We start from the raw sequence: 285,276 nt of genomic DNA, 5'->3' as shown, positions 1-285,276 counted from the left end.
TTTTTTTTTTTTCCCAGACCTGGTATGAATAAAAGGCTTCATTAGAGCAGAGTTTGGAGAGGATGCAGCAGCATCACAGCTCCAGACTCCAGCTTCAGGACAGATCTGTGATTGAACTCAAAAAGAGCACAGAGAAATCTTTACAGTCATAGAAGCCTGGATCGTCTAAATTAAATGCATATCATATGATAGTGGTAGGCTTTCAGTTACTGATTAATTTTGGATGTTGCTTTGTGAAACGGGCTCCACAGCTCAGAACTCGCCGCTGGACCGATGGGACATCCCCAAATATCTGTGACTGAGAGCAGAAGTTCCATCACTGGTCATCCACACAGTAAATGAATTAGCGGGCAGATTAAAGGTTGTCATTTCCAATTACGAGCCTTACGGAGTTTCATACGTACTTTGACTCTGTGTCAAACTTTGAATTGTTTGCTAACAAGATGTCACCCATCAGATTCTGCTCTGATCTTGTTATCTTTTATTTCCCAGCATAATTAATGATTATGTGCTTGCAAATCATGGATGAAATCATTCATATCCTTTAAATCTATTTTGCTGTTGACAAAAAACAAATATAATCATTAGCAGAGTGTCACATGTTTGCCATTTTAATCAATATTTATACAAGTTATGTTTCCATTTGATTTAATCCTGTAATGCAGGGCTAGATGTGCTAAAATCTTCAGTCATATTGGTCAACATGAATCTTTTTAACAACCCTGATAATGCATTCAGAGCTGATTTATGTCTTTCATAAAGACTTTAAACAGAGCGCAACACAAACTCAAGATTCAGCAGTAAAATGCTTTAATGTAACGATTTGATATGAGATTGTTTTATTGGCTGATTGTCAGAATGTTTTGCGGAAGTACATAAGTGCATAGCTGCATACGGAAATGTGTTTTGAATTTATTGTCATGTGCAGAGTATTGAGGCAGCATATGTTTGGCTCACTGGGATTTCCTGTGTGACCCCCACTGAGCTGACAGCTAATATTATCCAGACTTATGTTTGCTGCATGTGCACAGAACTACATATGCTATTTAAGCATGTCCATGAATCCTTTTAACTAGGTTTAAAAAAAAAAAAAAAAAAAGCAGAAGCACACATTTCTATGTCAAAGAGAGAAAGAGAAAGCAGAATAATGACAGATCATGTCCTCACCCTGTCATGGCTATAAACAATACAAGCAATCCCAGCTCAATATCGTACATTTTATTACACTGTTGATAAAACAACCCTGCTATTGTCTTTCTGGATTTATTACTTTTTGTTTGCCGAGTGTGGTCGTGCAGGTTTGTTTACATTTCCTCAAACTGAACACAACTTTTTCCTTCTCAGAAAAATCATCTTTACTCTCGTACATTAGATTAGACATTAGGTGAATCGTACGTTGAGCTGTACAGGCCTCATGTTGACATATTGTCACCTGCACTGCTGCATTTGATTATCCACAATGATTTAGAGTTTATTTATTTCACACTTTCAAAATGTTGGCAAATAGCATGAAAATAATTTTTGTGAAACGGTGGGCAAATGTTAACAGGTTTTATGTGAGAGATACTGTTGTTTGTGCTCTCTGAAGCAGGTATATTTCAGATCTTAGCCACTTTTAAGGAACATCTTTTGTTGTTTTAATGTATACTGGTGTCCTGATTCCTGTGTAAAACTGTCAAATCTACAGTTGCGAGCTGTAATGACTTACTGTTGTGTTCCCCAGTCAGAACAATCAGAAAATGAAACGTAGCTGATATGGTGTGCCTCAGGTTTTCTCAGCAATATAAATAACAGTGGCTGGATGTGTTGGCTTTCTTATTGTCTTTGCTTCCAATCAGAAATCTTTTACATAACTGAGTTTGACTGACAGCAGTCTGACTATAGATGGTTCCTTCCATGTGCATTTAAAAAAAGACTAATGCAGGAAAGGCATTGTCAATCATTCAGAAATAAAAAAAAAACATTAATACAGCAGCGTGATAACAAGATTCATCTGCTTTGTTTATGGGGTGTGTTTTACATACTTTATGGTAAATGGAAAAAAAAAGTAATTATTTCAAATTACTTAAAAGCTGTTGCAATGTACAATTAAAATATGTAATTATTTTGCTCTAAATAGACCTTTAAGATAAAGCTGAGATCTCCCTTTAGCTTTTCATTTAAAAAAGTCGGTACATTGAGTTGAAATTGACACTTTGTGATAAGTTTCAGTATTCAGGGGAAATGCAGTTTGAAAACCAGGGCGATGGAAAAAAATTGAGCAATAAAAATGATGATAAAATGATGCATCTGCTCAAATTCAAGTAACTGCCAACTTTTGGAGGAAAACAAATCGCAAGGAAAGCTAAATACTATATATAATATGATGTAGGTCGATTTCTTGTGACCATAAGCTGCAGTTTCTAAGGTCTACTGCTGCTTTTTATTACCCCGAAGCTAAAGTCACACAAGCTGAGACATGTGAGGAAAAAACCAACAATGCAGAAGCAGCATTCATGTTTTACACTGCAGCAGGAAATAAAGCAAAAGAGATCATTAGGAAAAGCTCAACTCTCAGAATATGGGGAGGATTTTTGCTCTGTTGTCAACACATACAAAGCTTCCACTTGCCCTCATTTCCTCGCTGTGCTCTTGCAGGTGTAACAGGGCCACACGGGCTGGAGTTGATTGGATGTTTGCAACAGTCTGCACAAATGAGGCGAAAACGGCGCATCACACTGTAGCGTCTTTGTCTTTAATCATATGAAGGGTCACGCCTCTGGAAGTGTTATTGTGAACAAATAATTCCAGCTTTAATTGCATTATTTGAAAGCTGCGTCGCATTATTACTCTTGTGTGGGGTGTGCAAGAGTAATCTGGTATGAAATAGATCAGTGGATTTGCAGAGAGGGAAGTTTTTGCACACAAACCAAGATAATATTATTGTTATTGTCATTATTAATAAATAGAAGTGTTTACAGCTCAGTGAAGAATTGGGAAATTCAGTGATATCACTCTTTTAGGAGGCTTTTTCAATACATCATAGTGGAAAAAAAAAAAAAAAAGAATAATTGAATAAACTCCAAATAAATTTTTAGATACAGGGAAAGTAGGTGGAATGTGTAAAATGAACCTAAATGACATAATTCACATCTTTGGAAATATTGTCACTGTATTTCTGCAGTAGCTTTTACTTCTCTGTTGCTTCATCCATCATGCTGCCAAGTACCAGAGTCCCGTCTGTCATCTGTAACATGCCGAAGAATCATGTGTCCTGCAAATGTCGTTACTTTATAATGACTCGCTTTAAGAAAACAAAGAGAAATGGGATTACTCGTCTGAAGAGAAGGGTGAACAAGCGATTCTCACTCTTGTATCTCCAGTGAAAACAGTGGAAGGTTTTGAGCGCGTGTCCAGATTAGATCGACATTCTCTGTAGCCAGTCGCACTGAATGAAGGCTTCACACACCCACCAGCTTCATCCAACGCTGCTGTTGGGTCAAACTGGACAGAATGCAAAGCCGCATATGAATTTCTATTGGATGAGTCATCAAGCGTTTCACAGGGAGAGAAAATGTGTGCATTCAGCTCTCAAAACATGCTCAAGAAAACATTAGATTTTTAATATTTTCCTCACTCATCAGGAGGAGAATGAGCAGGTCTACTTATTTTGTTTGGTGAAAAATGAACGCAGGAGATAACAGGCAGCCCGAGACCAGCTCTCATTGATTATCAGTCATACTCTTGAACTGATACGTGTTTAGTCCTGGATTACCGGGGGGGCTGGAGGTGGATCCAGCTGACTCTGAGTTCAGGCAGCATACACAGGTCACCAGTCCTTCAAAGAGAGACAATCCTACGCACTCGTGTTCCTACGTACAGGCAATTAACCTTGAACACATGTTTTTGGACTGTGGGAAGACACTAGAGGCCTTGAAGAAAACATACATGCTGCAGTCAAACTACAGTTATTCTTACTGTGAGCCGCTAGTGCTCACCGCTGCACGTCTGTGTGGCGAAATGTTTAATCCTGCATCTGTATGCATATTCTGCTGAGATGAAAGTCAATCAGTGTGTCTAAAAATACCAAATTGGTTGTTTAATTATGTTCGAGGTGGCAGAAAATTACCAGTGTTCAGCATGTTGATTTCACTCAGGCTGTGAACAGATTGAAACACATTAAAGACGCATAACGCTGTTCTGTTGTTGTTAAAATGCACGCTGCATGCAGTCCAGCTTTGAATGGAGTGTAAGTCCTGAATTGACTGCATCATTCAAATTAGTTGCATGTGAATATTTAGAGGGCAGACATTACACTGATGCTGCCATATGTCACGAGAAACGCTCGGTCCTGAGTGCAGATTGTCGAGGAAAGCAGCAGCAGCAGCAGCAGCGCAGAGCCCTCCCCCTCCACTGCGAGCCAGCCTCCGTCTTTTATATTGTGTCGGTTTTGGGCTGCGATGATGATGATGATGATGATGATGATGATGCAAGAGAGGACGGGGCGCGCAGGAGAGAGGGGAAGGCAGGAGAGAAAGACATGGGAAGAGGGAGAAAAGAGGTGAAGAAATGAGAGCCGTGGCGTAAAGAAGAAAAAAGGGATGAGCCAGTGGAGATGAAGACGGAGGAGGGGGCGGAGAGGAGCCTGTGCTCAGACGCGGCCCTGCCTGTGCGTTGCCATGGTGCAGGCTCAGGCAGAGCTGCACAGCGGCTCCGCTGCTCAGCTAGCTAATTACCACAGACTGCAGCGCCGATACGCAGGTGACGGGAGCCTTCCGGCTCTCGCAGGCTTTTCAGATACGACCGGTCTGCTCCAGGAATGAGCAGCGTCGGGGAAAAAAAGGAATCGTGCATCACAGAAATGCGTTTGGGGCATGGCGGTGGACGGCGTCGCTGAGCGATGTGGCTCTCTCTCTCTCTTTCTCTCTCTCTCTCTCTCTCTCTCTGCTGTGTCAGCCGAGTCACTTGTGTAATGAAAAGAGCTCCTGCAGCCCCGAGCTTCATTGTCCATCGGCGAGAGGGTGGAGATCCTGATCAGCCTGCTTATAAAACCCAATATGGGCCATTGTGGATTATTATTCACTATTAAAAATTCCCAATTATGTAATCAGGCAAATCCAAGCCTGCATATGTTCACTAGGCTGCGGCGAGGGAGGGGAGGAGAGCGGAGAGGAGGTCTGAATGACGGGAGTGACGCAACAGCCATGCATGCACCCAGAATTTAGGGAAGTGAATGTGGACAGAATGGGGAAAAGGTGGAAATTCACTCGGTCAGGCACAGATTGAGTCGGTTACCTTTTATTTTCTTTAAAAAAAATAGAGAGAGAAATTACTGCAACAATTAGGAATGAGCTTCATTTTTGTCCTGATGAAATCAGTTCTTCCCTTGTGTCTTTTTCCTGGAGTTTTATTTGATCATGATTTTGTAATATTCGGATCCACTTTGAGCGCTAATGAATCCTCTGCAAAATTCAGTCATGATTCTTGTTTGAACATTTGTAAGCTTTGAATTACTTGCTGGTTTGAATTTTATGAGAAATAGATTCATTATAGAAATAATGCTGCGCACACATTTCCAAAGACTCCTCTACTGCTGCAAGTAAACAGTTTATCAGTCGTGGGTTCATTGTTTTATAAACTGTTAAAAGAAGTTGGCAAATTTTACGAATGTCTTGTTGTTTATGTGCCTGATTGTCACTGTGAAGTTAAAAATGATTCATTTGGTATTGGAAGGCCGAGCCTTACGTTTCTTAAACCAGACTTGATGGTTTTCTTTTTTGTTTTGGGGGGGAAATGTGTTAAATTACACATCTTCTGCAGTCGTGTTTCCATGGTGAATACAAACCAGACCAGGAGGTAGTTTCTCCAAAGCTGGCACAAGAACTGGAAGTTAGAAGTTTCTCAGGTTACAATTTTATCAGACAAGTGACCGTATTTTGTTCTTTCTTGGCAAGATGTCTTTTCTCTCATCAATCCCTTCTACTGATTGATGCATTTAACTCAAAAATATCACAAACTATTTGAAAAGGTGCTTTATTTTAAGCATGAAACTTTGATTCCTGAGGATTTTTAAGTGAGAAATTGTGAAATATGTCGAAGTTTAGTCAGTACAATGTATTTACACGTAGTTTGTGTAAGCAACTGCTTTTTCATTAATTTTGAAGTAGAATATTGAATTATACTGAGATAGCAGTCTGGAGTATGTTTTTAAAATATGCCCAGTAGGGTTAAAACATTACTAATTACCGGTAATTAGTAATTTATTTGGTATTTTCTACTGATACTGTGTGCAATTAAATTGTAAAAATGTTACAACAGACATTTCTGGATTTTCTGTCCTCCAGTAATTTTAAAACTATTCATAGATCTCAACTTAGTAAAAATGCTGGTAGAAATTAAGAGTTTTTATAAAGGTAAATGTGCTGATTCAACTTTATTTATTCAACTTATTTTAGGTAAAAGTTAAAAAGTACAGGTTGTAAGATGAGCTGAAATCAAGTAAATTTATTTGTTTTAGCTTTATTGGTGCATGATGCTCTTTTACGAGGCATTACTGACCTTTTTGGTGCACAAACACATGACTGCATTTTAGCATCATGTGTGTCAGTTTGGATGAAGCAGCTCAGTCATCAGTACTGACATGAATCTTGTTTCTAGTCACAAACTTCACGATCTGATCGATTGATACAAGCAGGTGTGTAATAACCTGGCTGGGTAAATGGAAAATGTTTAAAATTGCTGATTTAACTGATTTCACTCTGAAGATTGCTACATGAACTCTCACTGTCAGCTGCTTTGATCCTCTCACTGTATCTCTGAATTTAGATGTGTACCAGGTGACTTTGATGAATGTAAGGAGGAGATGCAGATATTCGTGCTTGAATGTTGAGAGTAAAAGCAAAAACTGTTTATGAAGCACTGCCAGATGAACACTGAGCTGCTTGCCACCTCTGTTGGTTTCCTCATGTAATTGCTGGTATCAGGTCAGTTTTTCTGTTGTGGTTCAATGATGTGTTTCTAGTTTTTTTTTTTTCCCAGATATATTTTGTTATCTTTTTTTGCGAAAAGGTAACAGGCTAAGATGAAGCTTAATGTCCTCTAAAGTTAAATGCAATATTTTTCATCCATTCATTGATCTTCGATACTTTAATTCAAGCTTTATGCATAAACATATTGGAGTATCTCTCATTGTGTCTCTGGGTGAAGCCTTTTAAATTTCCTTTTTTTATTTTTTGCAGTGCAGGTTTGTTTTCTTCTCATCCTGCAGATTCCATCGCGGGCGCCTCTTATGAAATGTGCGAGAGCATTAAAGGTCTGGCAGATTTCAGATCAGTGTGTCATCTCGGTGGTCCAATAGCATGTCTGCTCTGATCTTGGCTGAGACGCTTTCTTTCGTGGGGACGGCGAGTCCCGAGGGGCATCCGGGGGAAAAAAAAGGCAAATCTGGACCCTCGACAGGAGGCAGATTGATTTGGCAATCGCCAAAGTGCTACAAACGTTTAAAACAATGCCCTGTTTTTTCCTCAGTTGTTTGGCGCTAAATACATCAGCATATGGATAAATGTGCTCATGTATTCATAACTATCAGAGGGAAACTAGAGGCACGGCTCGTGTTTTTGTTGCCTCGCCTGTTGTCCTACTTTTTGTAATTCTTCATCACTTTCAACACCTACACTTATTGTGAGCCAGAACTCGGGCGAGGGTAGTGAATGGAGATATGCGAGCGTGTGGGCGTTCCCGATGAGAGCTTATAGAAGAGCATGAAAGCTCAACCATGACAGGACACTGGCGAGGAATACCGCCCATTGGCCCTTGGCTCAAAGTCAGCATCGTTACAGTCGTGTTTTAATTTGCACAGTAATTTTATCTCAGTCTCATTTGTGGAAACGTCATCTGCAGCGATACAGGCTCAAGGAGTTGAAGCCAGGTAAATGAAATGAAAACACACTTTTTTTCTCTTTTAATTGCATTCAAAGGTTTGAAGTATGGTTGCGGCCTGTTGGTGATCGCAGCGTCTTTGCAGCAGTTGAATTTGACTCTCAGATGGTTATGTTCAGAGCATTTTTCATGTTTCCCTGATCTTGTGAAGCATTTCGAATGGCCTTGTGTCTGATTTATCCCATGCTGATATTTTGCGAGCTGTTTCAGGATGCTTGTTTAAGAGTCCCAGTTTCCAGCATGTTGGATTTAAGCAGTTGAACAAAATGATTCCCATCACAGAAAAACTCCAGGAACTCAGAGTTTTTGTGAAAACACATCATGCTTTTTCTGTTGTATTTCCAGTATTCAGTATTAAAGCATGCACATACAGTGAGGTCTGAAATTGTCATCAGAAATTGAAGAAACGACACCTTATTAGAAGCACAGAAAAGCTGTGTTGGATGGAAAAGCTGCAAACTGACAGAAAAATCTGACTTAGTTAAATCTATGGAAATTTTGCAGCACTTCCGTCCATCAAAAAGGAAGATAGCAGTCCTGTTTATGTCCGGTTAAATCATTTTAGATTACACTCAGTAGCATAAATGCAGGCAAAATAAAGAAAAAAAAGGGGTTTTCAGGTTCAGTAAGAAGCTGTGGAGCAGTGAGGATGATCAAGAAAAATACTTTCTGGATGTTTTCCTACCAGAGCCGTGCAGGCTCAGTAAATTACAATAGTATGTCATTTGTTATACTTCTAAATAAACACTACATATAAAATTTCAGTTAGAAAACTCACTTGACTCGGTGGCGGTCCCGTTCGCCATCAGTCAGCTTAGAATAGTAGCGAGTTTTCTTTAGCATAAATGAGCCCATGAAAAGGAAAATAGTCTTTTAGTGTGTTGTTCACTCCAGATAAAATAAAGTTTCACATGCATATTTTTAAAATCAGCTATACCTCTAAGTAAACTCCACTTTCTTCTGCTTTCTGTTTTTCTTCTGCTCCCTCCTCATTTGCACAAGTGTCTGTTCTGATCACTGACTGGTCAGATATTGACTCTCAATCGTTTTAGTAGTGTGATCTGTGATAGTTGTAGACATTTTACCTGAAAACTTGAACTTGCATGTGTGTGGTGACTCTTTAAGTGTGCGATCTGAGCCTATTAAAGGTGCAGCAACTCTCCTTTGTGGTGTATATTGAGCAGCATCTGTTGGTAAAATGATGCGAGTCTCTTGTTTGGTGTGTATAAAGAGGCGGTTGAAGCTTGATAAAATATATTAACTTGTTCATTTTGAGTGAATTTGCTAGAACACGGTGAAATTAGCTTCAGGATTGCAATGTAACACTGTGCTGCATGGTATGGATATGTCAGTTTGAAAACATATTCAAATTTATTTGATTTGTCTCAGCCAAAAAATAAAACTCAGCGGCCTTCAGTGTGAACTTTAAACAGCTCTCTCGACCTTATGACCTTTTGAACATTATGTATCGTTAAGTTGTTAACTCGCGCACCCTCTGGAGCACGCCCACATTCGGTTGCCTGTAGTCGCTGCTCGCCGATATGGAAACGCGGCGAGCGATTTTGTGGACGTCTGCATCCGAGACGTCTCACCGTGTCGTGTCGGGCCGTTACCTCAGCAACCTTGTAGCTCCAGAGAAACCAGCATCCACACACACAAATGAGCGGAGACAGGCGAATTAATTTAGCAAAATAAATGAGATTAAAGAACAGATTCACATCGGAATAACACACTCTCCTTTGCAGAGCGATGGCGTTAGAGCATCAAAATGGCAGCGCCGGGGCGTGTGTGTGCGGCAGCGGCGCTCCGTCACCGGTACTTAACCGAGGATCCAAAACACCAGAGAGGAACAGGCTTTGCAGCTCGTTCAGCTTAGCAACAAAGGGTAGCAACTCGCCGGCGTGCTGCAGTGACCTCTGATGCAGGGGAAGACGCGGCGGTGGGATTATGTGAAACATACTGATGGCACTCGCTCGTGACGGGTCGACTCCCGGCCTCGCCGCTGCACGCGTGGTAACTTACAGAGGAGCTGTTGCTGCGTGGAGCGAGATTTCAATTACCAACACCGTGACTGCCATGATAGTGTATCGCGATTAAAAAAAGAAAAAAAAAATGGTGATAATTGAGTGTTTGTGTTTTTAGCACAACAGTCGGTTGTTGCCGTGAGTAGGAGCACCTGTCATTTTGTCACCCTGCTCTTGAGCAGCAACATTTGAGAGGCAGCGATGAGTCAATCGGATGCGTCTCCTCCGAGGCTGCTTCTCAAGACTTTACGGCACAGGATCACACCGAACCGCCGAATTCTGCTAGTTTTGAACATGGCAGGGTTTTTTGACTTTTGATCTCACCAATAATGTGATGTTTGAGTCAAATTCCTGAGAGCTTGTGACGTGAGCGTTTCTCGTTGCTTTGATATTTACTTTTAAATAATTTTCAAGAAAGAAGAGCAGCTCTGGTTGAGAACTGGATCTGTTTTGGTTAGAGTGAATATTATTTCATTTAAAGTCACATATTTCATTTGTAAGAGATCATAAGACATTCTTGAAAATTAAATTAAATAGATTTAAATTAGATTTTTATTAGTTCCATCCAGGGACTAATAAATCTGCGGTTTCACAGCAGTAAGGAGCAGATACTGAGGCACAGAAGAGGAAGGGTAAAAAAGAATAATAAAGAATAGGCAAGGATAGTTTAAGAGCAAACCCAACAAAATGACATAGTGGACAAGTGCAATTTCCTGTCTGAAGGAGCATTTTAGATTTCATCTGCCCTTATTTGGAAAATGATACAACTCCAGAAATTCAATTAAAAAGATATTTTCCAGATATATTCATAAAACACGAGGGGGAAAATTATAGTCACATTTTTGCTTGCATTAGGAATGGTTAAAACAATCTGAACTTGTTTTAGAAATAGAAATCAAAGTACAATTCCTACCGACCTTCATATTTCATCTTTTTTGTTCTAACTGAACTGCTGTGCAGAAAAACAGGACACTACCTGATCAGATTGCATCGGTGGTCATCATATCATATTTGAAGAATTAGCAGCTGCAAGATTATGACAAATTATTTCTGTAGCATCAGTAACATATTTGAGTACTCGATGCCTAATGCAAAGCAAATAATCTGATTAGAAACATGCATAAGTGTTCTCTGGCTGCTGCATTACTAAAACATGCTTTTGAAGCTAATGGGTGTGTGTGTGTGTCCTGTGATGGACTGTTGACCTGTTCATAGTGTATCCTGAATTCATCCATAATCAACTGAGATCTTCTCCAGTAAAGACGGAGCGTAACGTCATCGGTGAAGCGTTTGGCGCGCTCACGCGTTCTACAGCTTCAGTTCCAAAATGGCCGAAACGGCGCACTTCAGCCGCCGCTCGGTCATGTTGTCGTTTGACAGTTTTGACACGTTGACTCATCACTGAAGGAAAAAAGCGCAGGTGTTGCCACGGTAACAACATTAACAATGGTCCCCACTCAGCCATGACACCGTGACAGTGAGCCAGCATGAACAATGGACTTTATTAATGTGATTATTTACAAGCTGTGCTTTCCCCACTGTGGCATGTCAGGATGCACAGTCACACACACTCGCGCGCACACACACACACACACAGCCTGTGGGGTTTGAACCTGAGCAGTGGTCGGGAGCCTCGTCGAAGGCCTTCTGGAGCAACTCTGTGATGAATATTTGTTACACTAAGTACTTTCCCCTCTGTGGCTGCACTTGTGAAGGTCAAACTAGCCGGCTCTCATTTGGAGCTGCTCAGCATGACAGAGAGGTAAGCCGGAGCATGCTTTTGTAATATTACATAAAGATGAGGAGGGAGAGCCGCTGACAGCTGTGACGAGCTATTAATTATAGTTTCATAGATGTGCGTCGGTGGTGTGTGTGTTGGACGGTGGGTGCAACACAGTCAAAATGCTCAATCACAGCCATCAAATCAGAAAACTCTGAGCTTTAACGGGGCTGTTTTATTGGTGGATTGATTAATTTCTTTACTGAAATGACATGCCTGAATTCAGCAGACGTTGTTAAGGAGAGACGCTGACCTGTACCGCTCCGGGCTCTTTACATGTATTACCTCTCGTTTTTCCGTCTCTTTGTCGCCGACGTCGAGTTTTGACGGCGTCTGTGAGCGAAACGTCTCTCGCTGTCATGTGTTCATACCTCTGTGATCCATCTGTCACCCTCCTCCTTTACCTTGCTCCTCGCCTTCCCTCTTCCCTCCGGCGCTTGGGGATACAGCGTGAATGAGATGCCGTGTGCATGGTAATCGAGTAGATATTGATTGGACTGCAGCGTGGCCGACGAGAGGCCAATGAGAGGATCAGAGCAGCGCCGCTCGCCACATCTCCCATCCCACATTCTGCTGGAAAACATGGACGCGGTACCGCTAGAGGCTGCCACATTTTTAGATAACATAAGCACGTCAAAGCGTGCCTCGCTTTTCCTGTTTGCTCGTAGCGCTGACTTTCGGCCCGGGAAGAGCCTCCTTCAGCATCGGCCGTATCATTTGACTGACTGGGCGCGTCATCTGAGCGGGGTTGACTGTCATATTTCACCGCGATGTCACCGCCGGAGACTGAGCTCCCCTGTCACTGTGCTTTGGTGAGGGAGGAACTGATATGGAAGTGTTTGCAAAGGGAGAAGAGGTTATTGCCCTGTCAGCGTGCCGCCGCCGCGCACACGCCGAACCCCTCTTGTTTTCCTTCTCCGCTCTACCTACGAGGAAGACGCAGGTCTGAAAACACAAACGGTGACGCTGACCGTCCGAGAGGGGAAGCCAGGGATGTGACGTTAATCGTCAGAAGGGACGAAACACTGAACCTTTTCATCGTCTTTAAAATGCTCTAATTTGAAATGACTTTCCACAGCAGTCGTACCATAAAAGACAGACTGTCTCTAAACCAATTTAAACCAATAAATTAGACAGCAACACATTTCACACTTTCAGTTTGTAACTCTGCAGGGCCGATGTGAACCTTCCCTAAAAGACAGTTAATTTAGGTTAACATGAAGCTTCAAAACAAGTGGAAAGGTGTTGAAATGCCACCCTCTTAAATCAGCATTTGTTATTTTTCATTTTCGGTTGTGTACAGAATAAAGCAGCCAGATATGTGTTAATTAACTTTGTAGCTTAATTCATTAATTAATTAGCTGGTAGGTGTACTTGTTGTCACAGTAAAGTAACATCAGTTAGCTCACCTAAGCTAAACTAAATGAAGAAATTACATGTGTTGCCTGAAGTCTTGCTCCTTTTTCAAATAGTAAACTACATTTTATTGATAAATGGCATCGACCAATTAAAAGGACTTGTTTTCTGATGACTGTGTGCATCAAATATTTTCAGATTGAGATTCCCTGAAACACAGAAGGAGATAATGGAAACTCACAGACGTCAGCCTTCTTAGTGTTGATGCTGCTATATGTGTGTGTTTTTTGTCAGCCGTGTGTGCATCCAGCCTATGGACAGGCACAGCCGCATAAACTGCAGTGAGGTAACAGTGAGAGCCCTGAGAGGTGAAGCAAGGGGAGGTGGCTTTCCTCGCTCGCTGGCCAATACTGTGCAGGCACCAGTTGCCATGGGAACACATTGATTATTTAACAATTTGGATGAAGCTTGTGCCCTGCGCTTGCCAAGGTTCGCTGGGAGTCTTTGTAGCTTTACTGTCCTGAGGGTCTGCAGCCAAGCGAGTGCTGCGTGGTGCAGTGCCACCAGCACATGATGCACATTCACCGAGAGGCTGAGAGACAGACGCACTCGCAGTCTCAACAGACAGGAGAGCAGGACGATGGAGTGATGAATAAGAAGCCCTCATGAACCCACGGGCGAGGGAACGAAAGCCCTGCAAGGTTTCCACCACTCGCGGCGGTCAGAGGAGGCTTGTTGAAATCGTCTCACGCTGGGTTTGCAGTCTGGACTCATTGTCATAGTTTAGTGAGTCCAGTTTGCTCACTTGTTTCCTCTTCTCAGCCCGTTTGTAGAGTCGACAGTATAGTGTGATAAAGCTTCCCTGAATTAAACTTGATGTTGGACGAACACAGAAGAGCATTTCTGCCACATCTGACACACACTAAATACCCATTATGTTTTTGAGTTCCTGAAAAGGCCAGCTTCATTTTATTCATTAGTGAAGAGTTCTTCATTTTCAGTGTCTGCAACTTTCATGTTTTTAGACGTCCAAGTCTCCAACCTGATGGAAATGTAGAGGTGTGTGTGTGTGTGTGCACCAGGTTGTTACATTTCCAGCTTATTGTGCTTTTGTTGTATTCCTCTTGTTGTTTGATCAAATTAATCAGAAATCCAGTTCAAGACGTTGTCTTCAGAATCCTGGAATTAATTGAAAAGTATTTGTACTGATGTTTCTTTTCTCTCATTTTTAGCTTGTCGTCAGGAAAATCTAACTGTCCGTTGTTCACAAATTAACATTGATATTTGAGGTTTGAAAACATTTACATTCACATTATCTTTATTTAAGAAGGTCTTTGAGAACTTAATTGTCTTTGATACGAGAGCGATTTCAAGTGCACAGAGGATTATTATTTCTCTTTTTTGACAGCACTTTACTAAAGTTAGGGTTAGGGTCTTGAGGGTGCCGGAGCCGATCCAGATGGATGGAGACGGATCACCTGTCTATCTCTCACACACACACACACACACACACACACGCACAGACACACACACGCAGGTTAATACCTGTGGAGGCAAACCTTGCAGAAAACAAAACCTCACAGATTCAAACCAGGTGTCTTCTCCCAGTGAGGCGAACATGCTGGTACTGTTTCACCAGACCACTCTTTCCTTTGAACAAACTAACTGGACAACTAGCATCGCACTGTTCACCTTTGATGTCAGTGAATACTCAGTGATTCAGGCAGTTATTATTAACTGGGTTGTCAAAAGTAGAACTCGAGTAGAAACACAGCTCCTGTGAAAGAAAGTACTTTAGTAGAAATAACAATTCATCTAGTGAAAACGAATATCTCAAATCTAAATATAAAGTCAACTCAAACTTTATATAGCACTGTGAATCATGTCACGACATTCAGTCATTGAATTAACATCGTTTGTTGTTTATTGTTGTTTAGGGATCCCCATTAGCCTCCACCGTGGTGGTTGCTTGTCTTCCTGGGGTCCCAATTAAAAACCATTAACAAAAAATTACAGTAAAAGAAAAGTTAAAAGAAAAGTTTACAAAAACTCTTTAGCCCAACTCAATCAGCATGTTACTCACCAGAAATCTGACAGATTTTTTAAATGCTTGTGACTTGGAGTCTCTAATTCTATGAGGTAGTTTGTTCCATAGCCGAGAAGCCCTGTATAAAGATGACTTCTGCAAAAAAACAGGTTCTAGGGCGGTCAACAAAATACCACAGAAAAGTTACCACAGGGATGACTGGCTTGTGGCGGCCAAGCGTTCATAGCGACGTCGCTTTTTGATCCTTCGGTGTCGGCTCTTCCTATCATTGTGAAGCAGAATTCACCAAGCGTTGGATTGTTCACCCACTAGTAGGGAACGTGAGCTGGGATTAACATGATTATTCTTTTTCCAACAACTGCAGCTTTAGTATGAATAGCTTACCTCTCAAGGTAGATCATTTGTTTGGAAGAATTTAATGTGAAGCACGGTCACATGCAAATTCTTTATTACTTGATGCTCTGTTATTAACACTAGGAAAGAGATCGTTTCAGTATTGGAAAGTCAGTGAACATATTTATGGAAATATCTGTTGACAGTTTTTAGTGATCAGTTTAATGAAAAGTACAATTTTTTTTATATTTTCCACTTTGGAGATATTTTCAACGAAGTCAGTAATTCTGGTATTTTCAAGTCACGTTGTTTGTACTGTGAACTATTTTTAGAACAGGCTCTGCGGTCGACCAGGAGCTCACAGGCTCCATGATGGGTGATCCTGGTCCAAAGCCAGGTCCTGGTATCGCATTGAAATCATGCTTATTTCATGAAGGGTGATGAAGTGTTTTCACTACAAATAAATGAAATTATACTTGGAACAGTTTGGAGTTTTTTATTATAAAATCGTACTTCATAATGTTGACTTTATAAGTTCATACATAATATTTTCGAATATGAAAAACAGAATCAAAGGTAGTATCGAATACAGAGATCAATGAACAATGAGTGGATCGCAGCCATCTGTAAATGTGCCTCCCGTCTCAAAAGCAGCACGATATTATGACAGAAGTAAAGCCCTGCAGGTTGAAATGTGGCCTCTTTACCCCTCGTCCTCCTGCCTGTAAGGGAAAGAGCTGAACCCAAAGCTTTGCTTTTGTTGACATTGAATGCACCGTGTTGTGACCACATGCAGAGAAACCACCAAATTAACTTTCACTTCCTGGTATTTCAATCCGGACACTGATCCCATGTCTGTTCATCAGATCCTGTACACATTTTTTTGGACAACTAGCAAGTTTTTCACTGTTTCTTTTGGCTCTTTGTAAGAATTGACTTTAGTGTTGTCACTTATTAGGAACCTTGTCTTTTCGGTGCAGAGGCATACTAATGTCCATTTCCCACCGCGTGGCCATCTGTTGCTGTCTTGTTTGTAATTTGGTTGTATTCAAGCCCGATTCAAGTGTTTAGTTCTGGTATTTTGAAGCTTTAGTGTGATTGAAGTCAAGGTCTCCGGGCTCAAGTCTGCAGCGCTGGCACTGTAACACGCCTGTAATCTTTCACTGCCTCACCAATCCCATCTCTTGAAGTTCCCTGACCCATTTTCACCTGCAACACACTGACAGACATTCGCATCTCCTCCTGGGCTGACAACAGTCATCAGCAGTCAGCTGCTTTCCTGTCTTCCCCTCTGCAAACTTCAACTTTACTTACCGTGGTTGTAAAATCCACACGCTTCACGTCAGCGCGTGTGTCCTCTGTGGAGACACCAGAGTGGGCAGAAGTGCTCAGTCTTTGCTTAAATAAAAGTGTTCAAATTTTTGAAATAAGAGTAAAAGGCTATCATAAAATAAATACTTCAGGAGGAAGTACAGATACTTTCCTTGCCGCTTTATATTGAGTTGTGGACTCTGGTGGTGTGACCATCTGACTGTTTCCGATACGTGATGTGGACAGAGATGTGTGGCTTCCCCCCAGTTTAAAAGAGATTAAGGTAATCCAAGCTAATCCAAGTTACCTGGGCTAAATGTTAAACAAGCCCATGTTGAGATTACTTGTGCTAAGATTATCGTCCAGCATTCCTTTTTTTTTTTTTTCGTTTATCTGAGTTTCAGATGGAGGGATTAAGCAGCAATCCCAGGCCAGGATAATATTGCTGTTTTCTATTGCTGATGGGTTTATTGTCTTTCATCTGGACTTGTATGTATAGTTATCCCATCACGCCGCATTGGCTCACTGTGATACTTCCGATAAGCGCTGCAGGCATTAAACTGTAACAGGTGTGTTTTGTCACATGCGGTCTCAGTAGTGGATTCAGCCGCTCAGCCTGCCGTTCACCGGGGGACCGCGGCGGCTGCTGTATTCCCCAGCGCTGCCCTCGGGCTCTGTTTCATCACTTCTTGCTGTATTGAGTTTGGTTTCATGGTTTTCGTTCACAAGAGACCACCGCCACAGAGGCCACTGTGAGCTTCTTACACCTGTCTCTCTAAAGAAGTGTCCATTAAATTCTTGCCGGGATCACGGCCGTACGCGACGGAGTCGGGGAGGGGCCGAAGATGAAAGGAGGGGAAAACTGCAAAGCTTTTCATGTGAAATGTGCAAACACAAGCACAGACAAGAGCATCTGTTAGTCCATATGCAGATTACAACCAAGGCCCGATTGTGCTGACTGGGGGGGAGGAGGCGCAGCCACAGCTGTCCGGAGTCACAGCCCATCACTACTGAGTGGAGCAGGTCAAATCTACAGCTTCGGCTCATCAGGAGAACAACCTTCATCACACCGAGGAGTGGGAACCATCATTGTGGGGGGGGGGGGTTCGGCTCGGCCGACGATTTTCTGATCAAAAGATCAAATGTTTATCAGACTGTGATTTAAGCCCCTGGTTTGCTGTCACGGAGGTGTTGGCGCCACATGCTGCTTGATTGAAAACCCTTAAAGAGATTATTCTAATACATATCGGGTGACTTAATCCTGCAGTAAATATTGCATCTTCAAAGACTTGAAAGTAAAATGAACAGTACTTAAAACAGCTGAGTATTATTCTCTCACTTTGTGAAATATGGTGATAAAAACTGTGATAATATAAATTTGTGAACAGTAACTTGGTAATACTAAGACATTTATTTGCCCATTCTTTCCATAACTTCCCATGATAATTAAGTGAAGATATTAGTGAATGTATATTTTATCAGCAAACTTCATTTATGTAAAGAGCGTAGTTATATCACCCCGCCCCTCAAAAAGAGTTTTATAACTTGCATAGTCCTCTCAAAGCTTTTCAGATAATTACATGTAGACATGTAGGTTAAGTTCAGCTTCTACTAGGTTATTATTCTAATTCAGCAAGATTGAATGGCCAAACATTTACTGCCTTAAAGTTTCAATTTCAGGAGCCACATCCTCGATATTACTAGATGTTACATCTGATCTTCTAATTCTAGAATATACACCTGATTAACTATATTGCTCTGATGTAAATCAACTTTTACAGACTTGTAATAGTCCTCTGTTTAGCTGTAGATAGTGTCAAAGGTTTGCCTTTCTTTTGTTTGTTTGAGCTTGTGTTTTATTGTAAAGGTAACCGACTTTACTCATATTTCACCCCTTTAACACCTGTGCTAATAGTGATAATCTCTAACAAAACTGCCAGTAAAATCCTTGAACAGACAGAAAATGTGGCAGGGACTTGGTACTGGCTCACATTTGTTTGTAATGAGGTGGACAGTGAGTCGAGATCAGCGTACATGTGCTGTTATTGTGAGCTGCAGTGGAGCCGAGCCGCTGTGGGCACAGTTACATGAGGAAATGTCATCGCAGCACAGTCTATATACAGAATTGCATCATTGGAAATATGTGCTGTGTGCGGACTCAGGAGTTGCCAGTGAGAATCAGCCTCAGTGAGACAGGCAGTGTGCTCATATCTATCAGTATGACAGAAGCAAGAGGCTAAGATTGAGCTTCAAGGATTATTTGGATCTCCATCAGCACAGGAGGCCTGAGCGCTTCCTCCCAGGATCATTTCTATCTATGTATTTATTGCACTGCATCTCATGAGTCCACACAAATCATTTACTGAAATAAACTCGTAAGCACAGACATGACCAGCTCCTCCAAACCGAGTTTGACCACATAAGTGGTCCAGAGATCCATAAAGACAAACAGCAGCATGGATTTCTCTGGAATAGACTGCCTTCTGAAAGGTGAAACTTGTATCCCTTTATTCATTTGTAACATCCATGAGAAACGGCGAGTGAGGAGAGGGAGGGCAGCGCTAGTGACTGACAGCTACTGATTTCCTCCTCAGCGTCGGGCCTTCGGAAGCGTAAGGTCCCCAGGCAGCCGTGTCAGCATCCCCTCACCCCCACAACCCGATCAGATCAATAGACAGCAGACAGTCAGTGCGCTGGACTGACGGATGGCCCTCAAGCTGCTCCGAAACTGAACCGCGGCGTTTTCACTCCAGCCTCCTTCCTTCTTTGGTCACTCTGCAGGACGGTGGTGGAGACAGAAAACAGCAGGTGGCGCAGTGGAGCTGGACTGGGGGATTAATTGATGTGTGAGCTTTATCGTGTTGGAATAACATTGGAATGACATTGCTTACACCAGGGGTGGGTAATTAATTTTCATGAGCAGTCCAGATGAAAACCGAGGACGAGAGTGGAGGGTCGAGTCATAATGGTCGATATGAATATATCTTTTATGAAGGCGCTACGTTACATAATTCCTGCTCTGCACGGGTCAAGCTCTCGTATTTCTTTTCATATTTTTTTCATGATAATACCGTTTCAAATTGCGTGTATTCAACACAGTCAACAGTCATGAACTACACACACACGCACGCACAAAAAAATGGAAACTATTCGTAATGTGTTCCTTAAATAGACTTTCCATTGGACGTTATTTCTCATTGACCTGTCAGAGTGTTGTTTAAAGGCAGCCAAAGGGCCGCATGTGGCTTACAGGGTGTTTATGCTCAGGTCTGGGTTAGACTTGCAGTTAATCTCTTATGGATAACCTCTAGATACCAACGAAAGAAATCAATGTGACATTGTATCTTTTGTTTGCTATGGTATTATTAAAATTAAAGCTTAGAATGAAACATATTAAGAAAAAAAGTTGATTACAACATTTATTTTCCCCATTCCTGTTGTCAGAAAATTTCAGAGGAGACACATTACACCTGAAAATTAGTCCTTATAGAGAAAAGAATAGTGAAAATATATTTTTCTGCAATACACAACTATTTCAAGCTTTCTCTGATATCGTTGTCGTAAAGTTGGTTAAATGTTTGACTCACATGTGTCTTATTTGGACTGACTGGTCACGTCCTCAGACGCCTCGTTTCCCCACCACCAAATACCAAACAGTGACCTTTTAATCTTGAAATCTACCATTTATGATTTTGAATGTCAGAGCGGTTGAAAATATGCTTCAGATTAATTTAGACATCACATTGAACTGATGTTTGTTTTTAATGTGGACGGATGTCAAAGACAGCTGCATTTCATTCAGATTAGTAAATTAGTTTTGCCTGTAACATCTGGAGAAGCTGGGAACAATAAAACAGTCACAAAATAAGAAATCACTTCCTCAGTTGACTAATAACCAAATATTAAACTATTATAACTATTAAAACCATAAAGTTACAATTATCATGACATGTAAACTGAATAAACAGGATGTTATAATTTAACGTTTTCATGAATGGCATTACAATAGTGCAGAGAACAACCTTTTAAATAGTGGAAGTAATACATCTTACTGTGATATGTAAATATAATCTCATTTTGAGTACTTCTGCTGGTGCACCGTGTAAATCTTTGCCTGCATCTACGTCAAGAATCTTTGGTCCAGCTTGCAATGAGCCCTCATATAGAGTTTTATATGATTTTTAATGTGATTTTGGACTCATGGGAGAGAAATGTCCCTTTCTTGTCTGAGATGGGACGTTGTAGTTGTGAATACAGGATGAAGGATCGCATTGTTTTGCTAGAATACGCCTTACCCGAGAGAGATGTTTTCATCATTCGCTTCTCGATCGATCATCCAGTGGTTTCTTCAGCTTGTCTGTTCTTAACTTTTTCAAATTTCTGTGTTGTGGCTGATATTTTAAGACATCCAACCATGAAATTCGGCTAGAATTTTCTTTAAAAAGCATACAGCTGATCGAACTGCATTTCTATATGAAAAAATAACAATGTGCACTGTGGCATTTCTTTCTATAACAAACTAAGTGCCTCCATTGTGTGTTGTTTACAGGAAAAAAAAAGAACTTTTAAATATTATTCCCTTCATGCATGCAGCATATGTTTGTACGCATACTTCCTCTCTCTTGCACTAGTTTTATGTGCGCAGCGAACATGTTCAATCACAGACCAAGGTGTGTCTGTGATTTTCAAAAGAAATACATCAATTAGTTGCACTGACTGGGGAAGAAATATAATGTGATTATAATCCCTGTTTTGGACTGGTGACCTTTTCCAAAGCGCTCCCTGCCTCTGCCCACAGTCTTGTGGGATGGGGCTCCATTCACAGTAAAATGGATAAAGCTCCATAGGTGATGTATGCATGAATGGATGCTATCATGAACAAAAATTGTCATGCATTTTCATAATTTAACAAATCCTGTAAAAGAATAGTCAGTCTCAAGGCTGTAATCTCCTATTTCTGATGAACGTTTAACGCAGTGGAGCCTGAAGATCAATGGTATCCATTATTGGCCTTTGTGCTCTGAGATTGAATCATTTGATGATGCTGTGACTGACGGTCATCGCAGCTTAATGTTAAACAGTTTCATGAAACTTTTTCACCGTTTTCCCAACACAGCTTGTCACAGCTTGTTGTACCTCTCCTCATCTTTACCTCTGAGAGAATCCGCCCTCCAAAAAAGACTTCTGATACCCACTCATGTTACTGAACTTTTGCCAAGTAGCTTAATTGACTGCAAAACGCGACTCTGAGTAACACTTGTTTTCCCAGGCTTGTGTTCCCCTGTCTCAGCATTTTGGGACGTGTCCCTGCCATGAAATTCATAATGAGCCAATATTTTGAATGGCGTTGGAGAGGGTCTTCTTAGCAAAGTCTCAAATGTTTTCTGTGTTGGATTTAAGTGTTCTTTTTTTGGGAAATACAAGTCATTGCATTGCATTCCATTGGTTTTTTTGGATCAAATTTTAACATGTTTTTTGAATGGTTGAGTGATATATTTAGGGGATAAAGTGGAATTATTATCAATTTCACCTTACGTGAACAAAGCCCAGTCTTATCATGGAACGTGGTTTTTCTGGATTGGTGTATTTCTGTAAATCCCATCACATGATCTCATTACTTGATCGTAAGAGTCGGGTGTATGCGACGCTCCGTGGTGTTGTTCATTTCTCCAGCGAGCTGAACGAGAGTGCGAGGAGATGTGGGACTGCGGCCGCGGCGTCCCGACAGCTTGAACACGAGTCGGTTTGTTTCATGAGGTGACCGCAGGGTGTCTGGCTGTGGCGGTTAATAAGTGGCAGTCTCTCTGCCCCACTCCTCATTCTCAGTCCTCATACCTTTCACCCCCCCTACACACACACACACACACACACACACACACACACACACACACACACACACACACACACACACACACACACACACACACACCGCCCACCCTCATCCCTCCTCCACAGAGACTCCCTCACTGTTCCTATGGCATCCGTTCACCAAGTGGCAGTGTGTGTGTCCGTGTGTGTGTGTGTGTGTACCGCATTACGTCTGCGTGCTGCAAGCCTCACACACTGAGATAATGTGTATCTCTTCATATTCACAGGCCAACCCTCCCCCCATCATTGTCAACGCAGACTCACTAGATGCAGGCCCTTATGTAAGTATCTGTTCTCGCTGTCTGTACAGTATATGTCCCTCTCATTCACACTTCCTCTGTGTCAGTGCATGAACACGTTCGTATGTTTGTGAGTGTGTGTGTGTGTGTGTGTGTGTGTGTGTGTATGTGAGGATAAAAAAGGCCTCCTCCTGGTAGCAACATGCTGTTTGCCATGTGGACCGACACACAATCATCCTCTTGACCCTGCCGGCTTGTGGGGGACTGTGCGTTCTGCGGTTGCACACGTAGTGTCACAGCGTATCTGCATTTTCAGCGAGAACAACACCTTCCGCTTGGAAGATTTTGTTGCGGTGTTATTAGTAGGTGAATCAATCGAAACCGGTGTTTTCTGTATTTTGTTGGTGATCCAGGTCCGCAGCTGTTTGTGGTCATTCTGCTCTTACGTCTTCACTGACTAGGAAAACTGGGCTGAAATGTTTTTGTGCTTCTCGTTTTCCTGTTAACTTTTTTTTTTTTCCCTCAAACGACTCCAGTCGTGCACTGTGACAGAACTAACCACTCTGCTTGTTTGTGTGTTTTTGTGCAGGTAAATGGAAGTGACGGGATGTACAAATATGAAGAGATCATTCTAGAGCGGGTGAGTTTTAAAAATTACTTGTATATTTCATTTTATTCTGCTCCACAATTGCACATTCCTCTTCACTGCAGTTTCTGCATGATGGATTTTCCCCCACTAGGTGGTAGTAAGCCGTTCAGTCTGAACTCACTGAGTTTTAGGAACATGAACACCAAAGATAAACCATAATCTAAATATACAAGAATCATACGTTGTTACATCCGTGCGTTCGGAGCGCCGTATGTTCGGCGTCTGACGCGAGTGTGAGCACAGAGTAAAACAACACAGCGGCATGGCTTTTTACATAATCTTGATGCACATGTCATCAGCAGACGCCAGAAATGTAAAGTGCTCTCCTGTTCAATTGTTCAGCAGGCACCGCTGCACTCGTCAGTGGCTATTCAGCTCGTAGTGGCACAGCTATATGTTTCCCTTTTCATTATTCCGCCCACATATAGATGCAGCTTCGAACCCTTGATAGAGGCGCACTATCTCTCCAGCCCCTCCACTCTTAAGTGGCGTTTCTGCATGCGGAAAGCTTAAATAAACTATGCAGAGTCACACTTTAAAAGGTCTGTGGGTGTGCAGCATTTGGTGGTACGGCCCAGTGTACTCCTCTCGGCTCCAGAGCCGCTCACTCGGAGGCCTCAGCCTCCCTCTGTCCTAATTTGTTGCGACTGTTGCTCATTAATTATAGAAAATAATAAACTGAAGTCTTTTCTCAGCTGTCTTGTTTGCTGCCTGTCTCTGTGGTCACGGCTGTCAGATGCAGCAGCGTGCCCAGACCCGCTGGATCCGAATGGGTCCTCTGTCATCTCAGGGACAGGGACGGCAGGAAGTGACAGTGTCTGTCTCCCGCGGAGAGCGAGGAGCATTGTGTCGATGCTTCAAAACCTCATCTTTACCTCGCATCATAAATCCTCTTTTCTGTGCACACAGACCTTTTGACACACACACAAACACACACACACACACACACACACACACACACCCTCTCTGTGGGTTGACAGGGATCCGTGTGGCATTTCCAATGAAGTGCCCTCTTCTAAATGGAATACGTGGCATTACCATTTGTCACATGCGAGGACACACACTTACACACACGTGTCCGTGAAAACAGACATCAGAAACGCCTGTAGAAATCCCTGCGGCACTTTGCATCCCTCACGTGACGCCAATATACTTAAGAGCCATATTGCACCGACCTTGAGCCCACATTGGGTCCATCACTTACGTCTAAGTGCATGAATGTGTGCGCTGTTGATTGTACTCCACTGAAAATGCCAATCATGACCTGTATTCAGGGAAACTCTGGCCTGGGCTTTAGCATCGCTGGAGGAATAGACAATCCTCACATTCCTGATGATCCGGGAATATTCATCACTAAAATTATCCCCGGAGGAGCGGCTGCCATGGATGGACGACTGGGGTAGGGTCCCGCTCCTTCTCTATGTTAAAAAATCTTCTCATCCTGCTCCTCTTCACCGCTTTCCTCTCGCTCTAGATTTTCTTCTGCTGCACCGTCTGTCCTCTCCTCTCTCTATTCTAACCTCTCCTCTCTCATCTTCAATCATCAACAACACCGTGTGCCGCCAGGCGATGCCGTGTGGGAAGCAGAGCTTCTGCAGCCCTCTGCCCCCAGGCTCTGTGTGCTTCCTCCAAATTATGATTCGCTGGAAAACCAGAGTCCTGAAACATGCAAAAATCATGATATGAAGTGCTTTTCTGTGTGCTTTGGAGATTTCGTGACGTCGGGCGACATGTTCAAACTTCTCCCTCCTCAGAGTGAACGACTGTGTGCTGCGCGTGAACGACGTGGACGTCTCGGAGGTGGTTCACAGCCGAGCGGTGGAGGCGCTAAAGGAGGCGGGGCCTGTCGTCCGGCTGCTGGTCCGACGGAGGCAGGCGCCGCCCGAGACCATTCTGGAGGTCAACCTGCTGAAAGGCCCCAAAGGTCAGAGAAGTGCAGATTCATCGGGAGTCATTTTGTAGCAGAGCTGGATCAAGGACTCACATCCCCCTACTGTAGTAGAAATACAGACACTTTGTATGAAATCAGAACGAATTCAACTTTTTGACTTAAGTGGAAGTGAGAGGCTCTGAAAAGTGCTGGAAAGTCATTGTAAAAAGAAATTTAGAACTTTTCTGATATAAAATGGCATCTGGCGCCTTTTACAGCTGCAGTAAAATGACTTGATATCAAATACTGTACGATGAAATCTGTCTGAGACTTTGACTCAGTTTCATCAACCTCTGTGCCTTCAGTACCGATCCTGTCTGATCGGCGTCAGCTGACATGTTCCATGACTCATCTCGGATGTCCAGGATTGTTTTCTAGCATCATGAAAATGTCCAGTTTTTATTGCTTTTCAAAGGAAATGTATTTCAAATTACCGTACTAATTTGTTTTGTGGAAAGTAATCCCCAAGAGGCTTCCTCATTCGGTGCTTCACTCACAAAGAGTCAGATAACAGAACAGCTGACATGCTGCTGCTTTTCAGGGGAACTGAACTAAAACTTCCCCATTTACTATTAGATTACTGACTTGTTTATCTATTAAACTAATGTACTAATTTAGAACATTCCTGGATGTTTATATGTTATATATTATTTCTGTCATTATTTTATTCTAGAGACTTTTAAAATATTTCTGTACCATTGATTATCAAAAAGAGAAAGCATGTTAAGTAACCTCTGAGATCTTCTGCTGACAAAGGGATATGTTTTTCTTATTAAATTAAATTATTTTTCTATACAGAGGAGAGATGCTTTTAATATGCTGAAATTATAATGCAACTTTATTATTTAAATATCTTGAGGTTCCACCTTGAAGAAAACCAGAACGTTTGTGTGTGCTTGTTTTAACTCTGTGGCTTTCTCTGTCTAGGACTGGGATTCAGTATTGCTGGAGGGATCGGGAACCAGCATATCCCAGGAGACAACAGCATCTATATCACTAAGATCATCGAAGGAGGAGCTGCTCAGAAAGACGGACGGCTGCAGACCGGAGACCGCCTGCTCGCTGTACGAACCCCCACCTCACGCTGACTCAGTCACAGAATTGATCCACAAATCAGACACGCATTTCATTTCATTTGTTCGTGTATTTGACTTGCAAACATTGTAACTTCCACGTATAGATTGCATAGACGACTCTTTGTGTCTGAGTGGGCACAGTATGAGCTGCATGGACATGTCGCGCTGTTTATGAGAAACATTTCACACGACACACTCTCCTCTGGCTGGTTGATCTGAAGCTAAGTGAGACCATATATGATCATTTATGACTTTAACAAAAAATTGAACTATAATAAAGCCCAAGAACAGAATATGATGGTAAGAGATGTTTAGATGAATTATGGCTGTACATGATTAATATTCAGCAGTTTTCACAACAAAAACAGTCCCTCTCTGCTGATGTTTCATAAGCTCCCACAAATGTTTTGCTATGCTGAAATTCTGTCTCATCTTCATGAAAAGTTAATTACGTAGATTATGGAGGTGAGGCCACAATGCTATGTTGTTGTACATGAGACTGCTTGTTTCAGTCCTTGTGATTGTAGCAAAACACAAAACCACAATTGCACGCCATCCTGAAAACCGCCTTATTTAATTGGATCGTTGACTTTAAAAACAAAGTACTGCTGGTACTACTTGAGTTAAATGTCAGGCTCCAATGCAAATATTTTCCAAGAAATTTCATTTCAGAGATGAGTTCAAACATGATCTCTGCGTAACAGCAGTATATATGTTATTTCTATATTTCAGTGGCATCTCTTAGTCCTGGGGTGCGGATGTTCTGCATGTTATGGATGTCTATCTGCTCCAATACACCTGATTCATCAAACTTCTGCATCACTGGATATCACGTACTTGATTCAAATCATGCATGTTGTTGCAAGGACACGTGAAACATGCAGTGTAGTTGTTCAGGGCTGGAAAATGGGGAGTTTGGCGTGCAGGGCAGTGAGTGCAGACGATCCAAAATGTCTCATCATACTGAAAAAAAATTATAATTTTTTTTTATTATCAACACTTGTGGCATACTGTACTGCTCGCCGGTTCTGTTATTTTATTGACAGTGATAAAATATGAGGTGTTTATAAACTTTTGACTGACAGTTTATTTCCAGGGAGAGGAATCTTAAAAGAGAAATTCAGAGCATCCTTTCTACCCCCCCCCTACCTACTGCTTTTGACCCCTGTTAACGCCGCAGGAACCACCAACACTTCGCTCTGCCACTGAAATGTACCGAGATCTCCTCATAGCTCGGAGCGATGATTCATTATTGTGTTGGCTGGTGTGATGACTGCTGTGATGCATGATGTTGTCACAGTGCGGCGAAGACACGAGGCTCTCAGGTGTTGATACAAGGATTTTTTTTTCCTCCCTCATCCTCGCCTTTCTCGACAACCATGACATTCAGGTGAACAACATCGTGCTGCAGGACGTGCGTCACGAGGAGGCCGTGGCTGCACTGAAGAACACCTCTGACATGGTCTATCTGAAGGTGGCCAAGCCGGGACCCGTGCATCTGAACGACATGTACGCCCCTCCAGACTACTCCAGCAGTACGTATCTACTTCTTCTTGGAGTTATTGTCACTCAGCAGGCAGATGCAATACACATGCATCTTTATTTATATTATTATTATTTTTTTTTTTTACATTAGAGAAAGAGAGGTATTTATAAATCGGGTTCATCTCCCCATGTTTTGCAATGGGATTTGTCCTTTTATCTTTTACAGAAGATGTTTTCTGAATTTTTCGGTTAGATCACTGTTCTCTCCCCAAAACTGCTATGCCCAGACACCCACATAGTCAGTGTAGTGAAAACACACACACACACACACACACACACACACACACACACACACACACACACACACGCTCCTTCCCACTGCAACAACAAGCGCAGTTCTTTGCCTCCCACTGAGTGTGGACGGTTTCTCACATCCCACCTGCTCATGAGAGCCCACGATCTTCAGCTGCAGCATCTCAAAATTTCCACAGAGCAGTGATTTAGTATTGGAGAGTGGCGTTTGCAGGGTTTAAATATAAAAATATATCCTTAATATTTGCTGCTGTTGGTGTTTCAGTGAGCTGTTAAAGCAGAATTAGGCCTGCTCTCACTCTGACATGAGCAGCCGTGGTCAGATGATCTGGACTTGAAACGCTTTTTCATCATGCCCAGATGCTTCTGTCAAGAACGTACATTCAGAGGAAAGGGGTGGGGTTTATCCATGCAGTCTGGGTTTTGCATGCATGCATGCACAAGGGCTGCATTCACATGTGAGAAACATGTTCCCCAGGAGAGAATTCAGATTGAAGACATCAGGTGAAGCATCCCTGATCTGATATTAGTCGGTGCTAGTTACCAGCTGTTTAACAATCGACACAGACAATTCATATTAATTCATATGTTTGAAAAAAAAAAAAAAAAAAAAGCTATGTCTATTTTCTAAATGTCATTTTGATTCTTCATAGGAAAACACTGGTCTTATTTTTGTGGTTTGGCCACTATTCATATTACTAATAATATCATTGTTCTCACTCTGCTAATTGCTCAGCTCAGAAAATGTGAATACGCTACTAACAAAGACTCTAAATGCAGTAAGAAGTATGAGTAGTCACCCAAGCAAGCTTTACACAAAAAGCACAATTTAGGCAAACCGATATGGAAGAGTCATTGAATGCTGCAGGTAAAATATGACTAAACCTTTGATTCATTTAATTCAGTTCAGCATTTTTACAGAGCGACATCTTGGCTTCTCTTTCTACCTCTTGAAGTTTTTACAACTGATGTTCAACAGAATTATTTGGACACTGTTTTCAAGTTGCCAAATCAAAGGAATACCTGCGTATTTCTTATTGAAGGTAGCGGAACGGGACACAAGACAAAATCAAAGTTATGACAAAGTCAGATATGCATGGAAATAGTTCTTTCTTTTTTAACAGCAGGGTGGCATGGTGGAACATTGGTGCCCCCAGGGTCATTCACCATGGCTGCATGGCATTTGAGCCTCCATTCATCTTATGAACACTTTGTCTAGCTCAGGGTCACAGTGTGCTGCAGCCTGCTACAGCCCATCCCAGAATACTATAGGTGAAGGCAGCGTTCACTAGCCAATTCCTCACAGGGCAAACACACTCATTTTCACAGCAGAGTCACCAATTAGCCTCAAACGCATGCTTTTGGACTGCGAGGAGAAAGCCGTAGTTCCTGGAGGAAAACCTGTGCACAGGGAGAACATGCAGACTTTACAGAGGAAGCCTCCAAAGCCTAATCTGGAAATGGGACTGGGAACTTCTGACTGTGAGGCAGAGTGCACCTCTGCTGCCCTAATGCTGCTGTTCTTTTAAAGGTTAATGTTTGTTGTGGTTTTTGAGATATGTTGAGATTCTCGGCTCATTCGTTGAAGCCTTTGAAAATTGACAGCAGAGACATGCTTTTGTAGCGCAGTTGGAGCTCCACATATAGTCTTTGAGGAGTGAAGCTCCTAAACTGAGACACTGTTATTGCTCACAGTGACACAGAAGTCATGAAAACTTTTTTCATACTTTGATAAAGAAGTAATGGATGGAAATTTAGAGGTGGCAGACTCTGATTGTCCTGGTCGCGCCTGCGTTGTAATCATTCTTTCTTTCCCCCTACTGGCCTGGCCCTCCCTCCAGCCTTCCCCACCATGGTGGACAACCACGTCAGCCACAACTACATGGGACCAATGGAACCCAAGCCTGTGTACCCCCCACCCCAGGTCACCCCGTCCAGGTATTCGCCTGTTCCCCGCCACATGCTTGGAGAGGAAGACTTCACAAGGTACGTTCCAGGCTGGCTCCTCCATTAATGCTCACTCTCCAGTACAGTACATTCATACAGCACTATAAGAGTCTAGGACTGAATAATCGGTGCTTTTTTTGTGCAGCTCAGGAAGTGATGTTTTTGGTAATTACTGGTGTTAGTTAAAGTGGATTAAATGCACTCTTGTTAACATGTAGTTAGACATTGGTTTGACTTCCCATCAGCCTCCATTTTGATGCTGTTTCACAGCCGGTTCCAGGGTGTGTTTGATGATGCATGTGTGTACAGCACTTTTAATTCACCTCCTAGTGTACGTTGAAGAACAAAAGCAAAGCCCACTTCAGAATTTTCCTGTTCATTGGATCCCTGGTGGTGCATACTGTATGATAGCTGGTCAGTGAGTGGTGGGTGAGTAGTGTACTGAGGGAGGCCCTTTGTCGCTTCTTGTACTTGTTACAACTGTGTTTTAACCTCTGACCTCCTATCCAAGTACTGGATCAGAAGCGGCATTCATAGTTGCTTGATTGGAGCGTCCCACGAGGCCTTGAGTCAGCTTAACCCATAGCTCTGGGGAGGCTCTATTCCCTTTGGTCCGCCTGTGTGTATGTGTTGCTGCATGCAAGTGTTTGTGTGTGTGTGTGTGTGTGTGTGTGTGTTGCGGTTGTGAGTTTGTTGCTGGATGAGTGTTTATGTTACCCTGCAATGTCCTTGTACAAGCTGTCTACATGACTTGTATGTGCATTTGTCGCATCCCTGTTGGTATGTGTGCTTTATTTGTGTCCTACACTTGTCCAGTTCACTGTGATTCCTGTACCCCACAGCAGGGCTGAGCCTATTTACAGTGTCATCCACAAACCTGGGGACAGCAAGGTGCCCCAGGCCCTCTACAGAGGCTTCTGTCCTTCCCCTGCTCCCTTGTGCCAAGGCCCACTCCCCTTCTCTGGCAGGTACTAACCTAGTCCATCACGCCTTGCTTAGCTAACCCTCCTCTCTGTAGCTCAGCATCTGGATCTGGCCTCAGACAGGAGTAGCGCCACAGGTTCAAAGGCCACCTGTCTCAGCAGTACTGTGCTGTGCCACATCTGTGTACATTTGAAATTAAAAGCAGAGAAGATGGACGGAGAGGAGAAAGAGAGGAAAGGGAGGGTTAGACGGGGTGGCAGGGTGATATCTGTGCTTCTTTTGGCGTTCTGTGTCTGTGCTCGCATGTCAGTGTTTCCCCGCTTCATTTTTCCTTTACTGCTATATGTTCTGCTTTGTGTCGCAAGTTTGAGTGTGTTGGTGCTTTTTTGTTTGCTTGTGTGTATTTCACACTGTTTTGAGCTCATCTATCGCTGTTCAAATGAAAAGTGCTGTTCACAAAATACAGTAAGAGCTTTTGATAATAAAGCCCAAATGAAAGAAATTTTCTTATCACACGTGTGTGTGGATTTTTGTTTATTTTCACTCACACACTTATTATCTGACCATCAGTTCTCCACTAATCTGCTCTTGTGTATGAATCTCAAACAATCACGGCTTGCTTCTCGTCGTTTAAAATGGAGCCGTACCTGCTCTTCACAAACACATCACCACAGGAGAGCAGCCGAAAGGGCTTCACGCTCCCACAAGCTGCTCCATTCCATCTGTCGGCAGGCATTGATAAAGCAAAGCCTCTATCTCAGACCAGGCTACTTCCACTAGTGGTGACCAGACCACACAGTAACATACATTTAATTCATGGCTGAGCTCGTGTGTATGTGTGTTTTGTTTTGTTTTTTTTTTCGTTTCACTTTGGTATTACTAAATGTGCAAAATGCCTCCCGCTTTGTCCGCTGTGCATCACTTCATGAATGAATGCTCTGATCTTTCTGTGTGAACTGTGACTTTTATGTAATGTGTTTGTGGTAAATTGAGCCTACATTGTGTGGCATCATGTCTGCCATGCACAGATGACAGTATGTGCTTTTTTCTGAGTGCATTAGTCTGTGTTCACACTTGTGATATACAGTTCTCTGGCCAAAGCAGGAAAAAAGAAAGGGCTTTCTTTTTGGTGCTCACAATAGCATTTCAAGGCGGGCACATTGATTTGATTCACATGCAAAATGTAGAAGAAATGCGACTGTAAATTCACCAAAACGTCCTATAAACAGTGGCAAAAATCCTTGTGTTGGATGAGCTAATAAATATCTGTTGCAAGAAAATGGTGATTTGTACTCTGTTGCAGCCTGTTTGTAGTTGGTTTAGATGCTGTTGGTTTGTTACAGTCAAACTGCATCAGGTTTCGTTTGGACTGAGATTTAGACCCACTTTAAACGGGCTTCTCTCTGTGGAGTTCAGATGGCGACGTTCACAAGTTTACAAATGAACCCCCACTGAAAGATCAATTACACCAGAGTTTTGTTTTATTTGGATGAGACCTGCAGAGTGAGAACACACCATGTCTCTTTCCTGAGGTTTGGCTGTAACTGTAATCAGGTTGTTTTGTTTAAAAAAAAAAAAAAAAAAAAAAAAGGAAGAAGAGAGAACAGGGAGGATAGTGTGGCTGACTGGAGCAGCACAGACAATTCTGGTTTCACTGTCTGGAATGTTTTTTTTTTTTTCTTTTTCCTCCTTGTATGCAAATATAAACAGAGATTCTCGCTGTTACCATAAATGCAACAGGGAGTATGTGGCCTGATCCAGTACAGGCCAGCAGACCAGTAGCGGCAGACAGTCCTGCAGCCGTCATGATTCATCTGCACACTGGGAAAACCAGGCCATGCACTCTAGTCTTCCCCATCTCATCACCCACGCTGCCAGCACCTATCACACACGAGTACCGTAAGCGCTGATATTTGCTCACAGTGTGCTGACACACGCGCAGACATATGTGCATACCTGTTATGTATATTGCGAATACCACTCGGCCAGTAAATTTACTGTGCAAAAGATCACAGCCTGCAAACTGTGTCACCAAGCACGAGCCCGTTTCTGTCTGCCGTTTGATCGGAGAGGTGTGGCATTGTCTTCGAGGGCATCGTGACTGACTTGAGCCCGATCGCAGCTGATGCGCACCCAAATCCATTGAACTTAACAGGCCGAGAGCAGACGCTTCCCTCCGGCAGCGTCCCCCGTTGGCTCCGACCGGGAAAGGTTATTTCAGATGGCTGCTATAGTGAGCGCAGGTTTGCGCAGAAGTGGAGCAGGCTGGTTGTGAGAAATGAGTCATAGCTTGTATCGGCCCTCTGCCCATCTGCACATCCCCCTCAATAGTGTCATCACAGACACATGCCCCGACACCCCCCTCCCCTTTCTCCATCTGATATTTCCCCTTTTTCTGGAATTATATTAACACGAATCAGTAGCTCCTTTGAATCTTTGTTTTTGGCCACACCGGACTCGATAACAGATAAAACCTCTGTGTCTCATGGGCTTGTTTGGTGTAAACATGCATCTGCGCGTAATGATGACAGTGCTCACAATCACTAAGCAAGCGGTTCAGCTCTGCCAGTCATACGAGACTCAGTTGTGGCTCGACTATAATTTTCTGCTCCTCTCATTCATGTTATTAGGATGGCAAAATATTAGAAACACCTCTCAGTGTCATGCAGTCCTCACACACCAGAACTCTGTACTTAAAACCTTTCAGACAATTTCAAGCATAACACAAGATTTTCACTTTTGTGGAAGCAGTGGTTTTTGTACTGGCTAACATTAGACAGCTAAGATGTGTGTAACTAATGAAGTGGCCAGTGAGTGTAATTATATTGGGCAAAAGTGTGCCATCATGGTGATTTCTGATCAGTTTCCTTACTCATTGCTCATCCTAATTACATGCCCTATCTGCAGCTACAATCAGAAAAGAGTGAATTTCAGTGACAAGAAGTCTTGGAACAGATGGTGTGGCCCCCACACAGTCCTGATATCAACATCACTGAGTCAGTCTGGGATCACATGAAGAGACGGAAGACTCAGGATCAGCCTAAATATACAGAACTGTTAGAAAGTCTTCCAAGATGCTTCTTTTTGAGCAAATCGTTGCTTTACTTTTAGTGTGCAGAATCGCACACAGCACCGGTTGGCCTCTTCACAACAGCCTGAGTAAAGCAGCAGCACGTGAGCTAATCATTAACTTGGTGAGTCTCACACACGCACAAAAACAAAACCTTTGGATTTGTACGGGAAATCGAGAAATCATTAACGCTGACCCCTCCTGCAGATTTACGTGTGCTCATCTCAGTCATTGATATCTTATCACTCATTAGTCATCGTGAAAGAAGTGACGAATCGACAACTTTAAATCCATGAATGGATAAAACCAGCACAAAAGAAGAAATAAGATAGCATACACCTTGTTCCATACACATAATCTATGGGAGAAAGGGAGAGTTATAATGCTGCAAGAGGCACTGGCTGTCTGTGGAAAATGGCGTCTATCTGCAGCGTCCACCATTAATCAGTCAAGCGGAGCCAATTACTGGGCTGAGGCCAGGGCATCATGACCCGCTGAACCCTACAGCCTAGATATCCATTCACAGCTTCAGGATCGAGCTGCGACTGCCTCAGCCAAAACACGGAGGCACAGAGGGAAAATATAGTGGTGGGCGGGAGGATGGCTTCTGAATTAGAGAAATGGCTGGGCGCAAAGAGAGGGTTTTTGCCGCTCTGTAACTGTTTACATTCCTGGCATGGATGAAAAGAAGAATGGGAGGGAAGGAGGGGAAGCGGGTCTTCTGATGGAGGGGGAGGGCCTGATCCCTTCGCTAGGTTTTTTTTCCATTAAGAGAATCAAGGCAGTTCATAACCTATAGACATAGAAAAGCAGATAGTAGCGCTAAATGTAACATAATAAAAAGACGCTGACCTTGTGTGTTGGATTATTACACAATCATCTGTATGTTAGTCTTCTCTCAGCAATTCTATACGCTGTCCACTGTAGAGACGATAGACCATCACATATCAGTCATGAATGTGAGTCCTCGAGCTTCTCAACTTGTTTACACTCTAGCAAATTAACAAGGACCTTCTAGGAATCTATCTGCCTCGTCTCCAGAGAGCCAGGCTGACAGACAGGAATGCTGGTGTGCTGTGTTGAAGGGGGCCGAGCTCACTGCAGCATCACAGCACAGACGAGGGAACAAAACAGTCCGAAATGGGCTCCAACCTGGATTATCTGCAGGCCAATACAAGGGAAGGAAGAAACGTCTGCTTTCTCCTGCGGAATGGAAAAAAACGCCACACCTATAAGGTAGCGTTAGGGTTAAGTTTCTCGTTTTGCTTGTGATTGTCACTAGCTCAAGAGGAGCTGTTTCCCATCACTGCACACAGGGATGAGATAGGGAGCACAAGGCCCGGAGTTGCTAAAATTGGAGCCCAACACTTCTGTAGAAGGCCAGATAGGGAGAGGGAGTTAAGGAGTAATGCTGAGCTGAATAATGTGCCATAGCCAACATGTTCTCAGTCAACATCTCGTCTTCCATGTCGCTGAGGAGCCTGCATGAACGCACAGTTAGGAAATGCTCATTCAGAAGCAAGCACCGTATCTGGATCCGAAGGTAACCATCTGTGTGCTTTGTCAAACCGAAATGAAAAGCTCAAAATGGAGAGGGAATTTATTTTAATCTGGTTTTGTTTAAAGGCATGTCAGTCGTTTCAGTGCATGTATAGACGATCACTTTTTTGTTTAATTGAATTCGTCCTTTCTTTCCCTGGTTCTAATACTGTGTGTTTTGGGGGAAATAAAACTCATCAGTAAGTATAGTAATAATATGTTCTTGAATCACCCCTGTCGAATCTTAACTTATAAGAAGAGCTACCACATGAATACTGACCTGTCATCTGTAGTGCCGTTACAACAACCCTCTGCTAGCTTCAGTTCATTTAAAATGAATAGAGCTGCACTGTCTTGCTGAAGGCACCGTTTTACTATTCAGGACTTTCCATATTCTTCCGCTCTTTTAGTGCAGCAGTCGGCTCTTTTTCCAGTCGGTCATGGGTATGATACTGAAAGTCTGGAATGCTGCCTCAGCTGCCATCGATGGCAAAATGGTCCTAACAGCAAGTCTGAGCGCAGCCATTAGGGATTGAGTAGGAATTGTTCCTGTAGACCTCAGGCTGAGTACTGCAAGAGAAGACCACTAATGGGAACCATGCAGTGTTTTCTGTTGAGAGGAAACTGTGTGTCTGCGTGCACATATGTGTGTGTGTGTGTCTCAACTGTTTTGACTTCCTGCGTGTGCGTGTGTCTGTGTGTGTGTTTGCATTTGTGTGAAGTGCGATCTCAACGGGCCTGTGCTGGACTGTAGCTGTGGTTCGGCCTCTCGAGCATCTTAAAACCGAGGCAGTCTGAATATCCTGCTGAAGGATGAGTCATAGCAGCTAAAGTGAAGCTTTGGCAGGTCTGTCGAGCAGGAGGTGGCTCATTGTATGTTAATGTGAGTGGGTGTTTAAGTGTGTACATCTCCATGAGATTTCCATGCATCGGCAGGAAACACCAACAGATAATCGACTTCTGACTCCAATCAAGTTGCTGCTTGTGTTGTGGCATTGAAGGAGCGGGGCTGCTCACGTGGTTATCTGCAATTATCTTTATTAGCATTGTGATTAGTGCATGTTTATCACTTTGTTAACCATTGTTCTCTACCAGTAAGTGGTATCTTGTACGTATCCCTTATAAATTTTGTATTTACAGTGCTTACTTTAAAATATATACACAGGATTTACAGTTATGGACCAGAGTGATGTTTGTAGCTGCCTGAACTGGATGCATGTGACATTCTGTGATTATACATGGAGTAAGCCAAAAGAAGATGGCTGTTGGTGCAAACGGCATCAATGAACTCCTGTTTTTGCATTTCCTATTACAGTTTGAATCATATTTGTTTCTCTCTCGCTGGGTCTCTCTTCTGTGCCGTGTCCCGCCCTTCACCCTGACACTGTCTCTCCGTTTGGCAGGGAGCCGAGGAAAGTGTTGCTGCACAAGGGCTCCACAGGTCTGGGCTTCAACATCGTTGGCGGGGAGGATGGAGAGGGGATCTTCGTGTCTTTCATCCTGGCCGGAGGGCCAGCCGACCTGAGCGGCGAGTTGAGGCGTGGCGACCGGATTCTCTCGGTCAGTATTTCACTGCTTACCCTCTTCAGTTGTGTCAGATTTGAGTTGGCGGGATTTTCCGTCCCTTCCCTGCTGTCAGAATATTGATGATGAGATAATGGGAGGCCTCGCAGTCAGAAACGGTGCAAGCATCTGCCGTCTTCAAGTGGTGTGCCAAATTCGTAACAGCGAATACAGTAAAGTTAATTCAATCACTCTGTTGGTGAATCATGACATTTTCATACATACTTACTCTATATAAAACTCAGTCATGTCCATCTGTCCTGAAAGAACTTTTTTTTTTTTTTTACATATATAGACTGCAGGTCGTCAGTGTATTGATTTTTACGTCCAGTGACTCCCTCCTCTTATCTAATCTGGGGTTGTTCTCACTACATGTATCCCTGTCTGATTTCCTTTAGGTGAATGGTGTGAACCTAAGGAATGCCACACATGAGCAGGCAGCTGCGGCACTGAAGAGAGCTGGACAGACTGTCACTATCATTGCTCAGTACAGGCCTGAAGGTGAGGCGCTGCTCGTGATGTCTTACTGTGTATTCATACTGCCTTGCCGATGCCCGATCCCGTCAGATCCTGGCCCGCTAAGCGAGGTAGGGCCCCTGGTCAGTACGTGGATGGGAAACCACCAGGAATCCTGGGTGAATGCAGTGTGAGAGTGAGTGGTTGGTGGTGCTCAGAGTGGTCAATGGTAAGGTTTGGCAGCCTTGCTTCCATCAGTCTACACCAGGGCAGCTGTAGCTACATATGTAGCTTACCGCCATTGAGTATGGAGTGAATGAATTATGCAGTTATAAGGCCACTGAGTAACCTGAAAAGTGCTATATAAAGGTTCTCCTAAACTTTACATTACATCTACAACAGTTAATATCCCTGCATTCATTGATGCTAATCTGACTAAATCCAGTTAAGAGTAAAACTTGTGACAAAGAGGTCATTTTTGAGTCATGATCACTAATTTAAGTAATGATTCAACATTCATCAGTGCTGCAACTTCCAGTCTGAATCTTACAGTGCGAGTTGCACACTGTTAATCTGGGATTGAAGAAAGGACAGCATCCATATTTACCCGACAGCTTATGTCTGTATGGTAAATATAAAGGCAGACCAGAGTCAGGAGACAGCTTGAATCAGTCTGAAGGAATACCAGCAACTCTGAGGCTCAATATTTCAAGTGTGATATTGCAGTTGTTTAACTGGTTAAAATTCCATCTTTCAGGTTAAAAACAACATGTTGATGTTTTATAGGGGATTATGCAACTGACTATTTGGAGGCCAAATTCAGTCTCTGGTAGGTAGTGCACTTAGGGGGAGACCACCAGAATACTGTTGTATTAAATGTGTATAGAGGAAACGAGATGCTGTCCACTAGACAATCGAGATTATAAATTAGCCGGGGTCGTACTAACATATATAATTGTTTTAAAAGGTTGTAACCTTTTACTTTAACTATAACCTCTTAGTTAACTGTAACTGTTTCATACATTCTAATTATTAACACATTTTGTGGAAATTTATAAATATAGTGAATTAAAAAAATAATAATATTTAGCCTTGTGTTTGGTACAAGTGCTAATAGCACAGTGACTTTCTTAAGTGTGGGCTTGACCAGCTTTTGAAAGGGAGCCAGAGAATTTCAAACAGAAGGCTCCCACAGTTGAAATCTGAATGTCTAAGGTTGTATTACAGTATGTCAGAGTAATGTAAAGAAATTAACAACATAAAATTAAAAAGTAAGACGTTTATTAAAAAAAATAATAATGAAGATTCTCACGGTGCAAATAGTGCTCTGCCTTTTGTTGCCTATAAATCTCGTGACACAGATGAAGGTGTGCGTGTGTGTGCGCGCGCGTGTGCGTGCACGCGCGCTTGTGCCGGGAGTTCCTTGGTTACCTAGCAACCTCGTGTTGACTACGAATCTCTTAAATTAATGTTGACGTTGTTGAAGCTTGAACAAAGTTGTCAATTTTTACAATAAGTGAACAAATGACACACAGTTTGTCTTTGACAAAGGTTGCCGGTTTCTCTTTGTTTCCATTTCTGCCGTAAGGAACAGGCTCCCCTGACATGTTGCATTGTGGGAATTGTAGTTTTCTGGATTTTAGGGCTCATGGTTGCCACTGAGGGATTACTTAGCTGGTTGTTTCATGCGAAGTTACCTGTGGGACACGGATACTTGTGGTTTGGTGGTTGTACCGGCGTGCAGTGCTCGGATCGTGCTTTGTTGGTGCGTTAATGGAGCGTTCAGGTGTACCTGGCCGCTGGGACCGGGGCTCCGGATAGGCCGGCTCGGAGCGGTATTCAGCTTCAGGGGCGGCTCCTGTGTGAGCCAACAACAGCGAGGCGGGCAAACCAACCGCTGCCGTCCCTTCCCGGTTCAAACACCCCAGCGAGCTGCCGCTGTTCGAGGATACGGCGAGCGGGCTCCGAGCGGAAAGTGCCAGGTTTCGCTCGCGTTGACGCCGCCGGAGGAAAACTTTCGACGGGTTCGCATCGCGGTGGAAGCGGCAAAGTTTAGCGCCTGTGAGCCGGGCTGAGTGCGGGGATGGGGGATGGGCTCGGATTCAACAGCAGAAGCCGCATGAACTCCCGAATGGCTGGATGAAGAAACCGAAAGAACAGCCACCGTTTTTAATTAATTGAGGACAGACGAGGCTGGAAAGCTCCCAGGAAATACTCACAAGCTGAAACAGGTAGAAACTGCGCGAGTTTCTCGATGAAACATATTTGTATTCATTGCTGTACTGAGGTAGTTTGTTGCCGGAGTCGGTGTACATTCCTCTAATGTCTGAGTCTGAAAGAACTATAATTATCATTTTCCGAGTTAAACCTGCTCTACTTTATATCAACCTTGAGATTAATGATAAGTTCCAGTGTCAGGCGTGTGGTAGCTTCGCCCTCACTGTACTGAAACAACCACCTCTGCGGTGAAACTCCTGCCATTACCTGCAGTCCGAGCTTTTTCGTGGCTTGTTTTTGTCTTTTCTCGATTGAGAGTCTTACTTAAAACCCACATGATGCCGGATGAAGTTGAGCTAAGTTATAATTTATTCACTTGCAGGGCTCATTCAACAGTTGTTTTACAGCTCTTATGTAAGCAGAGCCTTCGGTGGGGGCAGAGAGGTGTGGTCAGACAGGTGTGTGTCAGCTCAGTGCTGCTGCTGGGTTTAAAAGTGACCTCACCTGTGAAATCATCTTTTTATTTACGTTATATCTGGCCGCTGTCTCACCACTCGGCTCCCACAGCTTACTGACCACAGGTCCTGTTTTCATGCTGACTGAAGCAGAACTCGTGTTTTGCTCAGCTCTGGAAATGTTCTCCAAATTTAACAGAGTTTTTCCATAAAATACCAACTCTCTGACCTTATAATGGTTAACCATTGCCCATCCATGTGTTACGGCCTGCTTGGCAGTTTTCTATTTCTCAGTGTTTCAGTCATGTACTGAGCTTGTTACAGTAGTGCTGTAACAGCCCTGTCAACGGATATTGAGAGCTTTGCATGTCAGTTGGGTTTTCAAGTCAGACTATGACAGGAATGTGAAGAGCCATAAGTTGTAGCATGCTCTAAGTCTGCATTTCTTTTAATAAATCTGGAGTTTCGAATGTCTAATAACTCTTCAAGGTCAATTGGATTGAGGTGGAACAACATGCGTGAGTCAGAATAGGATTAATCTACAGCACAAGCTCAGATCAAAACCGGTGTTGGAAGCTTTCCTCTTCGTACTTGGCCATGTGAGTTCATGCTGTCTCGCAGGCTGGGTCATTCAGGCAACATTTTGAATAATGATGTGGCTGGTTGAAGGGAACCTTTGTTTTCCATACCAAATCATGCTTGCTGCTCTGTGCCCCCTTTGTGACTCAGTGAGGGACGCTTATCTGTTTGTGTACACTTCTTAACTGCTGTACATGAACGACTCGAGTGCTGGCAAATGATTGACTTCCTGTGACCCCTCTGGTGACTCGAGATCTGACACCAGTAATTCTGGCATCCTGGCATGTCATTCATTTGAGCAGGAGCCCCAGCGTGTGGAACAGGGACAGTCAGTTGGGAGGGTGAGCACTAGTTTTTGTAGGACAAATTGTTTGGAGATGATTCTCATGGACCGTGACTAAAGGCCAGCAATGAAACCCACAAGAAGCCACAATTTATCCCACCAGCTTTAGCTCCCCTTTATACTCAAGTGGCCCTAAAGGAGGGCATCACCGTGCCTTAACTGTCGTTCAGGAATGGAAATGAGGGGAGTAAGTCCACACACTGCCGAGCTGCTTCATCAAGCAGTGTAATCACACTTGTATCTTCGCATGTAGGAAATGGGAGGAGGGCCATGAAGGAAATGTTACGCTCCATGACCCTCATTAAACTCCCAACAGTCTGCATTACAGAGCTTTGTGGAGGTATTTCAGCCAGGGTCCGCATGTACCTCCTGCACTCTCTAGCTGTGTGTGCGCGTCTGCGTTACCCGGCTCGTCTATCCCTGAGAATATAACACACTCTCACGTTACAAGTACATTGCTGTTGCGTTGCATAACTGGATCAAAAGAGATGCGACTGTCCCCCAAAATAAAAAAAGCTTTACAACTAATGAGGACACGCAGTGGGAGTGAGAGGTACAGAATAGTCCCAGTTTCTATTAGCTGTCTTTTCTTCCTGTGGGTCGCTCCTAAAAATACAGGCGCGCTCTTGAGTATTCGTTGCTTTAAGGGACCAGGTTCTAACAGTCGGAATCGTAGGCTTTCCCAGGACTCTGAAGGTATGTTTGTCAGTAGGAACGTTAATGAATGATTTATGAAGGATTGATCAGTGTTTGAGGCTGAGCTGGTGGAAAATCTATGGATTAACACATAACTTGTTTTTTTATTTCTTTCCTTTCTTCTAAGCTTGAGTCAGTTCTTGAAAGAAAATGTGTCATCGAATAATTGGGGCGCCATAACCTGTTTGTAATTTACATAAACTGTTGGAGGTCACCCACATATTTTTGGGAAGGGGGGGTGTTCCTGTTAGGTTATTGATTGCAAACCGAGTGAGAGGATTGTCAAGACTTTTTAGAGACATTAGAAACGTTACCTCAAACTGTCGTACAGTTGTGTTTAATCCCCATATATGCTTTCAATTTTTTGCTTTCCCAGGCAGTACTGACTGTGTAGCGTGTTAACCACTAAGACCAGAAGAGCACTTACCTTTGGAAAGGTGTAATCATTAATCGATAGGTGATCATTACCATGATGTACCATGTTCAGTAGCTTGGCTGAATTATGTATCTGCTTGTGAATGATCTCAGAACTGAGTCATCAATTCCACCCTGTTAGGGTTTTATTATATTTCCTCTCGGGTCAGGGAAACTTTCAAATCTAGGTTTTTGTTTTGCAGTTTCTATACATTAGCCATATACATATACTGATTTATCATGGCACAACAATTGCCCCCCAAAATCTGTGAGAGTAGGTATGTTCCCATATCTGTGAATAGTTTAGAACAGGTATGTCCAATTTTTATTTTGTTGAGAATCACATTTGAAAAATATTCTAAGAGCATTGCTACTCAGAGGGATATCTGCACTCACTGTTTTTCTCGCTTTATCCAACCTTGTTTTGTCACAAAGCTACCTTGTTCAAAGCAGTGTTGACACTCAAAAGTACAGCACGGTCAAGTGCACATTTTTTATGTGAACCAGATTTTAGAAGTTGTTGCAGGTCTAGAAAGCATGGACACCTCTGGTTTAGAATGAGTGAAATTGTTTGGAAAGGTTTGGAGTTAAAGTAGCTTTTTCTGAATAATTAATCATTACATAAAACACATCTATTGTTAGGAGCAATTTGTTATAATGTTCATGTAAAATCTCGAGTTGCACTTTGCAAACCTGTTGAAATGGAATGACAACAAGTGTAAAGCTATAGAATTGGGATAAAGAATGGTGGCAATGTTACGGAAACATTTTAACAAATTTTGATGTAAATATTCAAAGTCTTTGTAATGTGTCAATTTTTGTTGTTGGAATGCGATGGTTTATTCTCTTTCATAGCATTTGTGTGTTCTGTCAAGGGACTGGGAGTGCCTGTCTGACAGCTTACAGGTGTAGCTTCTCTTTTCTGTTTGGTTATGAAATTCCTAGAACTCACATTGTAATGGATGTTAGTCTGAGATGTTTTCTTTTTTCTTTCTACATCTACACTGCGGGTAGTTAGATTTCCTGTTCAGTTGCACAGAACTCGCATTGTGCTATACATAGTTTGTGTTGCCCAATCGCTCATGTCCTGATGTCACCACGATAAACTGAGGTGCGGCGGCAATTTATGGTTATCTTATGATTCCCGCCCTGACTTCACACAGAGGCTTGAAATCAGTTGTAGGTCAGCACTCTCTCTGCTCCCTGAGTGTCCACAGCATTTAGATGAATCATTTGGATGTTAGGAATGTGAGTGAGCAGAGCGTTTAGCTGCAGCACCTGTGCTACTGATAGCTGCAGTGCTATCTCATTGTCACAGATCACAGCGGTCCTTCAGGTTGGTTGGTGTTACGAAGCAGGGCATTGAGGCTGCCCTCTCTATTTAGCTACTCTTTGTCTTGTCCCTCGGCCCCTCCTCTTCCTCGATGCTGCTTCTGGTGTTCCTTTCTTGTGCCTGAAATCCAAATGGACTAGTCTGAATGGCTTTTTCCGCATGTGGTGTCCCTGTTTTTGGAGTGCTGGAAGGTTGCTCCTGGTTACAGGCAGTCAGGCGGTGTCTGGTTGCCTCACCTTGCTGCGGCGTCACTCTGTTGTATTGTTAACCCTTTGAGCCGAGGCCAGGGCGGAGAGCCGTCGCCGGGACCGGGACAGATTTGTGTTTGCTTTGAATCCCTTTTAGGTTTCAGCAGGTGGTTGGGCCGGGACTGGGAGGGGATCCCAGTTAACAGACCAGAAGTTTGTTTTTGCACCTGCTCAGAACTTTCCTGGAGCCTCAGATTCATCTTTGTAAGCAGCGGGTGTTTATTTTTCAGTGCTACTCCTTGGCTTGTTTGACAAAGAAGTGAACTTTGATCTCGTTCGCATTACGTGAGGCAATGCCAGCTATGAATGATTAAACTCGGGGTAGGAGTCAAACCCCTACAGGCATGGCAATCATAAAAACATGTTGAATGAATTTTGATGGCTTTTTCTTCTCTTTTATAAGGTAATTCAGACACAGATTTGTTGTCTCATTGCTGCAGTGTTTTTGTTACACCTGCTGCTTAATATCATTTAGGGCTTGCTTCTGAAGTGATGGTGGTAAAATTGATAGTTTAAAGAATTTTTTTTCTCTTAATAGTAAGGAATTTTCTGTTAGTGTAGTATTTTGACATGCAATTTGAAATTATTGTGGTTTTTATGTCATAATGTGAATAATTTATCTACAATATTTGGTGCAAATATTTTAGATTTCTACCTAAATCATCGATAATGCACCCATTGAAGGGTTGGACCTGCAGTGATGAGTGAAAGCTCTAGAAAATCTAGAAAACAAACCTCATTGCCCACCTTGCTGGCTTTTTGGGGCCCCAGTGCACTCACATGAGCACCTTAGCCTGTTTGTTGTTCTAGCTGCATCTGTCGGCCTGTTTGTGCGTGCTGTGGATTGCAGTGGCCTTGCTTGTTCCAGGCAACCCTGGAACAGAGCGCACGGCGCACAGCAGACTAATGAGAGCATTCTTAATGAGGAGGTCCAGGTGGACTCGTACATCATCCCATGTTCCTGAGCCACCAACTGGATTTACACACCTATGACAAATGGTCATGCATTTAAAATAGTTGGAGGGCTTCCCTTTTTTTTTTTAACCACACTAAAGAGCCCATGTTGAACTTAATTAATCTATATAATTAATTACCTGACACAGGACATTACTGGATGTGTAAGGCAGATCTGTGATAAACCATCTGTTCCTGGGGTCATTAATCAGCTCAAGGATTCACTGAACCTTTTCCTGCGCTCACTTCAGCTCACTGCTGCACCTCGGTAATGTCATTGTGAAACAAAAGTATTGTGTCACATCCTTTGGTGTGTTTATTTGATCAGTGTCACCTTGCTTTTGGTTGCACCAACCTAAAAACTTGGGGCCACTAATATACACATGGATTTATGGTAAATGACTAGCCATGTAGTACAAAATTGCATTTTTTTCTACTGCTAAAGAAGGAAACGTTGAAAATTCAACAATTGTTCAACCAAAACTTCCTGTGACTTATCGGAGTCATGTGGACATTTTCTTCCCGCTAAATTTAGCTGTGAGGATCAAATTCTTCAGTGTTTTACGTGGCGTCAGTCACAAACCAAAGCATTTTTTGGGCAAGTTATCTTCTCTTTCACATTTAATACTGCAGTCATTGTATCTTGAGCTCCAAGCGCTTCTAAACCCAGCTGACATATGCTCAACGCTGCACCTGAGCTCCTCCTCAATACACACTGTGAGGACTTGTTCTGCTTCTCACATTTCTGTGAATACTAAAACAGTGTTATACATGAATAACTATCTGTTCTTTTAGCTTACGAGCAGTGGTGATGGTACTAATTCAGGGCTATTTCTTTTTTTCTCAATGAATTCACGTTTTGTAAACTTGTAATTTTCTGCGATGTTCTGATACATTGAGAAAAACATGCTATTATGTCCTAGAAAATTCAGTTTTGTCATGGAAATATTGTTTTTGTGTGCAACTCAAAGAAAACAGGTAGTTTTATTGAATTATTTTTTTCCTTCTACTGCTGGGTGGGTTGTTAGAAAGTGTGCTTAGCCACTGACAGTGAGTCAAGCCAAACCCTTTTTCCACGATGTAATAATGGTAATTAATCCAACTGTCCATTAAAATCCAGAAACCTTTCTGAGAAACTGATGTGCTGTTACAAAAGTCAGAACTGTATTTATCCTGTATAACAGACAATAACCTAAAATCATATTGGAAAAACTGCTAATTACACCTGAATTTTTGAGAATAGGCCACAATGAGAAGGTCTGAAGATTTTCACAGAATAACAGAATTTAGTCAGAGGTCAGAGCAGCAAGATTTTGATTTTAAGGTCAGTTCAAATCCCACTTCTCCCAAAAACCCACTGAGGGCTGCGTGAAGAAGAGCATCTGCTGTAAAACTCTGGGTCAAACGGGCTGATTGCAATTATTACTGAAATATGGCCGTATTGTAGTGGCTCTAGGACTGGGCGGTATGGCAAAAATTTCTTATCACGGTTTTTTTTTTTTTTTGTTTTTTGTTTTTTGTTTTTTTTTTTTTTATCATATCGGTTTCACGGTATTTAATGGTATTTTTTTTTCATGTAAGAGTGTTGTTACACACATTTCTTCTAATAAGAAAATAATTACTGCAGTTGATTGCTTTAAATAGCCCATTTTACTGTCATAAGGACTGTATCATGGTTTTTCTTGTCATGTCCAGATTGCGTGATTGCGATCGTTATCTCGACCCACCGCATGCTTTTTTTTTCTCATATGCAGTCCTTTTAGCGAACACATCTTGAATGGACGTCTGACTGCTACTTGCAGATTGAGATGTGGAGGGTGTGGATCTTAGTTTATGACATTCCTGGTACTTTAAAGCGTGTTTTCGGCTAAGGTGGTGAAGCAAATTGCTGGTGTTACCACCGCCGGCTACCACTTTTGCTCGACAGCATTTGCAAAAGATAGTTGTTTGGTCCATGTCCGACCTTTTAAAGCCGAAGAACTTCCAAACCACAGACGTGGCTCCTCTTTTTGGTATTAGTTCCTCTGGGTAAGCAACGTGCGCTTCACTTTGAGAGCTCTCGCCGGCAGCCGTTCTCGGCTCAAAATACACGCTGTGTTGTTGGTGTGCAGCAGTGAAATGGGTCCCCGCTGAAACACGTCACCGCCGCGCACGTTCCGGATGTTGTTTGGGCTATTCATCGGTATATCGATATATAGAAAAATTCATATCGTAACGAAAATAAAGACCGGTTTTCAATACGAACCGGTATACCGCACAGGCCGAAGTGGCTCTATCACTGAAGATGGTGGACAAAGCCAGATGTCTGATAGGATGTGATTCCTGCTGTGGGAGCACATCTGCACCAGTCCACTCATATTTTAAGAGGTGTGCTGCAGCCTGAGACCCGTCGAGGGATTCAAGTTCAAAGGCAGAGACTAATATGTCTGTTATTGATGCAATATTACTCAGGATCTAATCTTAAAATTGATTTCTGTTGATGCTGTTTGCTTTGTTCAAGTTCAGACTGGGTGTGTGTGTGTGTGTGTGTGTGTGTGTGTGTGTGTGTGTGTGTGTGTGTGTGTGTGTGTGTGTGTGTGTGTGTGTGTGTGTGTGTGTGTGTGTGTGTGTGTGTGTGTGTGTGTGTGTGTGTGTGTGTGTGTGTGTGTGTGTGTGTGTGTGTGCGTGCGTGCGTGCGTGCGTGCGTGTGTGTGTGTGCGTGTGTGCGCGCGCGCTGAAAGAGCTGTTTTTGAGCGGCTGTTGACGCCTTGTTTCTTCTTCCATCACAGAGTACAGTCGCTTTGAGTCTAAGATCCACGACCTGAGGGAGCAGATGATGAACAGCAGCATGAGCTCGGGGTCAGGCTCCCTGCGCACCAGTGAGAAACGCTCCCTCTATGTCAGGTAAATAACACACACACACACACACACACACACACACACACACACACACACACAGCTGCGCTCTCCCTCCATCAAAATCCAAAATCTGCAGTCAAAATAACCACTCTTGCGTAACAAACCTGGACCTGTCTGCAGCCCGAACACCCATGTTAGCATAATTGTTCACGCCGTTGGAGTGCAGCAGCATGGCACGTAGGACATGGATCATACCATAAAACGGTTCGTGACAAGCTCTTTGCAGGATAACATTTGATTTAGGTTACATAGGTTGATACTATTCATCAGGACCTGAGAGCTGGCGGACAGACATCCTCATGTTGTTTTGGAGCCTCGCACAGCGTTGATTTTACTTTGTCTAATGTGGATTGACAGCGGAGCTTGTTGGAGTGACCTGTGTTATGACACTTTGGGCCCGTTGCCAAACTGGATGGAGGCTCATTTAGGAATTAAAACAGGTGGCATCCTTCTGCTCACATAAATGCCACGAGTCACAAAGGACACAGAGAGGTCAAGGTGAAAGGACAGCGTGATGTAACTCTGCTGTCAAAGTGCTTCCCTCTATTTCTGCTGAAGCTCTAATACGCGTCACTTAGCCTAAGCTTGATAGCGACATTACTGAATTGATTTCTCCCAAGTTGAACAGCAGCGGCCCTCACTCGGCTGCATCAGAAGCATGTAGGTGTTATCTCATTGGTGGCCCGTCAGAAGAGTGCTAACCGGTCTTACTCATGCCTGTCTTATATACGGAGTCCTGTGAGGCATGTAGAGCCTAGCCTGCTCCCGTGTGGGTGACTAAGCCTGCAGTTATGCTGGGAAGCTGTCGTTTACTGGCTGATGCAGGAACTGCCATGTCCTCCCAGCCTCAGGAATGTGGAGGCATTCACACTGGAAGGTGTGCTTCAAAAGAGAGTGTCACGTGTGCTTACTTGCTTTTTCAATGTCAATACATCAGATACAAATTATAGAATTTTAGTTTTCCTTGTCAGCACGTTATCAAAGCAAATTTTTATCTGGCAAAACCAGACTCCAAAGCACCCTGTGACAGTTTCACTCTCACTGTTAATCTATTGCCATCTGTATTTTCAGTTAGCAGGAGTAGGCTGGCTGAAATCTGAGGACCACCGTCATTATCCAGCAGACTGCAGTATCAAGGACCTGTAGATGTAGGCTTGTAGGTCAAGAAAATTCCAAACCCGTAAAACAAGAATGAGCAGTTTGGAAATGGCTGCGGGTCGACCTGTTAGACAAGATGGTGACGCTCTCGGACAAACAGGACTAGACTGCAGTGGAAAGTATGTGGCAAGAGCACTTAGAAATATGATATGGAAAATTATGAATGGTATGATTTAATTTGTGTGGGCTGTGCTACTTTTTTCCACCCAGTGTTTATACATTTGTAAATTGATGTCTTCATTTTAATTAGCAGTTATATTGTAAACCTGGGTTATTTCAATTAGTGGGCCAATGGCAGACCGTTGTAAAGTTACCGATGGTTAACGCGACCATTTTGTATTTCGGTGATAATTAAAGCCATGTTTGTGTGCAGCACGACTTGTTTTGGATTAGTCACAACATGGTGGATGGCAGCGCTCCTGAGGTTTGCATCAATGAGGTCCAAGTTTGAGTGCTGACATATTTCTGGTGTGAGTGCACGGGCACCGTCAGACCAAACATTACAACAATGTTGAATACCATCACCGTGTTGGTCCAGTTTTAAAACAGGCTGCATTCAGGAAATAGGTCTCCAAAAGTAGGTTCTTCTTATATTTGGATGTAATATTCAGCTCCTGGTGTCAGAGTTTTGTGTAGCACAACAGAGGTCTCAGACAGGAGCGTTGGATATGATCGTGTACGGTGTGCACAATAAACTAACTTGGCGACCGCACCAAAGGGGTGAAAAGCCTCCTACTGGTGCTCGATGTTGTGAAGAAGGCTTTTAATTTCTGCATCTCATTCTTTGGATGATGTGCTTTGGGAGGAGCACAGAGCTACAGTCACTGCAGCCAAACCAGTGAGGCAGGAGGTTTGTCTGAGGACATGACAAAGCTGAACTGTGTCTGTGTGTGCACATGGCATTGGCCCTTACTCGTGTTTAACTAGTTCATTGTTTAAATATGTTTATTTCCTTCAAATAAAATTAATGTCTTAATAAAACACCATTTTTTTACGCAAAACTTTTATAAACTTGAGCTGTGTTGCCTTGGAGCAGATTTCCTTTAATCCTGTCATCTTACATTGAACTGACTGGCTAACAGTGATGGTAATCTTGTTATCATGGTTGGGATTTCGTATGGAGCAAGTGAACAACTGGTCTCGAAAGCTCACCAGAAAAATGATGAAGCATAGGTTTGAGTTTCACATGGGTCGAACCGTGACGTGGTTACAAGAGTGAGAGCATCTCGTGAGCTGCAGCTCTTGTAAGCTGCTCCTGCTTTGGAAGCGGTCAGTGTGTGTCAAAGAAGAAAAAGCGGTGAAGCAGCAGCAGCACCGTGGGTGGCCAGAGCTTACTGATGCACGTGGGCCCAGGAAACACAAGAAGTTACAGAACCGAAAGCATTTGCTACTAATTTATCCACAGGGCAGGGTTGTTCTGGGGCCACAACTCAGAGCTGCACGAGATCAAGCTTCAGGTCATAATTTGACAGCAGATCGGTATATGCCTGACTTGGTGTATATTGTGTTTAGTAATGTCCTAATCAGATCAGAGCTCAACAGATTTTAGCGTTTTTGTTTCATCTGCAGTCAGTGACTTGACCCTATCAACTCAGCCAAGCTTTTTTTCTTTTGGTAGCTGTCATAAATCCACCACTATTCAGGAGTTCCTGTAAACTAGGCTGTGTAAAAACAGCGCCACAATGGAATATTTTCACACGATCGACACAATAGCCATAGTAGAATGTGACAACAGTCGAACAGCCACTCGCAACACCTGTAGCAGCAGCGTTTCAAGAGGCGGAGTCCAGAGCTTCGTTCATTACAAGCAATTCGAGACATCTAAAAGTAAACACGCTTGTTTTGACGGCAGCCGTAACAGCCACACCAAATGCTCTGCTCATGCTACGAGTTCAAGCTGAGATGCCTCCCAGAATTCAATGCAGCTATCCACAACATACACAAATAGTGATGAGGGGCTTTAATCAATCTGTATTAAGTATATTATAATTAAAACAATAGTAAAGTATCTTTATTAGTGTCTTTATAAGTCATTGTGCCAGAGATCCTTCTATATATACAGAATTAGTAAATAATTTGTCCATAATGCCATAAATGTATCAGCAGTGAAGATGTCACCAGTGCCTGAGTAACTGTAAAAGAATTTTAATTGATTCCTCTTAAAACAGAGCAGAGACATGTTTTCATAGTGTGTATTATTTTGAGCACATATTAATATGGCAGTAATTTTCCTCACAGTAATGATAGGAAATGTTTACTGAAATGTCTGAATGCGCTTTCATGTTTTCAGTCAGGCCACATGTTAGAGATGGGAAGGAGTACTCTCAAGAAACAAAAGAGACGGATGCATATTCATGGATGCCATTTTGTGCCAACTTGAGACAATGAGTAGAGTAATTTAATCCTGCAGCGTGTGGACTCTCTGCTCAGACCGTCCAGAGTAACCGAAGCCTGTGTGTTTCTGCAGAGCTTTGTTTGACTACGACCGGACGAGGGACAGCTGCCTGCCCAGCCAAGGCCTGAGCTTCTCTTACGGGGATATCCTTCATGTCATAAACGCTTCCGACGATGAGTGGTGGCAGGCGAGGCTCGTCACGCCTCACGGAGAGAGCGAGCAGATCGGGGTCATTCCAAGCAAGAAAAGGTAGCCGCTCGCAGCAGCTCGCTAATGCCAGACGACACGATTACGCCTGCTCCTGCTCAGGATTGAACTTAAAAAGTATTTTTCCTTTTCTTTTCTTTTTTTTTTTTTTTTCTCCTCTATTGCAGAGTGGAAAAGAAGGAGAGAGCCAGGTTAAAAACAGTCAAGTTCCACGCCAGGACAGGCATGATTGAGTCTAACAGGGTAAGTGTAGAGGGCCAGCTGCTCTCTGCCCCGGTGCCAGAGCGGCTGTCTTCAGTGCTGCTGCCGGGCTCCCAGGGAGATGGCCTACTTCCCCCCTTTAGTGTGGGAAAGAGACCAGCACCTGCTCACTGAAGCAAGCACAGAAAGGGCTTCTATTACTGTATAGGTTACGCGCAAGCGTTCGAAGATGAGAGCCGTGTGATCTCCACGGCGAGCGCGACAAAGAAATTTGCACTTCGAAAATATCTGCACGTTTGTCAGAGACGGATGTGTCAGATTTAATTTGCAGGAATATAAATCAGCTGTAATGTTGTGCCTGTTTTATCTGTTAACCAAGGAGATGGATTGAAAATGGAGCCTGTTTTAATTTGGCCAACAGACGCCCGTCTCCTTCACGTTGACGTGCCATTCATTTTCACCCATTACCTGCTTCTCATTTTCATTATTTGATGTGTTTCTGTATCGTTTTGTGTGTGAGTTTTTCTTTTTGCATGAGTGTTGAGTACCTTCATTGAAACCCATTCTGTTTTTTTGTTTTCACCCTCTCATTGCCCCTCCCTCCCTCCCTCCCTCCCCACACCCACGCCGACAACCAGCCGGTCAAAGTAAAGCGCAAAAAAAGCTTCAACCTCTCACGCAAGTTCCCGTTTTACAAGAGCAAGGAGAATATTGTGCACGAGTTGGTGGAGTCCGAACGTGAGTATCCGCTGTGCGATGGACTGGGCAGGGTGGGAGGGGGTCGCTTGCCGTTTCCGCCTCCCTTTTTTTTTTCCCTCCCGCTTTCATGCTTCAGGTCTGTCTCTTCAGTCTTCATCTTTCGGTCACCTCCGGGGACGGCTCGTGCGATGGCACCACGCCCGTCCCGCTCCGAGCCAGAGAGACGCCCCGCTGAGGCGCGGGCCTCTCTCTGGTGCGTCTTTGGGGTCCAGAGGGGTGTCTTGCTGTGTGTGTGTGCACGCGCACGTGTTTGGCTGCATTAACACACAGGCCTTCTAATACCGTTGATGCCTCTCCTTGTATGAGTCTTGATCAGTTCTCCAGTCAGTCACTGACCCACAACAAGACGAATCTCATTAACTGGACTGAAGCTTTTAACACTTAACAGGTCAAAATCCCATTTTAATGGGATTGGGATTCCGTAATTGAAAAGCTGTGGCTTACTATGAACAAAGTGGAGTCGAGGCTTAACGAGTACAGCGGCGCCGTGTGTCAGTGGGCCTGGCGAGCGCTGCGCAGCACTCCTCTCCCTCTCCGCCCCGACTTTCACTAACCTCTTCTTCTTCCTGTCTGCTTCTCTTCTCTTGGTTTCTGCTCTCACCTGTCGGGACACCTAGGACTTCCCAGGGTTAAGCGATGACTTTTATGGATCAAAGAGTTTGAGTAAGTGTGTGGTTGCACTGTGTCAAGCAGCTGTTCCCCGAGCTCAGACAGAAATGTTTTTGTGAGTGTCGGCCCTGCTGGCAAATGTAGAAACAAACCACACACACACACCTGGAAGCTGTGTTCACACCTGGCGGGTTTGGGTCGAACCCTGGTGCACACCAAACAGCAAAGCCCAGAGTTTAGTGGAACAGGACTCGGTGTTAGTGTGATAGCAGCAAAACACTCTGCGATCGTCATCAACACTGTCAACAACCGTTTTGTAGAAGCGTGTGCCGTTGAGAGACGCTTCGTTAGATTTGAGTTTTCTGACTTGGACTAACACTTTTGCTCCTGGACATAACGCACGCTTCACGTGGACGTTCCTGCCTTCTACATCAGTGATTTTAAAGCTGTGCCTGTACTTCTACCCGGAAAACGCCAACTTGAGCTCTGAACGCTCCGGACTGGCCGTGCTGCAGGACGCCTGCGTGGGGCTGCTGTGCACAAACAACACCTGTCCAGCTGAACGCCGCCGCTGGTTGGCGTACCGTGAAATCTCACTCTGCCTGATGCGGCTGTCCCTGACTGCCCCCGTCACCGAATGGGGGGGAAAAAAACACCTTTGCAGCTCTTGTGCCTGAGAGCCAAGTCAGACGACAGCTTCAATGACTTGCTTCACCTCGCACTTCATAACGCACCACATGTAATCACCGGTAGCGGCGTGGTAACCATGGAGATGGTAATTAGATTACCCATTCCTGAAAAAAAATAAGATAGTAATGCCAGGTTTTTATGCATGTGCTGGAAAAAAATGCAGACTCATTTTTATGCTCTAGTCACTTTTGAATGTTATTTTATGGAGATGAGCCCCCAACACTACTGTTTTAAAAGCTTTTTTTTTTTTACCTGCCAGTGTTTCCTCACCTGCTGTCAAATTTACACATTCGAATAGAATAAACTGGGGTTTTTTTTTTATGTTGATTTAAAATACCATCACAACCATTTATTTTTCTTTGCAGAGTTTTAATGATATAATAAAAATACTGGAAAACACTACTTCTATGACATGGTGTTTAAAATCCTATTTCCTCTATGATTCTATCCTAATTCATTCATTCATTTTCTGCCGCTTTATCCCTTTCGGGGTCGCGGGTGGCTGGAGCCGATCCCAGCTGCTATCCTAATATTTCAGAATTTTATTTGAAGATAAATGTGAAAACATTCTATCTGTTCAGTGAATGTTACCACTGTGTGACGAATACATGCTGGTATTTCTGCATCCGTAGGTATTTTAGTAGAACCAAATGCTCGTACTACTACTGTAACATGATAAAGACTTTAAGACTCTCAAGACTCTTCAGCGTCTTTCCCTGGTTCATTTGACCGGTCCGACTGAGAGGCAGTGCCTGGTTGTTGGTGTGTGCAGGAAAGCAGCTGTGGCCGCTCTCATGACTGGTGTATTTCCTGAAAGAAGCTTTTGGTGAATAACAGATAGCCAGTGATACACTTCTGAACAGTGTCTCATCTGTTTGCAGCTTTTGCTCTCAATTGGGGGAGGAAAAAAAAAAAAAAAACTAGAAGCACTTAAATCCAGTCTTCCCCCTTTTTTCCTCCTGCTTTGGTTTGCACCAGAAGACCAAACCACAAGTGTGAATACAACCTCAGAGTGACACACACATACACACAGATTTTTGCGTGTTCGCACAAAGCGGACGCACACCTCCTCACATTTTACACTACATATAAAAGATGAACTCCCGAGGGTGGGCGAGTGAGCATTACACTTACTGTGAATGTCTCCGGGTCCTGAACAATACATGTTGAGCAGAGTGTTGTTTCTGTAAGGTCACACAGAGCTCCACTACATCTGTCACCAGAGCCGGCTGTTGTTCCTGCTCCCCTGAGTCAGCCGGCTCCCGCCTGCCTCCTGTGGACAGTGTAGCGCCTCTGTGTTGCCTGTCTTTTTTTTCTTTTCTTTTCTTTTTTTTCAAGCACTCACAAGTAGCAGGAGGAAACATTGTCCAGGGGATTGCGGGTCATTGGAGATATTACCACAGGAAACACTTAATTTCCTATTGCTCACACTTAAAACCACTTCCCTAATAGTGTGACAGCATGTCTGCCGCGGCGAGCAGGACTTCTGCTTTCTTTATCTCCCCTCCTTTTGTTTTTAATACTGTAGTCGTTGAGAAGCGGGGAGTGGTTTTTTTTTTTTCTTTTACCCTGAGCTCGCCAAGGCAGGTGAAAACCATCTTCACCCATAAAGAGAGAATTTATTAAGACGTGACTGTGGGCTTCTCAGATGATGTGAAACTCTCCCTCCTTTGCTTTCACAGAATGCTTGACATCCAACACAAGTGACAGCGAAAGTAGTTCGAGTGAGTCACCCTAATTTCTCATGGTCTTTCTGATTTGTTTTACACATCCCACATAGATGAATAATGCTGTGGATGTCCGTAAATCTACTTGTCAGATGAAATCTGGACCTTATTTTAAATTTTAATCTCATCAACCATGACAATTTTATTGTATTTCTTTGTATTTTTGCTGAAATGTTTCATGTTTTGTTGTTCCAGAGGGTCAAGAGGACACGATTCTTTCCTACGAGCCCGTTATTCGACAGGAAAGTAAGTAACAAAAGAGTGTGTGTGTGTTAAACTGGACTTTATCTTTTAGATGTGAAAGTTCTCATTGTCCTGCGCTCTCCGATTCAGTCCACTACACGCGGCCTGTGATCATTCTGGGCCCAATGAAGGACAGAGTAAACGACGACCTCATCTCCGAGTTCCCCCACAAGTTTGGCTCATGCGTACCCCGTGAGTGAACACGCCGCCGCCGCGCAGCCCGCCTAAAACACGACGACCGGCCGCCAAACTAACCGTGTTCCCCTCGCCGCTGCAGATACAACCCGTCCCAGGCGAGAAAACGAGATGGACGGCCAGGACTACCACTTCGTGGCCTCCAGAGAGCAGATGGAGAAAGACATTCAGGACAATAAGTTCATCGAGGCCGGGCAGTTCAACGAGAACCTGTACGGGACGAGCATCTTGTCTGTCAGGACCGTGGCCGAGCGGGTACGGAGCGTCGCGTTTCCACATCTTAGCCGGTGTTCGGTAATGAGCTGCACTCGGTGATGACGCTCTGCTTGCCCACAGGGGAAACACTGCATCCTGGACGTGTCTGGGAATGCCATAAAGCGACTGCAGCAAGCACAACTTTACCCGATCGCCATCTTTATTAAACCAAAATCCATCGAAGCCCTAATGTAAGCATGACCCTGCACACACACACACACACACACACACACCTGGGACTGCGTTCTGTCTGCTGCACTAACCGTAAACTCTGTCATCTGCAGGGAAATGAATAAGAGGCAGACGTACGAGCAGGCCAATAAAGTCTTCGACAAGGCGGTGAAGCTGGAGCAAGACTTCGGAGAGTTTTTCACAGGTTGGTGTCGCTGCAGATTTCAGGATATTTACGGATCTGATGTGGGCTGAGGATTGGACGCCGGTGTTTAAGACTTCAGCTGCCGCTTGCGTGTTAGATTTGCACGCCACTCATCGGTCAATAAGCCCCGTCTGAAATTTGCATCTGATTTTAATATTTAACCAGCATTTGGTTGGCATCTGGTACTGTTACCAAACTGTTTTAAAGTTAAATGTCAGCCTGTCAGCGATACTGACTGAAATGAAAGGTACAGAATAAAGTGTCAAATCTTTCAAAAAAAAAAAAAAAAAGTATCCGACTGTAGCCAAGATGTTTTTAACAACACAAAACCTCTTAACTGAGTCAAACAGTTCATTCTGAGGAAGGGTGCATAGAGTGTTTCATATTGGAAAACTTGATCAAACTATTGAATTAAAATGAATTTTCTGTGTTTAATCCAATCGCAGTAATCAAGATGACATTGTTCTTTCTCCGGCAAATCTCCTGAAAGACTGAAAGTCTTCCCTCCATAGTGAACCTACTCAGACTAATGTCGCTGAAAACGTGTCGGCTCTCGGGGGAATTGATTTGTGCAGCCTTCAGCTCTCATGTTGCCTTAAATCCACCGTTGCCGTCCGGCTCTGAGGCCACTTTGTTAGCAATCCGGAGGCTTCGGCTGCTCTCACGACACCAGTCCCGACGTTCTGATTCTTGCCACTGGTACAGAAACGGTGTGACCCACAACGTAGGAGGCAGCAGCTCAAGCTCGGCACACAGAACACGCAAAATAAATGTTCCTGATGTTTTTGTCTGCCTGCAGCTATTGTACAGGGTGACTCGCTAGAGGAGATCTACAACAAAATCAAGCTAATCATCGAGGAGCAGTCCGGGCCGTACATCTGGATCCCGTCCTCGGAGAAGCTCTGAGCTCCCTGCCGTCCGCTCTGCGTCGCCGCGGAGACCCCCTCCTCCCCCTCCTGCTCCCCAGAGACCCCGCCCACGTCCAAATAGCCCTCCCCCCCCCCCTCTCCTCACCTCCTTTTGCAGATATGTTTCATATCAAGTTTTAGTGTCATCATTATGTTACTCTCTAAATGAAAAAGAAGTCTTATCACCATTACTGTGACTGTGCACACCCCTGCATGAGTTTCTCAACAAATCCATTCAAGACTGAAAATGCCATTCCAAAGGAATTTGTCAAAAGAAAACAAAAGAAAAGGGAAAACAAATAAATCCTTTTTTTTTTGTGAACTGGGACTGACTGAAGATCAGAGTGATTCACAGAAATCTGGAGAGAGGAGTTGGGATTCATAAAGAAGTTGCAGGGGAACAGAGGCAAATCATACCGAGTTGGAACACTTTGTAAATGTTCATCAAATCACATTTAAACAGACAGAAGACATGAGAAGTTGAAAACCAATTAAGGGTTTAGTTTTTTTTTTCTCTCTTTTGTTGAAGTTTAGGTTTTTTTGTTTTGTTTTTCTTTTTTTTTTTTTTTTTTTTTTTTTTTTTTTCTTTTGGAAAAGACTGGATAAAATCGAGCCCTGCTGATGGTACTGTTGGAAAACGATCTCTCTTGTTTATAATGACTGAGGAAATTAGTGGAGGAGCCTACAAACTGGTGATCTATTTATCACAAACCAGCTTGCCGTTTGGTCGCCTGCCAGTCGTCTGCTGCGGCCGATAAAGACATCTCGGGAGGCAGATCAAGAGGAAGAAATGCGTCCTGAATCTCTACATTTATATTATAAAAATCACAAGAATAATGAGAAAATCCTGCTGAGGTTTTACTACATATTAAAGAAAAAACATGTTTTACACTTACTTCACTAGAATTGTCAATTTAGAGGGCTGTTAGATTCATTTTTGTTTTTTGTTTTTTTATTTTTCTTGTGGGTTTTTTTCTTCTTTCTTTTTCTCGCTCGTGGTTTTTAGCTGCTCTGTGTAAAGGACGGGGGTAGAGAAGTGTAACTGGGCTCTCTGCAAAACACCAAACTGCCTTACATCAAATACAAATTCTGTTTTGTGACTACCTGTTGTCTGTGAGAGACGAGGACGAGACAAGTCGACGCTCGTCTCCCCCCCCCCCACACACACACACACACACACACACGCCCCACGCTGCTTCTGCGTCCTCCGACTGTCCAGGAGGCCTGACCTGAGTGCAGATTTGAAAAGTTCCTCCCCTGTATCTCACCCCCCCCCCACCTCCCCTCCCCTCCTGTAATTTGGCCATCAGATTAACAATTTGGACAGCCAGAGCCTCCCAGCTACTGTTGCGCAGCAGACCACCCGATTACACTCTCTGCCTTCCCAGAGGATTCTCTTCTGATTGGTCACATGGTACTGTCCTATCTGCCGCCGCGACGGCGGCCCGAAAACGGGTAGAACAAGACAATAATTGTATTGGGTGTCCTAACAATTAAAGAATCAATACAACCTGTTTTTGAATGGTCCCCCTGTCCCCCCCCCCCCTTCCCCATGACCAAAATCACTTAAGTCAGGTTGGAGTGAACCGACACGCTTTGTGTATCGATAAACGTATGAATTCTTCCAGGGTTTGTGTTGAGCTGTGTGCGTCCGTCCGGGGCGAGCCAGACGAGCTCAGGAATCTGAACGTAAAGATACCATTCCTCCCCCCCCCCCCCCCCCCCCCCCCCCCCCCCCCCCATGTGACCGAGAGGCCGCCATGTTCAGAGCAGTTGAAGAAGTGCGATTTCAGCCGGACGCCGCCATGGGGTCGTGCTGCGTGTCTCCTCTTCGGGCTCATCCGAGGCCCGTCGGTTGGGTTTGCGAGTCGCCTGTGGGTTTGGAAGCCCCCCTCCACCCCCCGCCCCCCCGCCTCGTACAGGCCACTTCATGCTAACGTGGGCAGGTCTGAAGAAGGAGCGCTGCTGTGAAACACACCCCCTCCCCCCATTCTACGAACTCTTTCCTCTTCAGCTTTTATTTTTTAAAATTTTTAGAACGCAAATGGATTTTCTTTGGGTTTTTTGATTTTTTTTTTTTTTTTTTCTTTCTCCTCAGAGAGCCAGACCCAACAAGAAGTGTTACCCTAGACCTCTGGGTCCCCCCCCTGCTCTCTCCCACCCACAGAGCACCTGTACCTGCAGGCATTTTCTGAACAGGTGTGCCCGCCTGTCGGCACCACTGCTAAACCAGCTGTCATTACCTGTGTCAAAACCAGAGTTCAGGGAATAACCGAAGGGAACAGAGCCATTTATAAACTGCTTGCAGACTGTTTCAAAAGGGTGTGGTAGCTGTACAATGTAAATATGCCCCCAGCAGATCCCCCTCACCTGTGCTTTCATGCATGTGTGAATCAAACTGGGACAAAACATGTTTTATAGACCACAAATGTCAGGTAAGTAAAAGTTTGAGCTACTCTTGAGAATATAATTTCCATACAAATGTGCTGTATTGTTGGTATTTCTCTTCAAATGCCTATTGGAACACTTAACTAGTCAGTTGGGAATTCACTTCCCTCAAGTAGGGCCTGTCTACATGTGATTTCTTGTGGAACGTGTCTGGGTGTATAGATTTAAAAAAAAAAAAAAAATTACTATATATTGTAAAATAAAAAGTGACGCAGGCAGAAACCTACACAATATCACAGAAAAACCAGGAGCGTTGATCAATTACATTATTAGGAGTTTAGAATTGGTCCTCTCTGGTGTTAGGTTGAAATACAGCTGACTGTTAACAATGTGTGTGGTATTCATACCTCAGTCAGCCATGTCAAAGCCCAAAGAACTTGATTTCATTTAAACTCTTTCCATTGAGGTTGCGGTATCGAGATGGAACCCGAATGCCTCTGTGTGTGTATAATTGATGAGGGTCTATGTTCTGATGAGAGAAATGACAAACATATATGCTTTTATTTTTTGGGGCGGGGCGGGGTTCGGGATGGGCGGGGTGGGGGTTCAGGGTTCTTGTTTGTACTTTTGGGTGATGATATGTTTCTGTTATAGCACATCTGTGCAGTAAGTGCTTGCAAACATGAACCCTTTGATTGTACAGTAGTTTCCTTCCTGTCACTGCAGGTGGTACAGCCTATCAGGACGCTCGGCCTCATGGTCTTCCCTGTCCTAGTCATGAGGGAACACAGTCCTGCAACTTTTGTTTGGGTTTTATTTTGGGACTTGACAAGAGTTTATTTGTTTGAAAATAAAATATGTGACTCAGTTATGATTTTGACGTGCTTGTTATTCTGCTGGTTTCCAGAAGCGTAGATTTATTTTAATTTACACACAGTTCATATTTTAAAGTTTATTGAAGGAAAAAAGAAGAGGTTTATGGAACACTTTTAACATTTAAGAACCAGAAAGCAGCAAAACGACACCGGAACAGGCAGGTGAACACTGTAGAGTTAGTCTATTCTTCCATGCAGAGTTTTTTCTTGGCTTTGTCCAAACGGTCCAGGATTTCACTGTAGAGCATGGACATCTGTGGGGATGCAAGAATCCACTGAATCAAGTATTGTGATAACAAAAAAAAACTAGAAAATGCTCAAACCTTGCGCTGTCACTTGTTCAGTAATGTGGAAAAACCTTGTCTGCAGAAAAGTGTTTTTACTTTTTGCCAGAATCTTTTGAAGCAGCGTCTTTCTTTGCCGCAGTGTGTTGTGAGCCCTGCCACAGAACTCCATTGACCTGGAGTCGTCTTAGCGTTTCGCTGTGGATAAACGGCGAATGACTGCATATAATGTGGAATCCAGCACTGCTTCTGTGTGGAGTTTGCATGTTTTCCCTGTGCATGTGTGAGTTTGTTTCTGCTGGAGTCCAAAAAAACATGTTTCAGGCTTATTGTTGACTCTACAGCTGCTTCTTGCGTAGCGGCGGAGTTGCTGCCGCCGCCACCCTCCTCTCCCCTCAGCGGTCTTGTACCTGTATCTCGTAGCTCCTCTGCAGAGACCCCCCCAGGTGGCGGACGAAGCGCATGGCGAGGCCGCACCACTTCTCCGCCTGGTCGTACTGAGCCAAGTTGAACAGCAGCACGCCCAGGTTCCAGGCTCGAGTCAGCAGCCAGAGGGTCTCCATCTCTGGGATGTCGTCCGGCTGCCGAGGAGAGAGCAGGAAGACGCTGAAAGAGGCTCCTTTTAGCGGGGGCCACCTGGGTGACTCACTTGACGTTCTTCAGAGGCGGCGAGTAAACTTTTCGTCAAATCCTGTCCGTTTGTGTGTTAACCATTGCCGACGCTTAAAAGAAGACCAAACCGGTTTCATTCATATTCGCAACACTTTAATCTTGTCCCTTTACTTTGATCCAAAGAATTTCACAGCTTTCAAGTAATAACTCAATATGAAAGGGGAAATATGCCTCACTCCCTCTAAAGCAGCCTAATGCCTCAATAATTTCATGTCTCTTTCAGAGCTGCGGCTCACCGGCAGTGTGATGACTTGTACATCGCATTAACATTCAAATTGGCAGGAAGGGGTGGTGAATGGAAGCATCTGCTAATTGAAGTGCGGCTGAAAGCCCATTGATAAAACGAGGCTTCCAGAACAGCAGGCAGGCGTGGAGTGGAGGAGAGGGGGTTAATTATACAGCAGGGAGCCGGTCTGTCGGAGGGAAGCGGGAGGTGTAGCCGAGCGGTGTGATTGGTGCTGACTCACCGCAGCGCGGATGATGGACAGGGCCTCCTCGTAGTAGTCCCACACCTCCTCCAGCACATGGGCCTCCACCTCTGCCACGCCGCTGGGGAGGGACAGCTTGATCAGGCTGTGGACGCACTTGCTACATTGGGAAGACACGAGAGAGCAGCGTCACGACCATTTCGCCGCACTCTCAGCCAGGCTGGGATCGTAAAGGCGGTGTGGAGGAGGAGGGGTCTGCCTGCAGCGGACGAGGTCGGGCTGGGGTTGTTTCTTGAGCAGAGAGAGGGAGGCTCTCAGGGCCTTCTTACACAGCAGAGGGAGGTGGGCTGGAGGCTCCATGGCCAAGGCTGAGTATGGAAAAGAAAGATGAAGCCATACAGCAAACATGTTAACAAGTCTAATTCTTAAACTGTTTCAGCAGGGATCTTACCTGCCATGGTCTCTAATACTTTGATTTCAATGTTTTCGAGCTCCAGGACGGATTCCAGTAGAGTCTCCACCTTCGGGTCGTTCAGTTTAGCACGAGCCTCAAATTCATACAGCAGCAGGAGTGTGTCAGTGGGGTCCGTCGGGAAGCTCCCTGTCAGTGGACGAGACACTGAGCTCAACTCTGATCCTGTTATGGAGAGTGTGTTTGACTATCTAATGTTTCCAGTTATCCTACCTGATGCTTTCAGGGTTTTCCAGATCTCTGAACAGATCTGAATGTACTCCAGAGCCTGAGTCAGGTCCTCAGTCTGTGAACACAAAGCATCCTGGGTTCATCGTCGCCATCTAGTGGTCGGTTCAATCTCAAAGAGAGACCTGACTGAAGAGCCGACGCCAGCATGGCTCATGTGGTTAGTCACCTCCTCTGGCCATGTGTCTCAGTAAATTTCCGTCGGTGTGAATGAGGCTGCGCTAAATGAAGGAGACGTGCAGTGGGAGGCCCACCTGGCTGGAGAGGCCAGACTTCCTGAACAGCTCCAGCGAGGCCGCCGCGGCCATCAGCAGGCCCGTCTTCTGGCCCATGAGCAGAGCGCGATCGGGAGGGCACAGCTGAGAGAACTGCAGATGTAGAACAGAGCAAATGATCGAACGTGCGTCGATTCACAGGACCGAGACGACAGCGAGACTTTCCTGGAAAGAGAGCACGAAGAAATCCCTCATCCTGACGGGGGAACTTTCACACTGCAGGGCCGAGTTCCACGCTGCGACATGGACACACAGACACAACTGCAGGAGTTGAAATGACGGCGCGTCACAGCTTATTTCAGTGAAAAGACTAGAGAGAGGAAGTACCGATCTTTCTGAACCAGTCTGGTGCGGTTGCGTTTTGCTCGCCAGTTAGGCGAGACTGACGTGAGACGATCTGCAGAACTGCAGAGACGAAAAACAACATTTCAGCATTATGACGGCGCACAGCTGTAAAGACATTCATACAAAATGCAACTGCAGCTTCATCGAGCGCTCACCCATTTTTAAATATTTCAGGAGAGCGTCGACGCTGACATTCCTGCAGAGTGAATGTGATAAATGTGAAGCTGCTCTGGATTGTCTGGCATCATTCATTCCAATTTTCAGGCCTTTCCCCCTCACCTCGTCTCGTCACTGGATTGCTCCACAGTGGAGAGCACCAGCCGAACCAAACACCTGCAGAAATATGAATGAGGAAACTGGAGATGACCTCCTTTTCTTCACCTACTAACTGTATTATACAGAGACACACTTTCAGTGGGGAAGTGAGGGAATATAGGTCAGTGGATCACCGAGGTGTGTGGAAAACTAACAGACACACCACGATCTGTGAGGAACCTCAACTAAAGCCGATCATCTCATGTGTGAAACACTACCTCATCATGGAAACACTATAACAGCACAATTACACACAACGTGTATGGTGAAACACGGGTTAATGTAGCCTATCTAGCTCCAAACTCTTAACTTTGTGCACTTGTGTATTTCAGTAACGATCCAGTTGCCACAGACCTCAGAGCAGTCAGAATGTGATCCTCATCTGGGGAGTTTTCACACAAACTCTCCAAGGCTCTCACTGCAGGTTCTTGCTGTTCACTCTGTCACAGAAGAACAAACGTTACCGCTGATGCTACGCGTCGTCTTCATCACTGTCTCGTTAAACTGAGGACCACTGGTGACAATAACTATAGCTGGTTATTATGTCTGCTGGTAGAGATTTGTAAAAGGAACAATGATTTAACCGTCAAGTAACTATGAAAAGTCAGCCTTATTTATGTGTTTTCAGTCTTGCTTCTTGTTCACCTGCTTGCTCCAGATGTCTGAGTGCTCCAACATCACTGATTCATTAGAAAGTTCATGTATTCATACAACGGATTGCTGGAGCCAAGCAGGGAAACCAGGGAAACATATTTATACGTCTCTGAACAATAAGCCTGCAACAGTAATGCTCCATTCCTAATCTTCATGCCGAACTCCGAGGAGTGTATTTTCAGAGGAAATCATCAAATGAACTGTTACTATCCCGTTCATCTTGAAACTCTGCCCCTCCTGCACAGGAGGCCAGTGTGAGGTTAACAATAAGGACAGCTCTCCTGATCGGTTTCTCGCCCACTGGTTGCAGGTAAAGTGGAAGTCTAGGCTGTAAGAACCACTTATGGTGCTGAACCATCACAATACCACAAAAAGACTGGAAAAAAGATGAGATCCCAGTTCTACAAAGCACAAATTTTCCAAATGGTAAGAACAAAACATCCAGTGATGAATGTTTTTACCTGTAAAGCGATCTGAGCGGCCAGACTGAGGAGTTTGGAGGCAGCGTTCTCAGCAGTCATCAGTCTGTCCTCACTGGTTACTGGATTCTTGGACAGACGTCCGATTGCATTCACTGCCTCGATAGCTGAAGCAGAAAAGAATTCTCACCATAACCGAGAGCACACTGTAAGTTATCTGGAATGAAGCTGCAATAATATGAAAAGGCAGGACTTTATTCGTAAGTCATCTCACAGCTGTGAAGTTTGACGTTACCCTTTTCTACGTTGTTCTCTTGCACAGCAATCCTGTAAACACTGAAGTGAGTGAAAATGTTGTCTGGATCGCATCGCTCCGCTTCTCTAATTGCGTCTTTGGCCTGAAAACACAAGTTTTGAGTGTATGTGTAACTATCATCCTAACAAAATAAACTGATCAAACCTACACGCGATAGAAAAAAACTACACAGTGAATTCTGAGCCGTAACAGCGACTGATTACTGCTGTGGATGGAGCTGTTGGACCTTTTCCAGTTGATTCAGGTTGAGTAAGCATGAAGCCCTGTTCCTCTGAAGTTTGGCTAAGTTGGGCTCCATCTGGCCGGCCTTAAAGAAACTCAAGGAGTAGTTATACCACTGAAGAGCTTCAGAATGGTTTTGGGCCTGAAAAGAAATAAAAGCACAGAAATTGACTCACTCTAACCTGATATTCTGACTTTCAATAGTTTCGCTCGATAAATCTTGTGAAATAAAGTCAAGTTGTGTCGCGGATACCTCAAAGTGTTTCGAAGCTTTGTCCCACAGGATGGTGTGTAAATTACCGAGCGCCTGTGGAGTCAGCTGTTTTCCCGTGTAGTGACCTGTGAGTGGAACATATTGAACATGACACAGGAGCGCTGCATTACCGCGTGCTACTGTTTTATCATTGCATGTATTTATATTAAAGTACTGCAAAAGCAAGCTACCGGTGATGATGTCCTCGATCTTCTGTTTGCCCAGCAGCTCCTTCCCTCTCTGAAGCAGCAGCTCAATGTGAAGGACGAGAGCAGCTCCCAGGTCAGGGGACGACTCGAAGCGCTGACACACACGTTTCAGATGCTCAAACGCCAGCTCCTCTCTGGAAACATCAGAACAGGCATCTTTCAGGGATGGACAGTCTGTGTCTGAACACTGCAAAGTATTAGAGAAGGATGAGATGATCGTTCACCTGTTTTCAGCCATCAGCAGCTTCACTGAGCTCAGACACTCTTCAAGAGAAACTTTAGATTCCAGCATCTCATTAAGTCCTGAAAAGACATGTTTGTTTTATGTTTTTTCATGTACCCATGAAGGAACAATAACTCTGTCCAGGGTCGACATGCAAGCACAAAAAGCATTCACACCTACAGTAGGAAAAACAATATTTAAATCCCATTTTCTTAGTCATCACAGCGGTGTTTTTACAATTTAATGGATGGGTTCCTAATGTAAATCACTTAAAAGAGCTTTTAACATTGTGGAAAACAAAGTTTTCTGCTGGCCAAGAGACAATAGAGGAATGATAGGTGGGACTTGTAGAAACTCAGAACTCACCAAGAGTTAATAAAACAAATAAAGAGGGAGGAGATAGCAGTTCTGTTGCCTTTAAGGTCTTTAATTCATCTAATCAATGCGATTCTCAAACTGTGGCACATGTAACAGGAATGGAGTTTTCCTCTTATTTTGCTTTTGTATTAGAATTACATTAGAATTTAAATACCTCCTTAATCCCTGAGGGAAATGTGATATTTAAAATAATCCCAATAGCAAAAAACTTAAAATAAAGCTGTGTAAATCATAAAATTCCCACTTAAAATAATAACCTTTCATTCCCTTGTTGAAAAACCATATTTTTAAAGCTTTAGCTGGAGCTGCTGCGCCTTGTTGTGAAGAGTTAATAAGTAATTCTCACATAACAGTAAATGTCTCTTTAGTTAATGCTTGTAACAGACGCATTTACCGAACTTCTCAGCAAATGAAAACCCACTGATGGTTAGTAAATTAAAAATCCACATAAAAGAAGCAGTAAGGTTTGAGCTGACCTGCTCTGACATGACTGTCTGAGGAATCACATCTCAGAAGTATTCTGATCTTTAAATACAGTCCAGACGAAGTCAAACATTCCTGTCAAAACATACAGAGGATTACAGTACAGAGCAAACTCTTGAAAATGAACACATATAATTAACAATATGAAATGTTCCACCTTGTTGGCCAAGATGACAGCATCGAGAGCTTTCTCCTGAAACTTCTGACAGTCCCACTCGAAATAAACAGTGGCCAGGAGCCGCAGGATGTTAGCCTATGGGGAGGGCGGGAGATTAAAAGCATTTCAAATCATGAATTTCATCTTCAGTATAACATTATTTTCGTTTACTGTCGTGAACTGTTACCAGAACATCCGCTGCAGGAGCATACTTCGTGTTCATTTTCCCAATTTCATAGCTCTGGCTGAAAAAAGAAGAAGTTAGTGCTGACTGCACTCAGTCCGCACACTGCAGGAGATGAATAATATATCTACCTCAGCCAAAAAGCACTGTCCTCAAATTGTCTCAGATTGTAAGTCTCAACTCCAAAGTTGTAGCACAAGAGGGAGATGTAAGCAGTCTGTGTGGAGAGAGTATGTTCACAGCTCCATCCTCCACAGATTTAATAACAATATGCACGATAAAAACATTGATATAAAGTGTTAATTGACAAATAACCAAATAATTCTTTACATCTTTTGGCAACCGGAGCAACATGTCCTTACAACGCTGCATGCAGACCACGGCCTCTTGGTTATTTCCTTGAATTATGGCCTGCAAAGAAGAACCCAGCTAAATATCAGCAAACAATCTAATAATCCCAATTATCTGTTGGAGAGTTCCCCTTCTTATTGTTTCTCAGTTCACATTTTAGCTGTCTCACACTTCACACTGCTAGTCTGTCAGAATAGCACTTCCCGTGCTGCCAGATATCACAAGAACAAATATTCACATCGAAGGTGTTGAGCGTCACACGCGCCACAGCTCACCGACTCTGCCTGGCATGAGAGGATTCGAAGCAGATCTTTCTCCACATCCCCCTTGGATGTAAGGATGTCGGCGACTCCATCGCCTCTGGACGTCAGCAGGCCGTAGAGGCTTTCCAGACTCTGGTGATAATTCATGTGTAAAGAAACTGTATTTCAGTTTGCTACAGATTGACAACATCTGAGCTCGCTATCTCTCTTCCACAGGTCATCTATCGTTACCTTGACAGCAAGTCTTAAGAAATGATCTGCCATCTGGGGATTTTTGCAGTCCAGCCAGGTTCTCCCTGTTTTACTAGCCACCTGTGATGATAAGACAGTGAAAATTAAGCCCTGGCCTCTTTGAAATGTTGAGTATTTCCAGAAGGAGCTTTGAGCATGACTTGCCAGGATCTGCTTGCGGATGGCGCCCTCTGTTGGATTGTCAGGCTCACAGCAGTACAGCAGACTGCATGCCACATGACGAACTGTGTGAAGGGCCAAAATTTATCATTGAGATGGTTCTGTTCATGTGAATGTGCCAGAAGATAAGCCAGCAGCCAAAAATATAATGTACTTGTTAAAAACAAAAAGCAAAGCTCACCTTTGGCCTTCTGGTTTTTACTGATGACAGCACCCACATTCTTGGTAACTGACCAGTTCCAAAGTTGGACCGCGCAGTCCTCCAGCTAGAAAATCAGGTAAAACAAGGGTTCTTTAAAATCAGTTAAGTTACAGTTAACATAAAGGTGGTTTAATATTTTACTTTAAAATATGGCAAAGTTTTAGTTTCACTGTCTATCAATATTAACAGTGTGGTGTCTGTGGCTTCTTCTTCTGCTTCTTTTTTTGTGTGTTTTATAAGTAAATCAGAACATCCCTGACATGACAGCACTGTTTCACCGACCTGTGGGTCTTGTATTTTGGGGAAAGTCTCCAAGTCAGAAACTTCAGAGAAGATTTTTTCTATTTCCTCATCGTAATCTTCCGGCTGATTCTGCAGCAGGTTGTCTGTGAGACCTGCGGACACACGAGAGGAGATGCTGGCAAGACATGAATACTTTAACAGTAAAATACCTACTCTCCACAAGAGATCAGCAACATACTGTAAGATCATTTTATGGCATCTATTATGAAAATTATTGACACTGTTCTGATAAAAGCTTCACTTTAAGATCATCTGAATGTGCAGGAGCATCACTCTGTGCTGACTGTAGCAACAAAATATAGTTGTCACATTCAAGCCTTTGACCATCTCAAAAATAATCATGATGCAGGATGTTATATTAATTTAAGCTGTCATACATTACACCACCGAATCATTTATTTAATAAAATTTCTATTTAATCAACAGCATACATGTCTCAAACTGCTAAACAAAACAACAAAAAAAGAACTCTCATTTTTACAGAAAGGGGGAAAAAACATGTCGGCAACAACTAGCTATGGCCAAAACAAAAATATGATGAGGGAAGTAGTGTTTCCTCTGATTTTAAAACTTGTAGGGTTGATAGATGTCTTAATTATGAGTCTGAATTATGTCTGAATTCTTGTGTTGTATGTTGCTTTGGACAAAAGCTTCTGCTAAATGAAATTGTAGAAGCTGAAAAAATTAGTAGAGATGAAAAGGTTAAATGTTTCTTAACATTTTGTTTAAATATGTGGTCATTTTCCCAAATGAATCCGGTCTTGAATAAGAAGATAACTTTCTATTAAAACACACATTTTCACTACTGAATGTGAGTAATGACACAACCGATGGGCTAGCATTAGCATTCAAGCGAGTTAGCGCGGCCTGTCCGATATGAAACATTTAGCTGTTTACAGCTGTATTTGTTTTTGTGAGAACTGCAAAAGGTGGTTTTATACAAACATGTCACCTAATTTATAACCTTTAAGCAGTATTTAATATTCAGTTACTTACGTTTGAGCTTGGAAACGTCCAGCTGCAGGTTCACCTCCATGTCTGACCGTTTGATTGACAGCTGCAGTGAAAGCCCGCCAAAAAGTCAGAGGCCAATTCAACTACATAACTATGTACATCTACAAAATCAAAATACATTGTTACATTTAACAGTAAAATGGTTTTAGTGTGATAAACTGTACATTCAGAAGGCAAGAAAGCTCTGAACTGCAGAGACAGTTCATATATTTTTAAACTAAAAATAAAAAATCAATAGGTAATTAATAACTATCAAGTACAATATAGTGGAAAAACCTGAACAAAGTTAGTCAGTAGGATTATCAGTTTGAATTGAATCCTTTTCTTATGGGTTATTTAGCCTTTAATATGTTTCTTATCCATTCGATCTACAATTTGATTTCCATGACAGTGCTTTTTTGTGTTTTTTGTTGTTTTTTTGCATTGATCTGGTTGGGGTCTATAAGTGTCCTCTCATTTTTAAGATTAAGATAACAGTAAGAAAAGTCTTGGATCCAATTAAGTGTGTTTGAAGATAATATTTTTAAGTTTCATTTTCCCCTCTTCTACCTTGTCACATACAATGAAACTTTTTAAAGTTTTATTGAATCTGCATTCTGTTTAGTTTGAGTTCAACCCAAATCTTGTTAAGTGGGATGGATTCCCACGCCTGCTGCTTGATTGATTCATAAATCCTTTCCTTAAAACCGAACTTTTCTTTGCCCACCGGTCTTCACTGAAAGGCAGCGGTCTGAATGGAGGCTGGAGACTGTGACTTCATTTGAGCACCGGGGCAGATAGTCAGAGCCGCTGCACTACTCCTCTGAAGAAAGACATTTCTACTGGTTCATTTACCTAAGGAAGAGGAGAGGAAGATCACGCTGTGTGTGTGCAGAACCAGTAAGCTCCCCATAGTGTGTTTTGAACAGCAGCTTCTAAAATAAATCACCTTAAACCCAGCCCTCTCAGCAAGCAACTTCCAGCAATTGTTCATCAGGAGACTTATCTGTTGCCCTTTTACCCCAATGGGAATGTCACATTGACTGAAGACTGAAGCGTGAATGCATACTCCAACAGTTTTAGAAAAACTGAACTTTGTGGTGCAAGAATTTTTTTCATTCCAAAAAACTGAACCAATCATAGAATATTTCATATGCAGAAATGTTGTCTGGAGATTTATGTTGACAAATGTTCTTTGTTAATGTTGGTTTATTGTTGATGGTTTATTATCACTACATATTTATCCAGGAGAGTGACATTTGTAGATTAGCTGTTACTGTACCAGTAGACAGTCCACACACTGTCAAAAATAATCCAACATGTAATCCCTTGACATTTTTATCATGTGGTTAATCTCTGTTTTGCTTTACTGTTAAGACAACCATTAAAAGCAACAAAACCAAAGTAGCAGTGAGATGCTATACATTTTCTCCCACATATGTCTGCCTTACGTTTCATGTTACTGCGTTGGGATATCAGCGGTCGCTGTATTTCAGAAGTGCTGCATAGGCTTATCTCCGTACCATCACTCCAGATTTAGTCTCCCCGAATCGACAGCTGTTGATGAGGTGGGTGGAAAGGTGAGGACAGGATGTTCTTATTGACAGTACCTGCTACTATGACCTGCAGCATCAAACCAAATTGTTTGGATGGCCAAACAGTCTGCTGCACATCCACACACTGCAGGGTACTGCTGGACAAAAGAAGATTATTTACACTGATATAAAAAGAAGCGTATCCTGTTTCTGAGGTCAAAAATAGATCCAGCAAATGTTTATTCTAAACACATGGTGAGACAGATTCAAGCTGATATCACAGGCATTGTTTGCACTTTATTGTTTTGTCTTTCAAGACAAGATAACTGCTGAAACCTTTGACCTCGGTCACACAGCTGGATGACTTTATCAAAGATAGTGTCACACCCAGAGGTCAGAAAATCTTATTTGTTGATTTATTAATCAAACCTAAAATCTTTGTGTCTGAGTTAATTAAAAAGTTAAATTAACAAGTGTTCACCTTTTTACACTTTTTTTTCATAAGGATTGCTGTTGACTCCCCATTTCTTCCAATATTGTCTGTTTTTATTGTCTGAATTTCTCAAAAGATCATGAAGTTAAAACTGATATCAGGTTTATTTACATTCAATCTGAGCCATTTAGATTTATTACACCAGCTCAACCCTGAGAGTCTCATAAATAAAACTGTAAATGGCAAGAGCTTCACAGAACACGGCATGTGGACAAGGAGTGGTGGCAGGGGCTTTGAACTGCCAACCTAAAGACTGGAAGAAGACACACTCTGCCCACTAACCTACAGTCACCCTGAAAGACTGGTACTAAGTTTTGGTACTCCAGTAAAACTGCAGCATTGCATGAAGATTAAAAGGCAATCTACTCTTCAAGCCCTGAAGCAAAGTTGACTGCTTAATGTCCTTGTATGGCAATATTCAGAGTATATTTCTCAGGCAAACTCTAAAGTTTCAAAAGAGAAGTTGTCATTTTTTTCATGCATGGAAGTTCACTTTGAGGGTTAAACTTATCTCACCTGTTAAAGAGGATCAATGAATGCAAATCGTGGGGTTAAAGAATCTGTAAATTGTACTGATTCATGAATACATTACATCTTTGGGGTAAATATTCATTTCAGTACAAATACTCCCAAACACTTCTCAGTTTCGGTTGTGTGAATATATGCAATTCCAATGCAAGAAAAAAAAAATCAGGATTAAAAAATTTTCCCCTTTTCTTTCTGTCAGACGCGGACTGATGTGAAGTGTCCTCCTCGGCTCGTGACGTCGCGCTGCGTCCTTCCTCCGCGTCTCCATAAAACGTGTTTCACGCATGGAACCGCGCGAGTGTGGCTCAGAGGCGAGAGGGAGAAGTTGTCCAAGGCGCGTACGGAAGGCAGGAGCTAATTGAGCTCCCTTTTTCCCCTTATTAAACGCTAGTTCCGAACTGAAATATCTCGAGCTCAGCTTTTTGGGTATTTTTTTTCTTACCGTCCACTGAGTTGCTTTTGGGTGAATTTGTTTCGCTGCACCTGCCCCGAGGATACAGCGGTTCATCCGCGCGTCCGTGCGGGATCTGGAGTGAGACGATCCAGCTGCGCAGGAGGGCTCCCCCGCGGACCGAGTCATGAGAAACTGGAGAAATACCTCCGTTTTTTCCCTGTACACCTGAAGTCTGTGTGGATTAAGTGTCTGCGTTTTTTTTTTAAGAGACAAACAGGACTGTCAAATTTCTCTTGCCTTCACGTCAGGATTTTTTTTCGGACATTTGGAATATAAAAAAACAACAAAAACAAAAGTTATTGCTTCATTTTTTTCCTGTCGGCTTGGATTTGGAGGAAGTTGGAAAGATGTCTTCATGCGACTGTTTGAGATTGGTCGTTGTCATCTTGTGCTGTTCCTCACTCACAATTGGTAAGAAGTCATTCATGCTTGAACAGATCAGACATTTACGCGCAGATGACATTTACGCATGAGCAGGAATATAATAAGGCACAGGGTGAATGCTTGATTTTTTCCAAATGATTGACTGAATTCATATTGTCTTTAATAAGAACATTTTAATCATCTGTTCAGTATTGGAATAAGAAGCAATGAAAGAAATGATGGTCTTTTATGATTTTGACAAATCTAGTATTCTTTTGGTGTTTCCATGAGCTTGTATTTGGTGTTTTCTCAATATACGAAACATTTCTCTTTAGGTAGCTGTGCATGTTCGTGACAGTAATGTTTTCACATTTTCAGTGAAGGATGTCTTAATTCAAATCAGGCTGTTTTTCCGGTGCAGTTCTCACCGTGTCCGCTAGAGGCCGTCTTGCCCCGCTTTAACGGAGTGATTTTAAATCAGTAAAATATTTAAACTGACATACAGGTAGACCAGGTTTTAATATAGCAGTGAATTTATAAATCACATTAATATTTGTTGATTCTGATTGGTTTCCAACGTGTTTTTGACATTTTGCTAGTCTGCAGATTGTTATCTGCTGTGGGGAAAAAGTTTATTCCTGCAATTGTTAACAGTGAGAGAACAAGATAAAATATTTTGGGTGGAGGGAGTTTTTCTTGCTTTTCAGACTCCAATCAGTGAACCACGAAACATTAAACATGGATGTTCCTCGCACCTTGTGCCAGGTTGAGTGTGCCACTGAGATACACTGCAAGGCTTCCTCACTGTTCCCAAATAAACAACCTATCCAAACAAAGGAAATACTGTTCAAGTCAAACTCCCTCCCCCTACTACTACACACACACCACACACACATTCATACACACTTTCAGCATATGAAGCTTTTGTCTACAATGTTTTTGAGTAGATTTCCTTCACTGTCCACACACAAAGCGTGGGAAAGACGCACAGAGGAAGCGGATGTAGGGACAAGAGGCAGCCTGGAATTGTTCTGGCTAGTAAAGGTCACGGAAATGTGACACGCTACCTGAGCAAAGATTTCTTCCTGGAGCTCCTTGTGCTCATATTCAGCTATGTCCAGCTCTGTCCACGAGACAATGGCAAGGAAGAAAGTGGGAATTGTTATGGCGGAGGGGGCACTGCCTGCTAGAGCTATTAGTTATCATAATATGTCAGACTGTCTCTATCGATCATGCAGCCCTGTCTCCTGTTTCATGGTTAATTTTTGTATCGTGACCATTCAGCACCAGTAAAAATAAATCTTGTGCTGCCATTGTTAGGTTTTGTCTGTAGCACTGATACCCAGTTTTTTAGTTTAACCATAAAAAAACAAATGTATTATAAAATGATTATGGGAAGCTTTTTGTATCTGAATGAGTTACAGCTGCTTCTGATTTAAAAATGAGCCAAAGGTCAAGAGTGTTGTTTCATGACCTTACGACACCAATTTAGATGAAGCGTGATGGCCCAGACCGAGACTTTCTGCAGTTCTCTGTCTGATGGTTTGATGTGTAATGGTGCAACAACTCTCCAGCCTCTGCAGTTCACTTGGGATAAAACACAGGTGAATATGCTTATTTACTGAAAATCGTGCTCGCACTTCATTGGAAATGATTTGTTGTGTTGGGGAGGTTGATCTGTCTGAGAAAGGAGAACAACCCTGTGGAAAAGGGAGTTCATTTAGTTGTAGATATGTTTGTTTCGGGACACAAGCCGAATTCACATAAGTAGAGTCAAGCTAAGTTATGATTTAAACAAGCAGTGTTGGAAGGATTGACTTAAACTGAATCTCCCTTCTTGTTGCACGTCATTGTTGAATTTCTTCTTTTAGCCCGTGCTGCATATCGGAGGGGGTTGATGTTCTGTCTAATTTCCTTTGGAGTCATTTCTTCTTTCCTGCTTGGACGCTTGGGAAGAACTGTAAAATGGGAGTGATGAGAGGTCAGGCAAGTGCAGTGGGGGGTTCAACGTTCACTGTTGGTATGTCTGATTCCACGCTGGCAGCCCAAGAAAAACACATTCACACACACACATGCACACACTCACTCACCTGGATAGAACGGCTTACCAGGGAAGTAGAACGATTATTCCTCTACAAAGAGATATTGAGCTTTACAAATTGCAATATGCCGCTCTTCTTATAGGATTTTTTTTTTTTACAGCATCTGCTCCATACTAGGGATATCCACCCTGAGCCAGCAATATGTATTCTTTGAATCCTGCATAAGATTTCAATTTCAAGGAGCTTCTGTCTGTGTACGAGTCTTAATCATACATTATGGAACAGGAATCCTCGGGGTTTTACTATTTAGCAGCCTCATGTAGGAGACTCCTGTTTGTTGGCTCTACTCAGCTTTATATAACCACCAGTGACCACCCATCACGGCCAGATGTTCCTTTATTTTGCTTTTTTAAAAGGAGTCTGGGGCACTTTGCCTCCAAATCTCCAAAGGCTAATATATGGCTAATAAAAAAAAGGCACTCTCCATCACTGTTGTCTTAACCTTGGAGTTGGCGCACTGACGAATTTTCATAAGGGCCCCGTGTGAAGAATTACTTCACATGTACAGATGTAGCACAGCCAGAACTGTGGTAGCAACTTCTTATTATGGCAGGTGGTCCGAAGTCTCCTCAAAGACTTGATGTTATGTCAGTGTTGAGCCTTCAAGTATTTATCTGGAAAATATCCACCTGTAATTAACTAACCGTATAAGGTAATTTGCACAAAACTCTTGCAGCGCCAGTTAGCATCCAGATGTTATTCAGCTCTTTGAGAAGAAATAAATGTTAATTAGATGCAAAACTTTAAAATTTTGGGAACGAAATAAGCTTCTAAGGTCAATAAAATTTGAGAATAACCTTATATATTTATTTAAACTACTGGGAGCCAATTTAATTATTTGGATCAGGCAACAATCATTGAACTCAGAACAGGTAGTACACACGTCTGCGACACTCTGCTCATCTCAGATCCCCTTTTGTGTCGCTGTTGTTGCCGTGGTTACGATCCTGAAGCTGACTCACAGAATCACTTCAAACTCTTTTGTTTCACAACGATTCCCTCTCCGCCCTCTTCGGGGCTTTTGTCGCCACATCACTGCGTGGAATAAAACCAGAAGGTTGAACAAGAGAATTTCAAACTGTGTTATTGTTTCTTTTGCGTTTGCATTTCCAAAGAAAAGATCTTTGACCTTGGACTCTCCAGATAGTGGTGTCGAGACGGGAGCCGCAGGGAGGTGAAACGTATCCTCTGGAAAAGCGAAGGGAATTCCGCACATTATTCATTGCACTTGAGGGGCTGTGACCAAAAGTTTCCTTTAAATTCAAGGGCAGTACAGTCATGCTACAGTAACTATGTTTTTCATTATGTAACATCAAACATCAACTGTGAGCAATGTGCGGGAACTATATGGTGGTCCATAACAACAACAACTTGATTTTACTCATTCCTATTTCAATTTTTATCATATTAGTTATTTTTTGAACCTTTTGTTATGATCTTTTACTTTTATGAAATTATTATCAGACAGCTTGTCACAACATCCCAGTTATAAACTACTCTTTTATTGTGTTTCTGTGAATAAGTCATCTTTATGAATAGTGTAGATTTTATCACTCATTTAATAACAGAAAGGCTGAGAGTTGGCTTGAGGGTCCTTCTGTGTGGAGTTTGAATGTTCTTCCTGTGCATCCATGGGTTTAAGCATTTTCTCCGCCACAAACACTTTTTGATACAAAGACGAGTCGATCCTGGAGTCCAACAATGTTTATCTTGCTTTTGTTCTTTTTCCTGACTGGTTGTGAAGTGATCACAAAGTTTTTTCCAAACTCTGTGTCCTGTACCGCTTCCCTCGATCAATGCCAAGCGAGGACAAGGACAGACAAATCCGGGTCTAAACTTAGCCGGCTTGGCACCGTGTCAGTGGCGTGTCCGACGGTGTGTGAGAGGCTCGGGAACTCATCACGAGCTAACTAAAAGAAACCGAAGCAGGAGTCGGCCTCTCTTGCGGCTCTCCCGCCATCCCTCACTGCCTTGCTCTGTTTGTTCCATGCCTGTCCTCTTTTTAATGGCTCCTAATGAGAACCAGCTTCGGGACTCTTTGAACCAACACAATAAGAACACTTTCAGGCATTTTTCAGCCGATATCCTGGAGGAATGCGGCACACAGCTGTTGCGGGGGGTTAGGGCCGTCGGGATGCTTGTGGAGGTCAGTGCTGGGCAGGCGCCGGGGCAGGTGGGAGCTTTGAGGTGATGGCTGTAGAGAGACAACCATGAGATGTTTTTTTTTTTCTCCTGGGCTGCTGGGGGCCCCTGTTGATTCATCCATCTGTGGTGCATTACTGAGAAGAATAGGGTAAAAATTGTGTCATTATGAGAGACGAGCAGCTCACCTGTTTAATACAAGGTCATCTGATGCTTTGTTGGTTGCTGGAGATGCCTCCATTCATATGTGTCGCTCTTGCATCACAGAAGCAGCACGTTGACCAAATTAACTATGAATTTATGTGGTGTCGCATACTCTATCTGTCAAACGTTGCAAATTTTCAGATGTCGGCTAAGGAAAAAAAAGAAAATTTGAAGGTTCTGAAATGGCTTTAATAAAAAACTTCAAGGAATCCAAAAACGGAAATGAACTTGAGAACTGTGCATGTGCAAGCGTTTTTCAGTCAGGACAGAAAACATGGATTTGTATTCATCTAATGCTTAACCAAAAGCGTGCGCCGTCACAGCATGAAAGCGCCACAACCCTTCCCCCCTATTTAACCTTGGACAATAAAACAATGATGTTATAATATTTTGAAAGGAAGTGGATATTGAGTGCCACTGCCAGCCTTGGCAGTGTCAGCTCATTCTTAGCACAACAGCTGTTCCAAATAATAGATGAAAAACTTGGTGAATGTGTGTGAGTGAGTGTTTTTCTCTCTGTGCATGCACCCATGTGTGCTTGCAATTGTCCATGCAGGTGTGCTTGTGTGGTTTCCATATGTGCAAATACAAGTATATCCATCAGCAAGTCCATACATATCTCCACACCACATGGATCACAGTTGTTGTTCATGAATATGTGCTTCAAATAAAGGTTTTCCGTCTTTTTTAGAGTGTAGATTTAATAAACTTGTTTGCTAAGCACAAATGCAAACTGCTCAGGGAGTTCAATGGAAATCAGGAAATCGCATATATGACTGGACAGCGGGGAGAAGCAGTTTCCTTTGTTGATAGCTGGTGGACAGACCTCTCAACAAATGGAGGCCGCATCTCCATTTCATCTGGTCCCTTTATAACTGCACACACAGTCCGTGGTTACTGATGGTAGAATTGGTTTTTCCAGAAAAGAGAAACCCTCAATAAAGCAGATTGAATGAGAAGAAGAAACAAGTGCAACATCTCTCATCTCTCATCAGGGGTTTGTGCACCCAGTCTGACTGCTTTGACCTCTCTGGTAAAGTAACACAGCTGCTCGTCGGATCATCTGCTTCCTCTGCCTCTTGTCCACCTTCTTCCCCGTCTCGGCCAGTGGCAAGTGTTATATAAGTAACGTTCATTTAGCATTTAACACTCACACAGCAGACAGTCATTTGCATACGAGGCAGTGTTGCAGAATTGCACAAAGTAAACCCACATGCGTACTGCTCAAGTGATTCATGGGAATTTCCAGTGGTGTTTTCCATCCTGTTTAGTGTGATAGTAACTGGCACGCAGCATCAAAGCGATGCTGTAAATGTGCAATTTTGTTGAACTTTCTGCCTAAATGCCTTTCGTGTTCGTGCTCAACAGGACACCCGGAGAGAGAGCAACCGCCCAAGATTGTGCCCTCTGACAATCCAGTCATTCTTCACAAGGGTGGTTCGTTAGGCCTCGTTTGCAGGTACGTACCCGATAAGGCTTGTCTCAGTGCCAGTTGGTCAGAAAGTCCAAAGGGAAAATAAAAATCGAATGACTTTCAGCCTAAAGACACTTTCCCGGTGTAAAGAAGCCATGGAAACCATGTGGACTACATTCACATTTGTGAAGAATTTAGATGATTGCATCATTTTGTAGGCTTTTGAGGAATGATCATGTCCATTTGATGCAATGCTTCCCTACAAGGCCACATGGTCAGAAGCCTGAACCATACTGTCCTTGCTCTCTATTGCTGGATGAGAACTGAAGATTGCTTGACCCCAAATTCTGCAGGCGCAGGCAGTGGTATGTGGGACATGTTTGATGATCCTCTGGGATCTCCTTAATGAGGGTTTTTTTTTTAATGGATTCTGTGTGGAAAGAATGTGTTAGCCGAGCACATCATTCAAGAGAAACATGTTCCCATGTGAAAGTTCAAGTTATCGGATGACTCACGATTAACTCAAAATAAACCGAAAACGAACACCACGTCAAAACATCCCCAGGGTAGAAGCAGCCGCTGCCATCCTGAACTAATAAGCCCATGACGTCCTCACTTGTGGTGAGACTTCCTAAAAATAGACGTAAATTAAGCAGCGTTTTATTCGCTGTTGCTTGCTACGGTTATTTTCACCTCAGGAAATCCAACTTGAAGCCAGCAGGACTGATTCATCAAATGTCATCTTCAGCTCTGTTGAACCCTTGTTGTCTCCTGTCAGAGGTCATGCCCCCCTGTACTGGAAGATCAGCGAAGCCCTGCGGCCGGACGCCAGGGAGGAACGATGTAAAGCCAGACGTCACTCGCACTGCAGCAGACTGATCGTCCCAAACGCGATTGCCAATCACACCGGAAGATACGAATGTGCGTACAACAAATCCCGTTCGGACCAAGTTGCCTCGACCTACGTCTTTGTCAAAGGTGAGTCACTGAAAACGCTCGTCAAATGAGAAGCTGATCGTGACTTGTACCAGTCAGAGAGGGCAGAGAACCTCACACCATTTCCCACAGTCCTGATTTACTAAATCCTGATTTATCATGATGAGAAAAACTGAGTTTGATGTTTAAACATGCAGTGAACCAGTCTAACACTGATAAGAGAGCTTTCTTTTTCGAGTTGAATGTTGATTTTTCTTCAATCCACAATGTCGCTGTTTGTTTTCACGAAAGCCATGATACGTTTGTGACTCTTTTGAAAAAGGCTTTCACAGGGTGATTGTCATCTGCTGACGCCCGTTAAGAGGTTTTCTCATTGGACCAGAATGAAATGGACAATGAGCAGTCCAGTGTTTCCTGCAGGACACAAGTACTAGAAAATATTCTTTATTTTAGCTAGAAAAAAAAAAGATGGAATGGATCAGTCATTTTTGATAACAAATTGAAGAAAAGTTCATGACAGAAAGAAACTTCTAATATAATTTTAAGAATATCTTCACAGGCCTTCACAACACGAGACAGAGATAAAATGTTTTTTTTTAGTTTCTTTTGGAGTAGAAAGGGTGAGTCTGATTAGACAGGAAGCCGTAGTCATTGGCTGTGACTTCCTGCGACAGCTACCGTGGCACTAAGTCGTCCCCTGTGCTTTACATGGAACCAGATGCAGCTTCAGCGGCACTGAAATGGAGAACGAGTGGAGAAAAGGGGGACCGCAGATTTGAAAGCCAGACTCTTCCCATTTGACAGAGCTGTTTTTAGAATTTAAAACAGTTGACTATTTGTCTCTTCAACTACACCCGGCCATTGTTGTAGTGCTGGGGGGGAGTTCGGCTCATACCACATTTTGGTTATGGCTTTCAGTCCAGGTTGGCTGACTATGATACTTTTGTGTTTAGTCTACCAGTTGCAAATTTAGGGAAACCCTCTTTTCAGTGCTGTTCACTTTATTTTTCCATCCTCATTTTTTCAACAACAGTTTCTTCATCACCCCCATCACAAACTCTTTCTTGTGAAATGCCCACTTTGTAGTTTGTTAGTTTGTTATCCTGTAACCTTAAGAACAATGAATGTCTAATGTTAGGTTTCTGATATGTTTTTATGTTCTCTTCCTTAAATGCATTAACATTTCCACATCCATGCCAAAATCTGAGCTTGTGCAGCGTCCACCCTAAAAAGATACATTTGTATAGTTCAGCCTCACCGGTAATAAACCTAACAAATGTTTAACTCAATACTTTATGCTGTATTGTATGTATGTATTTTATTTTTGCATGTGTTTGTGTGTGCGTGCGTTTTTTCAAAAAAAGGAAATGAATACTACTTGTGTCGACTTATGTTTTGTCACTTAACGTGTGAACGGTTGTCATTCTCCAGATCCGGAGCAGCCATTTGTGGAGTATCAGGATTCAGTCCCACACTTTGTGGGCATCTACAGGCATGAGACCAGCCTTTTGATCCCCTGCCGAACAACCTCCCCTGACATTGCTGTTACCCTGACATCGGTGAGGACTCACAAGGACAGCCGTCTGCCTCTCGTTTAAATGCTTTTAACTTCTGGGATGAGTTAATTGATTTTACAATATCTTGAAGACAGTAAGAAACACTCCCCCATAGGTTCCATTGGGCTTGGAATGTTTGGAAAATCAAGTAATACGTCATTCAAGAAGTGAAGATTGCTATTTATACCGTATCTGGAAGGAGTGTTTCCACTGTGAGGTTCCCTCGACCCACCGGTTCTCACACCCCTTGTGTGTTGAATCGCTGCAGCACATTGAGAGCGAGCGGGGACAGTGGCGCATCTGAGGGAAGCTCGGGGCGGCAGAGGGAGTCATCCTGTCTGCTTCCTGTAAGAGCAGGAAGGTGTTCCAAGAGTGCTTTACTCAGAATAGACTCTGCCACTAAATTTAGTCTTCGTCTCTCACAAACATCAGGAAATGCAGTGAGAACAAAAACAGCACAGAGTGTGTCCATTCACAAGAAAACACAGGGAACATATTGTGTGTTTTTGGACCGAAGTGTGACATGTGAATGGATAAATACTCCTCCAAATGCTGCAAAATACATTTCATGTTTATTAACCACATAATGGACAGACTGCAGTCAACAGAGTCTGTTTGTAAGAAGAATGAAAGTTGTCTGAAAGTCGTAATGTCGGCTGGAAACATTCAACATTCTCTTTCCATTGTGATACAACACCATGTGTCATCGTGCTCACTGTGGATAACACAACTTAGACAGGGGCTTTATGACCTCCCCGCTCTTAGTTAATCTATTTTGCTCCTCCTTCCTGCTTCTCTTCCTTCCCTTTCTTCCTTTGCCTTCTTCCCGATCCAACTTCTGAAATGAGAACAAACAGCGGCCACGTACATCCTTTTCCGAGTACACACTGTTAAATTTGTCAGTGAATAAATGACTGCGGAGATGAAGCTTCAGAAAACAATAAAACCCACTAATCAAACCTTCATCCCAGCTGATGCCTGACGTGCCACTTGAAATCAAGCGACTGAATTTTTGGAACAGCATGAGATGTGGCAGCTTTCCTTTTTTTTTTTTAATCACAGGAACCCGCTTTAACAGACGACATCATAAGGCAAATGGTGTGGGATCCAAAGGAGGGATTCAGGATTCCCTATGGTGAATATACGTGGCACGGAATGCTGGAATGCAACACCGTGGTCAACGGCCGCTCATTCAAGTCCATCTACATCCCCTTTAGGCTGAGTAAGTCTGTTGTCATGCTACTTTCTTGAGTTATTCAACCTTTGCCATTCTTCCGATATTATATAATATGAGTCCTAATATACTTTTCAGCTAATGTTCTGAATAAAGTGGAGATTAAGCCTGAATTTTCTAGAGTGGCAGTTGGACACACCCTTGTCCTCAAATGCATTGGCGAGACCACCTACAATGGGAGACTGAGTTTCAGCTGGGATTTTCCTGGGAAGAACGTGAGTGCAGAGTCCCTTGTTCATACAATCCTTTGGTGATGAATAGTTATCACATGTTGTGTGAGTGGTGTTCATGGGATTTGTCTTGTCTTTAGGAATATAGATATGGCGCACTGGATTTGAAACGCAATATCGCTAAAGATCTTGTCATGGGTAATACTTTAACTGTACAAAACATCACTATGGAGCATAGTGGAGAGTACCGCTGCAAAGCTCAGCTTGAAGACACAATTTACAAGATTGCTTCAGCAAAAGTCCTTGTCTTTGGTAAGTGTAGCAATGTCAATGACGGGTTCAATAAGAATAACAAAACTAACATTGAGAAATGCAGTGTTTTTGAGTGTATAGTCATGTTATGATGACTTTACAGTTACCTTATATTTCTTACACTGACTTGTCTGTCTGCCTGTTGCAGAGCATCCATTCCTGCACATTAACTACAGGTATAGGTGGCAGTATTTAATAACTGTCAGCGAAGGCACCAAGAAAGTTGTGCTTGAGCCCAAAGTGGATGCTGTGCCTAAACCAACCAGCATAAAATGGTAGGTACTGCTCCAAGGTCACAATGCGCAAATGTTACGTGGTGGTCATGGGATTATCTGTTTATAAAATCTGTGTATAAACTATTGATGCATCATGTGCAAACTTTTCTCCGTTTTCATTTCTCAGGCTCAAAGATGGAGTCCCTCTCAGTGAGAATTCCTCTTGTTACAAGACGCACGGCTATGACTTGGACATCATGGATGTACAGTTGAAGCACGCTGGTGTCTACACCGTACTCATGCGCAACGAACCGACTGGTCCGTACAAGAATCTGAGCTACACTCTGGTAGTCCATGGTAAGATATCACCAAAAAAAAACCTGGTAGATTTTGCTGATCCTGAGGAAAAGAAGCAATGAGCTGAGGCTGCCTCTGCGCTGCTGTTGCTCTCAGTTCAGTTCGCTGGACGGCAGGTAGCAGCTCTAGTATGAGAGGAATTTGGGGGCTTGTTGATTCCAGGGCTGGATTGACGTAGCTGGGGCAGCTGTTGTTGATTATTGGGGCTCTTTTGAAGGGGCTTGGCGCAGTGTGTAAATGGCCCGAGCTCTATTCTGCACGCAGACTCCAACTGATCCCCCCCCCCCTCCAGTCCGTAGCATTTATTTGCATCCTCACCATGTGTATATACAGTGGAGCTCATATAAACAACTTGTTTCACACAATATGTATACAGCTTGAGGACAAAACAAGGAGTAAGTAATTAGTTGTTTTGATTACTCTGCAGAGAATAGCGATAACTGTTAACACTAGGGGCTATAAATGTTGAAGCATGTTAAGTGGAAACTTGAATGGAGTCTGTTTGCTATCGAGAGCAGAGAAGTGTATATCCGTTACTTTCAGCTTTCAGCTGAGGGAGTCGGGCTTTTTTCACTGCATTCTTTTAAACATTTTCAAGGAATCCCGATGGCGTGCCAAAAAGTGGAATAATCAGACCCCTACTGGCCTGTATAAACTTTTATTTATGATCCATGACGAGTCGGCTTTACAAACCTCCTCTTTATTGGAATGACAAAAAAGTAAAGCACAGTGATGCAAATAAACAGTGAAAAGAGATGCCTGGTATCAATTACAGAACTAGTTTAAACATTGTTCATCACTTGCTTCGATTTGCCACAACACTCAGGATTATGAATGTGCTGTATGTGATGGGTGTGTGTGTGTGGGTGTGTGTGTGTGTGTGTGTGTGTGTGTGTGTGTGTCTGTGTGTGTGTGTGTGTCTGTGTGTGTGTGTGTGGTGTTATGCAGGTTTTTGAGGTTTACCATGCCATGAAACCTCACTGTTATAGCAGTTTGAAAGGCAGAAAATGGTGTCAATGCAGTTATCCATCATGACTGTTGAGTCTCATTATAAAAACAATATGGCGCTCTGTGGCGGGCTGGATTGGGATATTCGGTTGTTGGCGTCGCCTCTTATCTTGCTCTCTCTGCTTGGCGTCTGATTATTTTCCTATGTGTATCATGATGGATTTCTCTTTTGCAGTGAGGCCAACTATATCCGAGGCAGAGATTGCTAATGTGGATGTTGAACCTTACGTGTTGGGCAAACAGCACCAGCTGACCTGCACTGCGTACGGGAAGCCCTTGCCAATAATCACTTGGTACTGGCAGCCGTGCCACTCCGACCACACCATTAATACGTGAGTCTTTGCAATTTTGTGTTGTAACTAGATGTTCGCTGTTCATGTTTTTTGCATCTTAAGAAAAAGTAATTGTGAAGGTATTTTTTATTGACTTAAAACCTCCTAATTTGATGTTGTCTGTTCGGTAATAGCTGTCAGTTTACAGGGCGTGTTCCTCTGTCCAAAAAACCTTTCCCATGTTTATCTGTGTGACTGCCAACAGCAGAGAATTATTCAGATGCCTCCGAATATGAAATTACTTGAAAAAAAAAATATGAAAGAATCCTGGATACGGCTTCAATATCTGTTCAGAATCACAAACAGACCGAGAAACAGCATCACGCACTAAATGTATGTTGTAAAAGACAGAACCATCAGTACAGCCTGGGGATTCTACCATAAAACTGACTGAACGTGACACATTAATCACAGCAACACGGCGCTCCAAGAGCCATACTCTCATCTGAGTCCTATAGGCTGAGAGAAAAACATGGGGGGGGGGGGGGGGGGGTAAATGAATCTCAGATTACTGTAGCTGAACAGGACTGAATGAATGTGGGCCTGGTTGTGAACTCATAAATCTAGTGAACATTTGAGGTCTAATGAAAGGGTCTTGTTATTGACAGCAGGACATCTGTGAGCTATTGTATCAAAAAAAAAAAAAAAAAAAGAAAGAAAAACGAACCCGGCTATTACCCTGAGGTTATCAGACCTGTTAAAAGATTCTTATTTGTACATGTTAATGATAATATTCCAGTATCGTCTCCGTTAAAAAGTACAACATGATTTGTACTTGTCAGATTTATGATAAACAATATCAAAAAGGTCAAAGCCCCTCAAAGATAATCAGAGCTGGCAACAGGAACAGTGGTTCGGCTGCAGCAGGCAGCTAATGAGACGGAGGAACAGCTCCAGCCTGGTGGGAGGCCAATTGTGCAAAATGTTTGTTTTATACAGCGCTGACCCTGCAAAGTACCTGTCACTGTAAATCCAATATGCAGCCCTTCAAGATCATATCTCATCTTAATCTTTGGAGTTTGGAGAGGAGGGGAAGCACAGGGTCTGGGGACAGCTCAGTGAAGAGGGGGGGGCTTGCTTTGTTAGGGGTGGTATAAGGCCGATAATGTAGGGGGCAGAAATACGGGGATGTCTTTATCGCTGGGTTGAGGAGTTATCAGCTGTCCCTTGCTGACCACCAAGGTCTCAGGATCAACCTTATCTCCTCTGGCCAGAAGGTGTGGGGGGGTTCCTGTACGAGGTGACGCACAGCACAGCCCTTCCTGTCGCTGCTGCCGTTTCCTCCCCTGCCTCTCCACTCATCATGCTGATTGTTCACCGCCACGGGCGGTGTAGGGTTTGGGAGCGGGGGTTGGATCAAGTGTTTCTCTCGCACTTCACAACTCAGCTAGCTTAGTATGGACCTGAGTTCTATCCAGATTTTAATTCGAGGGAGGGCTCTTGCATTTTGGTTGAATTACATTGCAGTGCTTCACTAACATTACCAGTAAAAACAATGTAAAAGGATGTTGTATATTATTCAAGGTCTTGAATTGAATTGTTTCTTACCTTTTCGATTTTCTGCAGTTGCTTTGCTTCTACTAAACGATTCCTGGTTACCCCTAATGGTGGAGGAAATAACACCCATAACTGGATTAGAAGCATAAATAGAAAGCCCGAACTGGTTCAAGGAAAAAACAAGGTATGTGGTTTCACTTCGCATGTAGTCTTACCTTTACTTTTATGCATTGAATGCATTTGTTGCACACTTGATTCACCGTGACATGAAAGTGACAGATATCAATGATTAACCCAATAGGAGGGTTTACATAAGGACTGGATCTGGAAAAGGTCTGGAAATGCACAAAGTAGCCAATAGCTAAGTCCAGTGGTTGAGGCTTGAAACTCTAATTCAACATCTTAAACCCACAAATCCTCAAAATTTTCCTCCTGTTGGCAACAGTGCAACATTTCTTCTCACTGAAAGTGATTAAATTTGTCTGCCTTCGTTTTGACTTATGTAACTGTGACCAAAGCCCATGAAAAGGCCCTCAGCAGTCCTCTCTGAAAAAAGTGGTTTTGTTATTCATTGGTCCACATGAAAGGACATGATTTATTCTTGGAATAACCGTGCAAGAAAATATGTCAAAATCACTGTGTTTCATGCTTATAATGATGGAAGGGAAGGGTAAAGAAGGGGTAGGGAGGATCCCATATTGATAAATGCTGGGCATGCACAGCATAAATTAAACTGCTGCCAGCTTAAATCCTTAAATTTCTTTGCTATAAACCTTTCGGCAAGGCTTTCCCAAATGAAGCACAGTTTCTACCCGAGAATTTCTGCCCTTTGAGGCCTCCGCTCCAGAAATGGAGCATATATAACTGACTGACATAGTTCATTTTCCATCAGTGGAGTGATATACACCCTTCATTTTAGTATTTTCATCTGGGGAAGTGCAGTAAATGAAACAGCTGCACCTTCATCCTGGGCCTTGCCAAAAACACATCTTTTGTTCAGACATCAGTTCACCTTTTTATCTGTGAAGATTCCTCTAAACATCACGAAGGCTGTGTGGCTGTGCATGTCCTGCGTGCTAAGAACATGCTGTACTACACAAATTCTACTTTTTTTTAATTATTCAGTTGTATTTTATATTCTTTTACAAAATTGTCTTTTGAAGAGTGTTTAACCACAGCCACGATCTTAGGTTCAGTTAATTTTTCAAGATATTAAATTCTTGTTTTCTGCAAAATCAGCCCTCAAGCAATATTTCCGACCAGACCATTTTGTCTTTTTTATTTGAAAAGGAAAGCCCATCAAAAACATTTAACCAGACAAACTGAAAACATACCACACGCCGGCGAAACTTTAGACATCAACGCGAATGTCCTGAGAAAGCCTCTGACTCAAACTGTTCACCCCAAACATAATTAATAGCAGGCCTTCGTCTCCCTATAGGATCAGGTCAAGGAATCCCATTACTGCTGACTGGGTCAAATTAGGGCACAAATTAATCTGCAAAACAATGACGATTCGCAGTGCAAATGTTTTCGTTTCACTGTTTTCATTTCTTGTCCATATGTCGGTGATTTAGTAACTTTTGCTCGACGAGTGATGATATAAAATTCTGAATTGTATGAAGATTTGTCACTCAATGAAGACTTGAACAGTTTTTCAGCGCTAATGCTTTCTTGTCATAAATAAGGAGGCACTACTCATTTATAAGTACTTGTGGCCAGTCGCTGGTGCTTTATGAGGGTGAGGAGTAAGGGTCAATGATAACAAGCAGCAGTTTAAAAGATGAGGGATTTGTTGGAAGCAAATTCCTCTCTGTCACCTCACATAAATTGTGCTGGCCCGTGAATGAGAACATAGTCAGGGCTGGGCCTCTGAGCAGCTTCCCTGAAAACCCAGTAGAGAGAGCTGGAGCGGCCCAGGTCATGCGATCAGGAAAACATGGAGGTACGACATGGGCGCAGAGGTCATGGCGAGTCTGGTCAGGTCACCTCTTCAGGGCTGCGCAAAATCTTCTAAGTGAGAGCTTTCGATCTCAGGTTACATCACTGTGAGCAATAACCGTAACATAACACCATATTACCACGCTGCCAGTGTTTTCCCAAATATCATATCAACATGAATTAGGCAGCGTGAAATAACAGCCGCTCTTTTACTGCCTTTCTGCCAGTACATGAATGTTGTTCATGCAGTCACACACTGAATGATTTCACCACTACAGCTGGCTCTCTGATAGCCAACACAATACTTTCTGCCAGACTGGGAAGTTTTGGCCAGCATACTCCAGACAATACTCCCACATCATTCACTCCCTTTGATGTAGCTGACTGCCCCCAAAAAACAGATGTCACTGCGAACACTAAGCAGAACCCCACCAAGTCTGGACCGCATCCAGGCCGCACTAATTTTTTTTCCCCAAATATTTTGGCCGTTAAAGATTTTGTACTAGAGCTCAAATTGAGCATGGCATTAGAAGTGCTTTCCAGGTGATGGACAGGGAGCCCCAGCTCTTAATGTGTGGCGCAGTTCTGAAGGGCGCTTGGTGGGGTTTAAGACTCCAGATGTACACTTTCATTCATGTCAAACGCTCACCTCACTGATGGTTATTACAACCAAAGGAACACATCACATCAATTATTATTATTATGATCATTTTTATTATTGTTGTATTCATCTTTTCCTGATCCTGATTAGACTGTGAGTACCCTGGTGATCGGAGAGGCTCGTGTGTCTGGACATTACACATGTGAGGCCTGGAACCAGGATGGAATAGACACCATGACCATGCCTTTCTACGTTGATGGTAAGTGGGTCACTAGAATACAACATCGGCCTTCAAATCTATAACCGCATGACTGAGAGTGCACAGAGACAAACCCCTCTGAGTCTTATTGTGACTGCGACGTGTACCATTCCGTGCGCTGGGTTCTTATAAATGATCTATGAACACAGTGCACGTTGTAATGAACTGCAAAAGGCAGGGAAGGAATGTGCAGATTGTATTGTGCAATAAAGGCACCGGAGGGGGGCATTAATTGAAACCATCTTCCACTGTAGCTGCGCAGCTTCAGGGCGGAAGAGAGGCAAACATGTCCCGAGCCATATGGCGCGCTATAACGGCGTGCGTTTAAATACAGCTATGAATATCTGCATTCCTGCTCCACTGCCAGCAGGCCATTCCTCCTGGTCTGCGAGCCTGTGTTCGCAATGAAATTTTAGTTTTTTATGCATATCTGAGTAGTTCCAAATGTTCTCAAAATGGGACGTACATCATGGCCGTTATGTAATAGGCGCAGAGATGGTATGTCGTTACATCCAGCCACAGTTCACTACATAAAAAAAAAAATGAATCACATTTCCTTAAAAGCTTTATGAATCACCATTTCTGAAGGTCAAAGGTCTTCTTTGGGGGACAGAGGGATTTATATATACCCGTGATTATGCAGAGGACACCAAGTGGTTAAACTCATTCTCCCAGAATGAGCGATTTTCCCAGGAGGAGCCCTGCTCCCCTCCAGAGGTGAGGAAGACAGAGAATGATGGAATGCTGCTAAAAAGAGGACAGAGTTGTAATAACAGCTGTCTTCTCTTACGGAACAGAGAATGCTTTCCAGCAAACTGAATAAACAAGCACAGTCCGCGTCCCTTGGGGTGCATGCGCTGCCTCACTCCAATCGCATGTGTGCATATACACCGTCAGCAACGCCGTACACCAGCAACGTGCTTCCAATTAACAGTGATGAAACAGGAAACAACTACAAATGTGACATTCTTTGCCTCATGATGAGCAGCTATGTGTCCAAAAAACTTCTTTCCAAATTAGGATCTGTGTGCGTGCTTTTCAAATATTTGTGCAATGTAACTCGTTCACAGAGAGAACTCTGGTTGACCTGGGCTGACCACAGCTGACGTCCTAATCCATCTCATTCTTGCACGTTTTCACATTAGATCACCAGGAGGAAATTAAAGTGGAGCCTGAGACGGCCATCGAGGGGTATAATCTCACCCTGACCTGTCGGGCGACCCGTCACCTCTACACCGACCTGCAGTGGGTGGATTCCTGGAATCACACCGTCACTTCTAACGTGTCAAGTCTGCAGATAAGCAGCTACTCCATTTCCATTTCACTCTACCTGCAAAATGTGTCCCAGACGAGCATCGCGGGCTTCAAATGCCAGGGACACAAGCAGGACAAGAGGGTCAAATACAAGAGCGTTGCACTGCGAGTAGATGGTAAGTCATGTGAAGCTGCAACTATTTTTGTTACTGATTGCAAAACTGTTTCCATGGAAATTGAGTCATTTATGGACTTACTGAGAAATCTACTTTTTCTAGTTACGAGCAAAATATGTAATTCAAAGATTTTCTCATCTGTTCATCTGTCCATCTTTCTATCTGTTCCTTCTGTATTGATTGGTGTGTTTATTATGCAGCAAGACAGCGGCCATGGCTGAGTCAAAATCTAACCAATCAGGAAGTAAACAGCAGCAGCATCCTGTCGCTTGAGTGCGTTGCTTTTGGAGTTCCTCGTCCCATCGTCAAGTGGTATAAAAATGGAGTTCTAGTGGAAGCGAGTCCAGGTAACCCTTTAAACATCATTTCTTGTGCTTTAAAGACCGTGAAGATGTACTTTGGTGTAATACAGCAACAACAAGAAGGAGGGTAGGAGGAGAATCTATCTGTGTTGAAAGTCAGAGTTACAATTATATAGCCACAATTCTGCTTTAGGTTAAAGGAATTCTTTTTTAAGCCTAAAGTAAAAATGCTACGTCCCCAGTGTCAACAACTGGCAATTGTAGATGGATTATTGGTTTCATTTTTATGAATATATGGTAAGAATTAAGAAAAATTGCCATAGTTGGTTCAGCTATTTGCATCAGTAAGAGCAAATGAGCCATAGATCGTTGTGTACATTAATAAAAATGAGTGAAAGTACCCGTTGTAAATCAGTCTTTGCAGAAGCAGGTGAAGATAATAAACCTCAGCTCTTCATCAGTGTGGCTCAGCAGTCAGTGAATCCATTTGTCCATAGATAATACTTTTTTAAAAGTATTTTAAGCTAATCTTTTCTAACATCTATAACATACTGAGAAACCAGTGTCTGAATAAGCTTCATATAGACTAATTTGAGGTGTGTGTGTGTGTGTTTTTCAGGCATCACCCTGGAAGGCGTTGGTGGTCTGACCATCGAAAGGGTGAAGAAAGATGACGAGGGTCTGTACGAGTGTGTGGCCAGCAGCAAAGAGGGTGTCGCAAAAACAAGCACCTACATTACCGTGCTCGGTGAGTCATTCGGTCACCGAGGGAAATCAACCTCCGTGACCGTCCCGCAGAGATCGCTTCAATCTGCCGCCTTCACCCCGCGCGGTGTGTGCTTGTTACACACCGTATCACACACACCGATCGATTGTCTGTGCAATGGAGTCGCTACATTTTCTGCATACCCAGTCAAAACATCTCAGGGGGGCCCGCTTGGCCTCATGTTTTCTTGTCATCACTACAAATAGCTCGGCCCGGACTTCAGTGAGAAACGTCTCCCCTGACAGAAAATTTGTGGCTGCCAGGAATGCTGGGTGAATTCCTCCGTGGGTTTTATGATCATGGCTCTGGCTGAAGGCCTTTGCCTCGAGGACATAACCTCTGTGAAGTGTTAAGAGCTCCACTAATGAGTCTAAAAGATTGACTGCTACAACTACCAGGGGAGTGGAGACAAATAGGAGATAATTGGAATTGAAGGCCTGTTTTTCAGAGTGTGTTCTTCTGCGCATACGATGAATTACACGTTCGGTTAAGCAGGCCTCATATCACCTCCATGTTTTAGGCTCCACGTTCTCATAAACTTGTTTAAGTCGTTTTGCTGGAGGATAAACTCTATAGTCATCTTTCCCTCCTCACTGGGAAAATAGTCCAGCGACACGCAGCACTTAGACTTTTCTGCAGTGTTGGTTTAGTCAAGGGCTACTGGAAATAAGAGCTGGAAAAAAAACTTCAGGTTCAGCAGATAACGGCTTTTCAAAATGGCCATGTGGATGGTTAGGAAATCAGAGTTTGGAAATCTAAGTAGTCCCTTACAACTTTTCAGAGACCGTTTAGAAAAGGACAATTAAACAAGAGTTAGAAGGAACGAGCGTTTTTAAACAGCACAGCTCTCTTTATTCACACTTTCTTTTCCAGAGTGTTTCCATGCGATGGCCAAACTTTGACAGTTCAGTGGGAAAATATGTGAGATCACAAAAAGTACACCGAGTCCCAAAAGTTGAATTGCCGTTCTTCTCTATTCCAGGAGACGAAGGGAAGGCGAACGTTGAGGTCATAATTCTGGTGTGTACGGGAGCGGCGGCCACTTTCCTCTGGCTCATGCTCATCCTGTTCATTCGCAAGCTGCGGAAGGTAAAAAGTTACATTTCTTCTTTTCTTAGGAACTCCCTTTGAGATGATCATGTGCAGAAATGTGACAGTGTCATAGTTCCTCTTTCATTATTTTCGTCGCTCCTGATTTTGCCCCCTCGGGTTGCAAAGTTTGCAGAGTTAGATTTAACCCCTGTGTGTGATTGGCACATTTATAGAGTCCTCATATTAAAAAGTTTAGATTTGTATGAAAATCTTGTGCTCATGCATTAAGAAAAACAACCATAAACTTACAAGAATCTTCCTTTCAGTGCTTTCACTGAAAATAAAAAAGCTAACATCTAAATGTTGTTGCCAGTGTAATCCTGAAGAGATTCTCGTTTGTCTTTAATCACTTCAGCAACCAGCGCACTACAAAATGGGTCCATCCATCATCATCGATCCTGACGAATACCCTCTGGACGAGCAGAATGACCTCCTTCAGTATGACAGCAGCAAATGGGAGTTTCCCCGTGACCGCCTACGACTCGGTAAGCAGGGCGCTATTTCTTCGGTGTGTTGGAAAATCTTTCATTTTTAACTCCTTTGATTTTCTACAGCCAAAATAATAATCATTTATGTCCTTTATGTGTAATGTAGATAAGGACATAAAGGAGCAGCTCTAAAGTTGTAATGGATTTTAGATTATGACACACAACTGACTATATTTGGTAAAACAGTTTGCAAACGGTTTAAATGAAAGGTTAAAAGTTCGAGCGGTTTATAGTATCTTCGCCACACACATTAAGATATATTGTGCAGATATCAGGCCTCTCTGCAGCTGGTGTGGAGGGTCATTACTTATCAATGACCTGTGCTGTTGGCCAGTCTGAGGTGAACCATAAATTCTCTTTTCGGCTGCCAGACGATCAGAGCTACGGCGCATTGTTTTAATTACAGGAAGTGACTGACAGGGAATTCAGCCCTGATTTCCCTGCCCCAGGGAAAGGAAGCTATAATGTCTTCCCTCCTGTCTCCGCTCTTCCAGGCAAAACTCTCGGCCACGGGGCTTTTGGAAAAGTGGTTGAAGCTTCTGCCTTTGGGATCGACAAGCTCTCCACCTGCAAGACGGTTGCAGTCAAAATGCTGAAAGGTGAGGAGGTGTCCAAACGTCCATGACCTCTTTCACTTTACTTTTTTCTCGTCATTTGATTTTACTGCATTGCATGTTCTCCCTGGGCCTGGGTTTTCCCAGGGTTCTCTGGCTACGTCCTCCCACAGTCTAAAGACATGCGGAGGTGATCCGGTGCATTTAAATTAAAAGCATGTGTGAGTGAGAGTGTTTGCGATCGCCTGTCTCTGTGTTTACCCTCCGATAGACCGACTGCCTTTCACTGCATTGGCTCATCGGTGAGTTTTAGTTCAAATCGTCCACGTGGAGCACCTTCGCCAAAGTAGGAGCTAAACAAGATCCTGATTCATGTTTTTGAAGCTCTCCAACCATCCTCCAGACCGAGTCTGCACTTCACAGTTGATTGCCAAGTATTTACAGTGTTACGTGCAGCATGTAACTCCCGGAGACTTTATTTACTGCATGCGGCGCACGTGCAATTAATCCTGGGATTTCCCAAGGTCAGAGCAAAGAATCAAAGTGTGCAGGTAGAAACAGAGGCTAGGACCCCTCATATGTGACCTCTCGGATCAGAATGTCCTCATTCTGGAGGTGAAGAAGAGTTCAAAAGTGCCAGAGACAAGTACAAAATGTCCAGAAATCAAGTATCTGCATTTTTGAGGTTGCGTTAACGTTTGGAAACGATCTCAGCTCAGATCTGGATTGATTTAAAAAGGAATTACTCACAACCCCATGTTAAGAAATGTCCTTAATATGCACAACAACCTATAAATGCTGCTTCAAAATAAAAAACAGCTTCATGAATGAATCACGTTTTTCATTTCTTAGAAGTCTTCTTGTGTTTCTAGAGGACTCTGTTGCAGTTTGTGATATATTGAGATGGTGGATCAGGAAGAATTAGGAAAGAAAGGGCTGTTAGGTGGATTTATCTCTCGCTGCCTCAACATTAATCATGTCTCATCATAAATCACCGGCGCTGTGAGAGGAACAGACTCTGGCCGCTGTTAATTGTGCCTCGGTCAGCCTTGATGGAAAGCAGCAGGTCTTCTCAAACCGAGCATGTTTCAACCAGAGTCTCGCTGCCTGCTTTCAATTTTTGGTCATAAATATGAGTTTGGTGAAAACAACAAAAACAGTAAATCTAAACTTGATGATCTCATTGGACATATTCCTCAAAATCATCCTCACGATAAGAGCATTTCCTCTTTTTACTTTCCAGATTATGGGGATTTATCTTTTCAAATCAAAAGCTTCATCTAAAACAGATTTATACTACATTCGTTTGTGTGGAGTCTTCTTTTAATTCATTTATCAAACTCAGAGTTTAAGTTGACTAATCAGCCACCCATTATTTTCTTTCGACACTTTGAAACTGCACACAGGAAGAATTACGTCTAGTATGATGGATATTCATTCACAGTGGTGTAGTGGTTAGCACTGTTTCCTGCTAGAGGGAAGATCTCTGGTTCAAATCTGGGTTGGGTTTTGCTTCCTTTCTCTATGGAGTCTGCACGTTGTCAGCATCTCCTTTCACAGCCCATAAACATACATTTTGGGCTGAATGATGACTAATTTTCCCCGAGGTGAATTTCGGTACCCGTATGCGGTTGTGTCTGTTTCCATGTGTTGAACTTGTGACTCGTTCAAGTAAGTGAAGTTGAATAAAGGTCAGGTTTAAAAAAAACTCCAATAGTCCTCATTGACTTATCTCTTTTTCATCGTATGTACAAAGTTATAAAAAAAAAAGCCACCTTTCATGGCCACATGTGAGGTTTTTCATATCACTGAGCCTGTCCCAAAAGATTGTTTGCAGCAATGAAGTCTATTTAGTCTAATCTACTCTTTTAGTGTGATTGTCAAAAAGACGAACACATCTTAAAATTGAAGGATTTAGAGGAAAATGTTGATTTTTAATTTTTTTTTAATTTGTGGATACATATAAGTCTTCAACCAAACACCAGCCAATGCTGACCGAGTTTGTCTGCTTGGATTACAGGAGGTGCAACATCAAATGAACGCAAAGCTCTCATGTCAGAGCTGAAGATCCTGATTCACATTGGCCATCACCTGAATGTGGTTAACCTGCTGGGTGCCTGCACGAAACCCGGAGGTGAGTTTACCTTTAAAAGCTATAGAGTATAAGGAAAACACAAAACTATTGGTGTCCATGTCAGTGTCAGTACTGTTTTTTGCTGCTGTGATAATCATATGAAAAAAATGTCATTTGAACAGGACCATTGATGATGATTGTGGAGTTCTGCAAATATGGCAACTTGTCCAATTATTTAAGGAGCAAGAGAGATGATTTTATTGTCTATAGGGTGAGTGACATCCTGGATGAGTTTAACCCTCTTACAAATGTTTTGATGTTAATAGCATATTAAAAAAAAAACTCATTCATTTTAGTTTATTGAATTGCTGGAATTGAACATGTTGAAATCATTGTGTTTTCAGAACCAGGACGGTAAGGTGGTGTCGTCCGGGTCCGGCGGCTGCGAGCTGAGTGAGCTGATGAAGCGCCGCCTGGAGAGCGTGGCCAGCACAGGAAGCTCGGCCAGCTCCGGCTTCATCGAAGATAAGAGCTACTGCGACTCGGAGGAAGAGGAAGACGGTAAAGGCCAAGCACGTCCCGCTTCCTCTCAGCCCCCGCAGTCCTCCTCCTCCTCCTCCTCCTCCTCCTCCTCCCTTGTTTGTCCCTCCTGCTGTCTCCCTGCCCCCCCACGCCTCCTCTCACCTCTGCTCCACCCCTCCCGCCCGGGAACGAGCGCTCCCCTCGGATTGTTTTCAGGTCTGAGTCTGATGGGACGTTTCCTCCTCCTGTCCGGCAGTACAATCACTGCAGCAGGAGCCGCTGTCACCCCACTGAGTCTGGGGAGGCGTCTGTTTATTTCCCGTCCCGACCCGGGTTTCGCTCTGTCTCTGTCTTCGGCCCGGCACGTCAGCCATGTTGTCTCTGATGTGTTATTTCTGGTTTGATTAGCTGTTTACTCAGGTGGGCCGGTGGAAGGACTCCCTGCGAGTTCCTCTCCCAGGACCGCCGACCAGCGTCCCGTGCTCATTACCACTCGTTTCACCTGACATCTGAGAAATCGGAGCAATTGTAATTTGTTTTTTATCACAGCTCAGTAAAGGATGTTTTAGAGACAGAGCGCGTAGGAGGAGACCAGTACGTGACAGGATGGATTGTTAGGATGGCGTGCTGCGGCCCAGGGCTTCTCCAGCGCCCCCTTGAGATTCAGTATTATTTCTTCTTATCTGATTTATCAGTTGTTGAGAGCTGCTAACCATCCTCACTGCCTTTGAAAACATGCCTGTATGATTAAGGTTAATGCTCCAGATGTGAAGGTCAGAATGAAAAATAATTCTCAATGGGAAAACTTCATTTTTCTCTGTTTTTCAGAAACGGAGGATTTATATAAGCGGATCTTGACACTGGAAGATTTAATTTGCTACAGTTTCCAAGTTGCAAAAGGCATGGAGTTCTTGGCTTCGCGCAAGGTATGCTCTCTCGTGTTATTATTACATATGTGCTTCAGGTTTTATTTTAAGATTTTCATGACATGGTGAAAGATGGCCGTGCCCACATTTTCAGCACTTCTTAATGTATAGAACTACTGTTTTTATGAATTCATTTATGTTTTATTGAATTCTTTCACCTATCACTGTCTATATTTTCAAGTAAGAAGTATTTCTTAAAAGTCATTTTTGATCTGGATTTGCAAAAACTTTATGGTTTTGTTGCTTAAACGTTTGATTGATTTTCCAATTAGTGGATGGTTTGAGAAGAAAAAAGTTAGTAAATGTCAAAAAGATTTAATCAGTTTCTCCACTTGTATCAGTTTTCAGCAGTCTGCACCTCGAATCATGTGTGCACTTTGAGAACACCTGAGGTTTTGTTGTTTTCTGCTCTGACCTACTTTATTCTTCCCTTTGTTGTATCATCTGGTGGTTTTTAAAGGATGTCAGAGTCAAGTTCCATATTTCTGAAGAAACCGGATGATACTGAGTACAGAATGAAGCCATTGTTGTCGAAAGCCTGACAAGCTACTTCTTAGCCTGGACATGTGAAGAAATAGCTTGCTATTGTATTTCCAGTGGATGACTTTACCATGTGTTTCTCTGGACACAGTGAACCGCTATAAAGTCAGCGATCTACATAAAACTGTGTGTAAACGTCTTTTATTTAGAATATTATTATTGTCTTTTTCCATCAGTGCATTCATCGTGATTTGGCTGCGCGGAACATCCTCCTCTCTGAGAACAACGTTGTGAAGATCTGTGATTTTGGACTTGCCAGAGACATCTACAAAGACCCCGATTATGTGCGCAAAGGAGATGTAAGTGTGTACAAGCCTCACACTCTTTGCTATTTTAGTTCATTCTCTTCAGCTCCCGAATTCCACAGAAAGATCATTTAAACTGCTTTCTTTGGGTGAAAACTTGCAAAAAACCCTTTGGCATTTTAGAAACATTAGACATAATAATGTTGTTTGACTAGCTGATAAAAAAAAAGCTGGACTGAGAGCAGCAGCTTCTGGGACAATTTAAACCTGCAAGCTTTCTACTAAAGTAACTGTTGTTCTTGGCGTGAATAACTGAGATGTTTGCAGGTGATAGAAGGAAGTAATTATTTGTAACATTTGCACGCAGGCTCGACTGCCGCTCAAGTGGATGGCACCTGAAGCCATTTTTGATAAGATCTACACGACTCAGAGTGATGTTTGGTCCTTTGGCGTTCTCATGTGGGAGATCTTTTCTCTGGGTAAGTTGCTGACCTCTTAGTTTTCACGCTTTAAAAAAAGACATGACATCGACTTGCAGCAAAGAAATCTTATCTATTTGAAAATCCATATTACAGAAAAAGTAATTCTGATTAATATGACTTTAGCTTGCTGCTTGTAGTCATTTTTCCTGCTACTATGTCTTTGTTCTATTTACTCACTGCGCTCGGCTGTCATATACATTTAGTCAGAAGATACTCTGAGCTGGGAGGACTCGTGTGGTTCTCCCAGCTCTAGTACCTCACCAGATGTACCGGGTAATAACTCTCCTCTACCACTGTGCAATTGTGCCCTTGAGACAAAGAGCCTGGACTCGTATTGTCAGTCTGAGAAAACTATTTCTCTGCCACCCGTGCAAAAAACACGAGTGCCTGAGTAAAGCCTGTGTGCATTAGTGCAGGCTTGGGGACTTTAAAACGGGAGAACACCTCTTATTTAAGCTATGCGTTTCATTCCTGCTGGCAACATAAACTCACAGTAACCAAGCAGCCAGATCAGTGTAAAAGTGGCCCCCTGCTGTGCACAGCGGCCTTTAAGGCAGCATTGTGTGTCAGCCTGTGCACCGTGGCACTGAGCTCGCGACACTTTTCTAAAGCGGGGCTCAGCTTGAAATATTGTATGTTCGAGCGTCACCATGGGAAGTGGAGGAAACGTCAGAGTGGGTGTAAAACAGCAGAGGACCAGAGTTGGATGTATTGCCGCCGTGTACATTCGGACTGTGCCGCCTTTGAATCTGCACCATTCTGTGTCGTCAGCCGCTGTGATTGAAAGACCGCGGCGCCCACTGAATGCACTTTCCAACAAAAAGAGCGCCGACGTCACAATGACACTTTGATCTCATTCTCTCCTCTTTTTTTTCCTCCTTCTCTTCACTCTTGACATATTCACACCACAGTCTCCCCCTTCAAAGAAACACTGAAACATCTGGGTAGTGTTAGTCGGGCCTCAGAAAAATATAAATCAGGAAACAAGGATACAAAACGACCAAGAAAAATGGCAAAGCAGCCAGATTTGCAACCCGATCATGTTTGTAGGTCAAACCTGAACAACACAAATGTGTTTTTCAGATCACTGAAAACCACAAGTGTGCCAGCTCTGTTTTGAGGTCTCAGATATCCACTTTACTAGTTTCGTGTTCATTCCTAAAAAGTCTGAAAGGTCTCAGCATTGTCAGTGAGAGGAATACAATCATTAACATTACACAGATCAGAGATGGACCACATGAAGCTCCACCTCAATATTTGACATGACGGCCTTTCTAGACACATTTGAGCCTAGTATCATTTGAAAGCATTCAAAATGTATCTTATTTTGATTTTTAGATACATTTTATTCTAAGTTAGGATTCAAAAATCTTGAAATGTGCGTAAGATGCCATATTTCTGAGGTGTATGATTGAACAAACACTTCCCCTTCCACCTTTTGTTTTGAGGATCTGTAGGAGAACCTGCGGTGGCCAAGAATATGAGAAAAACTCTAAAAGCCTTAATTGTGCCCGTGCTTACAAACTAATAGACTCTCGTGATGATTCATGTTGTGACACCAATCAAAGGTTTAAATAGTTGTTAAGTAACTTTATCTCATTTGTGAAAGATTACCTCTACATCCTGTGTGCCAGACCGCATGAAACACCTGGAAACCATACAGCCTCTATCACACGAACTGGCGCTGTTGTCAAGTATCACAGAAACACAAAAGCGGATCTAGATTCTTCGTAAGGAAAACTCTAGCTGTGAATTAATCTTTGTAGAAAAATCCCACTTGTAGTAAACCGGCAGGGTGAGGCGCTTGGTGAATTTGCAGACAGAACTATTTACCGGTCCGTGTTTGAACATTTCTAAGCATGTTCACATGAAACATATTGCTCATGTGCGCTCAGCAATATGTTCAAGATGGCAAAATATCAACACGCTACACAGCCACTGCGTTCATAACCTGATAGTGAAATTTCACTGCAGTGAAGAAACATTTAACCTCGCCCCACGTTAAACAACAGGAAGACCACATAGACTGAAAGTATGAACTCCGTCAGCTGGAAATGAAATGTTTTAGCAACACAAATCACAGACTGTGTTTTACTTGCGCACCGCTCAGTGGGAGAGCCTATAAATCTGGCAAGCCATAAATATGATTAATCTTTTTGTGCATAGGAACTCAAGTAAACAAAAATAACACTTAATGAATCATGAAGTTTTATTGATCACATGCTCGAGTGAGTGTTATTTCACTGAACCCACAAAACGAGATATTGGATACAGGTTTCTGCAGAGGGAGTGAAGAATGGAGCGCCATGTTAAAATGAGGTTTAAAGGTAAATAATAAATGTGGGTGGTTTTCTGAGATTAATGAGAAATTCATTTGGCATGTTTATGATTCAAAAACAGACAAATATTACGCTTCTATTATTTTCAATGAGCGAAGCTTCGAAGTCCATATTATTTTAGTTCCTGTGTGTCATGTTTTAAATACTATCAGCCATTTTTACAAAATGTTTGAGAATATTTGATTGTATCATGTTGAACTTATCCTTCAGCAATCAAACCGGACAGCATCTCCAGTGAATGTGTCTAAATGGGTGATATAACAGATATTGAGACGGTTAAGAAAAGAAAGGAGGAAAGCTTTAAAAGTGAAAGAATCTTGAAGTCAGTGTTCTTCCCTCCTGTTTCCACTCCCAGGTGCCTCGCCGTACCCCGGCGTCCAGATTGATGAAGAATTTTGCTGCAGACTAAAAGAAGGGACCAGGATGAGAGCCCCAGAATACTCCTCCTCAGAAATGTGAGTTTTCTTGTGAATTAACTCAAATAAACACATTTTTAAAAAGTTAAGAAATAGAACTGCCAATCAGCCAGGTTTGGAAGCATTTTATGGGTTGTGATGAAGTTATAAATCTGTGTAAAAATCAGTTTTTTAAACTGGCTGCTTCATTCTCCTCACAGAAGCTGAGAAACAAAGGCAGAAAGCAGGAGGAGGTATTTTTTCCTCTTTCAGCAGCAGGTCAGGGATGCCTGATAAGAATCATGAGTAATCCAGCTCTCAGTGTTGCAGGGGAAACATTAGCTTCTGATTAGCTCGGCAGCGGCGAGTTTAAAGCTCTGAAGCATTTTGAGACTGGCAGTGGTGCAGATAAAACCTTTAAATGTGGATCCTAAGTTCCTTCAGTGGATTTTTTTTTTGTCTGAGTAGGGCTTGAAAGGTTGTGCGAGACATAAATATCTGTGGGAGAACGCAAAGTCCTCTCCTTTAGTGTCATTGCTGTCAGTCAGAGATGCAGCCAGTCAAACTCTTCATGTAATAAAACTCTTCTGTTCAATGTGCAACTGATCTGGGCCCAGAAATCTCAGCCCGAGCGTTCACCCTAACACATGTGCTTACGTTGCATCTGGATTTCATTTGAACTGACTCCTTTTGTTAAACTTCATAAATGTTATTTATTTTGAAAGCACAATTCTGCACTTCAGTCTAATAATGATAATATCAGAAGGTCCGGGATTGGAAAGTATTTTGTCTCAAGTCGACCTTCCTGAATGAGTTGAGTTGAGCTGAGCTGAATGAATCCATCAGCGATGGACGCGGACAGTGATTGGAAATGAAACGCAAAATCTAATCCAGGCTGTAGATTTTAGTCAGATCTTTAGATGAGGATCAACTGGTGCCAAGAATTCCTCATACTTTCCATTGAGGTTCAGGCAGTCCATTGACTGAAATAGAACTGCCAGATTACATATTTTGCATTCTTATGGCTGTGAGGCCTGCCTCTAATTTAAAGTCCAGATAAAACTGGCTGATATCAGTTCAAATGGGACGCACTCGAGCTGGGCGGGGTGAACTCTCTTCATCCCCTCCAGAGTTCTGCAGTTCGTCACAGGTGTCCATCAGTGCAGGTTATGACACCGTGACCCTCGTCTCGAACTCCGAATGCAAGGCTGATGAAAACCATCTGAGGCTACAAGCAGCCTCTTTTCATTTGAGCCACTTGGCCCTGATTCATCAAGAACGCCGCAAACACAGACTCCACGTCCTGATGCATTACTCAGGAATTCAGCGGATGCTCAGCAGAGAGTGGGAGGACAATAAATAGGATGCTCATTTCCCATCCAACACTTGCCGGACAGGATGAAATACTCCGGCATGCAAAAATCTTTCCTCATCAGAAACATTCCACTCCCTCAAGACCCAAAACATGTGGCGCAGTACTATTTATTCTCATTATGGATTGGGCAGGAAATGGGGTTTAAATATCACAGTCTTACAATGTGTCTACTTCCTCCTTAATAATATGCATAAGAGCTGTGAACTTGCTCTGGACATCCTGCCACTGTTCGGAGGGCTACCACCTGTACCAGCATACCCCAGATCCATTATGGTGGGAGTCACAGCCGCCACCACAGATGGAGGGGAGGTGGGGAGGGTCAGTCCAGCAGGACAAGACCAGCTACCTTTTGAGCTCCTCAAACCTGCACTAAATATGTCAAAATATAATCACAATGTCTGTATTTACATGAAATATAAGACCTCTGTGGGGAAAGTGGTGATTTTTATTTTAGAAAAAACCACCAGGGCCCTTCTCTGATGGATCCCAATCTGTCACGAGCTGTGAAAGTAATTTAAAGAGCAGCAATAATGCTGCATATCTGGATTTCTCTGTGAAATGAGGTTTCAGTGGAAACTAGCAGAGTGGCTCTGAGCTTTCCCACATGGACGGAGACGCTGACAGCTTGTCAGAGACCTGATCGAGGCCGTGCGCTCTCTCCGGTGTTCACACCCAAGTCCAGGAGAGTGAGATAGAGTCCCAGGGGCTCAGGATTGCCTCTGAATGGGGAATAGTGTGTGTATGAATGGTCTGAATGACTGTTGATTTAGAGGTGCACCAGATGTGGCCGTACAGTGCAAAGGAGTTTGTTTATTGAAGATTGAAAAGATGAGGGACCACCAGTCCTGAGGTAGCTGTTTTTCTTCCTGAAGGTGTTACAATATCCACCATATCAACTGCATAATACTCCGTGTTGTTCTTGGCTTGCGTCGATTCTGTGGTGTTGAGTCAGTGGTTTACGTTTTACTTTCAGATATCAGACCATGCTGGACTGCTGGCAGGGCGAGCCGCAGGAGCGGCCCACCTTCACTGAGCTGGTGGAGAGGCTGGGAGACCTGCTCCAGGCCAGTGTGCAGCAGGTATGTTCACATTTTATCTGAATTTTTTTCAAAATATATTAAAGCAAATATTTTATTTCCTCCAGACAAATACTGGAGCCACATGATGTATAGGATGCTTGTATGTGTTAATCATAGAACAAGCATAAAACAATGGTAGCAGTATTAGTCACTCCTTCTGCAGAGTGAGTCACAAATGTCAGATATTCAGGAAGCATTGTTTGGAGTCCTGCAGCCTTAAGATGTTTCGGTGCCATGTCTCACCCAGGGCACTGAGTGTAACTGAGACAGGAAATAACTGTACATAACCCCCCCCCCCCCCCCCCCCCCCCCCCCCATTTGAAATGACACAATCGCAAAAGGAGCTGCACTTCAAAACACATGGAAAAACAATGCAAATATTATTGTGGTGCGAGGCGACATTGTCTGGTTTTGATGCCTTTAAATGTCACAAATATTGTTGGATTAACATAAACTGAAACAACTGTTCATGATTGCAGTGAAGAGGAACAGAAGTTGCAGTAGTTGCATATTGGGTAAACTTATTAAACTGAAAGGGATACATGAATGAAATCATGATCTGCCAAATCTAGTAAATACAGCAAACCAGTGAAAAGATATTGAAGAGAAATCTCCCACAAACTCCCCCTGTTACCAGTTTATATAATTATGACTCAAAATTTTGCTGCCTCAGTCCAACAATGGCAGAAAAACCAAATTCAAGACCAGCCATAAGAAATAATTTTTATTTTAAGGATAATCAGTTTAACTCTTTCAAACTGTTACTAGTCAGCCATGCATCTACAGTCCGTGCGTATACATCGGAGTTTTTATTCCTCATAAATCCAAATAAAGCCTAATTCCGCTCTAAAATGTCCAAGTAAACGCTTGAAAACTTTGTTCGGAATTTAGTTTAAATCCAAATAGACCGTCTGATTTATTCTCCTTTGGAAGCGGAATTATATGCTAATTTTATAATCATTATATAATAATTATATAATAATTATATGCTAAGGCGCGACTTCATTCTGGTCGTTCTGCGCATGCTCCGTCGTGATGACGCAATATTCCAAGATGGCGGCCCGCAGTACGCGTTTTGACTTAAAAAAAAAACCAACAAAACAAAACAAAAAAAAGTACGCGTTTCGACTTGTATGGAGACGATTTTAACGGCAATTTTAGAAGAATTGGCTGTAATGAAACGAGCGGATAGATGGGCGCTTAACAGCGCGGACATTTTCAAAGCTGTAGCGGTAAAGTTAATCGAGAATGAAAGAAGAGAAAAACGCTGTTTACTTCCGGGAGATGTCAGTAGTCACGGCCGCCCCCTGTCCAATCAGATCGCTTCGCAGACCCCAGCGTGCGAGAGGATTTAATCCTTCGTTTTTCCCATGTAGACACACACTCATGAATAGAAATCTGAATTACTTAATTCAGAATAAATCAATTCTGAATTAAAAACAAAAGGTAACCACACTCAGTAAATATGTTTGGAATCTGTGTTACCTGTTTCTTCAAAGCACACGCTTGTTTTCTTTGAGGACTCCAGGCTCATCTGACGTTTCAAATATTTGTGTTTTCGGTTAATTAGTGACAATGAATGTTATAGTTCGATCATCTGTTCCCCTGTGACAGATTGTCAAACTGGAGCTAGAGCAGGTTAGAGGACGAATGAACGCTTTCTAGTTCATGGGAAAGTTCTGAAACGGTGTACTCAAAACAAAATACATTTATGTTCAGGAAAAGAGAAATCACTTGAAGTGTTAGTTACTTTTGAACAGCATTTTATCCATATAAGATCCCTATATTTAAGTCAATTCTATAATCACAAAGTCTATAAAATGCAGATGCTGAAAGAAATTTGTTTTTGGCCACAAAACCCAGTTCGGAATACATGTGAACAGTAAGATGCTAAAAAACGAGTTACTGTAATTCATCACTTCCACCTTTGGTGGACATGCTACCCACAGCGGTGCTGTGAAAATTGGTGTGTTTTTCTCATCAGTGTCACATTTTGGTTATTTTAATGGTTTGGTGCTGTAAAAACAGTGCCTGTAAGTCCTTCGAAATTAAAAACACTTCGCTAATTCCAGTGAGTCTTTCTGTGGTAAACATTCTGACCTATTAGAGAAAGGAAAGCACAGAGGTCATTAAAACACTGACAGTGGCTTTATTGTGTCGAAGTGCTCCAGTGAAGCTGTGTGATAGCACCGGGACTCTCACACCAAAGCAGATGCAATAACATACAGCCACTTTTCGTGGTCGTGTTTCACCTGCGTACCTGTGCTGAAGGAAAAGGTCCAAGAGATCAAATAACACACAGTTTCAACTCACTCTGAGCTCTGTTAATCTGTGAGATCAATAAACTGAAGTGCAGAAAAGCATAATCTAATATATAATAACTGAAGGCTACTGGAGTACTTTATTTTATTTATCTCAATACTTTTGAACAATGATTATTTGGACAACAGGTATCAGCTCTATTACGTTGAAGCACTGAAAATGTCAAAATGTTACTGAAATATCAATAAAAAAGAAAGATTCATGATTTACGTTCAGTAATCTTAGGAGATCAGCTTGATGGAGCCATTGGGATCTATTCATCAACATTTTGCTTTCGACTACCGCAGAGGTAGGGGAACATAAAGAGGGAATTACATTTCAGTGTTTTTCCAAAGATTACGCAAGTCTGCAGAGTGTCCACTTTAAGCCGCAGAGCGACGGACGAGGCCACACATCAAACCGCAAGACTGCAGCCTGCTGAATTATAAATGAGCCTGTGAAAGGTATCTTCATGAGAAACGGCTCAGAGAGGACAGAGAGCAAAGAGGAGCAGTTTGACTCTCTTTAATAAAGCTGTAGTTACAGAGCAGACTGGCCGGTCTCAGACCATTCCTGCTGCAGCTTCACCATCATCACCGTCCTGGATTTATTCCCCATGATGCTGGTTTCTTTGGCCCGTCACCAAGGCTTGTGGTTGTGTGTGTTTGCACAGCGCACACGGCGTCGACCATAAATCTGCCTGTTTTCATTCATTTAGGAAGGGAAGCACTACATACCCATCAACACGGCCCTGCTGGGGAAGGTGGGGGACCAGACGGCCGCAGCGCCAACGGAGGAGATCCCCACCCGGCCCGTCTCCCACCGCGACTCGGGCAGCAACTGGTGAGCACAGCTGGTGAAACAGACGCCTGAGTCTTATTGGAAATTGCAAATTGTAACACTTTTGACTCCCTCACGTTATATCTGTGACCGTCAGGTCATCGCTGTCAGATGCGTGGTTGAAAAAGTTATGAGCACGGCGAGACTGAGCGCTGCCAGCTCGGCTGCACACTTTCCGTCCTGTTGACTCAAATCTGCCGGGCTCCCCGATGGTCCATCAAAGGAAATAAATCACCGCGCACGTGTAAACCAATCCTCAGACTGTTACAGGCGAGCTTTGCTGCGCCTGTTTTTCAAAGGAAATACCTGACTCATTTTCATCATTTCTTACTGAAAAACAGCCAAAACAATTATTGTCCCTGCGGCGCTCAGACTAAACTCAGCCGGGTCTGACCTGAGGACAATGAGAGACCCGATCGCCATGTGATAAGAAACACAGGTCGGGCAGTTTTGACGGTTCGGTATTGTGGCTACTGCGAGGAATTTCCCCCCAAAACTGTCGAGCCAGCTACAAGATTTATGTCCACTTAAAATAATATTTGTTGAGCTCTTGGGTTTTCACAGGTCCACCAAGTGTGTTTATTGAGGAGGTGATGAAAAGCGGTAATGACAGTCGCCCCTTAAGTCGAATTAGGCTGCCGTTTTAGCCACCGAGTGTTGAAATGCAAAGCAAACAAGGTGTGTTTTCAGAGCACAATGTCGTAGATGCAACGCAGTGTTGACCTTAGTGATTAAGTTCCTGCCGTTGTGTTGCTGAACTTTGACGTTCAGCGTAATCACAGGATCCTCACGAGCAGCACCGGGACGTTTTGAATGTATTTGGAACTTCTTAACTGAAGAAGTAATTTGTTTTCACCTCCAGGAACATCAAGATCCGTCCAGCGAGTGTGAAGACCTTCGACGAGGTCACCACGGAGAACGGCACAAACGAGAACCACGAGGTGAGTTTTTCAGCCCGAAACTAAAACCAGAAACAGACTCACTGAATGCACAGTAAAAACAGTGTTTGAGGTCAAATCTGCACATTAAATGCACTTAAAAAGTTCTCAAAAACTGAAAAAAATATAAAAATAAATGAAGACGTGCAGATATGCAGAAGGATGAAAACATGAATTCTCTTTGTTCACTCCATTTGTCTCTTCATCAGGGTCACTCGGACAGTGGGATGGGCCTGTCGTCCGACAACATGAAGACACTGATGCGCTTCGAGTCGCTGGCAGGCCGACCCCTGAGCATCATGGCTCTGGCGTACGTACACAACATCACACACGAGCTGCCGATGACACATCGACACACACAAACACGCTGGCAGCAGGGTAACCTGCAGGGAAACCTCCCTGCTGTGCAGGAATGTACAATGCAACTGTCCGGCACACACACACACACACACACACACACTCACACACAGATTGCTCTGCCCTAAAGAGGAGCCAGCAGCTAGTTTTCTCTTTTGTCTGTAGAAACCATGCGTCAGGGAGAGCAGCACAAAGGAGAAGTGGGAGGGAAAAAAATCTTAAAGGTGACAAACTGAAGGGCTGACCACAAAGGGAGAGTGAGCTTAGGTCTGTTTTAAGAGAACACACTAAAAAACTCTTTGTTTTCTCCCGGAGAGCACTGAATGAGATACCTCCCAGACTGATTTAACTTATGAGTCATGGCTGTCCGCTACAATGCAACGCTAGGCAACTGATACCATGCACTTTATTGTCCGCCGAGGAAAACTCCTTCTGGGTAATTACAGCTGCATGGAAAGAATTAAAAAAAAAGAGACAAATAGTGCATTTTATAAGTCGCACACAAAAGAATAAAAGAAAACAATTGACCCACAGGACACAGAAGCTGTCATAATTATTAAAAGGCACAGACTGTACCTGTCAACGTCATTTATATAACCTCGTAAGATTTATTTCTATTGGCCTGAATAAAGTCAAAGCAGTGACGTCGACGGGCTTTAAAATACTCCAGTCCACTCCTACTGATGGTTTGATGACTTTAAGATGTGGATCATGAAAAAAATAACATTGTGCGTGCGTGTGTGCGTGTGTGCGTGTGTGCGTGTGTGCGTGTGTGTGTGTGTGTGTGTGTGTGCGCTCCTTTTTGAGGTCATGCACAAGCAGCATCAGATATGAGGGGGATTTTTGTAAATCCTTCTTTTTCTGATGGGGGTCTCTCCCTGGCTGTGTGAAGGGTTACATGTGAAGTTTATAGCGGCTCGGTGGCAGAGTTAATTTACAGGGTCATAGCCCTGAACTCAATAATTACACTTTAAACTCTCTCTCATTATTCTGCTGCGGCCTGCACAGTAGCAACTATTAATGCTCCTTCTGTGAGTCGCACTCAGACGGTTTAAAGGATAGATGAGGGAGAAAAGATGTAGTCATCTTACAAAAAGTAAAAAAAAGTTCAAGAAAGCATTTATAAATTCATAGCTGTATGGAGAAAAAAAAAAGAGAGAAATCAAGGACACTCTATAATTAATTTCCAGCTGAAAGCCTCCTTTAGATCTGGCGGCCCTGAGCTGCAGGATGTGTTACATGCCTGCTTGTCCCATCAGGGCCTCGGCGTGGCAAAGGGAATCAGCGCAAGCATCCAGGGAATGATCTATATTTTAAGGGGAGGACTCCCTCGCCGGGTAACCGCTCAGTCAATGCCACCTTTGAACTTTCGTGGGGGGGGGGGGTTTACGAGGGCCTCCCCCTGCTGTAGCTCTTTTGTATGGCAGTCCACCTGACGCTCCCCCAGGCCTCCCAGCGCCTCTTGCCTCACTTCACTCGGCCAGGAGCACAACTTTTCATCTCTGGACATCTCCAAGGACGTCAGTGTGCAGTGGAGAGTTTTCAGGAGACGTGAAGCATCCCTTGAAAAAAGATCAAAACAAATCTTCATTTCTACCACCTTTAATAAAAACGTCTTCCCTACTGACGGTTTCAGCTCTGAATTAAACAGTGGATTAGCGCCACGCTACGCCACCCTCATGTATTTCGATCTGGAGTTTACCAGGTAGTTCTGTCCTCGAGGAGGCATTCCAGTGGAGCCGCATCACGTCCCCCCCGCTGGGCGCTGACCCTTTAGCCCCCCAGAGAAGAGCTCCGGGAACCCTTAGCAACATCCCAGACAATAAGAGGCAATTACTCATATTCTGGGCATCCAATGAAGCAGAAAACACTCAGGATGATTGATTACATCATACATGAATGAGGGGAGGTCCGTCCGACGGTACAGCGTCGCCGCGTCAAAACAGCCCTCCTTTGTGGGAGCCGTCAGGTCGAGTTGTCTTGAGGGAGAAACCGGTGAAAAGAAACGGCTTGATGTCATGCAGGAATACACCAAAGTACACAGATTGTTCTCACACTTGTTGTTTCTCCTTCAGGACGTCAACTGATCACGCTGCGAGTTTGATGTGTCTGCGGCTTGTTTTTGAGTCTGTTCACGGTCCTCTGATGTGTCTCATGAACAGAAAGAATAACAAAGGTCGCTCGATGATAATCTGATCATTCAGTTTCACCTCTCACTGTATGGAAGAGAGACTGTATTCAAATTAGAAATGATAAAAAATAATAAAAAAACTGCGTAGATAATAGGTACTGAATAGTAAAAAACATGCTTCAAGAGTTTTGTTCTGTTGGAGGTTTTTTAACTTTTAATTTCAAATTGCACTTTGTAGTCATTCTCACCTTGCAAACATAAAAGAACAATATGGATTTCACTGGTTTTTGTGTGGATGATAGAATACTAATTGTATGAGTAGTGTAATACTCTGTATGTCTGACAGCATTCAGGATCAGACTGGGAACAATGAAGTGTTCAAATTGTATAAAATCCAGTGTCTTCCTGTTTTAGTTGACAGATTCTCTGGTTTGTAAATAATGTGCGAGAGTGAAATGTTGGTATTTATGACTTGATCTGTGTCTTTCCAGGATGAAGGCGGTGAGTAAGAGTAAAGAGTCGGTGCTGTGTGACGTGGAGAAGGACAAGTATCCGTCCTCCGTTCCCCCTCTGGACTTCAGTCTGGACGACTCGGCTCTGGACGCCGGTCTGGAGTGTCACAGCCCGCCGCCCGACTACAACTACGTGGTGCGCTACTCCACCCCTCCTGTGTAGCCTCCCGGCGCTTCCTCTGGGAATCTGAGACTCTTCACCTCAAGGCCTTTCACTCTGCGCGCCTCCGCGTTAACTCTTTGACCTCCGGACTTTTCTGCAGCCGCTCTCCAAGAGGAAAACCCCGACCTTCCTTCTACCGGCGCTTAGAAAACCGCATCCAGTAAACCGACTCCACTGTTTCCAGAGAAAAACCTGCAGGCTGTTGATTTGTTTCCAGCTTTTCGGACGTCTGCGCCGCACATTCACTGTGACATGTCAGCCAGCTGAAAACAGGCTCAGGTGTTTCTTTGATCTACTGTGAAATAAAGTCCCGTGACTCAACCCAGCCAAACCTGCCACCATGATGACGATGAAGAAGAAGAGGAGAAATCACTTGAGAGGAAAAACAGAGGATTGCCGAGGCTGTTCATTTTTGTTTTTTAATTACATAAAAACTGGAAAATAATTTGCAAATATTTTTAAGAAAGAGCATTATTTTTCTGTCCATGGGAAAGTTTTGATGAAGAAAACAAAACACTTTTATTACGAAGTTGTGTATTTTTTAAAATATGCTATAATGTTGTCAAAAATCAACATATTCAAAGGAGGAAACGCAAAAACACAAGGTTCAGATTTAAACATGGAATTAAAATTAATAGTCACTGTTTCTGAGGACTGCTACTATCAGACTAAAGGGTTTTTTCTTTTGTTTTTTTTAAGAAAAGCATATCTTTATAATTTCATGTGTTCAGATTTACAGCAAGAAGCAAGACTTCATGGGAATTTTCTGAGAGCAGCAGTGAAACGAAATGCGCATTTCTCTGCTTTGTAAACACCGTCACTCAGTAATCCAGCTTTGTAGCTCCAGTTCACAGAAGGATTTTCCAGCTCATTCTTCCTCTTATCAAAACGTCCGATCACAGTGTTTCATCAGAGGTATTCGCCGTTCGTGCTGCTGTATTAACCGTTTGTGAGGGGATTCTCCGTCCTTGTGTCGATGAAGCTTGCCGTGCAGGCCGCACAAGTGTCCGTCCGCTGTTATGTTTTAGCAGCGTTTTATTCGCCATGCAGGACGTACTGAACGGAGGCCTTCAGTCACGCCTGTGTTCGTGCACACACACCCTGCAGAAATGCAACTAGCTCGTGTTTGTTGACCACTACAGAAAGCGTATTTTTCAGTGAGTAAACTACAGTGGATGTTTTGAACTTGTGCATTTCCAAATGTGTGTTTTTTTGTTTTTTTTGCGACCAAATTTTTATTTGAGGAGAAGAAGTGATTATGCACTGATACTTTATATCGTGTTTTTTTTTTTTTTTTTGGTGTATTTTAAAGGTATATTATAACAGTGTTGAAGTTCATATATTATGAAGGCATTTGACTTTACTTTGGTTTTTTATTTAATTCTAACTTGTAGAACAAAATAGAAAAATTAACATGTTCAGTATGGGTTTTTTTTCTTATCAGCCTAACATTGTCACTGTTATACTATCCATCTAAAGGTTATGTTCACCTCTTAAATTTAAAAGTTAATATTAATTGTAGTTTCTGATATTGCACCTCTTATGACAGCAAATAAGAGTTTTCAAGTTTGATTTTTACTACATTTTGCCATAAATCACTAACATTTCCTGCAGCAGCTCAGACCTTTGGGTTTGTGTTTTATTCATGTAGCATCACAACTTAGTTTTAATCAAAGTATTGTTCCCCAACACTGTTAACTGAGCGTATGAAGTAAATAACTGAATAAAGATCTATATATTTATACATTAAATGCGTCTCAGCTCTCATTTCCTTCAAGACTGAAAAAAATTGTGTAAAACTTTTGATTCCTGATGGATGAATCACTTTTTTGAGTTTGGTTTGCAGACATGAGGTCCTGGCAAACTCCACTCCAGCCCTGACACACTCTAACCCTAACCCTACTCCACTAAACCCTAAGCTCCTGCATCCTCTGGCCATAATTTGAATTGATTCATATAGTTAAGTGTGCCTCTTATTAGTTTTAATTCAATCAAAATACTTGGCATAAAGTTCTAATTGACTTCATTTATCCATGTCGTCTCGATGTGATCACAATCATGAAGCGATGGAGCAAATCACGGCTGAAAGGCAGTAAACAAGATTCAGTTTATCTCAGAAATAACCCACGAGCACACACACACACACACACTCACATATAGTCACAATGTATGCAATGTATGAGTTTGCGAGGAGGATTACCGCACATGAGAGGCTACTGTTAGCTGCGCTGGTTGTAAAGTCTAACAGTAGCAGGAAGGAAAGACCTGTGGTATCTCTCCTTCACACACTTGGGAAGTTAAAAGCAATAACAGTAAAAGTGTTATCAGTGAGTAGTTTCAGCTGTAATACTTAAAAGAACTGACTCCTGTTTAACTACTGAAAATGTTTAAAATCAGAAAAATTTCATGCAGCAAGGATATGCCTCATTTTAGAGAATCTGAAATGCATGTTTTTGATTATTGGAGGAACATGCAAACTCCTCCCAGACTGGTACCAGGGCTCCTCTTGATGTGAGGTTAGAGTACGAACCACTCCACCACCAAGAAGCAATAAGACATGGGATTTGGTTGTTTTGGTACGTTGTGCAAGACAGAATATATCCAATCTGCTCTGGTTTCTGTATCTGCCAGGTGTCCCAAGACGTCTAGCTACAAGAACAAAAGAGGGTCATAAACTCATTAGAACAGATGTGTGGAACTCTTTTTAGTTCAGGGGTCATATACCCCCCCACCCCCAATCCCCTTCCCCCCACCCCCATCCACCCCGTAATCCAGTGGGCTGCACAAGTAAATCGGTATACAGCTGATAAATGATGAAAGGTTTCCATTGTTTTCCATCATGTTAATGCAAAACTACAAAGGCATTTCAGAATTATGCCTTTTTTTTAACAATGAATGCAGTGGATCAACAAAAAAATCAAGTCCTTCATTTGCGGCTTGTATTTTCTCTTTGACTTGAAGAGATTTTGTGCTTTAAGAAGGATTCTGCTGAAAGACGGGCACTCTGCCCTCCACCATGCCTGTTTCTGAATTAGAGGGTCAAAGCATGAGTTGTAAACATTTCAGACTTCCAATTTTTATTTAACGCTTTGTAATGTTACGTGATTAATTCTGGACTTTTTTCTTTTTTCTTTTTTTGGTGGGGGGGCTGCAGTTATTGTTTCACCATGTCTTCCTCTCAAAATGCTGGAAATGAAACAGTCACTGCATGTTTACGGTAAAGCCGTGACAGTTCTGATTGATTGTGAGGAGTCACAAGTCAAAGGGATTGGATGTGAACAAAAGAAGAGAGGGAAACACTGCCAAGGCAGTCCGTACCCTCAGAAAACTGTATCGTGTAGGTAGTTTTTCATGACTCACAGAGGTCACACAGCTTTCACAGTGAAATTCTCAAACGAAAAAAAAGTGTGATGCTGTAAAAGGTTTTTACATAGTTGAGATATTTGGTCATTATTTCTCAGTAATCATTTCACAAGCTCAGATCCATCCAGACTTCTCTTGTGAAGGACTCGGCTTCCACAATTCGAGAAGGCAGATTTTCTGAATCTTCCTAATTGTTCCCATTTGAGCTCTCAAACATTAATAAAATACTTATTTGGATTGGAGCGGATCCCTCTCCTGCTCCTTGGCCTGTGAAAGACACATTTCCTCACCGGGACAAGGTGTCGGCAGCCTGTCTGTTCACCGGGACAATGCCCCTCCGAGCGGGGAAGGAAGGAACTCTTAATCATCCTGGTCAAGACTGGAGGACGCCACACACTGGGACTTCCTGTGGGGGGCTCTGGGTAACCAGCACTGGGTGTGTCTGACAGGGGCCACGCAGCACAGGACGATCTCAGGATTTACCGTGTTTACTGCAAGGTGAGCGCCAGCATCCCACCCCGACGCATGCCAGCGAGCTCTGATGCAGACTATTTCCAGAATAAGAGATACAAACAAACAAGGGAAGGATGTTGGGGAGGAGACTGGGGGCTCAACTGTCTTTTTTTTTCAACTGTATGAATTTTTTTCCTTTTTTTTTGCAACTAAACAGTGATAGTGATTTTCCACAAATGCATTTGTCTGAAGATCCTTCCATGAGGGGCCTGGAAGCAGAGAGTTTGATGTCGATTTATTCATTTATTTAAAAAAAAAAAATCATCATTTGATCAATCATCACGTCAAGCTTTGCTACAAACTTATAGCTCATATGTGAAGTGAACAGACACGTCACTCTGAATCAGTGCAATTTCAAGCTTTTACGAGGAAACTGACCATATTAGGCAACTTCCACTTTTCTCCCAACAGCAGCAGCATGACGGCTCTGAATAAATCATGTTTTGCACATTTTATTTTCAGAGAGCAGGAATGCGTTGACTATCTGTTACTTCTGTCAGATGATGAAATGTGCGACTTTAGTCAGTCAGGGCTACAAAAGCCTTCTCAAAGCAGAACTTGATCATACTCTGATGAGAAAGCCATCGACACCGATGGCACAGATTAGCTGAACTGAAGTAACTGGCCCAGTTATTGGCCCCTTTAAAGCAGGGGTTAAATTCATGTTACATCAGCGTCCAATACAACCCACCAGTCAGACGCTAGCACAATAAACTTTAAATTAAAATATTGATGACTGTGAAAAATGGATTTCAAATATTTCATTGATGGCTCCAAGTGCAAGGCACTGTGAAATGTGCAGACACCGCGTCACCCGTTTGTTTCGCTCTGATAATACTTTGTTTGCAATAAGCTGGCGAGCTTTCACTGCTGTTGTGACTCAAGTCTCAGTGTTGTGTAACGTTTGGGACTCGAACTAAAACCGCGTTACATTTTTACAGGCTGCATGTTTGACACAACCGTTTTAAATAACTGTTTGACTCTGAAGTCTGAGCCATGAGATAATTTCCAGAAAACACCAATTTCTGAATACCAATTGAATTAATGCTGAGTTTTCTTTCAATAAAAAACATTTTTAACCAATTATTGATTTTAAATAGTTTAGTCTTCCTCAGATTAATTCAAACACTCACTCACCACGTGTTTATAACATCCATCAGTATTTTGCATCTGCTGAAATGAACTCAGCAGGTTTACGATGCCAAACCCAACAGAACTTTTCAGGGCGTCATCAGTTTGTATTTTTTGGGGTCTGAACAGTTTCTGTCTTTGTTTCGGTAAAGATGGACCTCAGATTTGCCACATGTGTAAAATGATACCTGTGGCTTCTTTTCTGGATTTTCAAAGCTGGGAAATCTGAATTAATCAGATCTTTATAGGGAAAAAAAAACATAATTATGATAAATAAGTCTCAGAAACTCCTGTTTCAAATATGATGATTTTGACTTCATGGTGTTATTAAATTAAAAATAAAAACTTTTATTGGTTGTCCTGGACATTGTTCCATCTGTGTGCTGAAGGAAGAAGTTATAAAATAAGGAGACAGTTTGTGGTGAGTGTTTCATTTTGTGATGAAGACACGCTTTGAGGAAGACTAAACCTTTGGCACGGAATCACAAAACACTATTTACCAGATTTAAAGTCAACTTCCTCATGGCCCGCACATGATTTTCTGTAGAAACAGAGCTGATGAAATCAAAAGATTAGCTGAACTGAGGTTTTTTTCCCTTTTCTTTATTTTCTATCTTTCTTTCTTTATGTATTTTTTTGCTTATTGCCTCAAGGAATGTCATTTATGTGGTTTTTGCTCAAATGACGGTTTCCATGGTCCAAATGGGTTGGAGGTTAACTTTAGACCTCATATTTCTGATGTGGAAACATAGAGTAAAGAATTAGAAGCCATTTTTACAAACAGGAGCACAGTGGAAATCCAAATCTGTTTTCTTCTCTTTTCAAAAGCTGTTATTTCAAAGTTCATAAAATCCATCTTCTTTAAACATTACTCACCAAATAATACTTTTTTCCCAAAAAATCTGAGAAATATAATTAAAAACTTTATCAAATCAGGAGAATTTATATACTTAAATACTATAAATTACAATAATAAGACTTGGACATGATCCCATCGGTGTTCACATCAGATCAGAGCATAAATCTCTCATCAGAAAAGCCACCAGCAGATTATGAACCAAGTGGGAACACCTACAATTATTTAAAGTGTTTTGGCTTTTAAGTTGTATATGACTAAACTGAAGTCTGGTTTTGATTCAGCTCCATTCTTTTTACAATCTGCCAAACATATGACGGCAGTAATGTTTAGACTCTAGAGTCAGATAAGGACAAATTGGAAAATGAACTCAAGAGTAAACAAAAAGATTCCCTCAAAGACAGATCTGCTTTCTCTGGATTATCTGAAAATATGCAACAAAATGAAGAAAGCATATTCTTCAATGTTTAGAGTGTGTCGCTCCATTTTGCATGTTTTTGTTTCCCTCATTTAACAATTGCCCTTGTGCAAACTCCCCCCTTCCTCTGACCACTTCTGACTGCCTCTTCCTGAAGCAAACAGTGCTGCAAAAACACTTCATTAATCTCAGAAAAGGAGCCAATAATGAATTCGGGGAACCTCTGAAACTGTGCCAACACATATTTGGCGAATCAGCTTGAAATTCGATCATACTCTCATTTCAGTGCAATCAGGCCTCGAGAAAAGAAAATGGGGAGGAAGAAGTGAACCCCGTCCCCATATTAATTCCCACACAATGGTATTCCCAGACCCCTGCCCGAGAAGGTGAAAGGCGGGCAGGCGGCTCCACGCCTCTCACCTAAAAGCAGAACAATGAGCCGGAAACCGTCCCCTCAAACACCTAATGTTAGTCCACCTTTAACAAGCCGAGGCAGGAGCAGCTCGGCTAAATAAGACAACAGGAGGAGCAGGTCCCGGGAGGAAAGGGAAAAAACAAACAGATCGGCAGCAGGTTCACGTGTTGTTTGTGCAGTTTGAGGAGTGTTAATGAGGGAGCGACGCTGCAGCTAAATTCTAACCAAAACAGTGGAGTCTGAAGTTTTCTAAATAAATAATTCAGCGAGTATCAAAGTAAAAATGAAGAAAACCCCAAGTTTTCTTTGGAGGACTGAATGCTTTCTGTTCTCTGTTGACTTTGCAGCAGTGTTTCTCAGTCCTGGTCCTGGATTGCCTCTCTACCCTGCATGTTTTCAGTGCTTATCGTCAAGCAGCAGCAGGACAACTCTGGGGTTGAGGGTGAAGCCTTTTCCCGACAAGTGAGAGGAGGGTGCAACGTCAAGAGAGACGTACCGGAGAACAGCTGACTCACTCTGGTGTACATGTGTTGACCAACGCTGAGGGGTAGTGGCTTTTTAGTGTTCTGGCTGGAGTTAAGGGATAGAAAGAGAAACAAAGACAGCACAAACCCAGAGAGCAAAAAAAGCAATAATCAGATTTTCATAAGAAACAGATTGTCATAAATTCTCTCTGGGGACAGGAGGCTCAGGCCACGCACTTCCAGTTGCACTACCTCCAAATCTACTTTGAGAAAAACTGGGATCCAGGGAGGTGTTTGTGTGTGAGTGGCATAGAAGCAATCATAGGAGAAAAACGCTGAGTAGTTTGACAAAGCGCTGTCTTAAGCAGAGTTTTGTAGTCCTGGTCCTCAGGTTTTTTCTCCCTGAACACATTCTGCTGAGCTTGATAACGAGCAGGTATTTGAATCAGGTGTGTTGGAAGGAGGAACCATCTAAAACATGTTGAACAGGGGGGCCAGAGGACCCATCTCAGTTGGACTTTGAGTCCTTTGGGCCAAGTGTGTTCGGGCCGATCACTTCTCAATCCAGTTCTGAATCCCAAAGTTCAATTGCTCTTGAGTGAGACAATTAATACTGGTACTCATTTCTTCCCTGTGGATAGACTCAACACCTCGCTCTGCATCTGTCACTGCTTGTGTGTGTTTATGTGTGAGAATGACTGAATGTGACTAAACATCTTGTGGGGCAAGATGATTTGTGTCTTAAAAGGCGCACCATCAGCACATCACAAAACTGACCTTTGTAATAACATTGAGACTGTCGATTTAACTAATTCAGATGATTATATGAGGATATATCGAATGCTTCTAGGTTCTAAAATATTGCCATTTTGCAATTTTACTGAAATGGGAAGCAGCGCAGTGTGGATGAAGGGAGTCAGACATCACACATGGCAGAAAACATGCAGATCAGATGGGAGGGAAGTTCATCCACAGCTGCTGCAGAGCAGTGGTGGGGGGGTGGGGGGGGGGGGGGGGGGGGGGTGGGGGGGGTGGGGGGGTTGGGGGTGCAACAGAAGCACCAGGGAGGCACAGATATTTCATAGATGTACGAACAAATCCACAAACACACAAACCTCAACTGTCATGTTCCCAGCAATCATGTTGCTGAGGTTATTTAACTTCTGCAGACCCTCGTGGTCTATAAGCCTTGTCAGAAAGAGAACATGTGCAATGAATGAAACAAACAGTTCAAGTTAACTTTTTTTTCCACTGCCGGCACGCCAAGCCCAACTGGGTTTTTCTTTTTTTTTTTAAGGATCCAGAAAAAAAAAGGTTAAGCCATTTTAATTGGTTTGTTATTTGTAGATTTTTATCACATGATTAAAATAAATTCTGGCCAAGGGGGACAGGAGCCGCTCACACAGAGCACATCCTGGACAAGTCACCATTAAAAACAAATGAACAACACGTAATCTCACACTCACACTAACTTTTAACACATGTTTTTGTAACGTCGGAGGAAATTAGAGTACCCAGAGCAACCCCAGACAGGCACGGGGACAACATGCAAACTACACTCAAAGAGGCCAGAGATTTATTTGTGACTCCACATTTTCAATCCAGGAATAAATTCAAGTTTGATCATATGTCCAGCATGGCTATGTTAGATTAAGATGAACAGTAAAAAAAGGTTAAAGGTTAATGATTTCTTTATTTATTATTTACTCTCTTCTACTGCACAATATATAAGTTACACTTTAAATGACAACTTGGGAAAGTACGTGTGTCACATTCATTTCACTTCAAACAATCGGACCAGTGTAAGTGCTTTTTCACTCCACAAACTTTAAATAGCAAAATTCGCAGCCCACAGCCATCTGCAGGCCTTCAAAAGCTGCAGACATGTTGCAGCATCACTGCTGACTGAGAACATTAGATTTTGACAAAGTGTGTCTCTGTGAATTACGGAGATTTGACTCTTGGTTGTTGTTGTAACAACAGTTTATAAACAGGAACATTTTTCGCATTTTGTGCCAGAATCTATTCCCGTTGCCTCCTGGACGAATTAACCAGAATACTTGGACAGGACCCCGACTGGTGCATGTGGTGTTGTGCTGTACAGATGTTTTACATTAAGAGTGACAAACTCAAGCAGGGTCAACCATGCAGGCGGCTCTTTCTAAAAATAGCAGCACATGGTCCTGTTTTACCGCCGTTACAGCAGAGACACGCTGAGGCCACTTCAATAACATCCGTGGATTCCTGAGCTGCCTGAGCTCCGACTGTCACTGCTGTACATGTGCACCGGCGCTGATGACAGAACAAGATGTGGATTCCGTTACTTTGATCTGAAGAATGTTGTTGTTGACACACAAATAAAAAAGGAAGAAATGTGGGTTCAGTTTACTCCGTTGTCAACGTGTTGTCAAATACGACTGTCACTCCAGCAAAACTTTATATCTTAAGTATGTCAGTTGTTGAATGTGAACACAAAAGACAAAAGACGTGAAAATGTCGGGACAGCAGAGAGGACAAAATGCAACATGGTGGACTATAGAGGAAAATCCAAAAATATTCTAAAGGGCTTTTTCCTCTCTCTCTCTCTTTATAGTCTGCCCTCAACAGTGGCATTAAATTTGTAAAATGTAAAAGCAACTGACTCCTGAGTACAAGCCTTTAAACAGACTTGACTTATGTAACGTGTTTTCACTGCTTCAGCAGTGTTTATGCACTGTTGGTCACATCCACACAAACACTCACACCAACGGCCACGCAGGGTGCTCGACCTCTATTGGGAGCAATTTAGGGGTCAGCTGTAGCCCGGGAACACTTCAACACATGGACAGGGTGAGAACCTTCCGTGGAGGACTGCGTCGGTCTAGAAGTTAGAGAAGCAAGCCGGTTTAAATCCTGCTGCCAACAGGTTCCCCAACCAAGACCCTGGACCCCCGGCAGCTCACTGGGCAATGCGGTGCAGCGGCTGTCTGCTCCCCGTATGTCCAGGGTGGACGGTATGGGCGGATCCGCAGTGATATCAATAAAAAGAAACTTCACCAGCTGAACAAAGTCAGCCACAGACCCATAATCACCGCAGCAAAGACACAAGTGTTCCTGGATTTTCACAGTTGTCTACATTTATCCCGCTTGAGCCAGAAAACACAGCATGTTAAGCCAAAACATCTTGGAAGGTTTCACAGTCACCCCGTTAGCACGCCGTATAAACTCCATACTGAGCACAATGTTCATTTTATTCTGGCGTAAACTGACGTCAGCCTTCAAAAGCAGCTGACAGCTGATGCAGAAACTCTGACTGGACTCATAAGGTCACTGAAATCCTGAGCTGCCTCATTAGAAAGGTGCTCATGATGAGGGGAAAGTCAGCAAAATCATTCAAATTATACGTGTTTTGCAAATGACATGGACTCAGTTGGTAGATTGTCTTTCGATTGCAAGTTTGCATGTTCAGTACACTCCCTGTCTATATGATAAGGCATCTTCAAGCAATGACCCCAGATTTCTCCCAATGGACAGATAACGCCTGCAGAGCAGCCACCGTCATTATTGTGTGACTGAGAGTGTGTATGAGTGTGATGAAAAGTGTGAAGCAGGACTACACTACAGGACTACTAATGGAGGGAAATATAGATTCCTGTTCATGTTTGATCTCTCAGGGAATTTGTTGAAATGCTGAAAATGTGCACTTAGAATTTCTGCATTATCAAAACTTTGGAAAAATCAAATTATTGTCCCTGAAATTATCCTGGCAGAAGTGTTCTTTGCTCGAATCTGAATATCTGTAGTACTTTAATGGCAGATTACTTCAGTGGCCAATAGATTCTTTTTTCTCCACACTCAGTGAGTGAGCAGCGACCATAAATAAATCAACTGCCCCATCTTGTGGCAAGTTATCGAGTTGTTGCGGAAGTAAAAAAAACATTTTAATACATAAACATATTTTTGCTCTAATGAATAATGATAATAAAAAAAACTGAAAGTTTTTAGTCTATATCAAATCTTATGAATACACAGTGGCAATTTACAAACCTCAGTTGGCCTCTAATGCATTTTTTAGGACTATAAGCAGACAGAGAAAGCAAAGAGAACATGAAAACGACACACAGACAGGGTCCCCAAGCCCAGACTCAAATAGGGATATTGTCACTGTGAGACCAGATTGCTATCCACTGCACTGCTGAAACATCAGCGTGTGTGTAAATCACACCACACTAGGCTTGTAGTTAGAACAACCGTTCAGTAACAAACTGCTACAATGTTATCAAGAAAATCAGTAATGCTGCCTCTTAATCCAGTCACCAGTTGACCTCCAGCATGTGTTTTTGAAATGTGGGAAGAAACCCAGGGAGAACATGCAAATTCCATGCATAAGGGCCCTAAGAAGGGCTTACCACACCTGAAGTCTGAGGACAAGTCATCTTTTTCTTTCCTGGATTTTCCCTCAGTTTCACTCATCCAATAATCGGACATAAGACCACAGTAGAGGGTGACGGTGGAGTGAGGATGGGATGATGCCCAAGTGTCTGCAGTGTTTCACCAGCAGCCACGTCTCACAGGGAACTCCACTGATTCAAGACAGTAAATAATACCTTCTCAAAGTAATCTGACAGTGTGAAAAGTGCTTCCTAAAGGTTTTCACAGATGTAATGTCGTGGCAGCAGGCTGTGGTTGTATATGAGCCAGGGCACTCACAAGCACCATGGCCATTGAGCTGCTTTGCATTTTTTTTCCTGTCTTGTTTTGGGGTTTTGTTGCTGTCATTGATCGAGCAGATTGTATGTTCCAAATGGGAAAGACCAGAGATGGGATGGTGGGATGGGATGTGTTTGGAGGGTTTTTTTTTTCTTTTTTTTTTTGCAACTTGTAATCACTTTCAGCCATCCTTTTCTTTTTCAGCCATTGCGATGGAAAAAAATTCTGATGATATTTTTATAGATATGGTACAAACAAACCTTAACTGATGATAGGCATGTACCGGGAATAAATGATAAAGGATTTAAGCAAAGGGTAAGAAAAGGAATCCCAGCAATATGCACAATGGTTGAATGAAGCAAGCTGCAGAGTTTTGGCAAATTAAAGGATAGATTTGGATTTTGTGAACTGAGTAAACAAAAAGTGACACCTACAAGCAAAAGACAGTTTTAAAAAGAAAAAAAACTGACACTGTTAATGAAGCTGTTGAGGTATTTTGGAGAGCTTATATGGGTAAAATCTGCAGAGTGATTTCAACTGGAATTCATCTGGAAGAATATGATTCAGATTTTTTTATAACTCCAAGATTAGGAAGGAAATGATATCTTTTCAGCAGTGCTGGAGATCATGTGGTCACGTGGATGCTGACCATACACACATATACTGCTCCTGCCAAAACATGAATCTCATATCTGCACAACATTCAGGAGGAATTTTAGTCCTGAAACAGTCCACACAGTGTCTGAGTCAGACTACATGGCTTTCTTTGATATCAGTTCCAATGTTTTCCAGAATATCGCTGTTATGCTGCACCATGTCAGAGGTGTGCTGTAGGAATCAGTGGAGATATGCAGGGTTTATGCAGACAAGCTGCACAGTGAGTGATGTAATGTTATGATTATGCACTTTTGCCTCACAGACAGGACATGAGCTTCAAGCCTTTTGTGTGTAAAGATTACATTCTCTGGTTCAGTTTCCTCCCACAATTACGCTTAAGTCTGAATGTCAAAGAATGTAACTGTCATGGATGGATGGACGGAGGGATGGATGGGCACAAGAACAAGTAGGCCTTTGTGGATGTGTCAGACGTGTTTTGTTGGTGTAGGCTGCCCCCTACAGGCACACAGCCTGATGAGCTGTCAAACAGACTTCAGCACTTCTTTGGTCACCACAAATCCACAAGAGGGCATCAGTGGGTTTGAATTGCCCCTCTGAACTCAACACTGCAAAGAAGCATCCGCCACTGTACATCGAAGTGGAAAACATGCTGAGAAACTGAACCAGCCCAAAAATGAATGAATGAATGAATAAATCACAGCATTTTAAAAAAAAGCTACATTTAGGTTTTTGTCATTTCAGTATTTGTGAAAGTTGTTCCCCCCTACTTTAACACAACACAGAAAAAAAGTATGAAACACCCACTGTCATAACAGAGGGGAAAACAAATGAATGCTTGAATACTGAGAATCGAGAATGTGTTAAAGAAATCAGGGTGCTGCACTCAGAAATGACCGATCCATAAGACAGTCTCATAAATATTTAGCAATGATGCTTCACAGACTCATGTGTGACCACATTATCCTGTTAATGAGATCTATCTATCTGTCTATCTATCTATCTATCTATCTATCTATCTATCTATCTATCTATCTATCTATCTGTTCAATATTAAGACCAGTTGAAGTCAGAAAAATGTCTTGTGTGTAGTTTCAGGCGGGGGCTGATGTGTGACAGGCCGCTGTTTGTCTCAGGGGGGGTTGGTGGAGTTTCCTTGTAACCGGAATTAGCTGTGAAGTGCGACCTTGAGGTGTGAACAAGGAATACGAAAGGTCCGGCTCGCTTTAAGTAAAAGTCTCTCATACTTTGCGCCTCGTTTGCAAGTGAATATCTTAACAAATACATCGAGAATCACGCGTGAAGCGTGGCTGGAAGGTGCTGAATTCCCATGCCGGGCGCTTTAGAATCCACTCTGAAATGAAGTATATGCTGGAAGTTTGATGCACAATTTGGGAAAACAATCCTCAGCCAGTGAACAAATGCATCTGTCCTGCTTATTTACAACACAACTCCCATGAACACAAACGAAAAAAGAGAGATCTTATCGAAAATCCTCACATTTAAATAAATATATCTGCGCTGAATTACGCACGTTCCATTTCTCCCGATGCGCTTTTGGACGCGAGGCCTGCGTTTATTGCGGGCACCGTGCAGCATGTGCAGCTGATAGGCCGCGGCGTTAATTTATTCATGGGGTTGGGAGACTCGTGTTTGGGATAGGCCCGTCGTCAGGCGATGACGCGCCGCGGGACGGGCGCGAGGGGACAGCTGGGCCGGCCGCACCGGTCACTCTCATTTGGATGCAAATCGTCAAGAGCCGAGGAGTCGGCTGACGTCAAGCAGGCCGGAGTACACTTCCATCCTCTTGTCAACAGAGCCACATCATGTGAGGCTGGAGGACGCACGGGAACTATACGCCGCGTTTTGCTCTGGGAACCCCGTTTGGACTAAACAGCACAAGGATTGTTTTTACAGCCGAAGGGTCACAATGTCGCCTTAAGATAAGGCAACATCACCCCTCTGCTGTTTTAAACTATTACAAACTTTTTTTCTACAAATCATGTATGTGGGATACCTACTGGATAAAGAAAGTAGCATGTATCACCAAGGGCCAGTAAGAAGATCAAGCATCAATCTGCCTCCACAGAACTTTGTTTCTCCACCGCAGTACCCCGACTTTACCGGATATCATCATGTGCCAAACATGGATACACACCCACAGTCTGCAGGGAGTTGGGGACCTTCATATGGCACCCCACGGGAGGACTGGGGTGCATACAGTCTGGGACCCCCTAATGCTATTCCTGCGCCCATGAGTAATTCCCCGCCCGGACCGGTTCCCTACTGTTCATCTGAGTACAGTCATATGCATCCTCCAGGGTCTGCAGTCTTACAGCCGCCGCCGGATAATGTTAATGTTGCACAGCTTTCTTCGGAGAGAGAAAGGCGCAATTCATACCAGTGGATGAGTAAAACTGCTCAGTCATCTTCTACAGGTCAGTTCACCATCTTTAAACAATGCGCCGGCATTATGCTGTGTGAAAAGTGGAGCAGATGCTGTTGCGTTTTAGGGAGGAAAGGTTTTTTTGCGCGCCTTCGGGATTTTACGCACGTGTCGGCGGTTTAGTTTAATTGGAAATAAATATTCTTAACGCGGTTATTTTGCTAAAAAAATATTTTATAGTTTGTCTTAATAATAAAATACCAAACGTGAGTTGGACAGGAGTTTGAAAAAAGAGACAGGAGGTTGTCCTGGCCTTGTGTCACCCTGGGAATCGTTAAACCGATAATACATTTTAAAAACATCCCACAATGTTGTCAAAGAATTATGGATGGTTTTGCTTAAAAAATTATTACCAACCATGTTGAAATTTCATTAATGTTTGCAGTTAAAACGAACTGGATGTCATGTGTCCGCCCCACATCAAACCTCTGATGCGTAATAAGTTATGGTGGACTGAGGGTCAGCAGGTCATTCTACTGCTTTCTCTCCTGTGGTGGAAATTTTAAAAAGGTGCGAGGAATCGGCGCCAGGCGCAGTTGTGATGGTAATGCCATCAATCCTGGAGATGTGAGGTCGACTTCCCTGTTACATGTTTACTGTTTTGAGAGTTATCCGTCATACTGGCCTTTGCTTTCAACACCTCTTCACTTTGATATGCGCCATCCTCCCTTCCTCTCCGAGAAAGAACCGGAAAGAGCGACGCGTTTCCCAGCCAATATCTCAAGCGTAAGGGCAGCATGGTTTACGGCTGTGTAACAAATCAACTGTATTGGATTGCAGTTTTTTTCTATTCTTTTTTTTTCTTTGCAGAGCGCGTAAAAATTGGAAAAATAGAACCACAATTTCCCTAAATTGGAAATTAATTTCAAGCACTGTGAATAAACTACGAGGTTTACGTGTTTTTATTAGTTTTTTTTTTATTCAAACTTAACGAAAGTGGTCTTACAATAGGCCCGTAAAACCGTAAAAAACTCGAGACGCCTTCAATACATTTTACGCAGCGTAAATGGACTCGATCCCTTCCCTGTCTGCGTATTTTTGAGTTGGCTATTTACTTCTGACCGGTCAGTGGCGGATCTGTTTGAAATTCAGTGAACGACAGCTGTCATCAGAGCAACATCAAAAAGCTGCGTCTGCCTTATCAGTTGGAAGAAGGCGCAGACATGCGGGCTTCGGACGCGTCGAGATGCTCAGCCCAGATAGGCCCGTCCTGGCATGCAGTGTGTGCAAATCTTCCAGTTTAACCACCTGGCTGCTAACGCGAGGTCCTAAAGAGTCTTCATGTGCCTTTTCTTTTATTATTTCCCACCTTCAGGTAAAACAAGAACGAAGGAGAAATACAGGGTAGTCTACACAGACCATCAGAGGCTGGAGCTGGAGAAGGAGTTTCATTTCAACAGATACATCACCATCAGGAGGAAGTCCGAGCTGGCTGTCAACCTCGGATTGTCGGAAAGACAGGTAGATCCATGCCACAATTAAACAAAACATCACTTACACCTGTCTTAAGTCAAATGCAGTAAGATTAAGAAGTATTTAAAGGATATAACAGGTGTCAAATAGGTACTTGTCACCATATGCTTGTCAAAATCTCAAATAGCTGATGTGCAGGCTGTAAAATTAAGTCACAATTATCATGACTTTAAATATATACATGCAGGATGAATTTAGATTAATCTAGATTTTTGTTGTAACCTATAATTATCTAAACTAAAATTAATTAAATTCCACTCAAAGCACGTACCATTAGTTTGGGTTTAATTGATGCATATTTCGTGGATGATTTGTAAAAAAAAAAAACTTTTTAATATGTCAACATTTAATGTTCTTGTATATTAAAAGACAAGTTATTTTGTTGTCGTACATTTAGAAATAAACACAATTAGTATTTTCACTTTGATTTTGTTTGTCATTTAATTCATTTCAGTTCTCATTTTGTTGTAAAAAAAACAAAAAAAAAAAAAAACAAAAACCTTTGCTTCGTTCTGCTTTTAAATCCCAGTTTGATTTATTTCGTAAGGACATGATCAGGCATGAAATGAAGATTTAAAACGTTCCTACTGAGAGAGAGAGAGATGAAATAAAGATTTGGTTTTCCTCTTTCTAGCCGCTGTGCGTAAAAAGTGCATCATGGACGTTACATTCAGCATTCGGGGGTGTATTTATTCACTTTTCTTATTTGTTTTATGCCTCTATCCAGGTGAAAATCTGGTTTCAGAACCGCAGGGCGAAGGAGAGGAAGCTGATCAAGAAGAAGCTGGGTCAGTCGGACGGCAGCAGCGGCTCCGTGCACAGTGACCCGGGTTCAGTGAGTCCCCTGCCGGTGCCGACGGGCTCCCTCAGCCCCACAGACATCCACGGCTCTATGTATCCTCCACAGGGAATGAGCACCTTGCCATCAATCGGGAATATACAGCAAGTGACAGTGACTCAGTGAAACAGTTCTTCCTGTGGATCATCTCTCATAACTGAGCACTCCGACGCGCTGCCGGGACTCCTCACAGGCAGCCAGAGGACCTGGACTCACGTCCTGAAGCACAAAGCTGCAGATTTACCTACAAATATTGATTTAAAAAGATAGAATAGATATAATAACGTGAGGATTACAAAAAGACAAAAAATCTACGTGTTTCAAAGTTTTTTAAAAGTTTTAAACTGTTTGTGAGTTAATAAGATATAAATATCATTTGTTGTTTTTTGTTTGTTGTTTTTTTTTTTTGGATGTGATGAAGAGTGTGAATAAAAGGAGAATTCAGGGATAAACCAGTGAATGTTCGGACTGTTTGTAGCTTAGTCACACTGGATAAACCACTTCGACTTGACAAATCATTTTCTATGTTTGCTGCACGATTCTGGTGCAAAGTGAAGCTGTTGATGGTACAGATAATTTCATAGTGTAAATAAAATGCTTTTTGCAGAACGTATGTTATTTTTCTTTTTTCTCTCCTTTGCTGTGTTTTGAATGATTTGATTAGTTTTTGTGCAAATATATAGCCATACACATTTTGGAGCAATCATGCTGACTGAATACAGTTTTCTACCTTTGTCCTATCTCATTTTCATTTAATTGTTTGACTATAGTCTGTGACTTTTACAACAAAGGTGTTGAGATATTTCACAAAGTTAAACTCTCAGGGTTGTGCTTTTTCAATGCAATTTTGGTTACTTCTGATAATGAAAAATTCATGGTTTTCTAAAGGATCATCAGCACAGGCTTCTACTCCAAACAAGTTGTTGAGGCCTTCATTCTGCTCCTTTTCCATCTTGACGTGGAGATGTTATACAACCACATTTGCTTTGATTTGAATTGTAATTGTATTGCCATGCTTGAGCCTGTGACTTGCTTTGTAATTTCTTACTGAAGCACAAAAAGTGTCCAAAAGTTAAGATAGAAATGTGGAGCTTAACATTACATCAACTGTCCTAATTTTTCCACATATGATAAAGATGTGTTGGTATAATCAAGCATGCCCTAATTTCATTTAGGGCTGGTTGGTGTGTAATTACCTGATGTAAATCATCATTTGTCTAGACAGACTATATTTCAGGAAAAGGGACTCTTCCTTATGTTGACCTGTGTTCATGTCTGAATTGAAAAAAGTTCATTTATTCCCCTGACAGCATGTCTCACAGTGCACAAGAGCCAGTGTCAGAGGGGTCAGATATATAAAGCATATATTACTCACACAGACACAAAACACTCCAAATGAGGGAGACATCAATTCAGAGCAAAGACTCCTGAAGTGCCACAAATGTGACTGGAATTACATGAAATCAGATTTGATAACTGACAGAAAACAGAGAAACCCTAACTCACAACATGAATACAAAAACATAGATCTAGATGAATAAAAAAATACAGAAAAACACTGTTGAATAAAATACTGAATTAGTCATATAATCAAATTTAAATGTGAACGGGTAAAAAAAAATCAAAAATCAAACACCACAGCGATATATGAGATAATGTAGGATAAGATAATTTATTTGTCCCACAATGGGGACATTTGCATGGCTGTAGTAGCAGTAGAAAGTAACAAAAGAGTAGCAAAGGAAAATTATACAAATAATACATGACAAATCAGGTGCATGGAAAAAAACGCAGATCATAATATATAAACATGATAATAACAGTGAGATTATTCACATTCTTACATGATGAAATTTTATAAAAGACACTGTCCAAAAGTGGCTTGAAAAAAAAAAAACAAAAAACAAACCCAAAATCAAAAAAAGCTCAAATTTAACATTAAATTAATTGATTTTTATCTGGTATGCCCTACTGTTGTAACTCATCCAAACTGACGATTTTAATGGATTCTAATCGCATTTGCATTATTTCTAATCTGTTGAAAACTCAGCAGCCCCTCTGAGTGCGAACGACCAACGTGGGCGCGCTTTTAAACGGACGTGCGCGTCCCCGCCGCAGACGTCATGAGCGTCTTACTACCCAACATGGCGGACTTTGATACCATTTATGAGTTAGAAGACGAAGAGGATGAGCACGTAGTGAGCGAGGAGCACTTACCCAGATACTGCCCGGAGCCCGTGGTCATGCGAGGGGCCGGCCACATCACCGTGTAAGCAGAGCCGCGTCCGTCGCTCCTGTCTGTCCGCCCGTCGCTCTGTTATCCTCCGCCTCAGTTAGCTGTCGCTAGCCTGCGAGCTAACGCAAATCACAACAACTAACAGTTAGCCATATGTTTCCGCTTTATACCCGTTGTTACACCATAAACTCACCTTTACTGCTTTATATCCCCCGAACCAGCCTCACAGCCGGCGGCGCGCCGACTGATACCTGCGGCTGTCAAGTTTATGTGTTAACTAAATCTTTTCTCCTCCATCTTCATCATCCTCGTGTTTTGGCAAACTTTGTTGGAGCATATCATCGAGACCACCGACTTGATGCTTGACCTGGCGCAGTTTGATTTAGTTTACAATGAAAGGTCAGCCCCTTCACCACCCTAAAGCCGAGCAGATTCCCAGCGTGGCTCTAAATCATCGTTATCAGATCATCCTTCTGTCTTTTTCCTTTAACCTGACGAGTAGAGACGGCTTGAGCTGCTCTGAATCCAGATGAATCTGACATGTCAGCTTTAAAATGCAGCCTCAATGCCACAGATCACACAGGCTGCACAAGACAAATACACACTCTGCTATCTCTCTATAGACTTGTTTACATGGGCCCAGACCTGAATTTCAACAATCACAACGATTTCTGACCGAAGAAGATTCAGAGAAGCTTGTTTATGCATTTATAGGAGTAGGTTGGAGTATTGTACCAGTGTGTTTAAAGGTGTCAGTTAAAAAAATAAATAAATAAGCTACACACCTCCAGAGTCTTCACCAAGACAAAGAGGATGTGGAGTACAGAGCTTCAATCTCTGCACTGGCTGATCCAAAGGATCAACTTTAAAATCTTACTTCTTGTCTTGGGTCAAGGTACGAGTAGATATATGAAACATCCAGACCTCAGAGGTCCTCAGGAAGAGGTTTACGAGTTCCCAGAGCCAAACAAGGTTCTTTAGTTCCTCTGCTCCTCACCTGTGGAACAAACGTCCTGAACACCTGAGCACTGCTGCTTCTTTTAAATCAGGTCTTACAATACTATGATTTGCTCAGGATTCCAGTAAACAATAGATTTATCTTATTTTATGCCCTTTATTTTATTAAATGCTTTACTTAATTATGTTCCTGTTGATCTCTTTCTTGATTGCTTTGTTTTAATGTATACGTTTGGAAAGCCTTGTGTCTGGATGCCGGTATATGAATAAATTTGCCATACCTATTATAATACTATATAATATATAACACAGCTTCACCCCCCTCCCACGTGATGACGTGTACCCTCTAAACACAATCAGTTTGCACTGTTTGGCTAAACTTGTATTTTATTCATGGAAAATTAATGTTTTCATTGAAAGCAAAACATAGTGCAAGTGATTAAAAAAAAATGGAGCATTTCACATCCAGTTAGGCTGATCCATAACATCTCAATAACTTGCAGACTCCATAAAAAAGAACAAGGAATGGTTCATTGATCCAAGAAAAAAGACATCTGAATATTGTTTTAGATTCTGAATATCCAAGTTTTTATTGTGTGTAATGTCATGAAATGATCCAGAGAATCTGAAAAAAATCTCTGAGCAAATGACAAGGCCAAAGTAGCTCGCTGCTGCATGGAATCAGGGACATTTTCAGAAACCACAGTCTGTGTCCACTGACCAAACTGTATGATTCAAAGAAGAAGCTCGATGTGTGCTCACATTTGGTGCCCCATAAAACCGAATCTCCAGTGGACCCGGGTCTGTGGAGTCCCTCCAGTCCTGCCTCAGACAAGAAGTAAAATCAGTTTCTTCAATTTCCAAATATTTGCATTTTCAAAATGAAGAGATGCTACACAGTTGTAATGATGGCGTTGTTTTACAAGCTCATGATATCTGTTAACTTCAACATATGATAAATTTGTTTCCATTTCCCACTGAGATGTAAAGACTTGAGTTTTGTTTGTGACCTCTTCCAACTCTGTGTTAAAGGTTATGAAGACTGAAAGACTGACCATTCATGACAGTCCTCTCTCATGTTCTAAATCTTTTCTCTTTCAGTTTGAACTTCACTGGACATCTCAGTGAATGCAGTGTCAGTTAAAACCGAAACCCGGAAATTGTCACTTTTGTGTTGAATTCACTGCAAGAGAGCTGCCATGCTCTCTGTAAATTGCTTAAAATTGGTGCACATTTATCGAAATCATTATCAGCCAACAAAGTAAATCAAAGTCCAATTTTTTTCACGTGTATTCTAGATTTATATTGAATTTCTCTTTTGTGTCCAAATGTGTGTTGATTCAAAATACAAAATAAGTAGAAACATCAGTTAATGTTTCCATACAGTTTGTAAATTTGATGAATAATTAAACAAATGCATGATTAATTCTTGTTAACAGGAAATTACCGGTGAGCATTGTTGTGTTACTACTATGCATTTTTCAGTTTGTAGCATCCCTTGAAGAACCGAAAGCAAGGATAAATGTGTGTTTTTTTGTTTAATGTCTCTTTCCATGAATATCAGTTGAAAATCATACAGTGTGAGTGTTGGTTTGTGAGTCAGCTTCTGTTCTGCTTGTTTTTGCTCATATTGCAGTATGAAGACTTTTATTGTATGTTAGAAACCTTCTCATTTGCATACTAAATGTTTGCTCTGTGGTTCCATTTTCAGGTTTGGACTGAGCAACAGATTCGACACAGAGTTTCCCTCTGTTCTCACGGGAAAGGTACAGTTGCTCCCGAGTTTTCTTGCACTTCAGGCTTGCAGGCTGCTTTCTGTTCAAATCCAAGTGGGAAGAATTAAGCAATTAAAGGCGCAGCGATCCCCTTTGTTCCTTTGGGCCTTTAACGGCCCCAACTTCCCCAAACCGCCCCATTCAAACTTCCCCGAGCGGGTTTGATCTGATGGAGATGCATTATAAGTAACGCGGCACACCGCATAGAAAGGAGCCTGAATGTGCTGCTGTCCAGCTCTGTAAATGAGTAAGCCGTCCGTGGGGACGGGTTGGCGGGGACCCCAGTGTTCTGGATGGTCCAGCTCCAGGTGATAAAATAATGAAATGAAGCCTCTGCCCTAGACAAGAAAAGAAAGCTTCCTGGGTCGGACGCAGAAACACAAAAAGGCTGCAGGGGTAAGAGCGGGCCGAGGGAAGTGTGGGGCAATAAAAAGTACCTTCAGTATTGTGACCCAGGGTGACATGTGATGGATGAGGTCACAATTATGATGATTGAAGGGTGCAGATCAGGCCCTGCTGGGCTTTATTCTGAGGTCTTTGGCTGTTTGCAAAGAGACCTTTGCATCCTGTCATAAAAGATTACGACCCCGGTTTTATGGCGTACAGACTCACCGAGGAATGAGCATCCATTCAAGTTGTTTGGCCGACACTGCCACAGGCGCTGAGCTTATCTCTCCTTTGACTCCCTCTTTGCCTTGAACAGTCTGGCGCTCGGTTAGCAAGTCGGGGGCCATCGTATTTAGAGAGCTCATCCCAGGACAACGTCTGCAGATATCTACCTGTTGGTTTTCCCAAAGTCTTTGATCTTTGAGCTCGGGTTTCTTTCCACCAATCAAGTTGAAAAAAGCATTTAAAGCGTTTCTCGATCTCGACTATTCCCTCATCATTAAAGCAACCACTTTTCGTGTCCATGCTTTCTCATTTTAGGTAGCACCAGAGGAATTCAAAACCAGCATCGGCAGAGTGAACGCGTGCTTGAAGAAGAACCTGCCTGTGAATGTGAAATGGCTCCTCTGCGGCTGCCTGTGCTGCTGCTGTACAGTCGGCTGTAGCCTGTGGCCCGTTATTTGCCTCAACAAGAGAGTAAGTCTCAGACCTCCCCGGTTCGACTCTCCCTTACATCAGCGCTGATTGCTCAGGGGCTGTTATAGCAATTCAGCTGCATTGATCTGGGTGTAGGGGGTAATAGCTACTCGTGTTCAATTAGTGGCTCTGTGTAAAAATGATGCATTGCGCAGTGCAGCTCCTCTCCAGCTCAAGGGTGTGTCGTTTAAAAGTGGGGTTACCCTCTCAGAATTGCTGGCAAGAAAGTGGAAATTACTGGCTGGTAAATTGCGAGTCCAGTCCATAAATCCTCACACTGTTGCATTTTACTGATACCTGTTAAAAATCTGCTCTTTCCCCGCCTGCATTAATGCATTTGTTTTCTCCTCCTAAAGACAAGACGCTCCATTCAGAAGCTTTTAGAATGGGAAAATAACCGACTATACCACAAGGTGAGACAGATGCCAGCCCCAACCCCAGCACCTGTGTGGAAGTGTTTAATTGTCTGTGTCAGTGCGAGTGTAAGCTGAGTACGGCCGTGATGGATCACGGCCATTTATCTGTTTCTTAACCTCTCTCACCCGCCGCACCGGGCCCTCAGAGCCGTTTGAGTCAGATCTGGTGCACGAGGCTCTGAGAGGATCACGGGGTCAGCCGTAAAAGACTATGTTAATTTTGTTTTGTCTCGCAGCAACAAATTACAGCTAGTAGCTGTGCAAAGGTATAAAGGAAGCTCTTCAGGGTGTCTGGCCACAGTTTGACCCCAGCCAGACCAGACAGTCCTGCTCTCAAAGTCCCCTGACACTGAAGGCAGATTTCAGACAGACCTGCCTGTGTGTGTGCGCGTGCATGTGTGTGTGTGTGTGTGTGTGTGTGTGTGTCGGTTTAAAGTTGAAAGAGATGTTGCCTCATTGTGTCTTCTCTTCTCTCATCAGCTGGGCCTACACTGGAAACTCAGTAAAAGAAAATGTGAAAGCAGTAATATGATGGAATATGTAAGTGGATGGATAAATCACGTTGTTGCTGTGGAACATGTTGGTTTATTTCTACTGCTGAATAATCTCCACGTTATCCTCCCCGCCGAAAGATCAGCCGTTTAATCTGGAACCAGTGAAAGATTAGATCAATGCTTTACCAGCACCAAAGTAATCATCTTGTGAATTAATCTTCTAAATCTTTTAAATGTCTCAACTGAAAAAACTAAACAGCCAAAGTGTTACAAATAGTTCTTCAAATAATTAATTAATAAGCAGACTTTTAAATTTCTTTCTTCAACAAATGAAATGTTCAAATAGCCTCATTAAATTTTCTGTAGTTACTATTTAACTTTGCCACTTTTCTCATCTGATCAGAACAATTAAAAAAAAAAATCTGTGAGGTAATATTTGGTGTTTCTGCTGTTGTGTGCTCTGAAATGCTGACAGCTGTTGTGTTTCTCTCCCTGCAGGTGATTCTTATAGAATTCTTACCCAAATATCCTATATTTCGACCGGACTGAGCGGGCTGGCGGCGGACTGGACACGTGGCCCTTGACTCTTCTCCTCAGTGCCTTGTATATAATACAGTATGTTGTGATGAGGGTCTGCACTGGCGTCTCCCATCTGACGGCCCCGTACATCTCCCTGTACCTTGTACATTACAATTTGCGACACTGTCACTTTGCTTTAGAGCAGATTTTGCACATTTTCCCCGACGGAACTAGACCTTGTCCCCTTTGTTGCACTCTTTTTTTCTTTTTTTTTTTTTTGGTTACATATTTGAAAAAGCAAGTGAAAACTCGAAAAGTGCATTTACCCCAAAGAACCATCAGCCTGTCTCCCGTAGATTATCTCAGTAATCCCTCGCAAAGAATGTGATGCCTCCACCTTCCGTAACTACCCTTGCCTTATGTATGGTTTGAAAAAGAAATAACTCCTCGTGTGACGGGCGGAGGGAGACTCGGGGCGATTCGACAAGTCTGTGCGTTTAACATGCGATTTGTTGGGTCTCCACTTCTTTGCAGGCAGATGGGATGGTTGGATTTGCCTAACGTACAGTGTACGTCCACCCTGTGTTTGACCTTTAACCCCCTCTGTACATGGGAACTAGCTAGTAAAAGACCTTGACCTGTAAATACCATGTTAGAATAAGCTGTACAGTGGTCTACCATTGTTTACATAAAGTTACTTAGTTCTTTAGTTTTTCTTTTGCCAATATATTGCTGTACCATAGTTTTGACTAATGAAAGATGTCTATGTACCTTTCTAGTTTATATGGACCTGTTTACCTTGTTAAGCCATATAGTGACTATGTACCTGATGCCAGAGTTAGGACCGATTATTGCACTCGAGCCCAGGCGAACGTCAGGATATCAGACTCGTCCTGGACATTCATCCGGTGACGACAGCGGTTCACGTTACACGGTGGTCTTTGCCAATGAAGATGATGCTCAGTGATTCGTCATCTGTTAAAAAAAAAAGACTGGAGATGGTTGGAAGATTATTATCTCTATACTTCCACTCATGTTTTTGTTCAGTTTATCCCGACTTTGCATTGATTTTGTAGTTTTATACTTCTCCCCCGTGCTGTGTTCGAGGTCCTCCCGATGTGTTAGGGAACACATGTATCTCCAGTCCACGGTGTGTCAAGCAGACGGCTCCTTCGTTTCAACCCTCCTCTCCAGTGTTGCTGTTATTTTCCTGGATCTTAGTCAACAGACTGCTGCATTGCGTTGCATTAGAGTGCCTCTGGAGTAGTTGCAGATTCAGGGGAGAGCAGACTGAAATCTGTGCTCCTCTTCTGAGGAGACTTCAAATCCTCCTCCCAGCATTGTCCCTGTTACAATTCCTGTACATGTCTGTCATGAAGACCTAATCCCTGCGGACAGAGAAAATAAACATGTTGATTTTGAGCGCTGCGCCTCTTCTCTGCCCTCTGAAACCACCCCGCGCGTATCTGGTGTCACGCGTGACGAACGGCGTGTCATCTCAGTGAAAACGGATCAGGGCCGACCTCCGCCGAGGCGCTCCGCTGTTTGTCATGTTTAACAAGGTGTTGAATCGTTAACTTTAACAAGACAGCCTGCAATTACTCAACACATTTGTAAAACTGGCTTGTTACTATAACCCGCCGCTACTTCCTTAATGCTGCACACACCAGCGGTCAGGGAGCAGGAGACACGACACACACGGCTCTACAGTAGCTCATTTCACTACAAGACCCCCCCCTGCAGCCCCCCCCCTTAAAGCCCTGGAGTGGAGGCTTCACTTCAGGGTGGTTTATTTTATGGTCCTTTGTTTTGCTGTTTTCACATCCACTGTCTGCCTCAGTGGAAGTTTTGAGGAAGTCTTCACAGCTGCAGTCGTTGAATCCTTTTTGACCACTACCATGTGCGTACATTGAAAATGGTCTTTCTTATTGCTGAAGGCTTTGAAACTGCACAAGGATGGATAATTGAATGGGAATCTCTTGAAATGTGGTGTAAACACACACATTTCACTATTCCAGGTTACATTTACATTTAAAAGCTATACTAATAAATTATACTGAGTGTATATTTGAAAATAAATATTGTCACTTTGTAGTGGTTTTCTTCTGTATAGCGCTCATATTCACCGTAGTGTTAATGCTATAATAAGAAATACTACAGAAGTACTTGGTCATATGTGGCACAATTATTACCATTCTCTTTGTTCAGTTGTATTTCTACTAAATTTAAATTGTAAGTTTAGAAGAAAATATAAATACATGCTCAACTTACCAATTTTGTACAAGCTCTATATAAAAAAAGGAAAACTCAATTTGCACTTTATTTTGATTACTAAGGAGTCTTTACTTCAATTACAAGTTGTGATATGAGCCACAAAAAGACTTAACTATGACATTTATCCGTTTTTGTGATTACAAAGCGTTAAGATGGTTATTCAAAAGGATTTTTGAGACGCTGTAGTTTGAACTTTGTGATTGTAATTTTAAAATCTACAGAAAAATAATTTATATTTATATAGATGCCATTTCAGACAGAAATGAAGCAAATCTGCTCAAAACCATTTATAATTCTCCAATGTGAATATGTGCTGCTAAAATTACTTTACATTTCTATTTCATGATACAGTCAGACGGAAAACTTTGAGCACAGTCTTCACAGAAAATGATCACAGTGAAATGTCATTCATTTTCTAATAAAATCTCAGTATTGGGATGTTTTCCAGATAAAAACCCTTAGTGTAGCAATATTGAGTTGTATGAAAATAAATCAAATGTTAAAAACAGACTGTGCAAAAATGTGGGTAAATTTGGATCTTCAAATTGTACATATTCTGTTAATCCAATAAGCTTCGCTTCACTACTGTGTCCATCAGATATTTATTAACCCAAAATGATGTTGATAAAAACACCCAATCATTTATAAAAGAAACTAGTGATAATTTGAGTGTGTGTGTGACTGTTGAGCGGAGAGGAACATCCTGTATGCTGCTGCTTCACTGTCAGATCTGGACACTTCTTTATTAACTGTGTCCACAAGGGGTCAGACTGAACTGTCTGATAAACTGTACAGCCATGCAGTCAGATCCCAGACATTCTGTGATTTCTCCACAATAATTTATAATCTCCTCTCATCTACAAAGGACAATGTCAAGTCTCTTATAACTTTAATGTTTCACTTAGTTGTTTTACTCATATCTGTTGCTGCTCACTGCAGGCTTTGAATTACACAGTTTGAACTATGAGTGGGGAAAAAAACATCCACGATTATGGATTTTCATCATGCATTTCTAGTTATGACACAGGGTGGCAGTCTGGTGCAGTGGTTTGCACTACTGGCTCTCAGCAAGAGGTCCCTGTTTGATGACTTCTCCTTTTTGAGCTGCATATAAAACAACTGGTGATGCATTCAAAGACAACATGGTATGGTTAAGAAGTTTCAGAGCCTCTCCACTCTTCATGTTCAGTGCAATAGCTTGTTACATTAACCCAGTGAAATTATCTGTGATTGGAGTGTCTGATGTTTTTTTACATCATTAGATATTATTGAAGAATTTTAGGAACCAGAGACCTTAAAAATATGGCTCCTCATGTTGGTTGAATACATCAGTAAGTCATTTGTTTCATATCATTATTACTGAAATTGTGATTTCTGCTTTTTTTACTTAAGTTTTTTTCTGAATGTCTTGAGCAATTAGGCAGTGAGGTTAACTGTGGAGTCTGTAACGGATCCATTTATAGATTTCCACTTAAGCTTAACTGGTTTCTATTGAAAACCTGCCTGTCAGGTCATTCCCACTCTGAAAACCACCGCTGTAGATGACGGTTGATGCGTTTAGTGGACAGAAACACAACTCCAACTTTATCTGATGTGATTTTATTGAACACGATGAAACGGTGCGCGAGTTCGTTCGTACACAGATTATTCCACAGCCTCTCTGAACCGTTCAGTGAGTCTCACTGAAGACTGGGAACGTGCCGGTGCTCACTCATCGTGAATGATTCCTATAAACAGTAATCACGAGGGAAACACACTTTTTGATAGAGTGGAATTTTAAGGCAAGTATACATTCTGGTTTGTCCTTCACTATCTACAAGGCACCCACTTTTCAAGAGCCGGTTCGCCGTTCGGAAATAAATGATAGATGATACAGAGACGTGTGTCATTCAGGTAATAAATTAAAGCTGCTGAAAGTCTCATTAATGGGGACAACCTTTGATTATGATCATAATTGGCTTCAGATTAGGGAATATACACAGATTAGAGGTGGGTTTTCGGATCACTTTTACAGCTTGAGGAAGACTCACTCTCACATATCTCACTTCTGAAGTGCCTTTACAGTGACCTCTGTGTTGATCTTTTTTTCTTAATGATACACCGAGGTTGTAATAAAAGAATGTGAAAGTTCAGTCTGACTAAAGCTAAATGTGTCAAACAGTAACTACAGGAGGATTTTCCATCTTTGGCTTGAGTCTACAGTCAGCAGCCACTTTCTTAAATGTATTCATCGATAAATCCTTTTAACATCTGTAATCAACACGTCATCTTTATATACTGTGGATCTGAATCGCTTGAATCAAACCATCAAATAGCACAATGTTGAACAGGTAAATATACAGACGGGTTAAAAACAGGATTAAAAAGGTGTTTGAAAACAACAGTCCTTCCAGTTCGTCCTCAGCATAAAACAGTATGATTGTCATCTTCTTTGTACCCTGATCGAAACGTGTGTGCACCACAAACTGAAACCAGCTGGTGTGACACCTGAACATCATTTCTGCTGTACATGTGATGATTCTTCCAGTTCACGCATGTTCTGCGTAACATCGATCTGTCATGGAAGAATGAGACCAAACCGGTGAAAGAATGAATGGCAAGTTTTGCAGTGGAGAATGCAACTGAGCACAGTGTGTGTGTGTGTGTGTGTGTGTGTGTGTGTGTGCAGAGGTGACGTGGAAGGGAGCGGGGTTGATTCCGTCACACGAGGCTCCCCGGCCAGGACACCACAGTCAGCGTGACTTTGTTCTTCTGCAGCTTCAACATGGGGATCAGAGACGAGTTGTTCATTCCGACCGTGGTCGCTCCGTTCACCGCCACGATCTCGTCACCGCACCTGCAGGGGGCAGCAGAGAGCATCGTTCGATAAGGAGGAGGAGAAGAAGAAAAGACTGCGCTGAAGTCTGCAGCAGGCCTCTGTGGTCAACTCACTTGAGGCGTCCGTCGAAGTGAGCCGGCGTTCCAGGCACGATGGTTTTGATGAAGAAGGGCTGCTGGCCGTGACTCTCCTCGTAGCCTCCGACGATGCTGAAGCCCCAGCTCTCGCTGTTGGTCTTGTGCAGGACGATGTCACGGCACCAGTGCATGTGGCTGGAAAGACGAGCGATGAGACTTTGACGACAGAAGGCCACACTTGACCCCAAAACACAGCTGCTGGCGTCCAATCCAGAACCAGCCTGGCTCACTTTTTGCTGAACTGAAACAGTGAAGGCTCTACCTGGGTAATCCCAGCCAGCGAGTCCACAGGGGCGTCCAGTTGAGGCCGTCGTCGCGGAGGTCGTCCGCGGGGTCCAGCTCGTCCTTGTTGGCGGCGTCGGCGTCGTCCTCCGGGTCCTCGGAGAGCGTCTGGATGACGCGGAGCACCACCTGCGACTGAGCCGTCTGGGCCTTCAGCGCGGAAACGGCCTCGTTGTAGGTCAGCTGGGTCAAATCCACGCCATTGATGCTCAGGAGCACGTCGCCTGAAGGACCACAAACACAGTCAGACTCACTTCTCTTTCATTTATTTATTTTTTTCAGCTTAGATCATTAGAACTGAAGCTGAAGTCGGTCCAACCGGCTGAATAAAAGCCCAGCACCTCCGTCCCAGTCAGTGTGAAGCCTCTTTCTCAGCTCACATCCTCTGTTTAATGGCCCTTAAGCAACACATTGTCTCTCTGAATAGAAGCAGGAAAAGAGAGGGAAGCCCTAAATTACAGCTATAAAGATTTGAGGACCAGATCCTGAGATTACCATTTTTATTTCCCTGGTCGTCATTTCATTTTATACTTCACTCTCCTATCTTTTCCATCCTGGTTTAACTAAGAAGACAATCCTATCAATTGCTTTTGATATCCTTATCAATTAATATTTAACTAAATGACAAAAATCAGTGTTGTTCTGTTAATGCAATGTATTTCCAGAGTTCAAATGACAAAATGTATTTATTTCTGAATAACAGGTTACATTTTTCAATTTAAAAAACTCTACACATTTTTTTTCTAAGATCAATATAAAAATCCTTACAGTGTTTTCAAGCTCATATTCTAAAAAAACATAAAAACTGAGTTGCGGACTGTTAAATCTTAAATAGCAACAGAGCGATAACAGTGTAAATTATTGAAATGATCAGGTTTGTGTTGCGCCAAATCTCTCCAATAAAAAAAACAAACACACAAAAAACTCAATAAAAAATGTTAGAGATTTTTTTTTTTGCTATCAATGCAATTCAACGTAGATTTGTGAGTTCAGATTCTCAATTTAATTTTAATTATTTAATATTTATTCTGTTACATTATTTTAAGTCTCTTCTATTCATTCGGCATGTTCTTTCTGTGTGGAGCAATGCAACAGAAAATTTATCTCTGGGATGAGCAAGTATTTCTATTTTATTCTATTCGATTTAGTGGACAATTTGACATAAATGAGAGTAAAATGACAGCCTCTGGATGTTGGACTGTTGGATGGAATGTAAGGACGTGTTGAGGGATGGGAAATACGAGCAAGAGCTTTAAAAAAAAATCTGTAAGACTGATTTATCCTTTACTGATATAAACACCATTATAAAAGTAATTAAACAGAATTCCTTATAACCTCTTGGGCTTCCAGATGGTTGGTTTTTGCTTTGTACCTCTTTTAATGGTGCCGTCTCGGTGCAGGCAGCCGATAGGCTGCACGCTGGTGATATAGACGGGCAGACGGCTGCGGCAGTCCCTCCCTCCGGCGATGGTGATGCCCAGAGAGAGCCGAGGCTCCTTCTTCAGGCTCACAGTTTTCTCCTGACTGGAAAACCCACCTGGAGGATCCTGCGCGGAGAAACACAATGTAAACACGTCCATCAGTGTTTTAATTGTACATGAAATTTCACAGCTCTCCTTGTTCATGCCGGTTAATTTAACAGGCAGCACATTAGGCCTGAGCCTCTCCGGGATCCTTTCCCTTAATTGATCCCACTCAGAAAACCACTTGTAGAAACAAATGTGAAACATCTGAGATGAGGCTGAGAGGTACGGGCTGGAGGGAGCGTGTGAGGATCAGCACTCGGCTCTCGTAGTGGAAAAGATGTGTGGAAAATGACAACTTCTACCAGGCTCCTTGTTGCCCTCCGGAGTCTATAAACCATCAGAAGGGAAGCTCGGGGGAGGCGGGGGTCCTTCCTCCCCACAGCAGGGAGCCCATCCCCCCCCCCCCAACAAGACGAAAAGACTCGGCTCTGCAGGCGAAAGCTAACTGTTACCAGCTTTGATCCTCTGCCTCCCAGAGAAGCAGCCAAAAAAACAACAAGACAGTGGCCCCGCAGCGGCAGAGCGAGCAGCACCCGGGGTCTTTTGATCAGGACAGAGGGAGGCCCCAGAGGAGGGCTTTCATCTCCGCTCACCAACGCAGGTGTCTGCTCTCAAAGCTTCTCACCCCCGGCTGGGGGGGGGGGGTGGCTGCTGTTCTCTCTACACACAGTGTATGGTACGACGGAGTGAGAGATCGTCACCAGTACGCTGAGTAAACAGACACACGTCGGATTGGTAAGACTCTGCGAGCCGCGCTGTAAAAGGACAACAGCTGGAAACGGGACAATGTGGACAGGAGATATGTGTTTTCAGACAGCCGGGGGTGGGGTGGGGTGGGGTGGGGTGGGGTGGGGGTGGGGGTGGGGGGGGGCTTCCTACCTTCATGTAGGTGGAGCGGCGCCTGAAGTACTGCGGCTCTGGAGCCCTCCTGGCTGCTCTGCCGCTGCCCCCGTCGTCTGGAGCCTCTGCAGGTCTCATCACCACAAAGTTCACTCGCACCTCGCTGCCCTGAGAAGATGGAAGAGAAAACTTTAACACATTTACCGAACGAAAGATCATGGATCAATGGGGGAAAAAAAAAACAACACTCAAAGCATCCAGCCAACCAATTCTTATTTCATTTGAAAGCTTTTGGAAGGAATTGGAAAAAAACACATCCTGGATGTTGTGCCTGTTATTTGTGGTTCATATTGTAAACTTCACTCGTCTTCTCCGGGTCTGTCGATTACCTGTATGATCTGGGCGGCGCTCTCGGGTGTACCGTGGCGCAGGTCGTGTCCGTTGATGGCCAGCACTTTGTCGTTGTTCCTCAGCTTTCCGTCTTTGGCGGCCAGGCCGCCGGACAGCAGGTCCAGGATGAAAACCCCGCTCTCGTCCGACTTGCGGATGAGCTTGATGCCGAGCGGCTCCGTGCGCTGGCTCTTCATCAGCGTCACCTGCAGCACCGTGCCGGGGTTGTGGCTGGAGGCGGCGTTGCCGTGGGGACCGAGGGAGGGCTGCGGGGCGCCGGGCGCGCTGGAAGTGGACGGGTGGTGGTCGGAGCGCTGGTCCCGTATTTTGAAACCTTTCTCTTGCATGACGGTGAGCCTGAGGAGGGACGGCTGCTGCAGCACCGCGATGGCTCTGGAGTGAGGGACCGCCGCCAAACTGACGTCGTTCACCTGGAAACACAGACGAAGGATGGTCAGAATGTTCTCCAAAATAACTCTATTAAGAGTGACACTGTGCTGTGGTTAGCGCTCCTGACGGTGAGAAACTCTGGTCCGACATGCAGGGGACTTTTATGTCAGTTTTAATATATTCACCATACTTGGAAAGCTGTGGAAAGTAGAAAATCCGCGTGCAATTCAAGGAGGACACAAAGATCACATTTACTGCTCTGAGTGATGGATTCTTTCTTCACTGTATCTTATTACACCAAGAAACTTTCCCGAAAAAAGAGAGAGAGAGAAAAAAAAATCTGCTATTGTTTGACGTCCTGAAAACAGCCTGTCAGCTGGAAGGCTTTCCCCCTCCGTTTTTCATTTCCTGGTGTGGGATTGGTCGGCTTTAGGACGAAAGCTATTTTCCAGAGGACACGCTGAGGCTGAAACTGTCTGCGAGCTCAGTTTACAGCGGTGCCACATACCAGGACGGCCGCAGGCTGGAAACCCAAGCAGGAGGATGTGGCAGGGATAGTGGAGATCACGGCATATTAAAATATCTAATAAGTCATTTTCTGCAGACTCGCTCATCTCCCGAAGAAACCAAAATGTTTTTTTTAAACAACTCATTCACAAATACTGACAGATTCCGTTGCACTGCGCCGATTTTGCTGCATGTCCTACATCTACATAATTAAATGGTGTTCCCTCTCATTACACTATCCCATTTAATTTTTGTGTCTCCTCTTCTTCTCTGATCCTCTCGGAGCTGAAAGCTGCTCATAAAGTCACGCCATGTTTGTGTCGGGCAACAACAACCACGCCTCATTACCATGGAGATAAAACTTGTTTATCCTGAATATCTACTTTTCCCCACTCGCTGCTGAAAAGTGTTTACAGTGCCGTGAGAATGCAAATGAAGGGTGTCTGTGCAAAGCAGTGACGGCCCGAGCGGGAGCAAGGTCTGAATGCTCCGGAGGCCCGGGACTCGACACCGCCGCTGACGTGACCACGGCCGTTTCTTTATCCGGCTTCTGGGAGCCTCTCACCTCTAAGATGTGGTCCCCCGGGGCCAGCCTGCCGTCGCGAGCTGCCAGCGAGTCCCGCACTATCTCCTGGATGACGATGTTTCCCAGCGGCGTGTCTTTCCCCCCCACGATGCGGAGGCCCAGCTCCTCCTCCGGCTCGTCTCGGAACAGCTCCACCACGTTGGCCTCCGCCACCAGGCTGGAGCGCAGGGGGGTGTTGTCTGGAGGGGAGCGCATCAGGGAAACACACAGAGTCAACACCACGGCAGTTTCTGGTTAGGAGACAAATGGTTCACTGAATCTGGCTTTAAAATAAAAGTGACATAAAGATAAGATTTGATTTGATCATTCCTTGTCCATTGGTAATATTGTACTTTTAGACTGAGGGGTGAAATAAAAATACAATAGCAAAACAATTAAAAGGAAATACGGTAATGATGCACACAGACCAGAAAGAGGCAAGCAATCTGATGTGTCGCTTACATGAATTCTGATCGGATCAGAAACCGTTACGCCAGATTGGGTGGGTTAAATCTAATCAGAGATTTTAATTGGATTGACATTAAATCTGTTTGTTTATGATCTATGAGGCATGAATAAGTGAGGACCATAAAAATGCAGGGTCTCTCTCGTATCTAGCAGTCATTTTTCCTATCAGACATCAAGCAAAATGAAGCTCAGGATAAAGGAGAAATCCAGAAAAACAAAAACAGCCTGAGATGTTAAAGCCTCTTTTCCATCTCATTTCTTGTACTTTATGCATATTCTGGACTGAAATGGTGAATGGATTGGACTTTCCCACTTCTTCAGCAGCCCTGAAAGCTCTTCACGTTATTAATCACTGTCACAGTGTTTTTTGCTCGAGGACACTACAGCATTTAGACAGAGTGGAGACGCGAGCTTCCACCCATGTGATGGGAGGACAACCTGCTCTACAAACCTTTTGCCTCCCAAACTATTCATTTACACCAAATCACTTTATCAAACCTGAAATTCCACTTCACCAGCCGATCTCAACAATCTGACACTGACAGACTTAACTCCCCCAACTGCTTGTAATAAATTAACTGAATTACTTAATATGCGGCGAGTTATACTGTGCACAGCCTGGGACAGTAGATAAGGAGGCAATCGTGACCCGCAGGAAGCCTGAGAAAACAAATGTGTTATCTTCCTCAGTCAGCGAGGCTGAGAGCGCTCATTGTGCGAGTGTGCAGGTGACGACTGTTCTCATACAGCCCAGATAATCAGGTGTTCTCCCGGCAACCGCGACGGAGACTCAGCAATAGTTCAGAAACTGACCAATCACACTGCAGCGTGTGTGACTCTTGACCAATTGTGGTTCTTGAGGAGAAACCAGCAGTGTTCTGCAGACTCCTCACATGTCTGATAAGTAGATCGGGCTCTTGGTTATTCTAAAAGCGTCGACTCCTTCAGTTGTTTTTAAAATGTCCCCGATTTAGTTCCCATGAATTCACTGGCGGATGTTTGAGAAAAATTTGTTGAAATTCACAACACCAAAAAAGAAAACACAGTCAGAGGAGACAATGAGGGATAGGGGCGGGAAGGTGGGGGTATGCAAAACATTTGGATTCCGAAAAAAAAAAAACCCTTATCTGTGGTGAAAAGAATTAGAAAGCAGGACAATCCTCATCCAAGGTGCCACTAATAACCATCCTGACTGTCGGATAGTAACTGTGTTTCCATGAATCACATCGATTTGTCCTCAGACTGTAATTCAACGTGTTTTGTTTCCTCTGCAGAACTAATCAATCCTCGGTTCAGTGTCACAGCAATGCCGTGTGGCACTTTCTCCATCCAATCTGAAACTTGACACAAACAGGCCGAACGGAGGAGCGTCTGCGTGTCGGCTGACCTCCGTCCGGGTTCTACGTTGCTGTTGATCAAGTAACCAACAAATACATTGTGGTTCAAAATGCATTTAGACCATTCTGATAGAAATGCTGAATATGCTTTTTAGTAAACTTTTTATCAAAAGCAGATCAAACTCCAAACAAAAGAAAAGGCGGCGATTCTCTCCAACATTTTGGAAGATGCCTTGACTAGCAGAGACATGCAGAGTTACACAATGCAGCTAACCGGTAACCTGTTCTTGACACTGATGACGTTTTTTTTCCCCCCGCAAAGAGTAAAAGTACCATACATGTGTAACTGAATGACGAGAGCAGATCTGAACTCATCGCAGCCGCGGTGAGACGGCACACCATGCAGATGCTCAAGTCTGCACAAATGCTACCGTTTCATTCAGTCTTCCCGGCATTACACACACGTCAACTCGTCTGACAGCGGAGGTGGAGTAATCTGGATGAGTCAGTCCTTTTCCTTTTTAACGGAGGAAATTAATTTAGTGGCAAATTAACTCCAAGCTTAGAAACGTCTGCTGGGATTTCAGTCGGGGTCTTTACTGAGGTTTAGGATCACACGGTTATAATTTGATCAAAACGGAGCTCATGAATGGGAATCTTAATACAAACTCCTCGGCAAACACTGATTAACCTTTCCCGGGCGGATGTGTTTCAGCAGACTTTGATCGCTGGTACCAGCTGGAGGGTTTTTCCAGTGATGACACTGTCTGGTTAAAACATCTGTGAGCAGGTTCACGCTCCATGAAGTTCTGCTGATGATTCACCTGCAACAGAATCTAATCCCCGGGGCTAAAAAGCAGTGAGACCGCTATGTGTCTCAACCACCGCTCCTTTCTCCGGAGCCTACGAGCATTATTCACCGACAGCGTCACACCCACACCTCCATGTTTTCATTATGGGACGGGGTCACCGCTGCATACCTTCTTCACTTTCCTCAAAGGCAGGATTAATCAGTCCCGGCTCTGGCTGGTCCCGGGTGTGATTTCGAGACGGAGTCGCCGAGTGCTTGGCGTCCCCAGACGACTCCACGTCCCCCTTTCGTCCCTTTAATTCATTCCACGAGGGCCTCTTCCTCTTCTCTGCTTCCTCTCTGAGTCTTTTAAAAACAGGGCATCTGAAGAGGGAAAAGGAAACAGTAATGAGGAGACAGCTATCAGTGGCTTTGTGCTTAAAAACAACCCGAGACACGCAGTTTTCACACGGGGGAATAAAGAGAGATCTTCATGAATGTTTCAGGGCTGGATTAGCAAGGAAAATCATTTGGAGAGGATGACAGGAGCTGCTATGCAGATGAGACGGTTCCACTGCATTGCAGGGTGTCCGGCGAGACGGGTTGAGTCTGATTAAAGCCGTCACAGTGCTGGGACCGCTGCTCCTCTCTCATGTCTGAACTTTGCCTCCTCGCTGTTTGCAGACGGAGGCTGCGGCAGCAGGCCAATCTCCTTCCCACAAATGACCACGATAAACACCACGTTGGACCATGTGAAAAACAAGACGCCTGACCTGCGACCCATCTCAAGCTCAATAATTACAAGGTTGAGAGTTCACGGGGGGCTTTTCTTTTCTTTCTTTTTTTTTTTCCAATACCAGGAGTGGCTGGTCCAGCTTCAAAGTGGGAAAACACATTCCTTTCAAGGACAAGAAGCAAACTATTTGATGACAGTTGTTTAAAATTCTTCCAAAATGGACAAAACTCCTGTCAGGACGTAACAATCCGCCACTCGTGGAGCAACCCTTGACCTTTCAGTGACCTTTCAGTTTTTGAACGGACTACAAGAGTACAGAAATCTAGAAGCTCTAGAAAGTCATTTCTCAGCAGAGAAAACAAACAGCAACTTCACGTTTCCTAAACTGTTACTTTAATGACAAAATCTTTGAAAGATGTTTGGTTTCATGTAGAATTGCAACATGACTGATCTCACCTTCTGCCATGTTTATCTCTGTGAACTGTGATCTATTCAAAGGAAGGAAGTTGATATAGTGCAAGAAGACCTTTATATCAATCTGAGTTGGGCCTTCCCTCTGTGTGTGTTTGCATGTTCTTCCTGAGCATGAGTTTTTAGGCTTTACTCCAATATACCAAAACAACTTGAAAGCGTGGTTTGAGGACACTTGAGATATTAGAGTCGGAGACATCTGAGAAGTTCAACCCACATGTCAGTGTGTGTCCATGTAAAATTATAGGTATTAAAAACATGAACAACTTCTGTTTAACCATGTGTTTTGAGTATATATCCATGTCTCCTTAAAAACCAAGACTTTGTCTGCACAACTGTTTAAATATGACCTTTGTAAAAGGGAGAGTTGTCTTTTATTCACACAAATACTGAATTACTCATCAATTATACATCATATTCAACGTTACTGGAGGAAATATCAGAATCTACGACTATGAAAACAAACAAAACCATTAAACAGATTTCATTACAGGAAGAAATCCAGTCAATAACCAACCAATCAAAGAGTGGATCTGTGTTTTCACACAGCGCAGTAATGAGTTAAAGCAGCTTCATGAGTATTTACCTTTAAACAAATGTAACAACTCTGCAGGATCAGAGCCTGTTGAGCAGATCTTGCCCAGTTAATGTTGTCAGCCTGTTTGAAATTTAAGTGTATGTTTCCTTCTATGGTAAATCATTAATAACTGTCTGAGCCTCTTCAAATGATTAAACATTGTCTTTGCGGGCGAACCGTGTGGTTCCAATGTTCAGAAAAATTCAGTTTCAGAACGTTCGATGGTTTGAAATGTAAGAAAAGTGAGTCTTCTTACACTGATGTTGAACTATCTGCAGCCCCTCCAGAGTCTTACCTGTTGTGCAGGTGAGGCTGCAGCTCACATCGCTGCATCTGCTGCTGGCACTCCGCGGAGTGGGGGCACGTCACAACCAGCTTGTCCAGCAGGTTCCTGACCAGCAGGCTGGAGGGTCGGCACTGGTGCAGCTGCAGCCGCTGGCGGTCCACCGGGCAGAAGTCCTGCTCCTTCAGGAAGTTACTCAAACAGTGGAAGCAGTAAGTGTGGCCGCACGGCGTGTCCATGGGTCTGAGCAGCGGCTGCAGACAGATGTGGCAGACCAGTTCGTCGTCCACCTCGTCCTGGTACTCGTACAGGTGGCTGTCCGGGCCCTCGTGCTGCTGGCCGCACTCCTTGCAGACCCGAGCCCACGACAGCCCCGCGCTGCTGCCGGAAACTTTGGTCTCTGTTGTGGTGGCCATTATCAGACGGGGCAGTCCAAACGTCCGTGTCCGGGAAAAGATCGGCGCCTTCTTATCTCAGCACAAACTCGGGCCTGGTGTGCTTCACAAGTCTACATCTGCATGTTCAGAGCTGCATACGCTGGAGCTGTGAATCCAAAATCCAGGGTCAGCGATGTCATCTCCATGTCTTCATCTTGATTTTCTGCAGAGAGACAAAGACGGTGAGGACTACGGTACGAGTTGGACCGTTCCTACACATACTGGCCGGCTCCACAGGAAATGACAGATTCACAAAGCAGCAGCAGCAGCAATATGGCAGCGAGCTGCAGCTGCTTCCTCTCAGCCGGGCTTCCTGAGGGACAAAAGGAATTCTCATCTCAGCTGAAAGTCGCCGTACTTCTCACTGCCATCGCTAAACTGTGTGAAATGAGGCAGAAAAAAACGGACTGAAGTCAAACCGCATCTAATGGGAAGGCACAAAGCCATGGCATGAGCGTAAGAAGTGTGAATGACCTGGACAGAAAAGCAATCCCCTTTGTTAATGACCCCTCGCAACCAATCAGCAGTGGTCCTCACCCCTTTGTGCAACTCCTAATCTCTTTTAATTCCTTCTCATGAGCAGAGGGCTGATTAGGAATGCATTCTTTTGAGAAAAAAAATTCAACTTCTTCTCCATTTATGAACAGATGTATGAAAAGAGGTGACCTATAACTGAAATCACAGATAAATCTTCGCTATTAAACAGTTTATCCTCTATAGGAAGGTGGGCGAGAGCAGAAGTGGAGTTATAGGACTATTAACTTGAACAGCTAATTGTTAAAAGGATATAAAAACAGTAAAGTGGAGCAGAGTTGCAGAGTTGTAGTCACAGCACGGCATCAATGCAAAAAAGTTTGTACTGTAAACAGCTCAAAGAAGTACACAAAACAAATCTCTGAACGCACAACTACATCCTGAAGTTATTAATAAAAGAAAAAACATTTTGTACAGTACAAAGTAGGAAAACAAACATCCACTACCTTTGACCTCCTTGTTTTTGTGAACCCGGTCCAGACTTGAGAAACACAAAAAGAGCGTTTCATCCTCTGTGTTATTGAAACGACTCAGCCGAGATGATATCAGTGTTGTCAAGCGCCCAGGAGGGACTGCACGCAAACACCAGGCTCCAGCAGCCTGAATGAAACCAGAGCCCTGCCTCCCGAGCAGCACACCGTCAGAATAATGCCCGAGAGGGAGTGTGTGTGTGTGTGTGTGTGTGTGTGTGTGTATCAGTGTGGATGTGTATGAGTTCTGACTGCACCAGTGTAAGGAATGCAGAGGTGAAACCAGGCAGGGGGGAAAATACCTATTGTTTTCCTTCTTTTCTGCCTTTCTCATGAGTAGATGTATGAAAATGTGCATAATTCTTCTATCTGGGACATCACCTCATTGTACACTGATGGACTGGAGTTCATGTCACAGTAAATCATTCAAAGAAATCTATATTTTGTCAGGCAGATAATCCTGAAGCTAAATCCAGGTTACATTCTGGTTAGACTAAGTTTTAATAGTCAGTTTTTGGTTACAAGCCCCAGGTCTGCAGCAGACAATGACAGGCCAAAGCAACGTTGAAATCAGAGAAACTATGTGTGTGTGTGTGTGTGTGTGTGTGTGTGTGTGTGTGTGTGTGTTCACACTGCTGATGTTGCACTACCACAGGTAAAGTCCTCTCAGTGGCTCGATAACTGATTGCAAACACAGGCGACTGATTACAAATATGTGCGCGCACGGCTTTCCATACGCGTGCACGCAGGCCTTCCTCCGCTTCTTTGTCTTTCTTTACTTTGTACAGCTGACACCGGCTCCTGTAATAGATAGGGGAGTCATGGATCCTGCAGCGCTCGGAAAGAGAAGCACACTGAAATCCAGCCTGCAGCTGCATTCATAGAAAAGCCTGACCTGAACCGAAAAGTGGCGAAGGAGGGCAAACGGACTCTATTTATACAGCAGATCTAACCGATCGCTCACACGATCATCCCCGCAGACAGCCACACACTGACAGCGCTGGCTGCCATGCCATTAGGAGAAACTTTGTGTCTAGTGTCCTGTCCAAGGGCGCACGGACAGGACGAGATGTTCATTATAACCATAATAAATGACCCCGAAGCCAAATTCCTTTATGCTGCACATGCAACACATGTGAGAGTGAGAGAGGGTGGTAGGGGTGGGGGCGGGGTGGGGGAGGGGCAGCAGCAGCGGCCCTGAGGAGGACAAATTCCTCCTCACCGTGTCTGAGGATGGAGCCGTCAGATCAAATTTACCTCATTTTTCAATACTTTCACACTATCACAACAGCATTTCACTGCTTTTCTTCAGGAAACAGCATGAAATCAATGAAGGCGTCCGTCTTTCTCAATCCCTCCGTGAGAAATGGAGGCTCTTCGAAACGCTTCAGCATCTCAGTGGGAGAGGAATGAATCGATTGGTTTATTTATTTGTTTTTTTTGCAGAGAGACTTCTGACTGCATATTTTATCACTTTCTTTGTTTTATGACGGGATGAGTTTATTTCCTTGCGGACAGAAGCTGAAGAGTTCATGTCAGGCTTTAGTAAACATTCCCACTGTTGAACCGCTTGATTTAAAGGGAGTTCGAGCATTTTGAAAAGCCAACTACTCTTTTATCATGTCAATATACCAGATTTAGTACCTTAAATCCAAAGAACCGAGTAGGCACGCTGCATAAAAGGTGCATAAAACCAGAAAAACAATCGTCTGCAAGTCTCGTAATGTGATATTTTATTCCCAATAGGAACATAAACAACATGGAAAATGTGAGCAAATTTTGTATTGGGAGCAGTACATTTCAAAAAAAGTTGGAACAGCGACAAAAGGCTGGAAAAGTCATTGTTATGAATCAAAAACGACTGACGGAGCATTCGACAACTACTTAAATAAAATGGCAACAGCTCAGACTGTAAAAAGAAGCATTTTAGAGAGGTTTCAGATGTCTACTCTGCAGCTTCAGAAAAGTTTTTTCCTCTTTAAAAAATGCAAAGCACAGAGAAGACCCTACCCTCTCCAGTGTATAACATCCCCAAATGATTCAGCATGTATCTCTGAGGGAGAAGGCCAAAGGTCAAAACTGGCTGCTCATGTTATTCAGCCTCTCGGGACCACTGCTGCAAAAACAGGTGAGACTTTTAACTGGATGCGACGTCACTGGACACGAACACAGAAAGATTCCTAAATTTAACGTTGCCATTCACTTAAAAATATTTTCTAAGCGATAGCAAAATGTTGGATATTCCATTTTTTTCCCATTTGGGAATGAAATATCCCTTGGCGTAATCCTTTATGATTCTATAGAGTTCAAACTGTGAATATCTTCAATTTTTTTTCTTTGTAGTAGCAGTGATCTGAAGATGTAGACTGTTGCTATAATGCATAACTTCTTATATTTTTCACATAACTACAAGCAATATTTCTTCACTGCAAGCCCATTAACAATGTACATTTTGGATTTTATATATCTAATTGTTAAAGTTCAATTCTAATGCTACATGAGACAATAATGAAGAAAGCTTTTGCAATAAATTAACAGATTTTTTTGAAAATGTGTGGAGCAATGTTCCAACAGCCGGAACACAGGCAGCGTTTTATCCACATCAAATGCCTCGGACTCATGTGACAGCGTAAGCTTTGGAGGGAAACGTCTGAAGCCTTACGGCCTCCTCTGTTTTCCCAGAGGATTACCCGAGGCAGCGTTCCCCCGGCTGGACGAATCACCTGCTTCCATGGCGGATATGAGTCAGTCACATGTGCCGCCACGCCCTCGGCGAGCGCAGGTGAGGCCACATCAGACAATAATTTCCCTCCATCTTTGAGACGGGAGGTGTGTCATGTCTCCTTCTTCCCGTGTCTAGTATTACTAATATACCAAACATATCATTGTTGCACATGGAAATAACCCATTACCTCCAACAGATGAATAACTTTTCATCATCAGTGTCTGAGTTTGCTGTAATTTACTGAACGTGTGTGACTAAAAAACTTTTTCGCACAAAGTGTGACTCAAGACTGGAAATTCATGCGCTCAAAAAAATACAGTGTCCTGGGCTTGTCTCAGCACAGAGGGGGGATTGTTCCAGCTCTCAAGGTAACCTTAGACGAGCAGGAGCTGCCGGATCCTGGGAAACTGTGGGAGATGTGGAGAAGAGATGCCTTATCACGCACGGCCCGAGATTACATTGATGAGTGTTGTTGCTCGTGCACAAATTCCTGAGCGTCTCTGGTGAAAGTTTGTCTCCCCTGCTGGACTTTATGACAGAAATCCAACGTCTGAGAGTTGATTACATTCAGCGATCGCCACAGAGGTCTTTTAGGGCTCCGTCTGTTATGCAATATTTATTGCGCAAGTTAAAAATTAACATTACGTCTGCGGCGATCAAACAAATTGACACTTCTTCCATTTACAATGCTGATGTTACGTAACTGCCATAATAGCAACGCCATGCAAAGTCCTGTGCTGTAAAAGCGATGACCAATGTTTGCATTGCATATCAGCAAGAAATAATGGACCAAAGCCCTGTGAGGGACAGTGAACCAGACTCTTTTCAGACTCACATGTGGTGTGGGGCTCTTTTCTTCCACACAAACATGAGACACAGAGGTTAAGCTTACATTCAGAGGGCATGTGAGCCTCGCACTGAGCTGCGTCTGCCTGCAAAGCCAAACAAACACCACATGGCTGCATTGGGAAATGTTGCCATTGTACTCAGTATAAAGGACAGATGGAAACGGTTCGCATAAACAAAAATACAACATCCTTTCCATATAAAAGTAAAATTTATCATCGAGGTGACGGATTAAAATGTGGAAAACACACTAAAGGAGACAAGACCTATCTGATGAGCTTAACTCGGTGGTCACACGTCTTTAAGCGACATTGATATGTTGCATCAAAATGCTACACAAGCAAAAAAGACTTTTCAGAGCAGTCTGTGAAAAAAAACTTCACAGCTGCACACAATCGCATGAAATTGGGCCGATTTTTGCATTTGTCCCACTTTTGAGGTGAAATATGATCTCCAATCCTTCCTTTCAGTACGAGCACTCATAATTTTACACAGCAAGTACTTCTACATTCAACTTTAGCGCTTGGTGATATGTTCTTCTCATATGACATGATGTGTTAGATTTATGTTGTGCATTATTTTGTCTTTTTCTGACTTTTAAACCAATGTTACAATAAAACTATGTTGTTGTTTTTTTCCACTTAGTACTATGAAAGTAATAACTATACCAGTGAAGCCACGTTATGAAACAGCTCAAGCAGTCTGCTCAGGATTGTTTGATGGTGTAAATATTTTGGGAAAACACCAATGGTCCCTCATGCAATACTGATTTGTTTTTAATCCACATCTCCCAGCCCTGAGGTTAAAGTCACTGATCTCTGGGAAAGGCCTGAATCGCACTGCTTGGCAACAAGTGTTTATTATAGATTGTTCATTAAAAAAAAAGGTTTGATATCACATATAATGGTCTAGTTTCTTCAGCTTTGAGCTCAATAATTTCATCAGACATTTGATCATTTTCTAAGTGAAACATTTTTATCTTAAACTAAAAACATACTTGAAAGCATAAAATTCACCTCCTTCACATCGGTCAGCGCTAAACAAGATTTAGGGGGAAAACAAGCATTTCTGAAGCATTTTAAAGACATGCAGTGGTTACTTAAAGGATACAGATTGGGTATGTGTGTATACACATAATTTCAAAATTATATTTATTCGTTGCTTAACTACTAGTATGTCTATGTCAGAGCTAGACAAGCCTATTTTCTATTCTGGTCTATTCTGTTCTGTTCTGAGTACCTTACAGTGAAAGGGTTTTTTTCTCAGTACGCTCAGACTTCCTCCCACAAACCAAAGACGTGTATCCTCGGTAAATTTGCAGATGTGAGTCTGTGTGATTATGTGTGTTAGACCTGCGATGGACTGGTGACGTGTTCAGGGCGTACTCAGCCTCTCATCGAGTCCAACCCCACGTAACCCTGGCAACCAGCCAAAACGCCAGCTGGAAAGATAAATGTAAACAGCAGCTATCCATCTTCTATATCACTCTAATCCTGTTCAGGGTCACAGGGCGCTGGGGCCAATCCCAGCTAGCTATTGGTGAGGGCGGGATACACCTGGACAGGTCACCAGTCCATCACTCAGCAAACACACGATGAGCAGTTTAATGTCCCCAGTTAAACTCACATGCATGTTTTTGGTCTATGGAAGGACACTGGAATCCTTGTGCACACATGGGGAGAACATGCAAACTCCCCACAGACAGACCCGAGTCGGTATTTGAACCAATGACTTTGCTAACCACTCCAGCACATTTTTTATATTTGGATTTTATGACCAAGACGCCTTGGTTTATCAAGGTGACAGTTGACATTTGTACCATTACAAAGTCTGGGCTGGGTTGAGGGGGCCTATATGTCGTCCTCTGGTTTTCTCACCAAAGTCCAAAAGTATGAACTAGAAACAAGACACTGATGACTTCAAACTGCCTCCAGATGTGAATGAGAGTGTGTGTCTGACCTGTGATGGACTGTCGGCCTGTCCAGGGTGTATGGATGTATAGATAGATGGACTACAGTACCCTTAATTTTGTCTAAGTAGTGATTATGCCAGCAATTCAAAAAGAAAACAATCACTTAAATTTCATAGATTTGTATACTGAAAGACACACACAAAAAATCTGATCTGTTTTGTACGTAAACCCTATCAGCAATAGCCACCAAAAGAAAGTATAAAGTAGAATAAAACTGACACTCTCAGTTAAGCTGAACTTGAGTGCACTTCTAATAATAGATGCACGGTTGTTGGAGAGTTTCACAGCTCGGGTTTAATGTTTTTTGAGCACGAAAAAGAGTGTGGCAGTCAGAGGGACATCAGTGATCAGCTTCCAGGCTGTCACCGGCTCCATAAATAACTCCGCCTGTCCCGCTCTGACAGCTCATGGCTGGTGGTGTGGTCCTAATCACTCCACCGCTGTGACAGATCCAGATGACAGACGAGGCCATAAAAGTTGGTGTGTTATGTGTGTGTGTGTGAGAGAGAAAAGGTCCCGGGTCCGGGACGACACGTCTTCACCTCCAGCTCGGTCCCACCGCGGCGGCGGCGGGCTGACGCGGTTAACCGCCCGCGCGACACCTCCAGCTCCCCTAACAACTCACTTTTCTCCCCCCGGATCAGTGAAAATCGCACACATTTCACCCTCAATCAGAAGTCTTGCCTCACCCCCCACTCCAGTTAACACCCTCCGGACAGCGTATCGCGACGTTCGCCCCAGAGAAACGAGCTCGATCGGCTCAGGTCGACACCGAAACTCGTCTTACCTGTGTGGAGGCTGGTTGTTATCCGGAAGCGGCGGCAGCGAAATGTGTCGCAAGCTAAAACAAAGAGACCCGCGGAAAAGTGGGAGAGAGAAAAAAATCTCCAGGTTTCAACCAAGATCGAGTCCGATCAGCGTGTCCTCCTCCTCCTCCGCCGGGTTGACTCCGGATCGTTTCCTCCGCAGAGCCGCGGCTGAATGGCGGCCGCGCGCCGTCCCAGGTGGAGTTTAACCTGCAGGGGAGGACTGGGCCACTTTCCCAGTTTCGAGAGGAGGAGAGAGGCTGAAGCACCGGAGGCAGGTGAAGCACAGAGACTGAGTCCACCTCCACACACACGGCTGCGCCAAGTCCCTGCTCACTGCACACCACTTCTGCACAAATCAGTGACAGACTTCACTGTTCAGGTGGACACTGGCTCCAGAAAGGCTGAGACAGTACATGATTTATAGTAAATCACATTGTGGAAGTAGCACTTTGAGTGAATTTTACCAAAAAATTCTCACTTTTTTTTTTATTTGATGTCAGCAGCAGCAGCAGCAGCAGCAGCAGCAGCAGTGAGTTGGATAATCTATAGTATATGGAATAGTGTATTTCAATACTTGCTGTTTCAGAATATTGCAAGACATTTTAAAACTCTCACATTCAAGAACCAGATTGTAGAGCTTCAACACATTCTACAACTGGAACATACTTGACAAAACTACTTTCTAGAACTCTCACATTCTAGAGCATATACAGTTTCTAGTACTTAAACACATACTAAACGTAGAACACACTTTGTTAAAGTACTCAACATTTTCAAGAACTCCCTCACACTAAAACTCTGACACAGTACCTGTCATACTTTCTCAAACTGTCACATATGCCAGAACTCCCACACACTTGAATTTTCACACATTTTAGAACTTTTGCGAACTGTGGAACTGACATTCTCAAAATTTAAGAGTGTTCATAAATATTAGTGCTGTCTCATATCACAGAACTCGCAAATAATCTGGAACTCACAACAATCCCTGAATTAAAGAAGTACCCATAAATGTTTGGACCCATTTCCTCATGTATTTGGAGACTGTCGTAAACTTACCATTGTGGATTTAGAACTAATGTAAGAAGTTACCAGTTATGTTATATTGAAACATTGCACTTTTTTGTTGTGATTCTGCACAGGACCATATTAAACCCTCTTATAGGCCAATTTTGGCCCTCCGGCCACATGCTTGACCTACCTATACATATGAAACGTAGTTTGAAGATTTCACAATGTTATATCCATTTGTTTACTGGATAGTATGTGTGCGTATCTCTTACTGATGTCTAACACTGCTCAACTGTGTTTTGCTGCTTATGTCTATCGACTGAAAATCATCAGTGGCAGTAGCCTCATCTGAAGTTCAGTCCCACTGCTTCACTCATAAAAACGATGGGAAAATGGGAAAGTAAATAATGCTTCTGTGATCTAGAAAGCAATTAGGCTATAGGTGAGTGGGTCATTCCACTCACATGAAAAACAGTATTCTAGTTAAGCAGCAGAACAATTGGACAATATACAAATAGTTTGTAGTAGCATCGTGAAAACTGCTGCTGCACATAAACGGATATACTTTTCTTATATTCAGTGTACAAGTGGTCAGTGCAAGCAGTGGTGTGGTAGTGCAAAAGATCGGCATTCCATCGAATACAGTGGCAACATGCAGAACTAAATTACCGTTGCACATTGGCCGGCCTCTATTGAGCTGGGGGTGTCTGAGGGCTGAAAATCTTCCTCTATGTGTTCTTCTGTGGAGGTAGACTTTCTCTAAAATCAACTGAGCTACTGATGCCATAATAGCAGTGATCAGTACGCTCACCTCACAGAGAGAAAATCCCTGGTTTGAGTTCAGGGTTGGTGATTTTGCAGTTTTCTTGTCCTTCCTGTGTACTTGTTTTTGTCTGGATCTCTTGTTTTTTCTCTCTTCAGTCCAAAAACATGCGTTTTAGGTTAATTTGTGTGCGTGACTATCAGGATGTCTGGATACACCGGCAGCCGGTGCAGCCTTCACGCTCCTTTGTCCAGTCAGCAAGAATTAGCTGCAACCCTAAATCAAAAAAGCAGTATGGAAGATGGATGAACATGTTGAAATAAAGTCATTCGTCTTTTAGTAAGAGGAGCTTTCAATTCTGTTCCGCTTGTATCCTGTTCAGGGTAGCAGGGTGCTGGAGCCAATCCCAATGTATCTACGGCAAGGGCAGGGTCAGGTGGACAGGTCGCCGGTCCATCACAGGGCAAACACAGAGGCAGACAGCCATTTACACCTTGGCACACATGAGAGTACTCTAAGGAAACACACACACCAGGAGAACATGCAAACTTCACACAGAAGCGCACAGCTGTGAGGCAAGTTCGCTAACCACAACTGATTTATCACTGAATTTATTCTTCATGTAAAACGCGTCTCATGTTTTGTTCTCGTAGCTAAACAAGCTAAACTACAAAAAACTAGACAACTGAAGCAAAGCAAGACATGCAAGTGTTGTGGAGCGTTTCTTGTGTTTTTCATTGCAACATTACTGTTTTGATCAGGAGTGTGGAGAGTCTGTTGAGAGCTTGAGGACAGAACGAGCTGTCTGAGGGCAGGGTTAAGCCTTCAAAATGTTCTAAATATAGCATACACTTCAACTCATAATCACTCTTTTTGTAATTGTGCCTCTTTCAGGAGGCTACTGTTCTTTTGTTGCTGATCCTGTTCAGTGTCTTTGTTCATTCAGCCGCCTGATTGTTTTAAGTTAGGACAGAATCATCCTCATCCTCATCCTCATCCTCATCAATGGCAGCCGTGTACTTAAACAGCACGGCGTATCATTTTTCCATAACCAAACAAATGATCCTGACTTTTACTACAATTTATCAAGCATAGATAAATGTGAGACAGTTTAGAGCATGTTGTTTTCTCTCAGTATATATTTCCACATTGCCACATCATCTACATCCATCTCACTCTGTCTACACCTCTGCGATTACACCAACCACCTCCGTGATCACGTACCTAAAAATAATTATGCGGCTGCAAAATGTGACTTTAACTATAAAATTGGATTGGCCCACTTCTTCGGTCTAAAAATAGCCTGTTTGAAGACAGATCTCTGCAGAGAAAGTGTGACATCTTGTCAAGTTTTAATACAAGAAAAAAAACAAACAAACCCAAAAGCTTTAATTTTAAAATGTTACATTCATTTATTGTGTATAAGGCATGTATAAACTTCAAATGTGTATGACAGTAGAGAAATATTTAGAGCCAAGTATTCTAATATACCTTCAGGATGTGGTATTTTAAAGATTGAGACAGCTATTTTCATTAGTGGCAGTAATATCAATATTAATCTCATCTTTGTTTCACAAATTTTGTAAGTTAAATCCTCTGCAAAGAAAAGAGCCAGGCTGCTCAATCAGTCAGTTTCCATTGTGAACAATTGTGATTCCCAAAATCAGATAAAACTGAAAATTGTATTTGTTTTAAAACATCCCATATCATTAAAAAAAATTAATTCCATGAGCTTACATTGCCAAAAATGGTGACATTTGACACATCTAATCAGCTCTTTCGAGTATTTCTCTGTCTGCCACTCTGTTTACAGTGAGGGGGAAATCCAAAGTGTCAGTGTGTACGGAGGTGTTTGGCAACACCTATCTACGTCACATGTAAGAGACTAGTTTTGGGACTGTACCAGTTAAAAGGGCCACGACACATGAACGGTGTAAAGCACCATACCCCCTGCAGGATGGAAGGGAAGTCTGAGCCATAAAATCTCTCTGAAAGCCTGTTCCTCCCAGGATTTATAGCGGTGGAAGGAAACCTCAGTACAAAGTGACATTTGCTGATACAAGCCGGCAGAATGAGGCCCTCCATGGAGGCAATCCAGATGTCAATTGGTCCATATTTCATAAGATGACCTGTCTTTTTAGTGAAGCGTGGGGTTAATTGGGAAGTGTCAAGATGTGTATGAAAAGTTTGAGCTACACTTTTTCATTTCAACGGTTGAAGTTAAAAGATAGAGGACAAATCATGAGTGTGCATCTCAATCAATGCAAAGGTTTTAATAGTATAAGATAAAATGTGTTTATTTATATGGCCCCATCTGACATTATTCTCAAATCAATATGCAGTATTCATCATTCTTATTCTGATACATAGATTCTATTAAGATGACAATATACGGAAAACTTTCAGTAAGAACAACACTGTTTTGATATTGTCTGGTTTTACGGCATAAACTGCAGCTCCAGACACAAAGTTTAAACTTCAGAGTAAACGGAATAATTTAAAGTAACACATTTAACGCAGAGTGTCGAAAATTCACCCAAACGAGTTGACTTCATGAAGGTTTGGGATGAAATAGGTAATCCTCAGCTTAGAGAGAGGTTTGTAGTCTTCATCCAGCTGTTGGTACATAGATGAGAAAGAGTGACATCATGTGTTGAGAGAAGGTAATGAAACAGATTTTCTTGGAGAAGTTACTGGGTCGAGTTAGAACAATGTCTCTGAGCAGTTCAGTCCTTTATTGAGCACGAGGGTGTAGTGAAGGTCACTTTAGAACTACTTAAATGTCTTACTTGCATAAGCTTTATAAACAACATTAAAAACCAGTTCTATAATATTATCTTCTTAGAATATGTTAAAATATCTTAAAATCACATGTATTTCACTTTTTTTTATCTCAACATATTAATTAAAGGAGACAAACTTCTAACTGGCTTTATTATAAAATTCCACATATCATATGCAGCTGAGAGACATTATTCATTTCAGAACATGTGCTATTGAATAACATGTTGATAACATGTATCATCATTCGTGTAACTTCCTAGACACATTGAGAGTCTGTAAACCTGGACGTTTGTGCCAATAGAAAAGGGGCCAAAATGCATTGTTTTGGTTTTTCATTTAACGTTTTCCCACCAGCAGAACTCATCTCACTGCTTACAATAAAAGTGTGTTTTTGTTGTCTGGGACTGCCATCAAATTACTGTTCATGGTTCATTAAAAAAGGTGGGGGGTATGAATGCACAAATATTATAAAGTGTGGTCACACCTGATGAATGCTTAATGACTGCTTCGACACTGACAACAAATGACAAATCAAATATATCAAAATATCAAACCACCATGGCAAACGTTGAACGCAGTATGTCCATTTTATTTTACTTCATATATGACTGCCAGAGGGCATATATTTTTTCCTGGAAAGCATATTTCAGGACATTGAAGCTGGTTAATAATGACAGATTTGGAAGTGAAAAAAAAAAACAGCCAACAAACAACAGAGCCAAACTAAACAATGTTCCAACTATTCAACATATCCTGAAGCCCGGTCTCGCTCTCGCGCACATAAAGTCGGCCCCACAACTCCCATGTTTGACCTGCAGTACCTACAAACAAGAAACAGGCTGTTTGTCTTCCCTGGGATCAGTAAACATCCTCTACACAAACAAGTTCCTCCGGAGTGAGAGAGGAGAAACTCACACCGTCAAGGCAGCTGCACTCTCACTCCACCGCGGCCTTTGATGTCCTTCAGAGAGAGCTGATAATGAAGACTCCTTACATCTTAATTCTTTTAATTGGTGAGTGGATGTAACAGATTGCTGATAACTGGCTGTCAGAGTCTTGGCGGACAGATTTGAAGGAAATCTAGAACCTTTTTTATGAAGTTGTGTGGATAAAACTGGTGCTGTTTGTTTGTTTATTGCCAAAAATGTGTTGAAAGGACTGTTTGTCCATGCATGTCCTGTCTCTTTCACTGTCTGTGAGTTAAGGATGCTGTTTTGAAGACAGGGGATGGTCACGTTAAAAATGAATTTGTTTTAATTTAGCTCGAAAAACAATTCATTTTTTCCATCTCAATTTGTAGCGTGTTGTCCTGCCTAAACAGTTACATAACACAGATTTAATCAGGTGACAGATTCATTCTTTTCATTAAGCAGTAGCTGTGAAGTGATTTTAGCCAACATGATTAAATCAGGAATATCAAGTGTGCTAAATGCATTTTCATCTGCAGATTGGGGCACATTTGGTATTCAGATATGAACTATTTGTGTGTGTGTGTGTGTGTGTGTGTGTGTGTGTGTGTGTGTGTGTGTGTGTGTGTGTGTGTGTCGCTTTTGTTTGCAGAATAAGCTACAATATTTGTTCTATTTACCCTTTTTTGAGACTTATTTGTAATTGATTAAAAAAAACCCATAAAATGTCAGCTAGTGTTTCCTTTCATTTTTTGGTCTGCTCTGTCTCATTCAGAGACAGTGAGGCCCACATGTGTGTCTGCTCTTTTGTTTTTAACTGTTGCTAAGGGGAACCCGGGGCACTTTACCTCCACAGCAGCTTGCTGACACCCCCTATGGCCATTTAGCGTAAAAGAAAAAAAAAGAAAAACCTTCTCTTGTCTTGCCTTGGGCGACACAGCCAGGCATTTGGTTCAGGCTGCAGCTTGCTCTGGAGCCCCAGGTCCTATCTGGCCTCCACATGACAGCTTTTAATCAGTGACTTATGAGACAAAACCCGGCAGACTGCAATGTGACTTCAGTGATCACATTGTCAACTTGTGGATTTTGACTTTACTGCCTCAATATAGCTTAAATCTTTTCTAAGACTTATTATTAATCGATCAAGAATTGACTGATAGATTTTACAGAGAGTGACACATTTTGGGGTCTTGAAGATATTATGATGGTAACACTTCTCCAGTACGAAATAAACAGGCTTGTGTGTTTTTGTGTGGGAGTAAATTTGCTCCAGATGATCTTCAAGGCTCTGCTTGTTTGTACCTGCTGTGTCATTCTGCTCGTCCACTCAGCATGACACCCCGTAGCCCAGGATCAGCCTCTCAGAGATCAAAAGGCTCCTGTGATTGTTATCAGATAATATTCTTGTTCCCTCCACCCCCTCCGCTCCTCCTCTCTTAAGTCCAGTCTCCTCACGCTGTCGACCTGGATCGTGCACAGTCTTCATTATGGCCCCGCGGCCTTTCCTCTTCTTATCACAGTGAAGACCAGGCCATGATAAGACAGGTCCAGCCTGAGGCCAGAGGGAGGGAGCTGTCTGCCTCGGCTCACTGTCTTTCACATACTGCACACATGTGACCACAATTTCTCACAATATGTGTTGCATTGGACACAAATGCATTTTCACTCTTGCAGTATTGATTATTTATGTCTACTCCAGCTCCAGCGCTCTGCAGCCCTGAATAGGATGGATGGATGAATAGATTAATGATAGATGAATGGATGTAAAAGCCATTTCGACTTGTTTGAAAGATGTAGGCATCATTTGACATACAGGTTTGTTCAGGTTTTATTCAGGATTACACCTGCTCCAGTATTACTTTTCTGATTTCAGGAAGGCTGAGGCCAGACTTAAGCAACGGCACGCGACAGCAGCACATCTGTCTCAGGGTTACATGCGTTTATGAGTATGTCGGCCGGGCAGACAGACAGGGGAGACTGGTGTCCAAAGTCATGACCCTGCTCTGACCTGAATGAAGGAAATGCTCACGCTGGTCGAGACAAAGCAGGGCAAAGGAGAGTCTGAGGGGCTGGCTGGTCAGCCTCAAACAATGGGTCCGTGCTCTGAGACCACAGGCCACACAAAGGCCAGAGAAACCCCCTCCTTCCCGCTCCCACATTGCAATAGAGCTGGCATTTCACACTGGCCTGTGAACCGCCATTCAATCAAACTACTGTTTAACCTGACCCCTGGCCTGCACAGAAATCAAGACGAGTCTAGAAGGGATGTATTTAGGTAACTGACCTCGCAAACTGCACTTCAGCCAACTAGCAGCGAGTCACTTCGCAAATATGTCAACCTCCAGCAAACATCGCCATTTCTTCAGCCTGAAAATGTAAACTGTTGCCGATTTTTGTGATTTCTACCCCAGATTTGTCTGAATGTTTCTAAAAGTGTGTAATCAATAGGCCACTCGATAAATAATCTGTGTAGTGTTGAGTGTAAGTTGCGATAGCTCCCTGGGGAACACGACACATGACCAGACCCTTCGTCTGGGTCAACCGCCCCTAAGCCAGGGCAGAGGGAGATGCAGCCACGTGATCCTCTGTCCTCTCAATGGACTGCTCCTCCCTTCTACCTGTACGGGGCTCGGATCAAGGTGTGGGCTCTGCATATCAAACAGGGCTCCGGCCTTTGATGTGAATGGAAAAGCAAACACTGATTTGAGCAGAGTCGTAACAGCTTATTTGTTCCCTTTAGTCATTCATTGAGCTGCTGCTTGAATGCGTATGCCTTCAAAGGATGGCTGCATGCTCCGGCGATACAGTAGCTGAGAGATGCCCGGCCTGGAGAGGTTGCGAGAAGGCCATCTGGCTTCCTGTTCCTTAGATTTGATATTGATTTATTGACTGTACACAGGAAGATAAAGGGGCAGCAGCTGCCACAGGTTTTCCTCTGGATCCTTAGAGACAATGGGCCTCCTGTTCATCTGCATCCTGGCTGAGGAGCTAATTAGTTGATGAATTTTTACAAGGAAAATGGACACTACACATCTTCATATGTATTTTTAAAAGCTGCTCATTTGTTGCTGTTGTTTTTTTTTTCAAGTCAACAACAAGTGCAGAACAAAAAGGTAAAGAAGTCGCCACAAAAAGCACAATCAGTTATTAGACAAACTGGCCTGAGAGCTTCACAGACTGTGTTCACTCGTCTGCAGAGCTGTGATAACAGTGGTCTCATTGTTCCTTGTAATGAGGTGCAAAACTACATTTACTAATCCTGACAAACTTTCACAGTTTGCACCTTCACAGAAACCATTATTCTAAAATTAGGCGCCTATGAATAACAAGTCTCCCGTTCCTGTTAAGTGAGCCAGGAGCAGTTTGTCCTGGGCCTTGTGGCTGGTGGGTGTGAACACGGTGCCACAGTGGAGCCCCCCCCCCCCCCCCCCAAAGCCTTTAAAAAAGAGACACCCACCTACAGCCAGACCCTAGTGTCAGGCTACGAAAGCCTGTTCCTCCTGACCACCCCCAACCCTTCTTCCCTTTCCCCTCCCCTGCCAAAACAAGCCTGTGATGTGACTGTCTGAGATAATGAGGTGAGAATTTTATTGCAGCAGTCTGTGAGCCTGGCACCAGTCTGCGAGGGGGTCGACAGGCAGCGCCGAGGCCGCCGCGGCTCACCTCCCTGGTATTGGGCGCCCTCTGTTGACTCGGGGCCGGGTCTCGCAGCACCGAGTCGCTCTCTCTCTCTCTGGTCCTGCAGCAGTGCACTTCAAAGTGGGAGATCAATGGTTGATTTGCACATGACATCCAGGGAATGACAATGCCTCAGCCAGGCTACGCCTACCGCAAGGTGCCGGTGTCCCCGAGACACAAAGGCACGCGGGCAGGCAACTCCTGCTCGACTTTTCTTCATGGAGGAAGCTTCCAGTGAGGAGAGGGAACACACATGCAGGAAGAGGGCAGTGCTCTATCCATATTCCGTACAGACACCGGCGGGCAGAGGCAGGACAGCACAGGAGACAGACTGGCAACAGATCCTCGGTGGCATGTGTTTGATTGCTGAAGCATTAATTGATAAGATACAGCCAGCATCACACCACTTATCTCTAAAGAAAGATTCCTCATTATCTTGTGTGTTTCAGGTCACCCAGGTATGGCAGTGTGATCAAAGCAAGCTCCCTGTTTTAGCTGCTTTGATATTCTTCAGAAGTAAATTGCTCTTGCTACTCTCTGCATGCCATCATCCTGACTTTCTGAGTCGAATTGGACATAATCCGAATGACTTCAAACTTCAGAGACCAGTGGCTGAGTTGGTGCATAATTCCAGCTATAACTTAAGTGAACTTCAAGCTGTGTACCGTCGCTCCAGTTACCTCCACTGCTTCCAAATTACTTTGTGGGCTTGCAGCAGTGAAAGCCACTCGCCCACAGACACACCCTTTCCACCCCCCCTCTGGTGATCGGACTGTCATTTCCTTTGGCTCCTCTGTTGTTCCAGAAAGTCTTTTGTGAGGGAACCTAGTGGTCCCGGTCAAAGACTGAGGGTGGGCTCCTCACATGAGGGTGGAGGAGCAGAACACAGAGATGAAGCTGAAACAGGACAGAGATGTCCAGTTCTCCACAACCGATGCTGGAAAATCAGAACCCGAGTTAAGCTCTGGGCATCAAACTGAAAATATTAGAAAGGGTTAACAGCTTGATGGAGACAGACGACGAGTATGACGAGGAAAATAAAGAACAGTTGTAGTTATTTTAGTGCCTTTGCCATGTCATACATTTTTCTATTATAATCTTGGCATAAAAATATCCCTCTGTGGGATGAATAAAGTGTCTAAATATATCTCAGAGTCTTGATTATTTGATTGTCTTGAGTCCTCAAAGCATTTGTTCTTTTATAGATGAGCAGTTTGTAACTACACTGCTTCAGCTCGACAGTCACATGTCTATTATACAGAAGAGTGACAATCATACAGTGTAGTGGCAATATGTACTTCACAGTCAGAGGAAACACGGTAAATGGTTTGTGTCCACATCGTGAAAGAGTTTGCTCATGTAGGAACTGAATCTAGAATACGAACTATGCATCTCATAATAAACTCTGTTGTCCAGTTTGTCTTGGAATCTCATCTCTCTCAAATAGAGCACTGATGCTCCAGGATGAGTTTAATGTGAATATTTGAGAAAATATGAACACACTGTAACATCATCTTTGATCACAGTTCACATACAAGAAGTGATTACAAACACATTTGTAGTAACTTGAATCACAGAATATACAGTAGCACAGTCATACACTGCAATACTTGAAATGCGCGATTTTATGTCACTTTGACACTTTCCCATGATAAATATTAAAGTTAACTATAATAAATAAATGAAGAATTGTAGTTACATATTTGTCCTAACACTTTGGGATTGGAAAGTATCATATAAAAGAAGTCTGAAGCTACAATTTGAAAAATCATTACAGTTAAAATTTTCTCACTTTCAAATATTTTAGTGTCCCAGAAGCTTTAAGTCTAAAATATGGCTGAGATTAGTTATATGTACTTACCAAAAACAGCACTTTGTTCATCCTTTTTAATAGCATGAGAAATATGGGGTGTCAGATTTGCTGCAGTCCAATAGCAAATTCATTTCCTGGGGAAAGTTCATTCAAGTCCATTGGGAAATATGTTCAAGACTTACACTTTAATACAGTTTCACTCTAATCTCCTGCATTAAGTTCTATTTTAAACCCACTTTCACTGTCTATATGTAGATGTAGGTGCTCTTTATCCATATAATAACTAAATGATTTTTTTTGTTGGAAGATTTTCTTTTGTTAATGTAGCAATTTATAAAAGACAGTAAACTTATCCATTGTACATTTTTAAACTGGTTCAATTTTTTTTGTCAAAGCATAGGAAGGCAATTTTACAATCGTACTGATTCCCCTTTATTTACTGATCCTCAAATGCTTTGGGAAATCCCAAAATATTAAAAGTTCTGGAGGTGAAAATTGAATTGTAAGTCATTAATTTGCTACAGGCAGGTTTACAGGCAGCACTGGTCCTTTGGGTTTTCACAGACAAGTGCGTTTTTCTCCCTCTTTCTACTGTTGTGTTCCGTTTTTAAACTCTGGCCCTGCATGACTTCTCAGATGAACATTTACTGCCCACCTTCCACAGACCATCTGAGATTGATGATAGCATTTGAAATCATATCAATCAAGACTGTAATTGCTTTTATTAACCTTAACTTTTTCCCTCTGTGAAACATCCATTTTGTGAGGTAACAGTTGCTATTTCTGCAAATCGAGGCACTTGGCATAACCAGCAATGTAATAATACCTGACAACATGATAAATGTGACGAATTTTAGATTAATGAAGCCAATAATAACAGCCTTTTTCATCTAATTTGGGATTTCCCAGTGACACCCTCAGGGCCACTTATGCAGAGTTAAAGGGCCACATATGGCCCCCGGGCCTTATGTCTAGCCAGGTCAGGCTCCTGAGTAGGAGAAAAACTTTGTGTGTGCAGAAACAACTTGCAAACTCAACACAGATGAAGCACGGCCATGCAACCAGCCTTAAAACATTAAAAAAGAGTCACTCCCCTCTTTATGGGATCCTGTTACATAATCCAGAGTTTAATGTGTTGCAATAAACCTTATTGCAACACTAAAACTCCTCATTGAATAAGAAGTTGTGGAACATGATGTAATCGTGCGCCTGAACTCCGGTCAGAGAGCGCCCTCTAGCGTTCCTCACGCCCATCTGCAGTCTGGTGGAGTGACGGGGTGGTGTGTGTGTGTGTGTGTGTCACATAACACCACTGGAGAGGAGGACAGGGCAGCAGCAGGACACCTCATCTCCACCTATATTTAGATGTTTCTCCGGTAAAACCAGACTGTCCGCTGTCTTTCCAAGAAAACCGAAGTCGTGTCGGGGTCGGAGGAGTCCGGGGAACCGCGATGGCCTCGGTGAAGAAGGACAACAGGCTGACGAGTTCCCAGAGCTTCATGTGTGTCGGCTTCTCCGGTTTGTTCAGTAAAACCGCCACGTCGCCTCTGGAAGTGGTGAAGATCAAAAGCCAGGTGGGCACGTTTCACTGCAAGAGGGGCTTCTGGCAAAGCTTCCTGCTGATCTACCGGAATGAAGGACTCCGGGGGTTTTGGAAGGGGAACCTGGCCTCCTGTATCCGCCTGTTTCCGTACACAGCCGTTCATCTCACCACATATAGAAAGTAAGTGGACCTCAGTGTGCTGTTTTAACTCTCCCCCGTCGTATGCAGTCGATTATATCATCTTTTGTTGAGTATATTTGTGTTTTTGTCATTGTTTTGTGTTTTTTTCAACCCGCACACCCGGCTTCCTCGACAACTTCAGTCAGCTGACAGCGACTTTTCTGATACTTTAATCAACGCATGAGAATTCCACAGGGAGGACATGTTATTTCCGTGTTGCTTATAATATTTGATGGAGTGAAATACCAGAAAAGGCTTTGTTTGAATCGTTTGAGTACTTCATTTCTGTTCTTAGAGAGTTACTTCCTCTTTCCCTGTTGAGACGCACCTTTTGTTTTCAGCCAATCAGAAACCTCCATCCGCTCAGTCCATATTTACAGGGGAGGGTTTTCTCTGCCCTGTGTGTTGTCTCACAGGTTCATTATGGGCTTACTCGATGGGAAAATCCATTCACTAAAGGATTTATTGAAAATCCATTAAACTAAACGGATCCTCACATATTCCATCTAGTGCAGACTTCTTGTGTTGGATTAATGAATAAGACAACAACATAATACAAAACAGAGCAATTCTTAGAATGTTACATTTTAATAAACATTTATAACACTGTGTTCCTGGGAGTACTTCACAAATTAACTACACTAATCACAACAATCTCAGCTGATTTTACATTGGGACATATTTGTATCATATTCAATAACCTTTCTGTCTTGCAATTTCTGACTGCAAATGTAATCAAACAATGTTTGAAGGCCTAAATAATGTGTTGATTATTAATAAATAAAGGACTAATTAAAAATGTGGTCAATACAATAAGTAACAAGAAAATATTTCATTTAAACTATTTGAGAGTTAAAAGTAGAAATTTCTTTCAGAGACATGGATATTTTCAGTAATGTTTAAAAGGCAATACATTTAAATAAAATTGGCAAATTATTGATTTGCCTAACCATGGAGAAATTTCAATTATTGCAGCTGAATTGAAAGAGAAGCAAAGGGAAAGAATACAAACAATAAATATGAAGCATGTAAAACTGGAAAAACAGTAAATGACAAACAGGACAATGACCCTGACATTATTGACGTTCCTACATGATACATTGGACTGGCAACCAGTCCAGGTGAACCCTGTCCCCGCCCATAGTTAAATGAGATCTTTAATTGCAACCTTCATCATAGACACTACAAGATACTACCACAATAATGACTATATGAAGACAGCCCGCTTGGTATCTATTGTTATCATATCTGTCATATCCCGATGGACATTGCTGCATTATTTGAAGTCTCCCTGATTGTATTTTTTCAGATTATTTAACTAAACAACAGTTTGACACAGTCATCACGTTCGTGTGTTGGAGCAGGAAGATGTTGATTTAAACATCATGAGTCCTCTTCTCTCCATCCCAGAGTGACAATCACACTCATCAGAGCAGGTTTTGCCTGCGAGGCAGCGCTGAGGGAACAGACCCACCGCCCCGCGTGTCGGGTTACTGCCGGACAAAACGTGCCGCAGTGCTGACAGCGTGGCTGATGAATAACATAAACACACAGAGACAACACTGGGCCATAAATCTTCTATCTAATGTACACACAGGGCAGGGAAAGTGGCGATCGGTGTGTGTCCGGTCACGCTCTGAGTCACGTGTGACCACCTGAGTCCTGTTAGTACACCGTGTACCCGGATGAGAAAGGCCTTTATAATGCTCCCGTCTGTCAGCGCGGCCACATGTGATCCTGAGTAGACAGCTTCCCCTTTATGGTTTCTATAATACACTTACTGATAATAGATGTTTAACGAGAGGCTTTATGCTGGAAGCTATATTTATCTACACGCACAGGAGCAAGTGAAAGTCCGCTGCAGTAAATCTCTCTGTGTTCAGTTTACGGTCAGCTGAGACAATGGAAATAGAGAAGCTACATTTCTTTCCTCATTGCTATTGAAGAAAAACGTATACCGTAAATAAATGAATCCATTCAATAAATAAACAAATAAATGAAAAGTTGGACTATTTTAGTTAACAACATAAACACATGTAACAGAAGTTAAATGTGACAAATGACACCACCCATCTTCTATACTGCTCTGTCCTACTTTATCCCACCAGGTAGTGCAGGAGACATCAACTGATAGTCCCCAGTCCATCACAGGCAGAACGCAGAGAGACAGACCACAAGTTCACACCATCAATTAACCTCAAACTCATGTTTTTTAACTGTTACCAAAATAATGAAAGAAACACACATACAAAATCTACACTGAAAGGTCTGCAACCCGAACCCGGACCCAGCATTACCATTTGGCTTTATTATTTACTGAGTGTGTCCTTCCTCTGTGTGCAGGATAGTCCACCATCAGATGGATGAGCTGGGATTTGTTTCCCAGTGGAGGGCCATATTTGCCGGTGGGCTGGCCGGCGTGGCTGCTGCTCTGGTCACGTACCCTCTGGAGGTGGCAGAGACGAGGCTCGTCGTGCAGAACTGCAGACAGCCCACCTACCACGGTGTGATTCACTGTATTTCAAAGATCTACGGAAACGAAGGGCTGCTGGCGCTCTACAGGGGCTTCTCCCTCACTGTCTTAGGTAGGACTGTAGTTTGGCGACTGTGTAACCAGATGCATACATATCAGCCTGTTTTTAATCTTTTATCTCTGTGCTTGACTCAAAGGACTTTTTTTTTTTGTATTTACAGGTGCATTTCCGTTTTCTGTCGGGTGCTACGCAGTCTACATGAACTTGGACAAACTCTGGCAGGAGCCGCCTTTTCGCTTCACTCCTCTGCAGAACTTCATTAATGGCTGTGTTGCAGCAGGAGTGGCTCAAACTCTCTCGTACCCTTTTGAAACTGTAAAGCGGAAAATGCAGGTAAGTCACTTTTACATTCTCTGAAACACCCTTTTAATTACAGCAATACATTTTGTAATATACCTTTTGGAACAAGAGTTCCCGGAGAAGGCCCATGCTCACACTGGGAGCTCACATTAAGAGCTTCAAATTGTAGTTTGCTAATTCCAATCGATACACATACATCTGTGGAATAATATTATAATTATTGAATATTTTAAATTATTTCTTTGTAATTTCAGACAACTATTACATATTGTATTGTATATAAATGAACTAAAGAAAAGAATAATATCAAAGAAAACAACAGAAAGTGTTTGACAGTAGAGACAAACAGAAATAATACTAAAAAGACAAAATAACAACAACAGAAAACCCCACTGAAGCATAACCTATAATGGGAAAGCAATTGTGAGATTTAGCCAAGATGCAGGGATGTGTTTTGAAAGGAGATTAAAAACAGACAGTGTCAGATTAACATTCAGAAGTAGCTCATTTGAGTGCAAAATCTCAACTGTTCCCTGCTTTTCCTTGGCTGGGTAAAAGCCAGACGGCATTGGAGAGCAGACCCCGGAGACCCTGAAGAGACGTGTAGTTGTAAAACGTCATAAAGGGGAGACTTGGAACACGCCCAAAAATGATTTGCGACTGAATAATAAAATGGAAAAGTCCTGAATCATAGAGAAGGAGCAGTGGAACGAGTCCATTGGAGGGGAGCCGTGCTCTCACTGTCATCCTCCAGTTCAAAGACCAGCTGCCATAGAAGCGACATCTGGATAATACCAACATAAAGAGAATTGGGATGAATTTAAAGCACGTATGACCTTGCTGCATTAAGAATAGTAGGTGATTATATAAAGATATATATTTGGCAGTAAAAGATCTAATTATGTAATTGCTATTAGAGACTGCTCACAAAGATATTTGGCATTTAGTTGTTTTTTTTATATTTTTTAAAGGCTGAAAATGAAAAGCTTACAGTTTCATAGAGATTCCAGATGGTTATATAAGTTATGCTATTATTGAATTAAGTATTAGTTTGTTTGTTTTTAATTGACTGTATGGATAACTAGGAACTGACTAAACACGTTTCAAATATTCATTTTATTTTTGTATTATCAACACTCGACCACAAGAGGGCAGTAGAGGTGTGCTTGCATACAGGCTCAGCATGAAAAGTGAACGTGGAGCTTCAGATTCATTTTATCACTGAGGATTTCTGTCATACTCTTCAGTGTACGCCCATTATTTCACGTCTGGATTTTTTGTGTTTAATTCAAATAGTCGTAATTTTGTGTTAAGATGTTTTCTTCTTAAATTTAAGATGCCTTCCCTTCATTAGGAAGGACACAAGAGGAACAATGTTCAGCAAAGGACAGAACGCTACATCCGGTTTTATCAGCTTATTATTAGATATCAGGGTTCGACAGCAGCTGGGAATGTGAATGTGACCCAGGTCTGCTGAAGCTATAGATAAGTTCTCTAAAGATAGCTGGCAGCTATCAGACAGCAGGCGCGCTGAGGGCTGTGTGCTCTTCCAGCTCATCACACCATCACCCCTACATCGCCTCTCAGTGAGGAATGATGTGTTTGTATACCATTTACTCCGAGCCCCATTGTGAAAAACCCGGGGTTAAACATTAATGCAGAGAGCAGATGAGAAGAAGACAGCAGTGAATGTTTGCAGAGGCTGAGGGTAATGACTGAAGCTGGGTTTAGATTAACTTATTCTCACTTTGATGTCTCTTTTGCAGTTTGAATGGTCTTAATGACCAAAGGTTTAAAGTTGCATTTGCTTTGTCACATGACAGACTGCAGATCTGCGAGTGAAAGAAAAGAGACAGGACACAGCTTCACACTGGAGAAGCTTTGTCTGAGATCGTATGTCTGATAAATACTTCTTATAATTCACACTGTGGCTTGTTGCCACATTTACATTTATGGTGAGAGTAACACCTTCACTTTTTGAGCCCTTATATATTTTATTGTCACTTATTGCATTTAATTTACTACTACAGAGGACTGTCCAGAAAAGTTTTTTTTTTTTTTTAATTAGCTCTCTGTGATTACAGTTTTCTAGTAAAGTAAAAAAGGAGGAGTCATTTGTGTTCTCTTCTCGAGTTGCCCACATCATTAATGATCTAAATGTTTCCTCAGGCTCAGAGTGCCCGTCTCCCCCATCTCGGCGGAGTCCACGTTCATTTCACGGGGATGGTCGACTGTTTCATCCAGGTTGTTAAAAACAAGGGCGTCCTCTCGCTGTGGAACGGACTCACTGCCAACACCGTCAAGGTACGGATCCATCGCCGGACCGCAACTGATTTCCCATCATCTCCTATGTGTGGTCCCTCACGAGGCGGGAGTACCAAGCAACTTCACGCTGTGTTACAAACAAACACCACCTGAAATAGCTGCACGTGTTTGAGCACATGAGTGCCTCGATGGCAGTGAAGGGGGGGTGGAAAGTAATGTACAGCGTGTGAGAGCAAGAGTATCACTAACAAGGTGGATCTCCGTGCCTCGTTCTCCTGTTTCAGCTGTAAATATCACTGTTAGCTGTATATTTTTTTACACACTGAATGAAAGCAGAGCTGGTGGAGATGTAATAGTGTTTCACTGGTCACAACGTTATAGAAATCTTCATTAAAGTGTGTTTTATTTTTTAATCAAATCTCGCCTTTTGCTTCCAGATTGTTCCCTACTTCGGTCTTCTCTTCACCTGCTTCGAGATGTGCAAGCAGGTGTGCCTTTATCGCAACGGGTTCATTGTTTCCCCTCTGAGCTACCAGCTCACTCCGGGAGTCGACCAGAGCCTCGGGCCATACGAGCTGCAGGAGGTCAAGCGCTACTTGAAAAACAGGAGCTTCAGGTCGGAGAGTTCGTCTCTGGGAAATCGGTGGTGACGCTTCACCCGAGAAGACTTCTGGTAAAAAAGAAAAACTATTAATGACTACTGACCGCGTTCGACCAGCAAAGGATTTACAACTCACAAGAAAAAGACCTGTGGTCTACCTCTTTCTGAACTTCATGGTTTTATCCAACAGTATTATGCCTCATAATTTCTTCACTGACACACACTTTATGATCTTATCTACTAATATGTGCCTTGAGAATTTTATATTTATTTTAGAGCTGGTTGCAGTTTTTGCTGCAATAATGTCAAAAGTGCCATTGTTTCATCACACACAGTAGACTGGAAAATACTACTGTTCTCATATTAACATTGTAGTTAATCTGTGTGACAGATTTATGTATTATTTTTTGTAAATTGAATGTAAAAAATTTTGTGCTTCAAAAGTTCGAGTGGATTATGTCCAGTCATGTTCATAGAACATGGACTGAGATGAAGGAAACGTGCTTAAAGCATTAAAATGTATTTCTTCACTTTCGCACCGTTAACGTGGCGTTCTTTTGTGTGTTTTTCAAAGTCTTCGCCCAGTAAGTTACACAGGAGGGAATTAAAAAGTAATGCCTCCTCAATCAGCACAACTTTATTGAAGACTAGATCAAAGCAAAGGTTTCATGGCCTGAAGTGTCCTCCGGCATTTTAAGCTACCATTACATCCAATACTTTTACTCTAATGTCAAAGCTAGCTGAAACATCCAGTTTGGAAAATAAAATCTGCATTAAATTTCTTCCGACTGGAATCCAGAGTATTTCACACATAATGGGAAAAAAATGAGAGGATGTAGATGTCAGGATGAGATGTGGTTATACATACATATTGTGAGGAATATTGTGACTCAGGAAGTTGAAGGAGGCCAGGAAGGGAAGAGAAAACAACCTTCCTACGTTTGAGTCCAGGTTGTGCAGAGTGGAGTTTGCATGTTCTCTGGGTTGCTTCCAAGGTTGCTCCCAGGTAGGTGTCACTCTAAAAAAATCTTGTTTGGTATTCTGTCCGTCGGTGTTTGACCTGTGATGGACTGTTGACCTGGACAGGGTGTACCCTGCATTCGTCAATATTCAACTTCACCTTTTGTTTTCCTGTGACCTAAAGTTGCATAAAACGGTAAAGAAGATTGATCAGCTACATCACAGCCATGAAAAACGACATGTCTTTGGTTACAAACCAGGTGAATTCCAACATTGGATAGTCAGTTGATGCACTGTCCAGCTCCGACTTAGCTCCTTTATGCCTCTGTTTGTTTGGGCTCATGAAGGACATTCGCCTTGTTTTCAGATTCTTTTCTGAAAATAGTTGAAACAGAATTTGTAATTCTGGAAAAAATGTAATTGAATTTGACACTGAAGGACACCTTTCCTTCTCTTTGTATATAGAATAGTAACATTTCCATAACTAATAATGTAGTTACTATAGTATTGCTGTTTAACCATTGAAGTTGAAGAACAAAGTATTTTTAAGAAATTCTCTCTCTCGATAGGACCCTAAATCTAACTTGGGCTCGATAGATATAAAGTGAAAATTCAAAAGTAAATCACTAAATTATCGTATGATTTCAATTGCTTTCTTGCTGAAAAAAATTATAAAATCACAAGCACCTCAACCTACAGTTTGTGAATGTTACTGTTTTGCGCCCTGCTGCTGAGGACTAAAGTCAACATTACAATCTGAAGCACTGATTAGAGGGAGCAAGTCTAATTCAGACAAAAGAGCTGGATGAGTGAGCTGAGGCCTGATTTTGTGAGCTATCAGTCAGCTGATGGAATCAGTGTGTGTGACCCTGAGGCCAGTGACAGACGGGATGACCTTTAAGCAGCCTCAGCTGCTTCAGCCTGACATCTGACACGACCTGCATTTCTGCTCAGAGGGCTTCGTTTCACTCTTAAGACCTCGGAATTCTTCTGATCTCCGCCGATTTGTAACAAGTCGTCGCTGTCGGAACTTTATTTCCTCTGGGACTCAGACGGGCCAGCGGTTCTGTTCCTCACCTGACTGACAGGCGCGAGCGCCGAATCGGGAGCGCCGGTCACGTCTTGGCCCCGCCCACTACCGCCCGAACCGACCAATCACGGAGCAGAGTGGAACTTCACGTTTTTTCTCGCGCTCAGTCTTCTTAAATCCCCTCACTTCTGGATCGGATTCGGCCATTTCGACTCCGCCGGCGAACCCGTCCGAACCCCCCCCGTCCTCCAGAGCAGCGCGCGGCTCCTGACAGAAGATGACTGACACCGCCATCTCCTTCGCCAAGGACTTCCTGGCCGGTGGGATCGCCGCTGCCATCTCCAAAACAGCTGTAGCTCCCATCGAGAGAGTCAAGCTTCTCCTCCAGGTCAGTTTATTGCTTTGCAACCCTCTAAAGAAGCTGTGAATATCATTTTAAAGATGCTGCAGGCTGAAAACTGCCATTTGTTTAATGGAGCATCTTTTTTTTTTTTTTTTTAACTGCAGAGGCTTTAGTTTGTTCAGTTACCAGGTTGCAACCAGAAAATGCTGTAGAGAGGTTGAATTTTCTTGTCAGGAGTAGAAGCTGAGTTAAAAATAGTAAATGGGAGCAGCTCTGTCACAGATTGGTGCAGGCACACATGAGGAATGAGCATAATGAGGCATCAGACCTGTTATGTAATCCGCAGGCCAGAGGGCTGCAGCAGTCCTCTCATGCTTTGCTTGTACTGCCTTAAAGCAGACACATATGCGCCTTTAATGCCCAGTGATGGCAGGTGATCAGTTTGGCTTGCCAACGCACAATCAAGGTCATAGCAAGGGTTGCGCCATGGCTACCCCACTGCTGCATTGGGCCTGGGCTCAGCAGCAGCAGCAGCAGCAGCGGGAGGAAGAGGAGGGGGAGCAGGCGAGGAGTGGGTGGGGCTGTGAATAGTTGAATGGATGCTGTAAAAAGTGGCTCTCCTGCACGTGGGTGCAAATGTGCCCACCACGCCAGACACGCCGAATCGCGGGCGTGATGAGTCAGAGGGTTAACGGGTCAAGGTGGGATGAAGACACGGGGTGAGGCTTAACTGGATCGGTGTCTGCGTCTCATCGTCTCTCGTTACAGGTGCAACATGCCAGCAAACAGATCGCGGCCGACAAGCAGTACAAGGGGATCGTGGACTGCGTCGTCCGTATCCCCAAGGAGCAGGGGTTCCTTTCTTTCTGGAGGGGGAATCTGGCCAACGTCATCAGATACTTCCCCACACAGGCCCTCAACTTTGCTTTCAAGGACAAGTACAAGAAGATTTTCCTGGATGGCGTGGACAAGCGCACGCAGTTCTGGAGATACTTTGCGGGTAACCTGGCGTCCGGCGGCGCCGCCGGGGCCACGTCGCTCTGTTTCGTCTACCCTCTCGACTTCGCCAGAACGCGCCTCGCCGCCGATGTGGGCAAAGCCGGAAGCGGGCGTGAGTTTAAAGGCCTGGGCGACTGCTTGGTGAAGATCTCCAAGTCCGACGGCATCAAGGGTCTGTACCAGGGCTTCAGCGTCTCGGTGCAGGGCATCATCATCTACAGAGCCGCCTACTTTGGCATCTATGACACAGCCAAGGGTGAGTTTTCGCAGAGGCGGATTTCCATCCTTCGAGTTCATTTTTTTTCTTGTTTTCAGGACTGATGTTGATCTTTGTTATTGGCATTTCCTCTTCCAGGCATGCTTCCAGATCCAAAGAACACGCACATTTTCGTGAGCTGGATGATCGCTCAGTCTGTGACCGCGGTCGCGGGTCTCGTGTCTTACCCCTTCGACACCGTCCGTCGTCGCATGATGATGCAGTCTGGACGCAAAGGAGGTAAAAAGACCGTCAAAACGGTCTTCTGCTCCTTATTGTGACTGTCGTAGAATGAATTTGTGACGGGATTTCTTTTCTTTTTTCCCCTCCCATCAGCCGACATCATGTACACCGGCACCCTGGACTGCTGGAGGAAGATCGCACGTGACGAGGGCAGCAAGGCCTTCTTTAAGGGAGCGCTGTCCAACGTGCTCCGAGGCATGGGCGGCGCCTTCGTGCTCGTCTTGTATGATGAGCTGAAGAAAGTCATCTAACTTGTTTTTGTATGTCCACTATTCATGTTATGAAATTTAACTGTAACATATCTTGTACATTTGGAAAGACTTAAATTGCCGAGCTATATTTATAGGGACCAACTAGTATTTTCTACTAGTTGTACCGGGGGGAATCTGTTATGCGCTGTTTTATTTTTTTCCTCTTGGCCCATGCTTCTTATTGTTTTTGTTTTAGCCCCTCACCAGAATGTCATTCCCTGAACACAGGAACCTTGCCGGAAAAAAAAGATGAAAATAAAGGCAACCTACTGAGTGACTGTCCCGCCTGGTTTTGAAATGAAGGGTAGCGCACAGAGCCACGCTCGGCGTCCTGGCAGCTCCCGTCCTCAGTCACGCCGCTTCAGAAAGCCGTTTGGCAGCCCTCCTGCGTGAAATGTAAGCTTAGAGCTGCAGGTTGTAGTTGGGAAGGAGCCAAAATCAGCTGTGAAAGTTGACCTGCTAACTAGGGCATGCGTGCAGAAAAGCGATCTGCTGTAACTTGGGGTTGTTCTATTCTGCATACGTGTGTATTTCGGCCAAGTATTTCATGAAATGACTGGCAGCAGAAGAAATGGTCTGGATTACCTGTAGTGAGGTGGATTATTCCAACCTTCTAAATATACTTTCATCTCTTGCCAAGCCTCTTCTGACTGGAACTGGTGTGACTGAGGACTTCAACCTTGAGCTGCCCGACCATTTACCAACTTAACACGTTACTTATTGTCACTTCCAAATATTTACTTGCTTTCTGTCACTTTAAACTTTCTTAAGAACAGAATTTTAAAATACTTTCACTCCTGAGAAAGAGGTGTAGATGGCTTTGGAGTTTAGCGCACAGCTGCCGGTGTGTAGTTTAAGGAGGATCATAACGTGGATTCCTCCTGAAACACGATCTTCACAGACGTAAGGAGCACATGATTGTGGCGAGTTGCAGCCTGCACAGAGAAGGACACGATGCGCTTACTGGTCTCTTGAACCAGAGTGTGTGTGTGTGTGTGTGTCATTATTTACAGCCTTTCAGTTCGAGCCAGCAGCGCTCTCACACTGTGTGTACTAATTGGTGACCGTTGATATAAATATTTCTTCGTGTAAAACAACCCTCGTGGAGGACATGCCAATATTTTAAATCTAGTTCAATTTAAGCTGTCTTTAATACTAACGGCAGTGCTGATGCTGATATCTGAGAATTGTAACATCACTTGGCATTATGCATCACATGCAGCTTTAATCAGCCGTGGTTATTCACCATTCAGAGAGCTGCTGCCCACTGGGAGAATCATCAGTTCATTTCAGTAGAGAAAGGAAGACAAATTTCAATTAAGAGGTTCTTCAACATATGTGGTCTGAATATTTGATTTGTAATAACTTGGTGGAAAAAGTCTGTCCCAGGTTCCTGCTGCAGGCTTGACAGAAATCCTCAGTAAGTTCCAGGTCACCGCTGCGGTAATTACTCGTATTGAAAGTGTGGTCATATCATTTGAGTGAGTAAGAAAAGTTTTATGAGGGTCTTTAGGCCATTATGAAGCTCTCTGAGTTCATTAGAAGTTTAATTCCATCACTCTAGATGTTTCTTTGGTATTTTTCACTTTGGATCCTGTTCAATGTCTTCAAACGAATCCATTTACTCCCTGAATAATAATCTTGACGAGAGACAATCACAGTGTCTCGGACACTTAACCCGGTCTGATCCTGAATGGAAGACTCTTCTCATTTTAGCGGCACTATCAGATAACATCATTTACTCAGCTGGACGTTGTCTAATCTCCCCTTCAGTGATTCACAGAGTGCTCCACATGACTTTGCACCCAGGGAAATCAGTTTGAACATTGTTTTGGCTGGTCCATCCTGAAAAGCCTCTCACAGCAGGTAGTCCATAGTTAATCCTTCGTTCGGCGAGACTCTCTGCAGCGATCCCATTACAGCTTTAACAGGGATCACAGCCATTTACTCACTGTCTGTCTTGGGGCTTAAGATATGCCCGAACTCCTTGAGGTGACAAGAGGACCAAGTTGTAAGTGCAGTCTGCATATTTTCTCTCTCACAAAGCTGCATGCACTCAGCAGCTTTGCCAAGGCTTTCATGATACTGAATGTGTGCCCAAAATCATTATTTCTCTATGTTTTTAAATCAAACATACTTTCAGAATTATACAATAAATATTGTAGATAAAGCTGTGAACAGAATAATCTTGAACTAAACATGCTCTGAGAGGGACCTGACAGTCAGAGTGCGTACAAACCTCATGCTGGGCAGTGGATCACTGTAGCTGCGCTCCACACTGGGTTACTAAAGCCTTCTGTCAGCCGCGCGCTTACATAATTTCAGCTGCTACACACTGACGTCACCGCTGCAAAGGGTCATGACCTCTGTGCTGGCCACTCTTGAGGAAAATCCATTGCTGCTGTCCGTCTGTCTGTCTATATATCTATCTACCTATCTATGTATCTATCAGGCAAATAAGAAATGATGTTGACAGTGTTATCTAAATGCGTATATATACTGACACCACCTGGAGAAAAATCTGATCTTCAAAAGATCTCTGACTTTAGTTTGAAGGTTTTCACCTCAGGCATAAATATCACATCCAGCAGGCGCTGGTTTATTTTTAGGGTTTATTTAACACCTTTTATGTGTGTATTTACTTCATCTGTATTTTTTTTCCCCCTGCCTGAGATCTCTTTTTGACTGACGTCTTCCATTTTTTTGAATTGAGACTCAGCGGTGAATAACAGGCCTGTCAATCCTGTGCTTCCTGTGTGTGAGTGATAGCGTAGGATCACACCCTGCCATCATATCTTCTATTGTGGAAATACCAAAGCAGGATGGCTTTGGTCTTCTGCTCCACTCAGTGTTCAGCTGAGGAGTTGTGTTAGTGACACCTTGTGGTTCAAACTGAATTCAGAGCATGAATGACTTGGAAGGTCTGCTTTTCCCATCATCATCATTACATGAGAGGAGTGCAGTTTAGAAGTTAAGAAATATTTTGTTTAAGAGTTACATAACCTACGGTAAACATCTAAAGCATTTAATTTTTTGTTCATTCTTTTTAACGGACTGTCTAAGAGATCAATCGAGTATTTCTATAAGACACTACTAATGGTTTTTTTTTCTGTTTGGCTAGTTTTATAATGGGTTTCATGCCTCCTAATACTTTAGGTTCATTAATATTCTGAATAAGATAACATTTCAGTGAACTGTAAAGCTGACATACTTGTAACTTATAACTTTTCCTACTTTGCCATTTGTGATATAGCAAATGCATTGTTGTATTTATATTCAAGCGTTAAACATAACATCCATTATTGCATTATCAATGTGCCCTTGTTTGACTCAGCTGAGAGCACTTTACACTTGAGGAGTCTGACCTACCTTCCATTTATTTATCCATCTTGTTTACTACTTTATCCAATTTACACAGTAGAGCCAATCACAGGGTAAAGACAGAGACAGACAGTCACCCACACAAACACAATTACAGGCAATTTGGATTAAACAATTACTCGCAAATGCAACACTATTACATGTGAGAAAACCCACACACAAGGAGAGCCTGCAAACTCAACAGAGAAAGACCCCCAAGTCCAGCTTGGACTTGAACTGGGAGCCTTCTTGCTAAAGTTCTAACCACTATAACACTGTGCACCCTGTGGAAGAGGCCAAATGGGTAAATTGGGTAAAAGGTCATCACCTGCAGGTAACCGGTCATCGCAGGATAAATAAAGAGAGACAGACGATATCACACACATTCACATATACAGGCAGTTGGGAGGATATCAGAACCAGCGGATAGTTCATGTACCGGGAGAATATGCAAATTCTACACAGAAAGACCTCCAGGCCTGTACTTGAACCATCTGCTCACCACCATTCTGCACACACAGTTACATACATTTATTTGAATTACAGTATAAACACATATATTGATTTGAAAACACTTGGAACGTTCAAACATACAGAGATGTTTTACGTTGTTTTAATTTTTTAACGACTTAACTAAATTCCTCATTGTTACTTAACTTTCAGCAAGTTGTCCCAAAGTCAGGGTGGATGAAGGAAACTAATGCTCGATTCGGATATGCAATTTCCCGTCTGCTGAATAATTTTTTTTTATTGGAGGGATACAATCTAGACAACATTATAGTGATTAAAGCTGATTCACCAGCAAACCAGACAGACGCATCAAATGAATCTATTAAAGAAATCAAATTGAAGCAGGCCTGCCAACTCCCTGAAGAATCCTCTCACCATTAACTCTAAATTCATTCTCGCTCCACACGTGGCTTGAATTATACCACGAAGGAAATGTCGGGCTTCCTTTGTTTCACATGAATGGATAAGCTACTTAAAAAGGTTTACATTTAATCGTCCCCAGACCCCTCACACAAACGGAGAATCAGCTAAAACCAAACAAAACCTCTGGTTAGCGCTCATGTCTCGGGTAATTCTAAAGTTCCTGTTCATATTTCATAATTTCATCCAGAATATATGTCTCTTAATGAAATATTTTCATTTTTTTATGTTTCGTATTGCACAGAGGTGTGAGTGATCAGCAAGAAGGTTCTTGGTGCAAGACTGGATGGTTTGTGTGTGTGTGTGTGTGTGTGTGTGTGTGTGTGTGTGTGTGTGTGTGTGTGTGTGTGTTCTCGTATTTCTATCCTTGTTGGGGCCAAATGTCCCCACAAGGATAGCAAAACGTGGAACGACGTGCCTTGTGGGGACCTTTTTCCGGTCCTAAGTAGGAGAAACAGTGTTTTCTTGACCATGTTGTTGTTACTGAAAAAAGTAAAAGTGCAAAAACATTTCTTTAGGGTTAGGCTTTGTTGTGGTGTGGGTTAGGGTTAGGGTAAGGGTCAGGGTTAGGGGCTAGACATGAATGGGAGTCAATGGACGGTCCCCACAAGGATAGAAATACGAGACTGTGTGTGTGTGTGTGTGTGTGTGTGTGTGTGTGTGTGTGTTGTGTGGGTGGTTCCAAAGGAGGACAGAATGGAAAAACAAATCATGTGGTTGAGTTTAGTTGGTGATGTGTAAATGAGTGTGTGTGATTGTCTTCCCTTATCACTAAAACAAGAAATCAACCTAGAAAAAGTGCAGTAATGGACTAAGACCTGAAATTCGACAACCACATTAAGACAATAACAAAAATAAGTTGAAACGACCTTGGGCCTAAATATGTTCCTATGTATGTATGCTATACAAATACAAGTTGCTTTGATTTGTGATGAATGTGTATGTGTGTAAGTAGATGGTCCAGTCCAGCCTTTTTATAAATAACAAAGTTACAAGAGCCTCACTATGAATAATAACTGTTGTCTCTAATGCATTCATTGAGGATCACAGTCAACACTGAGAGCCAAATCAAGACATCAGTGATGCAACAGCAGCAGCTTTACAATCAGAGAGCTCATCTGTTATCACTTACCAATGGCCCCATACCAATGATCCTTTTTTTTTTTTTTAAACAAAATTCAACAGGAAGGAGCAGCAGTACATGTTCAGCAGACAGATTTAAAAGCAGTGCAGTTGTCGTTCTGAGTGTTCCTCCAGAGAGTCTGAGCCCCGGTGCTGAAGAGCTGTCAGGTAAAGCTGTCTCCTACCTGTAGATGGCATCCTCCTGTCACGATCAGCGGCCAATCACAGCTCCGGGTTCCGCACTTTGAGAAACTTGGCCGTTTTTTTTTTTTTTTTTTTCTTCCGCCGCTTCACTTCGTGGTTCGAGGAAACGAAGATGTGGGCGAACAAACCAGCCCTGCCTGCGCGCACCACGGAGCGGCTCGGAGCCAGAGCGAGGCTGTAGTCCCGGAGAGCAGGACCACCATGTCTCCGTGGCGCGTCTCCATCGTCCTCGTCCTGGGCTTGGTGTGGTATTTCTCGGAGTGCGGCCGCTCGGTCACACAGTATTTCCTGGGCTTCATCTTCTGCCTTTCTTCCCCGCTGTTGTTTGGAAACAGCGGACGGGAGAGCGGAACTCAGACCGAGGAGGAGACGGAGGGAAACCTGGCCCAGGTGCGCTTTACACACCTTTCCTTTTTGTTTACGCACGCTGCTTAGCACCCACAACCTGGAGTTGATAATGAAAAAGCGAGCGTGGGTGGTGTTTGATCGCATCTTCTTGCATGTTTTAAAACCTGTGCTCATATTCAGGTAGTTATTGTAGAACTGATTGTATTTTATTTAATTTATTGTAGCCTGAGGTGCATTTTTTTAGACGAGGGTTTGAATGACCTGGAGGCCAGTGTTGGTTTACACCCCACCCTCTGCTCTTCTGCAGGACTCTGCTGATGGAGGCTTGTTGTTGGCTGGCATGACTGATGGCCAAACTCAGGCTGAACCCCTGGAGTCCCAGTATCCACACGTCAAGAGGTCTCTGCAACAAGGTGAAGAGAATAAATAAAAGAGGCTTCCATGTGGTGTAAACACGTGTGTGAGTGCAGGTTAAGAGGGACACTGCAAAGAGGCCTGCAAAAATGTCAGAAGTCACGGTTCTGCTCCTGATTCCAGGCTGTTTTGTCAGCACGTTTTGAGCTGTTTCTACTTGACACAGTTGAACAGGACAGTTCTGCACACACAGCTGCAGCTGCAGCTCATGTTACAGTGAGGAGGGGCTTTAAAGGAGAGAAAATGAGAAACACATCCTCAGCTGTATATCACCATGAGGTGTACAACAGGAAGTAACGTGAAGGTTTCCATTCCACATTTATCTGTGGTTTGCATCGGGCGTGTGTAGCATACATCTCATAACTCTTCTAAGTTTTTGTTTTTATCTTTGTTTTGAACTGGCAAGACAAACAACACAGGACAAACACTAAATGTAAGGCTTTAAGGTGTTTGTGCTCCATAGGAGTGTTTACCTTTCTGACAACTGTTTCCTTTTACATTACTGTCAAGTTTAGTTTCAGGATTGTTATTTTTAATATTTCTCTAAATCAGTGCATGACATAGAGGGCACAAACGGTCACGACCAGATAAAACAGTCTGACATGACGTCAAGCACAAGGTGAACTACTAACTGAGATCGACTAAGATATAAATCATGTGGAGCAGATGATGAACTTTGCCACAATCCTCTCCCTCAGCTTGGTTTTGGAGGAAAGTTTCAAACTTGAAAAATAGCTGTTGAAAATTGCCTTATTTTGGTATCATGAGTGCATTTTAGACCCTGCACTCATTTATTATCGAGTAAAGATATGTTTAAATGCTTCATCTTTGACAATGCGTTTTCCCACCAAAAGAGTTCTGCAAGTTAATTTACAGCAGCAGTTCCCCTCCCGGGGTCTGGGACCCCTTTGGAGACGGAGTCGGGTTGTGGTGCAGGGTTGGTCTGTCGAATGAACCTCAACCACTTTGTACAAGAACGTCTGGGAGAAATGTTCAGCTGTTTCAAAAGCCTGTTTTCGTGTTGATGTCTCCTCCAGCATTTGGGCCTTTTGTAGGGCATCTAAGAACACAGAAATGTATTTTACGTTCTCAGCTCTGAAAAAACAGATTGACATTCTTCTTTTGTTGCAACTTGTCCTCTACGCAGCCTCTTTTGGCAGAACTTCTTTCTTCAGAGAACGTTGACAGCTATAGTGCCATCGCTTTGGAGTGGGTGTGGTTAATGGAGGAAAGCAAATATGCTGCCTCGGGGCATTTCTGTTTTTTTTTTTCCCTCCCCTCATCTCCTTACTATAGTTCCTCATGTAGCATAAAAATGCTGTAACCAGATCTAACTTTAGTTTTTGTTGTCGCCATTTCAATAGAAAGAACCCTGTCCTTTGGCTCTTGTGGACGATCCACCTTTGGAAACAATCGAGTGGGGCTTTACTGAAAACGGCTGACAGCTGCTATTTCAGGAGACGAGTTATTTCAGATTGATGTTCGTCTGAGATGAAGTATCATAAACGGTTTCATTCAGCGAAACAACCTTGAAAATGCTATTATCTTCAAGAGGGTTAAAGCTGCAATCTGCCCTGCTCTCCAGCCAAGTGTCTGTACCTCTGATTCAGGGAAATATGTTTGTACCGAGAGCCACCTCTACTCACAGACCCTAAAGCACCTCCTGTGACATTTTCAACAAGCTGTTGCATAATATTTTTGTCTCATAAATTCAGTCAGATGTATTGAACTGATACGCAGCATGTCATTCCATTGGAGTTCAGATTTGTCTCCAATTAGAAGGCATCAGAGTTCATAAATACACTTTCCATTTAGTTTATAATCCCCTTAAACAAACAATATCCTTGTTTTGTTGGTTTAGACGGCGCTCTCCACATCTCCAGAATGCGTTTGTTCTTTTTCTGTGGAGAACACCATGTTTTACCACAATGTATCTGCTAAACCGAAAAAAGAGCCTGTTTCACAGGTTCTCTCGCAGCCTTGGAAGGCAAGCTTCGCGATCTGCGATCTCGCTGCTGGATGCCACAAAATCCTGCGAACTGGTCCTTCAGATTGTCCTCGCTCACATGATTCATATCACTCCTCTCAGCGCAAACTCGACACAGTCAAGTATGATCCTGCTTGGAACCTACAGAGTTACAATAATCAGTCAGAATCCGATCTGTTTCAAGCAGTTTTGCGTGTCTGTTGCATTGAAAGTCTGTGCATGCCTGTGAATTATCAAACGTATAAATAATTCATGGTCTGAAGCGCCTCACTGTGAGAGAATGTGACATGATCCCTTTTTATCTGATTTTTTTTTAAAGGTGGACTCTTATAGTAATACATAAAGTTATGTTAATCTAAACAAAGCATGGCTAATGTATTCACAGATGAATAGAGGAGCTCCAGATGGCTTTCATCTCTCGTCTCATCACCTGCTCCTTGTGTTCAGAGGAACATCCTGTCATGGGCTGTTTGGGCTGAGTTTCAAATGAATAATTCTGAAGGAGTTCTGCTTCTCACAAGTTGTTCTGAAGCTGTATATAAAACAGGGACCAAATAAGCTGAATTTCATCACACAAGTGTGAAAGTCACCCGTCCTTGAATTTGATGTCGGAGGGGCTGAATGTGGTTTTTCCTTCTTTTTTTTTTGTGGCTGACTCTCACTGTGATGGCTGTCCCCAGTGTTCGAGTGCGTCTACGCTCAGCTGGTCCTGCCTTGGTACGCTGTCCCCGAGCAATGCGAGGACCAGCCTCTGCACCAGGTGCTCAGCAAGGAGTTTGACTTTGTAATCGACCGCATCATTGAGAGAGCCGAGGACTTTGATGTCTGCCAGGCGGTGGTGGGCTCCATTCGGATTTTGACTCAGCACTTGCATAATGCAAAGCAGTCTGACAGGTGAATGTCTCTTCTGAAATAATACGCCGGTGCTGCTTCAGCTACTCTTTGCACTCCGTAATATGCCTGAACCCCATAAAAACCTCAGTATTTTTTACCACCAGTGAATAATTTACCTTTATTGGATCGCACCTGCAGTAATGCCTTTTTCTTAAGGGTTGTGATATTTAAAGAGTAGTGCATTAGATTAGGAGGAAAAGATTTAGATCAGGCACTTATCAGGCATGTTGTGATAATCATCTGGTACTTATGAATGACTGGACTCCCTCCTCTCTTTGCCCTCTCTTTCAGAGAGCTCTTGTTCGGCTCCAGAGCAGAGGAGATCGCTGTTCTCAGAGAGCTCTCTGACGCTCTGGTACGTAACCTTTTCCCCAAGTCTCTCTGGGGCCAAGAAGTCAACCGCTGTGCCTTAAATGAGATCATTGCTTTAAAGGGTAAGGAAGCATTAAGTTATCTCTCCACAGTAACACTGTTTTATATGAAGACTAAGCCTTACATGGGTTATTTTAAGACTCTGAATTGTATGTAATCCATTATTGTCAGTGGCTTTGTGGGGCTTAGACATGAATCTTGGGTTACATAAAAGGAAGGATCTCTCTGCAGCAATCCTCCGATTCCCTGAAGGGTTGAGCTCTTTTTTTTATTTTAGTAGAGGATAAAATGATATTTTATCTCAAGAGACTCTTTCTGTGGAGATTTCGGTGATTATGCATGTTCCTCTGTTACAATAAGTGATCTTCCAGCTTCAGCTTAAAGTTTCATGCATATTTATACATTCTGAGAGCTTGGTTAGAAAATAGACATTTCTAGCAACATTTCTCATATGTGCCATAACATTAGTGATATATTGGAATTATTGAAAGTGAGGTGTCTGGGTTCAAACCCTAGTTCTGAGAAAACCATCCAACATAAAAGGACAACTTGTGGCACAAGTTTGATTGAGCTGTTGTGGTGACTACAAATTTCTGTTGACATTCTTCATAATTTTAGAAATCCAGAAGATGCAGAGCTTCTCAGCACTCCTGATTGAAATGACCTACACGTTTTCTTGCTTTTCCTCACGCCTTGGTGATGACATTCAGAACAGATTCACGTTAAATCATGCAGCTTCCGGGAACAGGCTCCAACACTTCCACTTCAGAAGTATCAAAGGCTCAGGCAGAAAAGCGCACAGCTCATGTTCAAACAGTGTGTCTGTAAACCAGCTGTTTGTGCTCCAGTACCTCCGATGTCTCAGCGATGCGCTCCTATCTATCTGTCTGCACTCAGCACGGTCCGTCAACCCATCCCAGTGTTTGAAGGTCACTAATTGGCTTGTTGAATTGAGAATAATCTCTGTAGAGGCTCCAGTGTGAAACAAAATAATCTTTTTTTTTTCCTTCTGAGAAGAGGTCTGTAAATATGGATGCTTTTTTATGGTTTTGTAGGGCAAGTCATTCTCCAAGGTCACTTTTTTCAGAAAAACATCAGACATGCTCACTTCTCCTTGCCTCAGAAACTCTCACTTTTTCTTGAGCGTTATGGATGCAACATGTTAATTTGTGAACTACAAAGTTTGGAGGATTTCTCTGGACAGAGCCAGAAAAAAAATATGTTTGTTCCCTTTCTGTGTTTTTTTGGTAAACAAGCTGTAAATGGGGTTTTCCACCACAAATTGAAGTTGTAAAAAGCATCTAATCTGAAATACGAATTTTTTCTCTACATGCTAAATTATTCCTCCACACCTCCAAATTCTGGAAGCTTCAGCAAAACCTCCTGATTATGCAGCTCTTTCAAAGCAGAGCTCATAACAGTCAGATTTGAATATTTTTCCTGCGGCGTTTCCCTGTGAATTGATGTCACGGATGGGAAAAAAAAGTTTGGAGGCTGAGTGTGTGTGTGCGTGTGTGTGTGTGTGTTGGCTGTTTCCTCAGGGTTGGGACTCCTGGTTACATGGTTGTCCGACCCAGACAACCTGAACCAGCTGGTGGTGAGCCAGCTCGGCAGCGTGACCCCCAAAAGCTCTGCAGAGGAGCTGTGTGGGTCCGACCCGGATCAAAGCTCCCTGGCTTCACAGGAGGGCGCGGCGGAGGGCGAAGGCGGCGAAGTGTGAGTTGGCTGTCATCCGGCGCACCCCGCTGAGCTGACCCGGCGGTGGTCAACCTCAGAGCGCCGCCTGCAACGTCCACCATCTGTAGTTAAAGTTGAAAAATATTGGATTTGCTTGGCTCCTGTTTGTGTGTTTTTTTTACCGACATTCTTATTTCCAGGAACTTGAAGGGAGCTGAGAGTTCGACTGGAACCAGGATCAAGGGCAAACGGAAAGGTGTGTTTACTGTTGTAACCTCTTGAAATGAAATTTCTTTTGACGCCGCAACTTGAGGATCAGTGCATGTTACCAGATTTCTTCGGATGACGTTGACTTGGAGCAAGGCAGATGGAGTGCATTGTGGGCGTCACAGTGAAAGAATGCTTGTATAATGTCTTGTGCAACAGTTTTGATGAATTGTAATGTGTTGACTGCAGTGTGACATTATAATTTCATTTACCAGGCTGCCTTTCAGTACATAATTAGTCCCTTGTTTCTTTTGTTTGTCCAGACAGCTAATTACAAACAACAAGCTAAATGCCAAACAATTGCTGCACTGTTCAAGTAACTGTGGCCTCTCTCTTCCTTTCTCCCTCTCTCTCTCTCTCTTTTTTTTTTAATGAAAACAATTTAGCAACTATGATGACTAAGAAAAGATCAAGTCATGATAATGAACCCTGTGATTTGATAAATAGGTGTATTTTCTTTCATTTTCACATCCTATGCTGGGAAAAACAACCTCATTTGTCATAATTTGTAAGAATAATTTCAGTCACTTGGATCTTTCTATTGTCTGGCTATCACATAGATCACAACAGTGAATGTCTGATTACTAATTGCATCGCTGACTTTCCCAATCAAGTGTGCATTTAGGCTTTGTAAATGCTTTTTTCTTCACGTACTTTGCCAGTATTCTGAGCCGTTACTCTTCTTCACAACCCAAAGTGTTGTTCGGATTGCAGAGAGAATTTATTGTTATTCATTTCATGTAGTAAGTTCAAAGTACAGAGAGAGAAGGGAAAAAAAAAATCCTTTCTGCTGGAATAAAATAGGACATTGTCACACTTTGAAAATGTGTTGCTTTCTTACATTTCAGGGAACAAGTTGAAGGAAGGTTGGTCAAAATTTGTGGACAAGATGAAGTCCAAAAAAGCAAAGAAGAAGAAAATGAAGAAGATGGAGCAGGCGCTGGTGATGAGGATCATATCGATCCAGGGAGACGGGCCCAACGAGGAGGACGCCAGCAGCAGGGAGGGCTCGGTTCACACCCAGGAGGACTCTGACAGGGTGAGCCTGCTCTGCACGACACTCCGCTTTAAAAAAATACAGACAACAGCTTGTTAAACGTGGCAGATTCATCGCAGTTTTTTTGCCTCAAATGCCATTAGGAGGACAGTGATCTGGAGAACTACCTGACGAGCGTCCAGGAGGACATGATGGAATTCAAGCTGTCGTACGAGATGTGGCGGGTCGGCCGCTGGGCCGTCAGCATCCCTCACGTGGGTCATAAGTATCGGTGGCAGCGCTGACGTCCTGGGGGCTTGTTATCTGCCTGCTGAGGCCCCGTTGGAGCCCGACCTCGTGTTGTATGTTAACATTTGAGCTGTTTGTTTTTAATAGGCCGACTGGGAGGATGAGGAGCTAACCTTCACTCTTCACCTGGAGGAGAAGGACAGCCCGGAGAATCTGCAGTGGGACATCAAGAAAACCTACATGGATGTCATATATTTCCGTAACAGATGGCAGGTAAGTCGCACACCGAGGAGTCTTTCTCTTTACGTTTGTTGCTTTCCACATAAACATGTCCGTTGATATATTTGTTTGCACGTACATTCGAGGTCCCAGACTCCAGGAACTAGAGAAGTAGCTTATTTAAAAACAACATATTTGTCGTGAGGCTTTCTCAGCAACACCAAACTCCTGGAGTCAGCACTGCAAGTCCGAGTCAGACTGGCTGTAAACAACATACATAAAGCATTTACACATTTTGAAAAAGTATTTAAGCACCATGCCATCCTCTACCATATGTTTCATAACACAATGTAACACACAGGGACTCCTAGTTCTTTCTGAATGTGGTAATCTAACATTAAGCAAATATCCAGCTGGTGCAAAATTGCCAGCAGTTGGCTTGGGCAGAAGAAAGTACCGCATTAGATCGCCTTTGTTGTTCTTAATATATCTCTGAGAAAATTGGCTAGTCGTATATCTAACAGACACCTGACTGAGCCGGTCAGACATCAGTTCCGCACGATGAGTGCTGACTTGGTGATCATACCTGTGGGGGGGCGGCAGGCGAGCTGTAGGCGCAGGACGCTGTACAGGACAAGTGGTTCATATCTTTAAAGTGCTGAAAGCGATTGGATGGCGGGGAGGCTGGAGATCTGAGTGAAGGACTGGCGCAGGACACTGGAGACTGGTGTGTGTCTGTGAGCCGGAGGTTGAAAAACCGTCCCTTCGTTTTGACTGTTTCCTGCTCCACCTTATGCACCTTTATCTTTAATGTTTTACTCCTTTAGTTCTCATTGTCTGGGTTCTATCTTGCAGTTTTTAACACTCTATACTACATATTTTCCTTCAGTTCTAAAAACCTGAATTTTGAAGTTGTTTGTGGAGAGCGTAATCATTTGTAGAATGTTGGTTTACTCTGTCTGGAGTTTGGAGCATCTACTGCACATAGCTTTGGTATATTGTGTAGAATATATTTTAGTATTATGTGATTTTATGATTTTATGTTAAAAGTCCTCTCTTCGGCTATTTATTGATTTTGTTGATGTGAAGACACATTTATTAAGAGACGTGGGTTACAGAGCTAATAATGGAAAAAAAAAAAACATTTTTTAATGGTTTTTTTCCTGATTGGGGAAAAAAGGATGCAAGGTGTAATACTCTGGAGTCCACTATAACATTCATTAAAGCACTTCAATTGTTACATTGTCATTTTTTTTTAAATATACTTTTAATGCATATTAATGTTGTTTCATTAGGGAGAACTACAGTATAAAATATGTTTTGAGGAGGATGTTTTCTCTTTTTATTTTCTTATTGTGAGATTTTTTATTTTCTTATTGTGAGATTCAAACTGAAGAATTGTGTGTGTGATAGGAGAATGAATCGCATGTTCGTTCATCAGTGTGTGAAGGGCCTGTCGGCGTTAAACACAGGAGTTAACTGCAGTCACTTTGACAGCAGCCCGTCAGCGCTGATAAATCCTACAGGTCTCTTGTGATAATTGTTTTTCTCAGGACTCCACCAGTCTTCCTCTGATCCCGGAGCTGAAGGCGTCGGAGGTCAGAGACGAGGCCATCGAATCAGCTCGAGTGTCGGTGGAGCATTTCTTACAGGTAGGAGACACGTCAGAGTGCGGCCTCGCAGCATTTACCGCCTCGTGACTCAACGTTACTGTTTTCGGCGTTTTCTATTCCAGGAATTGGTTTCTGATCATTTGATCGGTCACACTCAGCCAGTTTTTCAGTTCCTCTGTCCTCTCGACAAACTGTTGAATGAGGAGGAACATTACGGAGGCGTGTGGGGCCTTCTCAGTGGCTTGGCTTACTTCCTGACCCCTGGATATGAGGAAGAAGAGGTAACATTTCTCTTCTGCAAACTGTTATTTTAGGCTTTCACATTTTTTGTGTGGTTGATTATCATTTGCAGACCAAAGCAGAAAAAAAAAGGCTGAGTTAGTACTGACAGTCACCACGTTTACTGACACTTAAAACCTGACTTTACTGGGTTAGTCTTACTGAAACTGGATATTAAAACGAGTTGAAAACATGTTAGATTGACTGAAATCGAAGTTGGTGACGTCAACCCAACACACACAGACGATGTGAATCAAAGTCAATCTATTCCTGCATCTACAGGGTGCTTGAACCGGAACAGAATGAGGTTTTCTGCAAATATGCCAGGGCTCGGTGCCATATCTTGTCCTGGAAGTTAAACGGCATGTAAGCAGAAAGGGACAGAGTGAATCTCATCTGTGTCACCCAGTGTCCCCTATTGATTCTGGTGATTTTTAAATTGTAAGTCAACTAAAGTAGACCTACAGAGGTGGAAAGATTTCAATTATACAATTATCTTACCTATTTATTCTCTCACAAAATTAATTAAACACGACACAGTTGAACATTTTCATTTTAAAGTTGTAAACCAACATGGATTCTTTCAGAACTGGTGAAGACAATTATAATGTCTAAAATAATTCAGTGCAGTTGTGCGGTTTTTGTTGCAGTTAAACAAGCTGAGAGCTCGTCGAGTGCTTATAAAATATATAAAGGAGTTAAAGCCGCAGTGGAGTTGCTTTATCAGACAAGTCGCTCCTACTTCCAGATCACAGTGCAAAATGAGATAGCGCTTTTCGCTCACTTAATCCTCACATATGCATTTTTAATACAGACAAGGAAACGTCAACAGACAGCAAATTGGGTGTTTTTATGACAAATTATGCAGCAGAACTTTACAGCTTCCACAGAAATACTGCGCGCTGCATTAAATACACTGTACGGTCTGGCTATTGTGGTGGTGTTTATAAGCAGCTCAGAGATCACGCAGAGATTTAAAATGTATAAATAAACTCTAAACAGCAGCTGAAATCCCTCATTGCGGTCTGGTTTTATGTCTTGTGTTTGATTTGTTTAGACGTCTTCGCTGTGTGCTGTGTGACCTCCAGGATACTCGGTCCGTTTGATGCAGAGCAGATTCAGATTCATTATGCTGGAAATACAGTTTGCTAAACAGATAAAGACTGGTGAATTTTCCAATTTAGGTATTACTTATAGTAGTACTGAGACAAACAGACTTGGTTATTTTGTCTGACATCTGGGTTTTCCCACAGTGAATGTCACATGGTAATCCTCCATTAAAAGCCAGGTTGTTGCTCGGTTCCAGCCGAACATGCCTGCAGCCGACGCAGCAACGCTGGAGGAAGACTAGGAGACGGTTTAAATGTTTAATCTGACAGAGCGAACATCTTCGGCAAAATGCTGCGACGTTAATCCACTTAACAAACTTGTTCTCCAGAAAGAACAAAGGCAAACAGCTGAATTTTTGTTATGTTCTTGGTAAACATCCGTGAGTTTACAGAAAGACTTCCTGATTCAACTCTGACCTACTTACATATCTGTGAACGCAGACGCACAATGTGATTTTCGCTCTTTATTCTATTATTATTATTATTATTAAAAATACTGCCTTACGTTAAACCATTCAGATTAGCTGAATACTGAATGGGTATGTTCTCGTTTTAATATTTCTTATATTTGTGTTTTGTTTAAAGTGTTGAATTTAAACTTGGGCAATAATTTCATAATTTGTGCATCAATTTAAAATGACTTCATCAACATTTCCCCTACGTCGTTGAAGTTTTTGTTTTTAAACCATCCCAGTGATAAGTTAATTAGTTAAATAGATAAATTAGTCATTCTGCAGAATACATAACGAGATGTTTTTCTCTCTTTAGTCATTGCCACATCTATTTGCAAACCGTAATTCATTTTCGAATACATTATTCCTCTAAAATGTATCAACAAATTGATTCATCAATACCCACAATCCTAGATGATAAACACATTAACATGGCTCTACTAGTGTATCAACTAACTAGTTTGTCCTCATCAAGTTTTATTTAATCAACTCTGCAACATAAAGTGCTCCATAAGTTTCTGTTTGTTTTTAAAGCTTAGGTTTAAATACAGTCCTGAGTGTTACAGTACAAACCAGGTAGTGTGAGCAGAGAGGCATGTGTAAGCTTTTATCTTCTGTCCACAAAACATAATATAGTTTTACATTTTTTTTGTGGCTGTCAGAGCAGCAGTGGTGAGATAAATTTCTGCTGCTTCTGGTGGGAAAATGTGTCCATCAAGAGAGCAGCTCAGCTACATTCCAATTTAGTGTTTCACAAAGTGCAAAATAGTTTTATTAGGAACTGCTTGTCACCACAGTTTGATCAATAAGACTGATCACGTACAGTAAAACCGTCTATCAGTCATTTATACAGCACTTACTATGCGGGCTGGATTCAGAAAGCTTCATATTAGGAAGATTGATGCAGTGAAAACATCACGGAACAAAGGACAAAGAAAATGTAAAGACAAGGATGGAGGGGAAAAAACACATTTTAATTGAGGTGTGATTATTAAATTGTGAAAAAGAACTAAATTGAAAATACAGCTGAATGTGATAAAACGTTAATAAGAAAAAGTGATTATGAAAACCCAGTAAAACTGAAATTTACGCACACACAATATTATTACGACAAAGGCAAATAAAACTAAATCCTAATTAAAGATTTTGTGAATATGTCATGTCCTCACATAGCAGTGGAGCAGAGAGGCTACCTGTGACCACAAAGTCTTCACCCTCGTTACCACAGAAATAAATTGTGAGCCAGCGATACTTTAATGGACATACATGAGATATCTTAGAATAAATTCATGGAGATTTCTGCTTTTATACTTTTAGTTGCTTGAATCGAATGAAATCTGAACCCTTTGATCACCTAAGAAACCAGTAGTGTGAGTGAATCCACTAAATATCTGGAGGGCAGGGGAAACCTTTCAAGTGGGGTGAATTCTGATGGCACTTTGTTTTTTTTATCTTAGATGCAAACTCAGTGAAACTATACCATGTTAGGAGTTCTTAAATTCTAGCAGACAAATCGCAACATCCCCATAGTGGGTGAGGCTAAAAGACTTCAGCTGATTTATCATAGTATTAATGAATTAGATTGATAAAATATCTGCATAAAAGCAGAAATCATCTTGAATTTTCGTCTTGAATAGGAGTGAAGCTGGATTCCCCTTTCTCTTGATGCATCTTGACTCTTCCATGATAAGCATCAGGAGCAACCAAAGCTTTAGGTTGACTGTTGTTTTTTAAAGAAAAGTCTCACTGAAGCAGTGTGTGGATTTATTTTTATTTTCTGTTCTCGTTCACTCAGCACCATACTTCCTCTGCCTCGGGATCAACCGTCATAACCTGACGGTTCTGTTTGTGTTTGCAGAGCTCCAGCCCTCAAACAGAGGCCCCGAAAGAAAACCTGATCTCATCCCTGCATCCGGAAAGCTCTGCCGTGTCTTTAGAAAACCACAGTGCCTCTGCTGAGAAAGGCAGCGGCGATGATCGCGGCTCTTCTCTGCCGGCTATTGTTATCTCCCAGTGTGAGTCTAATACAAAGCTGCAGGAAGCTGCAGAGACGGACCCGCTGCCCGACGTTAACTCAGACCCCTCCAGCGAAAACGGCTCCCAGGACAGAGCGGAGGACTCCGACAACCCCTTAACCTCCCACTTCAAAATGATCCTCCGAGGGCTGACGCGGTCCAGGTCGCAGGAGTCTCTGGCCTCGGCGAGAGCCGGCTGCGATGAAGACCCGCCGGAGTTGGACTGCTGCCGGGAGAGCGCTGAGGGGCCGTCGCGGATTCATTTCAGCGCACGGTCTGGCAAAAAGGAGAAAATATGTTTCAGGATGTCTGGTGGAGCAAGTAAGGCAAAAGGGAAGGAGACGCAGGGCGCTTTACAGAGAGGAGAGGACTCCCAACTTCAGAAGAGCCAAGTCCACTGGGAGCAGCTGGAGGCGACCAAAGCCATATTTGATCTTCTGAAAGAAATATCTGGTTTGTTCAGTGATTAACTGTTTTCTACATTTTTTTTTTATAAAGCCACACTGCAGCTTTTCATACTCATTAATTCACCCTCCTAAAAGTCTCCACTGTCAGTTATTTGCTTTTCATCAGTGAATGTAGAATTATAATTTGCAGAGACTTGAACAGTAGCTGAAAAAGGTTATCCTCCGCAGAGAAGATCCGGGCTTTAATGATGTCTGTGTTTCACTTTATAGAGAAAACACTACTTATTGTAAGACCTGAGTGGTGCTCAGACAGCGGACAGCTAAACAGTGCTTTACAGTAAAAGAAAACCTGCTTGCATTGTTGCTTTTGATTCAGAATCATGCACAGTATCGGGCCGTTTGAAATATTGTGTCGAAGCAGCTCAGCCTGGAACATCAGTCAAATCGTTTTCACACTGCAGCACCATGTCCTATTAATACAGCAGTGCAGCCTTGACAAGAGAAAATTAAGTTCATCGTGATGAATCGTAAACCTGAGGCGCAGTTCAGAAGGATGAAGAATGTCCTCTGAAATGAGCTCAAAGGTCAGAAAATCCTTCCGCTGCTGTTGTGTTTTACAGAGGCTTTTGTGGCAATGTTCAGCTTGTGGTAATAGTCACAAGACACGACCTCTTAGAAGTGTCTCTCATCAAAGGGTCAGAGTTGGATGTCTTTCAAGGTTTTTCTTTTTTTTTCTTTCTTCCCACATGTGATGAATGAGTTTCTGAGAGCTTTAGAGTTTACAGGATTTTTTTTTTTAACCGCCCACAGTTTCATTCATCTCTGCTCGTGAGTTTCTCAAAAATTGGTACTTGCACATATGAAAGAAGTCACTTTTCTACAATCTAGGACACACCTGGGGAAACTGCCAGCTGCTTTTATTGTAATTCTGGTGCTTTTGTGCGTTTGAGCGGCTGCCTGTGTGTGGCTTCACGGTAATGTTTTGGTAAATGAGAGATTGGAAAAGGGGTCCGCAGCCTTTCTTAGAGGCATTTTCAAGCAATTAAATCCAGCTCAGCACTCAAAAAGAAAAGGGAAAAAAAAACAAACAAATCTGACTTTGTAATTCCTTTATAACTTAAAATGGCAGCAAACTTTCTCTTTTTGAACAGTTGAGGTGAAAATATGCAAATGCGTGTGGTCGTGGTGAACTGTATTCGTAGACGACAGCAGTTTCGTTTTCTCTCCTCCATCACTGCATCCATGAGTCCGCTCACTCTCCTCCTCCTCCTCCTGGCAGCTCCATCCTCGGCATCCTTCTTCCTACATAGTTATTATCGCTACACATCTGACCAAAGCAACTGATAAAGACAAACTCACGCCTCTTCTTGTCTTCACAGGCAACTCGATCCTCATAAATATATTTGATGCCATTTTGAAGCCTGTGATGCCCATCTTGAAAAAGTGAGTTTGATACTGAGGCTTCCTGAAGGTTCAAACATTTGTTTCATCTCCTGGTCGAAGAATGACTCATGAATATTTTCTCTGTTTTTTTTTTTCCCTTTACAGAAAGGTGAACTCTTTCCTCAACAAAATGAACCCGACAGAGGTGCAGATGGCTGCGTACATCGACACTATGCGAAGCAAACTGTGGCCTGAGTTTCAGCCGCCGGCGCCTCCTTCTCCCCGCACCGACGAAGACAAGGACGAGACCAGGGACCGTGCGCACTGCCTGATCAACGCCAAATGTAGGCCTTTGCGTCCTGTTTCCCAGCAGGAAGAGAGATAAGCAGCTCCGAAGGATGATAATTCACTGGAAACCAATTTCTCTGTCTCCTCCTCTGTAGATTCAAATTACCTCGTCTTAAAGAAGACTGACATGGAGTCAGTTTTTAATCTTTTCCAGGACTGCAAAGAAAACAAAACACTGGTCTATGTGAGTCTGTCAGCATCCTTTCTTTTATCGTTTCTAATGCTCCTGGTGATATGATGCACAGATTCCAAACTCTGTCCCTCTCTCATTACAGATTCTCCTGTCATTCCTGGTAAGAGAGTTTTTCCCCAACGAGCAGTCTTTGAGCGTGAGCGCTGCTGCCCTGCAGAAAGTGACCAACTCCAACTGATCTGTGAACCCTTCAGTGTGTTTTTAACAGGACTCTGCAACGTTTTTTTTTTAGAATTCTCTTCAAAGGTTTATTTATTAATCATGTTATATTGCCTTAAAACATTTTTGACCACTTTTGTATCAATGTCAAAGGCACTTCAGTCGTTTTTACCTCAAACACACTGTGAATGTTTCTTCTGTACTTTGTGATTTTTTAAATGGCTTTTTTTGTGAAATCAGGCATGTTCTTCGTGGGAGCTAGTTTTTGATATTGTACTTTGTACTGTTGATGAGGACAAATAAAACTCCATTTTCTTATAATTCACACTTCACATTTTATTGGAAATGAGCTAAACCTTTCTGAAATACTATGTCACTTTGAGCACTTTTGTACGGTGAGTGTTTGTACGCTGGTTCTTTTGACCTCCACTTTCATGAATATCGAATGTCTGACCGTTTTTAATGGCATACGTCTGGCTGAATGTGGGCAGCACCACTGCTGAAGCAAACTTGAAATATTGTTAAAGCACCAAACCTGAATTGATTCCAAATAAAATGTTTTAAAGAAGGATTTTGTCGGTTATATTTTGGCTTGGTATTGAATTTAAGCTGAAAAACTGCTTACAGTTAAAGCCAGACGTAAATTGGTTACTAATGCCTGAAGTGCTCTTGCTCTGAAGCAGTTTTTCAGAAGCAGATGATTTGTCGGGTTACACATGTTAATCCTGTTGGGAAATCCCATTAGGACGGTGTAAGATGTGAGAATAATTGTAAAATAGCTACATGAAAATAACTTGAACAAGCTTTCACCCTGGCCTTTTCTACAACACAAAAAAGTTACTTGTTTGTTGAAAGATGTCCTGTCCGTTAGAAATCAGACCAAAATAAGTAGCTACTGACTGATCACTTTTTATTGTTTCTTTGTGCAATAGAATGACGGGAGGGGGTTGTCTCGTGGGGCATGAGAGGTTTTTTTTTTTTAATTCACAAGTTCCCAAAGTAAGACAATATCACAATGAATGAAATATAAGTCCCAGAAAGAAATGGGAAGATCATCACCAACTTCAGTGTTGACTAGTTAAAAGACAGTTACAAATTCAAAGTGATGCAAGCTTATGCACATGCATACACTTCTGCCGTTGCTTCTTCCTTTTTCATGGAAGTCAATCATTCATGACCCTGTGAACCACAGTTGAAAACACACTCTGCACTGTCCAGCGTTCATGAACATCGCTCGGTGGCATTGTTCCAGCTTTCATAAAATCAGCAGATTCACAACTTTTATGGGCCGATCACATAACTGAGGCACAGCTGCTCCCTTCAAATGTCTCAACGACAGTTTCCCTGCAATTCCCCCACGTGGGACAAATAAAGGACTTTCAATAAAGGACTTTCAGCTCGTCTGCCTCCATCTCATCATATGTCCTTACTCCTCTATTATCTGCTTGTCGCACATCGAGAGATTCTCTAAAAAGTCTTCCTTTTTTATTCCTGCCGAGAAATTCCACCTCAGAGTTTAATGATAAATCCACTGTTTGTCCACAGCACATATCTAAACCATTTCAAACTGCTGCCTGTATCTTTAAGCCACTCTACTGAATGACCTTTAAACTCCAAACATACCAACAACCGAAAGAATGTTAGATATGTAGTTGTGGTATGAGAAACATTTTTATGGTTAATTAGTTCAGAAACTACATACAAATGACCTTGGGCAGGAAGAGATGCCACAGTAATTCAGTTAAAGATTTGTATTGGCAACAATGTACCCTCCCTCAGTCAGGCGGCTGGAAAAGTAACATTGGGTGAATTTTAAACCACCAGAGAGCAAAAATACCAGCTCAACCACAAACAATATAAACAAGTTCCCAGAACAGCTGTAGAAAGAAAAACAAACTATTGTTGCCCTGACAGGATCATTTGTAATTTGGATAAAAGATAATGGACAGGACAGATGTTAGAAAAGCATGTCACCACACACATCAAAGGATTTAAGTCTCCTCAGTTTTTTCCTGAGGAGACTTAAATCCTTTGATGTGTGTGGTGACATGCTGTACATTTTCTACCAGTCTGTTGTTGCAAGTGCTGTTTTCTTTGGGGTTGTCTGTTGGGGCGGCAGTATGACAAAAAGAGACAGCAATCGGCTGGACAGACTGATCAGGAGGTGTGTGTCTGTGATGGGGAGGAAGGTGGACTCTGTTGGAGCAGTCTTGGAGAGGAGGATGGGGGCTCTAATGCAGAGTATCTTGAGGAACTCCAAACATCCACTGCACGACACAGTTGCAGCTCAAAAAAGTGAGCGGAGCAACAGGCTCCTGTCATTGCGCTGCAGAACTGAGCGCTTCAAGAGGTCGTTCATCCCCTCAGCAATCAGGCTGTATAACAGATGTGCCTGAGCCAAACAAAGTACACTATGAGCACTTTTATTTATTGTACTGTTATTTATTTGCATGTATATGATCTGTGTGCTGCTGGACACTGGAATTTCTCCCTTGGGAGATTAATAAAGTTTTATCTATCTTATCTATCTATCTATCTATCTAAAATTACATTAGGACTCTGTCGGTGGTTGCTATTAGCAACAGAATGTTCAACCAAACCAAATGGAACTGTGACCATGGTTGCTCCTGGCAACAGAATGTTCAACCAAACCAAATGGGGCTGTGACCATGGTTGCTCCTGGCAACAGAACGTTCAACTGAACCCAAGTGCGGAGCAGGACATTTGTTTTCTCCAATAATGTCCCCTCGCTTTCATTTATTTATTAATTTGTCCCTGCTGAGCCCTCTCATGTTTCAGAAGTACCATCTGGGGTCTGTACAAAAACATGATCAGAATATTTCTATTTGATTAAAACCTGTGTTGGAATATATTACTCAAATTAAGCATCATTTAATAACCAGCGCTTGGAACAAACTGATACCAATAAAAAGTGCCTGATGGTGTTCATAAAGCTGTCAGAGCAATGAATAAATGGAGATTTAAATGCTTCCATACATTTAAACTGCCAACTCCAATGTTGACACTGTCCTAAACTAACAGATCATGTTTTATTCCGGCAGCATAGTATGATACTGTTATTCTGAACTCTGAAAAAGTGTAGATTTAGTTCAGTTTTTGTTAAAACACAGAAAAAAAAACCTTGGGTTGGCCGCATTCTCACCTCATAGTGGTCTTCCTGTGTGGCGTTTGCATATTCCTATAGTATGTATGTGGGGTTTTTTTTTCTCTGTTTCTTTCCACAGCCCAGAAACATGCATGTGAGGTTATTGCTTACTCCAGATTAGCCCTTTACAGGAAGCACCAAAGTCTTTCTGAGTATTTCTGAGGCAACTGAGGTCTTTCACCATCTGCTGCACTAACCTGAAGGTCTTCAGTGAGTCTTTGTGGCCAATCCTGTCCAATGCGTTCATGCATTCTGGAGCAGAGGACCGAGGGAGGCCCGCAGAACAGGCTCAACAAAAATGATTAGAAAGGCCAGCGATGTGGTGGGGATGAACTCTGAACAGGTGGTCTCAGAAAAGAGGATCTGTCCAACCTGAGGTCCATCCTGAAAAATATCTGTCAACCCCTCCATGATGTAAATAAACAGCAGGAACACCTTCAGCAACAGACTCATACCACCAAAGAACACTACAGAGGATCACACCCCATAACAGGAAGTCTTTGCTTCCTGTGGTCATCACACTGTGTAACTCTTCCTTGTAAATTGTGTTTGTTGTGCTTGTCTGTCCATTTCCTGTTTTCTATGCTTATATTAGTCATCATTAAACCTTGTTCATATCATAACTTATTTTTGTCTTGTCTTGTATTTAATATTTTAACTTTCCATAGTATTTAATTGTGTTCTATTCTGTGTGGAGCATCGCTGTAAAGATTTTTCCTCTGGGATTGATCAGTATTGCTGTTCTATTGATTGTGTGCTCCTCCTCCGGACCAGCAGGTGGCAGCACTGAGGTCACGCGCCGTGTTCTGCATTCCAACATGTCTGCGCCCTGTAGGATGCAGCTGACGGCGTGAAGGTGTAAGACAAGCGGCAGGTATGGAAACACCGGGGCTCCCGTGTGGCTGTGGGGTCTTTTATGTGCTCTGTTATCACGGGTTCGAGCAGTGCGTGTGCTCACAGGCTCACTTAATGTGCGGTGTGTGTGTGTGTGTGCACGGTGTGTGTGTGTGTGTGTTCAATGTGACAGTGGAGACAAAGTGTAGCTGCTGCTGTGTGTCTCCTTCATCTCTGAGAGGCTTTCACAGATAAAACAAGTCATTGCTGGTGTTTCTCTGTTTTTTATAGCAGTGTGTTATAATAAATCACTCTATTATAAAGTGTTGAGGAAAGGTCTGAGTCTCCAAGCTGTCTCTGATGCTAAAAGGTCAACTCAAACTGGGTAAATTCTGATTTCTAAAAAAAATAAAAAAATCTTGAATTAAGTTATGAGTTTACTCAAAGATGCCATATGATAGTAATATACTGCTGTGAGCATAGTAGAGCTGCTAAGAAAGCTCCTTTTTGGAGATTACAATGTAATCTTACACTTACAATGTAATCATTACGTAGAACAAAGTTCTGGGCTAGAGCCATGTGCAAAGTGAGTCAGTTTTTAAAATCCATGATCCTTGAAAACCCCCCTGGCTGCCCAGGACCTGCAGGCCAGGTTAATTAATAGACTATATTGTTTGACTCTCCTGTAGTAGTTTTCCATGAAGAAATAGTGACATTTTGAAAAACTGATATCCACTGTTGTTTCGGTGTGAAAAACATTTAACATGTCCAACAAATTCCTAAGGATGCTGCGAGAGAGCCAAATAACACTGTGTAAGAGAAGAATATGTAGGTTAAAAACATTTTGAAATGTTTAAAGCCAGAAGTACCTCATTGAATTATCAGCTTTGGCAGTGTTTTTACACATGAGCAATTCTTTGGCCATCTAAACATTGAGAGGTGAACATTTGATGCGCTGACTGCAGCTTGGAATGATCGCTGTGCAAAAACTGGCCTTCCTCTGAGAGCTTTGTGGTGGGGAAGGCCCACGGGACCACCCGCCGCTCATTGTGAAACACAACACCAGTATGCTGAAGTCTTCATTAAAACCAGAAAGAGTCACTTGATTTGTCTGCAGTCACTCTCTTGTTTTAATCTAAAGAGATGCTAGAGGGGAATGGAGACCTGCTAAATATTCTGGCCAGGTCGCGACGCTGGAAACAGTGATTGATGTGAGATTCAGAACCAGGATCAGCACTTTATTTACATTTTAAAATGATTACTTCTAAGTTTTTTATTGCCTTCTGGTGAAGTTACAGTAATCACTGAGAGAGGGGGATAAATTCAGTCCCCAACAACAATAAAAACAGTTCAGAGGCAGCTATATATAAAACAAGAGGGCTAAATGAACCTCCAATCTCCCTGGCATGGAGCACTTTGGGCATCACCGCAATAATAAAATAAGAAGAACTGTACAAATGAGAAGAAAATACAAAACACGTTCAGGGAAGAAGTGATCTACTATATCAGGTAAGAAGGTAATGAAAGCAAAGTAGCAGGTGTTTTAATCTCTTGAATGTAATGTTTCCACTGTTGACAGTTAAACAGCTTCTGATTGCATCAGTGATAGAGCTGCCAAATACAGCAGATGTTGAAAACGGGTTCGAAAATGCATTTTTCAATGGTGAAGTGTAGAGGTGTCCCCGACTAAGAATTTCCAAAGTCGAATCTGATTCGTCCGATCCTGCCAATAGTCGACTGATAGTCGAATCTATCGAATCTATCATCTTGTTTGTCGGGGGTGGGGGGGCAGAGCGGTGCTCACACGGCACACGGAGCGCCGGGGCGCATATGCCTACAGCCGGCCCTGATTACACTAATATATATATATATATATATATATATATATATTTTTTTTTTTTATTATTTTTTTTTTTTTAAACTGCGCAGGCAGGTAAAACAACACTTATTTTTTTCCTACACACTGAAACACAGACTGGAACAAAGTGTCGGTAACTCTAAACAACAAACAAATGAAGTTCGAATGACCATAGCCAAACCCACTTCTAACAAACGGGCTAAAGCATGTAATTTATTTGTATCTAAAAGCTCTGCAGATAGGCTCAAATTTTTTGGCTAAACAATTTGTCACATTATCTGCTCAAATTAAATGAAATAGGCTTAATTGCACTGTGTCGGGTCCTTCACAGCGCAACATCCATGCAAAAACAAACACTAAATTAAATAGAATTAGCCTTTTAGATCGCTAAAAATAATAATATAATAATAACCTAAAATATTACAATTAAATGAAATAAAAGTCAGCATTAAAAATGAGAATTGAGTAACAGAACCGTCTTTTATTAGCCCAATTATCTGGCTACTTACCCATTTAAGGTGGAAAGCCATATTGTTGTGGAGTGATATGAAAGGACACAACTTGCATTTGACTTTTTTGGATCATCTTTGACTTGGTCTGAAGTTTTTTTTTTTTTTTTTCCGACATTGTGAATCATCGAATTGTCGAATATTTGAGGACACCCCTAGTGAAGTGTTTCAGAAGTGTAATGGAAGCGTGCAGTTATGGAGCCTCGTGTACACGAGAGACCATCAAATCACTAAACGCTGTAGAAATCTAGTATTTAAATCCACATGGCTTGTATTTGTGGTTAAGTAAACACACGTATTTATATTCATTCATTCATCTATTCAGCTGTTCATCTATCCGGCCATTTCCCTCTCTCTCTCTGTCGTGGTCTTGTGGCTGTGGCTGTGTTTATCCTTTAGTCTCTTGTTGTTACTGTTTGTATTCATTGTTTTGTTCCATGGTCTTCACATTTTCTTGGGTGAATAAATGTTTCTTTATAATAGCTTTTAAAAAGCTTTAGTGCAGAGAGGCTGTGAAATACTGTGGCATGTTTTATTGTACAGTGTTTAGATGGACCCAGCGCTGTATGCCAACAAATAAAGGTTGGATGTTTTATTACTGATAAAATGTATTTGCTTCAGTGTTATAGCTAATGTCTGCACTTATTTTCTTACTGTCATGGTAAAACTGCCAGTGGCATTGTGTTTCTTTTTAAGTTACTAGCTGCATAGCTCCTAGCTGCCAGTTGTCTATACATTGTTGTGTTTTATCTGTTTGGTGGTGTAGTGGTGTCACACTGCCACATAGCGTGTAGGTACTGGATTCTAGCTTCTGTTTGGTGTTTGCATGTTGAACTTGTGCTTGGCTGCATTTTGTTCAGTCACTCCTGAGTCCCAAAACTTGCTTTAGGTGAAATGGTATATTTTTATAATCCTTGTAAGTGCGTGTATATCTTTGTCTGCCATGTAATGAGATTATGATCTGCCCGGATTGCACCCATTGTTCACTGGGATTGACTCCATCTCTCAATCCGAATGAGACGAAGCGGTTCAGAAAATGGATGGATGGCACGCATTTTGCAGCATTCTTTGTGGTAGTAGCTCCACTTGTATTTCTTCTCTCTCAGCTCCACTGTCCAGTGACCATACATTTTGTGAGGCAGTTTATCTTAATTGCTACCTTCAAAAGCAGGTGGATGGTTTCTATGTGTGTTGCTAAGTGACTGCAGTGAGCTCCGGCTCTGACGTGTGTTGACGGGAGAGCTTCCTTCACCCCTTGCTGTTAAGGGCTCAACTTATGTTCTTGACTCAGATGAACCACGTGAAATTTAGAATCATCAGGAAACCTGGAGATGTTCTGGTGTTTCCCCCAAAAAAGAAAAAAAAAAAAGAAAAACGAATTGAAGGAAAGACGTGAACGCTTGGCCCCTGCAGTGATGAGCTCTGGTGGCTTTGGGTCAGTAGTTTGGGTCCATATGTTCCTTTAAGGACCCTATGCATGACCTGGGTCTATTAGATTGATTAAAATTGACTTTTTTTTCTGTGCTTATCAGTTAACTAGTAATTCAAGTCTTCATAAACCATCATTGAAGCATTTTCAGATGAAATTCTCCTCGTTTCTCTTTTTATGGAACACAGTGAAATGTCTAATGACTCATCCTGTATGTCAAGGTGTTCAACAATTTCTTTAACAAAGAACTTTTTCTTATGTGCTCATAACTGTGTAACATTCATTGCAAGTTTTATTCTTACAGATTATTTGATTTTAGATTTGTGCTGTCACAAGGTCACTCAATGATTCAAGCAGTGCAAAAAGAATTTTTGTTTCCCTTATTAAGTATGAATTTATGCGAATCTTCCAGATGCACAAAGGCAAAGGCAAAATCTGGATGATTATCTGATGTGGCTTTTATGTGCCATTCAAATGTTCCATTTCCTCACTTCTGAAAGTGTTTTTCACACTTTGACATATTCAAGTGCTTCTATGCTGTGTTGTGGAAACTCTCTGTAAATTGATATGAGCTTGTTATTAAAATATCTTAATTACACGCTGAAGTTTGCTGTTGGAACTTAGTGCATTTTTTCCGTTTTTCCAACTGATCTCTATCTCTATCTCTATCAGTGAGTTTCTGACCATGCTTGCCAGTTTTTTTTGGGGGGTTTTTTTGGTCATTTTTGAACTGAGTGCCTGACCACAATTTGCCTTGGAACCACCAGGGGCACAATGCTGACTTTAGGAGAGGAACCAAAAACAAAAGAAAAAAAAAGAAAGAATAATTTAATTCGGGATCCACCGGAATGAAAATTTGGAGCCGAAACTGAATAAGACTAAAATGCTTGGCCGAACACTGAATGTTAAGTTTTTCTACTATTTTTTTATTTTTTTATTTTTTTGCATAATTAGCCTAGAATAAATTAATAGACATGTTTTTCAAAGAAAGTAAATGATTATTGAATATTCTGACATTTTTAAAAAAAATATTCTTCTAGTCTTTTCAAAAGAAGCGCAACAAAGTTTTCGTTAGTCATCGATGTGCTCCACAAGCCTCCAAAAGTTGACGTCCTCCACAACAATAAATGGTTGATCATCCAAAGCCATGAGCCTTTTTCATGATTTCGTTCGCTCTTCACACTGTCCTTTGCCAACCTTTTCTTCTTTTCAAAGCCGTCGGCCAGGGACGGAGTGGGCGTGCTGTAACCAGCTTTCCTTCCAGCTGCTGCAGCCTCTCGCTCTCTAACACTTTAAAACGTCCCCACGCTGCCAACATTTAACCGAAGACGCCAGGTCGTCACGTCGCTGCGCGTTGTTTGATTACGTCCCGGTCACTGTTAAACACTGATTGGTGGAATCGCTACTAAGACCCGCCTCCTCGGGGGGGCTGTTTGTTTTCTGTTTTATTGAAGATTATTTATAGAAAATGAATCACATACATTGTTAATATGTTATCAGTTAGTATTAGAGTTTATTTTACTCTTTTTTTCTGTTTCTGAATTGTAGGGCTCGACGCCTCCTCTCTTCATCGGCCGACACTCTTGCGTCACACACCATTATTCGGTCTTGCTTTTAATTCAGTCCACTGGAGGCCGAATGTGTCTTTTTTTTTTTAAATATTCAGCCAAATATTGTCAATGCCCGAATATTCGCTGCATCCCTACTTAAAATGGAAAGCAAATGAGTCTTAGTGTGAAATGATTTTCACTCAAAATTGCATAAATGTAAATAATTTAGTTTAATCCCAGGCTCAGCGTTATTCATTCTACCTCAGTCCCATCTCAGTGCAGCGTCTTCTCTCGGACACTTTGTCATTCAGTCGGTATGATCATTGGGTTTAATGATCAAGTGCATTTAAATACTGCTTAGTTGATTGAACTGAAGTACACATACTGGAGTGCGTTGTTAACCAGTGACTAAGCAAACGGCAGTATCACAAGCCGCAGTAGCCTATAGGAGCAAATTCAATGCAGTCACCACCTTGGATGAGTCCTCACTTTATTTCCAGTGCATTAGATTCTATTGCACTCTCTAAGAAAATCCAAAAAGCTGTATTTTCACTGTATCAAAGCATTTTGGATCATTATTCCATATCTGTCATTTATAATATATCCTTCAACTGAAGTGAATAGACTCGAGGCAAAGTGGCTCCTCATCGGAGATGGCAGCCAAAGTGGCAGTCAGTGAGGATTCTAATGATATATCTCTGTGGGAAACTAACACGATACTCCTTCACACCTGTAGTATGTAATCTTTTGGAATCACTCTTTTAAAATGTTTGTGTTTTGTGAAACGTCTCGTGCGGATTATAAAACAAACATGTTTTATCATTTAAGATTATTGAAGCCAGGATTGTTGAAAAGTTGGCGGCGTTGCACCGTTCTGTGATCAGTGTCTCCGTTCAAAGGAATTGGCCCGAGTGTGGCTCACAGCGCTAGCAGCAGCAGCAGCAGCAGCCATAGTTTCTGTGCAGGTTAATATCCAAATGCATGAGATGAATGAATGGTGTTGTGCGTTGCTCCAGTAAAGTGCTTTTACACCATTTTTTTTTTCTTTTCCTGACAAAGCCTTCACGCTACTTTGTTTTCATTTTCTAGATGAATGTGCTGAAAAACTGTGCTGCCTTGTGGGAGGACATCTCTGTTAGGGGGGGTTCAGCTACAGTGTGACGGCTCTGCAGCCCCGACTTCGTGATTGTTCAGCGGCCTTGTGCATGAATAAAACACTAATAGGTTCGGCCGATTAATATTTATGGTCTCTCCAGGGTAGGAAGTTTGAGTGTTTTGCCACCTAGTCCTGCCCATCCGGAGTATTTAATTTAAATAAAATTTAAAAAAACTGAGGAGAAACCAGGTGTTAAAGTTAATTTAACTGTTACACAATAACACACAACTTCCCGGACTTACTGACAGAGCACTCAACAGATGTTTCTCCATAGTTCAGGTTTTACTGAAATATTTATTTCAGGAGTAAATTCAGTGTAAAGTTTTTTTCATTTTGAAACATAAACTCGACTTGCGTCACCGCTCTCTACTTCCCTCGTTGTTTCCAAATGAGCCGGCGAACCCGCAGATGTTTTTCACAGCAGGTAAAAACATTAACCTCGCCGTCATTTGAGCAGTGCAACGCCGCGGCTTTAATGGCGCCGTTTGTCACTGCTGTGGTTGATGAGTTGATGTGGAGACTGTTAAAAAGGTCTGTTGGTCTTGATTTTCACCCACATCAGCAGCTTTCGGACCCAGATACCACAACCTGTGGAGATCAAAAGACTGACAGAGAGCGGATATTTTCCAGGAACCTGTGTTTGTATTCGGCCAGAATTGTTGTACAAAGGCGCAGTTTACCAAAGATCATTTATGCCATGAAAAGCTTGAAAATATCCCTGAAGTGATCCCCCATTTGAACAAGATCAAACCTCGTTTGTATCAAAGGCTCCCCGCCGGCTCGTCACAGCGGTGTCCGTCCAGGAAATGAGAGCAGCTTGGTGGGAGAGTCTATCGTTCTACATAACTGACTGTTTCATTTTAGTTTCAAGTAGAGAAAAAAAAAACAATGACAGAAAGAATTATGTTTAAAAAAACAAAACAAAAAATGAACTTGGTGTTTTAGCTCTTTTCTCACTCTAATGTTGGAAGATACTGATGCTCCTTTGTTTCCTTTGTTTCTTGTAAGAGTAATATGTTAGGGTTGAGCTTGGGCATGAATTTTAAGTTACATGAAAGAAGGCTCTTCCTGCAGTGATCTGCCAATTCATCTTCCGGGTTTTGTCATTTTTTTCATTCAAAGATAAAATGTTTAATCTCGTGAGAGTCTGCTCTGGGGCACGTTTTGGCAGTTATGCATGTTACTTGGTTACAATTCATTATTTTTACAGCTGCTGTTGGAAAATTTCATGCATATTTAGGCTTTTTTCCATTTTGGTGGTTAGAGGCGACTCATGTTTTCGACAGCCATGTTCATCCAATAATGTTTGCAGCATTTTAAACGGTTGGCAAAGTAATACAGGCCCGCTCATTTATTGTACAGCAATTTGTTCCCAATATTTTGACTTGTCTCACAAATTTAAACAAATCTCACAATATTTCCGAAACTTAGTGGTAGGCTGCAATCATTCAATATATTTTTGCTATTTTCTGAGTTGACTAAGTTGGCATCATTAAAGCATTTTACTTTTAGGCTGTCCTGAAGGTTTCAGGCTTCGATTGAAAGAAGATCAGCTCAACGTGTTGCGCTACATCTTAAAATGGGTGAAAAGTCCAGTGACGGCAAAGAGAGTAGCATTCGGATTTAATGACAGGTTTCATGGCATGCAAATGTTGCGGCACCCCTGGTCTGAACAGGTGGAAAATGAAGTGATCTCCACGAAGCAACAGATGACACAGTCCCTTTATATTTCAAGCAAAACATTAAAAAAGTACTATTACATTTTCAGAATGACAGAAAAGGAAAAGTGCCTGCAGCAAAAGTTTTGGTAATCTGCTTTATTAGTACCTTGTAGCATCCCCTTTGGCAACTATCACAGCTTGTAAGTGCTTTTTGTCGCCAGCCAAGAGTCTTTCAGCTCCTGTTCTTTGCCCATTCTTTCTGACAAAGGTCTTCAAGTTCTTTGAGATCCCTGGTCTGTATCGCACACAATGCTCTTTCGAGGTCTGTGTACAGGTTTTCAGACTGTGAGGGCCATGGTCTATTGTGGATTTTTACTTGCATCTGAGACCATTATTCATTAGTAGAAACCAGTTCTTTAACACACTTCATCTTTTTTACAGGTGGTGTTATCTTTGCTTGCAGAATTTATTGGAGTTTAATTAAATCCATTCTTACCTCTGTCTGTGAGATAACGCCATTGGCTGCAATACAACTCCGAAGAATGATCTCTCCCCCTCCGTGCTTTACCTTTAGAAGAGTGTTTTCAGGAAATTCTGTGCCTTCTCTTCTCCAAACAGGCCTTGGCTTATTTAATCTCATTTGTTCACAAGGACTTGTTTCAGGCTTGTTTAAGCGCTCTTTCACAAAATTCCGACACTGATTCTTGTGGCGATGGCAGAATGATGAGAGGTTTTCTTCTGATCACTCGTCCATGAAGGCCGTATTCATGCAGGTGTCACTGAACATTTGAACAGCGTAGCATAACTCCACGCTCTGATAAAATGCTATTTCTTGAAGGTCTTTCACGGTCAAACTGGGGCTCTGACTTGCTTTTCGAGCAATCTTACATTTCGAACTGAGGAATTCACTCAATAAAACGTCTTTGCTATCTTTTCATAGCCTCCTCCTGCTTCGTGGGCATTCACTCATTTTAATTTTCAGAGAGCTTCTTGTAGCACTCCGTGTCTGTCTGCTGTAGGGATAAGGTTAGAGGAGTATAGATACGTATATGGCTTTTGAAATTTGCTGCTCCTGATCCCTTTCCCAACAGTGATTGTGAAGAAATGATGAAATAATAGGATTATCATTCGACTGATTAATTAAATAACCTTGGCCAAGTTGTGAGCACTGAGCACAAAATACAGTTTTCTTTTGACCAAAACCTAATTTTGGTGCATAATTTCTTTTTATATTCTGATAACTCTGCTTGATGCCAGAGACAAATGAAGCAACAAAAAGCCTACACATGTTTATTTTGCTTTTCCTAAGTCCAGTGTGTCCAGTGTGACTCAGCTCTTTGCACTCAATGATACATTTAAAGATTTCTTTGATGCCTAAGAAGAGTGAAATATGTTTTCAAGTGTTTGTTGATATTTTCTATTCTTACTACTTCATAGTATTCATAGTGCACCATTTTTGGTTCCGTTTTACAATGTGCTAAACATTTACAGATCAAAAAGTTAAAGGCCAGAGTTCTGCCTTCATTTTATTTTGTACCATCACATTAAAAAATGTCAGAAAAGCTGAAAAGTTAATTCAAAGTTGAATGGACTATCATCTTTGTAGTCTTTATTTTTAGTTTCACACACCTTAAACACTTGGAGCTGGAAGCTTATGATGGGGATATAAGAGCAACTGCATATTGGTGCAATAAGCTGCATGTTACATATGATCTGATTAGTCAACTAATTGCAAAAATAAATGGAGACTAGTCGATTGTTAAAACTGGAATTTGGCACTCAGAGAGCGCAGACCTCCGCCACAGCTCAAATCAGTCACCAACAACAATAAGAACACCATATATAATAAAACAACATTGTGATCGGGGTGTGATCGGAGCGGAGCGCTGCGGCGTGCGGCGCCTCTCTCTCTCACCCTCGCGCCCTCTCCCTGTGTGTGTGTGTTTATGTGAAAAGGAAAACCGAAAAGCAACATAATTTATGTTATTTTACTTCATTTTAATTTGAAAATTGACCGGATTCTCTCGTATTTCCTGTTCCCGACTTCCTGTCTGGTGCGATCTGCTCTGTCCAGCTTTGCAACTGGCGCTCCATGGCGTTTGTGGCTCGCGGAGAAAATAGAGAGAAGCAGAGCGCCCGTGGCCCACAGCGCGAACCGCTACGCACGCAGCGCTCCCCCGCGCCTCCTGTATGAACCGTCAGATAGGTTGCGCGCGCGTCCTGTGTGAACCAGGCGTTTCTCGCCCCCTGTCGGCGGGCCTGCTCAACTATGTGAAAGACTGCCCTATCTCGCAATGGTAAATGGTAAATGGACTACACTTGTATAGCGCTTTTTACCCTGCATGACAGAGCCCAAAGCGCTTCACACTGCAATATCACATCACCCTTTCACACCATACTCAGTGGTGGTAAGCTACTATTGTAGCCACAGCTGCCCTGGGGCAGACTGATAATGACAATGACAATGATAAAGAATCCTTTTAAAAAATTCCTGGATCCAGACAGTGATCTGGATCATCACCAAAATTTAATGGATTGTAAGTTAGCCCAAGACCCACCTTTCCACAAAGTTTCATTGCAATCCGTCCATTACTTTTTCCGTAATGTTGCTAACAAACAAACCAACGTGATTCCATGACTTCCTTGGCGGAAGTAATAACCATTTGTGGCAGCCCTAAGTGGCATTATTATTTTTTGGAAAACGAACAAAATAAAGGTAATTTACTTTTTTCTTTTTTTCGAAAACTCTGGAGCTTTATGGCTGAGCCACAGTGGCTCGTTCAGGTGACATTATCTACAAAAACAGCTATCATTTGACCTTAAAGAAGCAACTACTTGAAATCAAGTACATTATTATCATTATTGTTTAGTGACATTTCGACAAACTGTGCCTGGACAGTGGGAAAAGAATCAATATTTTATCCTGAGCTCTTCTCTCAGCTCTCAAGAATCACAGAAGCACACAGTCTGAAGTGATCACTGCAGAGGGAGGCGTGGCCACCAGTCCCAAACTCTGAATGGCACCCATGAAAACCAAAAGGATTTTAAAGAACCATCCAATAATTTACAACATTTTAGACTGCTTATCTTATATATCTGTTTTCACATCAAGTAAGTAATTGTTTTCTGATAGGAATAAAAAAAAAACATTCAGAAACCAATTTTTTTAGTGTCTCTCAGGAACTCCACTCCAAAGCAATGCCTCGTTGATATCAAAATGACCAATAAAATACTAATGGAGGGACAAGAAAACAAACTTTTGATTGTTCAAGAGCACAAAACTGCATTCTTTTTTCTCAGTATATGTAAACTGAATTGTTTTTAAAGGTAAACTTGTGTTTTAACAGACATCTAATAACATCGCTACCAGAAACATAAATTATCAAAATAGACACTGATGTAGGATTAAATTGAGTTGAAATTCATCTAGCAACATCTATACAAAAAATGGGGACAGTGTCTCCACAGCATTTTTAAAAACCACCTGAACGAATCATATATTTTAAAGAGGTTCACGGACCGGAGCTTTCCAGCCTGCAGCGTTGTATAAAAAGCTGAGTCATTTTTAAAGCTGCTTGTCGCCGATACTTTGTAGGTGAGAATGTCTGATTCAGTATTGATCAGTGTTAATTCAGGTGTCAGGTTCCAAAGTCCAGCATCCTCCTGCCTGCTCTGTTAATTTGTATTAATGACAGTCTCTTAAGTACTGTGAGCCTGGTGCCCAGCTGCAGCAGGAGCTCAGACCCAGCAGGGGGCCAGATGGCTTCGGAGTTCAGAGTGTTTACTGTCACTTTTTGGCTGCCGTCACACTTGGCTTGCAGTTTCTGAGCTGCGATTCTGAAGAATGAATTTTTATAATGTCAGGGCCTTGTGTCGCCACATGTCGCCTCGATGGCTGTGATGCTCTTCCTGTCATCTATTTCTGCGCCTCTGCTGCTTTCCCTTCATCCTCCTCGCCTGGCATGGCTTATTTGTCCTGCATCGTCCACAGCGTGGCGTGAACAAATGAAGCAATGCACACTAACAATGTGTTTTGCTTCTTTTTGTACATTCCAATCACAATCCAGAGCCCGAACTTAACATACCCTGTTGCTAAATTGGGTGGTTTCAGTTGCAGATGAGCTTTCAGTCCAACTTTAGCTCATATGCTGGCACAGCAGTGGGAGGTTTGATGTGGCTGGTGATCTGATACCAGCATAAAAAAAACAAACAACCAACAGAAGCGCAGTCACAACATATAAAACGAGCTGCCAGTCTGTGAAATACATCAGGAAATATCGTGGGGTGAGGACTGTAAATCTTTTTTTATATATATAGTTCTCAAATCTGTCCCTGCTGCAGATTTTTGCTTGTTGCTCTTTGTTGCTTTTTTAGATTTACACCGAGCACAGGCAGTTTGTCACGTATCCTCTCCTTTCAATGATGATGGGTGGTGGGAAATGTGATTCAGAAGCGCGGGTAAAGAAAACGGCCTTGCTGGGATTTGATCAGAGGCACACAGAGATAATAAATACTTGGTCTTTATACTGGGAGTCATCATTGTTCGGGTCCAAGGTCCCGGCTGCAGTGATGTGTATTTGTGTCCCATCCACGCAGAGGCCGAGTGCCGTCCTTATGCACCGGCTCGTTCAAGTCCGCCGCTGCGGTGATGGACGAGGTCGAAATCCAGAAATCGGTGCAAGTTCCTGCAAAGCACTGTGGGAAAGTCATTTCTTTCCTAATGGATCCTGTTACGTGCCTGCCGGAGGATGTTATCTTGTTTGAAAAAGAGCGTGCTTCACCAAAACCGATGGAGACACACAGCACTGGAAATGTGAATGAGATGTTAGAGCAAAAGATGAACACCTAACTATCACAGTATTATGTTTGACAAAAGTGTGTCGACTCTCAGAACGTTGTGTCGATTTTTAACCATTGAATGTTTTTTGGTTCAGCCATTGGTTGATTGCCTGCTAGGTGTGCTAAATGTTAGAGTTCAGCTTATCTGGATCTCTTGTTATCATAGTTTATTTTCAAAAACATAGCTGAGATAGATTCAGTGCCCCAAGGGGGAAGTACTTTTATTTAGATTTGATAAAGCAACTCCTTTTTGTATTGCTGTTGGTTGTTTTCAACACTGCCGTAGTTACATCATGCTAGAGCTGATATTATTTTGTCATACATTAAAGTGCAGCATGTACCTTGTCAATGAAGTATTGAGCCGTAACAATACACAAGATTTTATATTGCTGCTATTAACATTTTATAAAGCATCTAATTAGCAGGTTGATCTTTACTGAACGATCATTGTAATCCCAAGAAGTGCAGTGTAGGGTGTGACCGATTCTCAAAGCAGCATTCAGTTTATCATTGAACATGAAAAAAGTAATTCAGCACAGACGTGTTTGAGGAGCCACAAGTTCAGACATTACCTCTGAAAGAAAATCAGAAACACAGGAACAGTGCGTTTGTTCCAGTTGTGGGTTTTGCGCTGTTGTGGAAAAGAGATGCAGAGGCTTATCATTGATGCCTCTTAGAAAATGAAACCACACATTCTTAAAAGCAGAAATATGTCATTCTCTCTGTTTATTCTGGGCTGAAAATGATTCTGCTTTCGTTATAATGGGTTTTCTTACAAATGATCAAATGTCTATATAATGGAGTTGAAACCTTTTTCTCTTAGAAAATTCTTTCACCAGCAAATTAATTTACAAGATGACACATGAAACATTTTCTGGCTCCACTGATATCTCACTCCTTTTTACTCCACTACTATTACCCACATTGGAACGGTTACAGTGTGGTTTGTTTGTCAGTTTATCAACAGGATCATAGAGAAACCTACTCAGGATTTTCCTGGTAATGGATTTTTTTCTATGAAAACTGGTTTCTAAAAGGATCACACTCTGAACGCAGTTCTCTATATTAATGTTCAGTATATTTCAGTAACTTCCGGAACTTCTACCCTCAGTAAAGTAATGTGAAAATTGTCTCGAGAAGCTGCTTTATTTTCCTCCCACAATTGCAGTGTCTGAACATAAACGATATCAAAACGCTGTTAAGTGTGGCCAGCTAGCACTGTGGGCAGCGGCAGCTGTTATTTCTGTGCAGCTTGATTTCCGAAAGAATTGAATCTGGTTCCTTATTGCTCCGATTGAGTGATCATATGCTTTTTTTTCCAGGTGTTACCTAGTTTTCCTTTTCTTTTAATGTGCTGCCAAACCGCACTGGTTATGTAAGAGGACTCCCACCACACCGGTTTAAAGCCGCTCTCTACTTCTTGAGCACTGCCGTCTGGCTGCTGTCTATTTCTCCAATTTGTCAGCAATGGTAGTTATTCATGTCAATTTCATATCGCAGCATCACTTGGAAGGAATTTCCTTTTATTTGGCACACTTGTTCACTGCCATTGCAAGTTGAGTCGATTAGATTTTGGTGTGTCCCATTTGCATGAATCCATCAAACAAATAGCTTTTAATACTCTGGCCTTTAAGGGAAAAAAACATGCTTGAAATACCAGTTGATGTTTATTATGATGATGGTTTGAAAGCATTTTTCAAATCCAATCACAAACATCTTCTGGCGTTTTCACTGCTTTCATTTTATGTCTTATGTCAGCCAAGGATGTTATGATTTCAGTGTGATTTATCTGCCTTTCTATTAGCTGGATTACAGTAAAACCAGAAGGCTGCGCTTTATGAAAGACGGTGGAAAGGTGAAGCATGGGCCAAGGAAGAAACCATTACATTTTGGAGCACATCCCACAAATTATTGTCTCTGTGTTGGCAACAGCTGTAGGACGGAGGTATTATGTTTTCAGGTTGTTGGTTCCATTTTAGTCGGAAGAATATCTCCAGAAGGCCTTGAAGGAATTCCTGTATATGTGACACACATCATCAATCTTCCGGCTTTATCCAGACAAACATCGCAGGCGCCTGGAGCTGAGCACAGCCGACGCTGTGTGAACAGAGAAGTACGCCCTGGACTGGACCGGCGTCTCACAGGGCAAACGCAGAGACAATCAAACACACCTTTTTGTGTTCAAAGATCAAAATCTCTTTTAGAAAAGCGTCTTTCCACGAAAATTTGCATTCAGCACCTTTTATTATATTCCTCAACAGGCCTCACTGCATTTGATACACGAGCCTGAAGAGACCTTAATGATGACTGGAACTTCGCTGGTTGGCAGAGGGTGTAATTCTAGTTTTTAACTTTCATTTAAGAAGGTAGGGCATTTAACCTTTTTGGAAAATTGAATGTGGTGGATTTAGCGCGGGGTTTGCACGCCACAGAGCACTTGATGATTGGTCTTAATGGTGATTGTTTCTCTCCCATAACTGCAATGGCACCGGGTTGAATTGACTGGAGGTCTGCATTGTTGATCAAACAGAATAGCTCATTAGCAGCTTTCTCTCATTCAGTATTCATTTTCCCAGTTAATATCCAGGAGAATGTCGGTGGTGATGTGATCAGTACACGCATAGTTTGAAGTTGGAGAGACTTACCCTCAATCGGGCCAGGACAGCAGAAAGCAGGGTGCGGTTTTCAGGGAGGGTCAGATCTAGACCCCGTCTCCAGTGGACACATCACCCTCTTCTGCTGAATTATTTCTACCACCAAGAGAATAAAACCTATCTCTCTCTCTCTCACACACACACAGTGATTAAAGCTACTTAACCAGCAGACCGAGCAAATCACACCCATTAAATGAATTTTTGAAATCCAAGCTTAGCGGAGCTGCCAGCTTTCACTTATTGAACTCACACTATACAATCAAAGATCTCATGCTAAGTAAGAAGCTTTGGAAAGTTGGAGTTGCAGATCAATCTCGTGTTTTGCTCCCTTTGCGGCCTCCACCCTGCAGTTGATTTTTGTAAAGCAGTGTTTGAAGTAAACATACGTCAAAAGGTCGGACTGAGCTGCGAGTTAGGTGAATTGCTTCACTCCTGTAATGGAGAGTTCGGATGCTACGATGAGCTCTGAAGTCGACCCGCTCAGACACACACACTGTCTCACCTGGACGCTCCTCATTACAGCACAGTTTGAGTCTGGACGGCTCCTCCAAGTTTCTCTCCGAACTCACCTGAGCTGAGCTAATGAGGACTGCTGTGCTTAAATGAAGACCGAAGCGCCGTGTTCCAGCTCAGACCTGCTGCTTTTAGCCTTCAGGTCAGTGCTGTGCGTTGATAGCAGGCACTGTTTCCTTAACACCACTTTGATGATCAGTGGTAAACAACAAACTGTAGGAAAGATTTAAATTCAATGAACCTTGTTAAGAAGCAGGCCCTGTCGCTGTTTTTATTTCCACCAGAGGCTTTAGCTGTAAACCATAAAGCACCCTGTGCGGCGTAAACATTTGCCAGTGTGATCTCCTGTAATGGAGTAGCCAGCAGATGTTTATCAAAAGTGTTTTTTCATATTACAAACACAACATTATGGCAGATGGAGAGATCAGTTGAGCGTAATGCATCTTTTTTATTTTGGGAGTAAAAGATTCAAACAACTAACAGTCTGTTGGGTACTCTGATGAATATTTTGGCTGAATCAAACGACTTCCTGCACCATCAGTGAAGTGTAAGATGTGATTTTTAAAGCACTACTATGGTCAAGAGATTCTTTTTTCCTTAAACAAAACTGGCTCGTAGAAAACTTGATCTGAAACAGCTGCTGCCGGTATTTCCTGATGTTGTAGATTATTACGAGACCTGCATCTAAATCGCACTCGCTTCGGATGAAATGGCGTTTACAACTGAATTTGTGGAAGTCAGAAGTAGATTTTGTCTGAGATGCACAGCTGGGTGAAGGGTTCAGGTAGGCCAGACTCGCCCGGTCAGATCCGAGCTATGCCGGGTCGTGCGGTTCTTTTTTCCGGTCTTGAGGGATCATTCAGTCTCTACTTTAGTTCTTCGTTCTATTTGACTGGCCTTTAGCACTTGGCATTCGCGATCAATAGCTTCAGGGCCGGAGTTGGATGTGATGAATACTAATGCAGTGGAACAGCGTATGACTGGCTGCCTATAACTTTATATCTCGCGTTATCTCCCGATCATAATGCGAGACGCTCACGAGCCTCGATGAGCGATCACAGTCCAGTGCATTTGTACTGTTTGGTCACAGTCTTAATGCCATCGATTGCGGTTCGTCTGTGACTCATACTTCATTGCTTGGTGCCATCTGAACCGCTACCGCATCCCAGCGTTCCCTGCTGCCAGCGAAGGTCCTTCATGTGCAGTTTATTATGCTGTTAGCAGAGTTTTGGGGGCTTTATGTATTCAAGGGCGGTGATCATTTATTGTGGCACAAATGGATTGCAAACTTTTCTACACAGATGAGCGGAAACATGACATTGCTATTATGATTTGAATAAGATTTCTGCATTTTCATGTTGGCATTCAGGGACACTGGGATCCTCTCCCAGGTTTGTCTGCGTATTTTTATCACCTTGTTGGACTGCAGGAGCTGCTGTCATGTGACTGAAGTGAGTCAGCCTTCCAGTGAAATACCCTTTACGTAATGTAAAGGTGAACACAACCACTGGATGGACAGCCAATTTAAGACTTGGATAAAAGTCATTGTCAGAGCCGGTTAAAGTATATCTACAAGATAAAACAGTATTTGTTCTCTCTCTTTGTAATTTCAAAGAATACCGAGTCATGGTTTCTGCTTGGGAAAAGACTCTGGCAGGGTTTATCTGTTTAAAGAGAAAGAAACCGAAGCCTTTCTTTTCTGTTGAGATGGAGTGATGCGACCGGAATGAGAATTCATCACCTCCTATCAAACTATGTTAGAATTACACCCTCAGGAAGGGAAACATAAAGTAATGGATCACACATTTCGTAACTAACCAAGGAGAGAGGCTTGCTAGAGTAAATTTAATCTGTCAAATGAAATCGTCCTAATTAGGGCTGGGAATTATCAGCTGAGCTGCAGATACCCCGTTATCACGGAACACGGGAAACCAGCAGGAGAGCAAAGCAAAGAAAGATGAAAAACAGGAAGAAAGGGCTCGCCAGTGGAAAAACAAGGGGTCATCGACATAAATAAGATCCTCAGCAGGCGATTGTTAAAACGCTAGAAAACACGTAGTTTAGCTGATGTAGTGTTCATTAGTTTTAATTAGTTTGTTTACATTCCGACATTAGCTAATTAGCACTAACCACGGTACAGCGGCGGCTCGTGGGACTGTAATAATGTGTCTGGCGTTTAGTCACAAGCCACAGTGCTGCAAGCGTTCAGAGTTCAGTGAAGTTATCACAGTCCGCGTGTGGCGAGGATGAATATATTACTTCCCAAATTCACAGCCGTCAGTTTGCGCCGCAAAAACTCTAAATCTTTCCCAGTCGATTTGTCAGTATTAAGCTGTTTGTCAGTTTTATGTCAAGATTATCGGAAAATGCGTCTAAGCAGTGGGGAAAAAAAAATCTAATGGAAACAGTGACTAATGTCTTGATTCCAGTGGGCTGATAATTTAATAAATCGCACAAAAATGAGATAGTTCAGCAAAACAAAAGAAAAGATCTTTCTTTACCCTAAAAAAAATCAAATAAAAAATATTGGAGCAGACATTTTTTTGGCTTGATGGAGCTTTGCTTATCTCCGCATCTCAGCACCTCAAACTTTCTCTCGGCTCCCAGAAACGATTGTTAGGTTGATCTCTGACTCTAAAAGATGGATGTCACACTCAATTTGGTTGACTGTTCCAGTTTGAGCTCAGCGCTCTGCGTACAGGAGCAGTAAAACACAGCAAAATAATGAGGTTTTAGATTAAAGAAATACAAGTGCTTTCTTCAAATCATCAGAGAACTTTTTTTTCACCTCTTAAACCTTACCTAGTTGAAATTTTGAACTCACTCTGTAATGCTTCCACAGTGATGTTATTTTCCAAGTGTGGAGGTATCTAGTGTTTACTGCTGCATTATAGATGACAGACGAATTTAAAAAAAGGAAAAAAAATGTTTAGCTGTTTTCTCAGCCATAAATAACTTCTAATGTCAGTTAATTTTTTTTTTTTCAAATCTACATTAACATAAATATGTACCTTGCTAATTGCGAATCTTAAATGTATGCCCACACAACCACATAAACAGAGCATACTTAATAGCAAAACAAATATAAATAGAAATGTTTGTTGTTCTTCCACAAAGAGTCGGTGAATCCACGGCTTCACTTAATGCACAACTTCAATATCTCCTCCAGTATTTTGGTCATTATTATTGTTGTTTCTTTCCTTACTGATGCTTTACTTGAGAGATAATTGTTTTTTTAGAATAAGCACAATGAGATATTTTGACATTTCTGTCAAGTATGACAAATGTCCCCGCAGTTTCCCATTTCTGCAGTGCTGCAGTATCAAGACAGCTCATTCAAACCTATAAATGTCAGCCTCCAGGAGGAAAAGGCAGAGGGATCAGCAGGGTCATCAGGATCCGCCGTGACAAGATTTTGTGTCAGTTTCAGTGGCAGGAGTGTTGTATTTCATAAAATAAGTACAAACCTGCCGGTGGTGCTGCATCAAAAGTCAAGATATCAAAGGTCTTTAGGTCTTTTTCTGTGGGCATGATGGATATTTCTACCAAATGTCATGTCAGTCCGTCTGATAGCTGTCAGGACAGTTCACTCAAAGCCAAGAATGTCATCCTCAGGGAAAAACACCCGGCGCAGTTATTAGGATTCAATATTTGGGCTCCAGTGATGTCTTTCAAAGGACATACACAACATTAAAATGAGAATAAGTTTGAAATTCAACTTCCTTGTCAGTTTGTGAAGTGTTGGTCAAGACAAAACTTCTTGACTGATTTCTTAAAAGATTATAATGTATATTCTGTGTATTACCGAGTAATCATAAGTTCATGTGTTCAGTTGTCACACTTTAATGGAAGATTGGGGCTTTCTTTTTTCTATAGACTTTCTTCCCTAAACTCCAATTGTTGACTTCTTTTGTTTCTTTTCTTTCTAAGTTTCCTTCCTGCCAACCTCTTCTTTTGACTGTCCTCATCTCGGCCTTAGTCGGTTTTGGCTGACAGGTCATGCAGTTAACCAGGACCTGATTGTCTAATGTGGTAAAATTTAGGTTCTACAGCATTTTCTCCTCCTTGTCCACTCATGTCTGCTTTCAGCTGTTCCTGTCCTCCTTTAGCCGTGGTTTCAGATTGTAATTGGTCCTCTGAAGTGTTGTATTTAGCATTTCTGTCTCCATGGTTATTGGCGTTGGCTCGTTGTTCCTGATTTTCTGGATTAGTATGTTCATCTCAGTCTTGCCACTGGCTGGCACGTCATCTTTTGTCTTGTCGATGAGTCTTCATTGATGTGTGGCTGCAGTTTCTTCAACCATTTTCTGTTGTCCGGCTCCTCCAGGGAATCTGTGACGATGTGCTCACTACTCAGATGGACTTATGGTCTATTTCAGTCGTTCCTTCTCTGCCTCTGGCTGAATTTTAACCTCTGAAGTTTTCCATCTGTTACTCCTGAAGCCTATTCTTCAAGGTGGTGATCTCTGACTTGAGCTGGTTCACTTTCTTTCCATTGTGTGAGTCCTTCTCCACAGCAATGCCCTTTTTCTTTAGTGTTCGGGATCTTTGTTCAGGCTTCATTCCTTTCAGTGATTGTGTTTTCATGATGATTCTTCATCTGTCTGACTTCCTTTTTCCTTTAACGGCATCGTAATCTTCGCAGACTCACTCTCCTGAGCTTTAAGAGTCTCTTTCGGAGCGGTTACCAATGAACTGAGTTTGTTGCCTTTTTTTTTTTTGGGCTTGTGTTTATTTTGCAGTGTTTTCTTTTCCAAAGCAACCTCCTTCTCTCTATGGTCCCATTTCTTTTTCCATCTTTCTTTGACAAGAGCATTTGTTTTCTCTGCCTGTTTCTTCATCTCTCATGCAATATTGTTCTCTTTATGGCACTGTGGCTTCAGGTTTGAGACCACGAGCTTGGATGTTTTTAGTGCCTCTCCCTGCAGTTGTGTCTTCCCTGCAGCCGCCTCCTTCCCTCTAATGTCCCATCATTTGGTCCATTGTTTGTTGGGTAAATGTTTTCGTAGTACTTCATTAAGGTGCTGGCACAAGTTCACTTTTCAGGTGATTTGACCATTTTCTCAGGTTTGGAGTACGGGGTACTTGTGAGGCTCTCTAGTGACCATCCTGATGTGCGTTCCTCTCTGCAGCCTCCCGATTTTCTCTGATCCTGATCCTGTTACAGTTTTCAGCATTTCTTTTTTTCAGGGAAGTTCTTCTGTTCGCAGATGCTATTACAGGCATCTTTGTCCTTTTCATTCAACTCCTCTCTAAGTTTTATGGCCTCTATCTGCATTTTTTAGGGCCTCTTTCAGGGCTTAGACTTCAGAAATGAGCTGGCGTACTTCCTGACTGTCTTCTTCCTGCAGGGCTTTCTTTTTTTGTCATCACTTTCTTCGTCTTAGCAACTGATTTATTTTCCTGGTCTGACAAAGTGCTCATTACGAAGTTATTTTCTTTCAGATGCTTTCTGTATTCTCTGCCCGTGGTTTTTGTCTCAGATAGAAGACAATTGTAAAATTTTCAAACGGCCGTATCAGGCGGCTCAGGACACTTTGATCGATTGAACTCTTGTTGTGTGTTTGCGTTTCCATCTCAAGACCATTTTCTATGGTGTGATGCTGTTGTCTTAGGTTACCATGGAAACTACTGACTGTTTTTTTTTTCCTTCCTTCTTTTTATATCCAAATCAACACAAATAAAATTCACCAAAATAATTCTGAAACTTTTTGTGCATGGCGATAAATTGTTGTGGATATATTTTTTGGGGCTTGTTTTAAAGCTATTTTCCTTAAAAAAAAAAAAATCTCTGTATTGTCAGCACCTCTTTGCCCAGGCCAGTACCAACCCCAGGTTGTAGTCTGGTGACCATGAGCTGCCAGCGGCCTTCTGAGGTGCTTCAGGGACAAAGTTGCTGCTGAGAATAACAAAGCATCCAGCTCTGAAAGTAAAATATGAAAAGTGCTCAGAAAGGCATTGCTTTCAGGCTGGCATGCGCTCCCACTTTGATAAGATAATTATATTTCAGTCCTCATCTCATGCATCTGTGTTGTTGGGAAGTATTTAACATCGTTTTCTTGGCTCTTTCCGGTTCTAATTGAGCAGAGACACGGAGATGAGACGGCAGATAATGTGTAACTAAAGTTATTGAACCGGTTTTGATTGTGTGTTGTTGTAGGTACAAAGCCTTATCCCTCTGAGAAATTAATTACTATTCAGTTTTCATTTCATCAGGCTGCTGCTGAAAGCTGAGGAGAGAATATTTCCTGAGCGCTGATACAGTATGAGTATCATTTAGCTGGGCAGAGTTTTAATCAAGGAAAGGCCCTGAAGAGGTCATTTGTCCACTGTTTAGGGTCATTTTATAGATTTCCAATTTCTGTGACCTTGACTTGTAAATAAATAGCAGCAAATAGCATCACTGATGTCAGCCACAGATCAGTGTGTCTCTTTAATGAGAGCTAAAGTGAACCTAATTGCCCAAACAACAAACAGCGGTGGGTGCAATTAGGCCCACTTTTTTTAAACAGCAAGCAGATTCATTTCTTTAATCAAAGTCAGCTTTATCCTTGAAATGAAGTCAGTTTTAATTATGCTGGAATCCACAACAATATCTGCTGTTACTGTGCTGTGACAACCTTCAACAATTTCTGCCGCATAATGATGAAAAGCTTTAAAATGTAATTTTTTAAATATTTTTTTTTTTCACTGTGTAATTTCAGATAATCTTTTCACAGCGACCTGTGTAGACCTGCGCATTATCACGACAGGTGGGGTTTTTCTGCTGCGTTTCCTGCGTTTGCTCTAGTTTATTGACATGTTTACCCCTGTCAGAGATGCTCCTTCCATCACTGATGGTTTATTTGACAGAAAGCAGGGAAGCATGAAACGCCCCGCATTTTCGTGGAAATGAAGGATGCAGGAATGGCTGTGCGATATGGCAAAAATGGGGAGCACAATATATTTCTCCCATCGCTCAACATCAGTATTCATCATATGTATTTAGTTCGCTGATGCTTTTACAAGACCTAACTCTTGATTGAAATGTTTTCTTTCAGGCTTTTACACAGCTGAAAAATGTACGTTTTCATGTCGTAAAAACAGCTAAGTTGTGGAGCAGCTGACAAGAGTTACAAATTAAATGAATTAAAGTCGAAATACCATGTTTAAACTGTATGTAAACCAGTTTGTCATTAACCAAGATTTGTTGTATACAACATGTTTGTCACATCAGGTGAGTGTTTCGATATGTAGTTTATGTTTTCCCTGCAGCATCTCATAAATTATGTCCAAAACAAGTCAGTCATTAACATCATTTATCTGATAAACCATTGAAATTGCCAGTTATTTTATGTAATAACCGTGAGGTGGTATTTTTTTTTTTCTTTTTATAAAAAGACAAAAAATAGTTTGACAAAGAAACAGTGTGAAACACTAAAGGTGATCATACACTGGGCATTTTGGGGCTACCTCAGATGGAAGATGAGCAAATGTGATTTGTGTCTAAAGATGAAGTTTAGTTTCAAAATCGGCTTCTTGAAGGAATGTAAACATGAGATTTAAATGTCAAGTTTTCATCAGTCATAAAACCCATGTATTTGTAAAAAGACAGAATCTCAATTGCGGAACCTTTAGGGTTGTTTTTGTTTGAGCATATTGCAATTGCTGAAAAGCCAGGGCAATGGTACGAGCACAATGATAAACAATAGTAACATCTGCATAATGATGCTCAGAATAATCTGCATTATGACTCACTTTTTTTAAATTGGTATTAAATAATGTAGTTGCCAAGACTGACCCTTATGATGCACAACATGTTGATGATAGTTAGAAAATCTAAAATCTACCAGAAAGCAGGGAACGAGAACTTTGTGCTCGTCTACTGGCCGTCACATTGAGCCACAGGACTCCCCCAGTGGGAGTCTCCATTCAGACAGCATCCGCCCTGTGCTCCTCAGCATTATCCACACACTCAGTCATACTGAAGAAGTTGAAGGTATGACGGAGAAAGGGGCAGGAGAACTCGCTCACTGCACAGATTTTGACAATTTTACCGCCTTCAAAACAAAATAAATTCAGTCAACCCCAGAATAAAAAAAATGGTAAACTAAAACAAGAAAGAAGAACTTTTCACATTTGTCATTTTCTGTATAATAATATTTTTTTTTAAATGAATCTGTGTGAGTTGCTTCACTTTGGACCAGGCTTTCCAACCTTTCCCAGACCTCGAGTTCAGCAACTAAACTTTTCAATTGCAGCCACAAAACTTTCGACCAGCCTCCACATTTAGGTCACTGGCCACCCTGAAAATGCACGAGTCTCAGTGGAAAGCATTCATTTTCTCTGGCCTTCTTGGCACAGCCTACATTATTACTGTAATTTATTATTAGTATGACCAATATGCTCTTAAAATTGTGTCTTATTTATATTTTTCATTATTAGCCTGGCCCAGTGGAACAGTGGTTAATGCTCTCACCTCGCAGTGTGACGGCTGTTGGTTCAAATACGGGCCTGGCCTTTCTGTGTGGAGCTCCTGGTTTAGGTGTAAATGGATTTTATTTTTTACAGTGTCCTTTCCACTTACGGTATTTCACATCCCTCAAAGCACTTGACGTTATTAGTCACATTCACCCGTTCACATGGATCTTCTGCATGATGAGCTTTATTTTGCATGCGGCCGGGTGTCGTTACTGTAATCACCCCGGGTTCAGTGGAGCTTCGCGTCGTGCAGTCAAACTTGATGTTGTGCCCAAGTTTACGAGTATCATTTCGCACAGAGCAGCGTGTAATGAACTTATGAGATGGTAGAAATCACACAGTCTCCGAGAAGCTCGAGGGAACGACTGTGCAAACAAGATATGAATTTAACTTGAAACTACAGGGGGAGAAAAAATATGTCTTACTTCTCGTGGCTGCGGCGGCGGCGGCGGCGGCGCTCGTCTTACGGCTGGATTTCCACTCACCTCACCTTTCGTCTATTAGGTAGTAATTCGACAGCGTGGTTTGTGGCACGTCATTTATCAGGCATGTTTTAACAAAGTGCTTTCACGCTGCAACTCCGCGCGGCCCAAACAAATTGCTCTTTCTGTGTACTCCTTGTTATCCGCCACGCCGTTGCCAGTAATTGCCGTAGGAATGGAATATTCAGCCTAAAGAGCGGCTCGAAATTGTGCCTGTTCTTTTCATATTACAGTGGCTTTGATTTGATTATTCACAGCAAAACATTAACCCAGCTCTGATTGAGGCTTATTGTGCTTCCTTGAACTGTGTTTTCTGCTGCGCCGCCTCTAATGCGCCCCCCCCCCCCCCCCCCCCCCCCCCCCCCCCCCCCATGTAAATTCCGCAGCGTGAAAAGCGCTGTCAGTACGGTTGTGATGCCTTATGTAGGTCAATTCTTCAGCGTTCACCACTTGGCCTTGTGATGAGTGATTTCATTTTGCAAGGAACTGCAGTTTTATTATTCATACTCCAACACAGATTGGAGCTGCGGTGCATTAAAGCATGAAGTTGTCATTTCCCCAGTCGCAGAACTGTTGGTCCCTTTGCCCCAAATTGGAATTAAACCCAACGTTTAATGCTCGACCTAACTGTCTGTCCCTTGGAGTTACAGAACTCTAGTTAAGCCTCGTCTCTCTGGTCTTGCAGTATTGAGTAAGTATTCAGTAGTCATTTCCCTTGCTTGTGTTTTTATTGCGCGTTTTTTTTTCCGACCTCTGACTGCAGTTTTTGTTATTTCGCTTATCTGGTCAGCTCAGCTCCACGAGTCTCTCTGTCACTGTTTGACAACAGGAGAGGCTTTCCTCGCTTCGCATTTAATGCATACTGGAGTCTGCGTTTCTAACTGGTTCGAAAACCGATCTGACCTGCAACGCAATTTTTTTTCTACAATAAAGGGGGGGCCGAGCACGTTCGGTGTGTAGTGTGAATTGACCTCTGGAAAGCAGCAGTGTGTGCGAGTTACATGGCGAGGAGAGAGAATCCCAGCTAAATGGAATCTATTTGGGGCTCCTTCGGCAGTATGCGAATCACCTTAACGCCCCTCACAAATATTGCCTCATGGTGGCTGCACTTTAACGGCGGCTGGATAATCAGCAGTCCAGATAGAATCACAACTTTTCTCTGAAGCAGCTTTTCCCTGTTTGTTGCTCTAAAGCAGCGTGAGGTCCCGTATATCTTTCTGCTACTGTCTCCTCTGTTGATCTAATTGGATACCCTCTGTTGCCTACCATGAATCATTGCTGGACCTCTTCTCTTCCCCTCAAGTACTTATTTTTATTGAATGCAGGGTTCCCCTGAATCACGAGCCTCAACCTTAAAACTTGTATTTGTCCCTTGGCTGCAGTCATTGATCTTTTTTCTTCTTCTTTTTCTTCTTCTTTACAGCTGTGTCAGTACCACTTTTATTCCAGCAGAGGATTATAGACCCTGCTTTTATGTCCTCTGTCTCCCCGGAGAAAGGCCAGGAGTTCAGGCTTTTCTCTCCACTCCACTAATTGACTCCTAATTTGGCAAATGCATTTTGAGGCGGAGTGAAAAGTCTGACCCCTCTTTGTATTCACGTGTGCAGAAGATGCTCCCGTCCTTCCTCCGCGTGTCAATATTGTTGCTCGGCCCGTCTCTGCCCTTGACCTCCGCCGGTACGGCGGCACTTCTGCTGCAGCGCACGTAGTTTACTTGTGACACTTCTCAACGCGAGGTGAGGCGACTGAGGCGTTTTGGCATGCATCCCATGATTTCTGGAAGAGAAGAGTAAATCCCGAAAGTTCTCGGGTTCTTCGGTGTGCTAAGCGTCGCACTCCGGCTTCTGATCCACACCACAAACACCTCCAGGAAAGTGGCTGTTGCTGAGCCGATCGAAGGCAAAGATTTTTTTAATTACTCACCCGCCACAGAATGGAAAGGCACAGATTTTGCCTGTGGGTATCCGTATCGACTGGAGTGTATGATGTTTTAATGAGCCCTGTGTGGGAATGATTTGTTGCAGTTGTGTATGCGCGAAAGGCTAATTTGTTTGTTTTTCCTCTGTGTTTTCAGTGGATGGATTCTCAGTCGACCTGCAGGCAGATTTAAGGCTTTCCAGACCGACAAGGATGTCAAAGATCTCCAAAGCAGCGAAGGCTGTGAAGAAATTGGATACTGGAAATGTAATCCGGGCTATTGTGAGGTCAGGACAGGCGGCCCCCGGACCGCCGCTCGGGCCGATCCTGGGACAGGTAAAATTGCTCTCAATTCCACTCCTTGTTCCATCTGTTCACTCCGAGTAATCACGAGTATTAACTTAATTGCAGGAGCAGTGCTTCATTTTGTCAACTGACCTTCTGCGCGCAGTTCTCATTAACTGAGAGACAACCTGATCCTTCCCTATTTTCACTTTGCCAATCACAGGGTCACCTCACAGGGTTGCCTCCCTCCTCCGTCTCATGCTACACCCCCCCCACCCCAGCTCCCATCTCCTCCTCTCCTCCTATTCATATTCCCATTTTCATTCTAGTCGCACAGCCGCATTGTGCCGGTTGGATGCCACACACCGCCTCAGTTTTGCAGACTGTTTTCTCGCCGTTTCCCGGCCAGAGACCCGAACGCCTCCATCTTCTGCGCTTGTCCACACACATTAGCCTCACTCCGCACAGGCCAGCTGATGAAATGGGACTGAACCTGTGAAGGTTTTGTCTTAAATTCCTGTATACTTCCTTTTGCCTCGGTCGCTCCGAGAAGAGACAGTCAAGGTTGTCTTGGTTTTTTTTTTTATATCGCTCGGGGATGCACCACTACAACTTTTTCTTTTTTTTTTTTTTTTTCATTTTTTACCTGTGATGCCAATTCCAAGTGGAAAAATTTATGTATTGGCGGCTTCAATAATAAAATAAGTCAGGAGTCCTCAAGCGATGAGCGTAGCGGAGTGAGGGGAGAAGCAGAGCTTGAGTTATAGCGTTTCGTGCTCTAAGTAAAATCATTCCTCAGTAACTCGGCTATTGAATGCTGATGCTTTGGTAATTAACTTCATCTCTGTTTCTGATCACATAAGTGCATTGTTTTAAGGCTTTCTTGTGAAATTTATCTTTTATTTTGCGCCGTAAAGGCACAATCTGCTCCAGCTTTTTAATGGCCGTTCGGCTATTAAAGTTTGATTGTCTTTTGCAAGATTGAACGAAAGCAACAGTGTGGGCCGTTCAGCACATACTAATGATCCAGTTAGCCTCTTTAATGGCCGGGACGCTTCAGCCCTGGATGCTTTCGCACGCTTGGAAACCAGATCAATTCTCACGGTTCATCCGTCTCCAGGACTTAATGATGACACTCGGGCGGACAAATGGAAAACTGAACACAACAAGCGGAGAAAAGGAGCAACACTTTATTACTGACGTCGGAAACGTCACAAATTAGTTGAATAACGATTTCATATTTCTCTTACCTGACACTGATAATAACTTTATCATTACTCCAAAGAGATGTTATTGAAATCTGAGTAACACAAAATTGGTTAATTACTGAAAACCTCATGTGCCCGATCAACCGGTTTGTCCCGCTTTAAATACATTTCTCCACATGTATCTGCTTTGTGTCGGTCTCGCCTTTAAGGCATCATGAGGCTCTGCGTCTCTTATTGATTCAGTTTCACTCAATTATTTTCTGTGATAATTACCTAAACTTTTGTGGAAGAGGTGATTAATATTAAAAAGAAATCCAATCAAACATTTTTAATTACTTCTTTTGAAAGTACAGTTGTGCAGTGGATGGCACCGTTATCTGAGAGTGAAAAGACTGTAGTTCGATTCTACGCTCTGAAATTTTCTGTGAGCAGTTTGCATGTTTCCCCCGTGCTTATGCTGCAGTTTCCTCCCACAAAACAAACACATTATGCTCAAGTTAACTGATTGTTACTCTGTGGTTGTTTTTGTCTGGAGACCTGTTGCTGCCAGTTGAGAAACACTTGAGTTTCCTGCAAACCCCGTGTAAAATAAAGCGAGTATATTAAAGGCATAGACGGATGCTTAATCGTCTCATTTGGCTTGTCAGATACAAAAACAGCTGCCAGATAATTTTTCCTAATATCGACCATTCAATTATGAAACTAAAAGTTTCAGTTTTATTATAAATACTTCTGTTCCAGGTTATTCAAGCTCTCCCTGGTCCGGCTCTTTTCTTTGCAGTGGTGAGAAGTAGTAAAATACAAATGGACCATTTATGCTTCCAACCTTTTTTCAAAAGAGCAATAATGGCTTTTAACAAATAAATACAAATTATTTACTCCTTGCAACACTCTTATTTTAAACCAGCTTGATGATTCAGTTATTTAGCTTCCATTTAGGAGGAATCTAGTTTTCATCATGCCATTCTATCCTGGCTTCTCAGCATCAAGACGGATTCTAACATGAACCATTCGAGCGATGATGCAAAGAAAAGACTCCTGAATGATCTCTTTGTCTATCCATCACTGAGTTTCATGCACGAGCAACATTAAAGATAAAAAAAAGAAAGGATAGGAGATGAGAGAGCGGGGACCTGACTCTGGAGACGAGATGCTTGTTGAAAGTGAAGCATGCGTGCGTGAAAAGATGAGGAGAGCCAGCAGCTGCTTCTCTCAAGGAGAACAACACTGATGGCAGATCAGATACAGAGACGCTCCCCGTTCATCGTCTGATTTAAGAGGAATGTTTGAAGTTTACACGTAAAAAAAAAAAAAAAAAAACCTCCCAAAAGTCCGTTTTTGAAGTTTTGCATTTGCTTAAAGTACATTTCAGAAACTGCACTCTCACATATATTTTACTTGGAAAAGAAGAAAAAAAAAAGGAAGAAGTGAAAGTATCTTCTATTTTAGATTCTCATTTTATTAGTTTTTAGTATCTGAGATCACTTTTTCAAGACTGTCCATCATATTTAAGGATTTTCTGTTCAGTATGGCACAGAGTCAGATAAAACACCAGGGTATATAAATGTATTTAGACCAGTTTAAAATTAAATAAGCATTTAGTCTTACATGATGTTTTATTCTAATTTCAAATATATTCCCATACATAATCTGCTGTTGTGATGTTTTTTGATGTAAAAACAAAAATACTTGTTGTTCGATATGTTTTTCACATTACATTCTGATGATCCTTCATGATATAATGGTTCAGGCAGAGTCCATTGTTTTATGTAAGTATGTGAATTTATTTTTTCCAATCCACAGTTTTGGTAGTTGCTACAGTAGTGCGACATTATTCTCCGTTTAAAAGACATAAAAATGACAGATGGCAAAATATTCTTACCAAATTTTACAGACTTCTTCTGTCAAAATGAGCAGAAAATAGTGCAGGAACGCTGCTGATCTGACACAAAACGGCTTTTCTTAACAAGCTACAGCTGTTTTGTTCCAAGTAAATCAGTACAAAATTAAAAGCGTGATCTGTTCTTCAGTGAAGAATAAATAGACTTTGGTCAACTTTTTCTCCTCATATTTTTTTCTTCCCTCTGATTGCTTCATCGTCTTCTGCAGGCTTTCATATGCTACGGCCATGTGGGAGAGCCTTGCAGGCAACTCGTCCCAAACATCAGAAAATTCACTGATGAGTCAGTCACTGTTAGAAATCAGAGTACATTTTTTTCTAACATCAAAGCAATGGAGAGGTTTCATCAGCGCAGGTCTGCCTTAATATTATTCGAATACATTTTTTTAAAAACGTGCTAAAACACTAAGTGGAATAAAAGATAACTCTTCACTGTCCTTGTGGGCATACAGAGAAATAATTTCAGTTAAGAGAAAAAAATATTTATGAATGAAGTGACTAAAAATCCATTTATGATTACCTGCGCAGCACCTAAAATTCGAGCAGCGGAGCCTGATGAACACAGCCGAGCGTTTTGCGGCTAAAAGGTCAGAATGAATATTGGACAGCCGTCCGCTTTCTGCCTGTGAGAGCAATTACAGAAGAATACGCTCTGCCTCTGTCACTGCGGCGGTGGCTCTGAAACGGTGAATAAATTGTTTTAGGCGCCACATTCGGTCTAGAATGACTCGTTTCTCTGTCAGAATATAATCCATTCAGTCCAATAACATTCTCAGAGCAGCATGATTGAATTATTTTGTCCTCTTTCAAGTTGCCAGCGGGCGGCGAAGGCCTTGTGGTTTAAACAATTCTGAAGCACAGTGTGATTTACCTGGGAGTGATCGGCTTAATCAGCATTGTTTGCAATCACCTGGCAGGGGCTTGGATTCATTGGCTGTTCATTTATATCTTAAAATCCTGTTGTTGTGCTGGAGGGTTGTTTTTGTTTTGTTTTTTTTTTGTTTTTTTAAGCAACAACTGAACCCACGTTTAAATAACAACGAAAACCCTAACACTTTAGCCATCCTGGGAGTCAAGTCAGCATGCCAAACTCTTTCTGTTCCTCAGACCATCTCTGAACTATGTGTGCTCTGTGGCAGGATGCATTGTCCTGCCGAGAAAGCCACAATCATCAGGGAATGCCTTGAAAAGGCTCCATTGCCTGCTCCATTGCTTAGGTATATGTCACCCTGACATTCACATGGATGGCGATACCACAGGTTTTCCAGCAGGGCATTGCACAAAGCCTCCCTCTGCCTCTGTAAGCTTGCTGCCTTGCCATTGCGTATTCCGGTCCCAGATTTTTCCCAGGTAAGCCCTGCTCACACGCTCAGCCATCCAGTTCATATCAAAGAAAATACGGTTCGTCAGATCACAGCACCGTCTTCCACTGTCCAGGTCTGACGCCGAGGCGCTCCGTTTTAGCACTTCTGGCCGTGGACGGGGAGAGCAGTGTGGGAACCCTGACTGATCCGCAACACGGCAGATTTGTGTGCAGCAAACAGAGATGCTCTGTGTGTGTTCTCACACACAATTTGATCAACGGTGTCTGCTTGATCGATCCTCCAGGGATCAGCTCCAGTTGCCCGTGACTCTGTCACCAGTTAATGGCTTTTCCTTCCTTATCACAGTTGGCAGATAGACAGATAGACAGATAGACAGATAGATAGATAGATAGATAGATAGATAGATAGACGGAAAACCAGACTCGCTGTGAATCAAGAGCTCAAACCACTGTGCAATTCAAACACATTTCCTCTGAGGACAAAATGCTCACCTGCTCCCTCATATATCTCACCTGCCAACAGGTGCCACAACAAAAAGATAATCAGTATAATTTACAGCCAGCTGGTCCTGATGGTATGGTGATTGGTACATGTCCACGTTTGCAGGTGATGTTTATGTATAATTGTTTTTCTCAAACACGCGTCTGTGTCATCAGGGGGTCTGCAATCTTTACAACCAACAGAGGTGCGAAACACATCTAATCTAAACCCTCTGCATATAGCTATAGTTGTATTTATATATTTAATGAGCTGCACTTTAGAAGGATCCATTTTTTCCTGATGACTACTTCCAGCTTTCAACAATACTGTTACATGATTTCTCTCCTCATATCAATTATACAACAAAGCCAACAATGGTGGGAGCGATGACAAATTAGATCATATTAAGTGAAATTATCCTTATTCCTCGCTTACTTTCTTCCTCATTTATCCATGTTTAGCTCACTGAGTCCTCGGGTTGCACGCTTGACATTTACCACATAATTTGAAAGGCTCTATGTGGGGTGTGATTCATACGTTTGACGCCGTAATATTAAAAATTCTTTTATTGAGGTGCCGCATATTTCACCTTGAACTTTAAAACTGAGAGGCCTATTTAAAGATTGTTTGCTGTGCAGTAAATCAAAAAATATTTACATGTATTTTTTGTGAAAGCTGCAGGGAGCCGCTGTAGAAAGGCTGTAGAAGCACATGTAAACTCCAGAGCTGCAGGGTCCGCACCGCCGGCACAGGCTGCATGAGTTAGTTAATGAGTCTTGTTTACATTTCTTTTCTTTTCCAACTCCACTGTAAAAGGTTAAAAAAAAAGAAGGAAGACATGGCTTAAGAAAGTTAGTTTTAGAAAATCTTGCTGATTGCCAGTATTGAGCGGAAAATCCAGTGAGTACAGATGTGATTCCTCCCACTGAAATCCTCTCAGACATTTTTTGTCCAACAATAAAGTGATGCATCTCTGCTTTAATCTCATCCCATTTCAGCGTCTTTTATTCCTGCTCCAAAATACAGCAGCCAGAATTAAAGTGCTGCCAAGTGAAGAGACTGTAATAACCCAATTTTACCGTCAGTGCACTGTTTACCAGATAGATGTATAATTGATTTCAAGATTTTTTTTTCTTTTTTTTTTACTGATCCGTATTTAAAGCGCAGCTAAATCTTCCCTCCTCTTTATCTCCACCAGAAGACCCCCGAGTTCCCTCTGAGACGCAGTGAATTTGGAAACTCACTCTGACTGTCACTCAGCTTGCAACTCTTAAAGGTCACCGAGCCTTTTTCGGCTGTTTGCCGCATTTGTAGCCATTTATGATCTTCAAAGGTTAATTGAAAATGAACTTTTTGGGCTTTTTACCTCATCTGGCACAAGACGAGACTCTGTACACGTCAGCGCTGGGTGGAAAAGAACAATTTTAGTCAAACAAAATCACGGCTCCTCGCTCACACCGTGCTGTATTTTTAACTGCAAGCCAACCAATATGTATTCGTAAAAAACTCCCAACAATACTAATCATGAATTATTAAACAATCCTCCTGCCTCTGACAGTGGATAAACCCCGTCACAGTGACATGAGTGCTGAAATGTCAGCATCAGTGAGAGCGTGAGGTGTTTCTGCATGTTCCGCCCCACAGATGCTGTTTCCTCTCCCAAAGATGCTCCACGCACGATTTGATCATTCTGGAGAATGTGGGGATTTTTGACATCTCTAAAACACACACACACACACACACACACACACACTCACTCACACACTATTTTCGTATGCCCTATGGGGACAATGCATCGATTTACATTCAGACTCTGCTGCTTTGCTCTAAACTGCGGTGGAACCGCCACTTGCTGAACATTAAATCACACTGAAATCTAAAACTGAGCTGGACTCTTTTAAAGTCTTCGATATGTTGAACTCCTAACCCAACCTGGACGAGCTGGGTGAGCCGCAGCGCCCCGTGCAGCCCAACCTGAACCATCAAATCTATCCTCAAAACAACTTTAGCCCCAAAAAGGCATTTTTACCCTTAAAAAAAACATTTTGGGGCCTTGCAATTAGATTTTAGACCCCACAAATCTAGTGTGGTGCCACTTTTCAGGCAATACAAGATGAGAGGCTTTACCGACCTCGAGCATGAATGTGTAACCGGTGCTTTTCACCTCTGGAAACTTGTTCCTAGCTGAGTTCAGTCAAAATGCTTAGTTTGAGTGAGAGGCATGTTAAATATTGTATGCAAGACACAGCTGAAGATATTTTATATGCAAATGGTTCCCCCCTCCCCTCCACACTCAGAGACATGCACTTTCCCTGAGTGCCACACTTGATTTAGTTTTTTTTAAATGTTCTTTTTAGCATCACCACCTCTGATTGTATAATTTTGTCTTCGACATAAGTGCAACATCTAAGAAAATTCTCATTTGTTTAAGGCTGCACACAGCAACACAGTCGCCCGCAGATTTTCTATTTAAATTTGGATGATGCAGCGTTGAAAAACACTAACTAATAGCCACTCACTTACTCTCAGAACCCAAGGCGACGTTTTTAAATTGCACTTTTGTCGCACCAACAGTCCAAAACATATTTCATGTTTTGTGGTAGTATACTCTCAAGTACTCTGCTCAAGTTTAGGGAACAGGGGCTCCTACTTTTCTCGAGAAGTTCAACTTCATAAAACTTGTTCAGCACTCCAGCTCAGAATCTGGTTTTCTTTATTTATCTTACAGCCCTTTTTTTTTTTTTTTTTTTTTTTAGATTTAGATTCCATGTTTTTGTCTCTGAATAAATCATGATTCCTTATTATCAGGATTATCAAGCTTAATTCATTTGGCAGTTAAAGTATCATTTTTAACAGCTGCAACAGTGTCAACTGCTCAAACACTGATGCATTATTAAGTCAGATTCTGCAGTGACTCACTCTCCATAAATTACATTCAGCACTTTATTCTGATACTTTATCTTATTCGAATGCATGAATTTCCCTTTCCTCCACACTTGAAAGTATTTCTCTCCACACCAGCGATCAGCTAAATGCCACCACTTCTTTTCTATCCTCCAAATGAAAAGACTTTGCTTCAGAGTCGTAGCCATCTACGGTTTACAGCGGTTTACCTCATCTCATTTGATTCAATATATTTTCGCGGACCAGGTGGATGTCGCCACAGCCCCTCGGGAAACGATTTAGTATGCATTTGTCTCCACTATTGCGTTGCATATCATAAGAATCTCTGATTCTTTTTTTGCATCACTTCTTTCTCGTCGACTAAACTTTGAAGTTCCCCACGAAAGCGGCCGTGCTGATGGCGTCTGCTCTGTTGAATGATTTAGACATCTGTCTGTTGAATGTGACTTTCTGCCAAAGACTAGGTGGGTGTGAGCTGGTAGGCATACCGTAGCTGTCGCCGCGTCGGCGGTAATGAGGTGAGATGGGTTGTAACCAAGTGCTCACCCAAGCACGCCAAAGCCATATGTCCGTATGAAGGTGCTGCTCCCGGAGTGTTTGGCATGTCATTGTTGCCGTGTTGTGCGTTCGTCTCTTCCCTCCGTCAGACTCGCACCCCGCGTAGCAAACGGTAAATAAATGGCAGCCGGCAGCCTCCCCGCTTTAGGCGGTGGCCCCGGCCCCTTAATCTTAGCCATCTCGCCTCGGTTCTTCTTTTTTTTTTTTTTCTCATCTCCGACTAACCACCCTTGACAGGGGAAGTGCAGAGAGGTAGGCTGCCTGTCGGCTGGGGGGCAAATTTAAACAAACGAGAGAAATAAAAGAAGGAATGGGAGACAAAAAAAAAAGGGAAACTGACAGCTTAGGTACAGGAGAATAATTACAGGCCGGAGTGAAATTAGCACAGGCGAGTGGAGGAGAAGAATGGGAATCATGGAGGAGAAAAGCAGAAAAAGAAAGAAAATAGGAGAGCAGCTCAAGCACTTTTCTTCTGGAGCGGGTTATGGGAGTCAGTGGGAGTTGGGAGAAAATGCTGAGCATTGTATCTAGAGCTTAACAGGTGTAACAAATTCTAGGAGGTAGTCATTTGCAGAGGCTGCTGCCTGAGCCGTCGCCGCTTTTAGTATAATAGAAATATGAGAAGTTGCCCAACAGGGAGCGCATCCAGAATTCATGTGTTTGAAATGTAGAGTGAGCAAAGAAGAAGGAGATGAAAGGAGGCGGGTAGGCGAGAGCTGGATGCCGTCTACTACGCTGGTTATCCCTCTGTGGTTTTTCTTTAAGTCTCCCCCAAAACCGGAGAGAGAAATCCCCCACAGAAACTTTTAAATGAATTTCTTTCTCCGGTGAAGAGCAGGCATTAGTCTCAATACGTCCTGTAAATACAGCCAGTAAATCAAGCATAAAGCAACGAGAATAACCACTTGCATTTTGACAAATCGCCTCAATTTCAATTAATAGGACCATTAAAGCTCAGAAGACAGGCCGATGGGTGCATTCAGCGCCACTGTGAGCGGAGAGCCCATTCAGTCTGAGAAATATCACACACTTGCTAGTAACTCTTGATGTAGACACCCCATCGCACTGAGACCCTTTCCTCCCTTTCCGCTTTAAAAGCAGACAACACAACAGCACACTCAAGGATTATCGTGAGAGGATCTGAGCTGATGGGGCCGTTGGCGTAATTGTGATAAATGACAGCCTTTCGTCAGCGTGCCGGCCCATGAAGCAGAGTGCGTGATTTTCTGCCTGGAATATGTAGAGGAGGTTTCAATTCACATCACCAGTCCGGCTTGAGGAAAACAGAAAAACATGCAATGCGACCGCAGAGAGCGGGCCGGCGCCGGTCTGGGGATAAATTGAGGTGGTTATTTGTCCCCAAGGCCCCTTGGCCTTGAATAATTTGGACTGACTCCTGTGTTTCCCTCCCATGTGTGGGTGACACTCTGCCAATAACACTCTGACATATAAGCCAAAGAACTGTCAACGCTGGACGAGTATGAAACACTTTATTTTGCACTCTGTCCTGGAGGTGTAGCTGACAACAGCTGTGGAATAGCTTCACAGTATACACATGGCATATGTCCAAGTTCCAAATGGTACACATACGACATCCCAGAGGCTGGTAGCTCCATGAGGAAACAAGGCACTTGAGTGTACTGTATATCCTCCACACCTGCTGCTCTGACCCAGTAATCCCCCGACGGTCAGCGTCTTGATAAATGTGTGGCTAAAAGACTTCATCCATTATTCAAATAGAATTAAAAAGTTAATTTTTTTTTCACCTGAAGTCAGAAAAATTAGATTGGAGGGTCAGGCAGGCAGCTGGACTTTTTTTTTTCTTTTTTTAAATGACCGACAGACTGAAACAAGTACAAGATGGTAAGGAAACATGGAGTTTGAAATTGTAAAGGGATTACTTACACTGGTTCTCAGTCTTATTGTAAACATCTAAGGAAAAAAAAAACCAAAATACCTGTACTGTAGTTTCTGGTATAATAACATAAAGATGATGCAAAATGCTTATTCCCCCATCTTTAAGCCACGTCAGAGAGGGATTGCATCAATGCACACTGCATCGGCATCTTGAATTATCTACATTTTGATGTGGTAAAATCGGTCAAATCTCTGCATTTAAGTCACATAAAAGCAGCAGAAAACCACAGCTTGGCAGGAACGAGCGACCACAAGTCTGCAGGTCTGCACTCCAACCAAAACAATCGTCTGACTGATTCCTCTCTTTAACCTTGTGTGTCAGACAAGTGGAAGTGGTTTGGAAGTGGATTGGATTAAAATGTGGCTCTGTGACACCCGAGGTGCACAAGCTGGGCGAACCACAATTTTTTTCTGCGAGGTCATGATTTTTATTCAAAAGCAAGATATCAGAACGGAAAATATCTCTCTGGTACACTATTTGTTTCTATCCCTCTAACCTTTGCATTCTTATAATGTGGAAAAACTGTATAATTTGCCTCTCCTCTGGCAACCAAATAAATCTAAAAGGGAAACATCAGCAGTAGTTGATTTTAAGGGTCACTGGTCTCAATGCCACATTAAAATATTGACACACAGTGGAGAGAATTTATGGCAAATGCATCTTGGATTGCAGCTCCGCTACCGAGGGAATAAATGAATCATGTCTGTACTAATTTTTCTTCATTCATTCCCTCTAAAGTTACTGAGAAAAAAAAACCAACTGGAAGGTCACAGTTTGTAATTTGCCTTCTAAAGATCTAATGGCAGTCGAGTGTTTATCTAATTTATAGTAAAAACACACATCTGAAGTGTTGCCTCTCTCTCTTACTTGTGTAAGTATATATAGAGCGGCGTGGGATACTGAGAGAGCGCCGGAGATAAAAATTGAAGTTACGACTGAGAGAAAACAATAGAAGCTGAAATGAGGAGGGCAGAATTCCACAAAATGTGGCGGGCTCGGCAGAAAAGCCCAGAGGAGAAAACAATGAACACTGTAAGACTTAAGCATACACGTCTGGGATACTGTTAACACTCTGACAGATGTGTTCACAGTGTTGACTTCAAAAGTACACTCACATCAACACGTCTTAAGTGAGCACAACAAAATGTGCACAAAGCCAAGCTTGCCGAATGCATTTCCACAGCGCCGTGTTATATCCTCCGCCGTCGTACTGGAGTCATCCATCTGGGGGTGATACGGGCGTAGCTGGTCCGAGTCTTGAGTGAGAATGTGCGTGCGGGCATTTCGGTCATGCATGCATGTCCAGGGTGGTTCTCTAGAGTTCGTGGGAGATGAAAGAGGGTCCTAAAGGCGCCGCCGAGGGCTCCAGACTGACGTGGGAGAGCGTGTGGCTCTGGGAGCGAGTCAGTGTGTGATAGTGAGAGGGGGGCACCTTCCCCTGAGCCGGACCCTCTCCCTGCTCTGCACTCTGGCTTGGCAGGGTCGACTCTCCCGGTTCCGCTCCAGCTGCAGCTCCCGCTCCCGCGGCGCCGCGCTCCTGCTTGTGTCTTTCCCAGGCAGAGCTCAGCTTCACCGCCAAAGCCAGGAGGTTCTTCCCCAGGAACACAGTTGAGACGCGGGGGTCCCGGTACCACAGCATGCCCGTGCCCCTCAGGGCCAGGGTGAAAATGTTGATAGTGACTAAGCTCAGCCAAGGGTACAGCGCCTCCTTACGGGGTCCCCTCTGCCCCGGCAGACCTGTAGCCCCCAGCTCCGTGAGCGCCACGCACGGCAGCAGCAGCAGGAGGGCGTAGCAGTAGAAGAAAACCAGGCCCTCCGCCCAGATGGGCAGCTTCTGCTCAGCCGCCCCTCCAGTGCCCGCCGCGGACCCTCCTTGGGATTCCCACAGCCCCGCTTGCAGGTCCAACACGTCCAGCAGGTCGACCACGACCCAAAGCAGCCGGCCCCGCACCTCCTGCTTCCTGCGCTGCGGGGTCATGTGGTCGGCCCCCGTCAGGATGAGGAACAGCGAGGGCAGGCAGATGGACAGCAGCAGCGTCAGGGTCTTCCGGGCCAGCGGGTCGGGGGGCCGGCGCTCCTGTCTGTAGTTGTGGCAGACGAAGAAGAGCTTGAGCTGCAGCAGCGACAGGAACAGGAACCAGAGGGCGTTGGCGAAGCCGCGGCGCGGCGACCGCGCCTCCGACACCACGCCGGCCGAGACGAAGCGCAGCGCGAGCAGGAAGCCCACATCACCTAGCAACACGGCCGTGTACTGCCAGACGCTCGGTCCTGAAAGACCGCGGGCTCCCAGCATGCTCTGCTCCAGCAGGTAGAGGTCCACCACTGCCATCGTGCTCACCGTGACCAGGGTTGATACGCACACCTGGGGCGTGGGCACCATGCCTGAAAGAGACACACAACACGTGAGATATGGACAAAATCCAGACTCTGCTCGCACCGCTCTGCACCGGTCTGTCTCCAGTAACGCTGACAAATTCACGGGATAAAAACAAGCGTTCTGTCTTTTTTTTTTTTTTTTTTTTTTTTTTAAAACCAACACTAATTCAAAAGCACATGTAAAAGAGTTTGATGCTTGTTGCTATGGTTAAAGACATTAGCTGCAGAGTAAGCACTGAGCGCCCTTCATCTTTGGCCAGAGTTGCATCTACCCTGGCTGCTCAAGCTGGGAAGCCTATTAAATTGTTTTTTTTTTTTTTCCCTCTTTCTTTTTTCCTCTGCAGCTCTTTGAATTAAACAGTCTTCTTTTTTCATAAAGGTCCTAACATTGTTCCTTTTTGATTCAGAGATTTTTTTTTTCCCCCAAGTTATCTGCACTTACTTTCTCTGTTTATTGGTTCTCTTCCCTTTTTTTTTTTTTTTTTTTCCAACGCGGCTTATTCATTATTAATTAATTGCGCTCAGGCACAGCTAGGTGCCCTGTCAAAGCCTTTTCTTTCCCTCCATAGTCTGCCATGTTTATTCTCACACTGTGCTGCAGCCTTTAATCATCCCAAATTCCCACCTCATTCCAGATGAATATTGATAACTTGCTATTTGTTTCGAGATGCGTTTGTCTCGTGTCTTTGTGTACACAGTGTACGGCCGTGCGACTGCGCAGGGGGAATACTAATACGGCTGAACAAGAGGCCTTGTGTTATTTTGTTGCGTCTCATACGCCAGCCACAGACAGTATAAACATCAGTATTGATCTCGGCATGATAAACAATCATTGACTGCACAGCACAATCGAACCAACGTCTGTTTATTGTGTTGAGCCGAAAAGCAGAACTCGGACCAGTGGACTGTCTGTTATCTGCTCAGCACCACTCGGGGGTGTCAACCCCTCCACTAGATCAATGGCATTATAATATAAAATCATTGCCGGCTCAGATGTGTCCTAACAGCAACAGTTGAGCGTGATCGAGCGGGAGATTGTCAGCATGATTGCGGCCTGTGAGGAAAGTCTGCCAGTGAGAAATGCGTATTGATATTTTGCCGATGGAAGACACATCACTTCCCTCACTCTAAGACTAACAGGAGCTCTGCCATCTCCTCAGTGCTGTCTGAATCATTGAAGAGGGATGAAGAACTCCACTGGGTGAAGAAGGGGGTTCGAGATAGTGTGTGTGGAGGAGGAGAATGAGAATAAGACTGCAAGTGAAAGATTAATAGGCCTTTTGGCTGTCTACATGCCTAATAAAGTGTTACTGCATGATGGTAATAGTTCATAAATAAGCTCAGGGGGAGAGGGGGTGAGAGTGATGAGGAGGAAAAGACTGAAATGCAGATAGAAAGTGACTTCCTCCCACTTAGAGTATATGAAGACATGCATTTTAAGAGCCAGCTTGGCCTGGACGAATTCGAGTGTATTCATCACAAGGGAGGATTGAAAAATCACAGACATTCGTGGCTTGTTCTGAAACAGATGAATCAAAGCGGTGAGGAAAAGAACGATCCAGGCTGATTAATCCGCTCGGAGGCATGGTGGGAGGACAGGCGTGGATCATGCCAGCACTCATAATATCTGATTGCCTATGAAGCCTTTTGTCTCACCGCACACAGCAACTTGATTATCATTCCCTCCAAACTGAGTGAATTTCACCAAGCTGCAGATTGGAAGGATATTGGAATTCAAATTCTGTCTTTCGCGGCCTGGAGGGAAGGAGTGACGGGGGAGCGAAGAAGTTTACAGCCACAGCTGGCTGTCTCGAGGTCATGGATCTTAAGTTATTCTACCTGCGCCTTAAATTTCAGCCTGGAAATCTCCCCCGTCAGGCGGTGTTTGTGTTGTGATGCCCCGTCAATGCTGCATGTAATTTATTCTGTTGCGAGCGAGGCTGTGGGATGACAGCCCGTGTGTCCACTCAGCTCATCAATAATGACCAAATTCATCATTCTGCTGTCAGCAGAGTGACACCGCTGTTGACAAGGTGAGGAAACCTGTTCCACCGTAAGCATGAGTAATAGCTTATAATAGCGTGCTGGCGAAAGATTTGTGCATTTTCCATTAAGTACTGAATTTTTTTCTTTTTTTCCTCCCACAAATTTACCCACCTGCTGTCTTTGTTCGGGTAGGTGCATATTTGCACCAGTGTCAAAGTAATCACCTCAAAACAGCACCTAAATCCTGTCAGCCTGTCCAACACACACAAATCTCTCTCTCTCTCTCACACACACACACACACAGACACACTCCCACTGGCAGAGATAAAGCAAGGGGTGGAGCTGCCACTTGCATTTAGTTTCTATTAATATTGGGTGATTCCCAGGTGGACAGAAATCCATGTAGCTTGAAGATTAATTTGTTGGTACACCTCGACTTTATCTCCATAAACACACCGCAGAAAGCCTCAAATTGCATCAAAGACACACAAAAAAAAATCCTTCACAAGTTATCTCAGGTTGAGCAGGAGCACCAAGGGCATCAGGACACCATCTGAGCTTCATCAATTAATATAGTGTTGGGGGCGCAATCTGTGATAATGCTGAGTAAATCCCCTCTCCAGACCCAAAGCCACAGCTCTGGAGCATCTGTTGATTTATCGGGTTACAGCCTCGGAGTTGCCCTGCGGGCTTGTTGTTGTCGATTTTACACATTTCATCACGTGCGTGTTTTTTTTTTCCTTTCCTTTCTTTGAATGTCCCCTTCATGATCCGTCTTTATTACTAAACGCTGTGGTCGCTCTTAAAAAAAAAAAAAAGAAAACGCGTCTCCGACTGCAACACCTGTTTCATAACTGGCCTATTAACAGCAGGTATAATGTGGATTTATCTGCTGCTGTAGTAAAGTGAGGCTTTTAGTTACCGAAACCATTCGTCTTGCAGTCGGACTCGGATTCACAGCGAGTGATGTTTTGTTTTCCCGACGCCGAAAGTAAAGCAGCTCCGTCCGTGACCAATAAAGTGTCTTTTTATATATATATAGGATAAAAGTCTCTGTTTGTGTACAGTCAGGGAGGCAGAGCGAGTTTTTCTGAGCGTTTAAAAAAAAAGAAAGGAAAGAAAAGGGGAAAAGCGGCTCGTACTTATCAGGGTTTCGTCCTCCGTGCAGATCTGGCATGGCAGATATCTCCGTCCCCCCGCCGGCTCCGTGCTTGTTGCAGAGGCGCGATCTGGATGTGAATCTGTCGCCTCCCGCAGCGCCGGGGACCCGCCGCCGCTCCCGCCGCTGCTCCCGCTGCCGGTGCAGAGACGCAGCTCCGGCCGCCTGACTGCAGCTCCGGCTCCGGCCGAGCGGAGCGGGGAGGACCGGAGCGGAGAGCGGCTCGTTCAGGAGCGGTCTTGGGGGGGCTGAAGCGCAGCGGGGGGGCTCCGCAGCCCGATCCGGGAGGAGAGAGAACGGCGCAGAGGACGAGGAGAAACTCACTCACGCTCCCCGAGTTTGGATGTGCTGGCTGGTAATTTGTAAGCAGGTTACGTGCTCAGGCTCAGACCTCCCACCCTCCCCGGTTCCTCCTCCCTCGGCCTCCCCCCTTCACCCCACCCACCGTCAGCTGTGGAAGTTAAGCTGGAAGAAGATGCTGTGAATATTGGAGGGCTGCGTTACACTGTGCTGGTTCTGGTCGGAGCGATAATGATGGTGCCACTTGCAGAAGATTAGTTGCATTGTTCGGGAGCAGGCAGAAACCTTATTTACCCTCCTCGGCTTGAAATCAGAGCGGAGGAAGTGGAGCGAAAGATGCTTGTAGCCTGTAGACACATTTAGAGCTCAGAAGGCAGATGTTACAACTTTAATTAGCACTCCTTCTGTCTACTGTCTTAGTCACACAAGAAAACCACCTCTCTGTTGAAGATTAACTCATTACAGCAGGCTTAGAGCAGTTGGAGAGCAGGAATGGCATTTTTTCCCCCTCAGAATATTCATCTTGTGGCAACTGTTTCTTTGAACATGCATTCATTTTCGGTTCCTGTGTGAGGAAGAAGCAGATGAAGTTTGAAGATTTTTTTTTTTTTTTTATATAGCATCACCTTGCTCTCAAGGTCCTGCTCCTCCAAGTGTGTCTGTAGTCATCCGAGTCTGCACCTTAAGCACAGCCTCTCTTCCTCAGCCCCCTTGTGTCTGAGGCTCTCGGTGGGCAAGCTTCATTTTAGACTGAGAGCTTTAATCAGACTGGTGAGAAAGGAGATGGAGAGCCATATTTCTTGTCAGATTCAGCTCCGCGCTCTGCTGGCTTCCAAGAGAGGAAATATTTTCCATTTTCCTCTTTCTTCCAGCATGGGGGGTTTTTGTTTGAGTTTCTTCTTCTCTCTGCTGTCTTACTGTCACCTCGCTCCCCCAGCCTTCCACCTCCTCTTGTTTTTCAGTCTTTTTTTTTCCCCCCCTGTGGGTGTGGTTGAAGGTCACTGTGCACACTGGCTCACTTTCACAGTGGTAAGAGAGGCAGGAAAAACAGACGTGGGGAACAGTGAGAATAGCAGAGGAGGGCGAGGGGCAGCCAGGCGGTCAGACACTCTGCACTCATCACTTTTCTGCTGCAGATATGATTGGGGAGGTTTTGGAAGGACACATGGGGTTACAGCCTGTCCAAGAATGCTAAAGGCATCAACAGAGAGCCGCGCTCCGTGTCAGACCCACGGCTGACCTGTACAGACGTAGTCATCCGCCGGGGAGTCCGCGCCGTCACCTTCCTGCTCCGGGCTCTCGCCACAGTGTCATGTCAGCGTGTGGGGCACGAATTAAAAGAGTGTTTAGCTTCGCACTTCTATAACTGAAATCAATGCAGCAGTAGCAGCACAGATATTGTCTATTATATTCCACACATTTGTCTTTGCTGTCAAAACCTGGCACCTACATTATCCATAATTCAGCTTGATTGCCAGCGGTGGGATCCAGACATGTCGGTTAATGAAGCCTGGAGCTGCTTGCCTCCAGCAGAGTTTGAGGGGTGGGTAAAGATGAGATGAGCGCTTTCAGTCCAGATTTCCAGATTTTCTTCTCACACTCAGACTTTCGGCTGGTCTCTGTGCGGTGCGTGTTGTTTCACAGCTTCGCTTCGTTGTAATCACATGAGAAGAGCATACATGTCAATCAGGACAGGATAAGATACGACACGTTCAGCAGCACAGAACTCATTTTGGCTTCACTTGATTACAAAACAGAAAAAAACCTTGATTGACCTTTACATCAATAAAAGTTGCCCATCTGGTAGTCTGGATCTTTTTTTTAAATAAACAATTTTGCATGATCAATGTTATGATTGTAAACTGCTGAACAATTCATGCAGACGAGCTTTGCTGTTTTGGAGACTTTTTTCTTTTTGTTTTGTTTTTTTTTTTTAACTGCTTTTCACAACTTTTTCAGTCAAGGCTTGGAGTCATTAGTGGAAGGAAGAAGAAAAAGGCATTTTGTATTTTCTCATAAAGAGAAATATCGTTAGTTTATATGTGGGCAGATGTAAGTTTTGGTATTAAATTGCTTTGTTACCTGGCAACTACACAACATCCGTGTGTAGTGAAAATACAATGTAAGGAGTTGTGGAATTAGCGGCCCCCCGCAGGGACACAGGCGAGAAATACAAATTTTTCATTTTTCACACAAACCAATATGTGCAAATTGATAGTGGTGTTACTTGTTTAAAACATATCTAATTTTATCGCTCTGGATTTTTGCATGTATGTGTGTTTTGCACACTTATATGGATGTTCTCCTTTTGGATGTGGGAGTTTTCTCCAGACACTGCGGTTCCCTTCAGCAATTCAAAGACTTGCATGTGAGGTTAAACGCTGACTTTAAATTGCTTGTCGGAGTGAGTGTGTGAGAGTCGTTCTCCATCTCTCTCTCTCTCTCTGTGCATCCTGTGAGGGGCTGCAGACTTTTTTTTTTTTTTCCCGTTTTGCGTGCATTCACCATGTTTCACACAGTGTCTGCAGAGACAGCCTCCATCTCCATGCAGTCCCAGCTTGGATAAATCCGGTGTGGAAGATGGCTGGATTATATATAATTTACTGTATTTTCGGGGATGACCTCGAAAGTGCAGGTTATGAACTGAAGTCACATCTGATTTTTGCAACAGTGTGCATGCAGGCTAAAAAGATGTTCCCACTTTATTCACATGTATTCCTCTACTCCTAAATACCTGTAAGGTTCCTGCTGAAGCAACAAAACAACACCTTTAGAGTGCAAAACTCCCCATTATCTCCCCGAACACTCTGCAAACACAACTCTGGCTTTGTTAAAACACTGCAGCTTTTGTTGCAGCCTGACTTTTTTCCAGCCCCTGGCTCTTTGTGCGTACGTGTGCGTGCGTGCACGTGCGCGCGTGCGCGTGCGCGTCTGACATATCAGCCCCATTGTGTGATTTTCCGTCATCTCCAGCGTGCAGCCCTGGCAGCCTACGGTTCAGGCTGTTGTGTTCCTGCTGCAGCCTCCACATGTGATTAATCATGTGAAGTGGCAAAAAGCACAACACTGTCAGGACTGTGAGGGGGACCTAATGGAGTTGAAAATGGGATGTTTTGTTGTGATGCAATCCATTTTGTTGCACTGCCGCCTTGCCTGCTTGCTCTCAACGTGCCCTCAAACAGCAGCTTTCCCTTCTTCCTTTGCCAGGTACAAAAAGTGACGTCTGTGTCTATTTTAAGCGAGGATCCAGAGAGCTGAAACACTACTGAGAAGTTTGGGCTTCTCCTTGGTTGTTATGAAGATGAGTCTCTGAATTTGATTCAGTCCGTCAGTTCTGCGCCGGTCTGAGCGGCGCTCCTGAGCCGCTTTGTGCAGCTCTGTATATTGGCCTGAGCACAGTTCACTGGAGGCCAGGGGGGTGGAAATCGTTTTCATTTTCCACTTTTAAGACTAATCCACTGATTCTGCTGTGGAAAATCAAGTGAAATGCGTGTCCGGCGTGAAGTCAATTTGCTGTGTGTGGCTGTGTCTGTCGGACCTAAACTGACCTGCCGTTCAGCCTCTCGCTCTCGGTTACCTCGCCTGCAGCTCAGAGGCTCAGCGTGAAACCTAATCAGCTGTCTGACGCCAAGTTGGGGCTGGATGTGATAAAACGCCAACACCGGCGCAGATTAAATGAACAAGTTAATGAAGGTAATGAATGAGAGTGTTTCACGCTGAAGAGTTTAATTAACCTTGCCTCCCACCAGCCGCCTCCCCCCGTCGCACCTTTGTCACCAGACTGCAGCCCCTCTCCTGTACATACCACCCAGGGCAATTTATCCACCGGCCTTGAATGCCAGGGGCAATTAATCCTGCCTACTGCCCCAAGGCCTTATCATACGTCTGTATCCTTTATCTCTTTGTTCGCCACGCTTCCATAAGCACAGCGCCTCTCTTGACCTACTCTCACTCTCTCATCTCCCCCCTGCTTTTTCCTCTCACTCCTTTTTTTTTTTCTTCCTCTTCTTCTTCCTTCTTCTCTCAGATGCAGAAACACCTGCGACCACACACGGCGAACACTTCCTCACCGTCAGCAGTCCCTGGCAGCTTAATATGCACACATATCCACTCTTCAACTGATAGTCTTGTCAGACTGAAATGAGGCCGAAATATTCATACATAAACATACGCTCACACTTGCCCATATTTATGAGCACCTCCCGTGGCATTTTTTGTGTGTGTATGTGTGCGTGTGTGTGTTTCTTCTCTCCCATTGTTCACCTCAGTCAAACAAACCCTCTTTTCATTGTTCAAATATTGACCGCAGTTTCTGGCCACATTCTGACAACTTTAATACACCTTAGCTGTCTCTTTCTTCCTTTCAGCCTCGTATCTGTCTCCTCTGTCTTCCCTTCTAACACACACACACACACACACACACACACACACACACACACGCATCAACCATCCAGCCACACTAGTGCCACATCTTGTTAAAAAGAGTTAGTGAAGCTGAAAGGCCAATCACATTAACAGGGAGGGAGTGTCAAAAAAGACCGCAGAGAATATGGTGGAAGGGTCAAATCGAATGGACACTTCTCAGATTTTAATTGCAAACGCCTAATTGCTCCCCATAATTATGAGTAATAAGAGTCGGCCGCACTCATCTTTGGATCATGTAGCAATTACTCACCACTGTCGCAGCTGGATTTGACGGGGAGAAATATGCTGGTAGATTAGCGCGTAATCCCGGTGCCCAGGATCTCAGAAGGCTTTGAAGATGCTGAATGTCCTCGTCCACAAACAGCGCAGAAGGTCCCTCCTCGGGTGGCGACGGGCTGCAGCCATTTTATACTGGAGTGCTTTAATCGGTCATGGTGGAAAACAGTGAGGATTTATCCAGCAACCCGGACTCGAGGATGATTAGATGCTCAGATGCAGTAAGCGGGGCGAGCGATTTGGCCGGGCCGTCAGTGTCACCGTTCCAGCTCGCGCTCGCTGATAAATGTCATGGGAAGCCGCACGGCGCCAACCTTGAACCTGGCTTTCATGGCGTGCCAGCCCCTCCGCCACCATCTAACAATGTGATCGCAATTACCAACATGGTTCAGCCACCGTAATGACTGCATTTAAAATATCAAATGGCCCAAGGCCACAATAAAACTTCATCTTCAGATGTGCACATGTCTGGACTTTTTGTGCGAAGGTTTAATTAAAATATGATTACCCGTCCCCGGTGCATGCTCAATTGTGTGCAGAGCTGATGGCACGCTATCTGCGGTCCCAGGTGGGCTGTATCACTTGTCCTCAAGGCCTGCCTCTGTCTTATTCCCCACCTTTTTCCATGTTTGTTTGAGCTTCTTTTAGCGGTGAAGCACCGTCTGGTCGGGAAAAGGGCGTGCAAAGCCTCTGCCTCGGTCTATCTTTAGCACAGCCCCTTCTGTCTGCATAATGTCTCAGCGTCCGTGCTCGAGCACATTTTAGAAGCATCAGGAATTATCTCTTGCTGGTCAGGGAGGCCTTTTCATGGCTTTGTGTGGCATGAAAGGGCCGTCTGAGGCAGTGGGAGAGATCATTATCCGACACGGGCTGAACAGAGAGAAAGGAGCGGGAGCTGAATGTGTGAGGCAGAGCCCGAGGGTTTGCTTTGACTCATACCCAACATCACAGCCTTTATATTAATCCATATTTAATTAGACTTTTCTTTTAGTTTTTTTCCTCCCCGCTTGTTTACCCTTGTTGTGTTGTTGTACGGAGGAGGCGGAGGGAGGGAAGGGCATGGCTAGAAGGTAGTGAGGTTGACATGGGATTACTATTAATAAGTACGGAGGGAGGGGAAGGTAGAGCCTCGTGAGGGCTCCAGGGACCCGAGCCGTGTTTCATTTCATTAGTGGAATATTGTAATTCAGATAGCACCCATCAGTGCAAACAATAACCAGCCTCGACTCGCGTGCGACGCGTTAAAATATCAATCAGGTTGCTGTTATTGTGTTAGTGAATGCAAAAGAAATGCCAGTAAGTAATGAGTGGCGCTTAATGAAGCGGTGGACTTTTTACCCAGATCGAACCGCTGATTAGCATTCGTCAGGTACTTTTTGAGGCCTTTAGTTGAGACGGTGCTCAGAGACATTTCTGCTCGGTTGGGTTCAGTTGAATGTCGCTCCCGGCCTGTCGCTGGGGGATGTCCGAGGATGAGTGACTCTCCATCAGATCCAGTGTTTGAATCTGTTCGTCTGACCGCGCCGTGTCGAAGAGCAATCGGAATCTCACAAGTCCATTAAAATTGTGCATAAATTCCTTTTTTTTTTTTCTCCCTTCATTTCTAAAAATGAACATTTCAATCAGCGTGTTGCCTTTGGGAAGGACTGCGGGTGAAGGTCGGTTTAAATTTCAGCAGCAATAATTAGATTTTCTTTTTTTTTATTATTAGTATTTGCCGCTGAATTCAGCTCCGAAGAGGAATGCCGCAACGGAGCAGCGTTGGCCGGGTGTTGACTTAATGTCACCCATCCATTTTGCTCTCGCTCTGGTTGGCCTCGCAGGAGCGAGAAAATGGGAGCTCATTCATCACTGGGTTTCTGTGGCTCTGGGCACCAACATGCATTCAGTCATCACTGGAGTGACAGACACACACACACACTCATAAACACTTTGTGTGGAACAACGGTGCGGCAGCACACACACACACTCATGCATTTTTAGCGTGACTGTATCAGGTGTGACGCGTCGAAATGTCTCCGCCAAAGTGTTGCGCCAACCGAACAAGCATGTCTGTGTGCGTCACGATATTTTAATGGATCTATAGACGTAGATCTGTGGTGACAGGCCCGAACCCTGAACCCTGTACATGTGAGAGTAACAGCTCTCCAGATTTCTGATTGATTGACTGACTGCAGCCCCTGCATCTGTATTCTGGGAGCGCGCTCTTGACACGACTGAATGTTTTGCGAGCTCATACATTTTAAAGCAATCCTACACCGTTTTCCCATGTTTATTTTCCCCCCTCTGCGTTTCTCATTCCAGAAAGGAATCCCCATCGCGCAGTTCTGCAAGGACTTCAATGAGAAAACCAAAGAGCTGAAGGAGGGCATCCCTCTTCCAGTGAAGATCCACGTCAAGGTGCGTCTGAGGGGCTCGCCGTGGGTCTTTCTAACCCCTCCCTGACCCCCCCCGCACTTAGCACCCATCCCTCCCACCATTGTGGTTAATTCCTCTCGCTGCATAACGTGAGCGGAGCGCTTCCATTATTCATAGTCTACCAACGAAGTAAGCCTTTCCATTTGCATTCATTAATGAAGCAATACCCAGAGGAACTTGCAGTCAAGAAGCATTAAGTGCAAGCAAGAGATGTGAATTACTCAAAAAAAAAAAAAAAAAAGGGTGTGGATTTTTTTATTATTACTATTTTACAGAACTCCGTATTGTTCAGCCTGTCGTACCTCCCTCCCACCTTTTGTGCGGCGCCTCGGATCACGAGCTGTGTCCCCTCATCTGAGCAGAAGTGTGTTGTAATGAGGTTTATGATGTAAGGAGGGGAGGAAGCTTAATCCTTTTAACAGGCATGAATTTATTTTGACATGCAATATCCAGCAATAGCTCTGCCATCACTTCAGGAGCCGGCTGCTCCTCCTCACTGCCATCTGCTGGCCGCCTGCAGTCCTCCGCTCGACGCTCCTGTGTTTCCTGTCTGGTGTGCGCGTGCAACACGTTTCAGCCCCCGAGCCGGGCGACTCTCGGCGAGCTTTCAGCCCAGCTTTTCATCTTGCTTTAAAGGAACAGATTGACGTTTTGGACAATCTAATTTTTCACTTTCTTGCAGAGAGTTAGATGAGAAGATCGATACCACTCTGGAGTCTGCTGGTTAAGTCGAGCCGGGAGGCAATTAGCTGAGCATAAAGACTGGAAGCAGGGGGCCCCAGCTCGCCTGGCTCCATCCAAAGTCATAAAAGTCGAACTGGCTGCCAGTTCAAACTTAAACTTACGTATTTATTAAACTCACACGCAAGCCGATATGTATCTATATCTGTTAAAACTAATTACAGGCTCATTTTCGCCGGCTTAAGAAACTTTAAACGACCTTGCTTCTTTTTAGTCTGAGCTCTTCTGTCATTTTACGGCTGCAGCCAGATCACTGAGGTCCTCCAGTGCTCTCCTTTAAACATTCCCTGTGTGTCTCATAAAAAACACCGGAGAGGCTGCACGTGCTCTGCTTTTATGCGCACAAAGTGTGGAAGTTTCTGCTTCAGGAAATGAAAAGGATGAACTGTGTTGGTGTTTAAACAGGAAATTATAGATCTTTCTCTCTGATTAATGTTTCAGTTTTGGTCCTTAATGGCTTAAACTAATTTACATTCATTCTGCTGCTTTTAATTATAGCTAAGGTTGACTGCTTTGTTTAATATTTTCACTTTTGTTATACTTTGCGTGACAGATTATGGGATAATTCACGGCAAGTTTAAGGCATGAAGCAAGACCAGAGGGCCTCAACGGGCTTCAAATACTAATATGTTTAGAATCCTGGAGGAAATGGAATGGCAATTGGTCGTGATGTTTGCTATCACATGATCTTAAACAGCTGTTTGTTTGGTATTGAGGCCAACATTCAAGGGAAAAAAATGTAATTGATGTATCGTCTGTGACTTTTCTAAAGCTGATGTATGCTTTTACAGTCAGCTCGGCCGCGGATCAGATGGAACTAAAGCAATGTGTGTATGAGTATAGGTCAAGGCATAAACCCATGTATTACACTTTGAATATTGTATCTTTAGTTTGAAGAAAAAACAAAAAAAACAATTCAAACTTGTAGTTTTGAAATAGCTGGAATAAAATCAGTGGTTATCCATCCTGTAGATATAGCGGTAATAGAACAAAGACACAGACATTATCTACCGCAGTGTTTTCCCACAGATACTGAATTGGTTTAGTTTTGGGTCTTCGTGAGGAGACGCATGCTGGCAGAATCAAGCAGTGGCCAGCAGGCTCATTTAAAAATGGATGCTTATCTACAAATTACACAAACAACATGTGGCATGTTGATGAATTTCGGCGTTTTTTTTCTTTAACTCAGATTAACTTTATTCCCGTTTACCCCCCACATGTAACTGAGTGAGACAGATAAAAGGTTTTCCCGCGGTGTTGCACTGTTTCTTCGATCTGCCCGTCCTCCTCCCGCCTCTGGCTTTGAAAAACCTTGCCTAACCTAAATGTTTTTGTTTCATATCGAAAAACCGAGGCGCAGACAACAACCGCACGCTGGAGTTTTTCAATCAACAGCTTTTCCATTTTAGAGAAACCTCGTTTTGCCTCCGTCGAAAGGTCAGCACAGTCAGATAACACCTCCTCGATGACAAATTACCAGCTCTGTGGTATCTTCTCAGCTCAGCCGACCCTTTATTGTCTGGTATTTGTTTTCTGTGACAGATAACAGATGATCTAAAGCAAACTTTCCCCTGATGATTTATCGATTGTTTCAGTTGTCAGATTTTACTTAATAAAGGTCCTCGGACGGGGGATGAATCAGAATTAAAAGGAAAGGATCGCAATAACTCAGTGAGGCTGAAGATGTAGCTTTTTGTTTTGCCTGTGAGGGAAAAGCTGTGGAGCAGATGTGCGGCGTGCACGAGGTAAACAAAACAATGGAAAACACCCCATGCGGAAAGAAATGTTACCTCGACGTTAAGAAACACATTCATCATGATCAAAGCTTTACCCATGAATATCTTGTACATAAAAATTCATCTCATGATTTAACGTTCTGGTTCTTCCCAGAAACTGAAATAAACACAGAGATTATCTGCAGCTCGTGGTTTTGGTCAGCGGCCTGCAGCTCTCCCGCTCTGCTTCGCTCTCGCCGCCGTTATTTTCTGCTACGACAGATGGCCGCTCAGTGAAAATGCTCGGCTGAACCAGCTGAACACGACCTGCAGACGATCGGCGCGAGCAGGACTCTGGGAAACGGCTTAGTATTTAACAGCTTCAACAACTTCTTCCCTAAACCACAACTATAACAGAGATTGGTTATTAAATCTAAGTGATGTTCTTCTGCAGTTTAAGAAAGAAAAGAGAAACTTGCATGATGATGGGTAAAACTGTTTTTCAGTGACAGAAAAAAGCAAAGTCATTTTTATATTTGGTTCATTTTATATTTGGTGAGTAAGGTTTGATTACTGATAATGAGTGTGATTTCTAAAATGTTGCTGTTGTACGGTAAACAAAAAAAAAAGCAGTATTTCCTGACAACATCCATGCAGCCGTCACCAGCTTTGGGAACCTTTCCCAGAAAACACGGGATGAAAATTGAGGCACTCTGGGCAATTTGGCAAAATCACATTGAAAGGATAATTTAGAAACATGAACTGACTTACCAAATGTAAGAGAGAGTTACCGGAATATCCAGGTAAACCCCACGAAGGGCCGGGGAAAACATGCAAACTCCACGCTGTGAAGCTCCTGTAGACTGTGCAGTTTTAAAAATGTGATAAGTTTAATAAATGCTGCATAATTTTGGGCGCAGCAGGAAGATGACTGCACTGTCGAAGTGCCAGTTCAACATCATGTTTGCATGTCACCATAAGAAAAGCCTTTGTTCTGATGGCGTTTATTCAGAGGGGAACGTTTGGTATGGAAGTAGACGGATGATCCGTCCGTGGTGAGGTGACTTTGTGACGTTTCACACAACCGCCATTAAATACACGACCACAGTTTTCCATCTTTCACCTAAAACTGTCCAAAGTCATACAGTGCACCTTTAGATTTAGCTGACAGTGGAAACCACTTCACCTGATCTCTGCTGATGAAAGAGCTGGATGTTTAATTGAAGAGGATGCTTATGACTCAGACTAAATAAAAAGGGGAGTTTTCACTTTAAATCACCATAATGAAAACCTTAATTTATCTGTGTCTGCCGGATGTGTTATTAATCAACTGATTTCTGTGTAATTATCTTTTTAGCCCTCGATGATAATAATTTTGGGGCGTCGGCATTTCACAGCTTTAAATTGTTTGGGGTTTAATTGTCAGAAATGCTCCGAGTCCTGTGAATTCCAGGCCCGAGCCACAATGTTCACGTTGGATTTTAATTTGCTGAGGATGTGCGGAGAGGTTCTGCTGAAGTCAGCTGGAAAGGAAAACCTAATGAGTCATGTCTGTGTTTGAAGATCATCCGTTAATTTAAGATATTACGGAGAGCCAGAAGATGAGAAAGTTAATCTGCTCCTTCATTAAAACCAAATAGATGAATGTCACATGTGTCTGAAGGAGTTATTCTAATAAAAGGCTTGTGAAGACTTCAGAGTTTGAGCGGAGGGTCTGCCGTTAGCGGTGGGGGGGGGGGGGGGGGGGGGGGGGGGGGCGAGCCTGTCGTGTCAGGACGCCATTAAAATCATATCACAGCCCACATATTCATTCCCACCTCATTCCAGCTCGTTTCTGCTATTTGATATTCATCATCTCTGTTTACACCTGTTGTTTATTCTTATCTTTGTGGGGGAGAAACACGTCCCACCTCCCCACTTGACTCTAAACTCGCTCTCAATGTCGCTACTTTCTCGTGTTTTTCAGATGTTGATCCAAAACTCCGAAAGAGTTCGTAAGCTCTCTTCTCCGGTTTGTTCGGTTTTGCACATTAACATACGTTCAGGTCACAGAGTTGAGTTTTCGTAATAAATTATTAACTGGCGATGTTTTGAAAACCTGGAAGGCAGTTTAAAATTACTGGCTGTTGTTCTGCATGAAGAAAAGATGTTTAACCTCGTCTCAAAGTTCAGATGATCTGTTCATGTTCATGAACTTAAAAAAAAAGAAACACAAGGAAAACTTTAAGAATGTTTTTTTTTTTTTTTTGAGAAGCACTCTGAATATTTTATGATTTTTAATGATTGTGAAAATATCACCTGCACAGGAGTGACTTTTTTAAGTGAGTGCAGGATAATGATCCTCTCCCAGGCTCCCTCTGTGGCTGACTCTGGGCTGAAACAGCCGAAGAGAAAGGAAAACTTCATCTCTTGGACTGGGACTTGATTTGAGAATTCATAAAGTTAAACTGCCAGAGTTGTGACTGTGAATGCTTCATGAGCACCAAAAGTTTTCGCAGGCGTATCAACTGTAAACAGCACAACCAAACAGTGATCGAAAGTGAAACTGTGTGAGTTGTTTTGAGACGATGGTGCCGTTACATGGTGTGACAGCTGAATAAAACATGAACTCTTCTGTACTCTTTCATCTAGTTTAGGATCTGAGGTCTCTGGAGCTGATCCACAGAGACGCGTTAACCGCCAGACCGCCATTTAGCCCGCATTACAACATACAGTATGATAAGCTGCTGAAAGTTGTGTTTTTGTCGACGCAAAATTCAAAACTGTGCAGCAGCTGCTCCGCCTGTGATGAGGAGGCAGGATTTTACTGTCCCGGTGGTTTACAGGGAATGAAAGCAGCTGCGGGTTTCTGCAGAGAGCCTCAACTACAACTAGATGATGAACCTGTGCATCTGGACTGGCTTCATCCACTGTCCATCACCACTGTCATTTCATCACTTTCCTCCAGGGTTTTGTGATCAATAAATCTATTTCATCCACCTAATTACAGCCTGCAGCCTCTTCAGGCTGTTGTTGGGTGAAGATCAGAGTTCAGTTCATCTGGCAGTCGTGTGTTTGTGTCTTTGTGTCCGGAAACCCACACAGAAAGAACCGTTATAAACAGTCAGGACCCAGTTTAGGGCTTGTTGTTGTCAAGCAACAGCATAACTGATGCATCAAGCAGCACCAAACCCAGCATGTTGATATAAGAGCGAATAAATCAATTAATTCATTAGTTTCCCGAACAGAAAGATCCACTTTACCTTTCTGTGACTACTAACCCTGATCCATTGACCTGGGAATATTCTCACACACTTCACCTCAGCGCTGCTCCTGAAGCGTTCCCGAACATGCAGAAGCATTTAGGAGTAAACGTCTCTCTGAGCAGATCTTCTCGGCGCTGTTTGATGTCTCCATGGTAACACGTGTTCACATGCCCTCCTGCGATGAGAGGATTTATCCGTACTTCCTCCCCGTCTCCTGGGTTTTAATTTAAATCTTTCTGCCTCTCTTCAGCCCGACAGAACTTACGACCTGAAGATCGGCCAGCCCACCGTGTCTTACTTCCTGAAGCAGGCGGCGGGCATCGCCAAGGGGGCCGGAAAGACAGGTGAGAAGCGCCGCCGCAACACATCTGTCTGCGCTGGCGTCGGCCTCCGCCCCCGCTGGGGCCATCCCGTAATGGACACGCGTCTCTCCGCGGACTCCAGTTTCGAGCTTTGTTCTTCATTGATGTTATATTCATGACGCGCGGGCCGAGCCGCAACAGAGGAAGCAGGCGGCGAGCGCGGCGCGTTGAGAAAAGAGAATTATGGATTTCAGCCTTTTATGCTCAGCGCTGTCTCCAGTTCCATTTCAGATGTTCACTCTTATTAATGCTGTTCCACCCTCCCCCATCTCACACACACACACACACACACACACACACACACACACACACACACCTGGATACACACTTCACCCTTACTGCTTAATAAGAGCTGCAGAATTCACATGCAGCTGATGCTGCTCCTCCACCACTGCACCGTCACCAAAACACAACCTGCTGCATGTGATGATGGCGCTCTGACCAGCAAGGAGCCACAGACGAGCAGGAGAATCGTGCATTTATTTTTAATCAGCTTGTCTACCTTTTGCTGTTTTTTTTTTGTTTGTTTTGTTTTGGGTTTTTTTTGCATTCACCTGGTGTCTCCTGCTTCTGTGTGTGAAGGCCACGAGACGGCGGGGATGGTGTCGGTGAAAGCAGTGTACGAAATCGCGCAGGTGAAGACTCAGGACGAGTGCTTCAAAATGAGGGACGCCTCCATGCAGACGGTCGTCAAATGCATCGTGGGCTCGGCGCGCTCGCTGGGCATAAAGGTCGTGAACGAGTGAGTTTTCACACTTCGTTTTCTTCTCTGAGACGCCTGAAAGGTTTTTGAGTGGAGGGAAAAAATGAGACGGCTGCAGGTGGACGCCTTGCTGCTGTGTGTTTCGAGCCGTTTTCTGAAACGGGCCTGAACTCCACAGCAGGACCAGCCAGCCAACCTGAGACGGCCTTCGGTCCGTAAATATTTAGTGTCCAAATCATAAAAGTATTTTGATTATGTAGGCGACATTAAACACATAAATTAGAAAGTGAATAAAAAAATTTATAGCTGAGAAAACATAATAAAGTCTAAAATAGTCTCGTAATTTATCCTTGAATAAATATTCCTCAGATAATTTTACAGTGCCGTTCAACTGTGGCACTCTTTTCATACAAGTACTTAAAATCTTTAAATAAGAACTCATTTATCTTTGTGAAACAAAGTGCGTATCACAGACTTGTTTTTTGGGGTTTGTTACCACACATTTTACTGATCTTTACATCCATTTGGCAGCAGTTTAACAGGAGTTTATGAGCCAAGCTGTATTATTTACATGTTACGTCTTTGTCGGCTGCACTCAGAACCTCCTCACTGACACAATAAACCGGCAAGTGTTCAGAAAACCCCGGGATCTTCAGTCTAGCTCGTTCACACAGTTAATATCCTGGTGAATCCCGTCGTTTAACCCAAACTTTGAAGTTCTGCACACTGTGAAATAAAATAAAATATCCAAAGTCAGTATGCATATCAAAACCTCTTTGATATCTGAGTGTGCTGTTGGACTTCATAATGCAGCGCAGGCAGACAGTAGAGGAGCTCCCTGCAGCTGCCAGAAAGAAAAAAAAAAAAAAACAATTATGGATTTTGGTTTTTTGGGAAAGAAAAAAAAAAAGCTTTAATAAACACTGCAGCTGTCTGAGGCTCCACGGGCAGCATAAAAGCATAAAGTCCTGTTGGTATGAAGCTAGTTTTTAATCTCTTGTTGCAGAAGATAATTGAGTCTTAAATTTTACTAACCAGGAAGGGAAAGTTTGCACAGTTTGTTTTTGTGGTAAATCTGGCTCGAAGGTGACGCCGCACAAATCTGCTGGTTTTCACCTTCAGCTCGTCCTGTTTTCTGTCGTCCTTTAAGGTTTTTCTCATTTGTCTCACACACGTTACACTTGAATGGGTTCCTCTCCTAATCAGGCTTTCAAGCAGAACTCTTCTCTTCTGTCTCCACTTGAGTTAATAATGTTGTATTTTACCCAGAATCAGTTTCTCCTCCTGACTTAAAGGTAACATATCTTGCGGCTGCAGCGCACTCTGATTTATCGAGAGTTCTGTCAGTAGAGAAAATGGTATTTCTGCCTGTTTTACAATGGATTTTACCCTGGATGGTTGTTGGACGGAGCTGAGTTGTATTGAGCCTTCGCTCTTTGAATGTGAGGAACTGAAACCAAAAACCGATAAGAGTTAATGTCGCAGAAAGGTACAGGAAAATCTGCCATTAAGGAGAATTTTCCAACATTGAATATCATTGTTTCCTTACTGGATGTATGTTTTATTTTACTTCGTTTTAATTTCGTGGAAATATATAGTATGTGGATGGACGCCATCGACATATGCAGAAAGTGTATTTATCAGCAGAAACTCCTATCATTGTTAGTTGTAGTGTATTATTGTCATTATTGCTTGATTAATTGATGTATTATTCTGAAAAAAATGCATAGGACAGAATATACACAGGGTATTTCTGCAACTAAAAATACAAACATTTGTACATACATGTAGCTCGCTGTACCTCAGTGTTTCGTTTGTCCTAATCTCGCCCCCCACTGACTGAACATTATTTCTAAGCTTGTTCAGACACTGTAAGTTTTGAAGTGCAGCTTTTCCCTGCTGTTTTAAAGCCCTCGCTGTTTTACAGGCGCATGTTGTCTCGGAGCTGTTTATTTGCAGCTTTATGCACAGTTTGTAATTCTAGCAGGGACGGGAGTTTTAGCAGACAGGAGTTTCTAAAATCATGAAAACCAACCTTGATGCTTCCTTTGATGGTTAGTTTTTATTTTTCTGGAGTGTGCATAACAGAGTGGGGTCTGATAGGTGTTCATCATCATCATCATCACTACTGTTGTTAGCAGTGGTGTCATTTTTCTTATTAATCGAATGTGAATACTTACATCTATCCACTCAGATGTTCATGAACCTGCTTTGTTTTGTCTCCTTGTTCATATTTCCACTGAAAGTTTTAGGTTTTTTTTTTTTCAATCAAAAATCAACCAATAAAAAGAATCACTTTTTCAGCAAAGTTTTTCTTTATATTGTGGTGCTACTGATTTATTTTGCTGTTGATATTATCCGTGTTTCTTCCTCTTCCTCAGTCTGCAGGCGGATGAGTACAAAGTCTTCCTGGAGCAGCGGGAGGAGAAGTTGAAAGCAGACGCTGCAGCGGCAGCAGCCACCGCTGCCGCCGAAGCTGCAAGCAAAAAGAAATAAATGTCATTCCTGTTTATTGTGACTTTATACATGTTCCACATTCAAGCAAAAAAAGAAAAGAAAAACCGTTGATGTGTGTCGGATCCTAATAAACATCTAGTTGTTACATAACTTTTGTTCTGTCTTGTTGTCATTACTCTGATGTGATCCTGAAGTGTTTCCTCATTTCAAATTCTCTGATTTCAGCTTTTATGTCGACTTCATTTAGGAAACAAAAACAGAAACTTACAATTAGAAAATATTTATGAACCTGAGAGGTTGTTTCCCTCTGAGGAAAACAGATGAAAATGTAATTGCTCTGTCTGGGAAGGATTCGTATTTTCACTGTCTTTGATGCTATTATCTATTATTAACACTTCTGGAAGCGGTTTGGCGTTTTGACAGATCGTACAGATGGTTTTTCCTGTGCGTTTCACACAGTTTCTGTCAGACTGGGATCTGAAGGGTTTGGTACATCAGTTATTGCAGAAACCAGGACGACTTAAGGCACTACAAAGATTCAATCTTACTATTTCTGGAAGTATTGTCGCCTTATCTTGTTATCACTCCACGCATGCTTTTTGACTTCTACACTCCAAATCTTGCAGAGCTCCTGCAAGAGGAGCCTTTTCTAAATCTATCCTTACTGGCACTTAAAAAGCAAAATAACGTGACTGATCGTTTAGTGAAAAAATACACCTCATGAACCAATAATTTAAAAATGTATGGCAATCCATCTGGTTATGTGACTGGGAAGAGGGAAAGTTGTGTGGCTGCTGCCTCCAGGTGGACAACTGGAGGAGAGATCTATGAAGAAGAAGGAAACAGGCTGTATTTAAAAATCCAGAAAGATGGAGCAGGTGTACAGGAATGATAGGAAGGGCCACAGGGCCAGCAATTAAAAATTATTCTCTTTATTTAAAAAAAAAAAAAAAAAGCCATAATTGTTATTTAAAGGGTTGTAATTCTCATTTTGAGGATAAATGGTTACACTGTCATCAATTTTAATCTGATATTAACCTGATTTTCCAAATTGACTCCATGCTAGCATGACAGAACCAAACATAAATAGTTTTACACAGAACATTGCAGGTAATCCTGCACTTTAATAAACGTCTAACTAGAACAAAGAACGAAACAGAATTACTTTATTCTAGTTCATACTTGCAAATGAAGATCTCAAATAAATACACCTTTTTCTATTCCTATTCTGACGCTCTTTAATCACAGTTGTCTTCATTTCTCTTCACCTGTTGGGATTTTTGCAGCGTGCTTCATGTCTGAACCCTAAATGGATCATTTGCAGCCCGGAGATGCACAGCAACAAAGAAGGAAGTGAGTGGCTCAAACTTTATTTCTCGAATAAAAACATTGCAACAGGCTGCACCTGTACCTTCACGAATGTTTGCTCATGCAAGTTTGAGACTCTGCTGGTTGGAGTTGCAGAAATGTTTTGTTGTTGACAATTTGGTACCTTGAACTTGTGTCAGGATCTTTGTTTTAAAACAGTTCTGTAGCTTCAAGGGTTATTTGTGTAAAGTTTTTTTTGGTTGATGAGTGGCCACTGTGTGCGCTATTTAGAGATCCATTAGTTATGCAGCGTAATCGATAGATCACACCCATCATCACACAAAAACTCTTGGAAAAAGTGATCTACTAACATCAGGCTGAATATTACAGAGGAAGAAACACTCTATGTATTTGTGAATATACAATGCAAACACCAGGATTGTGTTTAAATAAATGTTGACATAGTTTACAGTCAGACTGTGGATTTCCCAGTGAAGCTCACTCAGACGCAGGGAGAACATGTAAACTCCAAAACACAATGTCAGTCCCTGGCACCATGCTGGTGCTTCAGACTTGGACATTACACATCCAGTGCGAGTTATCAGCAGGTTGAACAGAGAGACTGGAAGAGTCACAGCAAGGCAGAGAAGTGGAAAACCTTTGGCCACATCCCGCACTGACGACTGCTTCATTGTGAACAGAGCTCTGTGGAACAGGATGATAAATGCCGCTCAACTCCACCTGAGGAAAGTGAGAAGCACAAAGTCTCACATCTGAACTTTGGAAGCCATTTACACCAGCGTGCTAGATGACCTGCAAGGGTACCTGAACACACCACCAGGCTCATTGTCTTCAGTGAACCAGGGAGCATTTACACTGGAGGAGGGACCGGTGAGCCTCAGTGCTGTTCTCTGATTAAAGTTTATTCACATTGAGCAGAAATGATAATAGTGTATCTAATCAATACAGAACTGCTCTAGACTTTGTGAATGGTACAATGACAAACCTAAAATCATGAATCCGGCCATTGTGCCTCTGCATGAACAACTCGGGCTTAACTTCACCTTTATGGAGATCAGTGCTCCGGCTCGGAAAGGTGGCCTCATTAGGAAGCTGCTGCTGGAGACTGATGTACCTCAGATGGAGCGGCCTGCACTTTCTCCAGACCTGAATCCCAAAGAAATGCTCTGGGATCAGCTGAGTCGCCGTGAAGAGGCCTGTAACCCCAGAACCTCAATGACCTGAGAGACGTCCTTCAAGAAGACTGAGGTGCCTCAGCAGGTATTTAGTTGACGCGGGATAAAACGTTGTTGTCAAGCTGCAACTGATGCTTGAGAGCACATGGTGAGTTAAGAAATGTACTTTTTTTTGCTGTGATTTATCCACCACTGTTTCTATAAATTCTTTAAGATAAGAAATCACCATTGCACCAATGCCCTACCTTTGTGATGTAACATCACACAGTGGCATGTTTTTTTTCTTCCCGTAAATTCCTGCTGCGAAAGAAAATATCCCTGGCTTTCTTGTGAGTAGTGTATTTGCAGCACTCACTTTCGCCAGAAGATAGCAGCAGTCAGCTGTGCAGCTTTCGTCCTGCACATCTCAGTGCCATCCCCAGCACTGCAGCAGGTAGTGATGAAACACTGTTTTTGCTTTGCAGAGATGTTCTGAATCTTTGGGACATTTCTTCATTATTTTTGCTTATTTGTGTTTGTATGAATGTTCCTGTGGTACTGATAACAAGATCCAGCTGACAAGATTTGAAAAACATTTCTCCATGAAACCAGGCTTCTACCTTTTATCCTTTTTATCCAGGAAACAATGTTTCAGTCATTTTGGGGGTTTTTTTTCTCTTGATTTTTGGCGACTGTGTGAGGATGGAGCCTCATTTTGTCCCGTATCGCTCTTTACTGTACCTCTAATTTTAGCCTCCTCTTGCTCCTTCTTTGTCTCCCCTCCTTCTCCGGCCCTCCCCTCCCTGATTCTCCTGAATAGAGGCTGAGAATAGATGGGAGGCTGTTTCAGTCAGCGCTCTCGAGCAGGAATGCCTATATATGGAGTCTTACACCACGCAGAGCGCTGATAGAGTCGAAGGTACATCGGTGAATGTGGGCTACAGTGATTTGTAAAAAAGGGGTGGGGGGGTGTGGGGGTCATATGCCTACTATTGTGTGCGTGCATGTGTGTGTGTGTGTGCATCATCTTAAGTGGGAGGCCGACTCTGTGTGCGCCGCCCCGCACGCAAAAACCTCGATGCCAAGTGTGTGCGTCAGTCTGAGTCAGATAGTGTCTCATTCTGTCTCGTCATGTGTGTGCGTCAGTGCTGTTGCTGAGCGAAACTCGCTCCAGGGGAAGAAATGGAGGAGAGTGAAGGGGAGGGAGGAACAGAGGCAGGGATGGTGGGATGATGATGATGGCGATGATGATGATGAGGCTGAGGGAGGACTTGGGGGCTTGACTGTGACGACACAAATGCATCAGCAGCATTAAGTGCACTTTATTATAAATGCATTTGTATGACAACCAAATACACTTATAAGCATCACAATAGAACACTGGTCCACAATGTCCATTCTGCAATAAGTAAGATGTTAGAATATATTCCATCTTAGGCAATAAAAATCTCTTTCTTATATGTACAGACCAATATCTTTTTCATACAAATGTACAAATGTGTACAACCTTTCTGAAAAGAACATATGCCTATATCCACAGACATAATGCATATGCATTAACATCTTGTTCAAATATCACACGTACAATAATATAATTTTACACATGTATATTAACTTAGCCTTGAATAGCTAGAACGTAGGAATCAATCCTTTACTTGACCGTAGACAACTCTACGTGAGCATGTCGACACCATGGGAATTGTACCATTCTCAACCCGTGTCGCTTGGTAACTGAATAGAAATAGCACCCCGTCCCTATTTTCATTTTTTAAAACAAAACTTTTGAAGTCTAACCCCTCTCAAAAAAGAAGAATCGCTCATTCACATAGTCAATTGTGCCTCACTACACCGCGCTCCAGTGGAGCCACGATGCAACTGTCCATGTTGAATGGACAATGATAAAGAGTTCAGAGTTCAGCAGGTCAGGGCCATTCAGGCACACAGGAGCCGCTATAAGCTGCCAGCATTGCAAATATTGATGCTGCAAGGATATCCAGCTGACTGCCCTCAGGCCCGGAGGGACCTGAAGAGCCCACATTCAGAGTCTAATGTACAGTACGACATAGCAGTGGAGTTGTAGGATGATCGGAAACCCCGGCAAACTTGCAGACGATCTCGTGTTTGGCGTCGCATTAATGGACACCGTCGACATTCTTGTGAGCTTCTCGTGCCGGGTTCTCCTCACATGTTGTCTTTTTTTTTTTTTGATTGCACATCACATTGATACACAAAGATTTCAAATGGAGAGATAAATATGAAATGTTAAAGGTCTGAAGTCGCAAACTCAAAGCTCAAAGTATCTCAGGTTTAGTTGAATACTGTCTGTAGGTTTTGATGTAGCCTTGAAGGCCCAGAGGTTAGTGCTTTCAATCCAGAGCTGTTGACAGCTCTGAGAACTGGACAGAAGATTTCAGATGAGAAATCTCCTTTTGATGTACTGATAGTGCTCATCCTAAGGATGGAAAAAAAATTGTAAACATTTGACTCCCAATACATTTGAGGTTTGCGTTTGCGTTGCTGCATGTCAGGCAAAAAGTGCTATAATTCATCTCCCTATATTGAAATAGCAAGGAATGTCATTTTTTTGTTCACAACAGATTTTTCACTACGAGTGAATACAAATGCGCGTCTGGAAGTTAAAGAGCGCTTAGAAGTTCAGAGAGGTTTCTCTGTCTGATCATATCTGAAGCTCATGTAACAGAAAAGCTGAGAGACACCACATGGACTCAGAACCCAGTCAGTTGTGGGTCCATGCAGTTGCACCATCATGTAAATGTTGCACCAGTTTTGTAGTAGTATACAGATTGATGACTGAACAAAAATATAAAGCCAATCTTTGTTCTGAGGAGACACGTAGGAGTTAAAGTCCTTAAGTTGTATATACATTATGTATATTTATACACTTAATTATTTTTTACTTTTCAGTAAAAGGGGCTCCACAAAATATGACAATATGCCATACTTAATGAAGTAAGTCACAGACTTATTTTAGAACGGAGGAACACTTCCACTCCCATCTGAAAGACACAAAAAAGAAAAGAGAGAAAGAGGTTAGTAATGGATTTTTAATGTATTCATTAATCAGGGTTTCATTTTTTTAAATAAAGTAATAAGTATGACTGATTCTTACCTTTGTGGAAGCACTGTGGCGATGGATGACATTGGAGTTGATACAACTCAGGTTGTTGCCCTAAGCCAGGGGCGATCGAGGCACCTGCCCCAAACATGGGTTCCAGGACGGCCAGTTCCTCCAGGAGGGACTGAGTGCAAGACACGGCGGGCGTGGGCGAGGCGATTGGCGTGGAGGTGGCGGGGCTTGGGGAGGCAGTGAGAATGAGGGGAGGGGAGGCCGGGATGGAGGAACAGGAGGACACAGGAGATGACACCACCTCGATCTCCATTGCTTCCTCTGCCAGCCCCTCCCCTTCCGCCTTTACCCCGGCCTCAGTAGCCACAGTCGCCCCGCACCCTGCCATGGAGTTACATTGCGCCGATTGGACGCTACAGACGTGGCCCACTCCCTCAAACTGGGAGGGTTGGCGCCAGCACACCGGGGTTAGAGGAGAGGCTGGACTGGTGGGATTGGGCGTAGGTGAGGGTGAGGGGGATGAGAGGCCAGGCGACTGTGAAGGAGCAAGGTCGTCTTGGAGAAGGGTTTCTAGGATGCTCTCTTCAAACAGAGAATCATCATCGTCGAGGAAAATCGGAATGTCCAGACCTCTCCATGCCTTGATGGGATAAAACTCCCTCAGCACGTGGACTGAATCAGCAGTTTCTATGGCTGGAGACATGAAGGGTGAGGGAGGGGAAGGGGAGGGTGAGATGGAGGGAGGGGAGAATTTGGACAAGAGTGGATCAAGGTAGAATCCCTCTGCCAGTGAGCTAATATGTTGAGCCAAGAGGGATATTTCTGCCATTTCTTTCTCCCTCTCGAGGGAAAAGAACGAAAGGCAGGGCTGTTTGCCAGGTGATGCCTCTGGTGTGAGGAGGCCTTCAGGGGGATACTGGAGGGGCCCGAGTGGCACATCTACGTACAGGGGACCCCGTACCTCAGGCAGGGTCATCACTGTGCAGTCCCCGTCTCCAGGGCTGTCGGGTGTAGGGGGCAGTTTCTCGTACAGGGAGCCACTGCAGGGCTCGACAGGGAAGAGGAGGTCAGGAAGTGCAATCGGGAGCTTAGTGGAGAGGGTGGTGGGAGGAGCGGGGCTCGAGGCGGTAGTTGGTGGGGCTGTGGAGGGTGCTGAGGGGGCCAATGAGGTGGTGGCTGTGGCAGTTGTTGCGGAGGGTGGAGGAGTTGTGGTACCGGTCGGGTCGAAGCTGAAGAGCGGCTCACCGAATGGGAAGCTGGCACCGCCAATCTGGGGAGTATACGGGGGAGTACACACAAACTCTTTGGTCTGCTGAGCTTGTGAAGTGGGCACAGGGGGGAGAGGCAGGGGCAGAGCTGGCAGCGGAGGATCGAGCTGGAAGGAGGGCGGCAGGAGGATGTTCTGGGTTAAAAAGTCTAAGTCTGCTACTGTTTCAACAGTGACTGGAGTGGGGGAGGAGGCAGCTGAGGGAGTTTCAGTGGGGTGTTGCTGAAAGAAGCTTTCCTCTTCTAGAGATGAAATGCTGGAGCGGGGGTCACCCTCCAGCTGCATGGGCTCGGTGGTGGAGCTTCCTGGTTCGTCGGAGGAGCCGACGCTGCAGCCGGCAGTGCTGAAGTCAAAGGACTGGGCTGACAAGCCGCTGCTGCCTGGGGTGAAGACCTGGTCGGGGCTGGACAGAGTATCTGGGGACTGGAGGCTCAGACCCTCCTGCTGGGAGGTGCCTGTATTCAGAACAAGGGTCAGCTGGGTCTGCTCTGAGCTCAGTTGTTGACGCACTGACCAGGCCTCAGAATCACTAAAAGAAAGAAATTGGGAGAAAAATAAGAAGGAGTCAGACTTTATGTTGCAATTTAATGTTTGTTGCGTTTTGCAAAGTCTTTGAACTGAGTGATGTGAGGCTGAAGGAGGAGCCAGTAAATACCTGATGATGTAGTTGTTGCTGCTGATCGGGATTTCTCCAGGCTGCAGCTGAAGCACCATGTAAAGCCAGACCCACGACTGGTCCTCAGCCTGCACACGCACCACCATCTCAGCTCTGCCCTCTCCTCCCTCTCTCACTGTGGAACAACAGCACAAGTTGGCATGAGTGTGTAATCCTGTTAATCATCATAGTGTTCCTCTCTGTGTGGATGTGTCAGCAGGCACAATGTGTGTAATCGTGTGGGCACGGATGGTTGTAACTGGGAGGTATGTGTGAAGAGTACACTTACATAGGCTACGATGCTGAGCAGAGGCATGTGACAGATCCTGTGGGTGGAGGAGGCTGTACCAGGAGCGAGAGCGTAAAGCTGTCACATCAAAGCCCAGATAGGCGCTCACACTGCAGGGAAGAGTGGGTGGTGATGAGTTACTGGGATAATACTTCAACCACTGCAGTTACGCACAAACTGAAATATGAATTCATATATAGCAACAGGTGGATGGCAGGGAGTTCTCACCTGTCCTGTGCTGTCTGCAGCCTCATGTCCCGGCCGTGCTGAGAGTGGAAGCAGGCCAGGAACAAGTTGGTCTCGGTCAGAGATGGGGTGGAGGTGGACTCCCGCTCTGTCCCGGGGCTGGAGCGGGTCGGGTGGGGCTCCAGAGGAGAGCAGAAACACACCCACACGGGGTTGGAGGTCCAGTAAGACCCGGCGGCTGCAGAAGTGGAGGGAGGGGAGAGGCAGCGGGCTCGGATCAGAACCAGTTTGTTCCCGGCACTCTGCCTGCGCACCGACTTGGAGGTGTTGAAACGACAGCGAAAAAGACGATCTGCGGAGAAGAAGATGATTGGTGTTTTATAACGCATCAAAATTACCATAGAAATTTCGATGAAACTTGTTGAAAAAAATCGCTTTGCTGCTTACCCATCTCGAGCGATGTGGAGGTTGACAGGTTGGTCCTCATGATGAAGTGATCTGAGGCGTCGATGATATCATACACGCTGTCTCCCTGTGCGACAAGATCCACCTGAAAAAAATATTAAAAAAGGCAATTACAAATGTGATTTACCCAAACTAACACATGAACGCGCCTTTGCCAAGTCGCGGATGCGTCATTTTGTGCGTGGACTCACCATAGAGTGTCCGAGGTGCTCGGAGACGCTGTCTGACAGGTACAGGAGCTTCCCCTCCCCGGTCAGCAGCATCAGGAAGCCCGGCAGCTCCTGCACCAACTCCGACAGTTCGTGAAACGACAGAAACTCTGCGCCCTCCTCAGCAGTCCCCGCTTCTAGAGGAAAAAAAAAATGCAAAAAAAAAAAAAAAAAACACGCCAAATGTGTGAATAAACCTGATTCTGATCTGAAGGAACACGGTGTATCTGATCGCTGCAGTGTGTTTCAGCACCTTGGACAGCGACACGGCTTTTCACCGTGTAAAAAAGCCTTTCAGCACCGCGGACAGAGACAGAAATTACCAGTTGAACGCATTAAAGAGCTTAATTGTTTTCCACAAGCAGGCAATGTTTCACATCTCATCCTAAAATCCGATTTATAGCGATAGGAGCGCCTGCAGCGCCGCTCGAACACTTGTTGATCACAGTGCGTTCATGCAACAGCGGATTCATCAACAGGTAGCTGCTGTTTCACATTCCGCTCAGTCTTACCTTGAGTGAAAAAGACGGATTTCCTGGTGTACATGCAAGCCAGGGACATGATGTGCAGGTACGAGAGCCGCGCTTTATCTGCATCGGATATGGGCAACAAGTCCTTCAGGTTCCGGATCTCGGCGTTGATCTGGTCCCGTCGAGCCTTGGATGCGCCTTTGGTGGAGCGGTACATTGTGGCCGGTTCGCTGCGGTGAAGTCTGGAAATTCCTCCAGGTGTAAGTTGAAGAGCTGCGAGCGGAGTGCTGTTGATCGTCAAGCCTCGGCCGAAGAGTCCTGTCTCCGAGACGTGTTGAGGTGACAGGCGGTCAGAAGTGGAAAAGCTCGGAGGTGTCTTTCATCTCAGCTGGTATTGTTTTCCAGAGCAAGGTTTTAAAACCTCCTCCTGTCCGGTCTCCGTCAGCCGTAGTTCCTCCACAGCGTCCAGCTCGGATGCCGGCTGGCTGCTGGATCCGCGTCCCTCCTTTCGGAGTGCAGGTGAATCGGCGGCTGTGGTCGCCGTCTCTCGCGCACAGGTCCGGAACCCGTAAATCTGGTTGAGGGACTCTGCTCGCCGGTCACTTATATAGCCTGGGACTCCGCCGGAGCAGGGGGGCTCCCAACGCACCAACACCGACGTAAAACGGAGGGAGGGAGGTGGAGGAGAAGGGGAGGGGGCAGGGGGGGTGGATATGTCTCATATCAGTGCTGGTGATGGAGAGAGGCTCCCCCTCCCTCTCTCCTGCCCTCTCCTCTCGGTGACTCTTCTCCGACGTCAGCTCTTCCCTCTACTCGGCGATGACGTCGGGCTGAAATCGGGAGCTCCGGCGACGCAAAAAGCCCGATTTGGACAAAACCGAGTAAGGGGCGGGGCAAGCGTAAAACGTAAACGGAGTCACCGGACTCCGGTGTATTGGAGGAGGAGGGGGTGTGTGGATCGGGGGGGGGGGGGATGGGATGGAGAGACCGGGCTGCATACGAACGAGGTTTCTGTGTTTATAGGCTATGTCTGGCACCTGAGGATGAGGAAGGCTGCCTGTCAGTGCCTGTTTGCCCGGGACCTGTCAGTAAACACGACAGGTGCTTTTTTTTTTTTTTAAAGGTGCAATTCCAACATCCATTTAGAACCACATTTATACTGTCAACCGGTGAAAGGTGCGAGATTGACGCCGCAGCGCCGAGCTGGAGGAGCCGCTGCTCGGTCGCCGAGCTGCTGTGGCAGGAGGCGGACACGGAGGCTGAGGCGCTCCGCTCCGGCTCTCCGGCGCCTTTTACCAGTGCAGAAATAACCTGTGACAAGCTATTAATCCATAAACCCTCTCTGAACACCTCCATTCCCGTGTCGGTTGGGCACTGATATCACGCCTGCAACGCATTCGTCGTTTTCGGCAATTCCAGGTTCGCCTCCCCTGGAAAGGCGATATATCACATATTGTTTTATCATTTGCTCAATTATAATTTTTTGAAAACGCGTCAACCATTTCCTCAACATGTTTGTGCCTGATTTGCATTGTGTGACTCACGCCAGAGACACATTTGCACTGCTTCACATCCACTGCAGTGCACAGTAATGTTTGTCATAAAAGGCGACATTATTATATATTATTCTGGAGGTTTTTTTTTTTTTTTCCTTTTCATAACAAATTTTTATTTGAGCCTTAATATAGACTAAATTATGGATAGAGAACTCTCACTCAGTCAAATAAATAGATAAAGTTTTTTTTTTTTAATGATGTACCTTCGTCACATAATAACGTCACACGTAAATAATACAATGAGACATCAGTGCAGCAGCGTTCTTCTTTCATGTCTTTTCTTTCTTAAAAGTTGGATTATACATCACCAAAATCTCAATGAACAGTCATTTTAATGAATGGCATTCATGAATAATGTATAGCGCGCGCATACACCAGTCAGGATTGCTCAACCCGCAAACCCGTCTCCGGTCTCACGTGAGCTACACGCTGCTGTTTCTAAAAATAGATCTCACCGATGACCGACGAGGACTGGGAGGCGCGCCCCCGCATCCCGCTCCCATCGCATCCAGCTCCCATCCTCCTATTTTTAGAGGGGAGCTTTTACTTTGAGACCCCCAGAATAGACCCTGTAGTGTTTCAGACGCAAACACACCTGGTTCTGGATTACATACACGCACACGCGCACGCGCTTTCAATCATAAAGAAATATGAACGCCTCTGATGCCAGTTTTATTCCCCAGACTGCTATTTCCATGCTTGCTTTGCAGTGGCTGGACGGGGTAAAAATATTCTGCCCATTTTCTTCTGTCAGGAGAAAATTACAAAAAGGTGATTTATATTAGATCTCCTGTGGCTGGAGCCTGCGTGCGCGCAGGGACAGATCATAGATTCTTCTCAAGGCATTGTTTACTTTCCTACTAAACAATGCAAGTGCAATGTCCTCTCAAGCAAAGGATACACAGTAAAACTTGACTGTGTCATCTTTTATTTTCTTGATCTACACGATATTGTCTTTATTCGACTAGGTAGAGACAGAGGAGGAGTCAACGGAACAAAGCGCATTTAGTAAACAATATTGATTACTTTGCAGCACCACTTGTTTATCTGCTGTGGCATATTCCAATATGCAAAATGTATAGCAAAGACAATTTCCCTTGTTTTTGTCTGTTGGGACCTTTCAGAGTTCAGTGTGTGTGTGTGTGTGTGTGTGTGTGTGTGTGTGTGTGTGTGTGTGTGTGTGTGTGTGTGTGTGTGTGTGTGTGTCTCCTGAACAGTCAGGTGCTTGCGGGTCTGCTTCTTGCCTTTTCTCACCGCATGACTCAGCCACCTCTGCTTCCATTTCTTTTATCTCCATCACTGATTCTGTTTTGTTAATGGCCTGAAGATACCGGATTTGTTACCAGATAATTCCCCCTCTTCTATGGAAATACGCTTGAATGAGTTAGTTGTTTTTCTCAAAGCGACCACCAGAAACCCACATTTTATTTGTACAGCTTTAATTTGCTTCCCCTCCCTCAAAGCCCCCCGAAGCAGTCCAAATGAGAGATATGTGTTTGTCATCTCTGCTGCACGTCACATGGCTGAACAATGGCCCCAGAGCAGGGAGAAATACATCACACACCAGTCTGTTGCTAAAGTGGGGACCATAATATGTCAGGACAGAGACATCAGTTTTCCTTTTGGTTGTTCTGGGTGCAGCAGCACTTATGTTCTCTGGTGCAGAGAATAGATGAGTGTACGTAAGATTATCTATTGTACAATCCCTCCAGTGGAAAGATTCCTCTTCCATCTTTTACATCTGCTTTGTCCAGACAAGGTTGTGTTGCCCAGATGGACTGCATGGCAACCTGTTCTGAATTAGCCCATCTCTTTTACATGGATGTGACAATCTGAAGCAGCGAACATGCTATTTATAAGTGAAACCCAGTTTTTTGGTATCTCTGTACAGCGTCTAGATGTGTGTGTGTGTGTGTGTGTGTGTGTGTGTTTTCTTATAAGATGCACAGAGCATGTCACACGGTTAAAGAATGTAAAGTTGAAGGTTTCAGTCTCAGCAAGCATCTATTCAGTAGCTATAATGTACCTTTTATAATCAAGGCCAATATCACCATCGCTACACAACAAAGCTGAAGGTTCAGCAGAACATCAAGAGAGGATTTTTTTTTCAGATTTCCCATCTAAAAACAATATAGTATAGTTTTTAAACATAGAAGTGTTGACAGCAGGTTTGAATAATGTATTAAAATGTTTTAAACTGCCCATAATTTACCCGTATCAGGAACGCATGACAGATTCCTGCTGTACGTTTCTTAAGGGGATTTTGTGGCTGCAGGGTCAGGTTAGCTTTTAAATGCACCCAAACCCGTGCAGAACTAAAGCCACCACCACAGGCGAGAGCTGGAGAAAACATCTCTATAGCAACTGACACTCTTCCCTCCACAGCGTACGCCGGTGCACCATTAGTGCCGAGCATTACAGCAGCATTTGGCAGGAATAAACCCGCATGTCTCCAGTCGTACTGCAAACTTCTCCCATCTCCGCTGTAAAAAGCCTGTTTATTATTCTGGAATGTTGTACTTTTGTCTCTCAAGCTCTGCTTTGGCGCAGCAAACTGTCACCAACGTTTTCCTCATCACAACTTCCAGATTTATCATTTTGAGTGTTTATTTGAAAAGTCATGCAATCTAACTCAAATTTCACCTTTTTTTTTTATCTTTTAAGCTTCCATGAAGTGATGAAAGACCCTTCACTGGTTGTATTGTGTGAAACGTCTCACTGGGTTCTCATCACATCTTGGTGTCATTAGTGAGTAAAACTCTGAAATTCTGCATAATTATTTCAGGGATTTTCCTTTCTTTTAAATGCAATTATGCAGACAACACATTTAAATCTGCTGCATCATTAACTAGGCAATAAGCAAGTTTGTGGCTTTGTATCCTGTTTGACACCATTAGGCCAAACAATGCCAGGCAAAACTCTTCATTTCTTCAAAGGATGACAGACTTTGAATCGATTTTCATCAAATTTGACTTTTTACACCACAGATTTTGATGGTTAACAGTAGTTCTTTCTTCTCCATTCCTGCTGAGAACATGTCTAGCTCAGGGGTGTCCTGCATGTTTTAGCATTCAGCAAACTTCAATTTTGATTTCATCATGCAGCTTGTAGAAAAGTTCATTAACAAGCCTCTCATTGCAGTCAGGTTTGTTGCTCGTGGGAGAGACCTAAAACATTCGGGACGCCGGCCTTCGATGATCGAGATTGAACGCCGCTGGTCTAACTCGTACAGTTTAGCTTCTGCCTCTCTAGATTGCCTTCATCTTAATCACCACCACCTCTCTTTGATTTTGGTGTCATGTCTTCGAGGTCAAGGTTAAGAATCTATTTGTTAATGTTGAACTAATGTTGATCACATTTCTTGCATCATATTTTAGAATATGCTTCACTCTTCAGTTTCACTTGGGACTTGAACGCTTGTCTCTCGGGGCTCATGATCACATCCATGATTCACATCAACTCTTCCACCGCACCTTTAGACTCCAAATAGGTCTGCTTATCCTCTGCAACCAAACCTGCACCCTGGAGCAGATGACTGGTCAAGTTCTGACTTCTTTTCCCTGGAACACGTTGAACTCTGACCTCCTGTTTGTACATGAACGTCTTGCATTCAGTGTATTTGTGATGAAGCACCTTTCAGTTTCTTCATGATGCAGCCTGTTTTCAGAGGCTGCTTAAGAAAAACAGCACTGGCAGACTTTCTGTGGGCAAAAATAGCCCACATGCTGGAGCTCCCAAAACAAAAACACTCAAAGTTGTTTGTTTTTCTCCACCCGGCAGTCTTGTAGGTACTTAAGCCGTCCCAGTGTCCTCCACGCTGTGTTGTCTCAAGCGCTGCTATTGTTGCGGTTGTCATGAGAATCCCTGCCATTAAGGGACAGGGTTGCGTTGGTATCATAGGTGGGAGGCGGAGAGGAGCGTGGCGGCGGGGAGGCAGATGGATGAAGAGCGGGGAGTTTGGAGGGATGAGTGCTCCGTCTCCCTGACAGCAAATGGACTCAAATGAATCCAATTAGTGAGCCGCCTTTGTGCCAGAAACTCCTGTTTGTCTCAATATTCATGTAGAGGCTCATTTAGTCTTATAGCGCTCTTTAGCAAGAGCGCTCATCCAGGCGCATTAACTCAGCCTCTCGCCCATTCACTCACTCCGATCCATTTTTTCAATCAATCACTCGCTCTCTTTGTTTACTTGCTCACTCATTCACTTGTTCACTCTCTCAATCTTTTACTCATTCAGAAGAACATGTCTGGTACAGCTGACGCGTCTGGTTTCAAAATGTAGTTAATATGGGAAAACGATCCTTTTTCTATTTGTTTTTTCCACTGATCCAGTCATATGTGTTGTGTTGGAAGTGAATACGCAAAAGAGGCAAAATGACAGAGTAGCAAGGTTTGTTGCATTTGCTTTTGGGCAATAATGAGTTTAAAAAAGAAGCAATATGAGGACTTTGGCAGCTGAAGTGGAACCAATCACTTCTTTAAGTGTTTTGGTCATTTGCAGGCAGTGGAAATTTGCTGTGAAGATACAAAAATGTGTTCCTGTCATCTGTGGCACCGACGCTCATCGGATATTTAACTGCTTTCATAAGACTGGAAGTGCCTTCAGGTTTGGTTAAGCTCAGTAAGTAACAAAATCAAGGTTTGATGGACCATCCCACAAATCCTTTTCTAGGGGCAAAAACAGCTTTACATCAGAATAACAATTATTGCCAAAAGATTTACCTTAATTACTTATTGTGCTCAGTTGAGTTACAGTTTCTAAAATGACAACAATCATATCTGGATGATACAATAGGTTAAAAGATGTTTCTGAATACAAAGAGCTTTGAAAATGTAATGTTTAATGAAAATTTCAAGAAAAAAACCCAATATATTGTAGAGGTGAGTTCTCGAAAAGCATTGTGGGACATTGTTCTGGGAGGTTTGGGTCTCAGTTTTGGTGTGATTAAGTTTATTGTTCTGTATTTGTTGTTGTTTACCACGGTCAGTTTTTATTCAGATTCCATTGTGGTGCGTTGCCGTGTTTTGTGGTCCGTGTGACACCGGGGGTGAGAATGGTGCTGTGGCGGACTGGGACACTCTGTTCATGATGTATTTGTGTTACAATATGCTTCAATATAAGAGATTCACTTTCTTTTGGAATCATACTTAAGTCTAAGTTAAGTTAATTCTAAATATTTTGGTTCCTTCTGTACCCTTCTGTACCTCAGCATGCACAGGGAGAACATGCAAAGCTCCACAGCAGTGGTGGCCAGTCATGTCCCTGGAGCACTGCCCTCCTGTACTGTTACTTTTGAGCTCCTGCATGTTTATAAGAAAATGCTGCTGAGGTATTGAATCTTAGCGGAGCTCCAGGTTTGTCCACAGTAGTTGGTGTTTTTATTCATTATGTGTGATAATATGTAATAAACTGAGAGACGCCACAATGTGTATCTCACACAAAGCCACTCTCACATTGAGCAGTACCAACCACTTTTTCACCAACAAACACAGTCCTTAAATGTGTTTTTTGTTGTTGTTGTTTTGTCTTAAATGTTGTCCTTATATGCTCTCATATTCATCAGACCAATGCTGTTTTGTAAACTTTGAGAGCATAAATTAGCAAGTGTTACCTAATGTTTGTGTTCTTGTCAGTGCAGCCCCTCAAAACAATCCGTCATCACGGATTCGAGTGTTAATAAAAGGGCATTTTTGATGAGGTTTGTCAACTTCAGTACAGAAGTTGAATGTTGTGGATGACAAGTGTTGTGCAGAGTAGCAGCCCGGTGTGAAAACTCTGTGTGTGTTCCACCAATCTTTTTCGCTCACATTCGCTCTGCCACTCACCCACATGTTGCCTCAAATACCCTCTGAACTCATTCAGTCACATTTCACTAATTCGGTCGCACACACACCCATTCATCAACAGTTACACTCTGTCACTCCCTCAGACACACACGGGGCAGATGTACAAATGGCAGCCTTCTCTGACTTTCTGTACACACACACACACACACACACACATTTTCTGCGGCCAACAGGTGTGAATTTCACAGCTTCGGCTGTTGGCAGCGAGTGAAACTGCGGATGAGGGACGAGCAGCATGTTCCTCCACAACCTTAGTCATCACATCACAGGGAACAGAGCGGACAGCTCATCGGTCTCCACAGCAGCCCCGCGGTGTGGAACTTTACTCCGTACACTCCGTTTGGACGATGGCAAGACATCGATTGCGGTTATCTTGAATGTAAATGAAGCTATAAATAAGTGGATTATTTTTAGAGTACTTCAAGGTGAGGATGAGGAGGGAGGAAGAGGCTGAGTGGGGTGGGTTGAGTTGGACAGAAAATATTTTCAGGTTAAACAAAGAGCGTGGTTCTTATGGCAGAGGTGAATGATACTTGTCCTTTTTTTTTTTTTTCTTCAAGATTGTCTTTTCTTTTTCTGTTTATTTTTACACCCAGAGAGTCGAGGTCTGCTCTCTGCTTCTTGAAAGGAAGGAGCTAATCTGTCGCCTAGCAACACCTCCCACTCCTGCATTCAAGCAGGAGAGAACGAGAGGGGATGTGGAGTAAAGAGGAGTTAAGGGGGATTTTTTTTTTTTTTTTTTTTTAGGTAACTTTGGGGTTTGGGGGGCATCTGGAGAACCCGACGAACCGATGGACGCTAAAATCCTCTCCTAAAACCTCACAACATTAGAAGTAAACATGAATGAGAACGCACACACACGGCAATGTGAAACACACTTATGCATACCGACACACATAAAGAGTTGACTTTATTTCATAACTGTTTAACTTGAATGTTATAGTTGGAGACAGAAAATTGCAGGTAAAATCGTTCTTGGGGAGTTTTTGTTTATTTACTGCTCAATTTTAACTCTCAATGACACAAGAGTTACTTACATCCCAGAGGATGACCGCCAGCATGTGGCAGCTACATGTTCTGCTTCCTCTCTTGATCACATATGTGCCAAACTGTGAATTAAGTCAAATGATGTATATTTAAACTCTAAAAACACAAATTACTTTAATGTTTATCAAATGAATATGGACGATGAGTGTATTAACAAGCATATCTGAGTTGATCCGACTTCCTGCAACTCACTTTTATGGACTGGTTTCCATCACCAAGAAACATCAATTAACACAAACTTCTCAGTAAATCCCAAATTAGAGAAAGCCAGTGTGTTTTTATGTCCCATTGAAATTCGCAGTCTTTCACAATGTTAATAATAGTTCACTTGTTAGTGTGACACATTGCACCCAGAGGGATTATTCACTGTGGCGGCCTGTGAACCACCAACGTATCCGTTTAGCACCTGGTCATTGTTGTTCCTGCTTAGTTTTCTGTCATCTTCTCTTCTAAAATAATCCATCAAGCGTCACTTCGTGGGCTGTTTGGAACAACAAAGGTCTAAGATTGGAATCCAGCAGGGGACCTCTCGGTGTCTTGCTCTTATTTTAGATCTCCAAAATAAGAGTGACAGGCAGGTGGTGCTGCAGGAGCCCCCTCTACACCTTCACTATGAACCAATGTGGGTTGGATTAAAGCAAAAACGTGGTCTTTAGTCTCCAGGTTGGTGATTAGTTTGTGTGAAATCAACCAAATTAATAAGTTTAACTTAACTATTGTATTCACTACAACACATTTATGGTTCAGGTTGATAAACGACCACTGCAGATTATTTGAAACTCTTTCCCATTGCATGCTGGGACAATCATCTGCCCTGTTGATGCTCTGAGTGAGAAAAGTGTTGTAGAAAGATCGAGACTTATTATATGAATTACAATGTTGACAAAACAGTTAAACTCTCCTCCCGTCAGCAAAACTCTGGTGATTGGAACGTATTGGTGCAGCATTTAAGCACAGATGATGTGCTGCTCGGCGCACCGTCAGATCTATCGACGCACAGACAGACAGACGGACAGACGCAGGCCGTGAATATGAACCATGCAAACACCCACACACAGCTCCTCCCACACTCCCGCTCCTCACCTCCCGCCTTTATTCATCACCGCCTGCCTCCTTCTCTCCGTTTGGCTTTGTGAGCCAGTAGCCTTGTACCTTTTCTCTTCGCTTTTCAATACTCAGTTTATTTTTAGCCGCCGGGGTACAGAACAGGGGACAGAAGTTTTTTCACTAGTTCTCTTTAGTTGTGCTCGAGTTTTCTGTCTCCCCAAGGTCCCTGGATTTATACTTAGACTCAGAGAAGAACACAGGGACAATAACTCGGTAAATAGCCTGGATGTTTCTATTGAGGATGGAGTCAGCCACGAGAGGTTCTATTCTTCTGCCAGAGATTGAATGTGTGTCTGCTCAAGGATAAAACTGAAATATTTAAGACGGGCTGAATGTAGTTTGCACGGTGAAACATTTCAATCCAAGTAAGACTTGTGGAGACCTTTAATGAGTCATTTGAAACTACTCTGAGTTGAAATAATAGTTATTGATTATGTATTTTTATGGTAGTTTGTATTGTTAATATGTAGTCATTTGTATGTGTTGTGTTTTTTTCTGCTGTGGACACAAACAGACTGTTTTCTCCCCGGGTACTGTACTGTAACATACCAGCACAGACTCCTGCTCCCCACAGTCAGTTGGTGCTGATGCGGGGTTGCCATGGTGACGTGATGTAGATGTGTTACATCATTTGAGACCTGCGAGCAGCAGATCCTTCATCGAGACTCCCTCTCTGCCGCACCCCCCCCCCCCACCCCCACCCCCCCACCCGTGTTCTCCCCGCGTCCTGCTCCCCTCCATTAACTCTCACCCTCGTTTTCACGCAAAAGGTCAAGAGCTGATAGCGGTGGGCGAAACACAAAGGCGGCGGACGCGAGGCACGGAAGCGCTCGAGTGTTCATTTTCCTGTTTCTCACCTGGACATATGTTGGAGATGAGCAGATAGACGGAGGTGTTGCGTAACAGAGGCAGAGTGTGGGCCGATGCCATTGAATGGATTTGTACATCGTTCCTTTCTTTGACTCCATCCATTTGTCCTCTTTTTTTTTTTTTTTCCTTGTTGTCCTTGTGCCGCGTGGCT

The 285,276-nt window shown here is 43.1% G+C and overlaps 12 protein-coding genes and 1 long non-coding RNA gene across 20 annotated transcripts in view; 8 read left to right on the top strand and 5 right to left on the bottom strand.

Annotated features, from left to right (window-relative positions):
- The window catches only part of LOC115402857 (uncharacterized), a 14,461-nt gene extending 9,712 nt beyond the window's left edge, over positions 1 to 4,749 (bottom strand). Inside the window, exons 1-2 of the long non-coding RNA XR_003933165.1 lie at positions 4,737 to 4,749; positions 3,928 to 3,930 (exon numbers count right to left, since the gene is read on the bottom strand). This is a non-coding gene — a long non-coding RNA (uncharacterized LOC115402857). The remainder of the gene's footprint in view (positions 1 to 3,927; positions 3,931 to 4,736) is intronic.
- Positions 1 to 58,512, top strand: part of dlg3 (discs, large homolog 3 (Drosophila)) — a 69,366-nt gene extending 10,854 nt beyond the window's left edge. The window contains exons 2-22 of one of the 6 annotated variants that reach the window (XM_030111454.1): positions 22,864 to 22,917; positions 23,465 to 23,515; positions 24,799 to 24,923; positions 25,279 to 25,448; positions 26,382 to 26,518; positions 27,921 to 28,065; positions 30,151 to 30,313; positions 31,120 to 31,242; positions 37,211 to 37,367; positions 37,769 to 37,871; positions 47,834 to 47,948; positions 51,589 to 51,765; positions 51,891 to 51,966; positions 52,563 to 52,662; positions 55,665 to 55,706; positions 55,905 to 55,955; positions 56,043 to 56,144; positions 56,230 to 56,402; positions 56,484 to 56,593; positions 56,687 to 56,778; positions 57,578 to 58,512. In XM_030111454.1, coding sequence (XP_029967314.1) covers positions 22,864 to 22,917; positions 23,465 to 23,515; positions 24,799 to 24,923; positions 25,279 to 25,448; positions 26,382 to 26,518; positions 27,921 to 28,065; positions 30,151 to 30,313; positions 31,120 to 31,242; positions 37,211 to 37,367; positions 37,769 to 37,871; positions 47,834 to 47,948; positions 51,589 to 51,765; positions 51,891 to 51,966; positions 52,563 to 52,662; positions 55,665 to 55,706; positions 55,905 to 55,955; positions 56,043 to 56,144; positions 56,230 to 56,402; positions 56,484 to 56,593; positions 56,687 to 56,778; positions 57,578 to 57,684 — 2,373 coding nt within the window. In that variant the 3' untranslated portion in view covers positions 57,685 to 58,512. Of the gene's footprint in view, positions 1 to 22,863; positions 22,918 to 23,464; positions 23,516 to 24,798; positions 24,924 to 25,278; positions 25,449 to 26,381; positions 26,519 to 27,920; positions 28,066 to 30,150; positions 30,314 to 31,119; positions 31,243 to 37,210; positions 37,368 to 37,768; positions 37,872 to 47,833; positions 47,949 to 51,588; positions 51,766 to 51,890; positions 51,967 to 52,562; positions 52,663 to 53,300; positions 53,347 to 55,664; positions 55,707 to 55,904; positions 55,956 to 56,042; positions 56,145 to 56,229; positions 56,403 to 56,483; positions 56,594 to 56,686; positions 56,779 to 57,577 lie in introns of all 6 variants that reach the window. The other 5 variants (XM_030111419.1, XM_030111411.1, XM_030111436.1 and 2 more) reach the window with 5 other exon arrangements.
- Positions 58,513 to 61,056: 2,544 nt separating this feature from the next.
- Positions 61,057 to 70,032, bottom strand: tex11 (testis expressed 11). Its single transcript, XM_030114543.1, has 29 exons — positions 69,993 to 70,032; positions 68,976 to 69,088; positions 68,673 to 68,757; positions 68,477 to 68,556; positions 68,312 to 68,392; positions 68,093 to 68,212; positions 67,797 to 67,877; positions 67,598 to 67,683; positions 67,470 to 67,527; positions 67,283 to 67,378; positions 67,119 to 67,200; positions 66,266 to 66,344; positions 66,024 to 66,175; positions 65,833 to 65,918; positions 65,584 to 65,721; positions 65,337 to 65,439; positions 65,084 to 65,208; positions 64,323 to 64,408; positions 63,933 to 63,986; positions 63,809 to 63,849; positions 63,636 to 63,713; positions 63,465 to 63,544; positions 63,288 to 63,392; positions 63,019 to 63,091; positions 62,785 to 62,934; positions 62,593 to 62,701; positions 62,373 to 62,493; positions 61,644 to 61,814; positions 61,057 to 61,203 (listed from the first exon to the last, which is right to left on the bottom strand). Exons 1-29 carry the CDS (start codon positions 70,030 to 70,032, stop codon positions 61,132 to 61,134), a joined length of 2,745 nt encoding a protein of 914 aa, XP_029970403.1. The 3' UTR covers positions 61,057 to 61,131.
- Positions 70,033 to 72,855: 2,823 nt separating this feature from the next.
- On the top strand, positions 72,856 to 113,258 carry kdrl (kinase insert domain receptor like). Its single transcript, XM_030107229.1, has 30 exons — positions 72,856 to 73,410; positions 79,179 to 79,269; positions 80,003 to 80,202; positions 81,592 to 81,719; positions 82,779 to 82,938; positions 83,029 to 83,165; positions 83,261 to 83,432; positions 83,581 to 83,707; positions 83,835 to 84,004; positions 85,188 to 85,344; positions 86,911 to 87,025; positions 89,534 to 89,642; positions 90,788 to 91,072; positions 91,273 to 91,419; positions 91,994 to 92,122; positions 93,123 to 93,229; positions 93,588 to 93,717; positions 94,215 to 94,319; positions 96,295 to 96,408; positions 96,531 to 96,619; positions 96,753 to 96,909; positions 97,699 to 97,796; positions 98,513 to 98,635; positions 98,949 to 99,060; positions 101,758 to 101,857; positions 104,146 to 104,251; positions 107,271 to 107,395; positions 108,255 to 108,333; positions 108,540 to 108,640; positions 111,310 to 113,258. The coding sequence occupies exons 1-30, from the start codon at positions 73,347 to 73,349 to the stop codon at positions 111,491 to 111,493; spliced, it is 3,921 nt and encodes a 1,306-aa protein (XP_029963089.1). The 5' UTR covers positions 72,856 to 73,346; the 3' UTR covers positions 111,494 to 113,258.
- A 12,698-nt stretch (positions 113,259 to 125,956) lies between these two features.
- cdx4 (caudal type homeobox 4) lies at positions 125,957 to 128,846 on the top strand. Its single transcript, XM_030111121.1, has 3 exons — positions 125,957 to 126,395; positions 127,719 to 127,864; positions 128,604 to 128,846. The coding sequence occupies exons 1-3, from the start codon at positions 125,960 to 125,962 to the stop codon at positions 128,838 to 128,840; spliced, it is 819 nt and encodes a 272-aa protein (XP_029966981.1). The 5' UTR covers positions 125,957 to 125,959; the 3' UTR covers positions 128,841 to 128,846.
- A 1,991-nt stretch (positions 128,847 to 130,837) lies between these two features.
- Positions 130,838 to 138,081, top strand: chic1 (cysteine-rich hydrophobic domain 1). The gene is made up of 6 exons (XM_030115642.1): positions 130,838 to 130,983; positions 133,619 to 133,673; positions 134,610 to 134,765; positions 135,122 to 135,178; positions 135,662 to 135,721; positions 136,174 to 138,081. The coding sequence occupies exons 1-6, from the start codon at positions 130,838 to 130,840 to the stop codon at positions 136,222 to 136,224; spliced, it is 525 nt and encodes a 174-aa protein (XP_029971502.1). The 3' UTR covers positions 136,225 to 138,081.
- Positions 138,082 to 140,051: 1,970 nt separating this feature from the next.
- lnx2b (ligand of numb-protein X 2b) lies at positions 140,052 to 158,651 on the bottom strand. Of its 2 annotated transcripts, none has more exons than XM_030104871.1 (10): positions 158,357 to 158,651; positions 150,598 to 151,185; positions 148,709 to 148,902; positions 145,924 to 146,123; positions 144,461 to 144,892; positions 144,111 to 144,239; positions 143,078 to 143,252; positions 141,686 to 141,929; positions 141,400 to 141,558; positions 140,052 to 141,304 (listed from the first exon to the last, which is right to left on the bottom strand). In XM_030104871.1, exons 2-10 carry the CDS (start codon positions 150,999 to 151,001, stop codon positions 141,169 to 141,171), a joined length of 2,073 nt encoding a protein of 690 aa, XP_029960731.1. In that variant the 5' UTR covers positions 151,002 to 151,185; positions 158,357 to 158,651; the 3' UTR covers positions 140,052 to 141,168. The 2 variants fall into 2 exon arrangements, with proteins under 2 accessions (XP_029960731.1, XP_029960740.1); XM_030104880.1 differs by lacking the exon at positions 158,357 to 158,651 and adding an exon at positions 152,003 to 152,133.
- Positions 158,652 to 170,610: 11,959 nt separating this feature from the next.
- Positions 170,611 to 177,317, top strand: slc25a43 (solute carrier family 25 member 43). Its single transcript, XM_030104891.1, has 5 exons — positions 170,611 to 171,058; positions 173,402 to 173,643; positions 173,753 to 173,925; positions 176,062 to 176,196; positions 176,595 to 177,317. The coding sequence occupies exons 1-5, from the start codon at positions 170,787 to 170,789 to the stop codon at positions 176,805 to 176,807; spliced, it is 1,035 nt and encodes a 344-aa protein (XP_029960751.1). The 5' UTR covers positions 170,611 to 170,786; the 3' UTR covers positions 176,808 to 177,317.
- A 1,604-nt stretch (positions 177,318 to 178,921) lies between these two features.
- slc25a5 (solute carrier family 25 member 5) lies at positions 178,922 to 181,118 on the top strand. The gene is made up of 4 exons (XM_030104902.1): positions 178,922 to 179,136; positions 179,860 to 180,346; positions 180,446 to 180,586; positions 180,683 to 181,118. Exons 1-4 carry the CDS (start codon positions 179,026 to 179,028, stop codon positions 180,838 to 180,840), a joined length of 897 nt encoding a protein of 298 aa, XP_029960762.1. The 5' UTR covers positions 178,922 to 179,025; the 3' UTR covers positions 180,841 to 181,118.
- Positions 181,119 to 186,539: 5,421 nt separating this feature from the next.
- On the top strand, positions 186,540 to 202,392 carry LOC115401081 (uncharacterized). The gene is made up of 16 exons (XM_030109249.1): positions 186,540 to 186,846; positions 187,112 to 187,217; positions 189,886 to 190,099; positions 190,391 to 190,533; positions 192,013 to 192,187; positions 192,349 to 192,404; positions 193,264 to 193,454; positions 193,556 to 193,666; positions 193,788 to 193,913; positions 195,413 to 195,511; positions 195,595 to 195,753; positions 199,171 to 199,780; positions 201,114 to 201,177; positions 201,283 to 201,461; positions 201,561 to 201,649; positions 201,741 to 202,392. Exons 1-16 carry the CDS (start codon positions 186,658 to 186,660, stop codon positions 201,834 to 201,836), a joined length of 2,607 nt encoding a protein of 868 aa, XP_029965109.1. The 5' UTR covers positions 186,540 to 186,657; the 3' UTR covers positions 201,837 to 202,392.
- Positions 202,393 to 205,780: 3,388 nt separating this feature from the next.
- mrpl11 (mitochondrial ribosomal protein L11) lies at positions 205,781 to 265,951 on the top strand. The gene is made up of 6 exons (XM_030108393.1): positions 205,781 to 205,857; positions 233,003 to 233,181; positions 256,250 to 256,345; positions 262,315 to 262,408; positions 263,009 to 263,168; positions 265,511 to 265,951. The coding sequence occupies exons 2-6, from the start codon at positions 233,059 to 233,061 to the stop codon at positions 265,623 to 265,625; spliced, it is 588 nt and encodes a 195-aa protein (XP_029964253.1). The 5' UTR covers positions 205,781 to 205,857; positions 233,003 to 233,058; the 3' UTR covers positions 265,626 to 265,951.
- tmem265 (transmembrane protein 265) lies at positions 244,713 to 249,049 on the bottom strand. Its single transcript, XM_030108380.1, has 2 exons — positions 248,928 to 249,049; positions 244,713 to 245,805 (listed from the first exon to the last, which is right to left on the bottom strand). The coding sequence occupies exon 2, from the start codon at positions 245,801 to 245,803 to the stop codon at positions 244,739 to 244,741; it is 1,065 nt and encodes a 354-aa protein (XP_029964240.1). The 5' UTR covers positions 245,804 to 245,805; positions 248,928 to 249,049; the 3' UTR covers positions 244,713 to 244,738.
- A 4,238-nt stretch (positions 265,952 to 270,189) lies between the features above and the next one.
- On the bottom strand, positions 270,190 to 275,287 carry npas4a (neuronal PAS domain protein 4a). Of its 2 annotated transcripts, none has more exons than XM_030109810.1 (8): positions 274,741 to 275,287; positions 274,211 to 274,365; positions 274,002 to 274,104; positions 273,597 to 273,906; positions 273,369 to 273,478; positions 273,080 to 273,215; positions 271,200 to 272,953; positions 270,190 to 271,086 (listed from the first exon to the last, which is right to left on the bottom strand). In XM_030109810.1, the coding sequence occupies exons 1-8, from the start codon at positions 274,913 to 274,915 to the stop codon at positions 271,058 to 271,060; spliced, it is 2,772 nt and encodes a 923-aa protein (XP_029965670.1). In that variant the 5' UTR covers positions 274,916 to 275,287; the 3' UTR covers positions 270,190 to 271,057. The 2 variants fall into 2 exon arrangements, with proteins under 2 accessions (XP_029965670.1, XP_029965679.1); XM_030109819.1 differs by having other exon boundaries at positions 274,211 to 274,362.
- Positions 275,288 to 285,276: the final 9,989 nt, after the last annotated feature.

Source organism: Salarias fasciatus, chromosome 2, assembly GCF_902148845.1.
Source record: "Salarias fasciatus chromosome 2, fSalaFa1.1, whole genome shotgun sequence".
Lineage (NCBI taxonomy): Eukaryota > Metazoa > Chordata > Actinopteri > Blenniiformes > Blenniidae > Salarias > Salarias fasciatus.
This window is presented reverse-complemented; position numbering and strand designations above follow the sequence as displayed.

Excerpts from the sequence above, each read along its gene's own strand:
- mrpl11 (XM_030108393.1), top strand. The coding sequence starts at position 233,059 with ATGTCAAAGATCTCCAAAGCAGCGAAGGCTGTGAAGAAATTGGATACT. Across the intron at positions 233,182-256,249 it reads TCGGGCCGATCCTGGGACAG|AAAGGAATCCCCATCGCGCA; the intron begins GTAAAATTGCTC and ends TTCTCATTCCAG. Across the intron at positions 262,409-263,008 it reads CAAGGGGGCCGGAAAGACAG|GCCACGAGACGGCGGGGATG; the intron begins GTGAGAAGCGCC and ends CTGTGTGTGAAG.
- kdrl (XM_030107229.1), top strand. The coding sequence starts at position 73,347 with ATGTCTTCATGCGACTGTTTGAGATTGGTCGTTGTCATCTTGTGCTGT. Across the intron at positions 83,166-83,260 it reads GGGATTTTCCTGGGAAGAAC|GAATATAGATATGGCGCACT; the intron begins GTGAGTGCAGAG and ends TCTTGTCTTTAG. Across the intron at positions 83,708-83,834 it reads AAACCAACCAGCATAAAATG|GCTCAAAGATGGAGTCCCTC; the intron begins GTAGGTACTGCT and ends TTCATTTCTCAG.
- slc25a43 (XM_030104891.1), top strand. The coding sequence starts at position 170,787 with ATGGCCTCGGTGAAGAAGGACAACAGGCTGACGAGTTCCCAGAGCTTC. Across the intron at positions 171,059-173,401 it reads CATCTCACCACATATAGAAA|GATAGTCCACCATCAGATGG; the intron begins GTAAGTGGACCT and ends CTCTGTGTGCAG. Across the intron at positions 173,644-173,752 it reads CTTCTCCCTCACTGTCTTAG|GTGCATTTCCGTTTTCTGTC; the intron begins GTAGGACTGTAG and ends TTGTATTTACAG.
- chic1 (XM_030115642.1), top strand. The coding sequence starts at position 130,838 with ATGAGCGTCTTACTACCCAACATGGCGGACTTTGATACCATTTATGAG. Across the intron at positions 130,984-133,618 it reads GGGGCCGGCCACATCACCGT|GTTTGGACTGAGCAACAGAT; the intron begins GTAAGCAGAGCC and ends TTCCATTTTCAG. Across the intron at positions 133,674-134,609 it reads CCTCTGTTCTCACGGGAAAG|GTAGCACCAGAGGAATTCAA; the intron begins GTACAGTTGCTC and ends TTCTCATTTTAG.
- LOC115401081 (XM_030109249.1), top strand. The coding sequence starts at position 186,658 with ATGTCTCCGTGGCGCGTCTCCATCGTCCTCGTCCTGGGCTTGGTGTGG. Across the intron at positions 190,534-192,012 it reads TGAGATCATTGCTTTAAAGG|GGTTGGGACTCCTGGTTACA; the intron begins GTAAGGAAGCAT and ends CTGTTTCCTCAG. Across the intron at positions 193,667-193,787 it reads GGGCCGTCAGCATCCCTCAC|GCCGACTGGGAGGATGAGGA; the intron begins GTGGGTCATAAG and ends TGTTTTTAATAG.
- lnx2b (XM_030104871.1), bottom strand. The coding sequence starts at position 151,001 with ATGGCCACCACAACAGAGACCAAAGTTTCCGGCAGCAGCGCGGGGCTG. Across the intron at positions 144,893-145,923 it reads CGGGGGACCACATCTTAGAG|GTGAACGACGTCAGTTTGGC; the intron begins GTGAGAGGCTCC and ends CTGTGTTTCCAG. Across the intron at positions 141,305-141,399 it reads CACTTCGACGGACGCCTCAA|GTGCGGTGACGAGATCGTGG; the intron begins GTGAGTTGACCA and ends TGCCCCCTGCAG.
- tmem265 (XM_030108380.1), bottom strand. The coding sequence starts at position 245,803 with ATGGTGCCCACGCCCCAGGTGTGCGTATCAACCCTGGTCACGGTGAGC.
- cdx4 (XM_030111121.1), top strand. The coding sequence starts at position 125,960 with ATGTATGTGGGATACCTACTGGATAAAGAAAGTAGCATGTATCACCAA. Across the intron at positions 126,396-127,718 it reads TGCTCAGTCATCTTCTACAG|GTAAAACAAGAACGAAGGAG; the intron begins GTCAGTTCACCA and ends TCCCACCTTCAG. Across the intron at positions 127,865-128,603 it reads TCGGATTGTCGGAAAGACAG|GTGAAAATCTGGTTTCAGAA; the intron begins GTAGATCCATGC and ends GCCTCTATCCAG.
- slc25a5 (XM_030104902.1), top strand. The coding sequence starts at position 179,026 with ATGACTGACACCGCCATCTCCTTCGCCAAGGACTTCCTGGCCGGTGGG. Across the intron at positions 179,137-179,859 it reads GAGTCAAGCTTCTCCTCCAG|GTGCAACATGCCAGCAAACA; the intron begins GTCAGTTTATTG and ends CTCTCGTTACAG. Across the intron at positions 180,347-180,445 it reads CATCTATGACACAGCCAAGG|GCATGCTTCCAGATCCAAAG; the intron begins GTGAGTTTTCGC and ends TTCCTCTTCCAG.
- npas4a (XM_030109810.1), bottom strand. The coding sequence starts at position 274,915 with ATGTACCGCTCCACCAAAGGCGCATCCAAGGCTCGACGGGACCAGATC. Across the intron at positions 273,907-274,001 it reads CTCCACATCGCTCGAGATGG|ATCGTCTTTTTCGCTGTCGT; the intron begins GTAAGCAGCAAA and ends TCTTCTCCGCAG. Across the intron at positions 273,479-273,596 it reads CTGCAGACAGCACAGGACAG|TGTGAGCGCCTATCTGGGCT; the intron begins GTGAGAACTCCC and ends TCTTCCCTGCAG.
- tex11 (XM_030114543.1), bottom strand. The coding sequence starts at position 70,032 with ATGGAGGTGAACCTGCAGCTGGACGTTTCCAAGCTCAAAC. Across the intron at positions 63,987-64,322 it reads CACATTCTGACTGCTCTGAG|GTGTTTGGTTCGGCTGGTGC; the intron begins GTCTGTGGCAAC and ends ATATTTCTGCAG. Across the intron at positions 62,494-62,592 it reads CCCGACCTCGTCCGCTGCAG|CAAGTGCGTCCACAGCCTGA; the intron begins GCAGACCCCTCC and ends TTCCCAATGTAG.